We start from the raw sequence: 288,358 nt of genomic DNA, 5'->3' as shown, positions 1-288,358 counted from the left end.
TAATTACCACAGTCATAAAGCCCACCTATTTCTACAATTTCTCTTCTTAAAACGTTATTTTAAACCTAACCTTAACCTTAACAACATTACTAACCTCATGCCTAACCCTAACCTTAAATTAAGACCAAAAAGCAGATTTTTGTTTTCATCAATCTTTACGATATAGCCAATTTTTTATTTGCTGATGTGGTAACTATTGGAAACCCTAATTCTCTGTACAGACTGACTGTAGCTCCAGATTATGGTTTGTTGCTCCTAGTTCACTGTATTATTCAGAGTCAGACATGAGTTAGCTAATGTCATAGCTGAATCCATTATTTAGTTTTGCCCTAGACAATAGAGAAAATACTTGCATGAGCTACGAACTAATTTGCAAATCCAACTTGTAGTCTAACGTTAGCTAGCTAGCTATTATCAAATGATCATGTCAAAGGGATTAGTAGCTTTTAGAGGCAGTTCCTTTTTAAGGCTGACGGGGACTCGCTCTCGCTTTTATCTCCTCTCCTCCCAGCATAGCCATTTGGTTTACTGCATAAATCACCTCTAAATCGTCTTAAGTCCAAATCCTCATGAGCTTCGAATGGCGTCTCGCATTACAACTGTGGGATTTCTGAAAATTGAATTTTTGTTCTGTGGATTAAAAAAAAAATCAATAGGTTTAAAGGTATGCCCAATAACGGTTTTATTCAGTAGTCATTCAGTGCTAAGGACAGCGTTCATGTTCCATGAACTTTTCAATTCAACTCTAGATACTGTAGCAACCATCTTGTCCTTGATCAGCAGTTTAAAAAAAATATTATGTACCAGATTAATTGACATTGAACAATATATAGAAATAAGATTTCTTAGTTTTGGCTATCAGAGGTCAAGTTTTACAGTAATTAGATTATCAAGAATATATTTCACCAGTGCCATGGAACAGTAATGTACTGCATCTGGAGCAAGCGTTCAGACTCATTAACATCCTAATTACTATAACAATGCATGCTTACATAACATGTAGCGATGAGGGGAAAGATTGATACAGGTACCTATAGGGATATCATTTTTTTGACGATATATTGTATCGTTTTGACAACATTGCAATATTATTTTTTGCGCTAGTTGCCTGTACCTGCACCAAAACTCCAGTATTTTTCCTTCATAGCTTGATCTCCATCTTCTTTTTAAATAGGGAGCCATTTTTTTTCAGAACTTTATTTTCTAACCTCGCTTCAATTAAAGTCATACCGTATAAACATCAGCTGTGATGGAAACAGGTAATTTTGGTACAATATTATAAATGCTGACAGATAACTTGTTTGTTTGACATGGTGGGATCTTTATGCGTCGGTAAAATTAATTATGCAATAAATGTGATGACTATTAATTATGCAAGAAAAGTGGTGGAAACACCTTTTATACAGAAATATAATAACCATAATTTCAAAGTAAACTTGGAGTCACGCAATGATATGGTGTGTGGTCCTCCTGCCGCTGCTTGGGATACCAATACAGTTTGTTAGGCTATAGATTAAATAAGTTACGATGAACTTCACAGGGTGGTAAAAGTGCACAGTGATCTTGATGCTCCTTTCCAATAAATATCGAGGGTCTTATTCTGGAGACATGACGATCAATGCTTGACTGCCGTTTGGCAGTTGCTATAGACAGAGATGAGGGGATGGTCAAATCAAAATGAAAAAGTCAATTTTGTGTGAACTATGTCATCATGCACTGGTTTTACAATATTTGCATTAGAATCTGTTTGCAATTGGATGGAAACCTAGCTACTGATCAAAACTCGTTTTCTCATGACTCTCTCTTGTCCCTCTGCAGAAGAAATATGGTGAGCAATATGTTTGCTCAGTATCAAATCGTCATACATATAGAATCATGAAAATAGTGAGAATCGCAATACATATGGTATCGGCCCTTAAGTATCATGATAATATCATATTGTGAGGTCCCTGGCAAATTCCCAGCCCAAATAACAAGACACATAACCATGGCCTTGCTAACTACATCATTTTGTTATAGTTTACAGAATTGTGGTTAAAATAAGAAAACATATCACGCTACATATGCATTCTGTAAATGTCCATACCCCTGGGCTATACAACAGACGTAGGGTATGTGTTGGCATCTATCCGTCCACTGGCCTGTGTGTTCTCAGTGGAAGACCCAGTGGAGTGACCAGGACAGGCTAATTATCAATAATTCAGCAGGCGTGCCAGCTCAAAGGTAAACACTGCCTTTAATTAGGGGAGGTCTCCAGTGCAGACAGGCAGATTAATGAAAGGCCACTCACTCCACTGGCGCCTGGAGACAAGAGGTCTCTCAACCTGACAGAAGCACTGCCAAACTAAGCAAACAAAGTCAGTCGGGTTGTGTGTGTGTGTGTGTGTGTGTGTGTGTGTGTGTGTGTGTGAGTGTGAGTGTGAGTGTGAGTGTGTGTGTGTGTGTGTGTGTGTGAGTGTGAGTGTGAGTGTGTGTGTGTGTGTGTGTGAGTGCATGTGTGTGTTTGTGTACACAGAGTTTAGAACAAAGAACATTTCCATGAGCACATAGAGACAAAAGTACGGAGGGTACTTACAGTCTTCATACTGATATCAGTATAGAATGAATTCAGTGTAGAACACTGCAGCCTTGGGGATCAAAAATAGCAGATGAACGTTAGCTTCACATTTTCAAGAACCTACATACAATTCAGGACTGGACAGCGACCATCTTGTCCTCGAACCACACATGCCGTTTTCAACACCAAGGACAGTGCATGTAATCTCCATAGCTCCAAGAGTAATCAACAGAGAAGCTAGACTTCAACACTTCTGAAATCTCACATATGTTGCTCTGTCTTTGTGAGTGTACTGTATATATGTGGGGGTGGCAATGAAATATTGATATTCACAAAATAACTCTGAAACAGTATGGATTGTGGTACAGTTAGCCTGGAGTTCCCCTGTAATCCGATGTTCTCTCCTAGCCTCAGTGTGTATGTCCAGCCAGTCCAACAACAGTAAGCATGGCAGGGTTTTACTGCAGACACCCCTCCCCCCGAGAAAACAATGCTTTCTGAAGCCACCACCTGCCAAAAGTCACACCGGCGGGAGGCTCTTGAAATCCGTTGTGGCTCTCGACAGGCCCTGCGTTGGTGCCACCGGCAGCCGCTGGGACAGATGGACAAAGACGAGCATGCTCTCTGAGACAAAGCCACGGATCGTCTGTCAGACCTGCCCTGGCACTGTCTCTCTGAGTTATCCCCCCGGCCGTCATTCATCATACCGTCCTATCAGTGACCAGACCACAGAGAGCACAACATACACTTCTCTGCTTTTACAGCCCCTGGAACAAGCACAGGAATGACTGTATAATGAGCATGGTCTTTTATACATGAGATACACTATCTAATTTGCATCAAATGCTTTGAAGCTCATACAAATCTATTGAATTCATTGACTGTGAATCACTGGTATACTTATACCGATGTGAAAGAACATTGTGATGGCAATGTCTTAATTTAAAAATCATATATGTAAAACATTTACAAGGCATTTTAGGCAGTAATTTTACTCTGTAAAAGCTGTGTTTACATATTCTTATATTGAGCATGATTTTTTATTTATTCTAGTGATCTCCTTTATGGGTATTTAGCATAACCTATATGTTGCAGTAGGAAGAATGGTGCTAAAAGTGGAGTGTCTCATGCCACTTTAACAGAGTTGCTATAGACAGAGACGAGGGGATGGTCAAATCCAAATGTAATTGAAGTCTACGTTTATTGGTCGCATACACAGATTTGCAGATGTTATTGCAAGTGGAGCAAAATGCTTGTGTTTCTAGCTCACCAGTGGCGTGATGCTTAGCAATACAAAACAATACGTACAATCCACAAATAACAAATAAATACATGAATAAATACCAGGATGAGCAATGTCAGAGGACAGTATAATGGTGTGTATACACAATATGGACAGTATATGAATAGGAAAGAAGTGTACAGCAGTAGTTACAGTGCCTTCAGAAAGTATTCATACCCCTTGACTTATTCTACTATTCATACCCCTGTCAATACTTTGTGGCACCTTTGGCAGTGATTACAGCTGCGTGTCTTTCTGGGCAATTATTCAAGCTCTGTGAAATTGGTTTAGTATAGTTTCATCTAAAAAGGCTAACTTTCTTAATGTTTCACTATTTTCATTTTTATGAACTTCACTGATGAGGATGGTCCTCCTCTTCCTCCTCTGAGGAACCTCCATTGTTGCACACAGAGTGAGTCAATACAACTTATTATGTGACATTTTTATGTGTGAACTTATTTAGGCTTCCCATAACCAAAGGGTTGAATACTTATTGGCTCAAGAAATGTAATCTTTTCATTTTTTATTAATTTGTAAAAATGTCTAAAAACATAATTTCACTTCAACATTATGGGGTATTGTGTGTAGGCCAGTGACACAAAACATCTCTATTTCATCCATTTTAAATTCAGGCTGTAACTCAACGAAATATGGAAAACGTCATATACTGTAAGGTGGGTAAAACAATACAATGGAGGAAGTGTTGTTTATCAGAGAACATCATGCTCTATTGGTCAGATGAAGTGACACGGTGTTGGTTGAACTCCTTTTAAGCAGTATTGTTAGACTGCGTGGAGTTATTTCGAGCAGCAACACTGATCTCTCTCTACGGCCCTGCAAGGAGAAAGAAGCCTCCAACACCACTCTGCTTTCTCCCTAGCTTTTGTTGCCTCTTCAAGAGCTGCATATTGTCAGTATCAGGCCACTGATGTGCTGCTTTAAGCATTACTTTGAAGTGTACACTTCAACATCAGTCTACTTCTCTGCGCCTCCTTTTTAAGAGTTATTTTAAGCCCTACCCATGTCTTTAGTTTTTTCTCCCAGAATGTTATCTAAGGGCTTATTCCCCAGCAGGTTGTGCTTTATGTGTTGTTGTATGTTGTCATCCAGAGGCACACTACCAGCCTGGATCTGTTGTTGTTGCTGATATGCTCTTAAAAGACATAACCCCTACCTCCAGAGGATTCTTTCACAGTTGGACCACTGTTATATTTGATGTAATTCATGTGGACATCTATTGTCCATGAATGGTCTGCTGGAGACGGGGACCCTGGGCGACATGAGACATGGACGTGAGAAGGACTGTCTGGCCGCTGTCCCCGGGAGACGTATGGCCACGGTCATCCCAGATGTCCCCAGACATCCCCAGACCCCATGTGGACTGTGTGTTTGACAGGCCTCCAAGACACAAAGTCACACCGTGATTAATCATCACACACAGCGGAGCTCAGCCTTCCCCAGTCTGCTGCCTGGGCCTCTGCAGCACTGCAGAGCAGTGTATAGTATAGCCTGGTGAGACACAGTGCACAACAGCTTTGTATAAGTAAGTTAGTGTGATGGAAACATATACTGTGTATGCTGATGCGTTTTCTAAATATCACACTGGTTTGGAATGGTTCATAAAGCAAACACAGAACATTGAGTCAGACCATCATCCTAATTGACAATGCCCTATATATCTTCAACTACATATCCAGTTCATTAGTTGCAGCCTGTTCACTAATACGTGTGTGTGCGTGGGAGGGAGGGGGGAAGGGAGGGGTTAAGCCTCCACTTAGGGGCCAGTCGGGGGTAAGGCTAATGTGAAACCAGAAGCAGAAACACTTTGCAAAGTGAATGGATGAATATGGATCCAAGACTCCCGACACTTTTCAACTCCTTTCAATTACTTCAGCCTGCTTACCTAATGAGCTTCTACTTGCTTAATTAAACCCCGCTTGTCAGGATGGCTGTCATTCACCAGGTTTCAATGCCAGAGACTGATGAGTAATCAAGAAAATATCCCTGGGACAAAGCAAAGGACCTGTCATAGTGGAAAGAAGTCCACAGACTCTGGATGATTTCATCTGTTCTTTTTCCTTTTTCTAGTGCCCCGTAACTAATCGTCATGGCAACATAAACTACCCCTCTAATGCCCTTCAACCAGTGCTAAGAACACATAGATATACTGAAACAGACAATCTGTGGGTGGCGAGGGAAGAGGGTTGTTGATTAGGTTGGTAACATGGTTTTCTATTCTTAGCAGCCTAGCAAGCCTCAGTACAGCTTAGTATCCTCTGGAGGACCACCACCTTCAAAGAGACCTGAAACAATGGTCTGTCGAGCTACACAACAAACAGGCTATAGAGAAGATAAGTGGGCCTTTAACTGACAGCTCAGTGACGGCTCATTATCCCTTTATTGGGTTATGTAAATGACGAGTAAGAGAAGCTGCATCTCTACTGAGACTGAGGATTTTTAGGGGCATTGCCCAGCCGACTCGAACCCAGACACATTCAGCTACATTCACATGCAAATACACTTGGGCATAGGACTGTACACTCCAAAACGACCCTTTTCAAGGGTTCATCCTCAATAGGTCCTTCTCAATTCCCACCCTCGTGGGCACAAACCTGGAAGGCCCTCATGGAGGGAAAGGACAGTAAGTATATCAAGTGTTTCAAGTATATCATGTACGTAAGCTTCATCCATATATCATACACTACACCCATTGATTTTGCAGTTTTTCTAAATATACAACAGTGTTCAAGTCAGCAGACCAGTGGTGGTCGGTGACGTTTAAGATGAGGGAGGAGGATTTTTTTAAATGTCTATTACAGCATATTGGGTGACTGTCATTCATAATCCATTCACCCAGCTCAATGTAACATTGATAGGTTTAGGCTACTCTATGATACTCAAATGTTCCCAGTGCGTTTTAATCAATTACTTGCTTATGTGAATATATTTAGCATAGTTTTATTGAAAAATGATATTTTTCACAATTTTTATTATTATGAATTTCCCTAAGAAGATGCTCCTCCTCTTCCTTCTCTGAGGAGTCTCCACTGCAGCAGACATCTCCCTGTGGTTTTACCTGAATGATTAACAGTTTATGACTACAAGTAACATGTCTCTGCATCTATCTCGTCTCTAATGTATGACTGCAGAGTGCAGCCCAAACATCAAATCAGGGTCTTAAGTAAAATAACACGGTATTTAGTGACTCTCACCTCCTGACTGTCAGGATTTTCTATGGTATCTGCCTTTGGTGTGCTCTAAAGCCATAGAGTCATAATGGCAATGGGGGAGCATACAGATTTGGTCTGGATTAGGGAACAACAATGCTGCACGGTGCCTTGCAATATGTCTTATCTGCCATGTCCCTTTAGTAGAGAGGTGTGTTTGACAAAGGATAAGTCACCTCTGCTCACCCGCTATTTGGGCTAAGTGACTGACAGGGGAGACAAAGTTAAAGGCACAATGCAGCTGTTTTTATATCAAGGTCAAATAATTTCTGGGTAACAATTAAGTATCGTATTGTAGTACGATACTTTACGATAGTTTTCCATTAATATGGACAAAAATGGCTTTTTAGCAAAACATATTTTCTCAAGCAAGAACTTTGCTCAAGCCTATCTGGTAGTGGTGTGAGTGAGGAGGGGAAAACGTTGAACTAGCTGCTATTGGCAGAAGCGTTTGGAACTCTCTTTGTTATTGTCATATTAACCTCTTGAAGCTAGGGGGCACTATTTTTATGTTTGGAAAAATAACTTTCCCAGATGCTAGAATATGCATATAATTGACAGATTAGGATAGAAAACATTCTAAAGTTTCCTGTCAAAATGTTGCCTGTGAGTTAAACAGAACTGATATTGCATGCTAAAACCTGAGGAAAATCCAATCAGGAAGTGCCCCTGTTTTTGAAATCTCTCTGTTGTTATGCATCCCTATTGCCCATTTAAAGGGATATCAACCAGCTTCCTTTTTCTATGGCTTCCCTGAGGTGTCAACAGCCTTCAGACATAGTTTCAGGCTTTTATTTTTAAGAATGAGCGTGAACGGCCACATTGCGTAAGTGGATAGGTGGGGGCTCTCATTGTGAGTTGAACGCAAAAGAGAAAGGCGGCCATTGTTACTCCCGGTCCTAGTGAAAAGCCAACTGTCCCGGTTGATATATTATCGAATAGATATTTGAAAAACACCCTGAGGGTTGATTATAAAAAACGTTTGACATTTTCCTGTGGACATTATGGCCATAATTTGGCATTTTTGTCTGCGTTGTCGTGACTGCTCTTTCCGGTGGATTCCTGAGCATAAGGCACCAAACTAACGGAGGTATTTGGATATAAAAAATATCTTTATGGAACAAACTGAACATTTGTTGTCTAACTGGGAGTCTCATGAGTGAAAACATCCGAAGATCATCAAAGGTAAACAAATCATTTGATTGCTTTTCTGATTTTCGTGACCAAGTTACCTGATGCTAAGTGTACTTAATGTTTTGTCGAGCGATCAATAAATTTACACAAACACTTGTATTGCTTTCACTGTAAAGCATAATTTCAAAATCTGTGAGACGACAGGTGGATTAACAAAAGGCTAAACTGTATTTTGCAATATTGCACTTGTGATTTCATGAATATTAATATTTTCTAGTAATATTATTTGACTGTGGAGCTATGGAGGTTAACCAATTTATCTCCTGGCAGTGTCATCAGGCAAGCCAAAGGTCTATTAGAAGGTCCTGTGTATATTTTTCTTTCAACCAGGAACTATCAGGAAATAACACAGATTTTTTTTAATCACACTTTTACATTGTTTGTTTCATCAGCTGTTGCACAATATGATACAAAACACAGGAAAACTGAATTTCTACTGCACTGGGCTTTTAAAGCCTAATCCCAAAAGCAGGATAAAGAGGGGGAAAATAAGAGGGGAAAAGAGAGCACACTCCAGTCTCCAACTCCAAACAAACCAACCAGGACCAAGCTAGCTAGCCCTGAGATCCGATTAGGCCATTTCAGATAGGCACGGCAGATTGCCTATAAATACTTTTTCAATTTGGACGATTAGGCAGGAGATCGCTTTGAGGAGGCTGAGAGCTTTTCTGACATGGCAGGTAATCTCTTCCGCCAAATGCTAAATTCCGACCCGAGAGATGCATATCGCTCCCTCGGTCTCGGAACGGAAGATCATATCTGCTGTCTATGTGGGACATCACCGAGGGAGACACACCCTGAATATAGAACACAGGTGAATAAGGGCAATGAAAACATTTTCTCTTTTCTCTCAGGGAAAATACTTCTCCATTGGTGGAACGCTGGGTGTAAACTGTGCACCTGTGGATGGATGCTCTGGCCTCTGATTTTATCGGTTAACTTATCAAAGGTGTGTCTATTTAGAATATAAATCAAGCGAGACTGAGGGAGACAGGGCATTAGGTCAAGCACTTTAAATTCTCCTGAACTCTTTGGCAGCCGTCTGAACACTCTCGACACTTCCTTGTGGGAATGGCAGTTATGCTAATTTCCCTTCCCTCACACATCACTCTCACATACTTTGAGATCAGGACAAGGGGGCCTGATCGATTTCATTACCGTCTGCAGAGCTGCCTGATAGAAATTCTGTTTGAAATGCTTTGATAGCGTTGGGCCTCCCCTTCCGTGCCCAAGCTCTGGTTCTCTAATGGTCCCTCCAGCAGCGCCCCATCAGAGGAAGGGAACCCCCGTTGACTCCTAATCTGTGTCGCCTGTGATCCGTCCCGCACCTCTGGTGTATGCGGCACATTTCAGCTTCACACACTATGTGGAAGAAAGAGGGGGAAATACCAGCTTGTTTTCCTCCCGTCACGCTGGAGGTTAATGGAAGCAGAAGCATGAAGTGCTCCGGGACACAGAAGACAGGATGTTGGCTTTCTTTTTGGGAGATGCTCTCTCTCCATCCTTGTCATCTCTTTCTCCTCCTTTCTTGTTTTCTCTCTTCCAAATGATCACTTCTCCTTGGAAATAACACAGGAAATGAATGGATAATGAATATTTAACAATACACAATAAAATTTCATAAACACAGTAACCTCTGTACAGTGTTAAACGTAGATATGTAGATCTACAACAAAGTACTGTATATCACAGGGCAAAAGGAAATCACAGCGCAAAAGGCAGTGTGTGTGCACGCCAGCGTGTGTGGGAGGGGCGGGGGTGGCAACAGCTCATTTAAGGAAATTATACTTTGTTGAACATGTCATAATCAGTTTCAGATAGCTACACTAATGCATAAAACATGTTTCCACAGGCCTGTAATGATGAGGTTTGCATGGTTGCTTTTCAAATGAAGCATCCTTTATTCATCAAATGACTTACTTTCTATCAGATGCACATGATATGTGTGTTACATACTAGATGGGTCACGACATGCTTAACTTGCTATGTCCTTTCCCATTTATAGATATCCTTCTGTTTTATGTGTTAATGGTCCATTGGACTTGTTTTTCCCTCATTATTTGCATTATATTTTAATAATGGGTTAAACCACCCTGATGACTAGCAAGAGGTCAAAAGTTGACTAACCAATATGTTCAGCAGTCCATCTAAATGCAGCAGCAATCCACAGGTAGGAAATACAAGACTGGCCAGCACCCGTCATTTATTCAAAATAATAAGATTAGATTAGACCTCTCGTGACCACACACAGAGCAACTGTCTGACGTGTGGCAGGAATCCAACCTTCAGTGACCCTATGCTGAGGCTAACCAGCCAAAGCAACAATACAGTGCCTTCAGAAAGTACAGTATTCACACCCTTGACTTTTTCAAAATGTTGTTGTTTTACATCATGAATGAAAAATGTATTAAAGTTAGATTTTTTTTATTCCACTGGCCTACACACAATACCCCATAATGTCAAAGTGGAATTATGTTTGGCAAAATTTGTACAAATTAATAAAAATGAAAAGTTGAAATGTCTTGAGTCAATAAGTATTCAACCCCTTTGTTATTTTTAAGACAAGCCTAAATAAGTTCAGTAGTAACAAGTCAAATAATAAGTTGCATGGACTCATTGCAATAATATTTTGTAGTATTATTTTAATTACCTCATCTCTTTACCCCAAACATACAATTATCTGTAAGGTCCCTCATTCAAGCTGTGAATTTCAAACACTGATTCAACCTCAAAGACCAGGGAGGTTTTCCAATGCCTCGGGAAAGAAGGTCACCTATTGGTAGATGGGTAAACATTTAAAAAGCAGACATTGAATATCCCTTTGAGCATGGTGAAGTTACAGTATTAATTACACTTTGCATGGTGCATCAATACACTCAGTCACTACAAACATACAGGCGTTCTTCCTAACTCAGTTGCCGGAGAGGATGGAAACTGCTCAGGGATTTCACCATGAGGCCAATGGTGACTTTAAAACAGTTACAGAGTTTAACGGCTGTGATAGGAGAAAACTGAGGATGGATCAACAACATTGTAGTTGCTCTACAATACTAACCTACTATATAAGTTCATCCTCCTGTTTTATTTTCTTTACCTATGCACACTTAGCACACCTCTCACACATTATGGTGTGTTGGTGAACAAACTGACATCAACAAAGTCATCATCACACTCCTCTAAGTAGATTAACTACCTACCTGAACATCTCACAACAAAGTGACCCTGAAACAACCCCCCCCCCCAATAAACAAACATATCAGTGACAAAAGTTGTTTTATGCATTTAATTGAATTGTGTATTAGTAGATTATTAGGAGAATAAAGCACTTCAAATACGTTAACTAATCAAAGCTTCAGCAAGAAGATGCTTATACTGATACTGATACTCACTGAAGTGCATAGTAGCTAATTTCTTTACACCCAAATCAAACACAAAAAACAGCAGACTACACCAACCTCTCCTCTCAGAAGTTTGAAGCTGAGTTTTTGACAGTTTTATACAACCACCTAATTAAGAGAAAGGCTGGCTTGAACAGTGCTGTGCTCACTATCTTAGTGGTGTTATGCAGGGAAGGAGAGGGCAGAACATTGGCTTCAATCTCTCTGCCTCTCTCTCTCTCTTAGCAGTGGTGCTGTGCAGAGAATGGTGTTGTGCATTACATTGATTTTATTATCTCTATCTCTCTTTCTCTCTTCTTTTCTCGCTCTCTCCTTAACTCTCTCAGCATTGTGTGTCTCCTTCCGGCTGTGTTGTCAACAGTGGGGCTCTTATACCCAGAGAAACCCCTGGGGGTGCTGCCCCCTCTTGTATGAAGTGTACAATTAGTGAGATTAACAAGGCCAACAGAGCAATCAGTCCACTGTAATCGCTCTCACACATTCTGGCCTCGTGGAGCCTTCTGCTGCTTTCGAGTGACACAAGGGCTTGTGGGGGAGGGCAACCCAGATCTGACATGGGTGGTTGGGTGGGTGGAACGGGGTAGGTGTCATTAGGCAACGTTCTGCCACAATGAACCGGGAGGGCAGATGGGGTGAGAGAGAGAGAAAAAGGGAGAGAGAGAGAGAGAAAGGGAGATGGAGAGAACATGAATGAAAGAGCGGCTGTCCTATTGGAAAGAGAAAGGATGGTAGGGGAGAGGGAGGAGGAGCCGGTAAGCCCACAGGTTTGAATTAAGATACATGTAGGTCTGAGGTTAAAGCTATCTCAGTTGTGCCTTGGCGAGGGAGGTCTGCTGCAGCCCTCTCCTCTGCAGAGCACTGCATTGATCCTTACACCCCGCGGCCACATTTTTGGAAGAGGCCTCTTTCAACTGGCTGCTGCGATGACTTCTAATGTTACAGTTATTCCTCCAGGCAGACTACTGGGTGACTTTTGAAGTGGGTTCCTAAAATAAATAAACGGTTTAAATCTGTGACCTTAATTTGCCAGGGGGATGCATGACATGGGGTAAGAGACAAAAAAGATCCTTCAGTCCCATGTTAAAAATACATTTGAAAATAACATGAAAAAATGAAAAAAGATAGCAAGGGACTAAAAATCGATTTAGTTGAAAAACAGAAGAGCAGGATATCTGTTAAGGGATCAACAGCATAAGAGGCTATTGCCAGAGAAAAGTCACTTGGAGCATCGATCATCCTCTCCATCGACTCTAGGCATGTGTAGATAGAGGGTCAAAGCAGCTCATCCGTCAACATTGATGTGAGCCAATACACTCGAGAGAATGACACATACATACACCTCCAAAAAATGCTATGTATTATATACAGTGTATTCCGAAAGTATTCAGACCATTTGACATTTTATACATTTTGTTACGTTATAGCCTTATTCTAAAATTGTTAACATTACATTTTTTCCTCATCAATCTACTCTCAATACCCCATAATGACAAAGCGAAAACATATTTTTAGAAATTGTTGCACATTTTTGTAAAAGAAAACAATAACAGAAATACCTTATTTACGTAAGTATTCAGACCCTTTGCTATGAGAATCGAAATTGAGCTCAGGTGCATCCTGTTTCCGTTGATCATATATTAGAAATTTCTACAACTTGGATTCCACCTGTGTTAAATGAAATTGATTGGACATGATTGGGAAAGGAACACATCTGTCTATATAAGGTCCCAAAGTTGACAGTTCATGTCAGAGCAAAAACCAAGCCATGAGGTTGAAGGAATTGTCCGTAGAGCAAAGAGACAGGATTGTGTCGAGGCACAGATATGGGGAAGGGTGCCAAAAAATGTCTGCAGCATTGAAGGTCCCAAAGAACACAGTGGCCTCCATCATTCTTTAAATGGAAGACATTTGGAACCACTAAGACTCTTCTGAGAGCTGGCCGCCCGGTCAAACTGAGCAATCAGGGAAGAAGGGCCTTGGTCATGGAGGTGACCAAAGACTCGATGGTTACTCTGACAGAGGTCCAGAGTTCCTCTGTGGAGATGGGAGAACCTTCCAGAAGGACAACCATCTCTGCAGCACTCCACCAATCAGGCCTTTATGGTAGAGAGGCCAGACGGAAGCCACTCCCCAAACTTGGAGTTTGCTGAAAGGCACCTAAAGGACTCTCAGACAATGAGAAACAAGATTATCTGGTCTGATGAAACCAATATTGAACTCTTTGGCCTGAATGCAGTTTATTTTAAAATGTTATTTAACTTGTTAAGTCACACAAATTCTTATTTACAATGACGGCCTACCCCGGGCAAACCAGGACAACGCTGGGCCAATTGTACGCCGCTCTATGGGACTCCCAATCACAGCTGGTTGTGATACACCCTGGAATCGAACCAGAGTCTATAGTGATGCGTCTAGCACTGAGATGCAGTGTCTCAGGCCGCTGCGCCACTCGGAAGCCCCTGCTAAATGTCACGACTGGAGGAAACCTGGCATCATCCCTACGTTGAAACATCTTGGTGGCAGCTGTGGGGGTGTTTTTCAGAGGCTTGGACTGGGACACTAGTCAGGATCAAGGGAAAGGTGAACAGAGCAAATTGCAGAGAGATCCTTGATGAAAAACCTGCTCCAGAGTGCTCAGGACCGCAGACTGGGGCGAAGGTTTGACTAACCTGTACCCCCGCACATTGACTCGGTACCGGTCAATGTACCCCCTGTATATAGCCTTGTTATTGTATTGTGTTACTTTTTATTTGGTTTACTTTAGTTTATTTAGTTAATTTTTCTTTTTTTACATTTTAGGGGGTGGATCAGCTTTAATATTGCGGATAGATTGTTGCGTCCATCAATGTAATTTTCTGCATCTTTTCCAATCCCCCATATATTGTTTGATAAATATATGAATTCATGTTTATATGTATGAATGTTTATATATACAGTATATATTCACATTTGGATAAGAGACCTAGATCTCAATGTCTTCTCCATCAATATAAAGGTCAAATAAAGAAATAAATTGCTAGTTAGCTAGCTAGCCACCGGAGGACTACTATACACACACATATTATATATGTGTGAATGTTTGTGTGTACACTTCTTTTTATATACCTTCCTTTATTATTTCCCACAAACCCTACCACCACTCCCCTAATTGGAGTAAACTAATAAACAATAACACTTTGGCTTCTACTTCCAGTTTATACATACTTTTTACAGACACAATCTATTTAGTTTGTTTTTAGTCCTGGCCTTCCTCTATTCCTGATGTCCACCCAGTTTGATTTCTATTTGCCATATATGTGTAACTGTGCTATTTTACAACAGTTCTGAACCTATATACATTTTACAGACCCAGTATGTTTTACATTGGTTATCTTGTTGTTATTAGTCCCACCCTTCAGCTTTATTTAACCCCTCCCATCTATCTCTATATTTTTAAACTGTGCTGTGATGCTTCACAAAAGTAATGAACCTTTCTATCCTCCTACAGTAGTTTCTACAGATTGTATATTAATGAAACATTTTTTTTGCTAAAATAATTATATAATTGATCGATGGACTATGACTTTTCAAAATCACCCATTATTGCTATCTGCAGTGTTAATTCAAGGTAAATGTTGCAATTCTTCAGCCATTCCTGGACCTGTGACCAAAAACGAGCTACATATGGACATTTGGCCAAAATAAATGATCTAATGAATTCATAATTTCTCAACTCTATTTCTTAAACTGCATTGTTGGTTAATTAAGGGCTTGTAAGTAAGCATTTCATGGGTTATATTCAGTGCATGTGACAAATAAAATTTGATTCGAGGTTCACATTCCAACAGGACAACGACTCTAACCACACAGCCAAGACAACGCAGGAGTGGCATCGGGACAAGTCTCTGAATGTCCATGAGATGCCCAGCCAGAGTGCGGACTTGAACCTAATAGAACATCTCTGGAGAGGTGCTCCGCATACAACCTGACAGAGCTTGAGAGGATCTGCAGAGAAGAATGGAAGAAACTCCCCAAATACAGATGTACTAAGCATCATACTGTTGAAGGAATTTAATTCCTCTGTTTTAATTCCCAATTAAAATTAAACACTCTGTCAATTCATAAGAATTTGTAAGACCCTTATTTTATAGGAATGGACAGAGCCCAATCTTAAAAGTCAAGTAACAGAGTACTGAGTAAATACACATTTTACCACAGGTTATAAACTGAAAATGACGTCAGCGTTTTCTAAATGTTTTGTCTCTTCTTGACACTGGTAGAAAGGCCCTATAGCTCTCAAGCCTTCCCTCCTTGCCTAGAGCCAAGGTCAGTCAGTGTAGATAAGCATTCTAGACAGTCTGGAGATATGGTTCATCCATTTGTACCAAGGAACAGACTGTCATTGTTCTAAACTCTTGACTACATTCACTACATTATATTCAATACTGGGATCAAGAGAGACAATTCATACATGTACAGTAGCATAATAGTATTCTGATTAGTACATCCTGATTGAAATGTATACATAATTAGTCATTATAAATAAAAATTCCCTTAACACATACCCAAGAAGACTCTAGGCTGTAATCACTGCCAAAGGTGCTTCCACAAAGTACTGAGTTATGGGTCTGAAGAAAAATGTAAATGTGTTGTGTGATTCAGAATTGAAGTGTGAAATCTCATGTTTTCTACCAAAAATGCATGTCCTAACTTCTCACAAGTTCTACCAATATGTGTGTCCTACATTCTCAAGCCTACTCTCTATGGCTGTGTTTAAACTGGCAGCCTAACTCAGATATTTTTTCCACTAATTGGTCTTTTGACCAATCACATCAAATCTTTTCACATTATATGTTTTTCAGAGCTGATCTGTTTAGTCAAAAGACAAATTGGTGGAAAAAGATCAGAATTGTGCTGCCTTTGTAAACACAGCCAAGCTTGTTCGCCAGTGATATGCTCAAACCTAAATTCAGAGGCGACATTCTTGCATTCTTGATTGTGCACAGGGAAATGAACGGGACTCCCTAAAAGACAGAAGTGCACCGCAAGTGAGTGTGCCTCTCTCCCTGCATCCAACGGTGCTTTCCGGTGGCTGCCTGGGCCTAGGATGCAGAGCTCGTATCCACGCCTACCACTGAGCACTCGTCGTGCCCAACACAAACTAAAGTGAAGTAATATTTTTCTCTTGCCCTCAAAGTTATCATCTACGGATCAACGTCACTTCTGTAATGTGTTATGATTATACAGGATAGGAGCTAATATTTTGTTAAAGATACAGAAGTAAAATGGAATCAATATGGGGAAATTGTGATAACCACCAGACTCGGACACTTACACTGTCTCCTTCTTCCCAAGGACGGACCTGCACCCTCCCTTCACAGACACTGGAACCTGTGGAGAGAAAGAGATTTAATGGAGAGTTTAGGCCTTTTCTCCTAACTAAAAGTGGAAGAACTGACGTCACGAGCAGACTCGACTACATGTGGATGAGTATAGACTGTTGGAAATGAAGATGAATGTTTGGTGGATTATTATGCAAGATGCCTTTTCAAAGAGGAATTGCTATTTTGAATGAGAGACTTTTCAATGCAGCTTTACGTACAAATGCAACTCATTTACCCACCCACGCACAAGACAACGATTTAAGATCAAGGGCCTGATTACCTGCATGTCCACCAATGTTATTTACATGTTGAAATGTCCCTATGGTCTGTCTTACATAGAGAAAACCCGTAGAAGTCTTCAGACACAGATCAGTGAACACCGCAGCAATATACAGACAGGTGAGACAAAACATCTGGTTGCTGCTCATTTTGTACCAGCTGGACTTCCTATTAGTTCTCTGAGATTGGAATAGAAATGGTCAAGATGTCACGCAGGGGAGGAGACAATGAGAGGAAGACTTCTTCGAAGGGAATCTTTCTGGATCCACAGGCTCAACACACTGTCTCCTCTTGGCCTTAATGCGGAGTTTGAATTGAAACCGTTTCATGTAGTTTAATATTTCTAAATTGTGTTGTTTTTAATCCTAATTTAATATTGTATGTATATTACTGTAAACATTGATCACAATCCCTGTGCATGATGATATATTTTGATACATTGAACGTTAATATTGTGAAACTATGTTCTAAATATTATTTTACTTCTTGTTTCAGGAAGGGATGTCACTGAGTTCTGCCCCTATCTATATATATATACTGTATATATGCAGTTAAAGTCGGAAGTTTACATACACCTTAGACAAATACATTTAAAAACATTTAATCCTAGTAAAAATTCCCTGTCATAGGTTAGTTAGAATCACTACTTTATTTTAAGAAAAAAGTTAAATCTGAGAATAATAGTAGAGAGAATGATTTATTTCAGCTTTTATTTCTTTCATCACATTCCCAGTGGGTGAGAAGTTTACATACACTCAATTAGTGTTTAGTAGCATTGCCTTTAAATTGTTTAACTTGGGTCAAACGTTTCGGGTAGCCTTCCACAAGCTTCCCACAATAAGTTAGGTGAATTTTGGCCCATTCTTCCTGAATGGCCTCCTTGCTCACACACACTTTTTCAGTTCTGACCACACATGTTCTATAGGTTTGAGGTCAGGGCTTTGTGATGGCCACTCCAACACCTTGACTATGTTGTCATTTTAAGCCATTTTTCCACAACTTTGGAAGTATGCTTGGGGTTATTGTTCATTTGGAAGACCTGTTTGCGACCGAGCTTTAACTTCCTGACTGATGTCTTGTGATGTTGCTTCAATATATCCACATAATTTTCCATCCTCATGATGCCATCTATTTTGTGAAGTGCACCAGTCCCTCCTGCAGCAAAGCACCCCCATGCTTCACATTTGGGATGGTGTTCTTCGGCTTTACAAGCCTCCCCTTTTATAGACACTTTTGTACCGGTTTCCTCCAGCATCTTCACAAGGTCCTTGGCTGTTGTTCTGTGATTGATTTGCACTTTTCGCGCCAAAGTGCGTTCATCTCTAGGAGACAGAACGCTTCTCCTTTCTGAGCGGTATGATGGCTTTGTGGTCTCATGGTGTTTCTGCTTGCGTACTATTGTTTGTACAGATGAACATGGTACCTTCAGGCATGGTACCTTCATTGCCCCCTAGGATGAACCGGACTTGTGCAGGTCTACAGGTTTTTTTCTGAGGTCTTGGCTGATATCTTTTGATTTTCCCATGATGTCAAGCAAAGAGGCACTAAGTTGGAAAGTAGGCCTTGAAATACATCCACAGGTACACCTCCAATTGACTCAAATTATGTCAATTAGCCTGTCAGAAGCTTCTAAAGCCATGACATTATTTTCTGTTTTTTTCCCAAGCTGTTTAAAGTCACAGTCAACTTAGTGTATGTAAACTTCTGACCCACTGGAATTGTGATACAGTGAATTATAAGTGAAATAATCTATCTGTAAACAATTGTTGGAAAAATGACTTGTGTCATGCACAAAGTAGATGTCCTAGGTGACTTGCCAAAAGTATAGTTTGTTAACAAGAAATTTGTGGAGTGGTTGAAAACAAGTTTTATTGACTCCAATCTAAGTGTATGTAACTTCATACTTCAACTGTATATATATATAGATATATATATATATATATATATATATATAGGATCTTCCACCCACACCTGGGATATGGATGCCTGATAAAGACCTAAGGGTCGAAACATTGATAATAAATATCTCCTGGGAGCATGAGCAGCAGTGTGCTGCGTTTTCCTTTCTGTTTTCCATGAGTTTATTTATTTAACCTTTGTTTAACTAGGCAAGTCAGTTAAGAAGTCAGTTATTGACTATGATGGCCTACCCCGTCCAAACCCGGATGATACATGGCCAATTGTGCCCCCAATGGGACTCCCAATCATGGCCGGATGTGACACAGCCTGGGTTTGACCATATCTAATGTTTGCACTCATTAAGTATGTCTGGCTCCAAGACGTAATAAAAATGATTCAGAGCCTGAGTTTGTATAGCACTGTGTTGCTGTTCTTCTTATTTACATTGACATGTCCCAGGAAAAACATTATAAGAACTCATCAGATCAAACACGGACTGAAAGGTCAGCCATCAGCCTACCAGCAATCAAATCAAACACATTTCAGCTTCCATCCTCTCCCTAGTCCAGAGTCAATCAACTGTAAAATGAATTTCCCCCAAAACCAAGAACATGTAGTTGACAAGCCAAGATTTCACTAGGAGACAGAGCCAAGCCTGCCGGTGGCACCCTGCTGTAATTAAATCCTAACTCAGTCATGTAGTTAGCACTTTTTCACTTCATGCAATGGGAAGAAAATCTATAACTCATCCCATAAATGAAGCTGGCACCATACCACTGTGTGGGAATTCAACACCACTGTCATCCCCAGGGCGCTCTGTCCATCCACTCAATATCCACGACTCATCAGGAGAGATGGCGAGAGGGAGGTAGGGGGCAGAGCGAGAGAGATGCTGTGACAACATTGAGGCAGAGAGAGGGAGGTGAAAGAACGGAAGAATGGGAGGGGCACAGAATCAGTCACCTAGGTAACCGGGTGCAGGTCAGTGTCACACCAAGTAGACTTTAATTCCATTCTCCCTCGGAGGTCAGTCAGTCAGCAGACCCACTTACTCAGGGACCTGCCTGGGAAACAACAAGAGTATAAGTGTTACTATCCCTGTTACTATCAGGTATCAAGGTAAGACTCAAGTGCAGACTGTGTGAAGTAACAATGTTTATAGTAACAGGCAAACGACAGGTCAAGGCAGGCAGGGGTTGATAATCCAGAGTAGGAGCAAAGGTACGGCAGGCAGGCTCAGGGACAGACGGAGTGGTCAGGCGAGCAGGTACTCTCAAGTTCGTCTGAATGAATGGACCAAGACACAGCGTACTTAGAGTTCCACATGTTTAATAAATATGCAACTCACCGAAAACAATACAGAAGAAAACGAAACGTGACGTTCTGGGCTGCTCACAGGCAGCTACACAAAAACAAGATCCCACAAAAAAACAGTTGGAAAAGGCTGCCTAAGTATGATCCCCAATCAGAGACAAAGATAGACAGCTGCCTCTGATTGGGAACCATACCAGGCCAAGAAAGAAATAGAAAACATAGATTGCCCACCTGAGTCACATCCTGACCTAACCAAAATAGAGAATAAAAAGGATCTCTAAGGTCAGGGCATGACAGGCAAGGGTCAAAAACGAGGAGGACGAGAAAAAGAGAGGCTGGGAAAAGACAGGTGCTGAAAGGACACTCTGGTAAGCTTCACAAAACAAGACGAACTGGCACAGATATAGGTATAAATACCCAGAGGATAAGAGGGGAAGATGGGTGACACCTGGATGGGTTGGAGACAAGCACAAAGACAGGTGAAAACAGATCAGGGCATGACAGTTACCATGTATTAAAAGCACTACGTTTTACTGCAGCCTTTGCTGTTGAGTGTATTTTGTTTTGCAATGCATCAAACATCATGTGCAAACTTAAAAATAAATGATGTATTGGTCATTTCGAGGGATAGTTCACACAAATTACAAAATTGTTTCCTTGCCCTGTAAGCAGTCAATGGAGAAGATATGAGAGAAATCCATGGCTTGGTTTATTTTCCTTGTCATCGTTTCCACATGCTAACATTTTTGCATTTGTGGTGCAAATCCCATTCAAGTCATGGGACTGATATTAGCATTTTTCACACAGTACAACACACAAAATCACACAGTAACTTTTTCACCAAACCTAATCAGTGTTTAGTCTAGAAATACCTTTCATATAAAGTAATTGCCATTCACAATGCAGTGCTTACAACACCTTTCACATGATTCTCTTCTCATCTGTTTAAATACAGTGCCTTGCGAAAGTATTCGGCCCCCTTGAACTTTGCGACCTTTTGCCACATTTCAGGCTTCAAACATAAAGATATAAAACTGTATTTTTTTGTGAAGAATCAACAACAAGTGGGACACAATCATGAAGTGGAACGACATTTATTGGATATTTCAAACTTTTTTAACAAATCAAAAACTGAAAAATTGGGCGTGCAAAATTATTCAGCCCCCTTAAGTTAATACTTTGTAGCGCCACCTTTTGCTGCGATTACAGCTGTAAGTCGCTTGGGGTATGTCTCTATCAGTTTTGCACATCGAGAGACTGAACATTTTTCCCATTCCTCCTTGCAAAACAGCTCGAGCTCAGTGAGGTTGGATGGAGAGCATTTGTGAACAGCAGTTTTCAGTTCTTTCCACAGATTCTCGATTGGATTCAGGTCTGGACTTTGACTTGGCCATTCTAACACCTGGATATGTTTATTTTTGAACCATTCCATTGTAGATTTTGCTTTATGTTTTGGATCATTGTCTTGTTGGAAGACAAATCTCCGTCCCAGTCTCAGGTCTTTTGCAGACTCCATCAGGTTTTCTTCCAGAATGGTCCTGTATTTGGCTCCATCCATCTTCCCATCAATTTTAACCATCTTCCCTGTCCCTGCTGAAGAAAAGCAGGCCCAAACCATGATGCTGCCACCACCATGTTTGACAGTGGGGATGGTGTGTTCAGCTGTGTTGCTTTTACGCCAAACATAACGTTTTGCATTGTTGCCAAAAAGTTCAATTTCGGTTTCATCTGACCAGAGCACCTTCTTCCACATGTTTGGTGTGTCTCCCAGGTGTCTTATGGCAAACTTTAAACAACACTTTTTATGGATATCTTTAAGAAATGGCTTTCTTCTTGCCACTCTTCCATAAAGGCCAGATTTGTGCAATATACGACTGATTGTTGTCCTATGGACAGAGTCTCCCACCTCAGCTGTAGATCTCTGCAGTTCATCCAGAGTGATCATGGGCCTCTTGGCTGCATCTCTGATCAGTCTTCTCCTTGTATGAGCTGAAAGTTTAGAGGGACGGCCAGGTCTTGGTAGATTTGAAGTGGTCTGATACTCCTTCCATTTCAATATTATCACTTGCACAGTGCTCCTTGGGATGTTTAAAGCTTGGGAAATCTTTTTGTATCCAAATCTGGCTTTAAACTTCTTCACAACAGTATCTCGGACCTGCCTGGTGTGTTCCTTGTTCTTCATGATGCTCTCTGCGCTTTTAACGGACCTCTGAGACTATCAAAGTGCAGGTGCATTTATACGGAGACTTGATTACACACAGGTGGATTGTATTCATCATCATTAGTCATTTAGGTCAACATTGGATCATTCAGAGATCCTCACTGAACTTCTGGAGAGAGTTTGCTGCACTGAAAGTAAAGGGGCTGAATAATTTTGCACGCCCAATTTTTCAGTTTTTGATATGTTAAAAAAGTTTGAAATATCCAATAAATGTTGTTCCACTTCATGATTGTGTCCCACTTGTTGTTGATTCTTCACAAAAAAATACAGTTTTATATCTTTATGTTTGAAGCCTGAAATGTTGCAAAAGGTCGCAAAGTTCAAGGGGGCCGAATACTTTCGCAAGGCACTGTACCATCATATAATCCAACTGCGCTTAATGGTTAATGACTTAACCGTTGCGTAAACCTATAGTTTTAAACTGGTTTGTCTACTATATATGCATTTTGAGAACTACAGAAATAAAATGTGTTTGTAAAGTATAAACATGATATGTCTGATACATGATAAACATACATAATGACTCCTCGTTATTGCTAATTGATTTCACATAGTGGTAACCACAAGTGGTCATCATTTAAAAGGGTGTGTGTGAACACTTGCAATTTCTTTCAACATGGAGCAGGATAGACAGCAAGGAAAAGGAAGAAATCAAAGAGCTTCTAGACAAGGGGCCTGTCAGAGAGGTTAGCATGGGCCCCATCAAAGAGTTAGACATCAGAGAGAGGGAGGCAGACGGCAAGGAACTGTTGTGCATAATAAAGTCTGGGCCATCGTCGTTGACCATGTGGTAAACAGAGGCCTTACCATGGCACAGGCTGCCAGATTAGTTCACCACAATCTGAAAAAATGTACTTTCAATTTGATCATGAGAACATTTCTCCAAGGAAACCGAGTCTGTAGGTTATGCACTATGCTTTGCCATTACATTTACTGCAAATTACATTTTGTAATGCACGTAAATTCACATAACATGTTACAGTATTCTTACAGTATGATCTGTTGGCAGTATACTCTGTTCTACCCTCAGAATTGACAGAAGACCCCAAGGTAGTGACCGTGGCTGTGTGTTGACCGATCAGCCGGATGTGGCGATGGTGGAAACGGTGAGGGCCAGGAAGGACACACGGCTGTCTGAAATAAAGCAGGCCATTGATGAGACCGATGACACCTTTGCCAATGTGGCATCCATCAGCCTACCAACAATCAGCGAGCTTTTGAAAAGGCACACGGTATCTATGAAACACACTTACCTGGTGCCTTTTGAGAGAAACACCAACCGGTTGAAACAACTGCAGTATGTTCAGGTACAGCACTATATACTGTATTACTGTTACTATTTGATGCACATACTACTTCACAATATCATATTGGAACTATCCTGTAAAAATAACTAACCAATATACACAGTCTTTTTAGAGGGTTGATGCTGCTGTGAACCATCACAAGTACGTACATCTTTGTTGATGAAGCGGGCTTCAACCTGGCCAAAACTCGGCGCCTGGGTGGAACCTCATCGGCCAACAGGTGACTGTCCAAGTGGGAGAAATTGAGCAGGCCTGTCAAGGTGAATGGGTCACCTATGTCATTGTGTGTGACAATGTCAGGTTCCACCATACAGAGGTGGTTCAGGCATGGTTTTGGGCCCATCCCCGGTTTGTGACCCTATACCTGCCCCCATACACTCCATTCCTCAACCCTATTGAGGAATTTCTTTCATCATGGAGGTGGAAGGTGTACGATCAACATACCCATGAGCGTAAAACCCTCCTTCTGGCCATGGCTGAGGCATGTGACGACATCAATGCAGATCAATGTCAAGCTAAGATTAGCCAATTTTATTTAGTTTTTATTCAACCCTGATTTTACTAGGTAAGTTGACTGAGAACAGATTCTCATTTACAGCAACGACTTGGAGAAGATGAATGAGACAGGAGAGATGAATCAGCCAAATGGAAGCTCAGGATGATTAGGTGACCATGACGGTATGAGGGCCAGATCAGGAATTTAGTCAGGACACCGGGGTTAACACCTCTACTCTTACGACAAGTGCCATGGGATCTTTAGTGACCACAAAGAGTCAGGCCACCAGTTTAATGTCCCATCTGAGTGATGACACCCTACACAGGGTGACAATGTCCCCAATCACTGCCCTGGGGCATTGGGATATTTTTTTAAGACCCAAGGAAAGTGCCTTCTACTGGCCCTCCAACACCACTTCCAGCAGCATCTGGTCTCCCATCCAGGGACCAACCCTGATTAGCTTCAAAGGCAAGCCAGCAGTGGGATGCAGGGTGGTATACAAAAGTTTTTGTTCTGCGGTACATGAACAATTAGGACATTCACTGTGACGTGGATGAGAATTTAAGGCCAAATGCTCAGACAGGCTTGATTCAAATTATTGCGTGCAAAACGTTATGTTTTATTTTCATTAATTTAATTTGTTCTTTTAATTTATTACATTTGAGTACAGACAGCACACCTATGTTGAAATTATATCAGAAAAAGAGATTGTAGATGATGTCTTCATTGATCATACCGTTGATTACACATTGGATAGAGATTATGGAAATTGTAGATTTTTGGTCAATTTTATTGGGTAATGTACAGTACAGTAAGTGTATTGCTTAATGTGAAGTCTGTGTAATCTACTGTAATTTACAGTACTGTAGTTTATTACTTTCAGCACTACATCAATTGTGTTCCTCATAAACTATTCTCTTACAAAGAGGGGTTCCAAAAGGGTTCTTCGGGTGTCCCCAAAGGATAACCCTTTTTGGTTCCATGTAAAACCCTCTGTGGAAAGGGTTCTACATGGAAACCGAAAGGGTTATTTTATTTTATTTATTTAACCTTTATTTAACCAGATAGGCCAGTTGAGAACAAGTTCTCATTTACAACTGCGACCTGGCCAAGATAAAGCGAAGCAGTGCGACAAAAACAACAACACAAAGTTACACATGTGATTAACAAACGTACAGTCAATAACACAATGGAAAATAATAGAATTGAACCTTGATATCTGTCCTTCACCAGGTTTGTATTTTGATGAGGGCATCAAGTAAAATGATGTCCCCTTTGAAATGACTGCTACTGGACAACACTCACAGCCTGGTTGGCCCTGGGTAAAATCAACAGTGTGGGTATGGTGTCTGTGACTGGACACAGATCATGAAAGTCATCATCACCAAACAGATGACCATGCAGCTCTACTTTTGCGGAGTCTACTCTGATGAGTCAAGGTCCACATGTTTTCCTCTTTACACCCCGGGACTGGCTGGTTGGTGGTCTTGCTGTTTGTCTGAGGCTAATCCTTCTTGGTGCTCTGCTGGTCCTTTGGGCCTAGGATGGTTCTCTCAGCTCTTTCACTATGTGAATCAGAATCAGCTCAGCAGGCGAGAGAACTCCAGACGAGATGAAAGTGCCATGCAGTTAGCTACTGGGGCCAACATTAGAGAGGGTCTGAAGAACTTCTTAGAAATATATTACGGATGCTGCGGGCCCTGGCAGATCCCACTACACACATGCTTTCTGCTGAAATCTAATCCTGATGGGGAAAGGTGAGGTAACCCATCAACAATGGATGAGAGGGGAAATTGAACTTCTTGTGAGAGTGGGATGCTTTTAAGGCAGAAATTATGGTTTGGTAGAAGTTTAGAAAGATAGTTACAGCACATGGAAAATAGAAAAGAGGAGAAAACTGACATGCTTTTCAGTTTACTAGACTCTTGTCACTGCAAGAATGTATAGAGACGGTAGCTATCTTTGGGGAACAGCTAATGGTTTAGTTTCTGCACATGGAGGGCGGATTCTGACCCGAGTTAAGCGTGCGTAAATGGAATGTACTTCCCTTTTATGCACTTTTCTCTCTACACGTATTCTGACCTTGAACTTAAGCATGAGAATAGCATGCTATTCACTTAATTCCCTCATAATTCTACCAAATTTACGCTCACGATGAAACAATGAATAAACAAGGTCAAGCAGCCTGTCAGTTCCAAGTGGAGCAACATCTACTTAATTTTTTTCCTATATAAATAACACCATTCTCCATACACTGTAATTTATAAATTGATAATAGCTATTAATAAGAGCTAGGTAAATCAGTAAACTACAGTGAACAAAAATATAAACACAACATAAAGTATGAAGTGTTGGTTTCACAACATTAAGTAAAGTGTTGGTTTCATGAGCTGAAATAAAAAATCCCACAAATGTTCCATACGCACAAAAATATTATTTCACTCAAATCTTGTCAACAAATGTGTTCACATCACTGTTAGTGAGCATTTCTCCTTTGCCAAGACAATCCATCCATCTGACAGGTGTGGCATATCAAGAAGCTGATAAAACAACATGATAATTACACAGGTGCACCTTGTGCTGGATAAATAATATGTCTAGTTTTGTCACACAACGCAATTGGCATGCTGATTGCAGGAATGTCCACCAGAGCGTGTTGCCAGAGAATGAAATGTTAATTTCTCTACCATAAGTCGCCTCCAACTTCATTTTAGAGAACTTTGCAGTACGCCCAAACGGCCTCACAACCACAGACCAAGTGTTACTACTCCAGCCCAGGACCTCCACATCCGATTTCTTCACCTGCAAGATCCTCTGAGACCAGCCACCCGGACAGCTGATTAATCTGAGAAGTATTTCTGTCTGTAATAAAAACCTTTATGTGAAGGGAAACTAATTGTGATTGGCTGGGCCTGGCTCCCCAGTGGGTGGGCCTTTGCCCTCCCAGGCCCACTCATGGCTGCGCCCCTGCCCAGTCATGTGAAATTCATACATTAGGGTCTAATGACTTTTTTCCAATTGACTGATTTCCTTATGAATCCGATCAAATCAAATTTTATTGGTCACATGGCCTTGAGATAGAAATTGTTTTTCAGTCTCTCGGTCCCAGCTTTGATGCACCTGTACTGACCTCACCTTCTGGATGATAGCAGGGTGAACAGGCAGTGGCTTGGGTGGTTGTTGTCCTTGATGGTATTTTTGGCCTTGGTGTGACATCGGGTGTTGTAGGTGTCCTGGAGGGCAGATAGTTTGCCCCCGGTGATGCGTTGTGCAGACCGCATCGCCCTCTGGAGAGCCTTTTGGTTGTGGGCGGGGCAATTGCGATACCAGGCGTTGATACAGCCCGAGAGGATGCTCTCAGTTGTGCATCTGTAAAAGTTTGTGAGGGTTTTAAGTGCCATGCCAAATTTATTCTGCCTCCTGAGGTTGAAGAGGTGCTGTTGAGCCTTCTTCACCACATTGTCTATGTGGGTGGACCATTTCAGTTTGTCAGCGATGTGTATGCTGAGGAACTTGAAGCATTACACCTTCTCCACTGTGGTCCTCTCGATGTGGATAGGGGGGTGCATCCCCCTGCTGTTTCCTGAACTCCACGATCATCTCCTTTGTTTTGTGGACGTTGGGTGAGAGGTTATTTTTCTGAAACCACACTCCCAGAGCCCTCACCTCCTCCCTGTAGGTAATTAAGCCTATTACTGTCGTCTGCAAACTTGCTGATTGAGTTGGAAGCATGCTTGGCCACGCAGTCATGGGGCCCCAGTGTTGAGGATCAGCGAAGTGGAGGTGTTGTTTCCTACCTTCACCAACTGAGGGTGGCCCTTCAGGAAGCCCAGGACCCAGTTGCAAAGGACAGGGTTCAGACCCAGGGCCTTGAGCTTAATGATGATCTTGGTGGGTACTATGGTGTTGAATGCTGAGCTATAGTCAATAAACAGCATTCTTACAAAGGTATTCCTCTTGTCCAGATGTGATAAGGCAGTGTGCAGTGTGATAGCAATTGCTTCGTCTGTGGATCTGGCACCCTCCCTACGGTGAAGCGTGATGGTGGCAGCATTATGGTGTGGGGATGTTTTTCAGCATCAGGGACTGGGAGACTAGTCAGGATGGAGGGAAAGATGAATGGAGCAAAGTACAGAGAGATCCTTGATGAAAACCACTCAGGACCGCAGACTGGGAAGAAGGTTCACCTTCCAACAGGACAAAGACCCTAAGCACACAGCCAAGACAATGCAGGAGTGGCTTCGGGACAAGTCTCTGATTGTCCTTGAGTGGCCCAGTCAGAGCCAGGACCCGATCGTACATTTCTGGAGATATCATGAAAATAGCTGTGCAGCGACGCTCCCCATCCAACCTGACAGACCTTGAGATGATCTGCAGAGCAGAATGGGAGAAACTCCCCAAATACAGGTGTGTGTCATACCCAATAAGACTTGAGGCTGTAATTGCTGCCAAATGTGCTTCAACAAAGTACTGAGTAAAGGGTCTGAATACATACAGTATGTAAATTTGATATTTCCGTTTTTTTTTATTTGCTAGCATTTCTAAAAACCTGTTTTCATATTTGTCATTCTGGGGTATTGTGTGTAGATTGATTTGAAAAAACAAACATTTAATCAATTTTAGAATAAGGCTGTAACGTAACAACATGTGGAAAAAGTCAAGGGGTCTGAATACTTTTCCGAATGCACTGTATATTTAGTGTGTAAAGGCTCTCCAAACCTGTTTTTTTTTATTCAGAAATACTTCAAAATGCTCTCAATAATTTAGAAGATTAGATTATTTTTATATATACTATAAAAGGAAATAAATATGCTGAAAAGTAGACAAATAAGACCTATGTGTGTATTTACATGGATTTCTTAAATTGATCCCTAATATTCTGAACCATTCTCTCCATATATTATAGTGAGTCTGTCGAGAAGCAAATGGTAAATAAAGGTACACCAAATTTAAAGGGATGGCTTTAGATAAATGTACTGAAACCCTTATTGAATGAAAAAGCTGCAAGAAAATATTTTGGCCAGCAAGTGTTTTCAGAGGATTAATCAAATGTATTCAGCGTGAGCAATGAACCATACCTGCGAGGCCCGTTATGCACCTGCATAAGGTATATCTGAATACCAACTACTGAGAAGTGTGTAAGGAAGGTGTGCTTAGGAAAGGCGTACATTTCACCCTCTATTTGGCAAATCTGTCCAAATTTCTATTCTCCTGATTCCTGCTTACAAGCAAAAACAAAGCAGGAAGTACCAGTGACTCACTTTATACGGAAGTGGTCAGATGACGTAGATACAAGCTACAGGACTGTTTTGCTAACACAGACTGGAATTGTCATTGACTGACACAGACTGGCATTGAGGAGTATACCACATCAGTCATCGGCTTCATCAATAAGTGTATCAATGATGTTGTCCCCACAATGATCATACGTACATACACCAACCAGAAGTCATGGATTATAGGGAACATCTCACTGAGCTAAAGGGTAGAGCTGCCACTTTCAAGGAGCGGGACTGTAACCCTGAAGCTTATAAGAAATCCTGCTATGCCCTCAGACGGACCATCAAACAGGCAAAGCGTAAATACAGGACTGAGACGGAATCCTAATGCACTGGCTCCGACGCTCGTTGGATGTGGCAGGGCTTGCAAACTATTACCGACCACAAAAGGAAGCCCAGCCACGAGCTGCCCAGGGACACGAGCCTACCAGACAAGCTAAATTACTATGCACGCTTCGGGCAAGCAACATTGAAGCATGCATGTGAGCACCAGCTGTTCCGGACGACTGTGTGATCACACTCGCTGTAGCCGATGTTAGCAAGAAATCTAAACAGGTCAACATTCATATGGCCGCAGGGCCAGAAGGATTAGCAGAATGTGTACTCCTAGCACGGACTGGCAAGTGTCTTCACTGTCATTTTCAACTTGTCCCTGACTGAGTCTGTAATATCAACATGTTTCAAGCACACCACCATAGTCCCTGTGCCCAAGAACACCAAGGTAATCTGCCTAAATGACTACAGACCCGTAGCACTCATGTCTGTAGCCATGAAGTGCTTTGAAAGGCTGGTGATGGCTCACATCAACACCATCATTCCAGAAACCCTAGATCCATTCCAATTTGCATACCGCCCCAACAGATCCACAGATGACGCAATTTTTATTGCACTCAACACTGCACTTTCCCACTTCGACAAAAGGAACACCTACGTGATAACGCTGTTCATTGACTACAGCTCAGCGTTCAACACCATAGTGCCCTCAAAGCTCACCACTAAGTTAAGGACCCTGGTACTAAACACCTCCCTCTGCATCTGGATCCTGGACTTCCTGACGGGCCTACCCAAATTGGTAAGGCTAGGCAACAACACATCTGCCAGGCTGATCCTCAACACGGGTGTGTGCTTAGCCCCCTCCTGTACTTTCTGTTCACCCATCACTGAGTGGCCAAGCACGGCTCCAACACCATCGTTAAGTTTGCCGACAACACAACGGTGGTAGGCCTGATCACCGACAACGATGACACAGCCTGTAGAAAGGAGGTCGGAGACATAGAAGTGTGGTGCTAGGACAACAACCTCTTCCTCAACGTGATCAAGACAAAAGAGATGATCGTGGTCTACAGTGGACTACAGGAAAAGGAGGGCCGAGCATGTTGAGAGCTTCAAGTTCCTTTTTGTCCACGTTACCAACAAACTATCATGGTCCAAACATACCAAGACGATTGTGAAGAGGGAATGTACGGGCCTAAAATTTTTATCTGATTTCCTAAGTCTGAATCAGGCCCATGATGCATTGGGAGGCCATATTCCCATTACCTAAGAGTTATTTGGGATATTATGATGTAAAAAATGTAGTTAAATATCTACTTGTCAAATACTTATTATTGCTAATTAAGGTGACTTTTGCCACTGAGCCAGCTGATGGGAATGATTCCTAATCCTAATGTATTTAATCTCCCTGCATTTGGCAAATATGTCCCTCTGCGTCGCATAAGTTGTCACTAAAGTCAGCGATCATTATTAATTAGATTCTATCTGGCATGATTTAATGTGTGTGGAAGCCTTACAGTGCTCAGTGCTCTCTCAGGTTTTCCAACTGAACTTGGCGGGACTAGTGTGCATTGAAAGTACATCCCATCATGTCATTTGGGGACATGGATAGCATACACATCTCATGTCAGGTCAGTCAGATGAAGGCATTGATAATACTTAGCCTTCATTTTCTGCTATTTAGCCAATCCCTAATGCTTGCTATATACAATCTCCTGCTTGCCCTACTCTTCTACAAAACTAAATGAGTTCCCTTCTCTAACAGTATGGATTGGGTCAGAAATCAGTGAAAAAGTAGAAAATAGCTATATTTTAAGTATTTTAAGGCAAGTTAAATACCTATTCTATAAATATAAAGTGGTAAAATTACTGAGTGTGACTAATGTAACTTGTATATCCCCTCTTACAGTATATGTACCCTTATACAGTTTCATTGGCCCGTATTTGGCCAGCTATATCATGACTTGGTCTCCGTGAGAGTTTCAAATGTTATTTCTTTCAATGTCTCTGATTTGTGCAGCTTTTTTTGATTTGTGCAGCTTTATCAGATTGACTCAGGCCTTTCTTTAATCTGAAGGGATATTTGTGCTTTCAGCGCCTACAGACCACCTGGTGGAAATTGCAACAAGAGTGCCTGCGGAATTGTTCAATTGTTGTTCAATTCCATAAAACCAGTTATTGTAAGGAGGATATACTGTATAGGCTTGCTCTTGGAAAAGGGAAAAGGAAAAAAAATGCCTACAGGTCTTACCGGAGTTAACTGAGAAGCAGTTAATAATAGTTATGAAACAAGACACAGGAGCCTCCTTAGCTCCCCTGAAGAGCAATGCTACAGAAACTGTTGACATACACATTATCTGGAAAAGGCTGTGAAAGACGAGGTACTATTACACCCCATGTCAAACAGGTAACTTAATTTTCCTCTCAGCAAAGATTTCCAGGAGAAAGCATCTGTCAAGCAATTCTGGAAAAGTGTTGTTTGACGAGTCCAATTTTCCGCCGCTGCCACTGATGTTTGAGGGGCTCATTTCCCCATAGCTATTTATATATATGTGGGGAGGAAGTCAAAGTGTTCCATTAAGGGAGAGCAATTTAGATATGGAGGATTGTGCCTGGCTCCCTGATTGCCCATGTGGAAGTAGAGATGCAGGTAAGATAAGCCGGAGTTCAGACACTTGTTGAGTGGAGGTCACCTTCCCTGCCATTACCATGTTGGGGATAGAGGCGGCCAGACATTTGTCACTGAAGTTGGTCTGACAGTAGGCTTCTAAGGATTTTAGGATGGTCTTTTGACAAAAAACGTTTCAAGATAATCATACTCTCCTTCGCTTACCCTCTTTCACTCACTTATTTACTCAGATTTCATAGAAGTGTTTAGTAGACACTTTTATCCAAAGTGACTTACAGTCATGCATTAATACATTTTAGAATCAGCTGGTCCCATGAATTGAACCCACTATCCTGGTGTTGTAAGCACCATGCTCTGAGCTACAGATGATTGAATGTGAATAGATGCCTCTTTCTAACTATATATCTCTATCCCCCGCTCTTACCTATCATATCTGTAAACAGATCCTTGTGTGTGAGTGTATGCATGAGAGATAGTATGGATATCTATTATTTCTTGAAAGGAGTTGCTAGACAAAAATATATTGCTAGACATGTTGCTGGTTTGATTCTACACTACATCCACAGGTGTTGTTTACCGTAGTTGTTCAACGCTGTAAAGTTGAATTGCGATACGCAAAGTATTTGGGGGTGACCTCGATCAGCAGAACATAGCTGAAGTCTTCTGACCCTCCCCCAATTCTGAAAAATTGAAGTAAAGAGGAAGATTATGGACGATCAATCTCAGACTTTTTTTAGACGTATTTTGAGCTTTTCCTCCTTTGTCTCCCAGGTGTCCTCTTTGAAGCATTTCTATATTGATTTTCTTGGTGGTTTTGCTTTTTTTTTGTGGCTGCCTTGCCTTCAGGGAGAAGAGGAGACACTTTCATATTTTCCAATGGGGAGACAACAAGACATCAAAAGCAAAGAGAGGTATATAAAAAAGCAGCTTTCAGGATTTTAAAGCTTTTTCAGAGTTGTATTTTTGATGAAAGTTTATCCATCACAGCAGGCAACAATTGATACCATCAATTGGAAGAGGCACAGGATGGAGGGAGGCAATCAGCCATGTACTCTCAAGGCATTCTGTCTGTCGGAGGAGTGGGGTCACTTCTTGACCACAGAGAGAGTGATGCAATTTTAGCGGTGAACTCCCACCCGCAACCCCAACAGAAACTAATACCCTGATAGTGCTGCAATGAAAGAAAAGCTCAACTGTTGCTCCCCAGACACTAGTTTTCACTGAGACATAATGAGAGCACTGAGCGATGTCCAGCCTGACCTTTGAGAGATTGGGAGGATGTGACCAGACACACTATCACCTGTTTCCCAGAGCCCAATATACCTTTGAAACATGGAGCTCTTGAAATGAGAAGGCTACATCTGGAAATGTCATGTCTGTATCAGATTATACTCACAAATTAAAGCTTCAGTCATAAAACACACTCAGAAACCCTAACCGTGGTCACTCAACAAAACAAATACCCTCGAGTCAGACAAACACTGTATGGCAGTGAAATTAAACTCATGTAGGTTGTTGAAATAAAAAAGGTTAACCTTTTCCCTTGAATGTGCATATGAAGCAGCCCATTGTTAGAGTTCACGTCTAAATACATGCCTAATTGATCTCCAACATACTGTATGACCAAATCAGATTAGTCATTTTTTTCCTATATGAAAGAAAAACTGTGCCGAAATCCAATTAAATATGTGGTATCATGGAAGTATAGCTACAATACTAAATCAATGCAAAATACTCTGATGTCCTACTGCCACAGCTACAGTACGTTGCTCAAAAGAAATTCCATGTAGGGACTCAGCAATACATAATCATTCAAAATAGGCAGATTATTTCCTCTGTACTGTTCTGTCTGAGATATACAGTCCTGGAGCCATGCATAGGTCAACATTGGCACAGGGGCTTGTGAGCCAGTCATTTCACCATGCTGAGAAAGGACGCTGCTATTCACTGATACCAGCTGCCAGGGTACACACACAGTGTGGATTTGCAGCAGAAACACCTAGGAATCTCACTATGCAAGATCAAAAATAACATTCAGCAAGAACTATATTTCCCATATGGAAAAACCTGCCTGAGGAAACGTAGACGACATAATCACAGTTTGCCAAATGCATAATATCTCAATCACTAAAACAGCATATGAATGTAGGGTGCTTCATTGCAGGTCTATGTACAGTATGTAGGCAGCTGGAAGATTGGTAGTTAATCATGGCTCTGAAATAGTATGGAGGTGCATATGATAAATTGGATAACTGTGAGACTTTCTATATACAGTACATACTAAACTCAGCAAAAAAAGAAACGTCCTCTCACTGTCAACTGCGTTTATTTTCAGCAAATTTAACATGTGTAAATATTTGTATGAACATAACAAGATTCAACAACTGAGACATAAACTGAACAAGTTCCACAGACGTGTGACTAACAGAAATAGAAAAAAGGGGGGGTCAAAATTAAAAGTAACAGTCAGTATCTGGTGTGGTCACCAGCTGCATTAAGTACTGCAGTGCATCTCATCCTCATGGACTGCACCAGATTTGCCAGTTCTTGCTGTGAGATGTTACCCCATTCTTCCACCAAGGCACCTGCAAGTTCCTGGACATTTCTGGGGCGAATGGCCCTAGCCCTCACCCTCCGATCCAACAGGTCCCAGATGTGCTCAATGGGATTGAGATCCGGACTCTTCACTGGCCATGGTAGAACACTGACATTCCTGTCTTGCAGGAAATAATGCACAGAACATGGCTGGTGGCATTGTCATGCTGGAGGGTCATGTCAGGATGAACCTGCAGGAAGGGTACCACATGAGGGAGGATGTCTTCCCTGTGACGCACAGCGGTTGAGATTGCCTGCAATGACAACAAGCTCAGTCCGATGATGCTATGACACACCGCCCCTGACCATGACGGACTCTCCACCTCCAAATCGATCCCGCTCCAGAGTACAGGCCTCGGTGTAACGCTTCGACGATAAACGTGAATCCGACCATCACCCCTGGTGAGACAAAACCGCGACTCGTCAGTGGAGAGCACTTTTTGCCAGTCCTGTCTGGTCAAGCGACGGTGGGTTTGTGCCCATAGGCTACGTTGTTGCCGGTGATTTCTGGAGATGAGCAGGGACCCTTGGAATCTTTTAGTGCCCTAAGTTTTCATAAATGTGACCTTAATCGCCTATCGTCTGTAAGCTGTTAGTGTCTTAACGACTGTTCCACAGGTGCATGTTCATTAATTGTTTATGATTCAAGCATGGGACACAGTGTTTGAACCCTTTACAATGAAGTTGTAAAGTTATTTGGATTATTACAAATTATATTTGAAAGACAGGGTCCTGAAAAAGGGATGTTTCTTTTTTTGCTGAGTTTATATGGGCCATAGTTAAATTGCAGCATCATAAAGTGGGTGGGATGTGTCAGACTGGGGGGTTTGAGGCAGCAGCATGAATGGTTTTCTGCAGGGGAAAAATACCTGGAATGACTCTGAGTCTAACAGTGCCTGGAAGACATGGCACAGAGTGAGAGGGAGAGAGAGGAGGGGGAGAGGGGAAGAGAGAGGGGGAGAGTGGAAGAGGGAGGGAGAAAGAGAGATGTCCACCCTGCGCTTTCTCTCCTGTAAAATGGCGGGACGCAGTCAAGCGCAAGAGACACTGTCCCCTCTCCTGCTCCCCCTCCTGGAGCTGACACCTCTTTTCATATCCTGAGGTCATTCTTGCTTTATTTCTGGTTTCTCCTGCGCACACATCTCATTTTTAACATATTCCATCTATCCTAGAGAATGATTCTTCCTGTATGTATCATAATCCACAATCTGCTGAAGTAATTGTATGTTAAAAGGACCCTACACCTCTGTTAATTTGTTCCTAACCATTTGTCATCATGTTTTTCACTTCACTGAGCCAGAATTACAGCAATGAGAACCAAAGGGGCAACTTGCTGTGATGGGCAACAGCAATCTGTTCATTTGCTCACAACATGTCTTCCTTGAGAAATGTGACACCTCGTCAATCTGTGAGGTTGGCTTGATGTCCATGGAAAAAGCTAGGTTTCAAACAGGATTATGTAAGGAACTGGACTGGACATATTGCTCATGACTCAAAATAAGCAATATGCATTGAGCATTGGTCAGGCTTCATCCCTCCAAATGTAAACTGCAGAATATTCTTTGCATGTTCTGTGTGCGTGTATGTATGTGTGCGTGTGTGTACGCATGCACGCATGTGTGTGCTTGCTTGTGTGCGAGCGTGTATGTGCACATTTATGTGTGCATGTGTGCTCACATGATACGTTTGTGAAAGCAAAAGCGGAGTGTTAGGGGCCTGTCAATCTCCACCTTCCCCTCTCCTTGTGCTCCCCTGGTTTTGTGTGGGCAGTGGAGCGTGAGGGCGACTGCTGCTTCCTCCTCATTGAGGATGCCAGTCCTTTTCTCTTGTGTCCTGCAGGCACAGCGCCGGTTGACAGACGGGAGTACAAGGGTCAGAAAGAGACATCTAACTAATAACAATAACAACAACAACAAGTGTGGGGGGGTGATTCTACTGCCCATCAGTACTGCTTTTCGGACAGAGGCTTATAGAATGTTAGGAGAAGACATATGGAGAAAGAGGAAAAATAGAGAGAAAAGGAAAAAGAGAGAGCATGAAGGAAAGGAGATTCAGAGACATTACGAGGGCTGCTTTGATGGTTACAGTTGCTGAGTTGAAGCAATAAAGTCTCCTACCTGGTTTTGTTTGTTATGACAAGGACAAGAATGTAATATCATATTTCAAGAAAACTTTACACTTGAAAAAGAGAGCTAGAGTAGCAATACTGTTTACTACTACCATATTATAGGGGTTACTACACAAGTTATTACTCAAGCAACCTCTCCAACCCAGAGAATTTGTCATTACAGGCAGAAATCAATTGCGATGTTGGTTGTGATTTGAAGAAACGTAGCTATGTTAAAACTGTTATTCTGAATTCTACATGTAAGTTATACAGTACAGCAACCGAGAGAGTAGGGAGATGATGAGTAACAAAAAGTAAAGGGAAAGTGTATCCTGCAGCAGCTGTTCTCTCTGCACATTCAAATGGAGAAGCCCCTCTTCTCTCATCTCCTTTCCTCCACGCTGACTCATTCTCTGGCCTGACCCCTGTTGGAATATCGAGAGGCCAAATGAATGGATGGATTCAGATGACTTGCATTCTAATGTGCCACAGAGTGCTGAATTGATTTTAACTTACTGATGGATCCTTTGAGGCGCGAGAAGAGGAGAAGAGATAGGGGAGGGAGAGTCTCTCCCTCTCCCACTCCTTCGTTCCCTCTCCCCCCAAAGCAGCCCTCTCAGACATCCTGCCATCTGCCATATATCTTTGGAGATTATGCCGCCTCCCTGTCCGGTTACCACAACAACAGCCAGGGGGTAATGAGATACATTTTATTTTAAAACTGTGCTTTTACCATCCCTCTACTGTACATACCGGTGGCCATGTACTGGACCAAACAATGGTAATGTCCCAATGCATTAGATCTCTTTAGATAGCCCAGATATAAAATGTCTACTGCAGGAAACAAATGCATGAATTCAAACATGCTGTCTTCCGGAACAGGATAAATGTTTTTTTATACCATGTCCTGGAAACCGACTCTCCTGTTTGTATAGAATATACTGTTTGTATGGAATATACTGTTTGTATAGAATATACTGTTTGTATAGAATATACTGTTTGTATAGAATATACAGGTGACTGACAAAATCTTAATAGGGTATTGTTGGGCCACCACGAGCCAGAACAGCTTCAATGCACCTTGTCATAGATTCTATAAGTGTCTGGAACTCTGTTGGAGGTATGCAACACCCTTCTTCCACGAGAAATTCCATCATTTGGTATTTTGTTGATGGTGGTGGAAAATGCTGTCTCAGGCGCATGGGGTTGAGATCTGGTGACTGAGACACATGCACACGCGCACACACACACACACACACACACACACACACACACACACACACACACACACACACACACACACACACACACACACACACACACACACACACACACACGCACACACACCCTTTAAACCCCTAGCTCATTTGAGACCCCTCTTTCAGAGTCACTGACATCTCTTCTTCTAGCCATAGTAGCCAAAATAATGGGTGACTGGCCATTTTTATGCATGCATGATGGGATGTTAATTGCTTAATTTAACTCAGGAATCACACCCGCACACCCACACTATACTTTGCATCCCTAATTTACTCAAGTGTTTCCTTTATTTTGGCAGTTACTTGTAGAATACTGTCAACAGAAGTTCAAAATGCAATTGTGACAGAAAGTGTAGGAGCTTTCCTGGCTATATTTGTTTGGGGTGGTCATGCATACATGACTTGCACTGACACACTGAAGGTGAAAGGTACGGTGGGGTACAAGATTATTGAAACCCTTGATAAAGATGAGCAAAATGTTTTGAATAAAATAACTAATTGAAATACTATAACTATATTGTATGCTAAACATTTTTGGGAAATTACAATTATTTTATACTAATACAGTCGCTCAGAGAAAGAGATTTTCTTTAACAAGTAAAATATTTTTTTCTGTTTTCAAAACCTTGCCAAGGATAAAGGTACTGAACCGTCTACTAAAATGTTTTATGAGTTGGAGAACACATTGTGAGGGATCTTAAACCATTCCTCCATACAGAATACTCCAGATCTTTGACATCCTTCACCTGTGCTTATGGAATGCCCACAGGGTTTCAATGGGTTTCAAGTCCAGAAACTGAGATGGCCTATTAAGCATTTTGATGTGCATTTGGTGTTATTGTCTTGCTAGAAGATCCACTTGCAGCTATGTTTCAGCCTCCTGGCAGGCAACCAGGTTTTTTGGCAAACATATTCTGGTCCTGGGTAAAGTTCATGATGCTGTTGACCTTAACAAGGGCCCCAGGACCAGTAGAATCAACATAGCCCCATAACATTATAGATCCACCACCATATTTTACAGTAGCTATGGGATCCTTTCTGCCCATGCATTCTCATTTCAAAGCCAAACCCACCACTGGTCTGCATGGCCAAAAAGATACATTTTCATATCATCCAACAAATGTAAATGCCTGGTTTGCTAAACACCATTGGTACTTGAACTGGAAATGGTGCATTGGTCAGATGACAGGAAAATAGAGCTCTTTGGCACTTGTTAAGATCAACGGTATCATGAACTTTGAACAATATTTTTGCCAAAAACCTGGTTGCCTCTGCTAGGAGGCTGAAACTTGGCCTCAAGTGGATCTTCCAGCAAGACAATATGTTTGTGTGTGTGTGTGTGTGCGTGAGGAGGTTCTTGTGTGGTGTCTTTTTGCCTCACCAACCCTGGGCTGCGTTTTGTTCACACAATTGCTCTCAGAGTGATTAATATTAATATTGACATTGGTGATAAAATGATTTTTCCCAGAAGCAATTTCCATCTGCCCTTCAGCAGGCGAGACAAGAAGCAGCCAGCATCCACATGGCTAATCCTCCCCCACTGTACTGTACTGCTGATGCCTACTTGTATGGGTGATGGCATTATTTAAGCCAGCTGACATGGCTTAAACTTTCTGAAACCACACAGTACATCACAGTACACATGGTCCGGTCATACCAAGGTGAGGGAGCGGGTAAGGTTAAGTTATGTTGTGTTCTGTTGTATGGATAGACACTGAGGGGGAATAGATCTAACCTTTCTGCTTCACACTCACTGTTGGCCCAGAGTACTACATGGAATGGTTAGCATTAGAACAGAGCTGCAGTGAAAACATTTCCTCTCAGCTCGCAGCTGTATATGCATACTGTATTTAAGCTCAGAGGCTGTGGCATGTCTTCAGTGTCATTGCTCTGTTTGGAATACTGGAGTGATTCTAATGTTGACCCTGGAAGAGGGTTTTTTTTTTTAACATCCAATTTGGTTCCCTGGTTCCCTCCCTGTCTATCTCCTCCCTCAACATGGCCGTGTGGGCGCTGAGACTTTCAATGTGCTCTGCTGACTGATCAGACTACTGCTGTCCATCATTTGTTTATGTTCTCATTTGGAAAAAGATGCATTCTCCTAATGCATTATAATTTACCACAGAAGTTACAGAGGGCCAGTGCCAACCTCACTTTTACTTTCTCTTTCTCTCAGTCTCTCTCTCTCTCAGTCTCAGTCTCTCTCACTCTCTCTCTGTCATGGTCGTCTGAAGAAGTGGACCTAAGCTGAGCATACATTACTTTATTTATATAAATGTCACCAACAAAACAAGAAACAAAGAAACGACCATGAAGCTTACGAGGGCTATAGTGCCACTAACAAAGACAACTTCCCACAATAACAAAAGGGAAAAAGGCTGCCTAAGTATGATTCCCAATCAGAGACAACGATAGACTGATAGCTGTCCCTGATTGAGAACCATACCAGGCCAAAACATAGAAACACAAAACATAGAAATCAGAACATAGACTGCCCACCCAAGTCAAACCCTGACCAAACCAAAATAGAGACATAAAAAGGCTCTCTAAGGTCAGGGCGTGACTCTCTCTCTCTCTCTCTCTCTCTCTCTCTCTCTCTCTCTCTCTCTCTCTCTCTCTCTCTCTCTCTCTCTCTCTCACATGCCCCTCACAACCCATGATGATAATGGCTGTAGTTTGTCTCCCATCTCAAATAGCTAATTTCACATGTCATTTCTCTCTTCTCAGTCCCTCACTGTTCCTTGGTTGTGGTTAGAGTAAAGGCTTTGCCATTGGAGCTCACAATGAGGAAGAATAGAGGAGGGCCTTGGAGACAAGGAGTCTGCCATGAGCTTTTCACACAAAGCCCTTTGAGTAGCCTCAATCTTTTAACAACTTCAGAAAATAAGTACCGTACAGATATCAGAAAGTGCTTTTTCACTTTTCTCCCCAGAGGTTCACAGGTTTTTGTCAATCTATCATAATCACACTTTGAACTGTGTTCATAATCTATTAATGGAACACCATTAGACCATGCCAGTCTTTCCAAATCGGTTGATATACTGTTTCTAGGCAACATAGTTGTTTCCTTCAATATTAAGATGGGCTATTGTGATTAAAATAGATGTTGCTCATCAAACTAACTGGCTTTTATCACCTATGTGCAGTTGTGTGGAAAATACCGCTAATCTCTTTGTAAACACAAGAAGTACCTCAGCCAGCTCCAGTCATCTCATGACAGAAACACCTACACAAAACAACTGTGTCTCATCCCGCCTCGAGCTACAGCGAGAGGGGTATATTTCAAATGCCCAACAGACCATAGCTATGCTAGACTTGCAATGTTCTGCTCGGCAGACTCCTGATGTTACATCATTTTACGAGCAAGGTCTCTATTCAATCAGATCTGCTTTAGCTGACATCCGCATAGTGGTTGTTTTGGCGGTGTCGGAGGTGGAACTGCGTTAGAGCTGTCAAAACCACAAGCGGCTCCTGGCATTATACCTACAGCGGACATTGCCATTGGCTACACAGAGTCGAATTAAAATAAATCCCATGCAGCCTTGTCTATAAGTTTGAACACTGGAATGTGGGATGTAAGATGACAGAAATGTTCATTATTTAGTTTAAGAATTTTCAAATTTGAGCATCATTATTTCTCGTTCTGAACTTCTAACCTGAGAGGGACGGTGTGGCTTCCTGACAATTATCGCAAGAGCAGCTGCTCAGCGATTTGATGGTTCAAAATCAGTTCCACCTCCTCACCAAGTGAGGAGTTTTTGTATGGAGGTCAATGAGAGAGTGTCGAAGTTGGTCAGCATCATTTTTTAGGGCTTATTTGCTACGTGAGGTTTATTTGATCAGTTAGAAGTTTCGTAATGCTTAAGTTGTTATGAGTGTACTGATATAATTAGGACACTTGACATCACAACAATTTTGAGAAAAAAAACACTTTATATCGGAGTTGTGCCTAGTTGCTCACTAACCTAACATAGCAGGAGTAAAGGTTATTCACACAATTATCTGTTCTCTCATTGGCTAGAATGTTCCCACCTGATCTTGCCTCCTCCCGACTGCCTTCCATTTTCAAATAAATGTATTTTCATTGTTAGTGGCGTCTTGAGTATCTGGTCAATATAATGCATAATTTGTGTCTCGGCCCAACATACACCTGTCTTGGACAATCCTTCCATGTCACACAGAAGCAATTCTGTCTGCAAATACACTCTCTATACTTATAAAGATCATCATAAAATATCTGAAATAGCATTACCCTAGCAGGCATGGGTGTCATGTGCCTCAAAAAATCAGAGGGGGCACAAAGTATGTGAGGATGGCATTGGGAAGTTGGAGAATTTTGCCTTTTTCTAACACCTGAAACAGCTATTTCCTGTAATCTAGAGCCATAGTCATTATGCTTAATTCTATGTAAAAAAAAATGTCCATATTTTTTCTTATCTTAAAAATATTCGTAACAAATATGTATATTTACACCACGATTCAAAAGTTTTTGGTCACTTAGAAATCTCCTCGTTTTTGAAAGAAAATAACATTTTTTGTCCATTAAAATAACGTCAAATTGATCAGAAATACAGTGTAGATATTGTTAATGTTGTAAATGACTATTGTAGCTGGAAATTGAATTTTTTTTAATGGAATATCTACATAGGCATACAGAGGCCCATTATCAGCAACCATCACTCCTGTGTTCCAATGACATGTTGTGTTAGCTAATCCAAGTTTATCATTTTAAAAGGCTAATTGATCATTAGTAAACCCTTTTGAAATGATGTTAGCACAGCTGAACACTGTTGTCCTGATTAAAGAAACAATAAAACGGGCCTTCTTTAGACTAGTTTGGTATTTGGAGCATCAGCATTTGTTGATTCGATTACAGAATCAAAATGGCCAGAAACAAATAGCTTTCTTCTGAAACTTGTCGGTCTATTCTTGTTCTGAGAAATGAAGGCTATTCCATGCGAGAAATTGCCAAGAAACTGAAGATCTCGTACAATACTGTGTACTACTCTCTTCTCAGAACAGCACAAACTGGCTTTAACCAGAATAGAAAGAGGAGTGGGAGGCTCCGGTGCACAACTGAGCAAGAGAACAAGTACATTAGAGTGTCTTGTTTGAGAAACAGACGCCTCACAAGTCCTCAACTGGCAGCTTCATTAAATAGTACCCACAAAACACCAGTCTCAACGTCAACAGTGAAGAGGCAACTCCGGGATGCTGTTCTTTTCTTCTAGGCAGAGTTGCAAAGAAAAAGCAATTTCTCAAACTGGCCAATGAAAAAAAGACTAAGCTGGGCAAAATAACAGACACTGGACAGAGGAAGATTGGAAAAAAGTGTTATGGACAGACAAATCTAAATTTGCGCTGTTCAGACCACAAGGAAGAACATTCGTGAGTTGCAGAAACAATGAAAATATGCAAGAGGAGTGCTTGATGCCATCTATCAAGCATGGTGGAGGCAATGTGATGGTGTGGGGATGCTTTGGTGGTGGTAAAGTGGGAGATTTGTACAGGGTAAAATGGATCTTGAAGCAAGAAGGCTATCACTCCATTTTGCACTGCCATGCCACACCCTGTGGACAGCGCTTAATTGGAGCCAATTTCCTCCAACAACAGGACAATGACCCAAAGCACAGCTCCAAACTATGCAATAACTATTTAGGGAAGAAGCAGTCAGCTGGTATTCAAATCAAATCAAAGTTTATTTGTCACGTGCGCCGAATACAACAGGTTCACCTTACAGTGAAATGCTTACTTACAGGCTCTAACCAATAGTGCAGAGAAAGAAAAAAAAGTATGTGTGTGTGTGTGTGTAGGTAAGTAAAGAAATAAAACAACAGCAAAAAGACATTTGAAAATAAGAGTAGCAAGGCTATATACAGACACCGGTTAGTCAGGCTTATTGAGGTAGTATGTACATGTGGGTATGGTTAAAGTGACTATGCATATATGATGAACAGAGTAGCAGTAGCGTAAAAAGAGGGGTTGTCGGGTGGTGGGACACAATGCAGATAGCCCGAATAGCCAATGTGCGCGAGCACTGGTTGGTCTGGCCAATTGAGGTAGTATGTACATGAATGTAGAGTTAAAGTGACTATGCATATAAGATAAACAGAGAGTAGCAGCAGCGTAAAAGAGGGGTTGGGGGGGGGCACACAATGCAAATAGTCTGGGTAACCATTTGGTTACAATTTTCAGGTCCTTCCTCTGACACCGCCTGCTGTAGAGGTCCTGGATGGCAGGCTGCTCTGCCCCAGTGATGTACTGGGGCGTACGCACTACCCTCTGAAGTACCTTGCGGTCAGAGGCCGAGCAATTGCCGTACCAGGCAGTGATGCAACGGTCAGGATGCTCTCGATGTTGCAGCTATAGAACCTTTGGAGGATCTCAGGACCATTGCCAAATCTTTCCTGAGTGGGAATAGGCTTTGTTGTGCCGTCTTCACGACTGTCTTGGTTTGTTTGGACCATTCTAGTTTGTTGTTGATATGGACACCAAGGAATTTGAAGCTCTCAACCTGCTCCACTACAGCCCCGTCGATGAGAATGGGGAATTGCTCGGTGCTCCTTTTCCTGTAGTCCACAATCATTTCCTTAGTCTTGGTTAAGTTGAGGGATAGGTTGTTATTCTGGCACCACCCGGTGTCCAGGTCGGTGTCCAGGTCGGTGTCCAGGTCGGTGTCCACCCGGTGTCCACGCCTGATCCACCCGGTGTCCAGGTGTCTGGACCTCCTCCCTATAGGCTGTCTCGTCGTTGTCGGTGATCAGGCCTACCACTGTTGTGTCGTCAGCAAACTTAATGATGGTGTTGGAGTTGTGCCTGGCCATGCAGTCATGGGTGAACAGGGAGTACAGGAGGGGACTGAGCACGCACCCCAGGCCTCTCTCATCTTTTTAAGTGGGAGAACTTGCACAATTGGTGGCTGACTAAATACTTTTTAGCCCCACTGTAGTTATCAACTTAGGAGAGTGCCTAAGCAACACACCAAGTCGGAAAACCCTAGACATGACTTTAGAGACAATGCCATGATAGTCATTTAGCTAGGACATTGGACGTATATAGAATACCGTCCAATTAGATGATTTTGGTGGGAGATCTACATTTTGTGTATGCTTTCATTCCTTTCGGTTCAGTTCCTTTGACACTTAGTAAGTGATAGAGCCATAAACAAAGTCCCCATACAACCATCACTTAGTGCCACAACGCCGCTCATTGGGGAATTAATGTGATTATACACTGCTCAAAAAAATAAAGGGAACACTTAAACAACACAATGTAACTCCAAGTCAATCACACTTCTGTGAAATCAAACTGTCCTCTTAGGAAGCAACACTGATTGACAATACATTTTACATGCTGTTGTGCAAATGGAATAGACAACAGGTGGAAATTATAGGCAATTAGCAAGACACCCCCAATAAAGGAGTGGTTCTGCAGGCGGGGACCACAGACCACTTCTCAGTTCCTATACTTCCTGGCTGATGTTTTGGTCACTTTTGAATGCTGGCGGTGCTTTCACTCTAGTGGTAGCATGAGACGGAGTCTACAACCCACAGAAGTGGCTCAGGTAGTGCAGCTCATCCAGGATGGCACATCAGAGCGAGATGTGGCAAGAAGGTTTGCTGTGTCTGTAAGCGTAGTGTCCAGAGCATGGAGGCACTACCAGGAGACAGGCCAGTACACCATGAGACGTGGAGGAGGCCGTAGGAGGGCAACAACCCAGCAGCAGGACCGCTACGTCCGCCTTTGTGCAAGGAAGAGCAGGAGGAGCACTGCCAGAGCCCTGCAAAATGACCTCCAGCAGGCCACAAATGTGCATGTGTCTGCTCAAACGGCCAGAAACAGACTCCATGAGGGTGGTATGAGGGCCCGACGTCCACAGGTGGGGGTGTGCTTACAGCCCAAACCGTGCAGGACGTTTGGCATTTGCCAGAGAACACCAAGATTGGCAAATTCGCCACTGGGCCCTGTGCTCTTCACTGATGAAAGCAGGTTCACACTGAGCACGTGACAGACGTGAGTCTGGAGACGCTGTGGAGAACATTCTGCTGCCTGCAACATCCTCCAGCATGACCGGTTTGGCGGTGGGTCAGTCATGGTGTGGGGTGGCATTTCTTTGGGGGGCCGCACAGCCCTACATGTGCTCGTCAGAGGTAGTCTGACTGCCATTAGGTACCGAGATGAGATCCTCAGACCCCTTGTGAGACCATATGCTGGTGCGGTTGGCCCTGGGTTCCTCCTGTGTTCCTCCTACTGCAAGACAATGCTAGACCTCATGTGGCTGGAGTGTGTCAGCAGTTCCTGCAAGAGGAAGGCAGTGATGCTATGGACTGGCCCGCCTGTTCCCCAGACCTGAATACAATTGAGCACATCTGGGACATCATGTCTCGCTCCATCCACCAATGCCACGTTGCACCACAGACTGTCCAGGAGTTGGCGGATGCTTTAGTCCAGGTCTGGGAGGAGATCCCTCAGGAGACCATCCGCCACCTCATCAGGAGCATGCCCAGGCGTTGTAGGGAGGACATTACATCAAAGTTGGATCAGCCTGTAGTGTGATTTTCCACTTTAATTTCGAGTGTAACTCCAAATCCAGACCTCCATGGGTTGATAAATTTGATTTCCATTGATAATTTTTGCGTGTTTTTTTTTGTCAGCACATTTAACTATGTAAAGAAAAAGTATTTAATAAGAATATTTCATTCATTCAGATCTAGGATGTGTTATTTTGGTGTTCCTTTTTTTGAGCAGTGTATATAGTTTGTGAGTGTGGCTGTGTTGTTAACATCTGCCTAATTTACTGCCCAGATCTTCCAGTCTGGACGGTCAGACGACGGGTCCGGAACAGCGATTCCAATTCCGGACACCCACTGCCCATCCTTGTGGTGGATTGCCCCGCTGTCAGAGAGCCTACCAAGGTAAACCACCAGAGTGAGGGACCGCAATGGCGATCACCAACAATGACATCCCCTGGCCCTTCCTGTGGTACTTTGTAGCTTCCAGGAAACCTACCAAGGTAAACCACTAGAGGGGGACCGCAACGGCGATCTCCAAACGGACATCAACTGTCTATCCTTGTAGTGTACTGCTCCGCTTTCAGAGAGTCTACCAAGTTCAACCACCAGAGGGGGACTGCAACGATGATCTACAAACAGGACATCATGGGGTAATATTTTTTGTTGTTGATTTGTAACTTGCACAATAATCACAAGATCCAAACCACCAGGGGGGACTGTCATCATGTGGCCCTCTTTTGGTATAGCTAGTGGCTTCTCCCTCTCTCCCTCCTACACCCAGGTTCTGTTATCTCAGGTTGTAAATTCCTGGAGGAGAATCTTTCCTTCTGGCCATGCAGTCTAGAGATAGAGAGTTACACAGTAGAACAAAGACACTTCTACATCACAGAAGTTGAGAACTGAACAATATCCATGTTTTGGAGAATGTGTAAACGGTCGGTGGAGAAGCCAGCTACAACCCGGTCCATTTTGTTTCATGTTTGTGACCTCATGAAAGACAATACAGACAGATTACCATAACTCTGTTTATACAGGTACCTCAGTTATGAAGTTTGCATCTAATTATTGTATAAAATGAATGAGTAAAGATGAAACTATTTGTGAAATGACGTAATGCTAGGTTTAACCGTTAATGTGAGGGAACTGTATGATCTGGCTCATGGGACAGCCCTTTTCTACTGTTATGAACAAAAACCCCTCCTGAAGAAATCCTCTTCAGACCAGGCGTACCTCGATGGACACCGAGGGGGCACAGGTTGAGTTCAGACTACAAAAACCTCAGTATAAGCTAAGTTTGTAATGGTTGTTGAATTCCTTACCATACCATGTGGAGCATTGGGTACACAACAGGAAAAGGTTCAACTCTGAGACTATCGATCCCGACAGAATAAGAGCAAATCTTAGATACTAATCACTAGTCTGCAGCTAGAAATTATGTCAACCTGGGATGCGAAGACTGACAACCGCCGAAACATCTATTCTATTCGAACATTTCTGAATAGTACTCTGAAGTATCCATTCTAACCACAACAGACTTCAGGGAAGCAGAGAGAGACGCTCAGATGAACTTTCCAACAGAAAGACGGATGATTCCAACAGATATCACGACGACACACTGAGCATAAATATATATATATATTAATTGCAATTATTCCCGAATGAGTGAGCGTTCATGTGCAAAGGATTAGCATTTCAATTAATATAATTATGAACTGTGTAGTGACTCCTTTTTGTCTTTCCCGCCCACACAGTCCACACCTACTTCCCTTTGTCCACCAAGCCATAATTTCAGCTTAGCCCACTAGGGAACCTCCCCTATAATTTCCTTGTAACCATATCTACTCTTTGTTTGTTTATGCATTTCTGTGATTATTTATTTAGTTAGTAAAAAATTATTAAGACAATTAGTGTATGGATGATTCATAGTAAAGGCTGGGTTTGTGCAGATAACCAACAATTTACGACGTTTGGACGTCAGCACAGAGATAGCAGGCTCGAAATCATGAAAAGAATGGTCAATTAGGTTTGCTGACGGAATGTGTCGAGACTAACTTAAGGTAAAAAATTATTCTTTAACCATTGGAAGAGTGCATTCCCTTCCCCGTGTTGCACTCTGAGGGACTCCTATCACGCTTTTGTCAAGGGTAATTGATTGTTTAGGTCTCTGACCTTCTTACTGATTATAGCTGGACTGATTGTTGCTGGTATTGGTACTGGTACCCAAGGGGACCAGTTATCCTACCAATTTATTCTGAAAAATGATCTTACCAGAACACATGATTAGAGCATTTTACTAGTTATATTGCAGTTGAACCTACACATGGCAAAAAATATGTTTTTATTGTCATGCCTTGCCATTTGTTTGAGGTGGAAGTCCACTGGACTTCTACGACCAGTGTGGTCCACCTCAGTAATATCTTAGATGTGTTCTAAGATTACCCCCATCGAGGGCCCTGTCTGCTCCTCACTGTTCTCATAGGGGAGTTTACAACTAGATTTGTTTTATGCTCTGGCGGCCTTGTACGGTGTTGCCCGTAGTCTCGATGAGCCTCATCGAGGCCGGGTCTGGGCTACTATTCCCCCCGATGTGTCTAGGGACTCCCCCACCAGGGGGTAGTGTTGGTATCCGAGGCGCAAACAAAAAGGTCGGACCCTATGTATGAGTTGTCAGCAGCCGCATTGTTATGAGAATGGTTGTAACCTTTCAACCAAATCTCCTGGTGTTTGTGCTTCAAAACGCTCCGTGGCTGTTGAGGGCTGTCAGTCACCACACTGTCCGCGTGTGGCAACCTATTCATTATCTGCGAACTGAGACTAGGATATCGATCGGTCTGTGATATTGCAGAGTGTTTCACCAGTGGGAGTCATAGGGTCAGTTGCTGGACTGACCCCATTAGTGTCATTGTAAGCGGTGACAGTCCCCCACAAAGCGGAAGGTGTATCATCGGAAGCAGAGTGCACTCTGTGCATCAATGTTTTTCTTGCTGAGACAGCCGCAGTGCTGGTGGAAGTGTCTGAAGGGTAAGAGATGTTCATCTCAACTACCATATTGCACGACTGCAAAGAGGAAGGAAGTTGCTCATTCACAGAGATAGCAGGCTCGAAATCATGAACAGAATGGTCAATCAGGTTTGCTGATGGAATGTGTCGGGATATCTTCTTGGATCGTAGTAATATCTTCTTGGATTGGATTCTGCCCCAAGAGGTTTCTAAACGTATTTTTCCCAGTGGGTGCTTTCGACAGACACCCCCCGTGAATGACTGCGTTGCAGCTAGCATTAGGGGAAGACAGTGTGGTCAGTGGAGAAGGCACTGTGTGGCCTGTGACCATAACTGCTTTGTTTTCCAATCCATCAGTGGGAGTAACCAATCCATCAAGTCTGCTCCAAATAGCAGGGGTACAGATTTGAGGCTGGTAACATACACAGGGTGAACGAGCGATACGTCCTGGAAGTGTAGTTTCAGCATGACTCTCAATTTGAGAGGCAAGGTAGTCTGAGTGACCCCTCAAAGTGTAGTGTTGCATCGTTCCACTTTTAACCAATGTTTCTTTGGCTTCAAAGCCCTTTTGAGGTCATCGAAGAATGTGTGAGAGATGAGTGATATTGTCGCACCCAAACCAAATTAGCGCAAGTCAAGTTAAGCAATCCCCCAGGACTGTTTCCAGGTATGGGCATTTAGATTCGTGTTTAGTGGACATATTCCCCACAAAGTGGAGTGGTCATTCGAAATGACATGATGTGCCATTTCTGTTCAAGGTGGAAGCAGATCGACTTTTCGGATTTTGAGTGGGTTTGGCTTTAACGAAGCGTTTGACCTTTTTCTTTGCAACCTTTGTATCAGAGTCTATAGACAAAGCCCGTGGGCTTGTTTCTTGATCAAGTGGGCTCTGGATAGGGTCTCAAGTGATAGCGGGAGTAATTTAAATGTTAACATCCTTGCTATGGGCGTTAATTCCTGCAGACCTGGTGTCCGGTAATTCCCTGTCTAGTCCTTCTGATTTGTCTTTTACCCTTTTCTCAAAAATGTCTCACTTTAGTTCTTTACATAGTGGAACTTCTGGAGAACATTGGTCTACGTTTTGATCGTCCTTCAACCCTTTGTTACCCTTGTGCTCTGACACTTTTTGTGGGTTGGGTGTAGTAACATAGCGAACAGGTCGATTGTAGCGGTAGTTGTTTTGTTGGAGACGTACTTTACAGTTACTTCAACCGCGGAGGTTATTGGAATCGTGGTTCTGTGGTAGAAACCATTGTTGTACGTCATCTCTTAATGCTCCAATACCTGATAATGCACCATCTAACTGGAGTGAGTGCTCCTGGTCAAACTTCAAAACCGAGTGGTCAGGGCTCTTAATCTGAACTTTTGATACCTCAAAAGCTGTGCTTGCAAGCTCTCTGAGTTGTAAGATAGGCAAGCCAATGTGGGCTGCAGGGCCCAAGATGTGGGCTGCAGGGCCCAAGTAGGCAATGAAGGTGGGATAAATGTTCGACAGAAACATTTGTTTGAATGGTAACAGCTCTTCCATTCCTGTTTCAGTGAGTAGGCCAAAGTAAGATGAACAAAGCCTACGGTAGTAAGCTTGTGGGTGTTCATTCCGAGCTTGTTTGACAGTGTTAGCCAGTGAGCTATCGTGTTTGCGAGTCGCAGAACCACTGAATTCTAATTTCAAAGCTGTGGCAAGTTTAGCGTAGTCATTTAGCACATGTCGCTGTTGTAGATGAATGAACCCCGTGACGTGTCTATTTGACGTTTGCTTCAACAGGTAAACCCTGTCAGAACCCGAAGCATTCGGGTAGCCATCCAATGCGTCCTCTGTCAGCTAGGAACATCTCAGTATCCGTTTGGCTGACTTGGAACGGGGTCAAAGGTGGGGAAATTCTTGACGAGTTTGTCAAGGTATTCCGCGCCAAGCGGGCAGAGAGGGTTGGCTTCATCCTATGGGAAAATTGGGGCCGAAAGGCCAAGTGGAGAAGCCAAGCTTTGGCTTTGTTGGCCAAGAGGCGCCATATTACTCAGTGCCGAATGGCCAAGAGGAGAAGACTGAGGGACACATGAGGGAGGCAAAGTCTGGGTTTACAAGTGACGTCTCACATTAAACCATTCTGCATACTTTGCTAGTATTACGTTGACCGGAGCAACACGGTACATAAATACAGATACCCACACTGGCCTACCCACACTGGCTTAGCGCAGTAGGCGGACAGAATACTTTGGCTCTAGCCTCTAATTTCTAGCCATACTGGCTCAATGCCCTTGCTCTAGAAATTAGTATTGACCAACAGAAATCGTACCGTTTGGCCTAACGGACTAAATCTGGAATTTACAACTCATTGCTCTGACTATTGACACACAACCGGAGGCACTCTCCGTACCTTGTTCAAATGGAAACACACACAAATCAAATCAAATCAAATGTATTTATATAGCCCTTCTCCTGATATCTCAAAGTGCTGTACAGAAACCCAGCCTATAACCCCAAACAGCAAGCAATGCAGGTGTAGAAACACAGTGGCTAGGAAAAACTCCCTAGAAACCAGGCTTTGAGGGGTGGCCAGTCCTCTTCTGCCTGTGCCGGGTGGAGATTATAACAGAACATGGCCAAGATGTTCAAATGTTCATAAATGACCAGCAAGCATGGTCAAATAAGAATAATCACAGTAGTTGTCGAGTGTGCAGCAAGTCAGCACCTCAGGAGTAAATGTCAGTTGGCTTTTCATAGCCGATCATTAAGAGTATCTCTACCACTCCTGCTGGGACAGGTAGCATGTCCGGTGAACAGGTCAGGATACCATAGCCGCAGGCAGAACAGTTGAAACTGAAACACACACAACCAATTTGTATACAAAGCAGTCTGTTTGTACAATTCTGTTTGCACAATTGATATATATATAATTCAACAGCAAAGTCCAATTCTATCTTAGATTCCTCGCATGGGGCGCCATAATATGTCATGTCTTTGGCATCATTAAATTGAAGACATATTTTATCAAATCAATTCTCTGTAGTTATTATTACGTGATTAAACTATGTACATTTAATTAACTGGGAAGTTGGGACACCAAGGAAAATCTTCAGATTACAAAGTTATCATTTTCCTAATATAGCTCTTCATATATTTTAATATCTGATCAAAAGGTCTTCTAATTAATGAATGAATCTTTATCTCAGGTTAGTCTCATTCCAAATGTCGTAATTTGTTGGTTATCTACACGAACCCAGCCTTTACTATGAATCATCCATACACCAATTGTCTTAATCATTAGCGAAATAAATAATCACAGAAATTCATTAACAAACAAACAGTAGATATGGTTACAAGGAAATGATAGGGGAGGTTCCCTAGTGGGCTAAGCCAATATGACGGCTTGGTGGACAAATGGAAGTGGGTGTGGACTGAGAAGGGTGGGAAAGACAAAAAGGAGTCACTACACAGTTGATAATTATATTAATTTAAATGCTAATCCTTTGCACATGAACGCTCACTCATTCGGGAATAATTGCAATCAATATATATTTAAAGTCAGTGTGTCATCGTGATCTCTGTTGGAATCATCCGTCTCTCTGTTGGAAAGTTCATCTGAGCGTCTCCTCCAGGAATTTAAGACCTGAGATAACAGAACCTGGGTGTAGGAGGGAGAGAGCGGGAAGCCACTAGCTATACCCAAAGAGGGCCACCTCATGACACCTGTAACCCCTGTGGGCATGACACTTTTACTAGCGGGGTGAAAAAACATGTTATTTAAGCCTATCAGAGAGGCTAAGATCTGCTTTGCAGACTGATCTGTCTTAGGGGGAACAGTATATCATATTAGAACAACGACAACAGATTTTTTCCAACTTTGGAGAGTCCCTGCAAAAAGACATCTTTACTCACACAATTCCTCCCATATGTGATTCAGCAACTGGAGTGTATTAATACATTTTCACATGGTTTCTATTATGTCAAATATGAGTCATAGTCATGGTATACACAGATAAGGGTTATGTAAAGATAAGGCCGCTCTGTGAGTCCTCCATCAATGGTGTGTGTTTAAATAGAAAGTGCTGGATAACATGAGAAGGTTCCTAACAGAGGCTAACAATTCAAGGCTTGGGAAGGGAGAAATCCGCATCTCTGAGAATGCTGTCTAACTCTGTCAGGCAAATGTGACTGTTAGAGACAAGTTGAGATTGATGGAATCGTTTCCCCCTGGCTCAGCACTCTTTGATTTCCACTGCATATAGAGGAGAGGAAAGGAGAAATTGAGGAAGTAAGGGAAGGAGGGAGGTAGGAAGGAAGGAAGGGATGAAGGAATGGAGGGAGGAGGGAAGGGGGGAGAATGATATAGAGGAATCCATGTTATTTTCAGCGAGAGAGAGCGAGAGCGAGAGCGAGAGCGAGAGCGAGAGAAATGCCCTATGCTTATTAACCACTTGGAATTAAACCCATGGGAGATATATTATTTCAGGGTCTGTGGATAGTCTCCATTCACATACACTCATCTCATGTATCATTGAAAGTTCTTTTGTGGAGAGAAATCTTTAGTGTTTTATATCGAGAACATTTCAGCCCATCTCAATTAGCTGATGTGCAGAAGATGTGAGTGGTAGAAATAAACTCTTTTCCGGTCCTCTGTTATCAAAACCATTCAACCGTCCTTCACGCGCGACAGCGTGTTTTTCAATTTCTGCCATTGAATGGCAGCCTTGCCACTTAACATTTCCATGAAGACGACGCATCGAGATTATTTGGGTTTAGAAGTGGATCTCGGCATAATTTTTTCTGCTAAGAAAATTGATTGAAAAAAGCTGTCATGTTGCCATGACCACTCCAGAAGACAGGTTTTGGATAGAGCTTGCGTGCATGCTTTGAGGCGGGTGCCATTCTATTGGCAGAGAGTGCCAGTGATCTGAGATGGTGCTAAAATACTATCTATGCTTTGCTTAACCAAAATGGCTTTTGCATTCACATAAAGTATCCTAAGACTGACAGGCTGTGCTTGACAGAGAGGGGTCATGAAGTGGCAAAGACATCACATGGACTCCCGAGTGGCGTAGCAGTTTAAGGCACTGCATCTCAATGCTAGAGGCATCACTACAGACCCTGGTTTGATTCTAGGCTGTATCACAACTGGCTGTGATTGGAAGTCCCATAAGGCGGTGCACAATTTGCCCAGCATCATCTGGGTTAGTGTTTGGCCGGGTTAGGCCGCCATTGTGTTTGGCCGTTGTGTTTGGCCGGGTTAGGCCGCCGAATTTGTTCTTAACTGACTTTCCTGGTTAAATAAAATATAAATACAAAATGAATAGGCCATCACATGCAGACGAGTATAGGGTTCAAGCAGGATGCATAGTATGGTGGGACCATATGGAGTTGGGGGCCATGGGGAAGGGTGACACAGATGCTTACTTTACAGTATGTATGCTCTCTCATATGTTTTTTTTTGTACTTTACAGAAAGTATTTGCTTCAAATATGTAACACTGAACTTAAGTGGGGTTGAAAGCGGAAACAAACAAACCTATGGCGATAAAAATCCTCCAGGGACGTTATATGTTACTCTCAATTAAAGCAATTTCTTATTTTTCTCTTCTCTTGTGTAAGTCTTTCTTTCAACACTGCAGTAGTCTTGGCAACCTCTCTCACTGTCTCTCTTCACAGCCCACTTCTCTCTTTTCTTTATTTGAAGATCTTTATTTTAAAACCTTTGTCTAGCCCTGTCTCTCTACCCCTCTTCCACCAGCCTCTTTTGATTCCTCTTTCTCCCGCTCACTCTCTCTCTCTCTCTCTCTCTCTCTCTCTCTGGGAATACAGCTGTCTGATTTTTTCTGTTGAGTGACATGTCTCTTTATCGCTGATGGATTTCCCCCCCTCTCATCCAACCATTCTCTCTCTCTCTCTCTCTCTCTCTCTCTCTGACATGTTACTTTGCAAAATTACTTTGTGTGGAAAGTAACATGTTATATTACTCTACATTACCTTCATGAAAACATCTCACCATTTGTCTATTGGAGGGAGCAAGGCGAGTACTTACTAACTCAGGTTTGATCACTAGTTTCTCGTTTCATCTGTGGTGTTGCTTTCCTGCAATACTGTGTGATTGCAGCCGGCAATTCAAGGCATTCCTGCATGTGCCTGCCCCCGTGCACGCCATTGGTTACTAACGTTGTGGAACCACCTCTTCTTCTTCTTCTGTGGGGTTTATTGGCAGATGGTATCCAACGTTATGGTGTATTACCGCTACCTACTGTACTCAAGCATCCCCGCCTCTCGCCTGGGTACCAGAGTCCTAGCTTAAAAATGGACCAATAGAAGCATAAAGAGGGGTTCCTGCAGATGCCCGGAATGCCCACATGCAGGAATGTCCTGAATTGTGGGACACAATTACAACCTTCTCCTTTCCTGTGCTAATCTATCGTATGGGTTGCTTAATTAGCCATACTGTAAATCAAACATCTGCATAGATTTCCTATCTTTTAATTAAAAATCTTTCTCTAGAGCCACCAGTTCTGGTTATAGACTGAATGTACACAGACCTTGACACTAGAAGGGAAAGACCACTATGGACTTTGCTATCACAGAAGCTTTCAATGCCAAAGATCAGAGGTGTGCCCTCCATACATGTGTATGGAGACAGCTGTCATGATATTTTTCCCAACAGCATTTCTCCCCTCACTATCACGTTTTAGGGAAGACCCTCATGCAGACAGTATCGAAGTAACACAAGTTTATTACTAGAACAGCGGCAGGCAAAATGACAGGTCAAGGGCAGGCAGAGGTCAGTAATCCAGATCGAGCCAAAAAGTACAGAACGGCAGGCAGTCTCAGGGTCAAGGCACGCAGAATGGTCAAAACAAGGAAAACTAGAAAACGGGAACTGAAGGAAAAGACAGAAGCAAGATGAAAAATGCTGATAGGCTTGACGGACAAAACAAACTGTCAACAGAAACAGAGAACAGAGACACAAATACACTGGGTATAATGGGGAAGATAGGTGACACCTGGAGGGGGGTGGAGACAAGCACAAAGACAGGTGAAACAGATCAGGGTGTGACAGTACCTCCACCTTAGGGGCGCCACCTGGCGTCCTACCTGGGCGCATATCTGGTTGACCGGGGTGCCGGCGTTGGAAATCAGCGATGAGGCCTGGGTCCAGGATGTTCTTAGCAGGGACCCAGCACCTCTCCTCCAGGCCATAACCCTACCAGTCAACCAGGTACTGGAATCCCATGCCCCGAGGCCGAACCTTCAGGAGATGCCTCACTGTGTATGTCGGTTGGCCATCGATAGCCCAGGGAACACTCAAAGGGCGAGAGACCCGTGGCAGAGCAAGGAAGGGTGTTGCGGTAGTATTCGACCCACACTAGTTTCTGGCTACAGGTGGTGGGGTTGGTGGGGACCTGTCAGCAGAGTCGTTTCCAAGTCTTGCTTGACTCACTCCAACTGGCCATTGAACTGGGGATGGAACACGGGGGACAGGCTGGCCGACAACCCAATGAGAGTGCAGAACACCTTCCAGAATCGGGACGAGAACTGAGGACCCCGATCGGAGACCATGTCACCTGGGTCCATGGTTCCGGAAGATGTGCTGCACCATGAGCTGGGCTGTCTCTTTGGCAGAGGGTAGCTTGGGGAGAGGAATGAAGTGAGCGGCTTTGGAAAACCGAACCACTACTCTCAGGATAGCGGTGTTGCCATCAGATGGGGGAGACCCATGACAAAGTCCAGGGCTATGTGAGACCAGGGACGGTGAGGGACAGGCAGAGGTTGGAGCTTGTCAAGGAGTCTTGTTCTGCGCACCGACCGTGCATGCGGAAACGAATGCGGAGACGTCAGGAATCATGAAAGACCACCAAAAGCATTGTCGCACAAAGGCCAGGGACTGACGGGAGCCCAGGTGGGAGGCAAGCCTGGAGGAGTGGGCACACTCCAGGACTGAGGAGCGGACCACGTCAGGAACAGACATCCGGTTATCTTGCCCCCCCCCCCCGGGGTTCGGCTGGGAACGCTGCGCCTCACGAACCTGCACAAGGTGGGAAGGATGGTCTCGGGTTCCGGTGTTGTAATCGAGGGGCTATAGTGGCGAGACAGCACATTCAGCTTGACATTCTTGGATCCCGGTCAGTATGAGAGGGAGATGTTGAACCGGGTGAAAAGCAGGGCCCATCTAGCTTGACTGGAATTGAGATGCCCGGAGATATTCCAATGTCATCTTCACCGCGAGAAGCTCACGTTTCCCCACATCTTAGTTCCTCTCCGTGGTTTTGAGGCAATGGGAGAAGAAGGTGCAGGGATGTAACTTGAGGTCCAGGGCAGAATGCAGGGACAGGACAGCCCCCACTCTGACATCCAAAGCATCGGCCTCCACCACGAACTGGCAGGACAGGTCATGATGAACCAAGATGAGAGCTGTGGTGAAACAGTGTTTGAGATCCCGGAACACATGGTCAGCAGCTGGGGACCGCGTAAACGGAACCTTGGGAGAGGTGAGAGAGGACATGGGGAAGCCAGGATGCTGTGACCCCGGATAAAGCAGCGATAAATGTTGGCGAATCCCAGGAAACGTTGCCGGAAATGTTGCAGCTGCACCCTGGATGTAGGCTGGAGCCAATCCACCACCGCTCTCACATTCCCGGAATCCATCTGTACACTCCCTGCTGCGATGATGTAAGCCCATAGAATTCACACTTCTCCACTTTCACAAAAAGCTGATTCTCCAGGAGGCGTTGGAGAACCTGTTGGACGTGGAGCACGTGTTCTTGGCTGGAGCGGGAGAACATGAGGATGTAGTCAAGGTGTAACGTCTCCTTCCAAATCACCCCTCCAAACATCTAGATCACCTGAACTCAGCCCACTTTCCAGCACACACTCTCAAACACCAAGATCCTCTGAACGCAGCTCACTCTCCAGATCCCAACCACCTGAAATCTAATCACCTGTTCACACTTGTATGTCATTATTGCACAATATTTAGTTGAGTTATTTGCACCCCATCACTGTGAGGTATTGTTTGTTTTGTGACACACGTCTTTCAGAGCTCTGTGTTTCCCGTGATTTACTCCTCCCGTGTATGATCGTTTTTGCCTGCCTCACTAACGACGTCTTTTGAATATTGGATTTCCTGTTATCTACCTATTGCCTGATCTCCCGGACTACGTTACTAGCCTTTTCCCTGCCTGTACTGTTCCCCTTTTGGACCCCCTGTGTATGACCTTCTGCCTGCCCGCCCCTGGACCCAGCTACCTGCCTCCTCCTGTAGTCCTTTGCAATAAACACCTGCTGCGCCTTGTGCTTGAAACCAGCTCCCTGTCTCCCCTCGTGTTCATTGCACAAGGTAGATGAAGACGAATCGGTTCAGCATGCTTAACCAGAGCCTGGAACACAGCAGAGGTGTTGGTAAGGCCAAATGGCATGACCAGATACTCATAGTGACCGCTGGCCATGTTGAAGGCCGAGGAGATGTGTGGTAGCAGGTAACGGTTCTTCACCGTGATACCGTTGGGACCTCTGTAGTCGATGCACGGGCGCAGGGTTTTGTCCTTCTTCTCCACAAAGAAGAACTCTGCTCAAGCGGGTAGGCAGAAGGACAGATGAACCCTGCAGCTAAGGAGTCTTCAATGGAAGTCTCCATAACCTTGGTCTCCAGAGCTGATAGACAGTACAGTCGCCCCCAGGGCAGAGTGGTGCCTGGGAGAAGGTCAATTCCACAGTCATAGGGTCGGTGCAGAGGAAGCGAAGTGGCCCGGGCCTTACTGAACACCTCCCGGAGGTCGTGGTACTCCGCGGGAATGGCGGAGAGGTCCGGGGCAATTTCCGAGTCCCCAGGAAGACGTCACGGAGCAGGCTGCGCTGACTTCAGGCACTGAGTGTGGCGGAACGTGCTTCAAACCATGATGGCACCAGCAGACCAGTCAATAAGGGACTGGGGCTGGAGCCAAGAGAATCCCAATACCATGGGAACCTGAGGAGACTTGGATCAGGAATGGATCATCTCGCTGTGCTTCCCTGACACCAGTAGGTTGATGGGGGTGGTATTGTGGGTGACCCAGCCTATAGAGCACCCATCCAGCTCTCTAAGTCCATGGGAATGGAGAGGGGCTGAGTGGGGATGCCTAGCTCAGGTGCCAGGGTATGAAGTTCTCATCAGCGCCAGAGTTGATGAGTACACAGAGAGATTTTGACTGGTTTCCCCACAACAAAATGGCATGAAAAGGGTGCGAGTAAGGGGAGAGGAAAAGTGCTCCGTATGGCCCACCAGAGTATTTCCTCCTACCGGTGAGCCTGGTCTTTTAGTGGACAGGTGGAGACGAAATGACCATTAGTCCTGCAATACAGGCAACACTTAGTGTGAGTCCTGTATAGCAGTTCAGCTGGAGACAGCCTAGCTCTGCCTAGAGAACACAGGTATAAATACACTGGGAATAATGGGGAAGGAGGGGTGTAGAGACAAGCACAAAGACAGGTGAAACTGATCAGGGTGTGATACTTGCTTGAGAACTAAATGAGGGAACAAGTTACGATTGGATTATGGAAACACGCGCCCTGTAGAGATTTGATTCTGAAAGTAACACACACGTTAGTTGACAAAGTAACTAATAATATTACCCAATTTGAAAAAGTAACACGTTACTTTGCTCTGTTACTTATAAAATGTTTTGTTACCCCTGACAGTACATTACAGAGTCATTCTGCTAAATAGGAGGACATTTGTTATGTGGCCCTTTCCTATGTGATTTGTTAATATAATTTTGCTGTTGAAATGGTGCCGAACTGCACATAGAGACTCAAATTTACATAAACAAACATTGATCACGTTACTCCAGAGCATGGCAACAGCTGCTAAGTGACCTGTCAACATTTCAGTAATGCCAAATGCTATATTGCAAAGACCTGATAATTCTGTTTAAACCCATCAATAGGACCTTAATGAGGGCAAAAAATATGAGCTATTTCTGCACATGTTCATGCACAAGGCACATTACTGGCTGTAGTGTTCAGACATTACAGTTTCAAGGCAAGCACTTCTCATAAGGTAATTGCTAGTTCATATGCAAATTCTACTCTTTAATCCTCCATTATTCTCTATTTACATGCGCTTCAGAGGATTTGGGAACGCCCTACCTATCCCTCATCACTTACAAAACAAAGGTCCTTACATGATTCACTGTAGCAAATGAGGAACATGACTTGCGTCTGTGCACATGCAAATGAGACTGTAACCTCTAATCTATTTCCAGGCCTTACTTCCCATGGAGTAGTCTCTTTCATAAATCACAATTTCATTAGGGAAAATTACAGTGCCTTCAGAAAGTATTCATACCCCTTGACTTATTTGTTGTGTTACAGCCTGAATTCAAAATGGATTAAATATTATTTTTTTTCTCACCCATCTACACAAAATAAACCATAATGACAAAGTGAAAACATGTTGAAGTTTTTTCTACTTGATTGAAATTGAAATACAGAAATATATAATTTACATAAGTATTCACACCCCTGACTGTTATTGGCAGCGATTACAGCCATGAGTCTTTCTGGGTAAGTCTCTGAGAGTTTGCACACCTAGAATGTACAATATTTACAATTATTATTTTTAAATTCTTCAAGCTCTGTCAATTCGGTTGTTGATCATTGCTAGCCTCTTGATCCTACTTGAGACGCAGACGTCTCAAGTAGGCACCTGGAAATGCAAATGCGCTACGCTAAATGCTAAATGTACTCGTTAAAACTCAAACGTTCATTAAAATACACATGCAGGGTATTGAATTAAAGCTACACTCGTTGTGAATCTAGCCAACAAGTCAGATTTTTAAAATGCTTTTCGGCAAAAGCATGAGAAGCTATTATCTGATAGCATGCAACACCCCAATATACCTGAAGGGGATGTAAACAAAATAATTAGCGTAGCCGGCGCTACACAAAAACGCAGAAATAAAATATAAAACATTCATTACCTTTGATGATATTCTTTGTTGGCACTCCTATATGTCCCATAAACATCACAAATTGGTATTTTTCCCGATTAAATCCGTCCAAGTATGCCCAAAATATCCATTTGTATAGCCTGTCTGCTTCAGGAAAAAAGCTCTCTTCCAACACGCAACGTCGTTTTTAAAAATTATATAAGTTGCCTATATTCTTTGACAAAACACTTCAACCTACTTTTGTAACCCAACTTTAGGTATTTGTAAACGTTAATAAGCGATCAAATTGATCACTGGGCGATCTGTATTCAATAGCAGCTACTCAAGAAAACAATGTCCATTTTTCAATCTTCCAAAATCGATTGTTGTAGGCTGGATGGAATGACGGATCTATTGGTAATGTCTCAAAGGATTTTTGTCAATGAAAATGACGACATTTTTTTGGCGACATCGTGTGGAAGCTGTAGGAATTGCATCCGTGTCCATATTAAATTTGGTTTCCTTTAAACAATACATGAAAGGGGCGCATGGATACTTTTTTCAGCTTTCAGTGACCAGTTTTTCTTGCGTTTTGAAACACACGCTCTGTTATAGTCACAGCCGTGATTTAACCAGTTTTAGAAACTTCAGAGTGTTTTCTATCCACACATACTAATCATATACATATACTATATTCCTGGCATGAGTAGCAGGACGCTGAAATGTTGCACGATTTTTAACAGAATGTTCGAAAAAGGAGGGGGTAGGATGAAGAGGCTAGACAGCCATTTTCAAGTCTTGCAATATATTTTCAAGATGATTTAAGTCAAACTGTAATTAGGCTACTCAGGAACATTCAATCTAGTTTTGTTAAGCAACTCCAGTGTATATTTGGCCTTGTGTTTTAGGTTGTTGTCCTGCTGAAAGGTGAATTTGAATCCCAGTGTCTGTTGGAAAGCAGACACTGGTTTTCCTTTAAGATTTTGCCTGTGCTTAGCTCAATTCCGTTTCTTTTTAATCAACAAAAAAACACCTAGTTCTTACCGATGACAAGCATGCATCCACCACCATGTTTTAAAATATAAAGAGTGGCACTCAGTGATGTGTTGAGTTGGATTTGCCACAAACATAAAGCTTTGTTTTCAGGACATAAAGTTAACTTCTTTGCCACATTTCTTGCAGTTTTACTTTAGTGAATCAATCCCTGAAACTGTTTTAAAGTCAACATTGGCCTCATGGTGAAATCCCTGAGCGGTTTCCTTCCTCTCCGGCAACTGAGTTAGGATGGAAGCCTGTATCTTTGTAGTGACTGGGTGTATTGCTACACCATCCAAAGTGTAATTAATACCTTCACCATGCTCAAAGGGATATCCAATGTCTGCTTTTTTTTTTACACATCTACCAATAGGTGCCCTCCTTTCTGAGGCATTGGAAAACCTCCCTGGTCTTTGTGGTTGAATCGGTGTTTGAAATGCAGTGCGCGACTGAGGGACCTTACAGATGTATGTGTGGTGTACAGAGATGAGGTAGTCATTCAAAAATCATGTTAAACACTATTATTGCACACAGAGCATGTTTTTACTCTTGAATTTATTTAGGTTTGCCATAACAAAGGGGTTGAATACTTATTGACTCAAGACATTTCAACTTTCCATTTTTAGATATAAAACTGTATTTTTTGTGAAGAATCAACAACAAGTGGGACACAATCATGAAGTGGAACGACATTTATTGGATATTTCAAACTTTTTTAACAAATCAAAAACTGAAAAATTGGGCGTTCAAAATTATTCAGCCCCTTTACTTTCAGTGCAGCAAACTCTCTCCAGAAGTTCAGTGAAGATCTCTGAATGATCCAATGTTGACCTAAATACAATCCACCTGTGTGTAATCAAGTCTCCGTATAAATGCACCTGCACTGTGATAGTCTCAGAGGTCCGTTAAAAGCGCAGAGAGCATCATGAAGAACAAGGAACACACCAGGCAGGTCCGAGATACTGTTGTGAATAAGTTTAAAGCCGGATTTGGATACAAAAAGATTTCCCAAGCTTTAAACATCCCAAGGAGCACTGTGCAAGCGATAATATTGAAATGGAAGGAGTATCAGACCACTGCAAATCTACCAAGACCTGGCCGTCCCTCTAAACTTTCAGCTCATACAAGGAGAAGACTGATCAGAGATGCAGCCAAGAGGCCCATGATCACTCTGGATGAACTGCAGAGATCTACAGCTGAGGTGGGAGACTCTGTCCATAGGACAACAATCAGTTGTATATTGCACAAATCTGGCCTTTATGGAAGAGTGGCAAGAAGAAAGCCATTTCTTAAAGATATCCATAAAAAGTGTTGTTTAAAGTTTGCCACAAGCCACCTGGGAGACACACCAAACATGTGGAAGAAGGTGCTCTGGTCAGATGAAACCAAAATGGAACTTTTTGGCAACAATGCAAAACGTTATGTTTGGCGTAAAAGCAACACAGCTGAACACACCATCCCCACTGTCAAACATGGTGGTGGCAGCATCATGGTTTGGGCCTGCTTTTCTTCAGCAGGGACAGGGAAGATGGTTAAAATTGATGGGAAGATGGATGGAGCCAAATACAGGACCATTCTGGAAGAAAACCTGATGGAGTCTGCAAAAGACCTGAGACTGGGACGGAGATTTGTCTTCCAACAAGACAATGATCCAAAACATAAAGCAAAATCTACAATGGAATGGTTCAAAAATAAACATATCCAGGTGTTAGAATGGCCAAGTCAAAGTCCAGACCTGAATCCAATCGAGAATCTGTGGAAAGAACTGAAAACTGCTGTTCACAAATGCTCTCCATCCAACCTCACTGAGCTCGATCTGTTTTGCAAGGAGGAATGGGAAAAAAATTCAGTCTCTCGATGTGCAAAACTGATAGAGACATACCCCAAGCGACTTACAGCTGTAATCGCAGCAAAAGGTGGCGCTACAAAGTATTAACTTAAGGGGGCTGAATAATTTTGCACGCCCAATTTTTCAGTTTTTGATTTGTTTAAAAAGTTTGAAATATCCAATAAATGTCGTTCCACTTCATGATTGTGTCCCACTTGTTGTTGATTCTTCACAAAAAAATACAGTTTTATATCTTTATGTTTGAAGCCTGAAATGTGGCATAAGGTCGCAAAGTTCAAGGGGGCCGAATACTTTCGCAAGGCACTGTATATGTATAATATAATGACAGTATGGGGTATTATGTAGGCCAGTGACATTATGTAGGCCAGTGACACAAAATGTCAATTGAATCCATTTCGAATACAGGTGGTAAAACCAACAAATTTGAAAAAGGTTAAGGAGTGTGAATACTTTCTGAAGGCACTATGTGAGAAAGAAATGTAGGAACCATGATTCATCAGGGCTATGTCAGAGAGCTGCAGAGAGATAGAATGTATGTTTAGAATAATACTAGATTTAGATGATCATTTTCATAATAAACTACCAATGTTATCCAAAATGTCTTTCTCAATGCAGATCTATTGGAAAAGGTATGCCATTGCTATTCCCAAGGTTGTGAGAGGGCTGTGTTGATGTTCTTTCTCAAAACGTATTTTAATAGGAGGCATTGAATTACATATCAAGAGCAGCTGACAAAGTAGGCCAGTACAACTTTATTAGGCCCTCTCAAAGCTGTCATTGAAATAGCAGCAATGACAAATATAATTTATGCACTCATATAGTATATTCCAACCCAGATGAATAGTGTTTCCAGGCCTTTCTGACTTTGCTTTCTCTTCTTCACCATGGAGCTCCTGTGTCTCTCCAACCACCAGATACAGTTTCCCGCCGGACAGCTGAAAGAGAAATATGCTAGCAGAAACCCCCCAACTCTTCACAGATGTTTCGTCTACACTGTTCCTCCCACCTGATTGGGAAGGGAAAAAGATTTAGGATATCATTGGGAGATCTGTTTAACATCCTAATTGGAAATGACAAGCGCTGTGGCGCATTCAGCCCTGCAGGTGAGATCAAAGAAACACTGAGCTCCTGAAGACATACAGTAGAGGATGGATCAGAATCAAATCCCCTGAATCCCCCCTCGCATGGGCTAATTAACACCTGTCTGCAACTAATTACCCAAATCCACGAGAACCATGGAGAAGAGACAAAAACAACCAACATTGTTAAAGATTCCAAACACAAGTTGGCCCTTAGTTATGCCTCTAAGGCCCCTGCATGTCTACCTGACCGCTGAAGGTTTGAACAGGTGTTTTCCTCTCTCCACTGTATGACTTTGAATCACAAATAGAACATGAGTCGTGTATGGGAGAGGATGGGGAAACATTTTGTTCATGGGAAAGTTGGTTTTGTGTAGCACTTAAAATGAGACAGAAATTGCTTTTGGTCTTGTATCTGAAATAATTGCAATGAAAAATAATGGGCCCACTTTCGTTATTCCTCTCGCACTTCGTCCCATGGGTACTCAATTTGCAAAATGTCTCTATTATTTTGTTCCTAAACAGCCATGTTCACAGAAAATTAAACAGTGCTAGGTGTCCAAAATATGATATGTAATTGTTTACCTAGGGAATCATAAGGAGGGGAATTGTGTGCACACCTTACAGTTTCCACAGCAATCAAATACATCCATTTCATGTTTCAAAACTGTATATATTCACATGTTTTTATAGATCGTCGAAAGTATGTTTTCGAATTGCTGTGATTCAAGTAAAGACACATTTGACTGTTTGATTTATTGATGGAAGTGAAGGAGGATGAATGTTACAGTGACTGAATTCTACAGTTGGCTGGATATTTCATTTGGGTGCCACGGCAACAAAGCGAAGGTAATTAACTGTGCAGCTTGGCATGGTGGCGGCGGCAGTTGCGGTGGCGTTGTGTCCTGGAGGACTGTTCTCTATTGTCTTTGTGCAGCGTGGGCATGGATCTGTTGCTAAGGTGGAGAATAAGCCCACAGCAACAGGCTAGTGGGGCGGCAAGCTCTGACAAAAGCGGTCACTCTAAAACAAAAGGTCACGACTGCAGCACCTTGTAATGGCTACTAAAGCCTGTGAGGTTGCCTATGGACTAGAGGTCTTCTCTGAAATGGATCCGGGGCTTTCCTCCCCAGATCCTACCCATTCACCCTGTCCAAACGGACTCAAGTACAAAGAGACCATTTCCCGCATAGACCCATTCGCGTCCAGACCCGGTCTGATCTGTCCATGTGAGGGAAGCAGCCGAAAGCCATTTTTTTAACTATGCTATTAACTGAAGCTGTTTAGGCACAAGCTGAGGAAGAGAGACACAAAGGAGCTCTAGCTGCAGGTGGAGGGGCTGTGCAGTGTGTGACTTGCGGTAAGGAGGGAGAGAGAGACAGCAGCAACCAAACTGACTCCCACCAGTTACTAACTTCTAGCTGCCTAAGCTAGCTTATCATCCAATCTGATGACATAGTACCTGTTTTGACTGCTAGCTTGGTAGGCTAATTGATGCTACATATGTTGTGCTTTACGCTGTGTTACACAATCATAACAACAACTCAACAACATTATTCAGAGTTTTAAGTGGCAGCCTACCTGTTGGATCTTGGTCATTGTAGCCTCCCACATAAAGAAATACTACAGTTTACTATAGAATTCATATATCCAAAATTGTGTAGCAGTCCGATGTGTGTTTGTCTTGTCCCGTCTTGTCCCATGTAAATAGTCATTTTCCTCGTTTTCTGGTATATATTTAGTGTATATTTTAATCTCACTTTCCATCTACGGACTAAATACAACCCGCCTCATCCAACGTGGTACGGATCTTCTATTTTTATAGTTTAGAACCGGAATCCCCCATCAGAAGCTAGCCAGCTAACTAGCTACTTGCTAGTGGTCAGTTAGCCACTGCTGGAGGTCTTCATCGTTAACTCGGACACCAGCCAGCTTCAGCTCGGTCAATACCTGCCAGTCTGAACAAAGCGATATCAACCCAGAGCATATCGGACTGCTTTTTTCTCTACCACATCACCGGATTCCTACCGCAAGCTCTGAACCATTACACCGGATCATCGCAGTTAGCTAGCTGCAACCTGAGTGACTACTGCTGGCTAACGCCTCTGTCCCGAAGCAAGCACCAGTTAGCCTTGAGCTAGCCCCGAGCTAGGCCCATCTCCCGGCTGGCCGAAGAGGTCTACCAGCTAATTCTTGGGCTACAATACCTCTTTTGCCAATTGGCCTGGACCCTTTATTGCCGACACAGAGCCCCGCCGATCCATCATGTCTGGTCTGCCAACATAATTGTCCGAGGAGGTTTCAAAAGGCTTTTCCGCTGCGACGTCGCCGAAGACCATCTGCTAGCCCCTGACCGCTAGCTTTCTGAATCACCGTAACTCCAGCGCGCCTAGCGTTGTAGCATCTACCGAAAATGCCTCTCCCTAATGGCAATATGCCTTGTCTACTCTTGTTTAGGTTAGTTATTATTGTTTTATTTCAATGTAGAGCCCCCAGCCCGGCCCAACATGCCTTAGATAGCTCTTTTGTCCCAACAGAGTAGTAGGACACATGCGGAGACCTAACCTGGCTTAACTGGTGTCTCCAGTGACACATCCGCTCTCATCGTTACTCAATGCCTAGGTTTAGCTCAACTGTACTCACATCCTACCATAATCTTGTCTGTACGTTAGGCCCTGAATCTATTCTACCATGCTCAGAAATCTGTTCAGTTATTCTCTGGTCCCAACGCACTAGACGACCAGTTCTTATAGCCTTTAGTCGTACCCTTATCCTACTACTCTGTTCCTCTGGTGATGCAGAGGTTAACCAACGCCCTGTAGCCTCCAGCACCACACCTATTTCCCAGACGCTCTCATTTGTTGACTTCTGTAAACGTAAAAGCTTTGGTTTCATGCATGTTAACATCGGAAACCTCCTCCATAAGTTTGTTTTATTCACCTGTTTTAGCACACTCCGCCAACCCTGATGTCCTAGCCATGTCTGAATCCTGGCTTAGGAAGGCTACCAAAAATCCACCCCAACTACAACATTTTCCCGACAAGATAGAAATGGCAAAGGGGGCGGAGTGTCAATCTACTGCAGAGATAGCCTGCAGAGTTCTGTCATACTATCCAGGTCTGTGCCCAAACAATTTGAGCGTCTACTTTTAAAAATCCACCTTTTCAGAAATATGTCTCTCACTGATGCCGCTTGTTATAATTCATATGTGAATTGATTGCCCCCCATCTTTCTTAAGAGTTCGTACTGGTGAACAAAACTGGGATATGCTCAACACCCCAGCCGTCCTAAAATCTAAGCTAGATGCCCTCAATCTCACACAAATTATCAAGGAATCTACCAGGTACAACCCTAAATCAGTAACCATGGGCACCCTCATAGATATTATCCTGACCAATTTGCCCTCTAAATACACCTTTGCTGTCTTCAACCAGGATCTCAGCAATCACTGCCTCATTGCCTGCGTCCGTAATGGGTCCGCTGTCAAATGACCACTCCTCATCACTGTCAAACGCTCCCTAAAACACTTCAGTGAGCAGGCCTTTCTAATAGACCTGGCCCGGTTATCCTGGAAGGATATTGACCACATCACTTTCAGTACAGGATGCCTAGTTGCTCTTTTAAAGTGCTTTCCTCACCATCTTAAATAAGCATGCCCAACTAAGAACATATATAGCACTTGGTTCACCCCAGACTTGACTGCCCTTGACCAGCACAAAAATATCCTTTGGCGCACTGCATTAGCATCGAATAGCCCCCGCGATATGCAACTTTTCAGGGAAGTTAGGGACCAATATACACAGTCAGTTAGGAAAGCTAAGGTTAGCTTATTCAAACATAAATTTGCATCCTGTAGCACTAATTCCAAAAAGTTTTGGGACACTGTGAAATCCATGGAGAATAAGAGCACCTCCTCCAAGTTGCCCACTGCACTGAGGCCAGGAAACACTGTCACCACCGATAAAATTATGTTAATCGATCATATCAAGAAGCATTTTTCTAGGGCTGGCCATGCATTCCACCTGGCAACCCCTACCCCGGCCAACAGCTCTGCTCCCCCGCAGAAACTTGCCCAAGTCCCCTCCACTTCTCCTTCACCCAAATCCAGAAAGCTGATGTCCTGAAAGAGCTGCAAAATCTGGATCCCTACAAATAAGCAGGGCTAGACAATCTGGACCCTCTCTTTCTAAAATTATCAGTTGAAATCATTGCAACCCCTATTACTAATCTGTTCAACCTCTCTTTCGTATCATCTGAGATCCCCAAAGATTGGAAAGCTGCCGCGGTCATCCCCCTTTACAAAGGGGGATACACTCCAGACTCAAACTGTTATAGACCAATATCCATCCTGCCCTGCTTTTCTAAAAATATTCAAAAGCCAAGTTAACAAACAGATCACCGACTATTTCGAATCCCACCGTTCCTTCTCTGCTATGCAATCTGGTTTCCGAGCTGGTCATGGGTGCACCTCAGCCACGCTCAAGGTACTAAATTATATCATAACCGCCATCGACCTGGCCAAGGCTTTCGACTCAATCCCTGCATTCTTATCGGCAGACTCAGTATCTCTACATGCACATTCTTCATCTTCTGCACATCTATCACTCCAGTATTTAATTGCTAAATTGTAATTATTTCGTCACCATGGCCTATTTATTGCCTTACCTCCCTAATCTTACTACATTTGTACACGCTGTGTATAGATTTTCTATTGTGTTATTAACTCTGTTTGTTTATCCCATGTGTAACTCTGTTGTTTGTGTTGCATTGCTTTGCTTTATCTTGGCCAGGTCGCAGTTGTAAATGAGAACTTGTTCTCAACTGGCCTACCTGGTTAAATAAAGGTGAATTAAATAATAAATTATAATTAAAAAATTATACAGTACTTACTGTATAATTCAATAGCAAACTGTAGTATACTGTACTACACACTTTAGTATGCCTCGATCATGTGCAGTACTCACTATAGAATGTTGTAGAATACAATAGTACAATCTTTGGTGTTATACGTAAAAAAATAACTGTATTAAACACTACAGTAATGTCCGCAAAAACACACAAATTATTTTAATAACGTATACCATGCCCATTCCCCTCCCCATGCCATAATATGTGACACCCATAAGTGAGAAACCCTCATGCCAAGTATAGACCATATATTGTGTTCCCTACAGGTTATCGAAAAGAGAAGAAGCTCTGAACTATCTGTCAAAACCCTAGTCCATAAGCCCCCACTGCTATGTCAAAGATAATAAAACAAAAACACTATAGTAAATACTACAGTATACTACAATCCGCAAATAAACTACATAAATTACTGTAGTATATACTACAGTTATCTTCTAATACAGTATTTATACTACAGTATACTAGAGTAAACATTATGGTGAATACTGCAGTAAAATGTGCTAAATACTACAGTGAATACTATAGTTTTTATACAATATTATTAACTGGGTGGTTCGAGTCTTGAATGCTGATTGGATGAAAGCCATGGTATATCAGACCACATACCACGGGTATGACCAAACATTTCTTTATTGTTCTAATTATGTTGGTAACCAGTTTATAATAGCAATAAGGCAGCTCTGGGTTTTGTGGTATATAGGCAATATACCTCTGCATTGCGTCGTTCATAAGAATAGCCCTTAGCCGTGGTATATTGGCCATATGCCACGCCACTCATGCCTTATTGCTTAAGTTTTTTTATGTGGGCTATCAACCTCATTTAACTTTTAATTCCATCATTTTCATTCCATCTTCCATTGATCTCCTAACTTGCTTGCCACAGCACACACAGAGCCATGAAGTTAGTGCAGCTTTGATGTTTTGTGATTGGCCGACAACAACAAACTACGTGTGTCACTCTCGTGAAAAGCCTGAACACCAGCATGAATGAGACTTTCTCTCTCTCTCTCACTCTCTCGCACTCTCTCTACTGCAGCAGTCGCATTGGGTCTGCACGTGTCCTTCCCGGCAAATAAGTTATAATTACACATACCCGAGACCAGTGACAATCAAAGAGAGTCAACTACTACATTTTCAGGGCGGACCGGGTAATCGGATTCGGATAGACCTGTGAAGTCCTCTACTGTGGACAGCAGTCTGTTCTACATCAAGAGACTAGGCACCAGAGAGACCACATGTGAGAGGAACAGAAACATGACAAAAGCTGCTCACTCCAACATGTGTTCAGTCCAGTCCTCTCATCTCATGACCCCAGGTGGTAAGTATTTGTAGCCTATACATGTTCTCCAGCAAGAGGGCTTGCTGTCAGTCATCTAGGACCAGAGTGCCTTCCTTCCCTACCCTAGCCCCAGGCCTCAGGCCTACTGATGGAGAAACCCATGGCTATTTCAAGTTACAGTTGAAGTTTACCTAAGCAAGGGAAATTGACTTAGATTTCATTTGGCATAGCCAAATAGCTGTTGCAGCCATGGGAAGTCTATTGTGACACTAGCACTTCAGGTAATGTGCAGAAAGAACAGTAATTCCGCTGGCTGATTACAGATGGTAATTAAGATACTGATTTCGCAATTAGGTGGAGACAGGTATCATGTGCCTGGTATACACCCTCTCCCTATATCTCTCCCTTCAGGAGACACCTACACCAAACAGATATATGCACAATGATATGATCAAAGCATTGGCTTGGAACTGGAGCCTGGTTTAATGTCCATTTAGCTTTGTGTGCATTATAATATATTCACAGTACACCCTTGCTGCTCCAGCTACGTTGTTTGTCTGCCATTCATATCCCTATTAATTGCATGTCAAATTGTTAGTTCTAAGGACTGATGTTGGGAATCAGCGTAAGCTATATGATTGTGCAATGCATCTGACTCTTTAAAGTGTATCTTTCATTTCAACTAATTTAGACCCGAATATAGTTATAGAATGCTGCAGTAGATTACTGAGAACTTTCAGCTTGGAGAATTCCAGAAAATGATGTCATGGCTTTAGAAGCTTCTGATCGGCTAATTGACATAATTTGAGGTGGAGCTGTGGATGTATTTCAAGGCCTACCTTCAAACTCAGTGCCTCTTTGCTTGACATCATGAGAAAATCAAAATAAATCAGCCAAGACCTCAGCAAAAAAATTGTAGATCTCCACAAGTGGTTTATTCTTGGAATCAATTTCCAAACACCTGAAGGTACCACGTTCATCTGTACAAACAATAGTATGCAAGTATAAACACCATGGGACAACGCAGCCGTTATACTGCTCAGGAAGGAGACGCGTTCTGTCTCCTAGAGATTAACTTACTTTGGTGCGAAAAGTGCAAATCAATCCCAGAACAACAGCAAAGGACCTTGTGAAGATGCTGGAGGAAACAGGTACAAATGTATATATATCCACAGTAAAACGAGTCTTATATCAACATAACCTGAAAGGCCACTCAGCAAGGAAGATGCCACTGCTCCAAAACTGCCATTAAAAAGGTACGGTTTGCAACTGCACATGGGGACAAAGATCGTACTTTTTGGATAAATGTCCTCTGGATTGATGAAGCGAAAATAGAACAGCTTGGTCATAATGACCATCATTATGGGGAGCCTTGCAAGCTGAAGAACACCATTCCAACCGTGAAGCACGGGGGTGGCAGCATCATGTTGTGGGGGTGCTTTTCTGCAGGAGGGACTTGTGCACATCACAAAATAGATGGCAGCATGAGGGAGGAAAATGATGTGGATATATTGAAGCAACATCTCAAGACATTTACATTTTTTTTCATTTATTTCACCTTTATTTAACGAGGTAGGCTAGTTGAGAACAAGTTCTCATTTGCAACTGTGACCGGGCCAAGATAAAGCATAGAAGTTTGACACATAGAACAACACAGAGTTACACAAGGAATAAACAAAACACACAGTCAATAATACAGTAGAGAAAAGTAAATAGAAAGTCTATATACAGTGAGTGTAAATGAGGTAAGATAAGGGAGTTAAGGCACTAAATAGGCCATGGTGGCGAAGTAATTACAATATGGCAACTTAACACTGGAATGGTAGATGTTCAGAAGATGACTGTGCAAGTAGAGATACTGAGGTGCAAAGGAGCAAGTTAAATAAATAAATACAGTATGGGGATGAGGTAGATAGATGGGCTGTTTACAGATGGGCTATGTACAGGTGCAGTGATCTGTGAGCTGCTCTGACAGCTGGTGCTTAAAGATAGTGAGGGCGATATGAGTCTCCAGTGATTTTAGCAATTCGTTCCAGTCATTGGCAGCAGAGAACTGGAAGGAAAGGCGACCAAAGGAGGAATTGGCTTTGGGGGTGACCAGTGAGATATACTGTACCTGCTGGAGCGCGTGCTAAGAGTGGGTGCTGCTATGGTGACCAGTGAGCTGAGATAAGGCGGGGCTTTACCTAGCAGAGACTTGTGGATAACCTGTAGCCAGTGGGTTTGGCGACGAGCATGAAGCGAGGTCCAACCAACGAGAGCGTACAGGTCGCAGTGGTGGGTAGTATATGGGTCTTTGGTGACAAAACGGATGGCACTGTGATAGACTGCAGCCAATTTGTTGAGTAGAGCATCAGAGGCTATTTTATAGATGAGTAGGATGGTCAGTTTTACGAGGTATGTTTTTCACCATGAGTGAAGGATGCTTTTTGGCGATATAGGAAGCCGATTCTAGATTTCATTTTAGATTGGAGATGCTTAATGTGAGTCAGGAAGGAGAGTTTACAGTCTAGCCAGACACCTAGGTATTTGTAGTTGTCCACGTATTCTAAGTCAGAGCCGTCCAGAGTAGTGATGCTGGACGGGCGAGCAGGTGCGAGCATGCATAGCATGCATTTCGTTTTACTTGCGTTTAAGAGCAGCAAGAGCGACATTATTGATGTATACAGAGAAGAGAGTCGGCCCGAGAATCGAACCCTGTGGCACCCCCATAGAGACTGCTAGAGGTCCAGACAACAGGCCCTCCGATTTGACACTGTCACGTTCTGACCTTAGTTATTTTGTTATGTCGTTGTTTTAGTATGGTCAGGGCGTGAGTTGGGTGGGTTGTCTATGTTCTTTTTTCTATAATTTGGGATTTCTGTGTTTGGCCTGGTATGTTTCTCAATCAGAGGCAGCTGTCAATCGTCGTCCCTGATTGAAAATCATAATTAGGTAGCCTGGTTTCACTTTTGAGTTGTGGGTGATTATTTTCTGTTCTGTGTTTTATTTCACTGTTCAGGACTGTTCGTTTGTCGTTTTATTGTTTTTGTTTCAGTGTTCACTATTCTTATTAAAAACCAAGATGAACACTTACCATGCTGCGCTTTGGTCCTCTCCTTCATGCGACGACCATTACAGTCACACTGAACTCTATCAGAGAAGTATCATTTGAGAAACCAAGGCTGTCGAGTCTGCCAATAAGAATGTGTTGATTGACAGAGTCGAAAGCCTTGGCCAGTCAGGAAGTTCAAGCTTGGTCGCAAATGGGTCTTCCAAATGGACAATGACCCCAAGCATACTTCCAAAGTTGTGGCAAAATGGCTGAAGGACAACAAAATCAAGTTATTGGAGTGGCCATAACAAAGCCCTGACCTCAAACCTATAGAACATTTGTGAGCAGAACTGAAAAGCATGTGCGAGCAAGGAGGCCTACAAACCTGACGCAGTTACAACAGCTCTGTCAGGAGGAATGGGCCAAAATTCCCCAAACTTATTGTGGGAAGCTTGTGGAAGGTTACCCAAAACGTTTCACCCAAGTTAAACAATTTAAATGCAATGCTACCAAATACCAATTGTGTGTTTGTAAACTTCTGACCCACTGGGAATGTGATGAAATAAATACAAGCTGAATAAATCATTCTGTCTACTATTAAACTGACATTTCACATTCTTAAAATAAAGTGGTGATCCTAACTGACCTAAAACAGGGAATTTTACTAGGAATTGTGAAAAACTGAGTTTAAATGTATTTGTCTAAGGTGTATTTAAACTTCCGACTTCAACTGTAGCTCAAAAACAAAGAACAAATGACAACTTAGTTTTGAGCACAACCTCTTCTTTAATGACACCACATTTATGTCAATAGGAATAAGAGTCATCTTGTCTTCCATTGTGTAAATACACTCACTATAAAAAAAAAGATTAACACTCAGCACACCAAAAACGACTTTAAATTGTAGTGAATTTGACTAATTTACTCACTCAAAATGTACCAAGTATAATATACTATAATTAAACATAGTATTTACATATAAATACAACAATTACCCAAAATGTGACCAGAGGAAAATATTCAGATAGTATTTTAAAACTCACACAATGTAGTCTATTTGATTGACAACAATTCTTATTTTTGTAAACATGTAAAAATGCAAAACTATTCAGGGACTATTTCAAAATGTAAGATTTAGTACAGGCCAAAATGTAGAAAAAGTAGCCTATTTTGACAACAATTCAGCAAATGCAATAAGTATTAGATATAGACAGATAAAGAGAGTAGATACAAACTCCATAACTATTCAGAGAAAATAAAAGCATTGTAGTACAAATTCATATTTCACACTGTGTACGAGTGTATGCATTTAAACTACAGCATGTCATAGAACTTCTGGATGCATGGCCCCTTCCTGCAAAGTGGCACAGAACACATAGAGCACCCAAAGAAAGTTTCTACTCATCCCTCACTCTTTGTCCTGCCTCGACTCCAGATGCACACCACACACCCTCTCATACCCTTCAAACTTCACCTGCATTCAAATGAGTGCCTTCAGGGAACAGCGCCTGGGATTTCTGGGAAGGGACCCCACACAATGTACACATTTGTTTTTACCTTTACTCAACTAGGCAAGTCAGTTAACAAATTCTTATTTTCAATGACAGCCTAGGAATAGTGTGTTAACTGCCTTATTCAGGGGTAGAACGACAGATTTTTACCATGTCAGCTCAAGCATTGGATCTGGCAAGCTTTGGTTACAAGTCCAATGCTCTAACCACCAGGCTATGTGCCGCCACATGAAATGTAGAGCATCCCCGAAAACACTCCCACCATATTCTGCCTGTGCGTCCAACATTGTAATAGCTCCTCAGTTGGTCAAGATGGTCAACCCCGCACATTCTCTTGGTGTAATCCATTACAGGCTCTGGAATAGATAATGTTCCTACCACTTGTAGAAACAACTGCCACTGTCATGTTAGGCCCAGGTTGTGTGATACAACAGTGAATGGTAGGACTTAGGGCAGACACACCAAGGAAACGTAGGCTCCCCTCTGAGGTGTGCTCTCCCTCTTCCTCTCTCTCTGCTTTCTCCTCTCCTTCTGCTTCATCCTCTCCCTTTGCATCATCCTCTCCCTCCTCTTCCTCCTCCTCCTTCTCCTCTCCCTCCTCTTCACTCTCCTCTACCTCTCTCCCTTCATTCTCCTCTCACTCCACTCCTCCCTCCTCGCTCCACATCTCTTTCCCTCCAATCATCTCTAACTCCTCTTCCTCCCTGCCTTTTGCTGCTGAGCCCTGACTCTCCACATCACTTCCTTCGTTTTCACTGACCTAGAGGTAACAGAGGGAGAGGAGAGGAGCAACAGAAGTCAGGAACATCATCTCTCTCTCTCTCTCTCTCTCTCTCTCTCTCACACACTCTCTCTTTCTTTTCTCAACCATACACATACTCTCTTCCTAATAAGAGGTTTCCATAATAAATGGTGTGATACAGTTACACGCCTCCTATTACACACGCGCGCACACACACACACACACACACACACTCTCTCTCTCTCTCTATCTCTCCTCCAATCAACTTTTGCATTCTTGCTTGACTAACTGCAGAGTTTGCCAATTTTAGGTGATTAGTTACGAAGCTGGGAAAGTTTCCAAAATAATTGTATCGGTAGAAACAGGACAAAACAAGAAACTTGTTAGCTAGCTATGCAAACAAATATTCAAATCATCATATGAGCTCCACAGAGCAGGCATCTACTACCATAACACAACATCTAAGCTGTCAAATAATAGGAAAATTAGACAATGTATAGCCTATGAATTTCTGCACCTAGCAAACATGACAAACCGTAAACCGACATTAACATTAATTACTCTAGTCTTCCTTTCGGTGGCTAGTTTCGGTGGCTAGTTAGCAGGTTGTTTGTATAGCTGGCTAGTGAAAGTGACAGCTGAGGTTGAGGCTTTGTAAGCACTCCCCAAATTTACCGCCTGATTGACTAACTAGTTAGCTAGCTAGCTGTAGCAAGCAGCTTGGGCCGTTTCAGTATGAATTGCATCAGAGGTAACAAGACAAAATAACTAACAAGTTATCTGACTATATAAAGCTAAACACTCCCAAAAGAGAGAAATGATCTCACTCTGATTCATTTTAATAGAAATTTAGTGAAAATAGATAAGATCATGCTACCATGGAAAGGAAAATACCTGCCTATTTGTGGAAAAATCCCACTGATTAACTCTTTAGTCATATCCCAGTTTACCTATTTGATTATGGTCTTGCCTACACCTAGTGAACAGTTAAAAAAAAACTATATAATGAAAAAATATTGAATATTCAAAATATTCAGACAAAATGAAAAAGGCCTATTTATATAGTGAAAATGAATTTGGATGCAGAAATGGTTAAATATTAAAGCATTAGACCTCTCAATAAAGGCATCAGTCATACAAAAGTTATACTTAATTCCGAACTGGTTCTCGAGCAAATTAGTAAGAATGTCTCACCCCATGTTCAAGAATGGCCGTTTTCCCTTTATTCAGACTTCAACCTCTCACTTTCGGATATTTGAAAATGAAATAATCTCCAAATACTTGCTATTTTTTCAACAAGCCATAGAAGGTTGGTTACAATTTCATTTTAAACCACCAGAAAAGACAGAACAAATAATACAACAAATATTATTGTTAACCTCAAATATACTAATTGTTTAAAAAAACATAAAAAGAGAATAATCTTTGTAAATTCTATCATAAATAGGACTGGTGGAGTTATGTCACACATGCAGCTAACAAAAATATATGGAAATGTCTGTTCTACCCAAAATTATAACCAAATAATTGCCGCAAAAATGGAAGTGGAAGTGGGAAAACGTAGAGGAACTTGTCGGTCGGCCCTGCATTAATTAAACACCAAAATTGATTTAAAAAAAATTGTGATAAATAAAAAAGTATACGAGGTTCACTTAACGACCCCAAAATTGACCGCTGTTCCATATAGATTGCAAAATAGTTGAACAGATTTTCAATCTACCTATTCTGTGTCACATGGTTTATGAACTGATAAATAAAACGATGCGCGAACCACTGCTTTTAATCAGGGCAAGGTGATCGGAAACATGCCCGAATACAAACAGTGCAGCTATTTCCTCTGCAAGGCAATCAAACAAGCTAAGCGTCAGTATAGAGACAAAGTAGAATCTCAATTCAACGGCTCAGACACAAGAGGTATGTGGCAGGGTCTACAGTCAATCACGGATTACAAAAAGAAAACCAGCCCCGTCACGGACCAGGATGTCTTGCTCCCAGGCAGACTAAATAACTTTTTTTGCCCGCTTTGAGGACAATACAGTGCCACTGACACGGCCTGCAACCAAAACATGCGGCCTCTCCTTCACTGCAGCCGAGGTGAGTAAAACATTTAAACGTGTTAACCCTCGCAAGGCTGCAGGCCCAGACGGCATCCCCAGCCGCGCCCTCAGAGCATGCGCAGACCAATTGGCTGGTGTGTTTACGGACATATTCAATCTATCCCTATCCCAGTCTGCTGTTCCCACATGCTTCAAGAGGGCCACCATTGTTCCTGTTCCCAAGAAAGCTAAGGTAACTGAGCTAAAGGACTACCGCCCCGTAGCACTCACTTCCGTCATCATGAAGTGCTTTGAGAGACTAGTCAAGGACCATATCACCTCCACCCTACCTGACACCCTAGACCCACTCCAATTTGCTTACCGCCCAAATAGGTCCACAGACGATGCAATCTCAACCACACTGCACACTGCCCTAACCCATCTGGACAAGAGGAATACCTATGTGAGAATGCTGTTCATCGACTACAGCTCGGCATTTAACACCATAGTACCCTCCAAGCTCGTCATCAAGCTCAAGACCCTGGGTCTCGACCCCGCCCTGTGCAACTGGGTACTGGACTTCCTGACGGGCCGCCCCCAGGTGGTGAGGGTAGGCAACAACATCTCCACCCCGCTGATCCTCAACACTGGGGAACCACAAGGGTGCGTTCTGAGCCCTCTCATGTACTCCCTGTTCACCCACGACTGCGTGGCCACGCACGCCTCCAACTCAATCATCAAGTTTGCGGACGACACAACAGTGGTAGGCTTGATTACCAAAAACGACGAGACGGCCTACAGGGAGGAGGTGAGGGCCCTCGGAGTGTGGTGTCAGGAAAATAACCTCACACTCAACGTCAACAAAACTAAGGAGATGATTGTGGACTTCAGGAAACAGCAGAGGGAACACCCCCCTATCCACATCGATGGAACAGTAGTGGAGAGGGTAGCAAGTTTTAAGTTCCTCGGCATACACATCACAGACAAACTGAATTGGTCCACCCACACAGACAGCATCGTGAAGAAGGCGCAGCAGCGCCTCTTCAACCTCAGGAGGCTGAAGAAATTCGGCTTGTCACCAAAAGCACTCACAAACTTCTACAGATGCACAATCGAGAGCATCCTGGCGGGCTGTATCACCGCCTGGTACGGCAACTGCTCCGCCCACAACCGTAAGGCTCTCCAGAGGGTAGTGAGGTCTGCACAACGCATCACCAGGGGTAAACTACCTGCCCTCCAGGACACCTACACCACCCGATGTTACAGGAAGGCCATAAAGATCATCAAGGACAACAACCACCCGAGCCACTGCCTGTTCACCCCGCTATCATCCAGAAGGCGAGGTCAGTACAGGTGCATCAAAGCTGGGACCGAGAGACTGAAAAACAGCTTCTATCTCAAGGCCATCAGACTGTTAAACAGCCACCACTAACATTGAGTGGCTGCTGCCAACACACTGACACTGACTCAACTCCAGCCACTTTAATAATGGGAATTGATGGGAAATGATGTAAAATACATCACTAGCCACTTTAAACAATGCTACCTAATATAATGTTTACATACCCTACATTATTCATCTCATATGTATACGTATATACTGTACTCTATATCATCTACTGCATCTTTATGTAATACATGTATCACTAGCCACTTTAACTATGCCACTTTGTTTACATACTCATCTCATATGTATATACTGTACTCGATACCATCTACTGTATCTTGCCTATGCCGCTCTGTACCATCACTCATTCATATATCTTTATGTACATATTCTTTATCCCCTTACACTTGTGTGTATAAGACAGTAGTTTTGGAATTGTTAGTTAGATTACTTGTTGGTTATTACTGCATTGTCGGAACTAGAAGCATTTCGCTACACTCGCATTAACATCTGCTAACCATTTGTATGTGAGAAATAACATTTGATTTGATTTGATTTGATTTTTTAACTGGGATTCATGGGAGTGCTTTCTGATGAATATCATCAAAGGTAAGTTAATATTTATGGTGTTGTTTCTAACTTTGTTGATTCCAAAATGGCGGATATTCCTCTGGCTGTTTAGGGCTCTGAGCACCGTTCTCAGATTATGCTTTTTCCGTCAAGTTTAAAAAAAAAATCTGACACAGGGGTTGCATTAAGGAGAATTCTGTGAATAATACTAGTATCTTTTATCAACGTTTATTTTTGCAAAATCACCGGATGTTTTGGAATCAAAACATTACTGCACGTAAGGCCCCAATGTAAACTGAGATTTTTGGATATAAATATGCACGTTATCGAACAAAACATACATGTATTGTGTAACATGATGTCCTATGAGTGTCATCTGATGAAGATCATCAAAGGTTAGTGATTAATTTGATCTATATTTCTGCTTTTTGTGACTCCTATCTTTGGCTGGAAAAATGGCTGTGTGTTTTTTTGACTTGGCGGTGATCTAACATAATCATATGTTGTGCTTTAGCTATGAATCATTTTTGAAATCAGACACGATGGGTAGATTAACAAGATGATTATCTTTAATTTGCTGTATTGGACTTGTTGATGTGTGAAAGTTAAATATTTTTAAAAATATGACTTTTCAGCGGAATGTTGTCGACGGGTTCCGCTAGCGGATGTCCGTGGGGCGACGCACAATTGGCCTAGCGTCGACCGGGTTAGGGAGGGTTTGGCCGGTAGGGATATCCTTGTCTCATCGCGCACCTGTCACTCCTGTGGCGGGCCGGGTGCAGTGCGCGCTAACCAAGGTAGCCAGGTGCACGGTGTTTCCTCCGACACATTGGTGCGGCTGGCATCCGGGTTGGAGGCTCGCTGTGTTAAGAAGCAGTCCGGCTTGGTTGAGTTGTGTTTCGGAGGACGCATGGCTTTCGTCCTTCGTCTCTCCCGAGCCCGTACGGGAGTTGTAGCGATGAGACAAGATAGTAATTATTAACAATTGGATACCACGACATTGGGGAGAAAAAGGGGTACAACAATAAATAAATTACAATTAAAAAAAGGTTAAACACAAAAACTGTTTCCTGTAGCACAAAAACCCATACCCTTACGTTATTCCCCAAAACACACACACGTTTCCCATAACCAGAAATACTATTCACCTGTTTCCATACGCTTCAATATTCAAAACTCTTTCTGCAAAACTTTACAGAAAAGTGGCCAAATAAATCATTCATTGCACTATATATTTTCATTCAGCAAACACATGCTCTCAATATAATTAACTCAAGTCATCACAACCTAAACTCAAAGAGCACACCTTTATCCAGGTGCAAACACTAAGCCTCAAAATTGTTAACACACCAATCTGAAGTGCAGGATCAATAAATAGAGCCTAGAGGCATGTCCATGTGCTTTGGAACAATGGATCCTAACAATGTCGAAGTTGCAAGACAACAGAGAGGAAGAGGACGACGATGAGGACGACAACGACAACAACAAAGACAAGTAATCTCAGATTAAATCCGTGCCACCCTAGTTCATCATGTACTATGAGAGAAGCTGGACAGCTAGTGCAACCAATCCTAAACCATTACACGGTTGCATCCACTGTCTATACTTTCAGAAGGGAAAACAGGTCATTTGCCTCATTGTTACTGTGATACATGTAATGTTGTAGTGCATATAGACTGAATCTCCGCTTTGTTCTCAGTGTAGTTTTTACCACACTAATGGATGACCATAGGTCAGTAATGGTCACATTTCATTTTTTTTGCAGAACTGAGAGGCGGCCATCTATTGGAGTTAGGGGGAGACTTCTCACAGCTGAACAGGAGACTGCCCTGGTGGATATGGTGATTGCCAATAATGCCATCTTTGAGGGACATTCAAACCCAAATAGTTGAAGACCAGGTATTCTTCCAAGGAACTGACAGCATCAACATTTCCAACATCGACCGGATCATTCAGAAGAACCACATAAGGACAAAGCAGCTGTACCGTGTGCATTTTGAAAGGAATTCAGAGTTAAGGAGCAACGATTCCAATGTGTGCTGGTAATTGCTATACTGTACAGAATTTTTACAGTATGTAGAGTATGGCCCGTCTCTCCAGCATATCAAAACTGTACTGTATATTACTGCTACAGTAACTGCAGTACACAACATTCCGGTACAGTAGTACACTACAGTACTGTATTTGTTGTACAGAAAAATGTTTTTTGTTGTTGTTTTTTTAAAACTTCTGTATAGAATCTTTGAGCTGGATGCCATGGCTGACCCACAGGAGTACATATTCATCAACAAGGCAAGGTTCAACCTAACAAAAAGGCGCAAAAGGGGGAGCAACATCATTGGTCACCGTGTCTTCATACAAGTTCCTGGCCAGAGGGGAGGCAACGTCACCCTATGTGCAGCCATCAGCAGTCCTGGCGTCCATGTCAATGTGGGTCCATACAACACGGCACAACTCTTTCAATTTCTAGATCAGCTGCACAATAACTTTATTCAACAGGAAGGGAGCCAGGGCAACCAGAGCAAGCCCAATACGTTGTCATTTGGGATAACGTGAGTTTCCATTGGGCTGCCCTGGTTTGTGCCTGGTTCAATGACCATCCCAGGTTCACCGTTCTTTTTTGCCAGCATATTCCCCATTTCTAAATCCTATTCTCAGCATTGCAGTGGAGAGTGTATGACCTCAACCCCTACGCACATCAACACCGCCTTGAGGCAATGATGGACGCCTCTGGTGATGTGTCTGTGGAGTCTATCTAGGGTTTTCTAAGGCACACAGGGGCATTTTTCCCATGCTGCCTGGCAAGAGCAAACATAATGTGTGACGTTGATGAGATATTATGGCCTAACCCAGACCTGAGATGAGATGATAAGAATGCTGATGCTGAGTAATCTGTACATTTGCTGATTTGGAATTAAAGCTTATGGAAATTGGGTATTTTACCATGCATAGACTCTTCCTTACATGTTTTGTCAGTGTGATATTTCAAAGGTCAGGCTTTTGACCGAAACAACATTTACAGTAGTATTCCCTTCATCCACTAATGTAAGAGGTATTTATTACTGTACTGTTGTGAATTGCTCTCGCCAGGGTGTTCCTGAAAGGGAAATCTGGATAGTCAGTGCTGTGATTTTACAAAGTTCCAAATAATTTATCTGAAAACCTATTCTAAACATTTTGGTAGCAGTGGTTAGAATGAATCCCTCCAGTGTGTAACTAACAGTCATGTAGTCTGTGTTTGACAGCTTGTGTGTGTTGTCTGTGGACAATGTTTTAATTGGGACACAGAAGTTAGATGTTTATACTGTTGGGTGTGAAGATTTGAGAAAATGGTGAGTTGTTCCAGGAATTGTGTCTAAGCAATTGAGACACTGTATTAGGGAGAGATTTTTAAAACGTCTCTCCAAGCATTTATGCATGACTTCTACTTTTCTGAACTTTCCTCCAAGTGTATACCTGACCCTAAATTAGCTCTTAAGCATTTATCATCTATTTTTATATCACTGGCAGAAAAACATGCTTCTTTAAAATGCTATATACAAAAAAATAGATAAAAATCCCTGTTTTTTTTATAGAACTTTCAGATATCTTTAGAACAAGAAAACATGCCTGGGCAAGAGCTAGATTAACTGATGCTGTTGTGGACTAGCAGATTTTCAGGCAACTGAGAAATAAATGCACGTCCTTAGTTAAAAAGGCTAAATCAAGTTACTTCCAAAGTTCTATCGCTGACACTGCTGGTGATCCATCTACATTTTAGAAAACAGTTAATGCCGCTAGAGTGTGGAAATTCCTCTCCTTCCCTACCCAAGCAAGTTATACTGAACTCTGGCATCATTATTTTAAAAAAAAATTGATTAGTCATGCTTTTAATCAACATTTTATGTCCACTGGTTTTTTGTTTGAAAGAAATCTTGGTTTAATACACCCGGGTCAGTCAGTAAATTGATCGTCCCTCTCTCAGCTGGTAGTCGACCCCCAGTGAATCCTTGTACTTTATGGAGCAACTGTCTACTTCTGATGTATTGGAACAACTACTTATGACTGATGTAAAAACAATCTACTGGGGCTGATATGCTTGATCCCTTCTTATTACAGCTTTCTGCTCCATTGACTGTGGAAGCATTAACACATATTTTTAACTTGACAATTATATCAAGTACTATCCCTAGACCTGGAAAGCTGCCCATGTACTTCCTCTACATAAAGGTGTCGACCCAAGTGATCTAAATAATTACCGTCCCATTTTCAAACTCTCTTGCCTAGCAAAAATCCTGGAATCATTGATTAATACTCAGCTTAGATCCCTTTTAACTGCTACATCTTTTATGAATGTAAAACAGTCAGGGTTCAGACCAGGTCATAGTACCATCTCTGCTACTTGTATGGTTTTAAATGATGTCATAAATTGTTTAGATACTGAAGAAACACTGTCCTGCCCGAGTCATTGACATGTCCAAGGCATTCGACACTGTAGATCACACCTTACTTATTCAGAAACTCTCTACGGTTGGTTTAGATCGGGCTGCTTGTAGCTGGTTTGAGAATTATTTAAAAGACAGAACACAGTGTGCACTTACTGATGGCGTTAAATCAGGATTTCTAGACATAACAAAAGGTGTCGCACAGGGTTCGGTTCTTGGTCCAGTACTTTTCACTATATATATTAATAGCATTGGTCTATTTGTACAAAACTGCAACTTTCATCTGGACTCAGATGCCACTTTTGTATATGCTACTGCCCCTACGGCTGCTTAGTCTCTGGTGCCTCTTCAGTCTGCTTTTACAACCTTGCAGAAAGCATTGGTTAACGTGAAGTTGGCACTAAATGCTGGTAAAACCAAGTACATGTTATTTTCCAAATCATGTAATAATGTAACAAATGATTTGTGCACAAGTACGTTAGATGGTGCCCTCATTGATCGTGTCCCTGCCTAGAAATATTTGGGCGTCTGGATTGACGAAAAGCTATCTTTTAAAAAGCATGGTGAAAAGTTAGTCTAGAAATTAAGAATTCAATTGGTCTTCTTCTATAGGAATAGGGCTTGTCTTTCATTAAATAGTATAAAACAGATCATTCCGTCTACATTCATTCCTGTGACAGATTCTGTTTGTTTTATAACATCTGACAGTTTTGACACTCCACCCACCACTGCATCCTTTATCATAAAGTTGGTTGGACCTCGATAAAAACACATAGGGCACTTCATTATTGTGTTTTTGTTTATAAAGCCTTACTCAATAAACTGCCAATTTACTTAACATCATTGCTGAAATATAGAAACTCGGATTACAACGCTAGATCATAGGATTGGTGAATGATGGAGACTCCACATGTATTCACAGGTTGTGTAAATCTGCCTTTTCCTACCAGGCCCTAATCATGTGGAATGATCTCCAAGTAATATTTAATTTGGATGTGTTGTTGTCTCTGGGCCAGTTTGTGAGAAAGGCTAGGGGTTTTTATATTGATACATGTGTTTGTTTTGTTTGATTGTTTATATAGTATTTGGAAAATATTTCAAGTACTTTGAAAGTTGCAGTGGCAAAAACCATCAAGCGCTGTGATGAAACTGTCTCTCATGAGGACCATCACAGGAAAGGAAAACCCAGAGTTACCTCTATTGCGGAGTATAAGTTCATTAGAGTTACCAGCGTCAGAAATTGCAGCCAAAATAAATGAATCACAGAGTACAAGTAAAAGACACAACATCAACATCAACTGTTCAGAGGAGACTGCATTAATCAGGCCTTCATGGTCGAATTGCTTCAATGAAAACACTACTAAAGGACACCAATAATAAGAAGAGACTTGCTTGGGCCAAGAAACACGAGCAATGGACATTAGACCAGTGGAAATCTGTCCTTTGATCTGATGAGTCCAAATTTGAGATGTTTGGTTCAAACCGCTGTGTCAGATGAACAGATGGTGAACAGATGATCACCGCATGTGTGGTTCCCATCTTGAAGCATGGAGGAGGAGTGATGGTGTGGGTGTGCTATGCTGGTGACACTGTCTGTGATTCATTTAGAATTTAAAGGCACACTTAACCAGCATGGCTGCCACAGCATTCTGCAGCGATACTCCATCCCATCTGGTTTGCGCTTAATGGGACTATCATTTGTTTTTCAACAGGACAATGATCCAACACACCTCCAGGCTGTGTAAGGGCTATTTGATAATAGTGATAAAGTGCTGCATCAGATGACCTGACCTAAACAATCAATCAACCTCAGCCCAATTGAGATGGTTTGGGATGAGTTGGACCGCAGAGTGAAGGAAAAGCAGCCAACAAGTGTCCAGGATATGTGGGAACTCCTTCAAGACTGTTGGAAAAGCATTCCAGGTGAAGCTGGTTGAGAAAATGCCAAGAGTGTGCAAAGCTGTCATCAAGGCAAAGGGTGGCTAATTTGAAGAATCTAAAATATGTTTTGATTTGTTTAACACTTTTTTATTTACTACATGATTCCATATGTGTTATTTAAAAAGTTTGATGTGTTCACCACTATTCTACAATGTAGAAAATAGAACAAATAAAGAAAAACACTTGAATGAGTAGGTGTGTCCACTTTTGACTGGTACTGTGTAAATATATATATATATACAGTGCCTTGCGAAAGTATTCGGCCCCCTTGAACTTTGCGACCTTTTGTCACATTTCAGGCTTCAAACATAAAGACATAAAACTGTATTTTTTTGTGAAGAATCAACAACAAGTGGGACACAATCATGAAGTGGAACGACATTTATTGGATATTTCAAACTTTTTTAACAAATCAAAAACTGAAAAATTGGGCGTGCAAAATTATTCAGCCCCTTTACTTTCAGTGCAGCAAACTCTCTCCAGAAGTTCAGTGAGGATCTCTGAATGATCCAATGTTGACCTAAATGACTAATGATGATAAATACAATCCACCTGTGTGTAATCAAGTCTCCGTATAAATGCACCTGCACTGTGACAGTCTCAGAGGTCCGTCAAAAGTGCAGAGAGCATCATGAAGAACAAGGAACACACCAGGCAGGTCCGAGATACTGTTGTGAAGAAGTTTAAAGCCGGATTTGGATACAAAAAGATTTCCCAAGCTTTAAACATCCCAAGGAGCACTGTGCAAGCGATAATATTGAAATGGAAGGAGTGTCAGACCACTGAAAATCTACCAAGACCTGGCCGTCCCTCTAAACCTTCAGCTCATACAAGGAGAAGACTGATCAGAGATGCAGCCAAGAGGCCCATGATCACTCTGGATGAACTGCAGAGATCTACAGCTGAGGTGGGAGACTCTGTCCATAGGACAACAATCAGTCGTATATTGCACAAATCTGGCCTTTATGGAAGAGTGGCAAGAAGAAAGCCATTTCTTAAAGATATCCATAAAAAGTGTTGTTTAAAGTTTGCCACAAGCCACCTGGGAGACACACCAAACATGTGGAAGAAGGTGCTCTGGTCAGATGAAACCAAAATTGAACTTTTTGGCAACAATGCAAAACGTTATGTTTGGCGTAAAAGCAACACAGCTGAACGCACCATCCCCACTGTCAAACATGGTGGTGGCAGCATCATGGTTTGGGCCTGCTTTTCTTCAGCAGGGACAGGGAAGATGGTTAAAATTGATGGGAAGATGGATGGAGCCAAATACAGGACCATTCTGGAAGAAAACCTGATGGAGTCTGCAAAAGACCTGAGACTGGGCCGGAGATTTGTCTTCCATCAAGACAATGATCCAAAACATAAAGCAAATCTAAAATGGAATGGTTCAAAAATAAACATATCCAGGTGTTAGAATGGCCAAGTCAAAGTCCAGACCTGAATCCAATCGAGAATCTGTGGAAAGAACTGAAAACTGCTGTTCACAAATGCTCTCCATCCAACCTCACTGAGCTCGAGCTGTTTTGCAAGGAGGAATGGGAAAAAAATGTCAGTCTCTCGATGTGCAAAACTGATAGAGACATACCCCAAGCGACTTACAGCTGTAATCGCAGCAAAAGGTGGCGCTACAAAGTATTAACTTAAGGGGGCTGAATAATTTTGCACGCCCAATTTTTCAGTTTTTGATTTGTTAAAAAAGTTTGAAATATCCAATAAATGTCGTTCCACTTCATGATTGTGTCCCACTTGTTGTTGATTCTTCACAAAAAAATACAGTTTTATATCTTTATGTTTGAAGCCTGAAATGTGGCAAAAGGTCGCAAAGTTCAAGGGGGCCGAATACTTTCGCAAGGCACTGTATATATATTTATCAAAAAATATATGGGGGATTGGAAATGATGCAGACAATTACATTGATGGAAGCTACAATCTATATGCAATATTAAAGCTGATATACCCCCTAAAAAATACAAAAATAAAAAGAACACTGCAGCTATTTCCATGAGACAGAGAGCAATCAATCTGCTCGCCTGTCCCAACAAAGTGACATGACAGGATTTACTAATCTTTTAGCTATTCCCTAAGTTTCACAGCATCAAACATCAACAACACCAAACGTATAGCTGCGGTTTACTTATTTCACTAACCTAGACATCATTGCTTTTCAAAGTACAAGAACATATGTGAATCTGTATCACCAACTAACATAGATAAAGCCTCTTTCACAGTGAAAAGTCATGTCTGTTTTAGCACTTTGATTTTCAATACTGAATTGAACTGACAGCATACCCTGTTTTCCCGGTTTCTGGTTGATGACAACAGCCACGCGAATATGACAACAGGTTGTTAGCAGGTTCATTTTTCAATATTGACAAAGATATTATTTTTTGAAAAATAAGCTCGTTCGCGGCCGCTATAGTAAATTAAAGAAAGCCAGTTGACCGCCGCTATGAATTCTAAAGGGTTAAATGAATGATTATTGATAATTTCAACATGGAGGAAACAGCAAAAATAAGGCCAAACAGTGGGTGATAGGACATCATATCAATATTTATCGTTCTTGAAGTGCACAGCAATGTGTATGCGGGCTACATTTTAATTATGTACAGGTACAATGTTTAAAATGTATAAAAATCATTATGTTTAACAGTCATTATATACTGCTGACCTCGCATCTTTGTTCAAATGAACACTTTTCCAGTCCTTTCATTGTGTTTGGATTCAAAGCCAACAGCTGGGTGCCTTAGTCTTGCTCCATTCCCTATAGATCTCTCACATTCGCTCACTTCTCAGGCACAGTGGCAAAGAACAACTTCCGGCCAACGATTACTCACCACAACACTTATTCAAGCACAGCTATGTATTTTTGAGACCTATTATTCAAACTGTCAGATAGCTCATTTACTCTGTCATCTACTCTACACTCTGCCTGAGTATTTTTGCTGTTACACAGAGACAGAAGTCAGACAGAAAATGATGTAAATTAAGATGGATACACTAGAATATCTGTCATTACAGGCTCCTTCTGAGGTAGCTAGACTGCTAATACGTTATATTCATCATCTTTGAAAAAAAAAATAAAAAATGGTGTTTCGACATTGTATTCTGCATAGAAGCGGCCTGCTTATTGATGTATTGTTTCTGAGCAAGGCCATTACAACTCAAAAGGCTTTTCATTAAATGCTGGCATTGATGTGGTTGCCATTGAAGCATTACGGTTTGATTGAGAAATGTTTTCGTAGCTCTTTGTAAAGAAGTTTGATACTCACCTTCACAGGATCTCTCTTCATCCGTCTTTTCCTTCAGGGAGTTAAGTGTTATAGCTGCTGCATACCATACCATAGTTAGGCAAATTTGTTTGAACATACACAAATGTTCAGATAAGGAGAATCATATTTATTTCCTTGGGAAACCTTCTAAGTAAAGCTTGATGTCTGCCTAGTTAAATCAAAGTAAATACAGGATTATGCAAACTAACAGAATACACATGTACACAACATAGCTTAAGGGCTTACATTGCCTAGATACCTCAAACAGAGTAATAAATAAGGAACAGCAGTGATTGTATTGTAATAGGAATCAGGATGAATTATCTTTAAGCTGTAACGGAACAGTGTGCTACTAGCTGAGTACACATTCTGTGCTCTTCCATGGAGCTGGCAGGAGGAGTGATTTTCAAGAGAGGGCATTATGGACGGTTGGGTTCCTCTGTTGCTCCTCCAAGGGAGTTATTGCCTTAGTTAAAATAACTAGTATAAATGATTCACGTAATGTTTTCAGAGATGCCGAAATGACTCTTCTGTGCTTTACTATATTATATATTTTCTCCAGGGATACAATAAACCTAGATAAAAGTGTAATACCTATTTTCTATGAGCAGGTATAGTTTTTTTTAAAGCGATATGTCTTTTTGAACAGGACAAATTGTGTCGTCTAGGACAAGCCCTGTCTCAGGATGATGCTCTATCAAAGTGTTGTAAAGGACAGAGTAATGGGAGCTGGTTTAAGCCTGTTGCTCTTATCTCTGTGGTGCAATGCATCTCTTTACGAGACAGCAACATTGATGCCAACTAAAAATAACACGCAACACATTTTCAAAGATGAAATGCAGGATAAATATTGTTCCTGTTTTGTTGTTGTTGTTGCTGGAAAATACAGAGTTATTTTTGTATTTTTCTTTTTTTTTACACTGTTGAGCTCTCTGGCTGAGACAGATTCGGGACGATAAGGTTTGGACTCCCTGACATTACAGATGACCACAGGTAGAGTTAGAGATTGAAGTTGGGAGTCTGAGAGGAAGGATATCAAAACAGCAGAGCTGTTTACTTACAGTATTTGTCTTTGAATGAATGTGATGGTCAAAGTACTGTATGTCTACAGGCTGGTGACAAAAGGTTTAACTGTTTCTCTTCAAACATCAATGACTCTCAGACTTATTCCATTAGCTACTTACTATAATGATTTACCGCAAACCCAAACCCATATACAATATACCCATAGAGCTTTCCTCATAGGCAAAGTTCAAACATATAGTACCAGTCAAAAGTCTGGATACATTGTAGTATAATAGTGAAGACATCAACACTATGAAATAACACAAATGGAATCATGTAGTAAACAAAAAATATTTTAGATTCTTCAAAGTAGCCACCCTTTGCCTTTTGATGACAGCTTTGCACAGTCTTGGAATTCTCTCAACCAGCTTCACCTGGAACAGTCTTGAAAGAGTTCCCACATATGCTGAACGCTTGTTGGCTGCTTTTCCTTAACTCTGCGGTCCAACTCATCCCAAACCATCTTTTGAGGTCGGGTGATTGTGGAGGCCCGGTCATCTGATGCAGCACTCCATCACTCTCCTTCTTGGTCAAATCAAATTGTATTTGTCACATTCGCCGAATACAACAGTGAAATGCTTACTTACAAGCCTTTAGTCAACAATGCTTTAAGAAGTTTTGAGAAAAATAAGTGTTAAGTAAAAAATAGAAAATTTAAGTAAAAAATAATAAACAGCAGCAGTAAAACAACAATAGCAAGGCAATATACAGGGGGTACCGGTACAGAGTCAATATGCAGGGAGCATTAGTTTGTCGAGGTAATTGAGGTAATATGTACTGTACATGTAGGTAGCGTTAAAGTGACTATGTATAGATAATAAACAGAGAGTAGCAGCAGTGTAAAAGAGGGGTCTGGGTAGCCTTTTGATTAGCTGTTCAGGAGTCTTATGGCTTGGGGGTAGACGCTGTTAAGAAGCCTCTTGTACATAGACTTGGTGCTCCGGTACCACTTGCGGTGCGGTAGCAGAGAGAACACAGCCTGGAGGTGTGTTTTGGGTCATTGTCCTGTTGAAAAGCAAATTATATCGTATCACTGCAGAATGCTGTCATGCATCAAAATAAATCATTTAAATAAATCACAGACAGTATCACCAGCAAAGCACCCCCAAACCATTACAACTCCTCCTCCATTCTTCACGGTGGGAACCACACATGCGGGGATCATCCATTCACCTTCTCTGCGTCTCACAAAGACATGGTGGTTGGAACCAAAAATCTCTTATTGGTGTCCTTCAGTAATGGTTTCTTTGCAGCAATTTGTCTATGAAGGCCTGATTCACGCATTCTTCTCTGAAAAATGTATATTGAGATGTGTCTGTTACTTGAACTCTGTGAAGCATTTGTTTGGATTGCAATCTGAGGTGCAGTTAACTCTAAGGAACTTATCCTCTGTAGCAGAGGTAACTTTGGGTCTTCCTTCCTGTGGCGGTCCTCATGAGAGCCAATTTCATCATAGCGCTTGATGGTTTTTGCGACTGCCCTTGAAGAAACTTTCAAAGTTCTTGAAATGTTCTGAATTGACTGACCTTCGTGTCTTAAAGAAATGACGGATTGTCATTTCTCTTTGCTTATTTGAGCTGTTCTTGCCATACTATCGACTTGGTATTTTACTAAATAGGGCTATCTTCTGTATTCTAACCCTATCTTTTCACAACACAGCTAATTAGCTCAAACGCATTAAGAAATTCCACAAATGAACTTTTAACAAGGCACACCTGTTAATTGAAATGCATTCCAAGTGACTACCTTATGAAGCTGGTTGAGAGAATGCCAAGAGTGTGCAAGGCTGTCATCAAGGCAAAGGGTGGCTATTTTGAAGAATCTCAAATATATATATATATATATATATATATATATATTTTTTTAACATTTTTGGGTTGCTGCATGATTCCATATGTGTTATTTCATAGTTTTGATGTCTTCACTATTATTCTACAATGTAGAAAATAGTAACAATAAAGAAAAACCATTGAATGAGTAGGTGTGTCCAAACTTTTGACTGTTACTGTATATAAATGAGACTTCTAACTGTGCCACCTGCTCTCCTCCCAGGGACCAAAGCCAAATAATACCCCGCTACAAAACGTTGCTTCCCTGCATCTCCCATAATCCTTCTCTCTCCCAAATTTGCAGGAGCTGGAGGTCGAAGGTTATGGATCCCTCCTATTCTTTGGCCGTCTCTCTTCACCTTGATGATTATTATTTCCCCCTCCAGCCATTAGACCCCTGCCAGCTCATTCCAAACCCTGCAGAGACCAATGTGGCTTGATAAATTTGCCCTATTATTTTGATAAATTGCTGTCTCGTCTAAGCTTTCTGCAGTGCTCTGTTACTGGTGACTGGGGTCAAGGCGCCTTTCATTAGCCCAACTAAAAGCCATTTTATCTAAACATAAAATAGCAAGGGAAGATAAAACAACATTTACAGAGTAAATCAGATTGACATTTGCAGCCATATGCTGACATGGACATTGGATATGTTGATATGAGATGTGAAAAATAGGAAATACACTTGCAAGACTGTAACGTTACATCCTGCAAGACTTTACCAACCAGGGTGCCATTTATTTTCACTATCCATATGGGATAAAAAAGAGAATTATGAATTTCCTTCTGCCTGCCTTCTGTTTATTTCATTCACACTGCCTCACATCATGTGTAGCCTATGAATTAAATAAAAAATGTGTCATTTTGTATTGTACGCAAAATGTGGATTCCATCGTGAGTGCACTTACAGTATATTGTCAACTAAAATAATTGACATTGGGGTTGTTAGTTTTCAATCTAGTTTTATTTTCCAATTTTGCACAGTACATGACATGTGATTGACTGCAATCTCACCATATTCTCCCCATCCTCATTGGTTTTGCTCTTACATCCTGAGCCAGTAATCCATTATGTACTGCAGTAAGAGTTCATACCAGTAAGCATACTGTAATCCTGTATTATTTACCACCGAGAATCCTCTAAGGCAATTACAAAAAGCCATTTGCATTGGGTAAACATCCGGAGAGAAACAGAGAGCGAGAGAGTAAAAGAAGAGACAATATAAACCAGAACAACACTGTGCAATATTACATGTTGACCTGGAAATAAATGGCCCTTGTGGCCAACCTCTGATATACAGTAGTAGTTTGTGTGTGTGAACATAGGGTCAGCAGGAGGACATGGGATGTTGGAGGATTCTGCCGAGGGGAACATGGAGAAGAGCCAGCTCCTCAGCTCCTCAAATACAAAAGGTTCAGACTGTATTGAGATGGTGAGTATAAGAGGTTCAGACTGTATTGAGATGGTGAATACAACAAGTTCAGACTGTATTGAGCAGTGAAGGCTCCTCGGAGAGGGAATGGGAGGACCATCCTCATCAGTGATTTTCAGAAAAAACGTTAAACATTTAAAAAGTTATCATTTTTAGATAAAACTGTGTATAAATATAATCACGTCACCAAATAATTCATTAAAATATAATATTTTGCTCTGAAGATCTACAGTAGCCTCAACAGCACTCTGTAAGGTAGCACAATGGTGTAGACGGAGGACAGCTAGCTTCCGTCCTCCTTTGGATGCGTAGACTTCAATACAAAACTTAGGAGGCTCATGGTTCTCACCTCCTTCCATAGACTTACATAGTAATTATGACAACTTCCGGAGGACATCTTCCAACCTATTAGAGCTGTTGCAGCATGAACAGACATGTTGTCCACCCAACTAAAGGATCAGAGAATGAATTTTGTACTGAAAGCATAAGATACAGCTAGTTAGCACTGCAGTGCATACAATGTGGTAAGTAGTTGACTCAAAGAGAGAGAAAAACAATAGTTAAACAGTTTTTAACAAGTTAATTTCTTCCAAAATGAAGGAGAAGCAAGCGAGAGATAGAGATTTCATTTTTTTCACTTTCAGTTTCACTTACTTATCTAGCCTATGCAGCTAGCTAGTTTAGCCTACTAAAACACCATGCTCAAGCTAAGCTGGCACATGACATTTTTAACAATGCTTTTTCTAATACAAACTAGTTTATTGCGTCCACGGTGGTGCCCAGTTTCATAATATTACCATACGTCCCAGTTGCCTGACGTACTTTTGAATAATCACACAAAAACAGGCCTTATTTTAGGGCCTTTTTCACCCTGCCAGCTCCTATTAGTTCTATTGAACACACTGGCACCAACTCGCCTTCCGAACATTCCGATCCCAGTTTATTGTACAATGTCACAATGCACGCTTTGCTATTGTTGGTGCCACAGTGTTGTTTATAGTTAAAATGTAAACAAACAAAAAATTACTCATGGAACTCTGAGGTCATCCCATTGTTTACTAAATGGAAATTGTCAAGCCCTGGCCTTAGTATTTTGTGTTTTCTTTATTATTTTGGTCAGGCCAGGGTGTGACATGGGTATTTATGTGGTGTGTTTTGTCTAGGGTTTTTTTGTAGGTTATGGGATTGTGGTTTAGTGAAGTAGTCTAGATAAGTCTATGGTTGCCTATAGTGGTTCTCAATCAGAGGCAGGTGTTTATTGTTGTCTCTGACTGGGAACCATATTTAGGCAGCCATATTATTTGAGTGTTTTGTGGGTGATTGTTCCTGTCTCTGTGTTTGTTGCACCAGATAGGGCTGTTTTGGTTTTTCACGTTTCTTGTTTTGTATATTGTTCATTTTTAATATTTTATTAAAGATGTATAAAGATAACCATGCTGTATTTTGGTCCTCTCTTTCAACAGAAAACCTTAACAAAAATATAGATATGTCTGTCTATTTTGCCAAATATCTCGCAATGTGTACATTAAATTTTTTTTCAATTGGACACCATTTCAATCATGATAATCTCCTCTTTCTAATTATGTAAGGCTGGGCAGTGTATCTTGCTGTCATCAAACGCTAGACTAGAAATAGTCAGAATTTAAAAAAAAAATCCCCCTAATTCCTCGTTATGCAGACATAAGCACACCTGGCACCATCGAGGTGCAGATGTTAACTTTCTACACAAGTTGTTATTTTTCAGTTTCGTCCTAAGAACAGATTTAGTGGTAAAATAAAAAAGGGATACATTTTTTGTTTCCCTTTAGGCAAAATGTAATTCTAAGCATCACTCCAGTCAAAACAGCCTCTGCGCAGGTGTTCCAGCTTAGCCAACATTTTTTGGCAATTTTCAGCCTTGGGTGAATTTTTATTCGTTCCATTGTCCAGCCTACTCAAACAGAGGGATGCTATGTTAGCTAGCTGACTATCCAACACAACATTGGAAGTCAAGGTAAGCTATTGGTTTTATTAATTTATTGCCACCGGGGGCCCTCGGTGTAAGTGCTAAACTGCTCACTGACTGTACACTGTAACGTTACTGTATGATACTAACACAGTTATTCTATTTGCTATGTTGACAATTATGTTACTTTAGCTAATATGGTGACAGCGATGGAGGACGTGAGTAGCAGTTATGATATGGTTTAGCGTGGAAAGTAGTTTTTATTGCCTGGTCACATACATCTGATGTGGTGTTCATTGACATCCACAAGCGATGAAGGTGAGAGGAGAGCGCATAGATGTGAGAAGGAATACAATGTGGCTGGTGTGAGTGAACTGTTTTTACGTGTGATCAGGGTTGTATTCATTCTGCTGAATCTGTGTTTTGTTTCGTCTAAGAAACATTTTTCATCTTAATTTGTCCATTAAAAACTCACAATTGCAAGTGATGGATTAATGACTACACCCCATATCAGCTACTGTAGATGCAGGCAAGAGTGTGCAAGGCAGTATTGAATGTGTTACTGTCTGTCCATGTGTCACTCTGTCACCTCAAATTTTTCTCTCTACCTTTGTGCATCTAAGTTGTAAACTTTCATTCTTAGGCTAGGTTGTAGCAACCTCATGATGGGTATAGGAAAAATTGGAGTATGATGTAGTAGCCTGAACCTATCTATGTTACATTGAACTGTGTGAATGGAATATGAATGACAGTAATCCAATATGTTGTAATAGAAATAAGGCCATGCTCATAAATTTAAAAAAAATGTGTCCTTCCTCCTCTTAAACGGCACTGACCACCACTGGTATTGAGATATATAAGAGGTTCAAACAGTAGTGTGATGGTGGCCCTAACCATGTACAATAGTTTCCTCTCTCCCTGCACATTAAATTCATTACTTGACCTGATGTTACCATGTTGCAACAGAATAATTGACTGCATTGCCAGTTGTTTAAAACCTGGACAACACAATAAATCACCATGTATGCAAGAGAGCATCCCCAACCGCTCAACTCTCCACCCCAGCACTTTCTCCTCTTGTTTTTCGCCTCTCAGCAGCATCACACAGAGGAAAAGGTCAGGAGAAAATCACTCTCCAAATACAGAGGAGGCATCTGACCAATCAGCCACAAGCTGTGTGCCATTTGCTCCAGATTAAAATGAAGGTGTCAGGTGAGAGAGACTGACCTGGCAGGCAACTGCAGGCGGCTAAACAATACCCTTTTATGTTTTGGGGTTTACAGTCTGTTTAGTGCTAGGAATTTAATGACTTCATTGTTTTGGAGGCCATATCCAGTGCTGGGTTTACATATAATCAGACATACACCTCAACTTAATTGGAATTAATGTGAAATTAATATTTTTCTTCTGCTAAAAGTATTTTGATTCGTTTGTGTGGGTAATTAAAGGCCAAACAGACATGGTGACTTTAAAATAATTTTACTGTAAGCAGGCCTACACATACACTACATGACCAAAACTATGTGGACACCTGCTCATCAAAAATCTAATTCCAAAATCAGGGGCATTAATATGGAGTTGGTCACACCTTTGCTGCTATAAAAGCCTCCACTCTTCTGGGAAGGCTTTCCACTAGATCAAGTCAACTAGATTTGTTCACATACCCATATTAGCAGATGTTATTGCGGGTGTAGCAAAATGCTTGTGTTCCTAGCTCCACAGCAATACCCACAAATCTACAAGTAAAAGAATGGAATTAAGAAATATATAAATATTAGGACGAGCAATGTCGGAGTGGCATTGACTAAAATACAGTACATACACAAATGAAATGAGTAAAGCAGTATGCAAATATTATTAAAGTTACTTGTGTTCCATTAGTGACCAGTGATTCCATCTCTATGTACAGGGTTGAGTAACGGTGTGGTAGCCGGCTAGTGATGACTATTTAACAGTCTTGAGCCTTGAGATAGAAGCTGTTTTCAGTCTTTTGTTCCTAGCTTTGATGCACCTGTATTGACCTCGCCTTCTGGAGAATATCGGTGTGAACAGGCCTTGGCTCGGCTGGTCGATGTCCTTGATGATCTTTTTAACCTTCCTGTGACATCAGGTGCTGTAGGTGTCCTGGAGGGCAGGCAGTGTGCCCCCGGTGATACGTTGACTGGACCGCACCACCCTCTGGGGAGCCCTGCGGTTGCGGGCGGTGCAGGTGCCTTACCAGGCGTTGATACAGCCCGACAGAATGCTCTCAATTGTGCATTTGTAAAAGTTTGTCAGGGTCTTAGGTGCCAAGATGTGCCTTCTTCACCACACTGACTGTGTGGGTGGACCATTTCATACTGTTGGAACATTGCTGCGGGGACTGGCTTACATTCAGCCACAGGAGCATTAGTGAGGTCGGGCACTGACATTGGGCAATTAGGCCTGGCAAACTTTTAATGCCACTCCATTCCAATTAATCCAAAAGGTGTTTGAAGGGGTTAAGGTCAGGGCTCTGTGCAGGCCAGTCAAATTCTTCCACACCGATCTCAATTAACTATTTCTGTATGAACCTCACTTTGTGCACGGGGGCATTGTCATGATGAAACAGGAAAGGGCCTTCCCCAAACTGTTGCCACAATGTTGGAAGCACATAACTATCTAAAATGTCATTGTATGCTGTAGCGTTAAGATTTCCCTTCACTGGAACTAAGGGGCCTAGCCTTAACCATGAAAAACAGCCCCAGACCATTATTCCTCCTCCTCCAAACTTTACAGTTGGCATTATGCATTGGGGCAGGTAGCGTTCTCCTGGCATCCTCCCAACCCAGATTTGTCTGTTGGACTGCCAGATGGTGAAGTGTGATTCATCACTCCAGACAACGTGTTTCCACTGCTCCAGAGTCCAATGACGGCAAGCTTTACACCCCTCCAGCCGACGCTTGACATTGCGCATGGTGATCTTAGGCTTGTGTGCGCTACTAACTTCAGCACTCAGCGGTCCCGTTCTGTGAGCTTGTGTGGCCTACCACTTCACGACTGAGCGGTTGTTGCTCCTAGACCTTTCCACTTCACAATAACAACACCTACAGTGGACCGGGGCAGCTCTAGCAGGACAACAATTTTACGAACTGACTTGTTAGAAAGGTAGTATCTTATGAAGGTGCCACGTTAAAAGTCACTGAGCTCTTCAGCAATGCCATTCTACTGCCAATGTTTGTCTTTTGAGATTACATGGCTGTGTGCACGATTATATACACCTGTCAGCTACGGCTGTGGTTGAAATACCACTAATTTGAAGGTGTGTCCACATACTTTTGGTAATGTAGTGTATATCAGATTCTAGGCAGTGCATTATAGATGCATTTACTGGGATATACATTCACATAGGCTGTTATAAGGAGCCATTAGTTGTTTGAAAGTGCTGCCAATGTTATTAACACCTGTTTTGGTGGTTATGTTCTCATTCTATTGATAATGCCTGAATAGCTTTAATGTGACAAAAAATACATTAGCCCTCTTATGAATGACGTATTAACCATGCAATTACTCCATATTTAAAGCATTTTAACATCTCTCAGGGTAAGATCATTGGATTGAGAGGCAAAAGATGTCATGCCTCGTGCCATGACAGCCACCGCAAGCTACACTGTAAACGGTGCTGTCATATTCCTCCAACATGCTGATATGTTGATGTGTGCATATGAACTGACAGGCCTCTCAAGCAGGACCGTGTCCCTCTGACAGTATATTGTGGCTGAAGGGATTACAGAAGGGATTACATAAATGAGTGACTAGTTTAACATTGTGGCAATAACAAGGAAAGCCAAAGTCCCAGAGGTTGCTTCTAAGAGATCATACAAAGGTTTTCTCAGCACTCTTTTGTTGAAGATTTATTTTGTATTTTTTTTGGTCTGATGTATATGAGGAAGTGAATCCAGAAGCAGCACTGGAAGTATTTATTCATGCCAATTGTTGACAAGCATGCACCAGTTGTAACGATCTTCTTCATCTGATGAGGAGTATGAAACATCGGACCAAAACGCAGCGTTGTAAGTGTGCATTTTAATTAAATAGAACTGAACACTGAAAACAAATTAACCAAAGTGAAACAATGAAAACCGAAACAGTTCTATATGGTGAAACACAGACACAAAAAACAACTACCCACAAACACCAGGTGGGAACAGGCTACCTAAGTATGGTTCTCAATCAGAGACAACGATTGACAGCTGCCTCTGATTGGGAACCATACCAGGCCTAACACATAGAACAAAAACATAGAATGCCCACCCCAACTCACGCCCTGACCAAACTAAAATAGAGACATAAAAAAGGAACTAAGGTCAGGACGTGACACCAGTTAAGAAATTAACTGTGAGAACTGTTATAGCCCCCAAGATTGATGCAGAATTGAAAAAAAATATGGTTCATACAAATGATGCAAAAGAGGTGGCAAACCAGTCGGGCTGCTCAGCTGATTGGTTGAAATACTGTATATTGAGGCATTTGGTGACTAAAGTTAACAAAAATTGGAGTATCTTAAATTATATTATGGGCTGAAAACCCAATTCATCTCCATCATTTATTGAAGTTGATGGGTTAAAATTTTTAAATGTTGTCATTAATTTCAATGAGTATTTCACGAATAAAGTGGAAAAACTCAGAAGTGAAATTACAATATTGAATAGTGAACCATCATATTTTTGTATAAAATATCTGAAAGAGAAGGATTTCTGTTTTGAATTTGATCAAGGTAGTGTGGGAGATGTGGAAAAACTATTGTTATCCATCAAAAATGATAAGCCACCAGGAATACAGTGAATTCTGTAAGTATTCAGACCCCTTGACTTTTCCACATTTAGTTAAGTTACAGCTTTATTCAAAAATTAAGGATTTTTTTTTTCTCATCAAACTGCCACCAACATGCTTCACCGTAAGGATGGTGCCAGGATTCCTCCAGACGTGACGCTTGGCATTCAGATTGTTTCTCATGGTCTGAAAGTCTTTAGGTGCCTTTTGGCAAACTCCAAGCGGGCTGTCATGTGCCTTTAACTGAGGAGTGGCTTCCGTCTGGCCACTCTACCATAAAGGCCTGATTGGTGGAGTGCCGCAGAGATGGTTGTCCTTCTGTAAGGTTATCCTATCTTCACAGAGGAACTCTGGAGCTCTGCCAGCTCTAGGAAGAGTCTTGGTGGTTCCAAACTTCTTCCATTTAAGAATGATGAAGGTCACTGTGTTCTTGGGGACGTGCAATGCTGCAGAAAGTTTTTGGTAACCTTCCCCAGATCTGTGCCTCGACACAATCCTGCCTTGGAGCACTAAGGACAATTTATTTGACCTCATGGCTTTGGTTTTTGCTGTGACATGCACTGTCAACTGTGGGACCTTATTTAGACAGGTGTGTGCCTTTCCAAATCATGTCCAATCAATTCAATCAAGTTGTAGAAACATCTCAAGGATGATCAATGGAAACAGGATGCACCTGAGCTCAATTTTATGTCCCATAGCAATGGGTCTGAATACTTTTTCATCTTTCTTTTTTTTAAATAAATTTGCAAAAATGTGTTATTATGGTGTATAGATTGCTCAGGACTTAAAAAAAAAAATATAATCAATTTTAAAATAAGGCTGTAATGTAACAAAATGTGGAAAAGTTAAGGGGTCTGAATACCTTCTGAAGACACTGTAGACAACCTTAATGGGAAACAATAGAGAATGGTAGCAGACTGTAGGGTGTGTGTGTGTGTGTTTTTTCAAATCGTCTTTTTTCAAGCTACTACTAAAATCTCGACTAAAATTGTATGTTTTTATAGATATAACTATGCAAAAACTGAGTTGTTAGGACATCCCTGGTTTGTCCCGTGGATGTCCCCCAGAACATTTGTAGGTCATTCTTGGGACGTTGTTTCATGGTCCCCTGGAGGTTTTTGTGTAGGTCCCGGTTTGTCTTGTGGCATCCCGTAGGATGTTTTTAGGACAGTCTTGGGAAGTTGTGTCACGGTCCACCTGAAGGTTTTTGTCTGGTACCCGGATTGTTCCAGGGACGACACCTGATGGTCATAATGAAATAGTTTAATCCTAAATAATTACTATCTACCAGGATACAGACAGCCTAGTTTCATTACACATCACCTCTTGTTACTGTTGCCAAGGCCCTGATTGGTGAACCACTGATCCTTTCACAGCTCTTAGTCTTTTGGCAATGTTAGTTAGACAGACACACATGCACACACACACAGTGCTTTTTAAAAGTACATATTTGGCACACTTTGACATACTGTACATGATTACATTGTGTAATCATTGTTACTTATTCATACAGTAATTATTACATGTCCTCACCTGGGATTTCAAGTCACAACCTCTTCCGATCTCAATTTCTTTCTCAATTTCTTGTTTTCCTACACTTTGCACTTCAAAGTAAATCTCAGCTCCATTAAAAATACTCAAGAATAACTATTATATGTATCATAGTGATTCTGCAGTAACATTAAAACAGAATATCGACCATGACAATGACCAATGTCGACCATGACACAACGTACCAAGAACATCCTAAAAAATTTAATTGGGGATGTGCTTGGAAAAAAACGGAAATTAAACATAACCTCCAGGGGACCATGACACAACATCCAAAGATTGTCCTAAAAACACCCAAGGGGATGCCACTGGGACAAACTGGAAACTAGACAAAACCTCCAGTGGACCATGACACAACGTCCTGACCACTTTAGTCAACCATTTTGTGACGTGTCGGGGACTTCCTAAAGACACATTGTTGTTTGCAAGGACGTTCCCTTGGGATAATGACTAGTAACATAAAAAATCTGAGAACGTCCTACAAAGATCCTGACATAGTTCTGATGTGGTCCTCAGTGATGTCCTGGTAACTTACAGGAAACTGTGGTCATTGAATGTCCATTGATAACGTTCTATCGGAACCAAATTGAAACCAGAACCAAATGGAAACGTTCCTTAATGGACATCAAAATATCTTATTATAATGTTATGCTGCGACCAAACCGGGACCTGTACCGAGCGTCCTCTTATGGTTCTGAGGTTAACATCATGTTTTAATGTTCCTAGACTGGGATAACTTCTTGCTGAAACCCTTAAAGGGACCTAATGGGAATGTTATCAAATGTCCTTAGGACATTCCCTGCTTGCTGGGAACTGAGTTGTAGAAAGAACTGAACCATACCAGAGAGAGGGAGGTGAATCGAGAGCCATATATGTCCAAATAAAGCAGATCCTTAATAATTAGGTGAACGGTTTTTGTATGGGGGGCAATGAGTGTATTTCATTTAATCAAGATGAACATGAATTGCTATTTCGATACGTGAGTCTTAGGTTATTACGAGTGATGCACGTAACATCCCAGAAACATTGAGATGAAACACTTTATATCGGAATTGTTCCTGTTGAAATTCAAGATGGGCTATGCATATTCATGAGGTCGATGAATTTCAAATACTTTCGCCATAGAATTCAGGCAGTTGACGACAACACCCCTCATCGAATATTCAACACCGCTCATCTTTATATCGGAGTTCGGAGCTTCTTGTTCACATGCATATCTGCCCTCTCATTGGCTAGATTGGTCCCACCTGATCTTGCCTCCTCCCGCCTGCGTTCCATCTTTGAGGACATGTATTTGGGGGATCTGGCATGGACCTGCTTCCATATCCACTCTTTAGGGCAAAGTGGCCTGGTCAATCATGGGATAAGGAAAAGTGAAACTCCTGTTGAATGCTTGTGATCATTGGAATTTGGCTAATCACATGACCACAAGGTTTGTCTTGCATGAGTGTTTATTTTTTTTCACACAACGTTTTCAAGGTCAGAATGGAAGTGTAAAAGTAACGGTTAAATGGGTCAAATAAATGGTTAATAAGATGATACTTGGAGCGGTATTGTTATATTTCAGTGCAGCCTTTGATTCATTGAACCCTATGCCTGGGTCTAGTTTTAGTAATGCACTGTCAGGGTATTGGAACTGACGCTATTTGCTGTCCTCAGCCCAGTCAAAGCTGTTCTTTGTCCTGACACATTTTTATTGAGGAAAAATGTACTTACTATGACTGAGAAACAGTTGAAGTTGGAAGTTTATGCCTACCTTCAAACTCAGTGCCTCTTCGCTTGGCATCATGGGAAAATCAAAAGAACTCAGCCAAGACCTGAGAAAAAAATAGTAGACCTCCACAAGTCTGGTGGATACAAAGGTACCGATATCCACAGTAAAATTAGTCCATATATTGACATAACCCGAAAGGCCGCTCAGCAAGGAAGAAGCCACTGCTCCAAAACCACCATATAAAAGCCAGACTACGGTTTGCAACTGCACATGGGGACAAAGATCGTACTTTTTTGAGAAATGTCCTCTGGTCTGATGGGGAAGGCTTGCAAGCCAAAGAACACCATCCCAACCGGGAAGCACGGGGGTGGCAGGATCATGTTGTGGGGGTGCTTTGCTGAAGGAGGGACTGGTGCACTTCACAAAATAGATGGCGTCATGAGACAGGAAAATTATGTGGGTATATTGAAGCAACATCTCAAGACATCAGTCAGGAAGTTAAAGCTTGGTCACAAATGGGTCTTCCAAATGGACAATGACCCCAAGCATACTTCCAAAGTTGTGGCAAAATGGCTTAAGGACTACAAAGTCAAGGTATTGGAGTGGCCATCACAAAGCCCTGAGCTCAATCCGATTGAAGATTTGTGGGCAGAACTGAAAAAGCGTGTGCGAGCAACGAGGCCTACAAACCTGACTCAGTTACACCAGCTCTGCCAGAAGGAATGGGCCAAAATTCACCCAACTTATTGTGGGAAGCTTGTGGAAGGCTACCCAAAACTCTTGACCCAAGTTAAACAATTTAAACACAACTCTACAAAATACTAATTGATTGTATGTAAACTTCTGACCCACTGGGAATGTGATGAAAGCTCAAATAAATCATTCTCTCTATTATTATTCTGACATTTCACATTCTTAAAATAAAGTGGTGATCTTAACTGAACTAAGATAGGTAACCTTTACTAGGATTAAATGAGCCAGCAGCATACCACCCTGCATACCACTGCTGGTTTGCTTCTGAAGTTAAGCAGGGTTGGTCCTGGTCAGTCCCTCGATGGGAGACCAGATGCTGCTGGAAGTGGTGTTGGAGGGCCAGTAGGAGGCACTCTTTCCTCTGGTCTAAAAAATATCCCAGTGCCCCAGGGCAGTGTTTGGGGACACTGCCCTCTATATGGTGCTGTCTTTCGGATGGGACGTTAAACAGGTGTCCTGACTCTCTGAGGTCATTGAAGATCCCATGGCAGTTATTGTAAGAGTAGGGGTGTTAAACCTGGTGGCCTGGCTAAATTCCCAATCTGGCCCTGTAACAATCATAGTCACCTAAGAATCCCCAGTTTACAATTGGCTCATTCCTCTCCCCTGCAACTATTCCCCAGGTTGTTGCTGTAAATGAGAACGTGTTCTCAGCCAACTTACCTGGTAAAATAATGGATAAATAATGTCAGGAATTGTGAAAAACTGAGTTTAAATGTATTTGGCTGAGGTGTATGTAAACTTCTGACTTCTACTGTATAGAACATGATATTGAGACAGTGTTTGGTTATATGATTTGGAGTTACACAACAATAACAACACAGAGGAACATGGCATCACAAATATGAACCTTTAAATTTCTTTATTTTTGATTTCGTCATCAAAATTTTTACAAAACATTTTCTGACAATAATATACTCAAAGAGAAGCCATATTTTGCGTTTGGACCAGGTTTCCACAACGCCGCTTTAGGTCTGAGCACAGAAAATAAGAATTGAAACCAAAACAACAACAAACCAACTACAGAATAAACAATGCAGCTCATATTTACATCCCACAGAAATCAATGCCGTCAGTAGGAGATAGATGAGGGAAAAGCAGAAATTCACATGGAAATATCATGGGAAAGAACAAGTGATATTGGTGGGAGGGGAGAATGTGGAGAAGCTTGGAGCAAATAAGGAATTATTAAAGAATATGATAATATTGCTTTCTGTCAGTTTTACTGCATGTTCACATCTATACATCGCCTCTATCAGCAAAATTGATTCTATATGAAATTAGTGTTCCTTTTCTCATTCTGTTCACATAAATCCAATTAGTGGTTTAAACATGCTTTATTAGACCGGAATAGTTTATGTCTCTGACAGAGGTTAACGGTTATGCTTAGAACCCCTATTGTCTTGACCCTGGTTTGTAACCATTGCTTATGCCAAAGGGCAAAAACCTCCAGCTAATGATGTTAGAGCTTCTCCTACTGTCCTGTATGCCTCAGGTCTCCACATGCTCTGGGCCCTACAGAGGCCCTATAGGGGCTCTATACTGTAACTGTATAATGCCTCAGTTCAGGAGGGAATAGAGAAGATGAGAAGATGACGCAAAGCCACATCTGGCTGGGAACTAATTTGTCAAACGTATTTATCAGGTAATGACATAGAAGTCATTGAATCTCTGCGGTTGGCTTCAGGTGAACTGGAAGGAGAAATGTGTTGTGTTGATGGCAGGGAGGTGAGGCGCTGCAGAGTCCAGAGCCGTGGTGAGATGTAAGGGCCAGGTTTGAGACAGCATAAACTAGGTGTGCACCAGCAGTGACAGAGCCTAGACAACAAAAGCCACGATTCATCAACAGCAGATGTTACACCCTGTGGGGGGGGGGGGGGGGGGTGCAGTTCACGATGATGTGTTCACTCACTATACCCTCCTGCATCCTCAGCCATGTGCATTAGGTGTGATCAGACTGCATACAGCCAGGGTGTGGAAGTAGGATTTGGGAGATTTAGGAGGATGCAGGTGTCTGTGTGCCTCATTCAATGTGTTAATGAGGTACTGTACATGTGTACCAAGGTGTTAGGATAGCATCCCTTGGTGTGCATGGGATGCAAAACCTTTGTTTTAAGCAAATACAATACAATTCTCTTATTCTTACCCCTTTTCTTAATTTCTGTTATTTGTTTCCCATTTTCTCGATTTCTCTTCCCCCCCCCCATCTCTCTTGCCTCATCTCTCTTTCCCCTAGAGATTTGCATTTAGCCATTCCTCTGAGCATAGACACAGAAATATGAAAGGCTTTCTTGCAATACTTCAGACCTTTGTTCACCCTCCCTTCAGCTAAATCTGTTCCCAAAAGGGATTTGATCCCAAACTCAGAGGATTGGGGTAGAGGGGGGAACAGATCCCAAAACAAACAAGGCTGAGGAAAAAAACAAAGCCTGTCGGCGTTTCTGGGCTAGCACAGACGTTCCTGAATTTCAGCTTAAACTTGCACAAGTTGTATGCATCCCCTGTGCTGAAAGCCCCGTACATTACAACATTAGAAAAATGGGACAAAAGACTTGTTCATGGAAGACAGCAGGGTCCCTTTATTCCAATGGCCTTATCATGGATGTAGATCATGGTAAACCAATGACTTATTAGCCGCTAATTTAATTGTGGTCACCATGACTCCTTTTAAACTTCCAATTACATATTGTTTTGATCGTTGTTGGACTGCTGTTGAGTGATTACTGCTCAAGGAAACATATTAATGAAGAAACTAAATAATGATAATTAGTCTGGAAATGTGTTACCATAATAGAAGAGGGAAGCCTCTCTCTGGAGTATAGCCTCGTCCAACACAAGCATCTCTTTCTGCAATGTGCATAAAGACAGCATGGAGACTGGAGGGCCCATGGGGCTGGAGACATCTACTCTGGAGAGGATGGGCTACAGAGGGGTCAGTGAACAGCTTGCTTGAGAGACACCAAAGTAGCCAGTGTGTGTGTGGAAACACATGCTTGTGGTTCTAGGGCATGTCAAACAGGAAATAGTCTAGCTCTATACTATCTGTTTCTCGTTCAGTGCACACCCTTATATTTTGACGTGGTTTGCCCAGTCGTCAGCATGCGGACAGAAATAGAACATTGTAAAAAAGGGTCACCAAAGGCAGACATGATATCCAGGCCAGGAGATGGCAGGGGAGGTTTAAAGAGCAAGGCAAGACAAGACATTGCTAGAACTGAGAGTGGGATGTCCCATTTGTGAAGACATTGGCACAACATTTATTACAAGGTCAACTAAAACCAGCACTGTAGTCAGAAACCATTTCGAGTAAACCAACAGTTTGTATGTAATACGTGGGGCATACAGTATCTCAAAACTCTTCTAGATCATGATATAATTATCAGAGCATTGTCGGTGTGTTTTTGCTTGGGGGTTGGTAAATTATTAAATTAAATGAAGTTATCATGGCTTTAGTAGAAATAACATACTGTATCTCAAGCATACTGAAAACGAGTCATACACGAGAACATGGGTTGATAAAAATAATAATAATAGTAACAGCGGCCTGAACAGCTGCTACTCTGTTTATTATATATCCTGATTGCCTAGTCACTTTTACTCCTACCCACTTGTACATACTGTATTACCTCAACTACCTTGTACCCCTGCACATTGACTCGGTACTGGTAGTCCTTGTAGCTTCATTATTGTTTTTATTGTGTTACTATTTCCTTTTTTCATTTAGCAAATATTTGACTTTAAAATTCCGCACTATAGGCTCGTAAGCATTTCACTCTAATGTGAAGAATACTTCTGGTAGGGTAGACTTTAAGACATTAGTAAAAACCTCAGTGATGGACAATGTTTGCAGGAATAGTGACATGCTGGAGGGAGGTGGGAGCAGGTAGAAAAATATTTATAATTAAAACAAGGAGAGTAGAGGAAATGGTGGGAATCATCAACTCCCTCCCAAAGCCATCTTCTGGACAGACTCCCTCGCTCACTCCGGCTCGTGGATAAGGCTCCTCTTCTGGCCACAAGCAGTTTGTGTTTCAGAAGAAGCAAAATACGTAACTTTTTCCTTTTTAAAGATTCTCTATTTACAAGATAAATAAGTCCCGAAGGATTTTGTCCTTTTTATGTAGTCTTTTTATAGAATTGCTTGACATCATTGATCATCTCAAAAATGTACACTTTTGCTTCCGATCAAGAAACATACAAAAAAGCACACCCCCCGGCCGGCGGTCTCCTGGCCCTCCCTTCTCTTTGCCCTCTCAGGCTTTCTCCTTCATGGGGAGCCATATACATAGGTGGCTTGATGTGCTCCCTCTTCCATTATACAGACCTCAGGGTATTGAACTTGACAGATAAAAAATGACCGCAGTGTGTGTGTTTGATTTGGACATGGGGAGTGAGGGGTGGGGAATCTCCGTTGAAAAGCCACCACAACAAAGGATCCAGTCCATCTTCAACTCCATCAATTGACGGTAAAGGATGTCCAAAAGTGCTCATGGGTAACAGAGACAGTGTCCACATTCATCTGGTTGGAGTTCAAACCCAGTCAGGCACACTTACTGGCAAAGGGCTGTGTTATTAACAGGCAACATCCATCCCCAGTGATAGTCCACCACAGTCAATGATTTTTTTTCTGGATGTCAAAGACGCACCAACGTGCCAGTCAGTCAGCCCAACAAGCCCCCGTGAGGCACTGGGCTCTTTGTCTGCTGTGTTTCTAAGGGAGTAGAGAGGAGAGCACAGGAGCAGTGCATCACCAATCCACCAGCATACCTGCCGCTCACCTCACAAACAGGCCAGTTACAAGAAAATCAAGCATTGTTTTTAGAAATCAAATATATAAAAGGGTTAGTTCGGCCTTTACAGGTGGTATGAGATTCAACCTTTAGTTGACCCCCTGGAAGGACCTACATACCTCCTTGTTCATTGCTTTGCCCAATTTGATCAAATTGAGCATTACAAAGCATCAGCATTTAAAATACCTTAATTCTGCCCAAACACTTCACATCCAGCAATTCCATTTAAAAGTATTTAATGAAATAGATATACATCTCATGAATTAGTCAGACCATAGATAGTATAATCTGGTGGGCCAACTCGAGCCAGCTGCCAAATCTTGACACCCCATTGCACATGCTTCCTACATTTTCTATCGGACTCCATAAAATGGTCTTTTTGTAATGATAACTGAGTAGGCTCTCTCAACCATTTACAGACACAGGACTCGGCAGCCTCTGTAGATTATTATGTGGTTTGGTTGTACATACTGTATGCAGATGGCAGACGTACATTTATAAAAAGGTAAACCATCTAATGCATGTATTTAATGTGTACCAGTTATGTTTTCAGAAACAAAAAGTATAAAGAAAACAAATGCTATTATTGTACATAAAAATAATACATCTTTGGTACGACATGAGCACATGAATAAAACTCAGACCTTGACCTCCATAGTTGAACATACTGACAATACAGTATGGAAACAATACAATGAATCTACTTGTTTTCTCTCATAACATTCTTATTTTTTGAGAATTTACTCATTTGAATGAGATAATGATTTCCATGGCATTATAACCCCTGACTGGCAATTTGAATGGGAAAAAGAGCGAGCCTTTGAGTTCTGGTAAACATTATTTTGTTTCATGACGTTGCTCTCTTTCTTTTCTTGTCCTCCAGACACATAGCTTATTGCACATTCCTTTCTCACTCCTAACACAACATGAGAGAACTGCCATGATCCATCCCTTGGAACAGGCACCATGCAGCATTGTCGCCACATTGGCCAGAGCTATAACCAAATGGATGCTTTAACGTGTCATGCACGTTGCATCACGTTTCTATTTCCCAGTAGCCAAGAGGAGGGGAGCAGCAAGTCCACTTTGAAGTGTTTGGAAAAAGAAAAAGAGATAATAGCAGGACTCCCAGGATGCATCAGCCTTCATAATGGTCACATTCCAGTTGCCAGATGCCAATGGCCTCTAGCCATGTTTTTAAATTTATCATTTTTGTTCTCCTCTTTTTACCTCTGCCCCCTTGTGGCCATCCCATGCCAATGTGCCGAAAAAGGCCTCACAGAACCCCCCTGCTCCCTTGCCCTCTATTCAAGAGTCATGGTGGATCTGTGGCATCCCCCCCACCTCAAACGACAGACTCTCGCTCCAGTTGTTAGCGTCCAAAGGTGAGCGTGGTGGTGCGCTCTTGGGGAGGGAAGGAGCCACCGGGGACCTGGGACGGGGCTCTGAGGATAGAGGGCGGTGAGCGGGGCCCGGCCCCCACTGTGGCAGCAGAGGGCACAGAGGGCAGCGATACAGTCTGTATGGTGGTTCTCTCACGTGGCCCCAGCTCCTCCAGGCCCTGCGGGGGACCCTCGTAGCCCATGTTGAGCCGCAGGGGCTGATGGGCCTGGCAGTAGTCCACGATAGGCTGCTCGTACCGGTAATACGCCAGCGTGCCCATCTGGTGCGGGACCTGTGTCGAGCAGGGAGGGATGGTGGGTGACAGAGAATGAGAGTGGCAGAGGGAGAGAGAATGTGTGAGTAATTAAGGGAATTTATATGTAGGTGGGAGAGGGAGAGGGGGAGAAAAAAACAGAAATATACATTAGAGATGTCAATCTCAATCTGTTGATTGCTCTGATAAGCCCTCTAGATACCAACTAGCAGATGGGAACAAATAATCATCAATAATTAAAATAATATCTGCAATTAAAACAAATGTTTTTGTCAAACAGTGATTATTTTGTCAGAAAAACAACAACAATGTGTATCAACTGCCTAAATGTGATGTTAAAATGTACCCACTAATCCAACCATTACCACTGGGCTGTCATCTCAGAAAAACAACAACAATGTGTATCAACTGCCTAAATGTGATGTTAAAATGTACCCACTAATCCAACCATTACCACTGGGCTGTCATCTCAGTGCCAGGTTGATGGATATGTATGCAGTAAGACAACAGAGATATTTTTACCCAACGTGAGCGTATGCCTGTCTTGTCATACAGTGTGAACTCCACTTGCCAGTGACTCATAATGCACACTCAAATTGCACAATGCACTACAACATGCTCATTCACATGTTCAAATAGGCATTCAGCCATGCACGTATATAAATGTGTCCATATACTAGCATAAAGGGAGGATCAGTGTAAACTTAAGCAGAGTTCCATAGAGTCTAGACAACCACGATGAGACTAAATCACCCACCCTCACACACACACACACACACACACACACACACACCGCTTTTCCAAACAAACAGATGAGCGACATCCAGGCGTTTTCCCCAACTCACTGCCTGAGTTCATTGCCTTAACAAAGACCAATTAGCGAAGGTTGAAAGGGGCCCAGAAAAAAAGTGGGGAGAGATGGCAGTCGTCGGGAATGAAGTGCTTGACAGGGTTCACAGACAATCAGATCTTACAATGGCGCTCAAAGATAAGAAAAAAAAAAGAAAAAAACAAACAACAAATAGGAGACCAAGAAAGAAAACGGAGAGATAAATAATGACAAGGGTGCTGTCTGGGTGGATGATGGGAACTGGGTACGGCTCATAAATTCAGCCCTCTTATAGGCTATATAGTCTGTTGTCTGACAGAGCAAAAAACGAAACAAGGCTCCACTTTGGGTACCCGAGATTCAAGGTCTATGTAAGAGTAGAATTCATGGACCCAGTCAGTGGAGTAAGATCAGTCGTTCAGACAGAAGACTTGCCACAAGCGAAATAACCCCTGTGTCTAGAAGAACAATCTATATGTAACCTTGAGGAAGGTTAAAGAGAACATACAATACATAAAATATTGTCCCGCTGAGCTGAGGAGTGAGGTGTTATGGGTTCCCATTCCTGGCTAGGCTGTAAAGTATCAATACACTAACCTGACAGGGAACATATTGGGCTATGTCAATAAATACAGCTAACAAACAAACACTGTACACACTAACGAAAAAGTATGATAAAGATACTCTTTGAGGTCACATTGCAAATATCAGACCTCTTTTCACAAATGTGTCCCTCTCCCTTATAATATACCCTCCCCCCTCTCTCTCAAATGGACTCCATTAAACTAGACCTGTATTCATTACATTATGGGCACTCAGCGGATTACTCCCCTTCCTCTCTGTTGAGCCCCCCACCCTTCCCCCTGACCCCTCTGCTACCCACAGCTCCCTGCTTGCCCAGGTCCTACGAATTAATTAACGGATATTAACTCCTAACCATTTCAGCGGATTCTGTCCTAGTGCTGGGGCATTAATCTGGCCCGTGTGCTGGGAACGTGTGTGTGTGTGTGTGTGTGTAGGAATGAGTGTGTGCGTGAGAGAGAGGACATGTTAACACACACCTGGCGGTCTAGCAGCATATCCACAGTAGTCTCTGGCCTCAGCGTTTTGTGATTGAATTGTCTCCTCAGAGAGGTGTATTTTAATAGAATTAGGTGTAAATCTCAGACTGATACATTTGGTGTGATGAACCAGATTAATAGGCTTACATTGTTATTTTTGTCTGTCTCTAAGGAGGTAAAAAAAATCCCCATTAATTGATATTCAAGATTTGTCAAAAATATATTTTCACTGTAGCAACATTATGTTCTTACCCTGTACATAATCCCACAGAGATATAGCTATGAGGAGCCGCCAGTGCCCCACGCAATAAATCCCCAGTCACACACTCCATAAAATGCAGTTTTACTGAGTTTCTCTGCAGCTGGGACGTGGTGTTTCTTTTCTGGGAAATGTTTCCCCTTGGCTTTAGGAAACTTGGATCACTTTGACAAAAAAACTTCAGTTGGTCCTCGTCGGTCTGTCTGGGCACTAGGATACTGTAGCAAAGGGGAGAGGAGGAGAGCATACCCACACTCATACATGTGCAATGTGACCTTATGTTTCCAGTTAGTCTCTCAGGAAGCAGGAGGTGAGAGGCATTCAGGGCCTCTTATACTCTGTGCTGTGGAGAACAGAAACACACTGTCATTTACAACTGCTAAAAAACAGTACAGTGTGGAATACATTACCATAATGTATTTAAACAGGATTTCTATATTTAATGCAATGGTATTCACTTGTCATGGAAATAGTTAAGCATTGTGTCCCAGAGAACTGTTTTGGTAGAGTACTTATACTGCCATGTGTGTTTCACTTTGTTTGTCCGTGAGTCTTCATATTTCCTAGCGTGCATGCGTAGTTGGGCACAGATGTCGAACTGGGGGCATCCATCACATGGAGCCCACCAGACAAGCATTCAGCCCAGAGAAAACACACAGAACTGTCTGAGGGGGAGTTTAGCCAAATTTACATCAGATTTACAAAAACAAAGCATGGCCCCAGAGGAAAGCGAACCATGTTCCATCTTAATTTGACCCGAAAATTTGAAAAATATTTAGAATCTCTGTCAGGGGGCAGCTAAAAGTAGTGTTTGTATACAATGCAGTACATTACCTACATTATTTATTTAACCTTTATTTAACTAGGCAAGTCAGTTAAGAACTAATTCTTATTTACAATGACAGCCTAGGAACAGTGGGTTCTAACTGCCTTGTTCAGGGGCAGAATTTTATATTTTTTACCTTGTCAGCTCAGGGATGCGATCAAGCAAAGTTTCAATTACTGGCCCAACGCTCTAACCACTAGCCTACCTGCCGTCCCAAATTTTACCTTAGGAACCAGTTAAAGTCGCCTCTGTAGGCTACGTACAGGCTACAGCACGTCTCATGTGAATTATTGTAATCAATTGACATATTTGTTGGGGTTTAGACGTATTTTTCGTTAGTGAAAATTGTACATTTTTTGGACATTTTGTAAATCATCCAAACTACTGCGTGAAAAAATATAAATCTGAAATGTTGTAGACTACAAATTGCAAGACATCCCATTGGCATCATATGGTAACATAATGTGTAATTTAGCCTATTAAACACAAACATTATGTATCAAGTGAGAATTAGGGAGGTCTGATGTAAAAAAAAAAAATAATAATAATAATAATAATAAAAGGACATTCTTGCCTTCTTCGCCCATATTTTCAAAAAAAATTTGCACAAAAAGTAGTGTGTAGAGTAGTTCTAATAGTTAGCTACACCGTGACATGGCAAGAAAGTAATTAACTACTGAAAATCAAATACAATTGTATTAGTTACATGCGCCGAATAAAACAGGTGTAGACCTTACAGTGAACTGCTTACTAACAAGCCCCTAACCAACAGTGCCAGTTAATAAAACAGGTGTAGACCTTACAGTGAACTGCTTACTGAGAAGCCCCTAACCAACAGTGCAGTTAATAAAACATTTAAAAATATGGATAAGAATAAGAGATAAAAGTAACAAGTAATTAAAGAGCAGCAGTAAAATAACAATAGCAAGACTATATACAGGTGGTTGCCGATACAGAGTCAATGTGCGGTGGCATCGGTTAGCTGAGGTATTATGTAGGTAGAGTTATTAAAGTGACTATGCATAGACGACAACAGAGAGTAGCAGTGGTGTAAAGAGGGGGTGGGGGGGGGGGGGGGGGGGGCACTGCAAATAGTCTGGGTAGCCATTTGACTAGATGTTCAGGAGTCTTATGGCTTGGGGGTAGAAGCTGCCTCTTGGACCTAGACTTGGTGCTCTGGTACCTATTGCTGTGTGGTAGCAGAGAGAACAGTCTATGACTAGGGTGGTTAGAGTGTTTGACAATTTTTAGGGCCTTCTTCTGACAACGCCTGGTAAAGAGGTCCTGGATGTCAGGAAGCTTGGCCCCAAAGATGTACTGGGCCATTTGCACTACCCTCTTTAGTACCTTGCAGTCGGAGGCTGAGCAGTTGCCATACCAGGCAGTGATTAACCAGTGTGATCACTGGATACTCTCGTTGGTGCAGCTGTAGAAACTTTTGAGGATTTGAGGACCCATGCCAAATCCTTTCAGTCTCCTGAGGGGGAATAGGTTTTGTCGTTCCCTCTTCACAACTGTCTTGGTGTGCTTGGACAATGTTATTTTGTTGGTGATGTGGACACCAAGGAACTTGAAGCGCTCAACCTGCTCCACTGCAGCTCGGTCCTCTTTCCTGTAGTCCACAATCATCTGCTTTGTCTTGATCACGTTAAGGGAGAGGTTGTCGTCCTGGCACCAGACGGCCTGGTCTCTGACTTCCTCCCTATAGGCTGTCTCGCGTTGTCGGTGATCAGCCTGTTGTGTCAACAGCAAATTTAATGATGGTGTTGGAGTCGTGTAGACATGAGTGAATAGGAAGTACAGGAAGGGACTGAGCACGCACCCCCGAGGGGCCCCCGTGTCGAGGATCAGCGTGGTGGATGTGTTGTTACCTACCCTTACCATCTGGTGATGGCCCGTCAGGAAGCCCATGATCCAATTGCAGAGGAAGGTGTTTAGTCCCAAGGTCCTTAGCTTAGTGATGAACTTTGAGGGCACTATGGTGTTGAAAGCTAAGCTATAGTCAATGAATAGCATTCTCACATAGGTGTTCCTTTTGTCCAGGTGGGAAAGGGCAGTGTGGAATGCAATAGAGATGGCATCATCTGTGGATCTGTTGGGGTGGCATGCAAATTGGAGTGCATCTAGGGTTTCTGGAATGATGGTGTTGAAGTGAGCCATGACCAGCCTTTCAAAGCACTTCATGGCTACAGACGTGAGTGCTATGGGTCAGTAGTCATTTAGGCAGGTTACCTTGGTGTTCTTGGGAACACATTTTAAATGTGTAACTAAATAAAGTCAATGGGGGGCATTAAGTTATTTGTGCCAGAAGGGCGTGGGCTGGAATCGAACCGCATTCGGAAAGTATTCAGACCCCTTGACATTTTCCCCCATTCTTTTACAGCCTAATACTAAAATTAAATTTAAAAAAAATGTCCCTCTTGAATCTACACACACTACCTCATAATGACAAAGAAAAAAACGTTTTTCAGAAGTTTTTGCAAATGTAAAAATAAAAAACTGAAATATCACATTTACATACGTTTTTAGACCCATTACTCAAATTTTGTTGAAGCACCTTTGACAGTGTTTACAGCATTGAGTCTTTTTGGGTATGACACTACAAGCTTGGCGCACCTGTATTTGGGGAGTTACTCCCATTTTTCTCTGCAGATCCTCTCAATATCTGTCAGTTTGGATGGGGAGAATTGCTGAACAGCTATTTTCAGGTCTCTCCAGAGATGTTCGATCGGGTTCAAGTCCGGGCTCTGGCTGGGCCACTCAATGACATTCAGAGACTTGTCCCGAAGCCACTCCTGCATTGTCTTGGCTGTGTGCTTAGGGTCGTTGTCGTGTTGGAAGGTGAATCGTCGCCCCAGTCTGAGGTCCTTAGCGCTCTGGAGCAGGATTTCATCAAGGATCTCTCTGTACATTTCTCCGTTCATCTTTCCCTCGATCCTGACCAGTCTCTCTGCTGCGGAAAAACATCCCCACAGCATGATGCTGCCACCACCATGCTTCACCGTATGGAATGATGCCAGGTTTCCTCCAGACATGACGCTTGGCATTCACCTCCCTGACCAAGGCCCTTCTCCTCTGATTGCCGTGTTTGGTGGGGCGGCCAGCTATAGGAAGAGTCTTGGTGGTTCCAAACTTCTTCCATTTAAGAATGAAGGAGGCCACTGTGTTCTTGGCGACCTTCAATGCTGCAGACATTTTTTGGTACCCTTCCCCAGATCTGTGCCTCGACACAATCCTGTCTCGGGGCTCTACGGACAATTCCTTCAACCTCATGGCTTTGTTTTTGCTCTGACATGCACTGTCAACTATGGGACCTTATATAGACAGGTGTGTGCCTCTCCAAATCATGTCCAATCAATTGAATTTTCCACAGGTGGACTCCAATCAAGTTGAAAAACATGTCAAGGATGATCAATGGAAACCAAGGAGCTCATTGTGGATTACAGGAAGTCTGAAAGCTGCCACCAAGCCCCAAACAGAGCTCAATTTCGAGTCTGATAGCAAAGGGTCTGAATATCTTTTTTATTTTTAATACATTTGCAACAATTTCAAAGAAACGGTTTTCAATTTCGTTCAATTTGATTACAGCCAACCTGATTAGAATGATTCACCTTCCTGGTTTTAAGTGACAACATCTGTGGCACGCTGGCAATGCAACTTCTGGAGATGTGTGAATGAATGCTATCTGATCTGTAAGATGGTTCCGATTATGTTCATAAAACAAAGGCCTATTTGGGAGTAGTATAACAGTGAGTGGACATTCTCCCTTTCTATTTGTATAGGATCTTTTTGCAGCTACTGTGAAAAGTATGGATGTGCGTAAAAAAAAACTCTCCATAGCCTGCATTGTTTTAATATTGTATGTTTTAATTATGGTGCCTGAAAATGTGACATGGTCTATTTGTAGTTTCATTTTGATTAGAATTTGTTTTAATTATTATTTCTCTTTTTAGGCCTTATCAATAATTAATGTAATCTTGCTTATTGACAATGTTTGGCTAGCCCCTATATCAGTGCGAAGGCTATTGAACCCATGGGTTTAAGTTAACGGTATTTAGCAAAGATAGGTCTATATTTTGTTATTTCGTTTCTGTAAGCTATTTAACAAACTATAACGGACTAACATTGGAACTGGAGTTAATTCCAAAGCAATACATAAAAGACCCTAAATACACAACTTGAAGCAATCACATATTTTGCCAAGGAGAACATTCTGATTGGCCAGCGAGGGGCCAAACCTGGAGACACCAACAACTTGTTTATTCATCAAAACCCAACCCTTCTGTACAAACCCCAGCAAGTGCGCCGATAATTGAGATCGTGCAAATACAAAAAATATTTCTGACACACCCCTGAACCTAGATTAGATTCAACTTTGTCATTGAACAAGTACAAGTACAGTACAATGAAATGCAGTTAGCATCTAAACAGAAGTGCAAATAAAAAAAGTGCAAAAAATGTACAAGTGAAACAATTAAGTACAATGTATGTTATTAAATGGGAAGTATAAATGTTTAGTGAAGGCAAATGGAAAGTGCAAGGGGGCACGCAACTGAAATGCAGGAATAGCAGCAATGAAGATACCGAGGTAGACATGTACATGTACAACTGAATAATGTCCTTCATCAGATTTTGCAAAGCAATATCAGAGTCCAGTAGTACCATGAAGAGTGCAAAGAGAGTAATACAACAAGGTCCCTGAGAGGCAGTACTAAGCGGAGGGCAGGTGGATATGGCTAGTGCCGTGCCACAGAGTTCAGCAGGGTTACAGTAGCTGGAAAGAAACTGCTCTTGAGCCTGCTAATGCAGGAACGTAGAGACCTGTACCGCCTGCCTGATGGTAGGAGGACAGTTTGTGGCATGGATGTGAAGGGTCCCTGATGATGCCACGCCCTATGCAGACACCGCTTGCGCTGGAGGTCTACGATGACAGGGAGCTGGTCACCAATGATAAGCTGGGCGGTTTTCATCAACCGTTGCAGGGTCTTCCTTTCGGCCACGGAGCATCTACCAAACCACACTGTGGCGCAGTTTGTCAGAATGCTCTCGACCGTGCAGCGGTAGAAGTTCACCAGGATCTTGGGAGACAGGCGGGCCTTCTTCAGCCTCCTCACAAAGAACAGGCGCCAGGTTGTTGCCAGCGCACCATGCAGCCAGATGCTTGACCTCCCTGTAGGCTGACTCGTCATTGTCACTGATCAGGCCTACCACCGTGGTGTCGTTTGTGAACTTGACGATGGTGTTGGAACCGTGTATAGGAATGCAGTTGTAGGTGAAGAGGGAGTTAAGGAGAGGGCTCTGCATGCAGCCCTTTGGCACACAGGTGTTCAGGTTCAGGGTTGAGGAGGTGAAGTTGCCTAACCTGACAGACTGGGGTCTGTTGGTTAAGAAGTACAAAACTCAGTTACAGAGAGAAGGGATTATCCCTAGGTCATAGAGTTTGTGCCAATGACAGGCCTGGGCCAATGACAGGTTGAAAATGTCAGTGAAGACCTCGGCCAGGTGCCCAGCACATGCTCAGATCACACGACCGGGAACGTCATCAGGACCAACAGCCTTGCGTGCATTCACCCTGCTCAGTGCAGGCAACACATCTGCGATGGATAGTCTGAGGGGGAAGTCGTCTGGGGGGAGCTCAGCTTTGATGGCTGGACCTTTGTTGTCCCTATCGAAGCGAGTATAGAAGCTGTTTAACTCGTCTGCAATATCGTTGGCTGTGGGGGCAGGGTTTTTTGGGTGGTAGTCTGTGATGGCTTGGATGCCCTGCCACATGTGTCGAGGGTCGGATTTGTTGAAGTGCTCCTCAATCGTCAGTTTTTGGTCATGTTTAGCCATCTTGATGCCCTTTTTCAGGTTAGCCCTGGATGAGCTGTAGGCTTCTGTATCGGCAGATCTAAAGCAGCTTTGCGTGCCTTTAGTAGTAGTCGGACCTCTCGGTTCATCCAAGGCTTCCAGTTGGGGAAGGTCTTTATTAGGTTATGGGTGGTGAAATTGTTGATGCAGATGTTGATGTAATCCAGAATGGAAGAAGCATATGTTTCAATGTCCTTATGGGAGTCAAGGGTGGCTTGAGGGGCAAACAATCTCCAGTCTGTGTGTTGAAACTGGTGCTGTAGTAATGAGTCTGACACCTCTGGACACACTTTGACTGTCCTCACTGAGAGTGAAAGGTGATTAGACTGTCCCATGTGGGGGAGGGGAATGGCTTTGTAAGCCTCCGGAATGTTTGTATAGACGTGGTCTAGTGTATTGTCTCCTCTAGTGGGGCAGGAGACATTTTGGTGGAATTTGGGAAAAACTGTTTTCAGGATTGAGTGGTTAAAATCCCCTGCAACAGAAGCTCCATCAGGATGTTTGCTAATAGCAACCTGCAGTTCTTTCATTGCTAGTTTAGCATTAGCATCCGGAGGTATGTAGCCTGCAGTAACAACAATGGATATAAGCTCCAGAGGCAAGTAGAAAGGCCTGCACCAAATCATCAGGTACTCCAGATTGGTTGAGCAGTGACTCCCGGTTATGTTACTGTCTGTACACCATGCTTTGTTTACATAAATGCACAAACCACCTCCTCAGGTCTTACCAGAGTCCTCTGCCGTACGATCAGCCCTGAAGACGTCGCGCCCCTCTAGCCCAATAGCGTTGTCGGGTATGCTGTTGTTTAGACACGTTTCCGTGAAAATCATGCCGCTGCAATCCATAATCCTTTTTTGTGAGATGATTCTTAGTCGTATTTTGTCCATTTTGTACATCAGTGACCGGACGTTAGCAAGGAACAAGCTAGGTAGTGGAAGATGATGTGGGGTTAGCTTTTGCCTAGCCTGGAGGCCAACCCGCTTCCCTTGCCTTTGTTTGCGATCTCTATGCTGCTTCCTGGCACTTCCTCTCGGCGATGTTTCAGTCTCCCGGGGCGTCTTCGCGAAGTTGTAAGTTGTCAAAAACTCTCTTTGTGCATTGTGTTCCAATATCCAGGAGTTCTTGCTATATAAAGTGTACGTCAGGCTGTACTGAGTGAATAAACTAAGAACTATTAAGTAAATTACAGCTAATTCGCAAAATCTGGGTAGATGCTGAGCCTCGCTCTGTACACGCGCCGCCATGATGTACTGTACCTATAGCGCTACCTTAGATTTACCATGGTGTTAAGTTTGTTAAAATCGAGCCCAGAGTGTGTTATCCACGTGTTTCTCTAAACAAGCTGCTACCCTCCTGCTAATTCCTTAATGACCGCCCCTCCCTTTATATGTACTGCAGTGTTGATTACAGGTCTCTGACACCCCACCGATAACACTGCCTCACTCCATTCTACATAGACACACACACAAGTACACACACACGCTCGTCGTTTGCACGCACGCACTCGTGCACACTCATACGCCCAATTCAAAAAAAAATGAGCGTTGCCCCCTTCACGCTCCAGCGCCTGCCCACCGTTGGCTTATCACTCTGCTCTCACACTGTACAGACACCAGAGGAGGTTCTACAGACAGACAGCAAATGGGACGTGAAATGTTACTCAATGCTCAACACTAGTTCTCCTGTACTGCCTGCCCAAGTCTATTTCCTGTGCTGCATGCCTAAGTATTTTTCTTACACGTTCAACACAGTGCATAATTACTGGTGCTAATGATTTCTCTGCTGACTTTCTGCAGCTGCCTATAGAAAAGGTAAGTCTAAGATGGCAAACAACTCTAACCTATCTCTCGCAGTCTGACAGGCTCCAGCTGTCTCACACCTTGCTGCTGTTAAGGAATATAAAACCTTTGCTTTTCCTGTGCTCCGAGTGGGAATAAGAGATTGTGTTTCAACATTTCATCTGCTGCTCTCTCAGTCCACAGTTCCCTGCATCGTTCAAGGACAAATCTCTGTCTGCAATGACATGACATAGGGGTCGAACACCTTAGGTATATTCATCAGGGAATCTGTCCATAAACTCCTTTATGGTTTCTTTTTTTATTCAATAGGAGAGCTTAGCGTATTTGCTCATTCAAGGTCATCACCAAGCATCCCTCATGAATAAGGGAGCGGATGGGGCTTATTCAGTTAACTTAAACAAAGTGGATGAGAATGACCATAAAAAGACAACAGAGTGTCTTTGTGGGTACTATACTTCATACGGCTTTCATTAAGTTGAAGTCAGCATGGTAGTGATGTGTAGTTCCGGAACAATTATTTCATGATTCATTTTTCTGAGTGACTTCTTCATTTTAGTTGTTTGTTTGACTCGCTGGCCGCAATTAGTCCTACAGCAGGATTGATACACGCTCCTCTGGATCAGCGGCCTCAGAGACGTGCTTTGACCTACAACTGTCTGTCAGAAATGTGCACAGAAAAATAGACAATGCTGCAGGCAGGCAGCATAGAGAAGAAAAATACATGTATATAACTGATAATTGATTGCATGGTGCAAGAATGACTGCAATTAATGTATTATTGAATGTGATGAATGACACAGCTTTGTAGAACCAAAACATACACACCCTCTGTTCAACAAAAATGTATAATTTAGGGGGCTGATGTTTGCAAAGATATTATGCTTATCACCCTCAAGGTAGTCAAGCAATGCACTCCCCAAGAGTCATTCACAATCTAGTCCGGTTGCGGCCACAACTAGACCTAATTTCAAATGTATCAAGAAATAATCTTATTTGTATGCCTAGCAATCAACAAATGTACAATGTTGAAAGCACACTTCTACAAGTCTAAGTCGCAAATGACAGCTTCAATAAGCCCCCTATGGTGAATGACGTGAACTAGAGGATTGTAGAAACATGACGACTCTTTCCAATGCTCTGTTCATCATTCGCCGGTAGGGAGTCCTGCATGCATTACTGACTCAATTGAACGAAATGAGTTGAAAGATTTGTTCTTTTGACTGAACGAGTAGAGAAAAGACCCAAACTTCCCATCACTACAGCTATACCTTGTAGAGTGAGTCATCTATAGTTCATCGTGCTAATGCTATATTGACTATATTGACTCACATACTGTAATTAGGAGTAAAACGCTGTTTTCGACAGTCTTAATCTGATGCAAACACTAACAGCAACAGCTAAAACCTCCGCTCTGAATCAGGTGTGTCTGTGGCAATGCACTAAGATGCATAAAAAAATGTTACCGTGAGGTGCTTTTTGTGTCAAAGGGATACCATTCTTTTTCATATTTTTCTGCTGTTCTTTGTGAATTGAAACTTTCCAGTGTTCACTTTTCGCTTGGCCTAAAATGGCTGTCTCCTGGGGTGCTCTGTCAAGGAGGACCATTGGCTGTGTGTCTGAGTGATGAGCGCAGCCCAAAGTAAGCGCTGTGTGGCCAGTCTTGGCTCGATGCTGGGCTGCATCTGTCTGACTTTAATCAAAGATATTGGGAAGGAGTGTGCCTGTCTGTGTACCCAGGCCCAGGCTTTAAAGACCTGACTTATAACACATGTCAGGACGCCCTGGGTGAAGACCAGCCCAATATATACCTTTACTATAGCTCTCTCCATCCCTGTCTCTTCTTCTCTCCAAAGGTAATACGAACAAAAAATTATTTAAAAGACGGGCAGAACTTTGAGTTCACTTAATTTAACTTTCAGACATGCCGTTCTTAGACAGTAAAAGCATTGGGTGCTTTTGCTGGTAAGTACCAGACAAAAGGAAGTATACAAATCAAATTTTATTTGTCACATACATGTGTTTAGCAGATGTTATTACTGGTGTATCAAAATGCTTTTTTCTCAAGTTCCAACAGTGCAGTAATACCTAACAAGTAATATCTAATAATTCCACAACAATGCAGACAAATCTAAAGTAAAATAATGGAATAAATTAAGAGTATATAAATATTTGGGCGAGCAGTGTCAGAGCAACATGGACTAAGATACAGTAGAACAGGATAGAATACAGAGTAATGCAAAATATGTAAACATTATTAACTTCATATGGCTGCAGGGGCAGTATTCAGTAGCTTGGATGAAAAGGTGCCCATTGTAAACGGTCAGCTCCTCAGTCTCAGTTGCTAATATATGCATAGTATTATTATTATTGGATAGAAAACACTCTAACGTTTCCAAAACTGTCAAAACATTGTCTGTGAGTATAACAGAACTGATATTGCAGGCGAAACCCTGAGGAAAATCTAAACAGGAAGTGGCTTCTATTTTGAAAACTCCATGTTCCATAGCCTCCCTTTGCTGGATTTAAAGGGACATGAACCAGATTCCCTTTCCTATTGCTTCCTCAAGGTGTCAGTCTTCAGACATAGTTTCAGGCTTTTGTTTTGAAAAATGAGCCAGAACGATAACATCGCGTCAAGTGGTCACATGAGTTTTGCTTGCGCAACAGAGTTTGGATAGGTATTGCTTTTCCCTCTCCTACTGTGACAGACATTTGCGGTTGATATATTATCGATTATATATTTTAAAAACAACCTGAGGATTGATTATAAAAAAGAGTTTGACATGTTTCTGTGGACATTACGGAAACTATTTGGAATTTTCGTCTGCGTTGTCGTGACCGCTCTTTCCTGTGGATTTCTGAACATAACGCGACAAACTAACGGAGGTATTTTGGATATAAAAATAATCTTTATGGAACAAAAGGAACATTTGTTGTGTAACTGGGAGTCTCGTGAGTGAAAACATCTGAAGATCAAAGGTAAATTATTAATTTGATTGTTTTTCTGATTTTCGTGACCAAGCTTCCTGATGCTAAGTGTACTTATTGTTTTGTCGTGCGATCGATAAACTTACACAAACGCTTGGATTGCTTTCGCTGTAAAGCATAATTTCAAAATCTGATTCGACAGGTGGGTTAACAAAAGGCTAAGCTGTGTTTTCCTATATTGCACGTGTGATTTCATGAACATAAATATTTGTAGTAATATTTATTGAAATTAGCGCTATGCTATTCAGCGGTTATTGATGACACTTATCCCGATAGTGGGATTGCAGCCATAACAAGTTAAAGTGACTAGTGTTCCATTATTAAAGTGGCCAGTGATTTCAAGTCTATGTATATAAAGCAGCAGCCTCTAATGTGCTAGTGATGGCTATTTAACAGTTTGATGGCCTTGAGATAGAAGCTGTTTTTCAGTCTCTCGAGCCCAGCTTTGATGCACCTGTACTGACCTCTCCTTCTGAATGATAGCGAGGTGAACAGACAGTGGCTCGGGTGGTTGTTGTCCTTGATGATATTTTTGATCTTTCTGTGACATCGGGTGCTGTAGGTGTCCTGGAGGGCAGGTAGTGATGATGTGTTGGGCAGACCGCAACACCCTCTGGAGAGCCCTGCGGTTGCGGGGGGTGCAGTTGCCAAACCAGGGGGGGATACAGCCCGACAGGAAGCTCTCAATTGTGCATCTGTAAAGGTTTGTGAAGGTTTTAGGTGCCAAGCCAAATTTCTTCATCCTTCAGCCTTCTTCACCACACTGTCTGTGTAGGTGGACCATTTCCGTTTGTCAGTGATGTGTATGCCATGGAACTTGAAGCTTTGGTCGGCTGTCAGGAAGTCCAGGACCCAGTTGCACAGGGTGGCTTCTCACAGAGGGCCTCGAGCTTAATGATGCGCTTGGAGGGTACTATGGTGTTGAATGCTGAGCTATGAACAGCATTCTTAAATAGGTCATCCTTTGGTCCAGATGGGATAGGGCAGTGTGTAGTGCGATGATGATTGCATCGTCTGTGGATCTATTGGGTGGGTCTAGGGCAGTGGTCGCCCTTTTTTTTAAATCATGTTGAGCTGTTGCCAGTAGGTGCACTTGACTTCAAAGTCCTGCGCACCGGGTAAGCAAAGTGTTGCCATGAGACAAATCTGTGACTAAATCGAGTGCACCTACTGAGCTGCCCAATCGGATAGCTCAAATCACCGTGGTTACAGAGCTTCCATGACCCTGGCCACAGCCAAGTTTAATAGGCTACTTGCCTACGTAATATTTAATAACTTTTAAAACCATGACCACAGAGAGACTGTCAATGAATACAAAAAATAGCTGCTGTTTTTATGAGTTCATGTTTAAGTTAATATTCACCACTGTCACTGTTTTTATTCAACACTATTACAAAACGCGCTTCTCCGTACTTCCGCTCAGGCTGTATCTGCAATGAATGAGTAGTATTGATAGCCTTGCATTTGACTATTATTAGCAGCTCAACGTGTCAATTTTAATATTAAGGAATATTTAACTTTCTCTGGTCATAGGAACAACATGAATTTGTGCATGAGGCAGATGCAGTGCGACTTGAGTTTCACCATCAGGTGGAAGACGGTGTCCCCTCTCCCTGGTCAGTCTCACCAGAGGAAAGAAAGAAGAGAGCAGGGACCGTGAGAGGCGGTTGGGAAAAATGGTGTTGAACAGTCATCCAACTCAACATCCAACAAGTTGGGCATCTTTCTAGAGCTCCGACTTATCGACCTGAAGATCACTGACGTCGTGATTTGACCTTGCTGACCATCAGATGCAGGTACCATCAGTCCAGTAAAATAAAAAAGCTAATTATTTCAATTCATGCTCCACAGTGCCTCACAAGTGTTAAACCAACTGACCTATTTAGTTATCAAAGCTCAAGATTTTAAATATATTATTGTCTGATTAACAATATTGGCAGGCCGATCATATAGCCAATATGCTGTGATAATATATTAGGCCAACTGTCCAAACCTCATTCCTACAAAACTGTTTGTGTCAGGTTCATTTAAAATAAAAAAAATCTGAGCAGTAAATCTTAGCCCTCTTTTTGACTGCGAAAGTGATCTTGACTCAGAAAATGTTGGTGACCACTGGTCTGGGGTGTCAGGTAAGGTAGAGGTGATATAATCCTTGACCAGTCTCTCAAAGCACTTCATGATGACAGAAGTCAGGGGCGGCAGGGTAGCCTAGTGGTTAGAGCGTTGGACTAGTAACCGGAAGGTTGCGAGTTCAAACCCCCGAGCTGACATGGTACAAATCTGTCGTTCTGCCCCTGAACAGGCAGTTAACCCACTGTTCCCAGGCCGTCATTGAAAATAAGAATTTGTTCTTAACTGACTTGCCTGGTTAAATAAAGGTAAAAAAAAAAAAAAAAAAAAAAAAAAAAAGTGATTGTTACGGGGCGATAGTCATTTACTTCAGTTACCTTTGCTTTCTTGGGTACAGAAAGCAAAGGGGGACAGCAGACTGATAGGGAGAGATTGAATATGTCCGTAAACAGAGCGCATGCTCTAAGGATGCGGCTAGGGATGCCGTCTGGGCCGGCAGCCTTGCAAGGGTTAATTAATACGCTTTAATGTATTTCTCACGATGGCCACGAAAAAGGAGAGCCCACAGTCCTTAGTAGTGGCCCGCGTCAGTGGCACTGTGCTATCCTCAATGCAGGCGAAGAAGGTGTCCGCGATGTGGCTAATTTCCCTTTGTAGTCCGTGATTGTCTGTAGACCCTGCCATATACGTCTTATGACTGAGCCATTGAATTGCGAATCCACTTTGTCTGTATACTTACGTTTTGCCTGTTTGATTGCTTTACTGAGGGATTAACAACACTGTTTGTTTTCGGCCATATTCTCTGTCACCTTACCATGTTTAAATGCAATGTTTCGGGCTTTCAGTTTTGTGCAAATATTGCCATCTATCCAAGGTCTCTGGTCAGGGTTTAATAGTCACAGTGGGTACAACATCTCCTATAGACTTCCTGAAAAACACAGTCGTCGATGTTATTCTCGGAGGCTACTCGGAACATATCCCAGTCCGCGTGATAAAAACAATCTTGAAGCATGGATTCCGATTGGTCAGACCAGCATTGAATAATCCTCAGCATGGGTACTTATTTTTGAATTTCTGTCTATAGGAAGGGAGGAGCAAAATGGAGTCGTGATCAGATATGCCGAATGGAGGGCGGGGAAGGGCCTTGTAGGCATCCCGGAAGTTGGAGTAGCAGTGGTTGAGTGTTTTAGCAGCGTGATAACTACAGTCAATGTGTTGATAGAAATGTGCTTCGTTAAAATCCACTGGTACAATAAATGTGGCTTCGGAAGCGGTGGGTGGTGTACGCGCCTCCTGAGTTGGACTTGTAGTCCACTCCGAGGACCTCTCCTCCACCCTCTGTGTTTTGGGTCAGCCTCTGGAATCAGATCAATTGCTCTGGGGGGTACGAACAAAGGATCCGATTTGGGAAAGTCGTATTTCTGGTCATAATGCTGGTAATGCTGGTGAGTTACCGCCGTTCTTATATCCAATGTTCTTCCCGACTGTATGTAACAACACAAAACATTTTCTGGGCTAGAAATAACACACAAAAAAACTAAAAACTGAAGAGTTTCCTAAGAGCTAGAAGCACGGCAGCTCTATCTGTCGGCGCCATTTTCTCTAGTATAATGCAGGTGCAGCAGATTCAACAGTGTTTTTACTCTTAATGTTGATTTCCTGGATCAACAGAATTTCGTTTAGGGCTTACACAGATGAGATGGGGAGTTTGCTGTGAAATGCCAGGCTGTAATTAGTTTGATGTAATGCCACTCCTCTCTCATCACCCACCACTCTCTGTGTGATTGCATTAGCGAGAAGGTACCTCAGTGTGTGCGTGTGTACAGTATGTCGGTGTGTGTGGTATCGTTTAGTTTTACTTAGTTTTCTTTGTGTGATTAGGCTGTATATGTGTGTGTATGTGTTTGAATGAGTGTGTGTGTGTATGTGAGTGTGTGTGTGCATGTATGTGAGTGTGAGTTTGAGTGTGTGTGAGTGTGTGCATGCATGATACTGGGTGTTCTTATGAGTGAGCATCACAGCCACTAATTTAAATGAAAGCGATAACAACAACATATTTGGCTGTAATTATGATAGATTGTGGAGTGTGGAATTAATGAGGGGGCGTATGTTTTCATCTGCAAAAATAATTAACCATGGGGTCTAAAGTAATGGGGGAAACAATAACCCAGGTAGTTACAAACAGTCCCTAAAGAGACATGTTGTTTGCATACACGCAGCTTACATCGTGATCACAGTTCACAATCAAACATAACCTTTCACTGAGAAACCTTGACCAGGCAGCAGCTCTGAGGCGTGTGCATCACAGCACTGCATATCAATCAGAGGTGATGCATAGAGGCTAGGACTGCTAGGCAGGAAGAGTTAGGCTCTATTCAGACAGTGTAGGGCCAGGTAATTAGTGAACAAACTGGGAAACATCCCTAGACCTAGATACCACAATGCAACATCCCTAGACGTAGATACCACAATGCAACATCCCTAGACCTAGATAACACAATGCAGCAGATGGAAATGGCACAGCTGTCTCCCATATAAAGCTTTTCCTTACAATTACTTTTACTCTCTCAGTTCAATTTAAGGGCTTTACTTTCTCTCTCTCATCTCTCTCTTCCACTCATCTCTCTCTCTCTCTCTCTCTCTTGACAGGCTAGTGCTTTTGCTGTTCGTAAGGCCAACTCATCTTGTTGGCAGACAAAAAGTAGGTTAAATGTGGACAGTTCCAACATCTGTCCATCTTCATTAACTTGTAGCCTACTTCTTTGCTGAAATGACTGTGATAAGGACCCAATCACATGACGGGTATTGGCTACATCTGAGACAGCCATGTGAGTGATTGGTGCTTCATAGCACGGCAGCCGGGAGAAGGGAATTATAATCATTATATTCAGCCCAAGGGCACAACGGCCATTTTGGCCGCAAAAGGCATGGATTTTTAGTGGGCATTACAGCCACACAAGGGGGATGCCGGAAAATTCGAGGCCTAGTGAGAATATTGTCAAGTGCTTGTCAAATTGTGAATGAAAGACTGATGAAGTGTGTGCAGCTTGAGACTTCATCATTAGAGTTCCATCATGCAGCCTGAGAATGTATTAAAAATATAAACATATAGCCCAATGTTTATCACAACTAAAGATGCATAAATAACTCTAAATTAAGCATATAGGAAGAACTGATTCTTTCTAAACCGCTTAACACAGAATAGCCACATGTGCACACTTCCTTTGAAATCGTTCAGAGAAAATATCCTTTCTGTTTCATTAAGCTTTTTTCAATTGTATTCTTCATACTATAAAATAATCATAAAAAATAATGCCATGGAATTCTAAGCAAATCTGGTCTGGTAAAATAACTAGTGTAGCCCACAGCCATATGGCATATCCATATCAGGGTGTAACATAAGGACAACTCAGAGTATGCTATTCTGTTCTTCTGAAATAGACTACATTTTCTTCATATCATGTTTCTTTAGAATGGTCTACAATAAATGCATTTATTGTAATGGTGTAGACTATATTAAATGGATTTATTAGACTTGTTTAAATGTAGATGTTCCAAAGGTCTGCATCAGTGGTTTGTAGGCTGTGTGGAAGCCAGAAGATGCTAAACATGTTTATGTTCATTAACGGTCAATTACCGTGAGACTGGCAGTTAATTCCTTGACAATCACCGCCCCTAGTCATCAGACCATAGAATATTTTGCCTTACTTTTTTGCAAACTCCAGTCGTGCTGACGTGCCTTTTTCTCAGGAGCAGCTTCCCTCTGGCCACTCTCCTATAAAGCCCAGATTGGTGAAGTACTGTATAGAATGGTATCCTGGCAGGTTCTCCTATCTTTGCCAAGGCACTCTGTAGTTCTGTCAGAGTGGTCATTGGGTTCTTGGTCACCTCACTGACCAAGGTCCTTCTTGCCCGGTGGCTCAGTTTGGTCAGTCGGCCAGCTCTAGGCAGAGTCTGGGTAGTTCCTTCCATTTTCCATTTTCCAATGATGGAAACCACTGTGCTATTGGAAACTTTAACACTCTAGAAATTGTTTTCCCTAGATATATACACCTCATCACAATTATCTGTGATCTACAGACAGTTCCTTGGACATGGTTTAGTTTCTGCTCTGACATGCTCTGTCAACTGTGGGACCTTACATAGTCAGATGTCTTTCTTTCAAAATCATGTCCAAATAATTGAATCCAATCAAGTAGTAGTGACATCTCAAGGATTATCAAAGGAAATTGGATGTACCTGAGCTCAATTTAGAGTGTCATAGCAAAGGGGTGTGAATACTTATGTAAATTAGATATTTCTGTATGCAATTTTCAATACATTTGCAAAAAAAAAATCTAAAAACATGTTTTCATTATGGGGTATTGTGTTTAGATAGGTGAAAAAAAATATTTAATCCATTTTGAATTCAGGCTGAAACCGAACTAAATGTGAAATAAGTCATGGGGTATGAACACTTTCTGAAACCACTGTATGAAATACTCACAGTAATGACACATGCTCACAACAGTAATGACACAACAGTAATGACACATGCTTGTGCTAGACATAACAACAGACATATCATACACACACAGGCACACACACACAAAGATGTGTTTACATATCAATAATGAATGGCCTTGTTGCCAAATAACAACCTTGCTGGCTGTATAGCAACACGCACCAACACATTCCACCACATCCCAGAATAGGTTATGAATAAAGGGAATAGAAGATCAGAATATGTAAATATTAGCATATGCAGATTAGGACTAAGAAGTATTCACATGTCTAAAATATGAAGACCTGAATTCTTCTGAAAGTTGAGACATTGGAGACCTTGAAGATTGGAGACCTCTTTTCCTCACTTTCCCCCTTCAATCATGTAGCACATACCGTTTCAGTTAAGACTTAAAAGAGGGTCGGTGGTTCTCCCATGTTGCCATCTTCCTGAGGTAATTGCTGTTTCCTGGTGTCTGTGATAGCTCAGGCAGCCTGACTGAGGAACTAAATGACAGCCTTGAGGTAACCCAAGCAGCACCGTCTATATACAGTCAACAGTTTGCACACACCTAATCATTCAAGGGTTTTTCTTTGGTTTTACTATGTTCTACATTGTAGAATAATAGTGAAGACATCAAAACTATGAACTAACACATATGTATTTTAGATTTGAGATTCTTCAAAGTAGCCACCCTTTGCCTTGATGACTGCTTTGCAAACTCTTAGCATTCTCTCAACCAGCTTCAAGAGGAAGTCACCTGAAATGCATTTCAATTAACAGGTGTACCTTGTTAAAAGTTAATTTGTGGAATTTCTTTCCTTCTTAATGCGTTTGAGCCAATCAGTTGTGTTGTGATAAGGTAGGGTGGTATACAGAAGATAGCCCTATTTGGTAAAATACCAAGTCCATATTATGGCAAGAACAGCGCAAATAAGCAAAGAGAAATGACAGGCCATCATTACTTTAAGATATGAAGGTCAGTCAATCCAGAACATTTCAAGAACTTTGAAAGTTTCTTCAGTGCAGTCGCAAAACCATGATGGAGATAACTATGATGAAACTGGCTCTCATGAGGATCGCCACAGGAAAGGAAGATCCAGAGTTACCTCTGCTACAGAAGATAAGTTCATTAGTTTCCAGCCTCAGAAATTGCAGCTCAAACAAATGCTTCACAGAGTTCAAGTAAGACAAATCTCAACATTAACTGTTCAGAGGAAACTGCTTGAATCAAAATATAAACGCAACATGTAAAGTGTTGGTCCCATGTTTCATGAGCTGAAATACAATATCCTAGAAATGTTCCATATGCACAAACCGTTTATTTCTCTCCACTTTTGTGCACATTTGTTTATATCCCTGTTAGTGACCCTTTCTCCTTTGCCAAGTTAATCCATCCACTTGACAGGTGAGGCATATCAAGAAGCTGATTAACCAGCATGATCATTACCTAAGTGCACCTTGTGCTGGGGATGATAAAAGGCCACTCTAAAATGTGATTGTTTTTTTCACACAACAATGCAACAGATGTCTAAATGTCCATTTCTCTGCCATAAGCCACCTCCAACGTCATTTTAGAGAACTTGGCAGTACGTCCAAGCGGCTTCACAACCGCAGACCACATGTATGGCATCATGTGGGTGCTGATGTCAACGTTATGAACAGAGTGTCCCATGGTGGTGGTGGAGTTATGGTACAGGCAGGAATAAGCTATGGACAACGAATACATTTGCATTTTATTGATCACAATTTGACGGAGATTTGACGGAGATACCGTGACAAGATCCTGAGGCCCATTTTTGTGCCATTCATCGACGGCCATCACCTCATGTTTCAGCATGATAATACACGACCCATGTCGCAAGGATCTGTACAAAATTCCTGGAATCTGAAAATGTCCCAGTTCTTCCATGGCCTTCATACTGTTAACATGTCACCCCATTAAACATGTCTCCCATTGAGCATGTTTGGGATGCTCTGGATTGACGTGTACAACAGCATGTTCCAGTTCCCGCCAATATCCAGCAACTTCACACTGCTATTGAAGAGGAGTGGGACAACATTCTACAGGCCACAATCAACAGCCTGATCAACTCTATGTGAAGGAGATGTGCTGCGCTACATGAGGCAAATAGTGGTCACACCAGATACTGACTGGTTTTCGCTACCTTTCTTTTTAGGAATCTGTGACCAACAGATGCATATTTGTATTGCCAGTCATGTGAAATCCATAGATTAGGACCCCATGAACGTATTTAAATGAACTGATTTCCTTATTCTAACTGTAACTCAATAAAATCTTGAAATTGTTGCATGTAGCGATTATATTTTTGTTCAGTATAATAAGAAAAAGTTGATATCAAAGGAAGCCCAGGTTCACAGTACTCCTTTATGCTCCCCGATATAAGTGATCTGAATATGTCAATACATTGTGAACATCTGGCACTGACAAATGGGAACAGGTCGCGACTGACAATAGCTGGTTCAAAACCTCTCACAGGGAGGCTGCTTAGTTATAAAACCGGTAACACTTTACTTGAAGTATACGTCATAACAGTACCATAATATATTGTCGTAAACATGACCTAATACATGTAATGAGACTGAATTTCAAGTGACAGGACAGTGAAACAAAAATCAGCATGCAGCACATGCATTAGGAGAGTATGAGGAGAAAATAAAAATATTCCATGCATGTTTTCTCATTATAGCTTTCAGAAATGTAGTCTCTTGTTGTCCTGCTTCGCATGTGCAGCTAAAGTTGCCTTATACTTCCATTATGCTAAGTTGATGTATCTCCTTTGTAGCTGTTGGAGACTATTTGGAGTCATTAAGGAAGGCTCACAGGGGCAGGCATCATTATCAGTATGTTTATTCACAGCAAGTCAGATGTCTGAAAGGACACAACTATTCCTGTGTGTCACTCTAGGCCTATTATAGGAAGTACTTTCTCCTTCTAACCACTGATTCTAGCCACTGTTGGTACATGTACTGTATCTAGGAGAGTGCTGTGATATTTCCTAACATATTAGCTATGATTTGTCACCACAGTTAGCTGCACATATTTATTCCTATAAACATCAGAGAGACAGGTTCCAGCCAACAGGTCCTTTCAGATTCTACACCTCTGGAGTAGTTTGCTGTGTTTTTGTGTTAAAACAAAAATTGCATTATACTGGGGTACTGTATGATTCCCTAAACCATCCACACTAACAATATAAAAGCAGGGAAACTATTTAAATTGCATCAAACTCTTTGTGGATGGAGGGGGTGTGTGTCTACTGGCCTCTCCACTTCCTGCTAGTGGGATACAAATCAGCTTGGCTAAAAGCAGGGCTCCTTTTGGCTGATTGGTGCATAATTGAATGGCTCCTGCGGACGTTTTTCAAGGCTAACTCTATAATCATTTTAATTTAACTGTGACTCAGGGTGCAGGCCTAATCAGAGAAGTCAAAGACTCTGTGAAGCCAAGAGCTCTGTGGCTGCAGAACCCACTCAGCAGTAAGAGGGGAGCTTAATCTAGCGCTCTGCTACAGGCTATGGGGAGAACAATAACAGAACAATATCATTATGCTGTGAGCGGAATGTTAGAGGCTGCAAAAACAGTTTCCTTTTTGTATGTTGCTTTGATACTTATATCTGTATCATGCTATGAAACATGAACAATGCATGTTAGGCCAGTTAGGACCAATGACATGGGCTGTCAAGTGAGCGTTCATGTTTTTTTTTCCCCCCAGCTTGATTTTAGTTGGGACGAACTGAAATGACTGCATTACTAACCAGCCTTTCCCCTCTGTTTGAGACTAACATAGGCTGATGCTCAACAGTGGGTCTCTCTCTCTTAGTCTTTCTCTCGGTGTCTGGCAGCCCACAGGCAGTGTCATTTCCACTCTTTGAAAGCCAGTTACGGTGACGTGCCACTGAGCTTTCGCTGCGACTTCATGAAAACCCCAGCTGCATCTGAGTGTCACGCCGTCACACCATCCATCGGTCCCCGTTGCTCCAGGATGTCACCCCCAACCGCCCGCCTGCCATCAACCTTCTCCTTACTTATCCTCTGTTTCCATAGCGACGTCAGCCTGTGCCCATGATGACTGTTTGTCTCCATCTAAAGCAATCTAAATCTCTTAGAGTTGATAGAAAATCCCACAATGCCAAAACTCAACACTCTGCTGCATATACATGTTCACCTATGGGGAACTTAAGGGGGATGTACAGTATGTGCTTTGGCAAAGAAAAGTGCTCACTGCTTACTGACATTTATGTCAGCCTGTGTAACAGGACAGTGCTTTGGCAAAGTGGGTGGGGTTATATCCTTCCTGTTTGGCCCTGTCCGGGGGTGTCCTCGGATGGGGCCACAGTGTCTCCTGACCCCTCCTGTCTCAGCCTCCAGTATTTATGCTGCAGTAGTTTATGTGTCGGGGGGCTAGGGTCAGTTTGTTATATCTGGAGTACTTCTCCTGTCCTATTCGGTGTCCTGTGTGAATTTAAGTGTGCTCTCTCTAATTCTCTCTTTCTCTCTTTCTTTCTCTCTCTCGGAGGAGCTGCACCCTAGGACCATGCCTCAGGACTACCTGACATGATGACTCCTTGCTGTTCCCAGTCCACCTGGCCGTGCTGCTGCTCCAGTTTCAACTGTTCTGCCTTATTATTATTGGACCATGCTGGTCATTTATGAACATTTGAACATCTTGGCCATGTTCTGTTATAATCTCCACCCGGCACAGCCAGAAGAGGATTGGCCACCCCACATAGCCTGGTTCCTCTCTAGGTTTCTTCCTAGATTTTGGCCTTTCTAGGGAGTTTTTCCTAGCCACCATGCTTCTACACCTGCATTGCTTGCTGTTTGGGGTTTTAGGCTGAGTTTCTGTACAGCACTTTGAGATATCAGCTGATGTACGAAGGGCTATATAAATAAATGTGATTTGATATTGATTACACCAGTCTATTGATTATGAAGGTCCAGTGCAGCCAAAAACAATATTCTCCTGGGTTTTAAAAATACACTGAGCATACAAAACATTAGGAACTCCTTCCTCATATTGAGTCAGGGCATGGACTACAAGGTGTTGAAAGCATTCCACGAGGATGCTGGCAACATGTTGACTCCAACACTTCCCACAGTTGTGCTAAAGTTGGCTGGGTGTCCTTTGGTTGGTGGACCATCCTTGATGCACACGGGAAACTGTTGAGCATGAAAAACCCTGCAGCATTGCAGTTCTTGACACACTCAAACCAGTTGGCAGTGTGCCTGGCATCTACACTAATTGATGTGGATTTAACATCAATAAGGGATCATAGCAACACCTGGATTCACCTGGTCAGTCTATGTCATGGAAAGAGCAGGTATCCTTAATATTTTGTACACTCAGTGTATTTCCACACTATAATGTCGGAATAATAGTGTGACATTGATTATAATACCATTTTAGTGTAAGAGCTGTTGGAAAATACTGCCTGAAATTTCTGCTTGTTTTGGTGGGAGTGGGTTTTGGCCTTACATGGTGACATCATCATCATGCAGTAAATCAGTCAATATGTGCATATATTTCCTGACGTAGGCGGTTAAAGGGACAACCGAGTGGCGCAGCGGTCTAAGCCACTGCATCTCAGTGCTAGAGGCATCACTACAGACACCCTGGTTCGAATTCAGGCTGTATCACAACTGGCCGTGATTGGGAGTCCCATAGGGCGGCGCACAATTGGCCCAGCGTCGTCAGGGTTTGGCTGGTGTAGGCTGTCCTTGTAAATAAGAATTTGTTCTTAACTGACTTGCCTAGTTAAATAAATAAGAAAGAGAGTTCCAAACCCCTCTGCCAACAACAGCCAGTTTTCCCTTCCATACTCAAACCCCTCCCAGACAGTCCCAGAAAAATGATTGCTTGAGAAATTGCTATTTTTTTAAACCATTTTATTGAAAACAATCACAGTAAGGTACTTTGATTGATATCGAGAAATGATTTGATAATAAGATAAAAACAGCAGCATTGGACATTTAATAAAGCACTATGAATTACTTTATAAGATGATTACTTATGATTTGGGTTCGACCAAATCATGAGCTTGTGCAACACAACTCTTAAAGTTAGTGACACATGGGGAAAATGTTAGTCTGGAGCCCAGTAATAGTATAACACCTACTGTAGGGTAGGTGTAGATTCGGGTGAAGCAAGTGTTGCAAAATACATTTCGAAATCTATATTATTCAATTATTGCACCCACACTGCTCGGGCGGGCCAACAAGCGTCTGCGTTGTCAAGGGCTAAAATAGAAGTCAGTTCTATTTGTGACGCCGATTGCGCTGCAAGTCCTGCCTCTCCCATCTCCTCATTGGTTTATAGAAGCAGGTACCCACGTGCCATCTCGTCATTGGTTATACCCACGTGGGTGACTGAAAGACGAACGAGGTCGGTGGTGGTAGTAATGCACCTAATTTATGAAAGGTGCCAATCGCAATATAAAGTCCAGAGAAGAAAATGCCTGGAAGGAGGAGAGATGACCAGAAACGATTCGGTTGACCATTTTATGTGTGGATTAATTGGCGGAGTAGAGGACCTTGTGCATTTCAGGTAAAATAACAATTCAATGTTTATATCCCAGGACAAATTAGCTAGCAACAGCAAGCTAGCTAAATAGGACAAATTAGCTAGCAAGTGCGAGCCAGCTAGCTAAATTGCCATAAATGTTTAATGCTTTTCAAGTCCCCAAATTATTATATTTGGTTGAGAGTTTGTTTTGATATTTTAACCTACGTGTCGTGATAACGTTTGGTGTGGGGGGACAAAATACATTTATGCACGATGGCGCACACGCGCAGCTGGTTTGAGTTCTGTGTGAGTCATTAACTTGGCGGCGCGCAGTGACATAGGCTGGTGTAGATAAAATGCCAGGGCCAAATTCTTGTCCTAGTCCGCCCCTGAGTGTGCTCGCGGTATGCATAGAATACATCAGTATCAATTCTTAGTAAAATATATGCGCATAATAATTCCACCTCAGTTGGAGGGACAGCATACCATTTGTATAGTGATGCAACCTTATGTTTTATGCGCATAGTGATGTGCTGAGCTGGTACAGGTAGGTGATGTGGCTGTGGAGTCTCATTAGACTGAAGAGAATAGGCTGCCTGCTATAAGCTCTGGCAGCTGCCATCGTAGCTGCTCTCCAACACTAGCCAGCTTTGGCTGTCATCAAGCTGAGGACAGGCCTAAAAACACAGTGCAATAACACAGACCCAAATAGACTTGGACTGGCACTGCAGATCCAACACACTGAATGTGCTACTGCCATGATGTTACTGGGCATGCTCCCTGGGGCAGGGCAGGGAAACTACATACAGCAAGGCTGAGTCTGAGAGAGGGCACGGGAGAAGATGAACACGAATGGGATGTTTACAACACATGGACCCGCTGTGAACTTTGAACCTCTGTCATAAAGATCTGTGTTAAAGATCGCTCCGCCATTTCCTGGTTGCTAAAATTCTAATAGTTTCAGTTCCTAACAAAACAAGCAAGTATAGTGTAGAGAATCATTGTACCATCTATTTTCCATATCCACAAATATTGTATTGTCAGCTGTTTGAAGCTGGTGTACAAAACCGGAAGTAAAAGACGTAAAAACGAAACCTAAGAATCGAAGTCATAGAAATAGCCCACATAGACTTGTTTTCAATGAAAATGACAGATCTATAATGCCCTTTTCTATGTGAATTTAGTCAGGTTGCCCAGAAAGTTACATATTGCAGCTTTAACTCCCATATGTACTTTTAAAATGAAACAAAATGTCACACAGTATATATACTGATTTGACATTTGCTTTCCTATTTCTACCAATAAATGAGAATTACAATCTAAACATTTCAAGCTGTTTGCACGCTAAGCATCACAGCTTCCATCCACTGTCTACAAGTCATCAGAATGGGGGTCAGATAGCAATCAAACTAGTAGGTGATCCCTCCTTCCAGTGTGAACCACTCAGCTATAATTACAACCGCAGAAAGACAAGGCTTGAAATGCTGCGTAACTGCACTGCACCTTCCAATCCCCCCCTCCAACACACACACACACACACACACACACACACACACACACACACACACACACACACACACACACACACACACACACACACACACACACACACACACACACACACACACACACACACACACACACACAAACAAGGAGCTACAGGGAGAGAGACATGGATAAGTATGAAAGGCAGGCTAGATGTGGAGGCTTTCTGTGGTCTTGCTCTCTCCCTTATCCTGCTCAGCATTAATTGCTTGTGTTGGATTTCAGGTTATTTTTTCAGATCCTTTGAAGGGTGTTAATGGCTTTGTTTGGCATTAAGTGAAACATCAATAGGTGACACATGCGCTAGATCCCATATTCTTTGTCCCTGCCTACCACTGGAGGCTGGTGGGAGGAGCTACAAGAAGACAGGTTCATTGTATTTGCTGTAATGGAAAAAATGGAACTGTACAAAACACATCAAACATTTGGAAACCACGTTTGACTCCGTTCCATTTATTCAATTTCAGGCATTACAATGAGCCCGTCCTCCTATAGCTCCTCCCTCCAGCCCCCACTTCTGCCTACGTTCCAGCTCCTTTTAGGGGTATATAAAAGGAGAGGTACTTATTCTGGTGCTTGATTGACTGAATCATGATGTTTTTTAACCCCGTGTGTTAAAATATGTGTTTTTTTTATATCCCGGACTCACTATAGAACTCATGAACAACAGATTCCTTGTGCCTGCTAGGCTGGTATTACAGTGTAAGAACATGCTGTACTGGGTGACTTGATGGCTTGTACAGTGTCTTGATGGTTTTGTGTAGAATATATTCCAGTGACTAACAGTAGAGCAGTAACCTTCATCACCACTTCTAATTTGCTACCCTCGGTGCCGAGGGCCCTCATCGTCCCCATACCTCCTGCGTGGTTGTGGTAAATGTCACACTGTGCTGCATATGTGTGTAATGGAAAAGGGGTGTGCTGGGTCGGGTGTTTGTTCAGCAAATAGGTAATGCAGCTTTCTGTTCCAGCCGCTCACAGGAGTATTTACAGCTGTCCTTTAATAGAATCCTGCTTCAAAACACAGGAAGCTGATCAGCAGGCCTTTGAGCTAGGTTTTAAAATTATACATTTCACACTTTTAAATAGTTTTTATTTAACCTTTATTTAACTAGGCAAGTCAGTTAAGAACACATTATTATTTATAATGACTACCTACACCGGCCAAACCTGGACAACGCTGGGCCAATTGTGCACTGCCCTATGCAGCCACTTCTCCAATGATATTTGCACAGGTTAGTTTATTTTCTGCTTTTCCTCCTGATTCAGCTGAGTGCATCCTCAGGACCAGTAAATAAAAAATGTAATGTCAAGGAGGTAAGAAAGAATATCTCCACAGACCTGTCAGTGATTTTCTGTTCCCCTTTGTCATCGAGAGCAAGTTTAAAGTTCACCTACCTCACAAATTGGACGGGATAATTATTTTTTCCCTGACATTTCACTTGAGATGTCACTAGGCCGTCTGCTCTTTTGAGAGGGGTGACAGGACGACTGTTGGGTGCGCATCTCCAGTACCTCTCTGGACCCTTTTATCCCTTTTCGCTCTTCATTATATGCACGAAGACAGCCAGATAAAGACAGGTGTCTACTGTCTCTCAGGTGTTGAGTCAGTGACCTCTTGCTATTCCTGCTATCCAGGCCATGAATAAAGCGGCAAGGAACACACTTGTTCTCTTTTCACCTTTCCTAATAGTATTATTGCAATAGCCAAACTTCCATATATTCCAAATCTCACAGGGTAATGTGAGACAATCATGATGGTACGGATGGCAGGTGAGAATGGGTATTATGTCAGATAGTAAGGATGACAAATCCCTTCGGCTTTGCAGTATGTGCCCCTGGAATACAGAATGTGTAATTCCCCCGAATATATACACCTCTTCTCTCTCCATGCCCATCCATATACTCATTTCCTTACTTATGATGAGACAGGCAACCATTTGGTATCTCATTGCGCCCCCACACCCCTCCCACACTGCAAAATAAACTCCTTATTATCTGGGGAAATAGACAGTGCGATCCTCTGCAAATTAAGAGTATAAGTGACAAATCCCGGTGCATATTTCTGGGGCCTTATAAAACCCCGCTGTCTTTAACATGAGTGCTCATTTACATATGAAAGATTAGGCGTTTCCCAGGAGATCAACATCAAGAGCAAAGACATCAATTCAACCCTCACAGGCCTTGTGTAATTTTCGAAAAACAATCTGTGCATTACAGTCCACTGTGTTACCACCGGCACACGGCCGGTTCCCACTGGCACACAAGGCCGATTTACCACCGGCACACAAGGCCGATTTACCACCGGCACACACGGCCGATTTACCACCGGCACACGGCCGATTTACCACCGGCACACGGCCGATTTACCACCGGCACACGGCCGGGTTACCACAGGCACACGGCTGGCTGAGATAAATGCTCTAGATTAAGATGCTCTGTGACAGTTGGCAGCTCATGGCTCTCCATTGTGGTGTGACATGGTTGACTGTGTCTTACTTCCACTGCCTCTCAGGAGGCAGCAATGGCTGCTGGTAGGGCGGCGTGGGCAACGAGTCCGGGGTTGGGGCAAGGCCGGGTTGGGACCGGGACACCTCATGGAGATGTCATCCCATCCAGGCAGATTAGGGGAGTATGACACGGCAAACCCCTAATCCTTTATCTAACTGAGATTATAGGAACATGACACAGCGCACCACCAAATCCTTTTAATCATCCAAATCTTCCTTCGTCCGCCTATGGCTATGCTGAGCTGGGACTGGGAGTCAGCTCCTGGGAACAATAAAGATTCCGGGGAGGAATTGTCTGAGAACATTGTTCTATCCTGATGAGGTCTCACAGGTACTTATGATACTGACAAGAGCTTTAGCCTCAGAAACACAGAGGAGTTATTCCAGTTGGGGCCAAGTCAATTAAACAGCAACACATAGTGTGTTTGAGTGATTGGAGACAGAACAGGGCCGAACAGACTATGTGTCTCATCACTGATGCTCTGTGGGGCTGACGTCTCTTTCTGGACTCATTAAAGACTGGGAGCAATTGGTCTGACTCTGATAATGACAGCGGGTTGTTGATAGTCCTAGTCCATCTTAATAATGTCTATGAGATGTCTTATTCATTTCAACCCCAATTATTAGAAAAGCACCCATTAAAAATGCTCACAAATTATATTCAATTGTCAGGGGGGAGTTCAAGGCAAATAATATAGTAATAGAAGTGTAGTTTAACAGAGAGACATTGCACTCTTGTACACTATCATGTATCCATGGTCTTTGTGATGTTTCTACTCTATTTTCTGAACTGAAAGTATAGTTCAGAGACAGTTGAAGTCGGAAGTTTACATACACCTTAGCCAAATACATTTAAACTCAGTTATTCACAATTCCTGACATTTAATCCTAGTAAAAAAATCCCTCTCTTAGGTCAGTTACGATCACCACTTTATTTTAAGAATGTGAAAATGTCCTCCCGGGTGGCGCAGTGGTCTAGGGCTGTGCCACCAGAGACTCTGGGTTCGCAGTTGGCTGCGACCGGGAGGTCCGTGAGGCAATGCACAATTGGCCTAGCGTCGTCCGGGTTAGGGAGGGTTTGGCTGGTAGAGATATCCTTGTTTCATCGAGCACCAGCGACTCCTGTGGCGGGCCGGGTGCAGTGCGCGCTAACCAGGTGCACAGTGTTTCCTCCGACACATTGGTGCAGCTGGCTTCCGGGTTGGATGCGCGCTGTGTTGTGCGGCTTGGTTGGGTTGTGTTGTGTTTCGGAGGACGCATGGCTTTTGACCTTCGTCTCTCCCGAGCCCGTACGGGAGTTGTAGCGATGAGACAAGATAGTAGCTACTAACAATTGGATACCACGAAATTGGGGAGAAAAAGGGGGTAAAATTTTAAAACATTTAAAAGAATGTGAAATGTCAGAATAATAGTAGAGAGAATTATTTATTTCAGCTTTTATTTCTTTCATCACATTCCCAGTGGGTCAGACGTGTACTTACACTCAATTAGTATTTGGTAGCATTGCCTTTAAATTGTTCAACTTGGGTCAAATGTTTTGGGTAGCCTTCCACAAGCTTCCCACAATAATTTTGGCCCATTCCTCCTGACAGAGCTGGTGTAACTGAGTCAGGTTTGTAGGCATCCTTGCTCACTCACACTTTTTCAGTTCTGCCCACAAATCTTCCATAGGATGAAGGTCAGGGCTTTGTGATGGCCACTCCAATACCTTGACTTTGTTGTCCTTCAGCCATTTTCCACAACTTTGGAAGTATGCTTGGGGTCATTGTCCATTTGGAAGACCCATTTGCGACCAAGCTTTAACTTCCTGACTGATGTCTTGAGATGTTGCTTCAATATATCCACATCATTTTCCTGCCTCATGAAGCCATCTATTTTGTGAAGTGCACCAGCCCCTCCTGCAGCAAAGCATCCCCACAACATGATGCTGCCACCCTCGTGCTTCCCGGTTGGGATGGTGTACTTCGGCTTGCAAGCCTTTTCCTCCCAACATATCGATGGTCATTATGGCCAAACAGTTCTATTTTTGTTTCATCAGACCAGAGGACATTTCTCCAAAAAGTTAGATTTTTATCCCCATGTGTAGTTGCAAACCATAGTCTGGCTTTTTTATGGTGGTGTTGGAGCAGTGGCTTCTTTCTTGCTGAGCGGCCTTTCAGGTTACGTCGATATAGGACTCGTTTTACTGTGGATATAGACATTTTTGTACCTGTTTCCTCCAGCATCTTCACAAGGTCTTGCTGTTGTTCTGGGATTGCATTGTACTTTTCGCACCAAAGTACCTTCATCTCTAGGAGACAGAACACATCTCCTTCCTGAGCGGTATGATGGCTGCATGGTCCCATGGTGTTTATACTTGCGTACTATTGTTTGTACAGATGAACGTGGTAGCTTCAGGCATTTGGAAATTCCTCCCAAGGATGAACCAGACTTGTGGAGGTTTACATTTTTTTTCTGAGGTCTTGGCGGATTTCTTTTGATTTTCCCATGATGTCAAGCAAAGAGGCACTGAGTTTAAAGGTAGGCCTTGAAATACATCCACAGGTACACCTTCAATTAACTCAAATTATGTTAATTAGCCTATCAAAAGCTTCTAAAGCCATGACATCATTTTCTGGAATTTTCCAAGCTGTTTAAAGGCACAGTCAACTTAGTGTATGTAAACTTCTGACCCACTGGAATTGTGATACAGTGAATTATAAGTGAAATAATATGTCTGTAAACAATTGTTGGAAAAATTACTTGTGTCATGCACAAAGTAGACTGTAGTTTGTTAACAAGACATTTGTGGAGTGGTTGAAAAACGAGTTTTAACCCAAGTGCATGTAAACTTCCGTCTTCAACTGTACAGTATATGCAGCTTTGTTGTACAGTACAGGGCAAAGGTGCCCTCTTCAGGTTGTTGACCATACAACAGTTCATTGTATACCCATGTAGGATTGTATTGAGCTTGGTTGGAAGGGAGATTAATGAAATGCAGGGGATGGAGGACTTGTGACCCACTGCTTGAGAGCTGTGCCATGCTGCAGCAGGAGAAGCAGCAGCAGCTGTATGTCTGCCGTATTCTGGGTAGCTGGGGTGACATCAGATCAGACTGATGCCAAGGCATATTCCCAACTCTGGGCTGGCCCTACTATGCCACTATCCACTCCACTCTCAACGAATGGCTCTGAGAGTGTGTGGCTTACAGAATGTGTTTGTGCGACAGTCTTTCGTACTCTCACTTTCACTATCCCTTTCACAGACAAACAAAAACACAATGTTAAGCTAAACATGTTTGGGCATGCTGCCAGCATGATAAGACACATCTTCCACAGCCTCTCCACGCTTCCTTTGGAGAGTTGTACCTTGAGTTTACGGTAATTTTGTTTCCTGTTTCAAAACTTCCGGCCCTTCTGTTGGTTTATTCATGAAGAAACAGACGATAGGGGGAGGAGAAGAATGCAGGAGAGGACAAGAGAAAAACCTGCAAAGAAAGGATGAAAGAGCAAATCCAATCTGCCTCAATTTGACTATCAATCAGTCCAGCATGTCTTTGGGAGAGAGGCCCTTATTATAGTCCAAATGAACATTGACTGTTTTCTAATGGAATAATTCAGACGCCCTGTGTTTGTGTATGCCAGTCCCTCGCTCTCTATTCCCATTCATTAAGCTGCATTTCATTTTAGTGGATTTTGGCAGCCGATATTTGCTCAGCGAGTTCAGAAGCCAGATCATCCTCAAAGAGAATTACTTTCCCTTGTCTTCCGTTTTCTCTCCTTCCCTTCCCTCCTATTTTTTCCTCCTCGGAAGGAGTTTCCGGCACTCGCAGTGCCCTGTTGAGCAAGGCATGGGATTACAGTTGCTTGCAAAAGTATTCACTCCCCTTGGAATTTTCCTATTTTGTTGCCTTTACAACCAGGAATTAAAATTGATTTTTGGGGGGTTTGTATCATTTGATTTACACAGTATGCCTACCACTTTGAAGATGCAAAATATGTTTTATTGTGAAGCAAACAAGAAATAAGACAAAAAAATTTTTGGGAGCGTGCATAACTATTCACCCCCCCAAAGTCAATACTTTGTAGAGCCACCTGTTGCAGCAATTACAGCTGCAAGTCTCTTGGGGTATGTCTCTATAAGCTTGGCACATCTAGCCACTGGGATTTTTGCCCATTCTTCAAGACAAAACTGCTCCAGCCCCAGCTCCTTCAAATTGGACGGGTTATTCTGGTGTACAGCAATCTTTAAGTCATACTACAGACTCCCAATTTGATTGAGGTATGGGCTTTGACTAGGCCATTCCAAGATAATTAAATATTTCCCCTTAAACCACTCAAGTGTTGCTTTAGCATTATGCTTAGGGCCATTGTCCTGCTGGAAGGTGAACCTCTGTCCCAGTCTCAAATCTCTGGAAGACTGAAACAGATTTCCCTCCAGAATTTCCCTGTCTTTACCGCCATCCACCATTCCTTCAATTCTGACTAGTTTCCCAGTCCCTGCCAATGAATAACATCCCCACAGAATAATGCTGCCACCACCATGCTTCACTGTGGGGATGGTGTTCTCAGGGTGATGAGAGCTGTTGGGTTTCTGCCAGACATAGCATTTTCCTTGATGTCCAAAAAGCTTTCAATTTTAGTCTCATCTGACCAGCGTCCTTTCTTTCATATGTTTGGGTAGTATCCCATATTCCTTTTGGTGAACACCAAACATGTTTGCTTATTTTTATCTGGCCACTCTTCCGTAAAGCCCAGCTCTGTGGGGTGTATGGCTTAAAGTGGTCCTATGGACAGATACTCCAATCGCCGATGTGGAGCTTTGCAGCTCCTTCAGGGTTATCTTTGGTCTCTTTGTTGCCTCTCTGATTAATGCCCTCCTTGCTTGGTCCATGAGTTTTGGTGGGCTACCCTCTCTTGGCAGGTTTGTTGTGGTGCCATATTCTTAATTTTTTAAATAATGGATTTAATGTTGCTCCGTGGGATGTTCAAAGTTTCTGATATTTTTTTATAACCCAACCCTGATCTGTACTTCTCCACAACTTTGTACCTGACCTGTTTGGATAGCTTCTTGGTCTTCATAGTGCCGCTTGCTTGGTGGTGCCCCTTGCTTAGTGACGTTGCAGACTCTGGGGCCTTTCAGAACAGGTGTATACAGACTGAGATCATGTGACACTTAGATTGCTCAAAAGTGGACTTTATTTAACTAATTATGTGACTTCTGAAGGTAATTGGTTGCTCCAGATCGTATTTAGGGGCTTCATATCAAAGGGGGTGAATACATATGCATGCACCACTGTTTTAGAATTTTGGACAATTTTGGACTATTTTGTGTATGCCCATTGCTTGAAATCCCCAAAAAATCTATTTAAATTACAGGTTATAATGTAACAAAATAGGGAAAATGCCAAGGGGGTGAATACCTTTGCAAGACCCTGTATATCTCAATGGCTCGGCAGAAACCATGTGGAAAAGGAAACGCTGTGGACAAACGAGCCGCGTGTTTTCCCGCCCACCGTTGGACATGGACCGGGGTAACCATGGGCAACGTGGCACAGCGTGAGACATCACCCTGAACACAGAGGGTGGGAATTGTTGGAGATTGGCATTTAGCCAGGGTGAACCAGACACTGTGAGATACTAGAGGGCTTTGCTGTTTTAATGAGATACAGTGTATGAATATCAATGGAAAAGATTAAGAATTAAAAATGTCAGGTTTAGTCACCCTGTGCATTTAACAGCTCTAAGACTTGCATCTTTTTCTCGGCATGAAATTGATGTTGTATTTGTTTTGGAGAGACATTGTCGTAGAACGAGTAACATGTTGCCGCCATCATGATACGACAGGGTTTCCTGAAGCCTGACGGAGACATTATTAAAGATGCATAACATCTCACGACTGCCGACAAGGATGACTTATGTATGACATCTGTCACATTGCGTCATGTTGTCTGTCACTGGAAGTAAAGACACTGTGGTGGTTAGAGCAATCACTGAGAGGATTTATTACTGTAGCTACTGTTGTTTTCACCATATAGCTCCTCCTTCTAATGGCATATATGTGAAGAGGTCACGGGGAGGAGGATATAGACAAACAACAATGGGCTTGCTCGGGAGGGACGCACGATGTTATGGGTATAACAATGTTATGTAGATGCTATGTAGACCTAGATGTTATGTAGACCAAGATGTTATGTAGACCAAGATGTTATGTAGACCAAGATGTTATGTAGACCCAGCAGGGTGGGCTGTTTTAGTGTGTTTATGACAAACAGGTATTCTCAGCAGCAGGACAAACAGGTATTCTCAATAAGTGAGTTTTCAAAGTTGAAATATTCTGCCCAAGGACACATTTCACATTTTAATATTGATCTATATACTTTATTTTCAATAAGATGGAAAAGAGTGAGCAATTGACTAGGGACAAAGTAAACACTATGCCATATGCACGCTGATTTGGGAAGTAAAAATTAATGAAGCTATCTTATTGTGGTTAACGTGGGAATGGCAGAGGGGGGCTGTTATTAACGTGAAACCTTGAATCTATCTGTGCCATCTGTAGAGTTCACAGTGGGGCATGAAGAGAGAGAGTGCTAAAGTCATGGATGAAAGTGTGGATTGCGGAGCAGCGAAAAGATGCAGGAAGGACTTTGCTATCGGGAAAGGCAAAGCTATTTACAGCGGCAATGTCTGGGGAAATAGGAGGGGAGAAAAAAAGAGAAAGCTTCAGGAAACATCTCACTGAAGACTCAAACAAACAAACAAAGCACACGAAATGGAGCGAAAAGAAGAGCTTCAAAGCCTGCAGGTTGATTTTCAAAATTAACTTCATTAGCATATAGTCGAATGAAGGACATCTTTTGAAAAAGCAGAGACATTGGTCCAGAAGAGAACAGCCTTAATATCACTAATAACAAAGATATAAGAATGATTAGCTTTTACTAACAAGGATAAAGATTAGCGCATTTAAGAGAAGAGTTTATTCACACTGTGATTTATAATAATAATATGGTGGGTGCTTGAATTTGTGGTATTATACACGTGTGAATTGGTCATGTTTTTTTTGCATATCCCCAAGACACCCTCGGAGAGCGGGGTCACACAGCCAGGGTCAACTATCATCATTGGCTATCCTGGAGCAATTAGGGTTAAGTGCCTTGCTTAAGGGCACACCGACCTTGTCGGCTCAGGGATTCAAACATGTAACCTTTTGGTTACTGGCCCCACGCACTAACCGATAGGCTACCTACCTCTCGTTAGTGAGTACGGTACTGCGTGTAAGGAAACATAGTTGAATAATTTACATGCAAGTAATGCACGCGAGAGGTAGCCTACCCAGTTAAATCATGAACACTTAGTTGAAGAAGAGAAGCCTGTAGCTTATTGACTCAAGCCCAAATCATGCAAAATTCCTGAAAATAATTAACTTTTTTAACAGGCATGAATAGAAATTCCCTTTAGCTACACCACTAGGCTCATGACCTTGACACTACAGTTAATGTTTGTTTTTCCCGAATAAAGGAATATATTCCATCAACCTCTAGCATCTGTGACTGTATACCCCTCAACAACAGAGTTTGAATCCTTTACTTATGACTTCGCCCACCAGCCTCCACTGGTACAGTATATAGGACAAAACCTGTTGTAGTGCTTTTCCCCTACCCTTTTATCATCAATTGCCTCTGTGAATGGCTTTCTTGTACAACTGTAACCCATTTTACTACATTGCTCTGATAAAAGCACGAGAACAGTAACTTCCTAACCATACCAATCTAGGCATCAAATAGCTTCCACTCTCCTGTGAAGCACCGGAGAGAGAAGTGACTCTCTAAACAGTTTGGCAGATGTCTTATTCTGAATCTATCAGAGGGTAATACCCCAATGTGTTCAACTACATCATCCGACGCATAGAAACACTCCCATCCTGCTCCATATCCTGAGAGGAAGCATCCAGAACAGAACATGTTGTGTTGTCCGTAGCAACAGCAGACAGAGCACAGACCTATACCACAACCACTCTACACCATATTGCCTAATCACAGAGTCTGGGGATGGTGGCGTTGATAAAATTATACAATTCTAGTCCAGACGTTGTTTTGTCGATTAAAAGATTGCATGAACAAAGTAACAATCTATATGAGACAGCTGATGGAGCACCGATTCATTATGGAAAATGTCCTTCCACACCTAAGAATGGAGTGGGCTCACATTTATAGCACTATGACCATTCTCTGTTCTCTCCGAGGGTAGTTATTAGCAGTCACCTGCAATGTCAAGTCAGGTCTGTGAAATTGCAGCAGCAGGCTAGCGTCTTGGCCCAATTTTCTCTGTGTGCAAACCAAACTTTTGGGAGAATGTGATGGTCCTCTTTTGACAAGTCACCAGAGATTAAACAAAGACAGTTACATGTGTAGATTGAAATTCATGTTGTATGTAGTGCATGCATTTATGTGCCCGTGGGTGTGTCTGAAAGGCTTTGTTCATATACAGTAGGCTTAAAAGGCTAGAATATGTATGTACAGACCTGACTTGACATTGCAGGGGACTGCTAATAAATACCCTCTGAGAGAACAGAGAATAGTCATAGTGCCGTAAATGTCAGTCATCCAGTATTCTACATAAACCAATTCCGGTTGAAAACCCACAGAGGCCAAGGATATTTTTTTCTTTCACTACATTTCATTTTTGACATCTTAAAAGCTATTAGTTCAGCAATGCACACCAATGCTTTACTCAATATAACTGTCGAGACTCCCCCTTAGACTAGATGTGGGGATGAACTACAAACAAAAATAGAATAGGAATAGGTAAATGAAAGGAATGGGGAGCCAGGAAGAGGACAGAGGGGTAAAGGGAAGGAGGAAAAAACAAAATGTCTAGTGAAAAATAGAGAATGGTTTGAAACAGGAAGCTCAGACATTTGTCTGGCAAAGCCAACCCATTAACTTTTAATAAAGGTCCATTGTAAGGCCAGTAAACTTGACATGGACTCCATTTATATTGACAACATTCTCTCTTTAGTTTTTATTATCAAACAAAGGGCATCAAGCTAGCCTCCAGACACTCTTTAGAGGAAACATTATAGTATCTGAATGGATAATCGTATGTATCAAATAGTGATTTTGTTTCTCTATGCACCTTGGGCTCTCTCAAGCAGAGTGAATTCAGAGGCCTTTGAACTAAGGCTCCCCTATGCACAGAGACCATTATTCAACAGAAAGCCTCACAATTCTTCATATATATATATATTTTTATGTATTCAACATATTAACAAGAGCAATTCCTGTAGTCATACACTTGTGAGTTGACACTTTCACAGTCAAATGGCACAGTCATGCTGTCCAGAAATGTGCTGTGTACTGGCTGTCTAGCCTACTGTATTTTAGTGGCCACAGCCTTGACTAATGTCCTCTGTCGTCCATCATATCGTTTAAACCTGGTGAGGCTGCTGGCGTGGACAATTTGTCAACCTCAAGACCTATGACTACTCTCCTCATTTCCTTTGATTCCTGTCGTTACCAGGCCTCTGGAGCAGATTATCAAGAGCTCGACAAAGTTAGAAGTGTTTTCTATGAGGCTAACGAATGCTCCATTAAGGTGAGTCAGATCTCTGTGTTTGCCCTCTGTGAGCTAGTTAAGGAACGTGTTATCAGTCTCTCTCAACAACCCTCCCTCTCAAGGCTCTCCTGCTTCCTTTTTCTGACTTTAAAAGTGATAATTTCCATTTATCGCTCTTTCTTTTCTTTCCCTTCTTTTTGTCTGTATGTAAATGAGTACACTAGATAACAAGGAGAAAAGCTTTGAAAGCTAGTGCTGCTGTATCTGCAGATATGTACTTACAAAGCTAACAAAACTTGACTGAGTTTCTCTATTCATGGTAATTGAGATAAACAGATATATAGTGTTCGGTACCCAGCTAACATTTCTAGGGTGAGAGAACTTTTTTGTAATGTTCCTCTAATGTTTGAGTGTCCAGTTTTCCATCAGTTAGGGGAACATTCTATCTATGTTTAGCGATAATCTTTTTAGCATGTTTTTGCATTAAAGAGTTAGGAGAACATCCCTTTATGTCAAACAGAACAAACCCAGAACGTGGTTACCTTTTTCTCAGAATATACAACACTAATGTTCTATACACGTTACATGGGAACGTTCGCGTCCAGTTTTCTGAAGGTTAGGAGAATATTATTTCAACTTGCCATGTTCTCAGAATAGATATTAATGTTCTCGACACGTTTCATGCATAGACATTAAAACCAGTAACGTTAGATAGTGACAGCGCTGACGTCATCCACATATTCCTAATGCAAACTCCTGATGGCGCATGAAGAATTAGAATTTGATGTGCACCATATTGCTTAATGGGGCTGAATGGCAAAAAAAAAGTCACTAAGGATCATGGTGAAAAGGGCCATAACTAGCAAAGGATCATGGTCGATGTAGTCATTTTCATCCCGCCGGAGAGAGTCAACCATGGACATTAAAGCCATCATCTTAACTGCTTGTCATGAAAACGAAGACGACAAAATTAAGTTAGCTTAGTCGATCAGGTATGCCCATAACCTGCATAATCATGCAGTAACCTGATGCTACATACCATCATAACAACCACTCACAACTTTCCATGAGAACATTGCATGAACATTCTTGTGTCCTGTTTTCTGATGGTTAGGAGAACATTCCATCAATGTCCCACCAAATTTGCCATGTTCTCAGAACAAAAACGTTCTTCAACACTCCCATGAAACGTGCCTAGAACATTAATCTTGAATATTCTGAGAACATGGTAACCATGTTCTAGGTAAGTTCTGTTTGGCATTAATGGAATTATCTCTTGGAAACAGTCCTTGCAGTTCACTGGAACATTCCTATGAAAACGTGGGAACATTTGTTGTTGACTGGGTAGCACCTGTAATTTTATACGCCCACCTGGTCTCAGAGAATTTTGTATTATTCGGTACATAAATCCAAGACACTCCAATTAATATGATATGTTACATTTTGTGTGGTACGTTTTAATTTGTGGATGTCCATCACCCATTTCGTAGGATATATTATAAATTATGATTAATATTATATGTTACGAATTTGCAAAACATACAATATATTAAGAATTTGCTAAACTTATGATATGTTACAAATTCTAGCTAGGTGGCTAGGTGGCTAACATTCGCTAGGCTAAAGATTAGGACTTAGGGTTAAGGCTAGGTTTAAGTTTAGGAGTTAAGTTAAAGGGTTAAGTTTAGGGTTAGCTAAAAGGTTTATAGGGGAAGGGGAAGCTAAAGGGGATAAATCTAGGGTTACGGGAAGGGTTAGCTAACATGTTAAGTAGTTAAAAAGTAGCAAAATATGTGTAAGTAGTTGAAAAGTTTCTAATTGTTGTCCATGGTGAGATTTGAACACGCAACCTTTGGGTGGCTAGACATTCGTGTTATACGCCCACTCATCCACTCTGGCCAACCACCCTACTTTTGTTTTTGCCTTAAATAACCATACCAAACATAACATATTATTGAAATTTGAGTGTCCTGGATTTAAAGTTACTATGTTACATTTACTAGTCTATGAAACCAGTCTGTATACACCCAACTCATGCAAAAGAGGACAAATTCAAGATGAATTATCTTAAATTGACTTACTTTGCGCAATAAAATAAATGATTAAACAATAAATGCAACAGCCAGTTGAATTTGATACTTGGAGACCGGATAAAGTCTAAAAAGGAAAAGATGAAAAAGACAGGAGGTCATTGGATTCGGCTAGCGGATAGTGGGTAATGGGATGGTGTGTGTGTTCTTTGTGGATGTATTACCATTCAGGGCACGCACTCCTCAGCAGTCAGTGGCGTTTACCGCCATTCACCGGCCAGCATCGTTTGATCAGTACTTAATGACACTTAACGCTTCAAGACAACCCTGCCTGTTTAGAGTGGAACAGATGTTTTGCCAAAGCCATCTCACAGTTCTAATTAGCCATTGATACTAAATGCATTAGCACTGGGAAGCAATGCAGTTTGAAATATAGCTGCCTTCGATAGGAGCTGAAAGTGAGCGGCATTGGAATTAGATGGAGGAGAGAGGGGAAGGGTAATAATCAATGGGGCTCATTAAGATAGCAAAATCGTGGGTTGCCATTACAAAGTGCTATTTGACTGTGCTCTCATGCTAGCCTCCTCGGTTGTTGCTGAAGTTGAGCAGATTTATTAGTATTTTTTACGACGCTCAAACATCTGGAGCTTTACCTAGAATACAGACTGCATGTTGGGAGTGTTTAGGAGTACATATCTAGGTGGAACCATTACTTTTCCATTTTACGCCTACATTATACTCCTAAGCAGCATGACATAGAGACTCACACTCCTTGTTCATATAGTTGCACAGGTAAGCCAGTATATATACTCTCCAGGAGAGTTGGTCTTACTGAATGCAATTAAATATAAGGATCCTTACTGTAGATTGGAAACTTTAATACCACTTTTTCTGTGGTATTACATGAATGTTTAAAGTGCCATTTAAATACAGTAGACAACAAATTGACAACACAAAATTGATATCAGTTACATACTGTATATACAGTATATACACTGGCCTGGTGGCCTTAGTTATCACAACTTCCTGTTCGGGTGGTGTTCGGCGGTTGATGTCACCGGTCTTCTTGCCATCGCCGATCCATTTGTCTTGTCTCGTTTTTCCACACACCTGGTTTACATTTCCCAATTACTGGTCATGTATTTAACCCTCTGTTTCCCCCATGTCTTTGTGTGTGATTGTTATTTGTTCAGGTCGGAATGTTCCGGCTGGTTTGTACCGGGTGCTGTTTATCACCCATGTTTTTTGGCAACCGTTCTTTTTGCACTTTGTAAATTGTTTACTTTGTGCTGTCAAGTACAGTGCGTTGTTTCACTCATGTCTGCTCTCCTGTGCCTGACTTTCTACACCAGCTACACCCACCAGCCTGCTATTAGTGGGTGGATAGAAACATTAACCTGAGCTGTTTAGGAGGGATATCACACTTGCACCCAGAGGGGAATAGATCAAAGTCCAGGTACATGGGGTGACTTGCGTCTAAAAGGATTTTGTGAGCCTTGCTGAGGGCCCTGACCTTAAAGATCTCATCCACCTTTTTTTTTTGCTGTGGTGATAATCCTTCTCAGAATATTTGTGAACCGTTTCAAGAAACTAGGCTTATGTTGCACGTCTCTACCTCACAGGAGAGACATTTAAATGTTTTTTATATATATTTTTTGGCAGAAATGCCTTCTGGAACATGTGAACTTTCAAGTGCCTTAATAACAAATGTGTATGTCATCTGTAAATATGAATAAAACTGTTAAATTATGAGCCTAGTTGGTTTAGCGATGGAAAAGTACAGGAACCTTCCCGCTAGCCATGAGTGGCTGAGGTAATGGATGAGCTAGACATGCCAAGAGATGAGTTTGGATTGGTCTGTCATGTACTGTAGCATGCTTCTGTCTATAAAATGAGCTCCTCAGAATGTGTGGATAATCCTGTCTAACAAAGCTTTTTTTAAATATATCATGGAGAACTGAAAAAGGTTTGCTACTGCTCTCAGTATTGCTGCCCTGAAGTTTGTAGCGCTATCGTGGGAAAACATTGTGTTTGACGACTTTCTAGAGGATGAGTGTGCCATGCTGACTCTCTCGGACTCTGAAAATGAACCAGACAATGAGGAAATCCCTGATTTAGGTAAAAACATATTCATTGAACTAGACACGGTAGAGTCTTCTGATGACAATGGTGGGGAAGAAACGGTGTCGTTGTCACGGAAAGAAGTTGACCGAGTTTTAAAATCACTGGAATGCCCAGTGGATGAAAAGAGAGGATTGCCAAATGCGTAGAGTCCAAAAATAGAACATAGAAAGAAGGCTACTGTATAACGCACCTGTCACCGGTTTACATCTTCAAATTAAGGGCAACCATGGCATCCATGACAGAGTGGGAGAAACATTAATTCATGTATACGGGTAAGAGTAGCTACATTTTCAGATATTATACATTTCTAATTTTGGCAGAAATAAGTTTAAGCATACTTTTAGCTAGGTAGCTAATGTTAGCTGGCTGGCTAGCTAGCTAACATTACGCATATGATCTGTGTAATAATATTATTTGTATCTCAGAAAGGCATTTGCAATGCTGGTTATAGCCTAATATTAGCTAGCTATCTAACATTGAACTTAGTTGGTTCACTTTAGCTACCTGCAGATTCATGCATGGTAGTATTGCCGCTTTCAAAACAACTGGGAAGTCAGAAAAATAGAAGGTCAAATCATGACATCAGTGATACATGTCTAAACAAAAGAATGTGACTATTTCACTGTACCATTTACACCTTCTGTATCCTGTGCATGTGACAAATAAACATTGATTTATTTGATATAGGGTGTGTTTGCTAGAGACGGTAATATGAAGAACTACATGACCTGCACCAAAATCAGATTAGGATATAGGCCAAGGACTAGATTAAGCATATTTTTACAACTACTTTTTGCTACTACTTTCACCACATTTAGTCTTGAAATCTTAGTTTTGTTACTACTCTGTGAATCCTTAAAAAGATGGGTGGGGCTAAGGCTTAAGAGGGTGACGCTGAATGGGTGTGGACAAAAAAGAGCTCCCCAGTAGGTGTACCAAAACAGGCCATTTTCTCAAAAATAACAAGTTTATCCACTTTCAAAGCAGAATTATTTTCCCATTGTACCTAAACTGCAGTATATGATAAACAGACTAGGTATGGTACTTAACATGAATAGATCCCACCTTTTTCAGAAAATACAGTCTCTGCTGACCCTTTTTGTAGGTTACGTCTGTGCATTTAATCCACTGAAGTTTATTGTCCAAGAGGACACCCAGATATTTGTAAACATCTACAATTTCTTCAAATAAAATAAAATACAATATTATTGGTCACATGGTTAGCAGATGTTATTGCGAGTGTAGTGAACTGCTTGTGCTTCTAGTTCCGACAGTGCAGCAATATCTAAAATATAATCTAACAATTCCACAAGAACTACCTAATACACACAGATCTAAGTAAAGGAATGGAATAAGAATATATGCATTTCAACATATGGATGAGCAATGACTGAGCGGCATAGGCAAGATGCAATAGATGGCATAAAATACAGTATATATATACAGTATGAGATGAGTAATGCAAAATATTTAAACATTATTAGTGGCATTATAAAAGTGACTAGTGATCCATTTAATAAAGGGGCCAATGATTTCAAGTCGGTATGTAGGCAGCAGCCTCTCTGTGTTAGTGATGGCTGTTTAACAGTCTGATGACCTTGAGATAGAAGCTGTTTTTCAGTCTCTCAGTCCCAGCTTTGTTGCACCTCGCCTTATGGATGGTAGCGGGGTGAACAGGCAGTGGCTCGGGTGGTTGTTGTCCTTGATGATCTTTTTGGCCTTCCTGTGACATCGGGTGCTGTAGGTGTCCTAGAGGACAGGTAGTGTTCCCCCGGCCTTGCGATTGTGGGTGATGCAATTGCCGTACCAGGCGGTGATACAGCCAAACAGGATGATCTCAATTGTGCATCTGTTAAAGTTTGTGAGGGTTTTAGGTGACAAGCCACATTTCTTCAGCCTTCTGAGGTTGAAGAGGCACTGTTGCTCCTTCTTCACCATACTGTCTGTGTGGGTGGACCATTTCAGTTGGTCTGTGATGTGTACGCCGAGGAACTTAAAACGTTCCAAATTCTCCACTGTTGTTCCATCGATGAGGATTGGTAGGTGCTCTCTCTGCTGTTTCCTGAATTTCACAATCATTTCCTTTGTTTTGTTGACGTTGAGTGAGAGGTTGCTGTCCTGACACCACACTATGAGTGCCCCCACCTCTTCCCTGTAGGCTGTCTGCCTTGTGGGGCCCCAGTGTCGAGGATCAGCGAAGTGGAGATGTTGTTTCCTACCTTCTCCACCTGGGGGCAGCCCACCAGGAAGTCCAGGACCCAATTGCACAGGTCGCAGTTGAGACCCAGGGCCTCAAGCCTAATGATGAGTTCGGAGGGTACTATGGTGTTGAATGCTGAGCTATAGTCAATGACCAGCATTCTTACATACAGTGCCTTGCGAAAGTATTCGGCCCCCTTGTACTTTGCGACCTTTTGCCACATTTCAGGCTTCAAACATAAAGATATAAAACTGTATTTCTTTGTGAAGAATCAACAACAAGTGGGACACAATCATGAAGTGGAACGACATTTATTGGATATTTCAAACTTTTTTAACAAATCAAAAACTGAAAAATTGGGCGTGCAAAATTATTCAGCCCCCTTAAATTAATACTTTGTAGCGCCACCTTTTGCTGCGATTACAGCTGTAAGTCGCTTGGGGTATGTCTCTATCAGTTTTGCACATCGAGAGACTGAACATTTTTCCCATTCCTCCTTGCAAAACAGCTCGAGCTCAGTGAGGTTGGATGGAGAACATTTGTGAACAGCAGTTTTCAGTTCTTTCCACAGATTCTCGATTGGATTCAGGTCTGGACTTTGACTTGGCCATTCTAACACCTGGATATGTTTATTTTTGAACCATTCCATTGTAGATTTTGCTTTATGTTTTGGATCATTGTCTTGTTGGAAGACAAATCTCCGTCCCAGTCTCAGGTCTTTTGGTTTTCTTCCAGAATGGTCCAGTATTTGGCTCCATCCATCTTCCCATCAATTTTAACCATCTTCCCTGTCCCTGCTGAAGAAAAGCAGGCCGAAACCATGATGCTGCCACCACCATGTTTGACAGTGGGGATGGTGTGTTCTGCTGTGTTGCTTTTACGCCAAACATAACGTTTTGCATTGTTGCCAAAAAGTTCAATTTTGGTTTCATCTGACCAGAGCACCTTCTTCCACATGTTTGGTGTGTCTCCCAGGTGGCTTGTGGCAAACTTTAAACTACACTTTTTATGGATATCTTTAAGAAATGGCTTTCTTCTTGCCACTCTTCCATAAAGGCCAGATTTGTGCAATATACGACTGATTGTTGTCCTATGGACAGAGTCTCCCACCTCAGCTGTAGATCTCTGCAGTTCATCCAGAGTGATCATGGGCCTCTTGGCTGCATCTCTGATCAGTCTTCTCCTTGTATGAGCTGAAAGTTTAGAGGGACGGCCAGGTCTTGGTAGATTTGCAGTGGTCTGATACTCCTTCCATTTCAATATTATCGCTTGCACAGTGCTCCTTGGGATGTTTAAAGCTTGGGAAATCTTTTAGTATCCAAATCCGGCTTTAAACTTCTTCACAACAGTATCTCGGACCTGCCTGGTGTGTTCCTTGTTCTTCATGATGTTCTCTGCGCTTTTAACGGACCTCTGAGACTATCACAGTGCAGGTGCATTTATACGGAGACTTGATTACACACAGGTGGATTGTATTTATCATCATTAGTCATTTAGGTCAACATTGGATCATTCAGAGATCCTCACTGAACTTCTGGAGAGAGTTTGCTGCACTGAAAGTAAAGGGGCTGAATAATTTTGCACGCCCAATTTTTCAGTTTTTGATTTGTTAAAAAAGTTTGAAATATCCAATAAATGTCGTTCCACTTCATGATTGTGTCTCACTTGTTGTTGATTCTTCACAAAAAAATACAGTTTTATATCTTTATGTTTGAAGCCTGAAATGTGGCAAAAGGTTGCAAAGTTCAAGGGGGCCGAATACTTTCGCAAGGCACTGTAGGTATTCCTCTTGTCCAGATGGGATAGGGCAGTGTGCAGTGTGATGGCGATTGCATCGTCTCTGGACCTATTGGGGCGGTAAGCAAATGAAAGTGGATCTAGGGTGACAGGTGATATGATCCTTGACTAGTCTCTATATTCTGCCCTCTGATAGATGTTGCAGAGGTGGCTGTTGTTCGCTTCCTGAGTCCTATGCACATCTCTTTGGTCTTGTTTGTAATGAAGACGAAGTGGGATTCATCACACCACTCTACAAAGTAATTTAGGACTAGCCCACGGTCTTCCTCATCATCATGTAACAGGCTGAGCAAGGCAGTGTCATTAGTGAACTTGATGAGATGTCTGTCAGGATGGGAACTTGTACAACTGTTGGTGTACAAGATGTACAAGAGTGGAGAATAAACACATCCCTTTATTGAAACCATTTTCTATAACCATTTTTCCTCAACCACGGAAATATAATTTGGCAAAGACTACCTGGGTTTCAAGCCGTCAATTGTCAGAATAGAATTATTGAAGTTTATTTTTTTTACTAAACAACACCAAAGCCCTATTCTAACTATAATGAAGACAGTGGGTGCTTTTCAAATAGCTTCTGTGTAGCCTACAGTACAATACCATCCAATCCACCAGCAGCACTCCAACCCTCTTGAAAGGATCACTCCATGATGTACCCAATTCCATCCTCCAACTGATTCCCTTCCACACAATGCCACAGAGCTGATTGCTTTTGAGCCACGTGTGAATGGCCAGCCACCAGCCACCTGCCTCCCCTTCTGCAAAACATCAATAGAGTTTATCAGAGTGGCCAGTGCCAGTGCCCCAGCAGCTGCCCTCTTCAACCTTAAAGACATGGAGCTGGATGTCTTCTCTGCCCTCAATGCCATCTCCCCTGCTCTCCTACAGGCCTAAACACCTGGTTTCTCTTTCGTTCTGCTGACACTGCAGCATGGGCTACTACTAATATGGCCCTGTCCGCTCCCTTCTACAGCTCCAAGTACCCTAGCTGTCTTCTCCCTTCAACAGCCCCAAGTACCCTGGCTGTCCTCTCCTGACACTGCTACAGCCTGGGCTACTTCTAACAGTTAACACTGCCATGTATTCTCCCTGCTATCTCTAAGCTGCCTCAGCTTGGCTGCCTCTATGTGCCTCTGTCGTTGACTCCCCAGGCCACAGCCTCATCAAATGCCACTACAATGGATCCATGGGCCCTGAGAACTATATAGGGCTGATGTAAACCTTTTGCCTTTAATGGCACAGGAAATTAATCTCCTGTTCGGGATTACTGTGGCGTGTAACAGCCCTTGAGCGGCCCACTTTAAAGGGGTTTAACAAGGTTAAATGAGTGTGCAGTGGCGGTGATGGTATGAGGCGGTGGGCGTGGGGGGGGGGGGGGGGGGGGGGGGGGGGGGGTTCATACCCAAATTTATAAAAGGGAGATGATGCGTCATGAGTCTTTATAAACTCGTAAACACCCCCACTAGCACCGCAAGCATTAAAAAGAAGGCTGGAAGGAGGTGAATTGCGGCAGTAAACGCAGCACAAACACAAGCTGGAACACTAGCTATCTGCAAGTAAAAACACGTATAATAGAAGTGTTTTAATGGAAAATGTCCCCTCTTAGACCTTAATCTATCCAAGCATCCTATTAAACAGGCCTAGTAAAGACCGTGAGGACACAAGACACGTGGTATAGAGAAAAAGAAGTGACGTGGTGTTGAGCTTGGACAATAGCAGTGCTGTCGGTGCCTACTGGTTAATTTGGGGAAGATTGACACTGTGGATTCTGTCACCTTTCTACAGGCCAGGGTCAGGGCAGACTAATCTCCTGAGGAAACAAAGAGTGCTTCCACCTCAATACACACACACACACACACACACACACACACACACACACACACACACACACACACGTATGTTCTGTGCCTTAGTTGCACCTTTACACTCTGGCCTGTTATGTAGCCTTTCACTGTGTTTTGTAAGCTCTGACAAAGGTCACATCGACTGAAAGCTTTGCACAATAAATCTGAATTTACATGGACACTAAGTGTGCAGAGGCTTTCTTACGCAAAGTGAATAAAACCAGTCTTGACCCACGGGTTGAAGGTTCACTGCCAAAAAGCAGCATTCAGTAATTTCCTACATTGAGGCATTCAACTGCACAAGCCCTTTATATTTCCATAATAGGTGCTGTGGAGGCCATGTAAGACAACAGATTAAAGCCGGATGGAGGCTGCGGTAGAATAACAGGTACAAATGCTGCGACAGAGTGTGTGTGCCTGTGTGTTTGTGGGTGTGGGTTTTTGTTGGAGAGTGTGATTGTATTTCCCTTTTCTCCTGTCCCCTGAGGAGGTGACAGGGTTGGAGAATTCCACTCTCATTTCCTGTATCGCCACGGTGACTGTGGACTTGTCACTCAGAGGAGGCAGAGAATGAGCCTGTCAATCAATCAAGGGCCCATTACAGAAACATTTTCTAAAAAGCCTGCTTTTTCCTTCCTCTTCCTTGTTGGCATAACACAATTTCAACACTTTGTCATTGACATGGAGTGTGATTAGCCTGCTAAGTGAAAGGCGGCTGCAGGGAGAAAGAGAATGAGGAGGAGGGAGAGTAAGGACGGAGAGTGAAAAAAGCAAAGAGTAGGGGCATCAATACATTACAATGCCCTTATCGTAAGACAAATATATGGTAAGGTATAAATGGAACTGAATGGTATGTTAAAAGGGAAATATTGAAATAAACCGACAGGGCAGATAGGCCAAGGAAATGAAAGGTGGGGAAACATAAAAAGGGTGGGCTTGAGAGGAAAAGATCGAGTGAGACTAGGTAATGCAGGTAGACGTGAATATGGTGATGGTGAGTCGAGTGACAGGCGGGAGGAGACGAGATGGAGCCATGCTGTGCGCCTTAAACAGATGCGAGCGTAAACCTGCATATAGTACCATCCATCACACACGCAGACACGTGTGACATGACAGCTAAAACCACTCTCATCGTCTCAGCAGAAAAAGACAGACACAAGGTACGGGGTGGGGTGAATAGAGAGAGAGAGTGAGACAGAAGGATAGAGGAGGGAGAAGGAGAACACCAGAGAGAAGAGCCCCATCTTGAACTGTATGATTCTGTTTACCCTATTCTGACATTCTGTCTCACTTCACTCATTCTCACTCACTTCACTGTGGTCTTGCGTCAAACGGAGCAGAGAGCTGCAACCTTGACCAGGCTCACCTGCCCCCTCTAGAATGAAGCTTTGACCTCAGCATAGCAAAATACTGCCCTCACACTTCTTCATATAATCGCCAAAATACAATAAGAAAAAGTATTTTTAATGCTATATTGATAGTAAATATAGGAATTATATGACAAGGAAAGAACATTCCCACTTCTTTCATTGTCAATAATACCATTTTGGCCCTATTATTAATGAGGAATGTTAATAAACTCACTGACTTGAGACGACAAAATCAACCAAAATGGTGCTGCTAATAGCTCTTCATTGAAAATACTGTGATTTAATAAAAAAAATTCAGAGATTCAATTATTTGAAAATGTAAATTCATTATAATTTCTATGCACTTTCTACCTGGTTTAAATCATTTAAGTTCAAGCTGGAGTATTTTCTCATAAAACCCACAAGTTGAGAATTGACGATTTAGGGATGCTCCTTGAGATGCTGTTCTTTCTCAGTATTTTTCATAAACTGTGGCCCCAACTCAATAGAAACCATTTACTTGGTTTCTGGGGTATAAGAAAACATTATGCTCTTCAGATGCGGGAATACATGTTTGGATTCAAGCACTCAGTTAAAATAGAGTTTACGGTTTAAGACATCATTTTAATTCAGATATGCTATCTTGGAGAGTAATACATATGTTATTTATAACCAGTTTAGATTGAATAGGGCCATGTGTCTCAAAGGCCTTATTGTTTCCAGGCGAATAGAATCCTGTGTTATTAGTTAGGATCCCCTGGGATCTAGTGAACATCCCCGGAGTATAAACCCCATCAGTCATAGAGGTGGTTAACCACTCCTCTCCTCCTCTCCACCCTTTCATTTCCTTGGTCTCATTTCCCCACAACGCTCTTCTTCAACCCGCTCTTCTCATTCATCTCCTCTTAGCCCCCTCTACCTTTACCCCTCTCTCTCCACATACTTCTCTTCTCATCCCTCTCTCCTCCTCTGTCTCCTGCTACTGCTGCTGGCACAGTGAGTAGAGGGCTCCACGGCGGACCAGGTATCGATTGCACTGAGTCAGCTATGTCCACTTTAATTCATTAAACCTCCTCTGTCAATGCCCCTTGGGCAATTCCAATAATCTAAGGGGACGAGCCAGAGCCTACACACATAAGGGTTTAATGTATACCCAGTGGGCATACGACGTGATAAAGACTTATTTTTCTGGTTGAAATCTGGTCGGGAAGTCATAACCAGATCACAACTTGTCACAACTTCCACCGAAGGTGGCTCCCCTGCCTGTTCGGGTGGCGCTCGGCGCTCGTTGTCGCCGGTCTACTAGCATCCACCGATCCCCTTTTCCTTTTCTGTTTGTTATGTCTTATTGGTTGCACCTGTTTCTTGTTTGAGTTTTGGTTCAGGACTATTTAAGCCTGTTAGGCCCGCCTGCTTTTGTGCGAGCTTGTTTTCTGTTAGTCTAGGTTGGTTGCGTGTGGTGTTCCCTGTCTGTTTGTGCCCAGTTTTCAGTTGGACACTTTTGTCTTCACCAGTTGTTTTTGGCGTTAATTGTGGATACCGCAATAAAGTTTGGTTTCCCCCATTTTCCTCTGCTCTCTGTGCTTGACTCTGCACCCACCACTCCTGGTTGTGTGACAGAAGCCCGCACCATTACCCATGGAGTCGGCAGGAGCAGCTGCACCCCCTCTCCCATCCAGGGAGGAGCGTGTCTTCCATCAGCCCAGTCTCCCTACCTCACCCCCAGCTCCTCCTCCGCCGGCTCAACCTACTCCTCCGGCGGCGTCCGGATCCAGTGCTCTGCGTCTGGCGCTCTCCATGGAGTACGATGGAACGGCAGCTGGGTGCCAGGGGTTCTTACTACAGCTTGAGCTGTACCTGGCTACCGTTCGTCCAACTCCCTCGAGCCCTGGAGTGGGCCAATGCAGTGTGGAATGGCCCAGACTCTGCGAGGGACCACTATCCAGAGTTCACCCACCGGTTCCGGGTCATGTTCCACCAGCGGGCCGAGCGGCGGGTGAACGGCTGTTTGACCTTCGACAGGAGACGAGGAGCGCACAGGACTTTGCGCTGGAGTTCCGGACCCTGGCCACTGGAGTGGGGTGGAACAACAGGGCTCTGATGGACCACTACTGATGTAGCCTCCTGGAGGACGTCCGCAGGGAGCTAGCTTGTCTGGACACCACCCTCTCCCTCGACATGTCGATCCGACTGGACAACCTGCTGGCTGCCCGCGGGCATCCAGAACGGGCCCTGTTAGTTCCACCTCCTGGCCCTCCCACTCCAATCCCTATGTAGTTAGTGTGGGTGCATCGAGGGGGACCTGAGGAGGAGGCTCCTCCTGCACCAGCTGTGGTCGGAGAGGACACACTGCCGATCGGTGCTGGAGGAGCTCGTCTGGGAGTCGAGAGGGCAGGCAGAGCACTTCTCGGTCACCCCAGGTGAGTCAGCACCAGACTCCCTGTTGGTCACATGTTCTTACTAATTTATTTCTCTGAGTTTTCTCCCTCTCTCCAGCATAAGGAGCTAGTCTATTCAGGCGCAGCTGGGATTATTAAGGCTAGCATTAAGGCTAGGGATTCCGCTGGTGCCGCTAGACCAACCCTTCCCCGTGCACTCCTTAGATAGCAGACCATTAGGGTCAGGGCTGGTCAGGGAGGCCACGGTTTCACTGGACATGGTAATGCAGGGGGATCATAAGGAGCGGATTAGTCTCTTCCTTATTGATTCACCTGCGTTTCCAGTGGTGCTGGGGATTCCCTGGCTGGCTAATCACAATTCTGAGATTTCATGGAAACAAGGGGCTCTCCAAGGGTGGTCAGAGGAATGTTCAGGTAGGTGCAGAGGAGTTTCCATCGGTACGACGACGGTGGAGAGTCCAGACCAGGTTTCCACTGTGCGCAATCCCTCTGAATATGCCGATTTGGCTATCGCTTTCTGTAAAAAGAAGGCGACGCAATTACCACCTCATCGACGAGGGGATTGCGTGATAAACCTCTTGGTAAACGCTGCACTTCCCAGGAGTCACGTGTACCCGTTGTCCCAGGAGGAGACAGTGGCTATGGAGACATATGTCACTGAATCTCTGGGACGGGTACATTCGGCCCTCCACATCACCCATCTCCTCAAGTTTATTTTTTGTCAAGAAAAGGGAGGGAGGTCTGTGTCCGTGCATTGATTATAGAGGTCTAAATTCCCTCACAGTGGGGTTTAGTTACCCCCTACCTCTCATCGCCACGGCGATAGAATCATTTCAGAGAGCGTGTTTTTTCATAAAACTGGACCTTAGGAGTGCATATAATTTGGTGCATATCCGGGAGGGAGATGAGAGGAAGACCGCGTTTAGTACCGCATCTGGCAATTATGAGTACCTCGTCATGCCATATGAGTTGAAAAATGCTCCAGCCGTCTTTTAATCTTTCGTAGGAGAGATTCTCAGAGACCTGCACGGGCAGGGTGTGGTGGTGTATATCGATGATATACTGATCTATTCTGCCACACACGTCGCGCATGTGTCTCTGGTGAGTAAAGTACTTGGGCGACTGCTGGAGCATGACCTGTACGTCAAGGCTGAGAAATGTGTATACTCCAAACAAGCCGTTTCCTTCCTGGGTTATCGCATTTCCACCTCTGGGGTGGTAATGGAGTGTGACTGCATTACAGCCATGCGTAATTGGCCGACTCCGACCACGGAAAAGGAGGTGCAGCGGTTTTTATATCCGGGGTTTTGGTCAGGTGGCTGCTCCCATTACCACACTGCTGAAGTGGGGGCTGGCGGGTTTGAGGTGGTCAGCGGACAGAGCCTTCAACCATCTGAAGGAGCTGTTCACTGACGCTCCCGTGCTGGCTCATCCGGACCCCTCTTTGGCGTTCATAGTGGAGGTGGACGCGTCCGAGGCTGGGGTTGAAGCCGTGCTGTCACAGCGCTCGAGCACGCCACCGAAGCTCCGCACCTGCGCTTTCTTTTTGAGGAAGCAAGGTCCGGCGGAGCGGAACTATGACGTGGGGGACCGGGAGTTGTTAGCTGTGGTCAAAGCTCTGAAGGTGTGGAGACATTGGCTTGAGGGGGCCAAGCACCCTTTCCTCATCTGGACTGACCATCGTAATCTGGAGTATATCCGGGCAGCAAGGAGATTGAATCCTCGTCAGGCAAGGTGGGCCATGTTTTTTTTTACCAGATTTCGGTTCACAATCTCCTATAGGCCAGGCTCCCTTAATACTAAGGCCAACGAACTGTCCCGTCTCTATGACACCGAGGAGCGGTCCATCGATCCTACTCCCATCCTTCCAGCTTCATGTCAGGTAGCACCGGTGGTATGGGAGGTGGATGCGGAAATCGAGCGGGCGTTACGGTTGGAACCTGCACCACCTCAGTGTCCAGCGGGTGTTCAGTACATGCCGCTTGGTGTTCGTGATCGTTTGATTCGATGGGCCAATACGTTATCCTCTTCGGGTCATCCTGGTATTGAGAGGACAGTGGGGGGTCTTAGGGGGAGGTACTGGTGGCCCACTTTGGCCAAGGATGTGAGGTTTTATGTCTCCTCCTGCTCGGTGTGCGCTCAGAGCAAGGCTACTAGACACCTGCCTAGAGGGAAGTTACATCCCCTCCCCGTTCCACAATGGCCGTGGTCTCATTTGTCGGTCTCACCGACCATCCCCCGTCTCAGGGGAACACCACGATCCTGATCGTTGTGGATCGGTTTTCTAAGTCCTGCCGTCTCATCCCGTTGCCCGGTCTCCCTACGGCCCTACAGACTGCGGAGGCCCTGTTTACCCACGTCTTCCGGCACTGCGGGGTGCCTGAGGACATTGTTTCTGATCGGGGTCCCCAGTTCACGTCCAGAGTTTGGAGGGCGTTTATGGAGCGTCTGGGGGTCTCGATCAGCCTGACCTCGGGTTTTCACCCCGAGAGTAATGGAGAAAGTGAAGCAGGATGTGGGTAGGTTTCTGCGGTCGTATTGCCAGAACCGACCAGGTGAATGGGCAAGGTATGTCCCATGGGCGGAGGTGGCTCAGAATTCACACCGCCACTCCTCCATTAACATGTCACCTTTCCAGTGCGTGTTGGGCTACCAGCCGGTCCTGGCCCCATGGCATCAGAGCCAGACCGAAGCTCCTGCCGCGGATGAGTGGGTGCAGCGCTCGAAGGAGACCTGGAGAGCAGTCCAGGAATCACTTAAACAAGCTGGTGGACGACAGAAGAGGAGCGCTGACCGTCACTGCTCTTGACCCGAAACCTGCCCCTCCGCCTGCCCTGCCGGAAGCTGGGACCGCAGTGTGTGGGGCCATTTAAAGTCCTGAGGAGGATAAACGAAGTGTGTTATAGGTTACAGCTTCCTTCTTACTATCGTATTAACCCCTCGTTTCATGTGTCTCACCTCAGGCCGGTGTTGGCTGGTCCCCTGCAGGAAGGTGAGGTGCCGGAGGTCCTTTTGCCCCCTCTGGACATCGAGGGGTTCCCGGTGTAAACTGTAAGTTCCATTCTGGACTCTAGACGCCAGGTGAGGGCCCTACAGTACCCCTTGGACTGGGAGGGGTATGGTCCAGAGGAGAGGTGCTGGGTACCAGTGGAGGACATATTGGATCCATCACTACGCCGGCGGCGGCGCGCTGGTCTACTAGCTGCCACCGATCCCCTTTTCCTTTTCTGTTTGTTATGTCTTATTGGTTGCACCTGTTTCTTGTTTGAGTTTTGGTTCAGGACTATTTAATCCTGTTAGGCCCGCCTGCTTTTGCGCGGGCTTGTTTTCTGTTAGTCTAGGTTGGTTGCGTGTGGTGTTTCCTGTCTGTTTTTGCCCAGTTTTGGGTTGGACACTTTTGTCTTCGCCGTTAATTGTGGATACCGCAATAAAGTTTGGTTTCCCCCGTTTTCCTCTGATCACTGCGCTTGACTCCGCACCCACCACTCCTGGCTGTTTGACACAACTAGATGAACACTTGTTTTTCATGCCGTCTATAGACATCATGAAAAATCTGTCTTATTTTGGTTGATATCTGTTTTTTGGATGACTACTGACCAGTTATCTAAATGCTACTCAATTAATCATTTCCCTTGCCCTTAATAGTCACTCATCTAGATAAACACGTGCATAGTGTTTGTGGGCCATGCACCCATTTGGATATAAGAAACTAGAACCATTAAAATTATTAAAATAGAATACATTTTATTTTTCAGCAAGGTTTGCATGACTCAGCTTAGCACAATTGGCAAACAACAGCTGGCAGAGCGCATCAAAGTGGCTCAGGCTCTCATGGCATACTGTATCCAGTAAAACCGCTGGGCTCGGGCCTATTCCATTAGAGACTCAGGGGACTAGGCATGGAATTGGACTCGGGGGGGGCATCATGCTTGCTGAGCTCTTCCAGAGTCAGGCAGAATCATACTACTTTGGGCTCGAGTTAATGGTGCTTCAGCCAAGTCCACTTCAGCTCATCCAGCCCGATTTGACTTTTTCAGGAGTAGGGCCATTTCAGGTTTTTATTCCACAGGTGATTAAATGGCCATTTTTACAAACAAAGAAATGTGCTATATTTCACCTCTAAGTCATTGAATATGCAAAGTCAGGTTTTCAGAATTTAACTAATATCACGTAGGCCTATGTAGATTATTTCAATATCCTAATCCAATTTATTTCCATCTATAATGAGTAAAACATTATTGCACCTTTTATTTAACTAGGCAAGTCAGTTAAGAACAAATTCTCGCTTTCAATGACAGCCTAGGAACATTGCCTTGTTCAGGGGCAGAACGACAGTACCTTGTCAGCTCAGGGATTTGAATTTGCAACCTTCCGGGAACCAACGCTCTAACCACTAGGCTACCTGCCGCCCCAAACTGAATTTGACCCTGAAAATACGACTATTATATTTTCACTTAAAGCTTTTATGCAATTAACATAATGTGTGCATTCATTTTATTTTAATTTCAGTAGCTAAATAGGGAGGTACTGCATATCAGTTCCAGCTAAAACTTGGATACTGCCATTGGGACAGAGTGCCCAGTAAGGCTACACAAAAACACAGCTGGTAAAGTTTCTCTAAATTTACACACAAACATTTCAGAAAATGTGACTGTTCTCCCCAATTCTTGTTTTACTTTTGTAAGTAAAGCGGCAGTTTGTTGGGGAGAAGAACGTCAAGGAAAGATTTGCTAGCTAGCTAAAGTTAGTTCTGGCTACTCCTCCATTGAAATGGTACATTTTCATTTTTACCTGTTGTAGCATTTTTACCTGTTGGCTTGCTAATGTTTTGTCATTTTGATATTTGTTCAGTTAATGAGAGAGAGAGATGATTAATACATTTACTGTACACTGAGTGTACCAAACATTAAGAACACCTTCCTAATATTGAACACCCTCCTTCATTTTGCCCTCAGAACAGACTCAATTCTACAAGGTGTTGAAAGCATTCCAACCAATCAGCATTGCAGTTATTTACACAAACCATTTTGCAGTCTATCTCTGTATACCTGACTGCCAGATTACTGAGGGGAAACATAGTCAATGTACTTGCTAGGCTAAGTCTAAGTTAGGGAAGACCTTAGCTAACTGTTAATCATGACTTGTCTCTGTCCTTACTGTTCCTGAAACACATCAATGACTTGATGCATGGTCTCTACAGCAGTGCTTGGCCACCCACTCATTTACCAGTGACCTATTCTGCCGAATACCAGGGAAAGGAGAGAGCAGAACCATCCTTCCTTGAATCCATAGTCATTAGCTAGGTTTTCATCCAATTGGCGACAGATGTTCATGTGAATATAAAACAATCCTCATGAAGAAAATATGCATATTTTCCCACCAGCGGTGTGTTTCCACCAAACTGTCTTCAGTGCATGATGACAAAATGTATTTTGCACACAAAATGTATTTTTTTTAAAGCCCCGAATAAATGACTTTCCATTGCATTTTCTACTCTAGAGATAGTTTTGTCACAAAAACTGTTGTGTTAAATAGCAAATCTACATGATGAGATTATTACGGATGAGAGCGAGAATATTTGTATTTGTCAAATGGCAGTCAAGCCTCAATCATAATGTCACCAGAATAAGACCCTCGTTATTTATTGGAATGCCGCATCAAGCTCATCCCCATACACTTTCACCACCCTGCGAAGTACATCATCATTTATTTAATCTGTAGCCAAAAAAACTGCATGCTTTCCTGAGTCGTAGTGGGTGGACCACACAACATATACTTTTGTGACTCTAAGTTTACTTCAATATTATGGTTATGATATCAATATTTGCCCATAAAGGCATTGCCACTGCTATTTTTGCATAATGTTATCCTACCATGTCGAACAAACAAATGATCTGTCTGCATTTATAATTTTTTACCGAAACGTCCTGTTTCCGTCACAGCTGTCATGATTTTATATTTACAAACTCTGGATGGAAACATGACTATTGACAGTAAGTTTTGTGTGCTAAATGTTGTGTTTTTTAAAACTTTGACACTTAGATTTTCAATGTGTATTGATTCTTACTAACCAGCTTGGTAAGAGCTATATTTGTACTAGGTATGCTGACGATCATGAACGTCTTTTCTCTGCATCAAGTCCCAGTGAGACTGGATTCCCCAAGAGATATGCTTTTTAGCTGCCCCTGATTGCCTGATCTTAGTAGAACTGATTGAACGAGCACCACTTCTAATAATATAAGTTTGTTAAGCAAATCAAATCCTACTTTAACTTGTTTCTCCCATTTCTGTCTTGCTCATTCTCTCTGTTGCTCACTCAAAGATTTTGTCCATCCACACCAGACACGATCATGACCTGCAGGTTAAAATATTAAAACCAATTGTGAATTTGGGGGCAGGTTGAAACACACATGAAACGTTCATGGACATTTAGCTAGCTAACTGTTGTTAGCTAGTTTGTCCTGGGAAATGAACATTTACCTAGCTAACTGTTGTTAGGTAGTTTGTCCTGGGAAATGAACATTGGGTTGTTATTTTACCTGACATGAATATGTTTTTGCCATTGCATGATCTATTTCAAATGTCAGAATGTGTTGCAAATTTGAATTGATGCCTTTGGAAATAAATAGAAATGTAATGAGCCATGTTTTTAATGTACAACTTTATCCTCCGCAATACTTTTTACAGTAGGTAATAAACTGTAGTCAGGAGGTCATTACCAGGTTATGATGAGGTCTTAACTATGACTAGTACATAATATTGCACATAATATAGTCTTCAGAATTATGACCAGTTGGTCAGATAGAGGTCACAATTAGTACCAACTTTGTTGTCAGAAAAATACGTCATATTCTGATCAGTAAAAAAACAAAAAATGTTTTCAACCAGTTTGCCACCAGAATTTGACTTCATAAAAACACGTATTTTCAAACAGGTTTTGCCCACTGGATACGTGTGGGCAAATACTGGATGCGAGGGGGAAAATAAATACTGTATTGTATCAGTGGTTACATGTACAGTGAAAAAGGATACTCAGAGTTCCAATACTGGTATAAATGGGGAAATAATTTGGGTTTTGAATAAATTATGCTCAATCTAATTATTTGTGAATCAGACATTTTTTGGATAATGAGTATATGCGGTATAGTGATATAATTGTAAATGGGCTATCAAAACCTTATGCTTATCAAATTGAATGTAATTAACGACAGAAGAGATGATGATAAACAGATGGATTTTCTCTATGTGTGTGTGTGGTTTAATGTTTGTGTGGGTGTGTGTGTGTATGTGTGTGTGAATCTGTAAGTGCTTGTGGAGGTATATGATGAGACATGACATGATAAATGAATACACAGAGGCTCATCACATTTCCTTTGATGTAAAATGATGTATAGATGTAGGATCTTAATTTGATTCAGTTTGCTACAGCAGGAAAATAATCCTGCAGCAACAGGAAACGGGAATTATTTTGTGGATTTTTAATTAATTGACATTTACATAGGGGTTGATACATTTTTCATAAGGAAAATTAAGCCAGAAATGTCTAAATGTCTAACTTCTGAAATAAAATAAAATGTATTGATGAAGCCCTTTTTATATTATCAGATGCCACAAAGTGCTTATACAGAAACCCAGCCTAAAACCCCAAACAATGCAGCTGTAGAAGCACGGTGGCTAGGAAAAACACCCTAGAAAGGCAGGAACCTAGGAAGAAACTTAGAGAGGAACCAGGCTTTCAGGGTTGGGCAGTCCTCTTCTGGCAGTGCCAGGTGGAGAGACATTTAAAAAACGAAACTACAAAATGTAAATGTCCTGCATTGCAGGACCTGCAACAGGGTGATCAAATTGATATCCTACATCTGTAAATCAATTCCACACACCTCCTCAACCAACCAGCATTATATTATTACATACACTTCAGAGAGGATGGCAACAGAGACCAGAAACAGGGAATATGTGAAAACGGCCAAATGTAGACAGTAAAGCTAATCAGAATGGATTTATCTGCAATGAGACATTGGACTGTTCAATCTCTGGCCTGCTTAAAGGGTGAAAGATATCCAAATCGCCATGATCCCCCTCTCAAGCCCTTATCCTGCAGTGTGAAGAAAGAATATCCAGAAAACGCTGGGGCTCTGTGAATGCAATCATATTATACACTTGTCAGTTTAAAAGGTCAACATATTAGTTTGGTCTCTTCTCCAGCTGCTGTTTCAATACTCGCCCCATCTTACACAAAATGTTCCGCTCTTGTTACGAAAAGGAGAAAAAATAACTGAACATGTCTCTGAAGAGGAAAAAGGACAGCGAAGGGAAGAACGTTTCAGTGTAATCTATAAACAATTGGATCACATCCTACTTCCTCTCTTTATCCCCAGTGGTCTGAGTGAATATGAGTAGAGGATGATATTATAATGTGGCCATATGCATCCAAGCGGATAGCCACAGACCAATGTGACAAACCTACATAGATGGATATGTGTGAATGAGGAATCGGGACTTCAACCATCCAACACAGAGGGAGGACACTTGACTGAATCCACACGGATCTACTCCACTGCATCCGCACTAATCTACTCTAGGCAAGTAGACTAGCGGTTAAGAGTGTCGGACCGGTGACCAAAAGATCGCTGGTTTGAATGAATCCCAGAGCTGACTAGGTGAAACATTTGTAGATGTGCTCGAGCAAGGCACTTTACCCTAATGACTAAAAAAATAAAAAAATATCCACACTGAGAGCTTTGGTTAATAACTTAAACCTGCACTGCGTGTTTGTGTGCATTGTAAGCCCATCTGCATTAGTTGCTAGCAGCTCCCATCTATCCAAATCGGTTCACTCCTCACAGATACTCTCCAGTCTCTGCTGCACTAGCTAGCTCTGCATGATACATCCCTATGTTCTATAGGCAGAGAATATTTAATCCTATTCCAATGCAGTGTATTGCAATCAATGCAATCCCACGATTCCCTCTTACTCGTCATTGTCACCCAGATGTGTGGCTGCTTGGCTAGATGGAATGTGAAGCTTCCTGTATGCTCCTCTCCTCTCTCCTCGTCTACGCTCCTCTATACCCTCCTGTGCTGCTCCTGCTTGGGCCTGGACAGGAATGGCATTTGGCCGCTGGTGAGGGCCTTCCATTGTGGCAGCCTCTGCCAGCCACTTCATTTGCAGTTTATAGTTTAACCACGGCAGTAATTTAATCATCTGCCCACAGAAACATCTCTGCCAGGCTTCTGCATACGTGTGTCCCTGCCTATGTGAAAATATGTGTATATACACTGACAAAAAAATATAAATGCAACATGTAAAGTGTCGGTTCCATGTTTCATGAGCTGAAATAATATATCACAGAATTTTTCCAGAAGCACTAGAAGATTATTTCTCTCAAATTCTGTGCACAAATTTGTTTATATCCCTGTTAGTGAGCATTTCCCCTTGCCAGGATAATCCATCCACCTTACATGTGTGGCATATCAAGAAGCTGAATAAACAACATGATCATTACACAGGTGCCCCTTGTGCTGGGGACAATAAAAGACCACTCTAGAAGTTTTGTCACACAAAACTGCAGTTTTGTCACACAACACAATGCCACAGATATCTCACATTTTAGGGAGTGTGCAATTGGCATGCTGACTGCAGGAATGTTCAGCATTTTATATTCATTTCTCTACCATAAGCCGACTCCAACGTTGTTATAGAGCAGGTATTCCCAAATTGTGCGTACCCCCAACAGTCCTGTAACGATGTGTTGGGAAGCAATTTCAGGGAGTGAGTGTTTTAATAAATAAACACAACATAATAAACACGAACAACGCACAGACATGACACAGGAATATAAACAATAACCCCTGGAGAAGGAACCAAAGGAAGTGACATATATAGAGAAGGTAATCAGGGAGGTGATGGAGTCCAGGTGAGTCTGATGACGCGGAGGTGAACGTAACGATGGTGACAGGTGTGCGCAATAATGAGCAGTCTGGTGACCTAGAGGCCGGAGAGGGAGCAGAAGTGACAGTACCCCCTCTCCAACGCACGGCTCCAGCCGCAGGAGGCAGACCAAAATGACAATCCCAGGAATCAGGAGCGGACCGGTCAACCCTGCTGATGCGCGGGAATCTGTCGCCGGCTGGGGCGCGGGAACGAGACAGACCGGCTGAGGCAGGGGGGCCTGGCAATCCGGTTGAGACATGAGAGCCTGACAAGCCGGTGGAAGCAGGGGAGCCTGGCGATCTGTCTGAGGCATAAGAGCCTGTAGCGGCTCCCGGACCCGACGACATTCCCACCAAAACCCCACCAAAATAACAAATAAAAACTCCCTGATGCTTCCCTTAGGTGAGGCGTTATTCTGTAACGATATGCGTTGAGAGTCGGGAAGCAAGTTCAGGGAGTGAGTGTTTTAATAAATAAACACAACATAATAAACACGAACAACGCACAGAAGACACAGGAACAGAAACAACAACGCCTGGGGAAGGAACCAAAGGGAGTGTCATGCAGTTGGATGTTTACATACACCTTAGACAAGTACATTTAGTTCAGCTCAGTTTTTCACAATTCCTGACATTTAATCCAAGTAAAAATTCCCTGTCTTAGGTCAGGTAGGATAACCACTTTATTTTAAGAATGTGAAATGTCAGAATAATAGTAAAGAGATGTCACGACTTCCGCCGAAGTTGGCTCCCCTGCCTGTTCGGGCGGTGCTCGGCGGTCGTCGTCACCGTCCTACTAGCCACTACCGATCCCTTTTTCGTTTGTCTGTTGGTTTTGTCTTATTGGTTTCACCTGTGTGTATTTTAGTTTAATTAGCGTCCTTATATATAGTAGGTTGTCCCGCCCTGGTTTTGTGCGGGATTGTTTTTGTTACACGAAAACCACCATATAACAGAGTATGTATTCTCCGGACTATTTTGGTCCTGTGTTTTGGGCTGGTCAATTGTATGTGCCATGTGTGTTGGCATGACCGTTTTGTGCGCCGGAGAATAAACAGACACTCTACTGAACCTTGCTCTCTGCGCCTGATTCCACCCACCACTCCTAGCATCTCGTGACAAGAGAAAGATTTATTTCAGCTTTTATTTCTTTCATCACATCCCCAGTGGGTCAAAAGTTTACATGCACTCAATTAGTATTTGGTAGCATTGCCTTTAAATTGTTTAACTTGGGTCAAACATTTCAGGAAGCTTCCCACAATAAGTTAGGTGAATTTTGGCCCATTCCTCCTGACAGAGCTGGTATAACTGAGTCAGGTTTGTAGGCCTCCTTGCTTTTTCAGTTCTTCCCACAAACTTTCTATTGGATTGAGGTCAGGGCTTTTTGATGGCCACTTCAATACCTTGACTTTGTTGTCCTTAAGCCACAACTTTGGAAGTATGCTTGGGGTCATTGTCCATTTGGAAGACCAATTTGCCACTAAGCATTAACTTCCTGACTGATGTCATGAGATGTTGCTTCAATATATCCACATAATTTTCCTGCCTCATGATGCTGTCTATTTTGTGAAGCACCCCCACAACATGATGCTGCCACCCCCATGCTTCACGGTCGGGATGGTGTTCTATGGCTTGCAAGCCTCCCCCTTTTTCCTCCAAAACATAACAATGGTCATTATGGCCAAACAGTTCTATTTGTCCCCATGTGCAGTTACAAACCGTAGTCAGGCTTTTTAATGCGGTTTTGGAGCAGTGGCTTCTTCCTTGCTGAGCGGCCTTTCAGGTTATGTCAATATAGGACTCATTTTAGTGTGGATATAGATACTTCTGTACCTGTTTCCTCCAGCATCTTCACAATGTCCTTGGCTGTTGTTCTGGGATTAATTTGCACTTTTCACACCAAAGTACGTTCATGTCTAGGAGACATAACACGTCTCCTTCCTGAACGTTATGAGAGCTACGTTGTCCCTTGGTGTTTATACTTGCGTACTATTGTTTGTACAGATGAACGTGGTACCATCAGGCGTTTGGAAATTGCTCCCAAGGATGAACCAGACTGGTGGAGGTCTACAATTTATTTTCTGAGATCTTGGCTGCTTTCTTTTGATTTTCCCATGATGTCAAGCATAGAGGCACTGAGTTTGAAGGTAGGCCTTGAAATACATCCACAGGTACACCTCCAATTGCCTCAAATTATGTCAATTAGTCTATCAGAAGCTTCTATTCCTTTTCTGGAATTGTCCAAGCTGTTTAAAGGCACAGTCAACTTAGTGTATGTAAAATACATTTATAAAATAAAAACTTAGTGTATGTAAACGTTTGACCCACTGGAATTGTGATACAGTGAATTATAAGTAAAATAATATGTCTGTAAACAATTGTTGGAAAAATGACTTGTGTCATGCACAAAGTAGGTATCCTAACCGACTTGCCATAACTATAGTTTGTTAACAAGACATTTCTGGAGTGATTGAAACACAAGTTTTAATGACTCCAACCAAAGTGTATGTAAACTTAAAACTTCAACTGTATATAGGGAAGGTAATCAGGGAGGTGATGGAGTCCAGGAGAGTCTGATGAAGCGCAGGTGTGTGTAACAATGGTGACAGGTGTGCACCATAATGAGCAGCCTGATGACACAGAGGCAGAAGAGGGAGGACACGTGACAAGTCCATTTATATTTTCCAACTGGGCTATACATTTTGGATTAGTTTTTTCTCTCATTTGAGTAGCCTCGTTTCACTGCCAAAAATAAAATTAAACCATCTAGTGTTCAGCGAAATAACAACAATGTCAAATACAGGTAGCCTAGTCAAATAATTAACCATTACTCTCTCGCTGGAATTCCACTAACGGTCCATATGTAGCCAAACGTAGCTGCTGCTCATTCCGTTTGCTCTAAAATGTATAAATGGTTAAAAAAAGAAAGGCCTGTGTCCATAGAGACACATACCAGCTCTACAGGTAATAATGCTACCACCAGCAGTACTACACCTGCAACTGTCCATGACCACATCCAATTCTAACATCAGTAATTCTGTTAGCCAAGCTAACTGAGAGACGAGATTAAAGTTTTCTTTACTTTTCTGACTGCTTGCATGATGATGAGTTTCTCACACGACTGGCCTATCTAGGTGATGTTTTTTCTCACCTGAATGAACTGAATCTAGGATTACAGGGACTCTCCGCAACAATATTCAATGTGAAGGACAACATTGAGGCTATGATTAATTAATGTATCATATAGTGTGTGTGTGTGGCAGGCTTACAATGATGGCAAAAAACAACATTTGACATTTGAGAGTGCGCTGACCCTAATTCTAGAGGGAGTACTCAGCTGGAGGTTGAATGTTTGAAGGGGTATGGGACTATACAAAGTTTGGGAACCACTGTTTTAGAGAATTTGGCAGTACGTCCAACTGGCCTCCCAACCGTATGGCGTCATGTGGGCGAGCGGTTTGCTGATGTCAACGCTGTGAACAGCCCCACGGTGGCGGTGGGGGTTATGGTATGGGTAGCAATAAGCTACGGACAACAAACACAATTGCAATTTATCGATGGCAATTTGAATGTACAAAAACACCGTGATAAGATCCTGATGCCCATTGTGAGGCCCATTTTGTTTTTAAGGTATCTGTGACCAGTCATGTGAAATCCATAATTAATTTATTTAAATTACTGATTTCCTCATATGAACTGTAACTCAGAAAAACTTTGAAATTGTTGCATGTTGCATTTATATTTTTGTTCAGTATATATATAATGTATATAAACAGGTTTTTAGAAATAAAAACTGAAATATCATAATTGTATAAGTATTCAGACCCTTTACTCAGTACTTTGCTGAAGCACCTTTGGCAGCGAATACAGCCTTGAATCTTCTTGGGTATGACGCTACAAGCATAGCACACCTGTATTTGGGGAGTTTCTTCTCTGCAGATCCTCTCAAGCTCTGCACAGCTATTTTCAGGTTTATCCATAGATGTTCGATCAGGTTCAAGTCCAGACTCTGGCTGGGCCACTCAAGAACATTCAGAGACTTGTCCCGAAGCCACTCCTGTGTTGTCTAGGGTCGTTGTCATGTTGGAAGGTGACCCTTTGCCCCAGTCTGAGGTCCTAAGCACTCTGGAGCATGTTTTCATTAAGGATCTCTCTGTACTTTTCTCCGTTCATCTTTCCCTCAATCCTGACTAGTCTCCAAGTCCCTGCAGCTGAAAAACATCCCCACACATTGATGCTGACGCCAACATGTTTCACCGTAGGGATAGTGCCAGGTTTCATCCAGAAGAGCCAAAGAGTTCAATCTTGGTTTCGTCAGACCAGAGATTCTTGTTTCTCATGGTCTGAGAGTCATTTAGGTGTCTTTTTGCAAACTCCAAGAGGGCTGTCATGTGCCTTTTACCGATGAGTTTCTTCCATCTGGCCACTGTACCATAAAGGCCTGATTGATGGAGTGCTGCAGAGATGATTGTCCTTCTGGAAAGTTATCCTATCTCCATAGAGGAAGTCTGGAGCTCTGTCAGAGTGACCATTGGGTTCTTGGTCACCTCCCTGACCAATGCCCTTCTCCCCTGAATGCTCAGTTTGGCCGGGAGGCCAGCTCTAGGAAGAGTGTTGGTGGTTACAAGCTTCTTCCATTTAAGAATGATAGAGGCCACTGTGTTCTCGGGGACCTTCAATGTTGCGTATATTTTAAAGTACCCTTCCCCAGATCTGTGCCTTGACACAATCCTGTCTCGGAGCTCTATGGACAATTCCTTCGATCTCATGGCTTGGTTTTTGCTCTTACATGCACTGTCGACTGTAGGACCTTCTATAGCCAGGTGTGTGCCTTTACAATTGAATTTACCACAGGTGGACTCCATTCAAGATGTAGAAACATCTCAAGGATAATCAATGAAAACAGGATGCACCTAAGCTACATTTTGAGTCTCATATTATAGGATCTGAATACTTATGTCAATAAGGTATTTCATTTTTTTATACATATGGGCAGCAGGTAGCCTAGTGGTTAGAGTATTGCCTAGTAACCGAAAGGTTGCAAGATCAAATCCCTGAGCTGACAAGATAAAAAGCTGTTGTTCTGCCCCTGATCAAGGCATTCTTAGGGCTAGGCCCCTATTTTCTCCACTTCCTGTCTGACTGACGTGCCCAAAGTAAACTGCCTGTTACTCACGCCCAGAAGCCAGGATATATATATAATTGGATAGGAAACACTTTGAAGTTTATAGAACATTTAAAATAATGCATTAGACTATAACACAATTGATATGGTAGGAGAAAAACCAACCAGAATAAAAAAAATTGGGAGATCCAATGCTCTTCCATTAGAACGTGTTGGGACAATGTTAAATCCGGCTCCCAGATTACAATTCCCATGGCTTCCACTAGATGTCAACAGTCTTTGTTCAAGGTTTCAGGTTTGTTTCTTCCCAAACAAGGAAGAATTTGGAGTTGCGGCATCGGGAGTCATATCTGGAAATCAGTCAGTGCGCCTGCTAATTTTAGTTTTCTATTAAACATACTTCTTTCCTTATGAAATATTATAGTTTAATTGCATTTTAGGGTACCTGAGGATTGAATAGAAATGTAGTTTGACTTGTTTTAACAAAGTTTAGCTTTTTGGATTCCTTTGTCTTCAAGTTGAACAAGTGGCTTACTCAAAACGATGGTGCAAACTAAACTGACTTTTTAGGATATAAATAAGGATTTTATCTAACAAAACGACCATGCATGTTGTAGCTGGGACCCTTTGGATTGCAAACTGAGGAAGATTTTCAAAAAGTAAGTGATTATTTCATCGCTATTTCTGATCTTATGAAGCCTGTGCTGGTTGAAAAACATGTTGATGTGGGGTGCCGCCCTCAAACAATCGCATGGTATGCTTTTGCTGCAAACGCCTATTGTAATTCGGATAATGCAGTTAGATTAACAATAATTTAAGCTTTTAAGCGATATAAGATAATTGTATGTACCAAATTGTTTAATGTATAAAAAAAATGTATAATATTTTTATTGCTGGCCCTCCAACCTCCAATTTCACCGGAAGTTGTCGACAAGTGTCCCGCTAGCGGGATGCCTATCCCAGAGAGGATTTATTAATCCACTGTTCCTAGGCCATCATTGAAAATAAGAATTTGTTCTTAACTGACTTGCCTTGTAAAATGTAAAAAATATATACATTTGCTTTAATTTCTGTTTCCGCTTAGTCATTATGGGGTATTGTGTGTAGATTGATAAGGAACATTTAATTTAATACATTTTAGAATAAGGAATAGGCATTGGTCTGAAGATGAAGAAGAAAGGAAATTCACATGAGCACCACAATGCCTATTCCACCCATGTTTTACCAAGGTTTTCCAGCACACAGCTTTGACCTACTACAGTAGCTATGTTGGTATTGTAGTTCAAACTATGTGTAGGCAGGTTGCTTAGGATTCAAAACTTCTCAAACAGCCTAATTCATATTCTTCAGAGGGATAATGGACTTTATAGTGTCTTGCTATTACAATTATGCAAACCAGCACGCATAATTTAATATAATTTTAGACATAGGCCTATTGTAAATGTGTATTACTGTTGCGTCACCATCTTTATTGCAAAAATAAAACCAAACATAACTTTAAACTACATATTATTTTGATAGAGGTAATGAACTGTCCATTGATCAGCACAGCAATTGATACACAACTGGTTCAATATTTCACAGGTAAGCTAACAGTTCCAGAAATCATTTAGCGTTAGGGTTACAAATAGGGGTTAGGGTTAGGAGTTAAGTTTCATTTTAGGTTTGGATTGGAGTTATGAGTTAAGGTTAAGGTTATGGGTTAGGGATAGAAGGACTGAAAAACATGTGTAGTCTGCGTGTGTGGGAACATGCAGTCTGCGTGTGGTGTGTTAATGTCTGTGTGTGTGGTATGTGGCTGACCCCTGTGGGATGAAGCAGTGCTACTCACAAGGGCATTAAAATGCCAGTCCTGACCTGGTTTCACAGAGTCCGGGAGGGAAGGCAGAGATAGCTGTCCTTGCTTTACCACCCTGAACTGCAGCCCAAGACCTGCTGAACTCTCTCTTCCTGTCTCTCATCCCTCCCTCTCCCTCTTTGTAGGCTGCCTAAAGACAGGATGAGAAGACTAGAAGGAGGGACTTTACATAATTACACAGCCACCACAGTCAAATGAGGCAGTAGACTGTCTTTTTTAATGCATGCTATATAGACTACCCTACTGTATGTTTTGGGTATTTATAAATCCATTACTGTCTATGGAGGCAGTAATAATTAACATTGTTTATCTATCAGTTTAGACAGAGGATTTAACTTTGTCTTGCAATTGGAAGAGCAACACTAAGCACACAGGCTATTCTAACCACCACACAATACAACAGAGTGGCAGGCTAATTGGAGGGCATGGAGTGTTGCTATGCGTGTCCATGGCACTGCATGACTGTTTCATGACTAGTGTTTTCAAAAGGAGCCCTCAACACAGAAGGGACTGCTATTTACTCATCCCTTTGAGGCTCCCCAGCAAACTTGGGACGCCCTGAGGGCATTCAGCGACGTCTCCATTAGGTCCCTTAAAGAGCGACTAAAAACTGCAATTGGAACTTGTGTTTTTCTGTTGCTCATTACACAAAGGAGACATCAATCTTGGAGGTGTGTTTCCTGACCGATTCCACATTTGGTTAATTATGTTTGTTCCGAATGAGACACTGCAGACACGGAAGCCAATTTTACTTTCTCAAAATCCCATGAATGAATCTCAAGAAATCTGTAATTTTGACCTTTTGCAGAAGATATTTTATTTGATACATTTTACATCTGACTAAGATGTACATATTTTTTTGAAATGTACACCAAGTCGGCACTGCTGGGCAGGTCTGTCTGACTGTCTATGCTATTGGATAGAGAGTAATCACCACAGCTGTTCACCCCATATTAGTGGTCAAAATCCAAATCCAACCTTCATTTACCCGTAGTAACGCACGGATGTTCCAAACTCGTTTTAGATAAGACTGACTTTATGACCAAAATGTATCCTGTTTACACTTTGTAGTCAACTGTTTCTGACTCATCTTGATGCCACATTGGCTGTTTTCAAAGGGATGAATTGTTTTTTAAAGGCAATCACTCTTTAATGTGCGATGTTATCCCACTGACATTCTGAGAACGTTCTAAGAATGTCACGTGATGGTCCCAAGGCAACATTCTCTGGGGGACCTTTGTCTAATTCCCAGTACGTGGGCAACCATTTCGTGACATACTGGGGACGTCCTAACAACTCATTATTGTTGCAGGATGACTTCTTCTTCTATGACTTCTAAAGGACTTCTTCCTTTCTCTGTATCTAACAAACACTCTGAAGATCACACTGTCTTTGTATGTTACTCTTTGTTCGTTTACATGAAAAATAAACATTCAGACTATATTTCACTATAGCATAACTGAAATTTCCCAAAATGAAAATGTTCAACCCAAGGGATATGCGCTTAACTTTCCAGATATGCCTTCTATCTTGCTATTGTTCTCTCTCTCTCTCCCTCTCTCTCTCTCTCTCTCTCTCTCTCATCCAGGAACCGACAAGGTGACTAAAGCATCCCATTCTCTGGAAGAGAGCTAAACTTCAGAAGCTAATGAACACATTGGAATTCAATGAATTCTAATTTGCCATTATATTGGAACGAGGAGGAAAAAAGAACAATTTATAAAGAGGGAAAATTGAAAAGGGGGAACTGCACTGCTTGATTTCCTGCATATCCTCCATGAAAGAAAAAAAGCAATTAGCTTTGTGGCTATAATAGTAGTAGAAAGAGGTATTAAAGAGCAGAGAAGAGAAGAGAAGAGAGGATGTTTCGTGGCTCAGATGTTCCTTGCCCCCTGAGGAGAGGGGGATTAAGATAAGAAGTCCTTCTGGAAAAAACAACACAAACCGCAACAAAAGCTACGTTTATTTTCCCCACTGGCACTAGTCTTTTCTTCTAAGCATTGATCAGGTGTAAATTACAGCATAGAAATGTTATTCATGCTTCAGAACTCAGACGTGTTTTGTTTTTTTATGATCTAGATGCACATATGTTTTCTGTGTGTGAGTCAGAGTGTGGGTGAGAATAATAACAGAGTGCAAAATACATATGACATTCTCTTCAGTTTGACCGAGGGTATGAGCTGTACACAGTAGTACTCCACTTCAGGTGCCCATATATAGCTAGTGGATTAAAGTGCAGCTCTCACTAGCGATTCTGAAAAGCATTGCTCATAGAGACTCATGCAGACAGACGCCCTGACAGTCTCCATGCACCTAATTAACAGCTGGCCCAGCAGCAGCAGTAAGAGCAGCAACACATCTCTCTTCTCACATCCTGCCAGGAGCTCCACTCCACCAAGCAATAATGAAATAGAATGAACCCATGGGCCAGCCCACTATATCAGGCTGTATCACATCCGTCTGTGATTGGGAGTCCCATAGGGCAGCGCACAATTGGCCCAGCGTCGTCCGGGTTTGGCCGGTGTAAATAAGAATTTGTTCTTAACTGACTTGCCTAGTTAAATAAAGGTTCAATCAAAATAAAAAACATGGGGAAAAGACATTTCAACGTCTTCCCACTCATTCAGCAGTTACACTGTTGAGTCATGTGTTGGAGGTCGTGGTGGAAAGTGCAAAGTGGTAGTGTGATGTAGGTGGATGGTACAGCAGCATCCCAATGGAGGGCTTGAGGTTGACGGCTCTGTGCAGAAAGCAGGGCAATGTCACTGGAGAGGTCATTGTGAATTGTCACCAGTGAGCCCGCAGTCATCAACTTTTTCCAGTATCTCACCCCTCCAGCTATATCCATGATCCTTGGTTCATCCACAAGGGATTTACACCCTCAGTTTTATCATGACCAGATGGGATAATGGTGACAATGAGACAGCCTATAGGAAGGAGGTCAGTGACCTGGCAGTGTGTTGCCAGGACAACAACCTCTCCCTCAACATCAGCAAGACAAAGGAGCTGATCGTGGACTACAGGAAACGGAGGGTCGAGAACGCCCTATCTACTTCAACGGGGCCGTAGGGGAGCGAGTCGAGAGCTTCAAGTTCCTCTGTGTCCACATCAACACAGTCGTGAAGAAGGCACGACAACGCATCTTCCCCCTCAGGAGACTGAAAAGATTTGCCACGGGCCCTCAGATCCTCAAAGTTCTACAGCTGCACCATTGAGAGCATTTTGACTGGCTGCATCACCGCTTGATATGGCAACTGCTTGGCATCCGACTGCAAAGTGCTACAGTAGTGCATACGACCCAGTACAGCACTCTGGCGGGCCTAGTTCCCTGTCATCCAGGACCTCTGTGCCAGGTGGTGTCAGAGGAAGGCCCTAGAAATTGTAAAAGACTCCAGCCACCCAAGTCATAGACTGTTCTTTCTGCTACAGCACGGGAAGCCGTACTGATGCATCAAGTCTCGAACCAACAAGACCCTGAACATCTTCTACCCCCACGCCACAAGTCTGCTAAATAGTTAGTCCACTTCTATCTAGTTAACTATTTGACTTGACCCTTTTTGCACTAACTCTTTTGACTTATCACATACGCTGCTGCTACTGTTTACTATGTTTACTATGTATCCTGTTGCCTAGTCACTTTATCCCTACCTATATGTACATATCTACCTCAATTACCTCGTGCCTCTGCACATCGACTCAGTACTGGTACCCCGTGTATATAGCCAAGTTATCATTACTCATTGTGTATTTATTCCTAGTGCTATTCTTTTTCTATTCTTTCATTTTTTTCCCCTCTGCATTGTTGTGAAGAATTTCACTGTTTATCTACATTGGTTGTTTACAAAGCATGTCACAAATACAATTTGATTGGATGATTTGAGAAGCTGAGGGACTTCATAGCCAATAAGGTTACACAGCAATATTGAACTTCCACTCTCCTGACTCAGTTTGTTGCCTGGGTATGTCTTTTGACATAATGTTAGGTGTGTTGTAACAATTAATGGAAAGTAATGCCAATGTTTACTCTTCCACCAAATCCATTGTTTGGAAATATGCATGTCCACCACCTGGAAATTGAAACTGCGATTGCTTACTGTGACACTTTTGTGATGCTTACTGATAGCAACGTACACTGAGTGTATACCTTCCTAATATTGAGTTGCAGCCCCTTCAACCCTCAGAACAGCCTCAATTCATCGGGGAATGGACTCTACAAAGTGTCGGAAGGTGTCGGTCAGTCTATGACATGGAAAGAGCAGGTGTTCCTAATGCTTTATACACTCAGTGTATACCCGAGTCACACTATCTGACCTAGACTAGCATTATGTTGCTTCCCTGTGTGTCCCATTCTCATTTCACTGGAACAGATTCACGGGATGAAACACTGTGGTACTGTTTCAGTTGGATGTGGAATTGGAAGTACATTACGGGCCTACCCTGGTGATTGCTCTGAACTACATCCCCAAGTCAAGACAGACCACAGCTAACTCTGCAATCCCCTAATTTAGCCTGTACATCAAAGCAGAACCTTTAAAAGGCACATCTGCACTGTTGCAGCAAGCTAAAAACCCTTTCTTTATTCCTGAAAGAAGATTAGCACATGACGAAACAGCCTAGATGATGTAGGCTCTGCGGGTTGAGATTTTCTTACAAGGAAGGAAATTAAACTCTAGTACTGAAAAATGTGTTCTCTAACCTTTATTTAGTTTTGGGCATCAGCCTCAGCTTGTAAGATCCCAGAAAATCCGATACGTTTTTAAAGACAGAAGCCAGAGAGTCCTAATGCTTTATTTTGTTATGAAGTCTTCATTGAGCTTTGGGGTTCAGCAAAGACTGCTTCTTAAGAGTATAAATTAAGACACATGTTGATATGGTCCTCAATTAAAAATGCAAGGCTATAAATCATCCGTTTAATTGAAAATTATTTAAATACATATATGACTTCAAGAGTAATTCTCCTCACCCTTTCCATTCCACTTTGATAAGGCTAATTGCTAATGTATGGCTATTAGTTATTACCAGGGTTATCTATTACATATCATAATGTTCTGAACTCTTAATTGCTCTGCTGAATAAAGAATTAGTGGGTTGTAAAGTTTCCTCATCACTATTCTTAAGGGAAAATGGCACCAAAGCATTTCCGTGCTAACTCTGCCATTAACGGAGGCAAGCCTGTGTGCTGCAAGCTGTTACTGTAAAGACTGAGGTTATGTAACTGTAATGCTATGAAATGAGTGGACTGGTTACTGACTGGTAACATTTACCTTTAGAAGTAATTGACATGGTTTACACTATAACAGATACAGATCATGATGCAAACGTGCAATCCAATTGCAAACTAAACACACCTTCTCTATCTCTCTCGCTCTCTCTCACACACTATTTTTCCCTCTCGCTCTCTTACACACATACACACACACGCACACGTACACACTTCACTCTAACTAACCTCGCTCTCTTCTTTGATTTATATAAAAGGTGTGGTGACTAGCTGACACTGAACTCCACCTCCATATATCCCCCCTCCTCTGCAGTCTCCATCCCTCAATCCCTGCTCTTTCTCTGTGGGAGTGAGGCAGCCTACCTGCCTGCCTTCCCTTCACTAACCCCCTAGCCCTGTGATGAGGGGCTCATAGTTTGATATCCAAGAGCAAAGCCCACAAAAGATGTGGATTTCAAAAACATCTTCACAACTTGTTCTCAAATGAGTGTATTTAAGGGTGGGAGGGGGGGGGGGGTAGAGAGGGCGGCTATTGGAATGTGGATTTTCTTGTTGCCTAGAGACCATGCAGGGACAGTCAGTCAGCTAAACGACCCTTATTGTTTGAATTCAAATGGATGATTTGAGATGCAGTGAAAAGATGAACTCGGTGCTCTGGTCAACAGCAAGATGAAGTCAAGGACATAACGGAGTATGATTGCTTTTGAGGAGTTTTTTAACTGCAGTATTTATGCTTTCGTTTGCATCCTTCTGACATGGCTTTTTGTGACTGACTGTGGCAGAAAAGATATTGAAAGGACTTCATGAGACTTCATGAGACATGAAAAAACACATTCAACTTAAATTTAAAAGGGAAAAAAAGAAGGACTATTCCTTAATTTGCACGGGAGCAAGGGGACTATGACGTTCAGATGGATTAACAAAACTCTACCAAACGAAACGTCCAATTCTCCTAGCTTCTCTATGGCACCTCATTCGAGTTGGAAGTCAGAGACTGCATTGTTATGCCTTCTATAAAGGCACAAGGCGAGACCCAAATGCAGACACAGGAGGCAGATGGTTGGAGTCTTACAATGTTTATTAATCCAAAGGGTTAGGCAAGAGAATGGTCGTGGACAGGCAAAAAGGTTAAAACCAGATCAGAGTCCAGGAGGTACAAAGTGTCAGACAGGCTCGTGGTCAAGGCAGGCAGAATGGTCAGGCAGGTGGGTACAAAGTCCAGAAACAGGCAAGGGTCAAAACCCTAGAAAAAGGAGAATGCAAAAAGCAGGAGACCGGGTAAACCGCTGGTTGACTTGGAAACAAACAAGACGAACTGGCACAGAGAGACAGGAAACACAGGCATTCAATCACAAGGACCAGGTGAAACAGATCAAGGCATGACACATTCGGCTCTCGATTTTTGCTTCCCAAGACCAATGGAGAGAGTAGCTGATTACTAGCTTTGAAAGATTGACATGCTATTACAGAATGACTCCAACCAATAATTTATTTAGATGTTTGATTTGTTTACTTATATATTAGAGCGGAAATTAAGTGCTTAAAACCCAACATAATGAAGGCGGTCATGCCTCTTGGAGTGGGTATTGAGTTCTGCAGTGTTTTTTAACATATTTTGTTTAAGTGAACACATATCCACGGGTTTTTGGGAAGAAGCCGGCTTGAGTTGGAAGGGGAAATCATGAGCCAAGCCGTTAAATTAGCATCTAAAGGGAGGGAAATAACAACATCGATGAGGTAAAAGACCCTCCTCTAGAGAAAACGCTTCTCTTTGGTACGCTGAGCACTCTTCTGCTATTTTGTAGATTTTGGTATCTTTCTAAAGCCCAATCAGAAGCATCTGTTGTGCAAGTGTAATTTGGCTGTGCAAAATTGGATGGGAGATAAAAATTGGATGGTAGACTACCCTTTGAATGTCCACAGGGATGGCCGATTTCATTGGCTGTAATTGTTTATCACTCATGTATAGAGGAACACACTCTGCTGGGGCGTCAGATCAAGGACTGGCTCTGGTTGGAGACATCCTCTTTGTTATAAGCAAATAACTGTTTTGGAACATATGGCTGGTTGCATAACGGCAGTATGCAAAATGGCAGTATAATACAGTACTGTGCAATAAAATCCTATACAACTCTCTAACTGTGCAACAAACAACACATATAGTACAGAGCATCTGTTGAATGTAATAATATAGACACACACATCTATATGGCTCCATCTTGTTATCGATCAGAGCAGCCCCTTTGAGGCTATATCCTGTGTGCCTGTGGCAAGCTAGGCGTCCGTGCCCTGTGGGTCTGTGGCAGGCTAGGCATTCGTGCTCTGTAGGTCTATGGAAGGCCTGGTCTACGTGCTCTGTGGGTTTGTGGCAGGCCTCCCAATAGGCCTCCCTGCAGGATTGTCCTAGAGCCAGTAGAGTAGCCTGGAGCCAGCTAGGGAGCCATGGGTCATGGCCACATGCAGGGGGTAATAGAGGCCAGGGGTGAGTCATGAGCAGTCTGAATAAGAGGAAGAGAGGGAGATGGGAAAGCACCGGGGAGTGGGGAGGGAGGGCAGGGAGACGAGAGATGGAAAATAAAATAGAATGGGTGAGAGAAAGAGAATGGAACACTGTAAGGAATTAGGGGAGAGGGGGTAAACCGAAAATCTGAGAGAGAAAAGGTAGAGGTTGTGATAGAGTGAGTGGATGGTGGGAGAGGGAGAGGTAACGGGTAGAGTCAGGAGGGAGGGAGGAGGATGGAAAGAAATGTTATAACTCAGGCCTGCTCTCTGGGGGAAGGTCTCTAAATTACAGTGCAATGTGGACAGCTTGTCAATGCCAAGGCCAGGGCCCTTGCTCTGGAAAAACACCACACTCCTTTCATTAGGTCGGCCATGTCAGTGCCTGACTCTAAATCTCTGGACCACTATGTATTTATTTCTACCTCTATATATACCGGTAACTGCCAAAATAATTGAAACACTGAGTGCACAAAACATTAAGGACACCTGCTCTTTCCATGTGACAAAGACAACCAGGTGAATCCAGGTGTTGTTATGATCCCTTATTGATGTCACTAGTTAAATCCACTTCAATCAGTATAGATGTAGGGGAGGGAACAGGTTAAAGAATGATTTTTAAGCCTTGAGCCATGGATTGCGTATGTGTTCCATTCAGAGGGTGAATGGACAAGACAAAATGTTTAAGTGTCTTTAACGGGGTATGGTAGTAGGTGCCAGGTTGTGTCAGGAACTGCAAAGCTGCTGGGTTTTCATTCTCAACAGTTCCCCGTATGTATCAAGAATGGTCCACCACCCAAATGGTCCACATCCAGCTAACTTGACACAACTGTGGGAAGCATTGGAGTCAACATGGTCCAGCATCCTTGTAGCACGCTTTCAACACCTTGTAGAGTCCATGCTCCAACGAATTGAAGCTGTTCTGAGTGCAAAAGGTGGGGGTGCACCTCAATATTAGGAAGGTGTTCTTAATGTTTTGTACACATTACATACTGAACAAAAATATAAATGCAAAATGCAACGATTTGAAAGCTTTTACTGTTACAGTTCATATAAGGAAATCAGTCAATTGAAATAAATTCATTAGGACCAAATCTATATATTTCACATGACTGGGAATACATCTGTCACAGATACCTAAAATAAAAAAAGGTAGAGGTGTGGATCAGAAAACCAATAAGTATCTGGTGTGACCACCATTTGCCTCATGCAGCGCGACACATCTACTTTGAATAGAGTTGATCAGGCTGTTGATTGTTGCCTGTGGAATGATGTCCCATCATGCTGAAATATGAGGTGATGGCGGAGGATGAATGACATGACAATGGGCCTCAGGATCTCGTCATGGTATCTATGTGCATTCACATTTTCACTTTTAAAATGCAATTGTGTTCGTTGTCCGTAGCTTATGTCTGTCCATACCATAACCCCCCGCCACCATGGGGCACTCTGTTCACAATGTTGACATCAGTAAACCGCTCACCCACACGACACCACTGCCGTTCTGAGGCTGGTTGGACGTACTGCCAAATTCGCTAAAACTTATGGTAGAGAAAGGCATGCAACAGCTCTGGTTGACATTTCTATAATCAGTATGCCAATTGCACACTCCCTCAAACTTGAGACATCTGTTGCATTGTGTTGTGTGACTAAACGGCACATTTTAGAGTGGCTTTTATTGTCTCCAGAACAAGGTGCACCTGTGTAATGATCATGCTGTTTATTTAGCTTCTTCCATCCATCTGTCAGGTGGATGGATTATCTTGGCAAAGGAGAAATGCTCACTAACAGGGATGTAACCACATTTGTGAACAACATTTGAGAAGAATAAGATTTGTGTGCGTATGAAACATTTCAGGGATCTTTAATTTCAGCTCATGAAACACTTTACATGTTGCGTCTATATTTTTTGTTCAGTGTACGGTATATTGAAAGCAGATGCTTCCACACAGGTGTGATTCTTGAGTTAATTAATTAAGCAATTAACATGCTATCACGCTTAGGGTCACAATGCTTATTTATAAAACCCTCTTTGGCCTCACTCACCCCTATCTGCGATATCTACTGCAGCCCTCATCCTCCACATACAACACCCATTCTGCTAGTCACATTCTGTTAAAGGTCCCCAAAGCACACACATCCCTGAGTTGCTCCTCTTTTCAGTTTGCTGCAGCTAGCGACTGGAACAAGCTGCATCAAACACTCAAACTGGAAGTTTTATCTCAATCTATTCATTCAAAGAATCAATCATGGACATACTGACAGTTGTGGCTGCTTTGCGTGTTGTATTGTTGTCTCTACCTTCTTGCCCTTTGTGCTGTTGTCTGTGCCCAGTAATGTTTGTACCATGTTTTGTGCTGCTACCATGTTGTGCTGCAACCATGTTGCTACCATGCTGTGTTGTCATGTGTTGCTGCCTTGCTACATTGTTGTCTTAGGTTTCTCTTTATGTGGTGTTGTGTTGTCTGTCTTGTTGTGATGTTTGTTTTATCTTCCATTGATATTGTATTTATAATATTTTTTTAACCCAGTCCCCGGTCCCCGCAGGAAGCCTTTTGCCATTGTAAATAAGAATTTGTTCTTAACTGACTAGCCTAGCGAAATAAAGGTTAAATAAAAAAAATGATAATAAACGGAACAAAATGCTGGGCAGAACATTATTTTGGCTGCAACTATGTCCCCATAGGATGACAATGCCCCCATCCATAGGGCACCAGTGATCACGGAAGAGTTTGATGAGCATGAAAACGATGTTAACCATTTGTCATGGACGTCTTAGTCACCAAATCTCAACCCAAATGAATACTTTTTTCAGAGACTGGAGCGGCTCCTGAGACACCATCCTCAACAAAACACCAAATGATGGAATATCTCCAATAGAGTTCCTACGGAAGCCCTGAAGCCCAAGGCAAAAACTATAACTGAAAGGTAAACTCTTGGAATTATCTTGTTTGAACAACATAGTTTCTCATTTCAATAGCTTAGTGTCTTGTTTGAATGAAATAGAAAAATATACAGTGCCTTCAGAAATGCCTGAATTTAAAATGTATTAAATTTGATTAGTTGTGTCACTGGCCTACACACAATTCCCCATATTATCAAAGTGGAATTATTTTTTGAATATTTGACTAATTCATGAAAAATGAGAAACTGAAATGTCTTGAGTCGGGCAGTGGTACTGCAGCGCCAGCTGTGCCACCAGAGACTCTGGGTTCGCGCCCAGGCTCTGTCGTAACCGGCCGCGACCGGGAGGTCCGTCCGGCGACGCACAATTGGCCTAGCGTCGTCCGGGTTAGGGAGGGTTTGGCCAGTAGGGATATCCTTGTCTCATCACGCACCAGCGACTCCTGTGCCGGGCGCAGTGCGCGCTAACCAAGGTTGCCAGGTGCTGTGTTTCCTCTGACACATTGGTGCAGCTGGCTTCTGGGTTGGATGCGCGCTGTGTTAAGAAGCAGTGCGGCTTGGTTGGGTTGTGTATCAGAGGATGCATGACTTTCAACCTTTGTCTCTCCCGAGCCCGTACGGGAGTTGTAGCGATGAGACAAGATAGTAGCTACTAACAATTGGATACCATGAAATTGGGGAGAAAAAAGGATTAAAAAAAAGAAATGTCTTGAGTCAATAAGTATTCAACCCCTCTAAATTAATTCAGGAGTAAAGATTTGCTTAACCTCTTGAAGCCAGCGGGCACTATTTTTAATGTTTGGAGAAATAACGTTCCCAAAGTCTATTTCTCAGGACCAGATGCTAGAATATGCATATTAGGATAGAAAACACTCTAAAGTTTCCAAAACTGTCCAAATATTGTCTGTGAGTATAACAGAACTGTTATTGCAGGCGAAACCCTGAGGAAAATCCAATCAGGAAGTGCCTCTTATTTTGAAACCCTTCTGTTCCTTTACATGCCTATCCTCCATTTAAAGGGATATCAACCAGATTCAACCAGATTCCTTTTTCTCTGACTTCCCTAAGGTGTCAACAGTCTTTAGACATACTTTCAGGCTTTTATTTTGAAAAATGAGCGTGAAAGATCACATTGCGTAAGTGGATAGGTGGGGGCTCTCAGAGTGAGTTTTTGCGCTACAGAGTAAAGCCGCCATTGTTCCTCCCTCTGTTATTGAAACACCTACACACTCGGTTGATATATTATCGAATATATATATATTTTTAAACTACCTGAGGAATGATTATGAAAAAACGTTTGACATGTTTCTGTGGACATTATGAAGACTATTTGGAATTTCCGTCTGCGTTGTCGTGACCACTCTTTCCTGTGGATTTCTGAACATAACGCGACAAACAAACGTCTGTATTTTGGGTATAAAAATAATCTTTATGGAACAAAAGGAACATTTGTTGTGTAACTGGGAATCTCGTGAGTGAAAACATCCGAAAATCATCAAAGGTAAACGGTTAATTTGATTGCTTTTCTGATTTTCGTGACCAAGCTTCCTGATGCTAAGTGTACATAATGCTATGCTAGGCTATCGATAAACTTACACAAATGCTTGGATTGCTTTCGCTGTAAAGCATAATTTCAAAATCTGAGACGACAGATGGATTAACAAAAGGCTAAGCTGTTTTTTGCAATAATGCACTTGTGATTTCATGAATATGAATATTTTTTAGTAATTTATTTGACTGTTGCGCTATGCTATTCAGCGGTTGCTGACGAAAATGATCCAGCGACAGGGATGGGTAGCGTCAAGAAGTTAACAGGTCACATAATAGGTCGCATGGATCACTATGTGTGCAATAATAGTGTTTAACATGATTTTTGAATGACTACCTTATATCTGTACCCCACATATACAATTATCTGTAAGGTATCTCATTGAAGCAGTACATTTCAAACACAGATTCAAACACAAAGACCAGGGAGGTTTTACAATCATTCACAAAGAAGGGCACTTATTGGTAGATGGGTAAAAAAAAAAGCTGACATTGAATATTCCTTTTAGTAATTACACTTTGGATGGTGAATCAATGCACCCAGTCACGACAAAGATACGGGATTCCTTCCTAAGTTGCCGAAAAGGAAGGAAACTGCTCAGGGATTTCACCTCGAGGCCAATGGTGATTTTAATATAGTCACAGTTTTTTAAATGGCTGGGATAGGAGATAACCGAGGATGGATCAAGAACATTGTAGTTACTTCACAACATGCATCCTGTTTGTAATAAGGCACTAAAGTAATACTGCAAAAAAAATCCTGAATACAAAGCGTTATGTTTGGGGAAAATCCAACACAACACATCACTGCATACCACTATTCATGTGTTCAAGAATGGTGGTGGCTGCATCATGTTATGCTTGTCATCGGCAAGGAGTTTTTTTGGGGGGGATAAAAAGTAGCGGAATATAGCTAAGCACATGCAACATCGGAAAAGGAAACCTTCAGTGGTCTGTCCCGGATCCCTCCAGAACTTTCATTACGCACACCTGTCCCCTATTCCCACTGATTAGTATTTGTATAAATGTGCCCTTTGGTTTCCATTGGGCTGTGAGTCCCTGTGCTGTGTGTTTTGGCTATCGTGCCATTGTGGATTGCACAGATGATTATGGGTCTCGTCCCATGTGTTAATCATTGTGCGCGTGTGTTATTTATTTGAGGTACTCCTCGCTCTTTTGTTTGGGTTTCAACCCTGTGTTTTTGTTACGTGTTTGTTTGGTCTTCGTCCCCGTGCTTTTTCACGGCACGCCGTAATTTGGGTTGAATTTGTTTTAAACTATTACGCATTCCTGCATCTGTCTCCCGATCCTTCATGCCAACGTGACACGGTCAAATGATCTGCGCACAGAAGCAAGCATAAACATTTTGCAGATGTACATTAAACTTGGAAAATGTGCTCAACAAATTAAATATTATTATTATAAAGACAAACATACATATGTTAAAGCTTAGTTACATAACGGTATATTATAGCCATAATATAAACAAGAGAAAGAAGAATAGAATCTTTTTGAAAAGCCAAACATTTTATAATACATTGAAATGAAACCGCCCCCATATGTGGATGGTTTTCATTAAAAAAAAAAAAAAATTCTTAGTGTCTATTGTAGTCATTTATTTAATTTGATTGTTGAAAGAAAACAATTAGGCAGTCAGTACGGCGCAATAAACTGAACTATTTACAGAAAATATAGACAAAAAACATACAGGAGCAAATCAAAGTGTGTCTACTGCTCCATCTACTGTATGTTCATTCCACCTGGGTCTATAGGCTGAGCAGTGGATACGTACTACAGACTGGTGCATAAAGACATATCCAAGCTAGAGCCCTCTATCCCCTATGTCAGGAATAACGTTGCCCGGTCTGAGAAACAAGCCCTTAAATCTCCAGAATGACACCTCTATAGTCATCTGCCCAACGGACAAGGGAGACGCTGTAACTGTACAAGACTACATTATCTATAAGACACCATTTCAAAATGTTGCTACATAAGAACGAATCAAGCCGGTCAGTCACATATAGACTCATGTGGGTGGGGTCACAGTAATTAAATGAATAGTGATAAAGGAAATGAAAAGGCAGAGCATGCCCAGAGCTTGTGGCGAAGCAGTACCAGAGCGAAATTGGAGCGGGAGAGAGACATTGTTTTTTAAATCTGCTCCTCACTCCACACTTGCCCACTTACATGCTCTAGCATTTAAAAGCAGCCTCGTTTTAGGCTATCAAATAACTATGTCACACCCTGACCATAGTATTCTTTATTGTTTTGGTTAGGTCAGGGTGTGACATGGGTGATGTATGTGTTTTTGTACTGTCTAGGGGTTTTGTAGGTTTATGGGGTTGTTTACCATCTAGGTGTTTATGTATGTCTATGGTTGCCTAGATTGGTTCTCAATTAGAGGCAGCTATTTATCGTTGTCTCTGATTGGGAACCATATTTAGGAGGCCATCTTCTTTGGGTATTTTGTGGGTTATTGTCTATGTGTTAGTTGCCTGTGTCAGCACAATATTTAGCTTCACGGTTGTTTTGTAGAGTTTGTATAAGTGTTCTTCGTCTTATTAAAGATGTACTCATATCACACTGCGCCTTGGTCTCCCCCATTCAACGAACGTGACAAACTCTCAATGCATAATAATATAAATGGATGGCATCAGTGAATGAATGCCTGAAGTGAACATTACATGGTCTGACAAGTTGCATAACAAATTAAGTCTAATTAGACAAAAGAACAATTAAGCTGTTCAAAGGAGATAAGTCATTCAAACAACTTAGTATTTATTTTGAATGTCTTATCTCGTTTGAACGACTTAGTAAAATAAGTGTGTATAAACGAGATACTTCAAAGAATCTATGTTTTTTTTGGTGTGTTTTTGCCAAGGGCTTCAGGGCTTCCATAAATTCCAGACACTTGTAGAATCAAAGCCAAGGTGTATGGAAGCTGTTCTGGCTCGTATGTTGTTTATTTTTTATTTTGGCAGTTACCTGCAGTTACGTTAATATTTTATTATAAGTATTTAATTATTTATGTATTAATTTCCATATATGTGTGTGTATATACATATTTATGTACACTGCTCAAAAAAATAAAGGGAACACTAAAATAACACATCCTAGATCTGAATGAATGAAATATTCTTATTAAATACTTTTTTCTTTACATAGAATCACACAAATTATCAATGGAAATCAAAGTTATCAACCGATGGAGGTCTGGATTTGGAGTCACACTCAAAATTAAAGTGGAAAACCACACTACTGGCTGATCCAACTTTGACGTAATGTCCTTAAAACAAGTCAAAATCAGGCTCAGTAGTGTGTGTGGCCTCCACGTGCCTGTATGACCTCCCTACAACGCCTGGGCATGCTCCCGATGAGGTGGCGGATGGTCTCCTGAGGGATCTCCTCCCAGACCTGGACTAAAGCATCTGCCAACTCCTGCACGGTCTGTGGTGGATGGAGCAAGACATGATGTCCCAGATGTGCTCAAGTGGATTCAGGTCTGGGGAACGGGCGGAACAGTCCATAGCATTAATGCCTTCCTCTTGCAGGAACTGCTGACACACTCCAGCCACATGAGGTCTAGCATTGTCTTGCATTAGGAGGAACCCAGGGCCAACCGCACCAGCATATGGTCTCACAAGGGGTCTGAGGATCTCATCTCGGTACCTAATGGCAGTCAGGCTACGTCTGGCGAGCACGTGGAGGGCTGTGCGGCCCCCCAAAGAAATGCCACCCCACACCATGACTGACCCACCGCCAAACCGGTCATGCTGCAGGATGTTGCAGGCAGCAGAACGTTCTCCACGGCGTCTCCAGACTGTCACGTCTGTCACATGTGCTCAGTGTGAACCTGCTTTCATCTGTGAAGAGCACAGGGCGCCAGTGGCGAATTTGCCAATCTTGGTGTTCTCTGGCAAATGCCAAACGTCCTGCATGGTGTTGGGCTGTAAGCACAACCCCCACCTGTGGACGTAGGGCCCTCATACCACCCTCATGGAGTCTGTTTCTGACCGTTTGAGCAGAAACATGCACATTTGTGGCCTGCTGGAGGTCATTTTGCAGGGCTCTGGCAGTGCTCCTCCTGCTCCTCCTTCCACAAAGGTGGAGGTAGCGGTCTTGCTGCTGGGGTGTTGCCCTCCTACGGCCTCCTCCACTTCTCCTGATGTACTGGCCTGTCTCCTGGTAGCGCCTCCATGCTCTGGACACTACGCTGACAGACACAGCAAACCTTCTTGCCACAGCCATCCTGGATGAGCTGCACTACCTGAGCCACTTGTGTGGGTTGTAGACTCCGTCTCATGCTGCCAGCATTCAAAAGTGACCAAAACATCAGCCAGGAAGCATAGGAACTGAGAAGTGGTCTGTGGTCACCACCTGCAGAACCACTCCTTTATTGGGGGTGTCTTGCTAATTGCCTATAATTTCCACCTGTTGTCGATTCCATTTGCACAACAGCATGTGACATTTATTGTCAATCAGTGTTGCTTCCTAAGTGTACAGTTTGATTTCACAGAAGTGTGATTGACTAGGAATTACATTGTGTTGTTTAAGTGTTCCCTTTATTTTTTTGAGCAGTGTATTTACGTGACTCGCTCAGAGCTCTGGATTTCTCTAGTCTAGGGTAACCACCCAAACCTTCTACACACATGAGCACCTCCACACACATGCACCTACTGAAGCGGAACATGTATTAATAGCCAATCCAAATTCCACACATTCAAAGAGGTCTCTCTGTAGCCTACAGTAAAGGCCCTGTCACTCTTGAGTTGATAATTACAATGACAAGTGAAACTCATAACGGCTGATAAGAACCTTTTGTATTGTTCACCAGTCCTTTGCTTCATCACATAACCTTTCATGGCAACAGCTAAATCATGTTTGAGCAGTAGGAAAAATGTCAAAGAGAATGATAAAAACAATAGGTGTTTATTGTCATAAGTAGTGGTTTCTATTTGGATGTGAATCAGACAATGTATGCTTTGGTCTTTGTAATGTCAAGTTAGTGTGGCAAAGGAGCACCAAGCTTTTGCTTACGTTACCTAAAACTGTTTTTTGCTTCACTCAAAAAGGAAAGTGTTAGCTAACAGATTCAATGCGAGATACGGATCAATCAGATTTCCATATTCCCTTTTCAGCTTTTTAATGAAGCTATTATATTTCAAATGTAACTTTGTACATAAGTACATAAAATGGTAAATGAATTGTGAATGGTAATGTAGCCTGTATGTGTGCATGATAGAAAAGGTATGTGTACTTTAGGTTGCACCCATAGTTAAATAACTGAGCATGTGCCTCCATGTTTATATACGACCATTAAATCATACATTACAGTACATGTTCTTCCCCCTCCATTAGTTGATGTGGAACTGGCCTACAGTCTATCTGTTGGAGCTGGCAGAGTCGGGCTTTTCATTTTGGGGAACCGGCTTATGTTTTAGGTAGCTAGCTAAGTCATATACATTATTTACAAATCACAGGTTTGTTCAGAAAAATCTAACACTTCAGTGCAGTGGGGAGGCTGGAGCACCGCATTGGAACACGTAATTTAATACATGGCTGCCTCTGCCGCTGTGCTCAGAAAGACCGTAAGGAACTGCTATTTCGCTGCAGGTATACATCTCTGTTTGTTCAATAATTCAACCGCCCAAATGCCTTATTTAGTAGACCCCCTGGCTCTGTCTAATTCATATTTCTGTCTCTGGAGAGGCACTACAACGATATCCATAACGGCTAGGAAAAATCCTCAAACCCTGGACAACGATGACTCACGTCTACATATCCATGTGTATGCTATTGAAACAGACAAAGTGATAATAGACTACCGTAATTCATTGGTCTCCAGTGAAACAATGAATTTGTCATTTGCGGCTGCGGGGAAACATGGCGTTGGTCGTTGGATGCCCCCTGGTCTGCAGTTTCTTCTGAATGCAGTCATACATCGACCAGCTGGAGGACAGTCAATTAGCCCCCGCCCTCCCCTCTCTCCACCCTGCCAAGAGGGTCTGAGGCAAAGCATCAATCAATGCAGATACCTGTCAATCATATAGAGAGTCAATGAAAAATAAAGAAAGTGCCATAGAAGCCCCGCTGGGTTCAAGCAAGTGTGACCGATCTGAAATGGAGTGGCACTGTGGCGGCATGTCTAGGGCCAGGGTCTGATGCCTGGTGGTTTCTGGCTAGCCTACAGCCCACCACAGCCCACAGCTCAGCTGATTCACAGTCAGCTCTGTTAAATTCGATTTGGTCGCCCTTTCATTCATTTTCTCCAGCTGTGCTGCAGACGTCCCTGCCTCAGCCTGTCCTCTGTTCGGCCACTTTAGAGAGAGGGTTGGGAGATGACCACCAGCTGAGCCCAACTAAAGCTGATCCACCATGCAGGACCGTGAAGAACCATAAAGGACACTCAAGACCTGGCCACAAAGAAGCAGGCTCAGAGATAAGAAGTTTGTTTCGGCTGAGATTACTGATCGATAGAAGAATCCAATGGATAAAGTGTGTTTAAAATGATGAAAACCCATTCTACTTAATTACAATTTGTGTTGTGTAAAGTTAAGAGAGGATAAACAAACAAAATTCTGCTTTAGGTAAGTAAAATGATAACGCTAAGGCTTTTGGTCCACACACACACACACAAGCTATATCTCCCACTGCGAAGCACACAGGACCACAAGTCCTACAGATCTGGGCTGGGTGAGAAACACTCCATGTAAATAAAGGTAAACAAACACATTAATACACCATTTTAACTTCATGTTCTATAATAGTCTCCTCCTCTCCTTCTACGACATCCTTTTTTAAATAAGAAGCTGAATCGCAGCCCCTACTTCCACTAGGCAATTTTCTGGGAAATATTGGCGGATTTGTTCAGCTTAGCCGTGATGGAATCTAAACCAGCTTAGAGAGGAAGAAAGGGGAAGAGAAACAAGGGGGGGGGGGGGGGTAGAAAATAGAGAGAGAGAGGGATAGAGGACCAGTGAAGCTCATTTCCACAGTCTTCGGTCTCCCTCTGCTTCTGAGCACCCTTTCCCCAGGAGAGGGGCTTAGTGGATCTCCCTCCAGTCAAACAGAGACAGAGCTAGCACTGGGGGAATAAGAGCTCTTCCGAGGTGGGCCCCGCCGTACCAGGGTGGCACAGTAAACCTCTCCAAGCATAACGACAGGTAGGGGAGGAGGAGGAAGAAGTGAAGGGTGGAGGAGAGGGGGAGGAAGGGGAGAGGGATGAGGCTGCTTGAAATAAACTAGATTTCAGACGATGCTAAGAGAGAGAACGTGAGAGAGCGATATGGAAAGATAAATAGTAAGAGAGGCCAGGGGTATAATTTCTGGATTGTTGTTTGTCTGAAACCACAGGTAGACCTAAGACTGTCTCATCTGCAATTACAGTATGTGTTTAAAATAAATAAACTGCCAGAAACTGCAGCATTTTCCGACTCAAGTCACCTTACATGCTTCTTTGATAGCTGTGTTAGATGTATTCCAAAGTTACATTTTTGTAGCTCTACACATCCCTGAGGATTGAATGGCAGTCTAGGTTATCATGTTGGACCACACCTGTGTACCGGGGAAGGAGCTAAGTATCAAAGACGAAGAAGTGGATTGAGGATTTGTGAAATCTAGATTTGTGAGACTTCCTATGCAGGTTATTGACTGGTCCTGGTTGAATATGCTGGGGTGTTTTCCGCAGCATCCATACTCCTCCTATCTCCAACAGACGTGGAGGTGAAGAGGGGGGAAGCAGCAATACAGCAACAATATTTACCAGGGGGCTCATTAGACGAACATCAGGTTTGAATCTGTCAAAGCTGGGCAGTGTACACCTCCACAAAACTGGGAGCCCACAGCTCACCACAGCTCACCTTACACCTCGCTAATCTAATGGTCGTCGGTGGTCATTATGGCCCTCCAGTGACTCACATGCACATGAATGCAGCCTCTGTATCTTCACTGGGACCACTGCTGGGGTTATATGTACAAGCAGAAGGCAGTTGACCACTACTGCTACTGGTGTTATTGATGTTTGTTCTCACTTTTTCTCTATGCAACAAGTTATTTACCTGCCAGGCAAACCTCACACACAGCACAACACTACACATATACAGCACACTCCATTGCCCTGCCAGGCCACATAATCCTCCTCCCTGGGGCCAGATGTTATACCTGCAAGCTGGGTGATCTAGATATACACAGACCTACAAAAGCACACACACACACACACACACACACACACACACACACACACACTAATGGAGATAGATCCCTTTCACTGTCTCTGAATGTATCTTTCGTTCTCTGTCCCCCCTATCATCTAGCCTGGCTGCCCCTACTTACATCGCAGGGAGAGCTGTGACACACTGGTCTGGACAGGAGGCCACTGTACCAGTATTTGCTCAGAAATTGCGACGATGCAGTGATTGGTTCCCTCAAAAGTATTTTTGAGAGACCTATCGTTGTTTGGACTTGAAAATCCAACAGCTGTAATGGAAGGGGGTGGTGTGTGGCTTTGTGTGTGGGTGTTTGAATGAGAACGACATGGAGGAGAACAAACCAGTAAAAGCACAGCCCCCTTCATTATCAACGCATCATGCCGACAACATCAAAACAGCCTTTCCAGACTCTGAAGTCAGATCTCTGTCTCTCGCTCCCTCCCTCCAGTGGATTAGATCTTTGTGGGTAAACCCGTCTCGATGGGTTGTGTTCCATAAGGAATGTGAGTGGTGGGTCATTTCATCACAGAACTCATCCCTCTTATGAGAGCTAAAACACTGTGGGCGAAGTCCCTGCAGTGCCCAGGGATGGCTGGGCTGTGTGGATGCAGCTCATATACCCTCATATAAAACAGTGCTGCAAAATAAAAGCACAAATCATAAAAGGATGTGGGAAATGAATAGGCTCTGAGCTTGGCCCATGGTGACTTTATGTGTTTGTGCACAGGGGCGGACAGGTCCATTTTGACAGAGTGTGTGTAAGTCCCCGCTGCGTGAGGGTGAATATATATGAGTTTCCTAGTATTGGTGTTGTGTGTGTGTGTGCTGATATCACCGTCAAAGCATGTGTACCTGTGTCGATGCATCAATGCATGTCTCCATGCACATGCCTTGTCTTTATATGCATGTGTCAGTTGTCTGATGTGCTTTTTGTACTGAGAGTAGCAAGAGCATTAGGTTAGTGTACTTCTCTGCCTCACCACTAGTGAGCATCACCCAGCAGGCCCTCTAACCCGTGCAAACCACCCTGGCTTCCCTGTGGTTTAGTAATTACACCACCCATCAGGATGGAGCCTGACAGACGAATACCAACATGAGACAGAGGGAGGGAGGACAACAAAGCAGCCATGACAGCATATACACTCATTCATCCATTCATGGCCTCAGCTTCCTCCTCTGAAGCACGGGGCCACTACTACGGATGGATGACACCACTCGCTGGGGATGGCATATAACAGCTATTCCATAGAAATTAAATTACAAAGTAAAGAATGGAAAACAGAGTGGAAGCGACCCTCAGAAGGAGCACACTGGTTGTCAAATATAATGTGTACTTTATCTACTGACTATGGATTTCTCCTTCTGTTTTTCCCAGTTGACAACAGTGGCATTTCATGGCTATTTGAGTTGGAGAGGGGCTACATTCATATAGGGTAAGATTAAACTTGTTCTATTATTGAGAGGGGCCAATCTCCTCTATCCAAAAACATAGGCCAAGTACATCATATCTCATATAGAGGGGAAATGGCAGGGAGAAGAGACTGGGAAGAAGACACAGCGATCATACACACAGTCCATCTGGCTCTGAATGGTCGAGACGCCAAGGCCTTCTGGGAATCTGGAGGACTAGGATGGTTCCCCTCAGTGCAGACCCTTATCTGGACTGGGATCCTGCACCTCCAGGGCACTGTGGTGACAGCACAGCCCAACGGACAGAAATACAAACACAGACAGACACCCAGAAAGTCTTGCTGCCAGAGGAAAAATTCAAACTGCATCCCAACTTGGCAGAGTGGGTATGGAAACGAGTCCTGTGTTTTCATTGATAAACGAGTGCAGGGAGTGGGATTCGTTCCTCGCTCTATCATCCAAATTTCCCTCTTTCCCAGAGGGAGGGCATCCGCTTCCCATACCCCCTTACTGGCTTTTGTCTGACCCTGCTCTGCCAAGCCCCTCGTCCATAGAGTCAAACTGAGACTTATCCCTCACTCACTCCCTCTCTTCCGTCCCTCACTCGCTCCCCTTTTTTAGTGGAGTGAAGCCACTGATAGGCAGATGAGCAGATGGGGATGGACAGAGTTCCCCGGGCTGAAAGCTAATTGGGGATGACTGGGGAGGACTTTGGCGGTGCTGAAACTCTTCACATGATGGGAAAATCAATGCACACTTTTCAATGCGCTTCCATCAAACTGAACTGAGGGACTCGCTGTGCTAATGTTCCCTCCAGAGGGACTAATTTAGACTCATGTTTCAACCCTGACACTCATTCTGAAGGCCAATGTCTCATCTTGTGTTTCTATGAGGTTCACCACACCATGTAACATAACACATGAAACTAACATGGACATATTGGCATTTAATAGGCCCATGTTATAACTAAAGGGGTTCAATTCATGATGATGAGAAACTCCCCTGGTAGTGACCAGGTCGTCATTGTAAAATAGAGGTTAAATAAAAAAATAAATAAATAGTGCATCTAAGACACTAGGGGCCAATGCTACAGAGATAACCTCAACACACAAAATCAGATAGGAGCAGATCATTCAGGTTACCTAAGTGCACTTTGAAGCCAACAATGACTCAGTTGTCTGGAGAACATTGGATAGTCAGAGTCAGCCCAGAGTGTGGCCCACCTGCTGCTCTAATAATGAAGAAACGGTCACATAGACGCTGGACAGATCGAATATCACATCAATGACCTGCCTACAGATCAGTCCGCAGGAGACCTCTCTGCATGCATGGGAGAGAGTGGCTCACCATCTCACTGCTTAGAAGTTCTCTATACCTTTCTTCAGTATAATATGCAACTTTTCAAACTACCTCTCTGATTTAAGGGATTTGGTTAATGTGTTGATGGCCAAAACATTTATCTTGCCAAAGAATCATTACCATTTACTGTTGGTAGGTTCAAGTATCGTATAATGATATGGCAACATTTGTGTGTTTATTACACTGAATATATAAAGTATTCCACTAGATAATAACCTATACATTCTCCATAGGACGACACAATATACATAGGTATTTTATATTTTCACACAGTATCCATCAATGTCGATAGATAAAGAGTATCACTAAGGAGATCCAGGACAAGCACCCTGCTCAAGGATACAGTCACCTTGGGATCTAAACCTGTGAACTCTTTGTTCTTTCTGATCTGCAATCCTTCTTCTGGCTTAGTGGGCGGCTAGCAAAGCCTACACTCTTAGAAAAAAATGTCCTATAAGGGTTCGGCTGTGCCCATAGGAGAACCCTTTGAATAAACATTTTTGGTTCCAGGTAGAACTCTTTTGAGTTCCATGTAGAGCTCTTTCCACAGAGAGCTCTACATGGAACCTAAAAGGGTTATCCTATGGGGACAGTCAAGAACCCTTTTGGAACCCTTTTTTTCGAAGAGTGTAGCCTTTCAGAGATGATGACTTGATTGTTTGACTTTGGTCAGGATGAAAAACATGACATTAGATGGGCGGGGCTCGCCTGATTATAAATTGACTCCCTCCGGCATCATTTGATGTGGTATAAAGGCGCATGGCAATCAAGAGGAGCGGTTTGATTAGACAAAGATAAAACGCAAACCAAAAAAAGAAAGATCTGAAGGGGGAATGAGACGGATGAAAAGGAGTAATAAAACAAGGCCCTCGCAGCACAGGGAGAACAAGGCCGTATTCCACTTCTCAGTTGAGTTAGTTCACCGAGGGGCAGTCACAGCGAGGGTCCCTATAGTAACGACGAAACGAAAGGGGAAGGACTGTGTTGCCATGGCAACACCTGGGTCATGGTGAAATTGCCCTTGTTGTGACAGGCACTCCAGCACCAGTGACAGGTGAAACAAGAACTCTCTTGTCTTTCTTTGTCAGTCTCCCGTTAACTAGACTTCCCCATCTCTCTCGACTTCTCCATTATTTTATTTTTTTGGGGGGGGGTTTCATTATGTGAATCTCCTCCCCTATCTAGGTTAACCATGTTCTGTCTCTCTTCTGTTCCTTCAAATAAAATCAGACACAAAACTCTGAGAAGTTGTTTATAGGGCAGTCGTTCCCTCATGGGGAACTCCTGTCCCAGAATGCCTTGCAAAATGCTACGTAGAGGGAGATTAACTTTCCGACATTCTTTGTTCTTGATGAGCACACATGCATGCACACAACTCCAACCTAAATATAGTGTCTACGGCGAGATTATGGAAGACTGACACAACAAACTTCTCAGAAATTCAATAGTGTACTGTACTCTCAGCTATAAGTTTGTCAATGCAATATGTGGAAAGAAGAGTGAAATAGCTGACCAATAGTTTGTTTGTGTGAGAAAGACATTAATCTATGATATTGAGGACAAACCTAAAGGTACTACACATGATTGTCTGTGGTGAATTTACTATCTGCTCATACTGGCGATTGATTGGCTTAGAGGGCTAGAGCCCAGCATTATCTGGACACACAGATGTGTGATTAGCTCCGAGAGAAACGGGTGGGAGGAATTTGGCTCCTGAGGATGCGGAGGGCACAGGCCAAGTGGGCCTTAAGTGTATCATTTCATTGGGGAGGGCCCGCTGGCACTCGCGGCAAGTAAAGTGTTTACTGCTCAGGAGCCCCTCGATGGGGGTATTAACTGAACCCCACACAGAACAGAAAGTAGGCCATGCAGTAGGCCATGCAAATCATACCAAGCACGGACTGAGAGGGAGAGGAGAGGATTGGGGAGAGGGAGAGGCTTGGGAAGAGGGAAAGGGAGTGCAGACAGAATCACACGGAAGAAATGGATTTGTTCACCAGAGCAGAGGAAGAGTGGCTGGGAGCTTTATCCAACCTAACAACACAATACAAGGAACATGCGAGAACAGGGACAAACACATTGAGTTCATGAGTTTTAGAGAAGGCAGCAAGAGGAGCGAGAGAAGATTGAACAATACAGTAAGAGACAGAACAAAGTAAGATGCAAGTCATCAAAAAGTAAATAGGTGAGAGAACAGAGGGGGTGAGAGAGCAAGAGAGAGAACAAGAGAGAAAGGAAGAGATAAAGAGTGTGAAAATGTAGAAGATAAACAAAAAATGAATGAACAAGTACATAAAAAGTAGACCGTTCTCACAATTAAAGAATTCTTGTTAACTGTGTTGGAGTGTTCTCAACAAACACTCTTTTCAGACCAGGTAGCTATTGCTCTTTCCAAAGTCAAGACATAACTTAATTTATTGATAAGACAGAGAGCAGAATTTGCCAACCATTACTTCCATGGTAATCGTCCCAGTCTTTTACTGGCCAACAAGCTATGCAGTAATTGTCAATTAGCAGATATAGCAACTATGGAATCTGAAACAGGGGAGTTATCAGACACCAAATGAATCAATCAAAGATTTTCCCACTTCAATAAAGAACTATACACCACTGATTGTAAATCTACACCAAGTCCTTTCCAAATCTCTCTCAATGCACTCAAAAGGGCATTGGATAGCATGAATAAAGGAAAATCACCTGGACGTGAGGTATTCCTCTAGGCCTATTTAACATTTTGGAATCAATTAGGTCCACTATTACTCAAAATGATTAATTCAGCCATTCACAAAGAGATGTGAATACAGCACTAATTTCAAAATCAGCCTTACTGCATCGCAAGACCCCGATGGAGGACTACATCTATCAGGGATCAAGGTAAGACCCAGATGCAGACTGTCGAAGTAACAATGTTTATTGTAGCAACCGGGCAGGCAAGACAGGTCAAGGCAGGCAGGGGTCGAAAATCCAGGCCATTCAAAGGTACAGGATGGCAGGCGGACTCAGGGTCAGGGACAAGCAGAGTTCAGTAATCCAGGGGTGGAGCAAAGGTACAGGACGGCAGACAGGCTCAGAGTCAGGAAGAGAGGTCAGGCAGGTGGGTACAGGGTCAGGACAGGCAAAGGTCAAAACCAGGAAGACGAGGAAAGAGAGGCTGGGATACGATAGGAGCTGACAGAAAAAACGCTGGTTAGCCTGAACGAACAAGACGAACTGGCAACAAACAGACAGAACACAGGTATAAATACACAGGGGATAATTGGGAAGAGGGGCGACACCTGGAGGGGGTTGGAGACGAGCACAAGGACAGGTTAAACAGATCAGGACGTGACAGTACACCCCACCCCCCTCTTGGGACGCCACCTGGTATTCCACCTGGGCGGATACCTGGTTGACTGGGGTGCCTGCGGTGAAAGTCGGCAATGAGGGCTGGGTCCAAGTTGTCTTTAGCGGGAACCCAGCACCTCTCCAAAGGGTCATAACCCTCCCAGTCAACCAGGTACTGGAAACCCCTGCCCCGTGGTCGAACCCTCAGGAGGCATCTCACCGTGTACGCTGACTGGACATCGATGACACGGGGGGGAGGGATGGGTCTAGAAATAGAAGACAAGGGGCAGTCAGACATGGTTTAGACTCTAGACATAGAAAAGGTAGAAAAATACAGAGGGTACAGGGCAAAAAAGGATAAACAGCAAAGAGGCTAATGATCCTGGAGCGGGGGGACAGATCTCGGCTTCCGGGGGTATAGCCGCGGCCCTATAGCAACGTGCCAGTGCCTCAGACTTGACCTTCTTGGATACCAGTCAGTGCTGCAGAAGCGAAGTGGCCAGGGCTTTACTGAACCCCTCCCGAAGGTCCTGGTACTCTGCGTAGCTGACAGAGATGTCCGGGGCAATTTCCAAGCCCCCAGGAAGACGTCCTGGCCACTTTGCCAAGCAGAGCTGACTTCAGGCAATGAGTGTGGCAGGACGGGCTCCAGCCCACGATGGCACCCATAGCCCAGTCAATGGAGGGATTGTGTCACTGGAGCCAAGATAATCCCAATACCATGAGAACCTGCGGAGACTCAACCAGCAGGAATTGGATCACCTCGCTGTGGTTCCCTGACACTGATAGTTTGACGGGGGTGGTCTGGTGGGTGACCCGGCCTAAAGAGCGACCATCCAGCCCTCTAACACTCATGGGAATGGAGAGGAGTTGAGTTGGGATGCCCCGATCAGACGCCAGGGTAACGTCCATTAGATTCACATCGGCCCCGAGTCGATGAGTACCTGGAGAGACTTGGACTGGTTGACCCACAGCAGGGTGGCATAGAGAGGGCGGCGAGTAAGGGGAGAATAACAATTATCTTTAAGACCCACCATAGTACTTACTCCAACTAATGAGCTGGATCTCTTGAAGGGACAGGTAGACACATAATGACCGACAGTACCACAATACAGACAATTCTGGGTGTTCAGTCTGCGTACGCGTTCGGCTAAAGGCAGCCTAGCCCTGCCGGGCTGCATCGGCTCGAGTTGTAGTGAATCGGCAATCGTTTGGAGGGACTCGGGTAAGCACGGATCCTTTCGTGGGTGTAGACGCCGGGGACGTCCAGAGTTTATCAGCTGCAAGGTGGGATCCATGAGTGAGTGATTGGGACCGCAATTGAACCTCTTCTCCCTCCTACGTTCCAGTAGCCAGCCATCGATCCAGATGGTTAAAGCGGCGAGTGAGTTGAGATCCGTCGGTAGTTCTAGGGCTGCCAGCTCATCCTTTTCCCCCTCTGATAATTCATGCAGGAACATGTCAAACAGCGCTTCCGCTTCTGAGCTCCACCGCATAGTCTGCCACACTGAAGGTGTCCTGTCGAAGCTGTAGTAACTTCCGAGCAGCCTCTCTCCCAGACATCGGAGCCTCGAACACATTTCTCATCTCCGCCACGAATACCTCCAGACTGAGGTAGATGGCAGATTGTTGCTCCCACACAACCGTGGCCCAGGCGAATGCCCTCCCGGATATCAGCGTAATAATATACGCTATCTTCGACTGGTCCAAAGGGAACGAAGAAGGCTGCAGATCGAAAACGAGGGAGAACTGGGAGAGAAATTCCCGGCAGGTTCTGGAATCTCCATCATTGCGCTCCGGGGGAGGTAAGCGGGGTTCCCGGGAAACCGTGACGACGGCACTGCAACCAGCCAGGTTACAGAGGGCTGGGAGGTTACTGTCATGGTTGGCTGCCGAGTAGGCAACCCACGGACTTGCTACTGCAAATTGTCCAATGCTTGGTTGTGACGTTCGGCCGTGGTCTGGAACCCCTCCATCATACAGCGAAGCAACTCCTCGTGCCTACCAATGGTGGCTCCTTGGGAGGAGATGGTGTAGCAGAGCTGGTCCAAGTCTGCTGGGACAGTTATGGCCAGTTAGTACTATCAGGGATCAAGGTAAGACCCAGATGCAGACTGTCAAAGTAACAATTTTTATTGTAACAACCTGGCAGGCAAAGACAGGTCAAGGCAGGCAGGGGTCAAGAATCCAGGTTAAGGTAAAGGTATAGGACGGCAGGCAGACTCAGGGTCAGGGACAGGCAGAGTTCAGTAATCCAGAGGTGGAGCAAAGGTAGAAGACGGCAGACAGGCTCAGGATCAGGCAGAGAGATCAGGTGGGCGGATACAGTGTCAGGATAGGCAAAGGTCAAAACCAGAAAGACGAGGAAAGAGAGGCTGGGAAACGATAGGCGCTGACAGGAAAAACGCTGGTTAGCTTGAACGAACAAGACCAACTGGAAACAAACAGACAGAACACAAGTATACATATACAGGGGATAATTAAAAAGAGGGGTGACAACTGGAGGGGGGTGGAGACAAGCACAAGGGCAGGTTAAACAGATCAGGGCGTGACAACATCTCTATATATTTCATTCCTGAGATAGAACAATTGCCAGAAACTTTAACAGAACGCTCAAATCAATTCAATCTGACCTCAGTTGATGAACTAATATCTGGCAGAATACCTCTTGTCAAAATGTATATATTGTCACGACTAAATTTCTGTAGTTAAATGCTTTCCATGGCTTACCCTTGTAGCTACAGTTGACATACACTTAGGTTGGAGTCATTAAAATTTACTAGGATGAAATGTCAGGAATTGTGAAAAACTGAGTTTAAATGTATTTGGCTAAGGTGTATGTAAACTTCCGACTTCAACTGTATTTTTACAACTTAGGTCAGCTATGCTGGCCTATGGAGTCCCGTGAGAAACCCAACTAGTGAGCCATCCAATTATGGGATTTATAAATTATCTGGATTCCCGAAAGGACTGAGCTCTATTATATATATATATATTTTGGAAAGCTCATATTCTAAGCTAGCCATTAAAAAAGTATGGTCAATAGAACAACCCTATAACCTTTTACTGCAGTGGGCTAAATCATGGTCACACAGAGTGTTTATTGGTAGATTTAAAGGAATCTACTTTGAAACAAAAGTATACCCCTCACACATCATTATGGGCTTAAAAAAATGTAAGACATCTGTACCATGTCATATATAGAGCTGAAATGTATTCCATTTTTAGTTTGCATCTCAATAATACACTTTAAATACACCACAGAATACTGAAATATAACCAAACTGTTTGACATAGAAACACTTTATTTTCAGCGTTTTTTTTATATGAAAATATAAAGTTAATACACATGTGAATGACATTTCACCCATGAGACCCCTAGATGCGAGTTGGTCATTTGACTGCAGGAATGGGCTACCTGGAACAGAATATGGCATCCTGAAAACGGCATTGTTTGTAACTTATTTTGTACAAAATGTGCTGCTACCATCTCTTATGACCGAAAAGAGCTTCTGGATAGCAGAACAGCGATTACTCACCTCAAACTTTAATCTTTAATGAGTCCAACGTGAAGGAAATACTGCTTCTCTGAGACCAGGCCCAAATCCCTGTCATTTGTGTGAAGAAAAGACAGAAATACAGGGGGTGGAGATCGGGGTGCCTTGTGAGAATTCGTCAGCGAGTGGGTAACACGCCTCTACCATCCGTTCTATTGGCCAACGTGTAATCACTGGAGAATAAACTGGATGATATCCTTTCGAGACTATCCTACCAACAGAACATTAACTGTAATATTCATTTTTTTCGTGCAGCGGCAGGACAGAACAGCTACATCTGGTAGGACAAGGGGTGTGGGGGTGTGTATATTTGTCAATATCAGCTGGTGTACGATGTCTAATATTAAGGACGTCTCGAGGTATTGCCCACTTGAGATAGAGTACATGATAAGCTACAGACCACACTATTTACCAAGAGTTTCAATTTATAATTTTCATAGCCGCCTGTTTACCACCACAAACCGATGCTGGCATTAAGACAGAACTCAACAAGCTGTAAAAGGCCATAAGCAAACAAGAAAATGCTAATCCAGGAATGGAGCTCCTAGTGGCTGGGGACTTTAATGCAGGTAAACTTAAATCCATTTTTAAATAATTTCTACCAGAGGGGGAAAAAAAACTCTGGACCACCTTTACTCCACACACAGAGACAGATACAAAGCTTTCCCTCAACCTCCACTTGGCAAATCTGACCATAATTCTAACCTCCTGATTACTGTATACAAGCAAAAACTAAAGCAGGAAGTATCAGTGACTCGCTCAATACAGAAGTGGTCAGATGACGCGGATGCCACGCTACAGGACTGTTTTGCTAGCACAGACTGGAATATGTTCCGGGATTCATCCAATGGTATTGCGGAGTATACCACATCAGTCACCGGCTTCATCAATAACTGCATCGACGACGCCATCACCAAATTGACCGTATGTACATATCCCAACCAGAGGCCATGGGTTACAGGCAACATCCGCACTGAGCTAAACGCTAGAGCTGTGGCATTCAACGAGTGGGACACTAATCCAGACACTTATAAAGAAATTACGCTACCCCCTCAGACGAAACATTAAACAGGCAAAGCGTCAATACAGAACTAAGAGTGAATCCTACTACACCTGCTTTGACGGATGAGGCAGGGCTTGCAAACCACTATGGACTACAAAGGCAAACCCAGCTGTGAGCTGCCCAGTGACACGAGCACACCAGACGAGCTAAATGCTTTTTATGCTCGCTTCGATGCAAGCAACACTGAGGCATGCATGAGAGCACCAGCTGTTCCGGACGACTATGTGATCACGCTCTCCGTAGCCAATGTAAGCAAGACCTTTAAACAGGTCAACATTCACAAGGCCGTGTGGCCAGATGGATCACTAGGACATGTACTCAGAGCATGCGCTGACCAACTGGCAAGTGTCTTCAATAACATTTTCAACCTCTCCCTAACCGAGTCTGTAATACCTACATGTTTCAAGCAAACCACCATTGTGCCTGTGCCCAAGAAAGTGAAAGTAACCTACCTACTTGACTACAGCCCTGTAGCACTCACGTCAGTAACCATGAAGTTCTTTGAAAGGCTGGTTATGGCTGGTTACATCATCCCGGGAAAACCTAGACCCACTCCAATTCACATACCGCCCTAACAGATCCACAGATGATGCAATCGCACTCTACACTTCCCTTTCCCATCTGGACAAAAGGAAAACCTATGTGAGAATGCTGTTCATTGACTACAGCTCAGCGTTCAACACCATAGTGCCCACAAAGCTCATCACTAAGCTAAGGAACCTGTGACTACACACCTCCCTCTGCAACTGGATACAGCCACCTCGTTTCTTCTGGTGTACTCCCTGTTCACCAATGATTGCGTGGCCATGCACGCCTCCAACTCAATCATCAAGTTTGCAGACGACACTACAGTGGTAGGCTTGATTAACAACAACAACGAGACGGCCTACAGAGAGGAGGTGAGTGCCCTCGGAGTGTGGTGTCAGGAAAATAACTTCACACTCAATATCAACAAAGCAAAGGAGATGATCGTGGACTTCAGGAAACAGCAGAGGGAGCACCCCCATATCCACATCGACGGGACAGTAGTGGAGAAGGTGGAAAGTTAAGTTCCTCGGCATACACATCACGGACAAACTGAAATGCTCCGCCCACAGCCGTAAGGCTCTCCAGATGGTAGTGAGATCTGCACAACGCATCACCGGGGGCAAACTACCTCCCCTCCAGGACACCTACACCACCCGATGTCACAGGAAGGCCAAAAAGATCATCAAGAACAACAACCACCCAAGCCACTGCCTGTTCACCCCGCTATCATCCAGAAGGCGAGGTCAGTACAGGTGCATCAAAGCGGGGACCGAGAGACTGAAAACAGCTTCTATCTCAAGGCCATCAGACTGTTAAACAGCCATCACTAACATTGAGTGGCTGCTGCCAACATGCTGACTCATCTCTAGCCACTTTAATAATTAAAAATAGGATGTAATAGATGTATCACTATCCACTTTAAACAATGCCACTTTATATAAGGTTTACATACCTGACATTACTCATCTCATATGTATATACTGTACTCTACACCATCTACTGCATCTTACCTATGCCGTTCGGCCATCGCTCACCCATATAATTTTATGTACATTTTCTTATTCATTCCTTTACACTTGTGTGTATTAGGTAGTTGTTATGAAAATGTTAGATTACTTAGATATTACTGCATGGTCGGAACTAGAAGCACAAGCATTTCCCTACACTCGCATTAACATCTGCTAACCATGTGTATGTGACAAATAAAATTTGATTTGATCCAGGACCTATATACTAGGCGGTGTCAGAGGAAGGCCCAAAAAATGATCAAGGACTCCACTAACCGAAGTCATAGACTGTTCTCTCTGCTTCCGCACGGCAAGTGGTACAGGAGTTTCAAGTCTAGTTCCAAAAGGCTCTTTAACAGCTTCTACCCTTTCTATGAGACTACAGAAAAATTCATCAAATGGCCACCCGGACTATTGAACCCCGATCCCCTGCTGCAAAGAAACCACTACTAAAGGACTCCAATAATAATAAGAAACACGAGCAATGGACATTAGACCGGTGGAAATTTGTCCTTTGGTCTGGAGTCCAAATTTGCGATTTTTGGTTCCAACCGCTGTGTCTTTGTGAGACGCGGTGTGGGATGATCTCCTCATGTGTATTTCCCACTGTAAAACATAGAGGAGGAGGTGTTATGGAGTGGGGGTGCTTTTCTGGTGACACTGTTTGTGATTTATTTAGTATTCAAGGTACACTTAATCAGCATGGCTACCACAGCATTCTGCAGTGATAAGCCATCCCATCTGGTATGGGCTTAGTGGGGCAATATTTGTTTTTCAACAGGACAATGACCCAACATACAGTACCTCCAGGTGGTGTAAGGGTTATCTTACTAAGGAGAGAGATGGAGTGCTGCATCAATGATTCCCTATACTATTAAGTTCTTGTTTTCTCACATAAACTGAAATTGAGCGAACAGTGTAGAACTAGGAAATTAGCGATTTCCACTCGATAACAACAGATGCTGCTCCGGAGGAAAAAAATCAATAGGCAAATATCACATCCAATCACAACATTGGCGGTTAAGTAGTTAAGTAGCTATCATTCCACTATAAGCGGCAGATATATTATGGACCTTTCCTGAAATTTCTATACAATAATTAAATTCAATCCTTTGTGTAGCACCTTTTAAGTTTGATCCAAACTGTATTTAACACCATGGATACATTTTACAATGAAATTGGACCCATCTACAGTACAAACTGTTCACTTTGTCCCCTAAATCAGTTAGGCACATTCCTTCATATGATGTGGGAGTGCCCTGCAGTTAAAAGCTTTTGTGGAAAAGTTACAAAACTAATTTAGAAGTGCATGAATTTAAATATTCAATGCTTTGCAACTATTATGTTACTTAACGATGAATGCCCCTTGAATCTCTCAATCAATTAGAGAAGATTACTGCTGGCAGGCAGCACTGCTGCAAAACAAATGTTGGCTTTAAGACGCCAACCACCCCACTCTCTCCCATCAGATTCTGTTAGAAGTTCTAACATCAGAATTATCCACAGAGAGAATGAATGGTGCTAGTCAAGGAACAATTCAGGCCTGGACAAATATATAAAGCCCCACACAAACAAATCAATTATTTATATATATATATATATATATTTAGACTTTTGTTACTTTATTTCCTTTCAGCTCCACAAGGAAGCGGTGGTATGGGGGAGGGTGTCGGGGGAGACTCAGGGGATGGATAGGTGGAAGGGGGACTGATGGGTAACCTCAGTTTGCTGGGTGGAATGGTAAGGCATTATAAAACTAAATAATAAGTTGGTCACAAAAAAGAAGAAAGTAGATCGTTTTCCAATTAAAGACTTATGGTGGAGCCTGAGGGTTACGGTCGTTAAGTCTGCTGCCACACCACGGTTTGCCACCACCGCTGACACCAGCTACACCGCAGAGCCAGAGAGCCTCACATACTGTAGAGCCTTCATAGACTGAGCTGGCACAGGAGGGAGAGATGCAAACTCTCCAGGCTTTTACAGACCAACTAGAGAGAACCAAGCAAACCAAGAAACACTGGAACATGTAAGGCAGAAAGACACCGGAACATGTAAGGCAGAAAGACACCATCTCTGAAAGCAGCAGCTCTAGCAGCTCAGTGTTACAATGACATGTTGCTTTCTACTGGGTACAGGTGCAGTGTTACAATGTTGTCCACCCCTGCCAGTCATTGCTCGAGGTGAGATTGGAGGTTGCTCTTTGCAGGACCATGCTTTACCTTTAGGACATCTCTGCCAGATGAGGCAACATTTCACAAAGTGAAACTCTTTATATATTTATTTATTTTACCTTTATTTAACTAGGCAAGTCAGTTAAGAACAATTTCTTATTTTCAATGACGGACTAGGAACAGTGGGTTAACTGCCTGTTCAGGGGCAGAACGACAGATTTGTACCTTGTCAGCTCGGGGGTTTGAACTTGCAACCTTCCGGTCTAACCAATAAGCTACCCTGCCTGTATCGAAATGGGCATGACATTACACAGTATAGAAGTTCAATCAAACCTTTAAGGTGGTCCAAGGTTTTCAAAGGCATGTACCTGAAACATATTCATCATAAAAATACCCCCAATATGAACATCTTAAAGTATACATTATAAATAACTAGCTTATAAGCATTTCAATGGTGCATATACAGTGGGCAAAAACGTATTTAGTCAGCCACCAATTGTGCAAGTTCTCCCACTTAAAAAGATGAGAGAGGCCTGTAATTTTCATCATAGGTACACTTCAACTATGACAGACAAAATGAGAAAAAAAATCCAGAAATTTGGCTCTCACAGACCTGTAACTTTGTCTTTAAGAGGCTCCTCTGTCCTCCACTCGTTACCTGTATTAATGGCACCTATTTGAACTTGTTATCAGTATAAAAGATACCTGTCCACAACCTCAAACAGTCACACTCCAAACTCTACTATGGCCAAGACCAAAGAGCTGTCAAAGGACACCAGAAAAATAAATTGTTGACCTGCACCAGGCTGGGAAGACTGAATCTGCAATAGGTAAGCAGTTTGGTTTGAAGAAATCAACTGTGGGAGCAATTATTAGGAAATGGAAAACATACAAGACCACTGATAATCTCCCTCGATCTGGGGCTCCACGCAAGATCTCACCCGTGGGGTCAAAATGATCACAAGAATGGTGAGCAAAAATCCCAGAACCACACGGGGGGGACCTAGTGAATGACCTGCAGAGAGCTGGGGCCAAAGTAACAAAGCCTACCATCAGTAACACACTACGCCGCCAGGGACTCAAATCCTGCAATGCCAGACGTGTCCCCCTGCTTAAGCCAGTACATGTCCAGGCCCGTCTGAAGTTTGCTAGAGAGCATTAGGATGATCCAGAAGAAGATTGGGAGAAAGTCATATCGTCAGATGAAACCAAAATATAACTTTTTGGTAAAAACTCAACTCGTAGTGTTTGTAGGGCAAAGTATGCTGAGTTGCATCCAAAGAACACCATTCCTACTGTGAAGCATGGGGGTGGAAACATCATGCTTTGGGGCTGTTTTTCTGCAAAGGGACCAGGACGACTGATCCGTGTAAAGGAAAGAATGAATGGGGTTATGTATCGTGAGATTTTGAGTGAAAACCTTCTTCCATCAGCAAGGGCATTGAAGATGAAACGTGGCTGGGTCTTTCAGCATGACAATGATCCCAAACACACCGCCCGGGCAACGAAGGAGTGGCTTCGTAAGAAGCATTTCAAGGTCCTGGAGTGGCCTAGCCAGTCTCCAGATCTCAACCCCATAGAAAATCTTTGGAGGGACTTGAAAGTCAGTGTTGCCCAGCAACAGCCCCAAAACATCACTGCTCTAGAGGAGATCTGCATGTAGGAATGGGCCAAAATACCAGCAACAGTGTGTGAAAACCTTGTGAAGACTTACAGAAAACGTTTGAACTCTGTCATTGCCAACAAAGGGTATATAACAAAGTATTGAGAAACTTTTGTTATTGACCAAATACTTATACACCATAATTTGCAAATAAATTCATTAAAAATCCTACAATGTGATTTTCTGGATTTTTTTCTTCTCATTTCGTCTGTCATAGTTGCAGTGTACCTATGATGAAAATTACAGGCCTCTCTCATCTTTTTAAGTGGGAGAACTTGCACAATTGGTGGCTGACTAAATACGTTTTTGCACCACTGTACATAGATTCCGACTCAACATGCGAGAGATCAAACACATTGGATGCCATGATCACATTATCCAAGGGCAGACAGAAAGTAAAGAGATGTTTACATTTCATGACTCAAAGAGAGAGCTTCACCTCTAACCATCCCTTGACCATTACCTCCACTCCTCCATTACCCATAATCCAACAAAGTGTGTCCTCCCCCAAGGAAACGAGAGGTCACAAATGAAAAAGAGTGTGTGATGATAAAAGAGAGAGAAACAGATCTGGCGAGTGTCCTGTTGAAACGCAGTGGGAGAGAACTATGACCTTGATATGCAAATAGACCATCTTTAGAAAAAATATCTTCCAGAAAGATATTTATCATATCAGGGTCCATTGGCAGTGAGGTAGATTCATTTAATTATCTTCATCTATTCAGCATAATTTTTCATAGTCTTTATTATATATCCAAAGGGGGTTGGGAGCTGTCTTTTACATGCATGTGAGCAATTAAACACCATTGAGAAACAGCCAAGTTTTACATTGGTAAACTTTTCCTTAATGCCTGCGCTTTCAATAATAACCATAAAGAACTGGTTATTGACTTAGCATGTATCATAATAAACTGAGATGAAAGTTAATTCCACAATGCGGTATTACCATTAATACGATGAAGTGCTATGCTGATAAATTAGTTCATGTTGATAAAGGTAAAAATCTTTTCAATTAAAGTGAGCCTCTACATGTTTTTCTTTTAGCATTAAATAGCCAAGTCATTCATATATCAACACTTTTATCTCTTTTGTTATCCTTAATCTGGCATCAAACTTCACCGAAGACATTTGACAAGGAGAAACCCGGATCAAAACAGCAGCATGGCACTAGAGAATGTTAGTCATGATCAGCAGTACACTCAGGATGATTGGTCAGGCCAGGGAGGGCTGCTATGGAATAACAGACTTAAGCCATCATTATGCTAGTAACAGACAGAACGCCTGGGACATAGAGAGGGAAACGTCAGTCATGCCGACATCTTGCCTCCCAGCATAGCTGGCATGGTTTAGCAGCAGCACCAGCCACAGCAGCTAGAGCCACAGCCTGACATTCCAGTCTAGCTGGAGGCCACTCTCTCTGTGTTCACCAATGGCATGGGCTGTGGTCCACCAAAGTGATGCATTAGTAATCGACACGAACACGGAGGGAGGTGCAGTGTTCGGGGCTCTGTGCCATCACGCAACACAATGACCACCTGCCTCGCAAGACACGCCGCAGATCTCCCCCAAAACAATGTAAGACCAAAACACCCGCAGCCCTACAGCTGGGCTTTTGTCTCGTCCTCTCGCGGCGACACAGGCGACAGCTCAGACACCTACACCCTCCGCCTAAGCTGCCCTCCACAGCGAAAAGAGCTTGTTTATCACCTTGCAGCATATTGTCACCGTCCTCACAGGCCGAGGGAGAAAGATGGCAAAACAGACAGAGACAGAGAGACATAGAGAGAAAGAGAGAGAGCACTGGAACTTGCATAAGAGAGGGGACATAGGCTAATTAAGGGAGGCTGGATTAATTAGGCTTTCAGTCTGACTGCCTCTCATACTCCCACTGAGCTCAGTGCCAGCTTCCCCCCCACACCCCTACGTCTGCATATTGTTACATGGATTTGCCTGCTTCATTCGTTGTAATGTGCTGCATGTTCCTCGTCATGCCTTAGCTTGCACAATGGGGCGTGGGAGATTTACACTAGGTAAACACAAGGAAAAGGCCAATAATCTCAGCAGAAAAACAAGTTAACACTAACTGCATGGCTGTCTGAGCCTACGGGAGACTAGGAGGAGAATCGAGGTCACATAAATGAGCACTTCATTTGAAGAGGAAATAAACACGTCTAACTTAATACTCTCTCCTCACCAGATGCACTGCCAGAACCCATCATATAGGCAGGAAAACACAAAGTCATGAGCTCACTCACTGAGCACTGAAGGGGTATAGGCTGAGGGTGAGTGTTTGCAGTGCTAAGACACTTACACCCACGTGAAGTGCAATGAGTCAGAGGGCAGGGCTTTGACAAAGCAATCAAATTAAAATCCCTTTATTAGGTTAAAAAAAAACTTTTTGTTGAGTGCTCCAAGAATACTTCAGGACTCTCCAAAAGGTATTCTTGGGTCACAAACTTCAAAGCTTCCTCAATAATCCTGCCCTTTGTTCCCCTGCCTACACACTCATCTGCCAACCCTACTGTAAGTAATTTAATTTATTATCAATGGATCAAAATCCAGTTTATGCAAGTACCAGGGAGAGGGGGCCCTTACTACTTGTAAAGACAGAATATAGCCTCCCCACTGCATTCAAGAAGACACTTTCAATGGCTCTTGCATCACCCTGCATAATCAAAACAGAGGGAGAAGGCTTTGCTGAGTGTTCCTTTGGTTCATTCTACTCCCCACACAGACACAGAGAACAGCCAAGCCCCTTCAGACCTTCCCCACCTAACATCCTTGGCCCTCTCCATGGTGGAGTATGACAGGATTAATATTCATCAGGGTCTTGGCTTTGCCAAGCTCCAGGGAAAGGTTGGGGAAAAGCAAAGTGGAAAAACCTGGAGAAGTCCATTTCTGGCTGATTGACGCCCGGCCTGGCAGCAAGTAATTCATTTTGAGGGGGAAGCACAAGTGTCCTTGCACCAGCTCCCAGCACAAATTTATGATAATCCTAATAAATTATGATGCGCCACGCAGACAATAAAAACTGTGATTGGCACTAAATAAAGCAGGCTGTACCTCTCAGGTCAGAGTGAGAACTATGTGCAGCCAGGCAGCCTGTCTCTGTCCACATCTCTCCCTACAACTATCCATCTGTCTGTCTCTCTTTCAATAACTCTTCACCTCTTCCCTGCTCTCTGGCTTTTGCCCTTCCCTTCCATAGTTCTATTTAACTTTGTATATTTCAGCTCAGTTGGTATTACTTCTACCTAACTGCACATCTCCTTTAAGTAGAATGAATGAACTGGTAAACATAATCACTAAAACTTTTCAAAGTTTTTTTTTTTTTTTTAACCAGAAATGCAGATACAACAGCTAAAACATGTTAAAAAATGATTTGGAAAGTGTTCTACCGGTATTTCTGTGAGACAGGATTTAAAACGTTTGCAAGAAGGAGGTTTTAACTAATTAAACTGTAGGCACTCACCATTTACCAATGAACATACATTTTCCTTTCTCTGTCCTACATTCTATCCATGCTGACCTACTGTATGTATTTTGGGGGGTGTTTTTTTTTATTTATTATTGATGTAATTCACGCTTCAACTGATAGCCAGATTGAAGTCGCCAGTTTTAATCTCACTCAAGCACTGCACTGTCTACCGCACGGATTAATCCACTTTCATCATCTATAGCGGTCAAACTAAATCTGGTTATTCCACTGACTGTTGATTACTGCCTTTAACATGCCCATTATTATGTGCAAATGGAAGTAGTGGGCCTTGATTAAAACAATAGAAAAAACTAACAGTATTATCTGCCTAATCCTTTAATGTGAAAGTGGTTGGTTTATCTCTGCTCTGACATGGAAATGCCAGCGTAGCTGCCACTGGGCCACATCCTTGGGTCAAACCACAAGGACATCCACACTAGTCACAGGCTTACATTAGAAAATAGCCGTTTCTCTTACCCTCCTGAGTGTGCAAAGACATAACTCAAGGCATTATGACCATATGAATCTCACTATTTTGTAAAAATGGGAGTCAGCTGAAATGTGTCAGCGGAGAGAAGCTACAGTAGCAATTCAGAAATGTATTAAATGAGAGAGAGATTTAAGCCTAAGAGAAATGGACTCAAAGTAGTGTGTGGCATAGTCTGATTAAAAGTGCAGCCCCCCTTTGCACTGATTACGCTGCATTTTGGAAAGCTTCCCACTTCAGATAGTAACAACACAAAGCAAAAGGCAACATGTCCACTGATCTTAACAGGACATACAGTACTGTAACTTGAATGGACTGATGAATGGTCTGAAATGAGAAAGCAGAAGCCCCATCCCTTCAGAGTGAGACTCTAAAAACTCTATACCCTCTACAGATGCAGCCATCAAAGGCCAAACAGCTGTTATATCTCTATCACTGGAAATGAAGCATGATTGATTGGCCACTGATGCAAAAACAATCAGAAAGTACCAGATGACACCATGAGAGGGGCATTGTGGGATATATTCCCCATAGAGGTCAGTGGGTATGAAGGCTCATTTTAAGAAAATCTCCACATACATTCCCATGAGTTATAATAATCATCACCATCATCATTTGGTGGGTGCTTATATTTGTCCTGTTTCACACATGTACAAGTGTATAATACATGCATGTGTGAACTGGACAATCTGTTTTTTGCATATCCCACCTCCCCGTGAAGCACCCTCAGAAAGTGGAGTCACAACCATGGTTACGAATAGCTGGTTCTGGACAGATTTCCAAGTATAGTTACCGTCATTTCTGTCCCACAATGATATATGTGATTGAAATCATGAAAAGAGGCTGAGTGGAGTTCTGCATTATGTATCCTCTCTTTTATTGTAATCAATAATTATGATCTTCCATGAGGCGATCAATGAGTTGGATGTAGGGGCTCTGGTCCATAAGTGTCCTTGCTGGCGTCATGGCACAATCAATCCCAAACATATCCACTGCTGATTTTGTCAATGAAGACCTTTTATTACCTTGCTAATCTAATCGATGAAAGGGAACATTATATTTCAAAGTGAAAGACGGACATAGAATATATAACATTTATGGCAAGCTGTGCTCTCAGGGTTGCTTCATGGGCCAGATAACTCTAGAGAAGGTATGTGGGTGAGTGCCCACGCTCCCTCATCGAACCCTCTCTCTCATGCTGTCTCTCTGTCATGCCTCCATTGCTTCTCTCTACCTCCCTCCCTCCCCAATATCTCTCTCTCTTGCACCCATTCATGCCAGTCAACACTTGGTATGCATGACATTGATGAAAACACAGGTTGTTGAGACGGTAAACGACTTCAAACACGTGTTTGAATCTATCCTGTCCCTCTGAAGTGAAAAGGCTGTACGCTGGACATGTGAGGGTGGAATACTAAACCACGGCATGGGAGAATAGAGCTCATCAATCATGAGTGGCATGCATTTTCCTGCAGTGGAATGCAGCCAAACAGCATTAGAGTCTATGCAGCAGCAACAGTAGCAGTACTGCCATAGAGCAGGAGCCTGGCTGAGGCTAAAGATAGCTAGATAATTAACTAAACATGATGTGTGCTTGAAGAAGCATGGGAAAAGGGTAAAAAAATTAACTAATATATGAGACCTCGAAGAATAGCCTAGCATGAGCCAAAGGTTACTTGTATGTGCCCACATGTACATATCCTGCACATGCAGTCAAGCAGAGACACGCACTTAAGCACAGGAAGAAGGTATATGAACTGTGAAACTGTGCCGTACGCCATAAGCAGGAAAGCATGAATTCAACCATATACACTACATGACCAAAAATATGCGGACACCTGTTTGTCGAACATCTCATTCCAAAATCATGGGCATTAATATGGACTTGGTCCCCCCTTTGCTGCTATAACAGCCTTCACTCTTCTGGGAAGGTTTTCCACTAGATGTTGCTGCGGGGACCTGCTTCCATTCTGCCACAATAGCTTTAAGGTCGGGCACTGATATTAGGTGATTAGGCCTGGCTCGGAGTCTGCGTTCGAATTCATCCGAAAGGTGTTCAATGGGGTTGAGGTCATGGCTCTGTGCAGGCCAGTCAAGTTCTTCCACACCGATCTAGACAAACCATTTATTTGTTTCCCCCCAATTTCAATGTTGTCGGGAGGTAAAGGTCAATGCATGCATCCTCCAAAACATGACCCGCCAAACGGCACATCTTAACACCCACATGTATAACCCAGAAGCCAGCCGCACCAACAGTTCAGAGGAAACACCATTCAACTGACGACCGAGGTCAGCCTGCAGGTGCCGGTCCGCCACAAGGAGTCGCTAAAGTGTGATGAACCAAGTAAAGCCTCCCCCATCCCGGCCAATCCCTCCCCTAATTCGTACGACGCTGGGAATATTGTACGCAGACCTATGGGATTCTCGATCACGGTCAGTTGTGATACAGCCCGGGATTAAACCTGGGTCTTTAGACCACTGCAACACTCGAGAGGCCCCTCGACAAACCATTTCTGTATGGACCTCGCTTTGTGCATGGTGGCATTGTCATTCTGAAACAGGAAAGGGCCTTCCGCAAATGGTTGCGAAATAGTTGGAAGTACAGAATCGCCTAGAATGTAAGTGTGTGCTGTAGCATTAAGATTTCCCTTCACTGGGACTAAAGGGCCTAGCCCGAACCATGAAAAACAGCCCCAGACTATTATTATTCTTCCACCAAACTTTACAGTTGGTACTATGCATTTGGGAAGGTAGCGTTGTCCTGATATCTGCCGAACCCAGATTCATCTGTCGGACTGCCATATGGTGAAGCGTGATTCCTCACTCCAGAGAACACGTTTCCACTGCTCCAGAGTCCAATGGCAGCGAGCTTTACACTACTCCAGCCGACGCTTGGCAATGCGCATGGTGATCTTAGGCCTGTGTGTGGCTGCTCGGCCATGGATACCCATTTCATGAAGCTCCTGGTGAACAGTTCTTGTGCTATTGTTGCTTCCAGACTCGGTTTGGAACTCGGTAGTGAGTGTTGTAACCGAAGAGAGATGATTTTTACATGCTATGCGCTTCAGCATTCAGTGGTCCTGTTCTGTGAGCTTGCGTGGCCTACCACTTCGCGGCTGAGCCGTTGTTGCTCCTAGACGTTTTCACTTCACAATAACAGCACCTACAGTTGGCCGCTGCTCTAGCAGGGCAGAAATTTGACAAACTGACTTGTTGGAAAGGTGGCATCCTATGAAGGTGCCACGTTGAAAGTCCCTGAGCTCTTCAGTAAGGCCATTCTACTGCGATTGTTTGTTTATGGAGATTGCATGGCTGTGTGCTTGATTTTCTACACCTGTCAGCAACGTGTGTGGCTGAAAAAAACGAATACACTAATTTGAAGGGAAGTCCACATACTTGTGAATATATAGTGCATTCCTCAAAAGTTAATCTGAGTAGTAGTGTGTCACATCATGATATATTCAGCACAGCTTGCCTCAATAAGTTACAGACATACTAATTGACTCGGTCTTAATTAGGTTAAAGGATTTGATATTGGTTTGATAGGATACTTCTTCTCTGTTGTTTCCACTTTTGCCTTGCAGTTTGGTCCAGCCAGAGAGGAAAACAGGCCAATCTGCTGGACTTTGCTCTACAGACCTCTGATCTCCCTAAAAAAATGCGGCAGTGATCACAGGATGGACAGCCGTCTGTGGAGAGCTGTCTGTGTGTCTGTGTAGACCCAGCCCTGCCAATCCATCTTCTAGTCTGGATGGCTTCCGATTTCTCGGCCTGCCTAACTGCCTTTTCTGTCTGTGTGTCCAACTTCCCTACCATCTATGTATCCTGCCCTGCAAACTTACCTGCTTTCACCTGTCTTGCTGCCAGCCTACTGTTATACCTGTCTCACTGCCTACCTGCCAGCCTACCTCTGCCAGTATCTCCAGCTGTCTATCTGCCTACCTGCCAGCTTGCCTGTCTGTTGTGCCTGCCTCCTAGCTCTCCAGGCTGCTGTGCCTCCAGCACAGGATGCCTCTAATGGCACCGTCAGCCACAATAACCTGACAAGGTTATTTTTGTCCGTAGGAGAAAAAGGTCTGCATTACAATCGCAAGTATCCAGATACGCAACCGCAACAACAATTCAAACATGCAAGTAAAGCAGACATGAATTGACACAGCAACCATTAACATAAAGTACCTGAAAACACACAGTCTTTTATAAATACTGAAATACAAGTAAACCTATATGCTACAATTCTCTATGCCGCAGTAGGAATAAACAAATTCAGGACACACACACATACCCTGGGGTTGAATATACATTACTAGAGAATAGTGGCCGATCATGTTATAAAATAACTGTAGAGGCTTAAGTTAAATAAGTATAAGTATATTTTAAAAGGAAAAAGAGGAGAAAGGGCCAGAGAATAAGAACGGAAGATGTAGAGATAATAACATGAGCAGGACAAGGAGAGAAAGAAAGAAGGAGAGATAGCCAGGTAGAGAATATAAGTGCAGAGTGCCAAGTAGGAGAGCAGTCTTTGCTTCCTTTCCAGGTAATGTGATTGCTATACCGGTGATCTAACACCCTCATTAAGAACGGATCAAACAGAGCTGCGAAAGGCGACGGCACAGAACCGCAGTGTGTAAGAGACAGGATTAGGAGGATGACAGAGTTGTTCTCTCACTAGCGGTGAATGTTTGAAGTCTCACGCATGCCTAATTGTCGACCGAAGACACTAGCATCTATACGTTTTTCTATAATATTTTTGCCCCCGGCAAGCCTCAGAGTGTTTGAGGTGTATTGGCTTTCAAGCAATTCACAATCTGACTTTATGACCCTGATATTGATAAGAAATAAATATACAATTACCTCAGGGAAGACCCTGATGTCATTAGAAAAAAGTATCATTATATTTTAATGTGAAGTTTTTGTATCCTTTTAGCAGACACTGTTTTGCTTGTCACATTTTCAGGCCTGAATAAATATGAGAGTTGCCAAAAGGAGAAGGGGAAAATAACCTGAAATTGCAGTGGAATATTAATGTATCTTTTACCTTTGTACTTGCTGAAGAACCATTTTGAGCAATTGCCTTCCATGTAAGGCTAACATTTTGCGGAACAAAGTATTTAAAAAAGCATATGAGTGGGCCAACTCACCAAAGCCACAAAATCCAGACAGACAGACAGACACAGACAGACAGACAGACTGTTTTCAAAGGCAAGCGTCAGAATACAAAAAGACACTTAGCATAATCAAAGCTTAACAGTCACATTGAACACAGAGAACACTGATCTTAGACCAGTTTATTCAGATCCGTATTTGAGGCCATATGCAAGTTATCTGAGAGAAACAACACATTATATATAAACCAACCTTTTTTAGATGGTGCAACTTAGAGGACAAAACAGACAGTAGGAGTACATGGAAACGTTTCAATTACAATGAAATGTATGCTTAGTTTATCTCTGTTGAGACTCTGCCATGTTGTCAAAAAAGAACTGGACATTTGTTTATTTTTATTTTAAACATTCCCAAGCAGTGGCACTCCTTATGGGAGTTTCAGACACTGCATCTTTGCAGTAGTACATGTACCACTGTGTGGTGTGTGGTGTGTGTTTGTCTATTTTGTTTAGAGGACATGTTGCTGTAAATGGAAATGTTGCAGTCCTACATCATACTTTGGACATCGTTAGTGACTCGTACTATAGGGCAGCTAGCTAATCATTTTATAATAAGGTTAGCATCTTATAGTAAGGTTAAAATGCTTTGTGACGTTTCAGTTGTGTTGGTCCCTTTTTTGTTTTTACTATAATGTGTGTGTGTGTTTGTTTGTGGGGAGGGGTTTGAGGCTTTGAGGCCGTGTGTGGCTTTGAGGAATTGAATTTGGAATTGTGCGTGGCTGTGAGGCCGTGTGAGGCCGTGTGTGGCCGCGTGTGGCTTTGTGGCCGTGTGTGGCTGTGTGGCCGTGTGTGGCCGTGTGTGGCCGTGTGTGGCTTTGAGGCCGTGTGTGGCTGTGTGGCCATGTGTAGCTTTGTGGCCGTGTGTGGCCGTGTGTGGCCGTGTGTGGCCGTGTGAGGACGTGTGTGGCTTTGATGCCGTGTGTGGCTTTGAGGCCGTGTGTGGCTTTGAGGCCTTGTGTGTGGCTGTGAGGCCGTGTGTGGCTGTGTGGCCGTGTGTGGCTGTGTGGCCGTGTGTGGCTTTGTGGCCGTGTGTGGCTGTGTGGCCGTGTGTGGCCGTGTGTGGCCGTGTGTGGCCGTGTGAGGCCGTGTGTGGCTTTGAGGCCGTGTGTGGCTTTGAGGCCTTGTGTGTGGCTGTGAGGCCTTGTATGTGGCTGTGAGGCCGTGTGTGGCTGTGAGGCCGTGTGTGGCCGTGTGTGGCCGTGTGTGGCCGTGTGTGGCCGTGTGTGGCCGTGTGTGGCCGTGTGTGGCCGTGTGTGGCCGTGTGAGGCCGTGTGTGGCCGTGTGTGGCCGTGTGGCCATGTCTGAAACCTGCACTGTGTTCTAAATAGCAGGCATGTGGGGTTTGTGAAAATAGAACGTCTTGTAGTATGTGACATTTAGAAAATGTTGTATGCTTTAATTGCCAGGATGTCATACTCATTTTGGCTTTCATCTACTAGAATTTGCTGCTCACTATTGAGGAAGAGAATCGTTCTTCTAGAACCAAGCGTGTTTGACAACAGCTGATAATCACATAAGGTGACATGCTGTACCAAAATGAACCAACGGCTGGAATAAACGCAACTTGTGCATTAAATGACTCATTATCAGTGTAGATGAGCCTAGTACAGTATGCTGAGATGTGTTGCTTACTGCATTTGTTAAACTAAACAGTGCCTTTTAAAAAGCATTAGCACACAGCATGCCGTTTTAGTAAGTAGTAGGCAAGACTACGGCCACGGTCTGTGTGAGTGTGTGTGTAACTTACACCTGCAATTATGAATGTAAGATGAAGAAAGAGAGGCAAAGGTGGAAATACATTGTGAGTCATTGCTATATCAGGAATAAGATGAAGTCATCAATGGAGTTTGAACCTCTTTGCTGTCACAACAGTGTCCAGGGACGAATCTGAACAAAGTGGCTTATCAAAAACAGACCCGAGATAAAGGTAAACACACACAAAACAATGCCTTTGCCATTTTGGAGAAAAAAAAACCTGCACCAAAATAAGCAATTGAAACTACCTCTCAGAATTCATGGAATTATCACAAAAAGCCAGCAGCACACTTTGAGCTAGTGATATTATTTAGGATCGTAAATGTAATTGGTTGTACTTATTTGCGTTTCAACACAATTTTACATCAAACAACGTTTTCCTCTCAACAGAGACAAGGGTGTAAGTGAATACCAAAACTCTTCTTTGAACACAAGGAAAACTACTCAAGGAAATCCCAAAGCGATCCATAACTTCTACCCGTCACAACACACCATTCCTAACCTCTAAAAAAGAGATACAGTCAATCCAAGAGGGGAGATACTAAAGTAAAAGCCACAGATGTTAATATCTATCAAAAGCAGTGTAAGAATTTACCTCAGCCTCGCTGTGGAAGAGATTTGTTTAGAAGGGGTGGCGGGTGGTGTGGTTCATACCTCGCATTCCCTGGAGCCTGAGATGGTGCAGGTGCAGGAGCCAGTCCCGTTGACAAGCACGTCCATGGCCTCCGAATTGGTGGGCTTGTAGTCCACATAGTACTCCTGCAGTGGGGAGCTCAGCGTGTGCTCTGTCTCTCTAGCTTTTTTCCGCCGTTTGCGAGCCGCGGCAGAGTGCTCCTGCAACTGCTTGACGCTGCTGGGATAGCGCTTCCACGACACGTAGATCACCAACAGGATCATCGCCACAGACAAAAACAGGGCAACGCTCCCCGCCACAATCTTGTGAAAGGACACAGGCTCAAACTCATGCTCAGGTGGTGGTTCCATGGGTGGGGTGACAGCTGAAGATGCAGGGCCACCTCTAGATCCCTCTCCCCTCTTCCCAGCTCCGGTGTGGGGCGTGGGGTAGGCTGGGTGGTGTTCTGTCTGGTCTGGGCCTTTAGAGGGGGTGGGCCGGGTGCTGGCTGTGAGGGGAGTGATGGCGGTAGCCCGACACACACCGTGGGTGTCTATGGCATCCATGACCTTCTCACCTTGGGCCTCCTTGGGGGCGGCGCAGATCATGGTGGTCTCCTTGTTCCCCTTGAAGTTCCTCAGCCAGACCACCAAGGGGCAGATCACATGGCCACAGTCCCACACATTCCCCGCCAGGCTGATGGTGGTCAGGGAGATCCAGGCCGACACGGTCTCCTGGGACACGTTGGTCAGTTTGTTGGAATCCAGATTGAGTGTTTGAAGGTTGGGCAGGCATTGGTAGACAGTAGCATCCACCTCTTGCAGATCATTGCCAGACAGGTCCAGCTTCTGCAGGGAGGTCCATGTCCAGGTGAGGCCCTGGCTCATGGAGCGGATGCGGTTCCACTGCAGGTACAGCGCCCGCAGGTTGTAGAGGCGTGGGAAGTGGGAGAAGTTGATCTTGGAGAACTGGTTGTGCTCCAGGTGCAGCTCAGTCAGTTTCAGCAGGCCTGAAAAGGCGTTGCGGGTGATGCTGCGCAGGCGGTTGTAGCCCAGGTCCAGGAACTCCAGGTTTCTGCAGTCCTGGAACAGACGCACAGGGATGCTCTTCAAGGAGTTGGAGCGCATGTGCAGGCTGAGGAGCTTGCGGAGGCCCTGGAACTGGCCCGGCTGCAGGGCTGCCAGTTTGTTGTAAGACAGGTCCAGGTTGCGGAGGTTGGGTATAGGGTGGAAAGTGGTGTTGTGGAGCATTGTGATCTTGTTGGAACTCAGGATCAGCTCCTTGAGCCTCCGAACGCCTTGGAAAGCCAGTACGTCCACAGAGGCAATGTAGTTGTGGTCCAAGTAGAGCCAGATGAGCTGGTTGAGGCCCACAAACTGTCGGGCTCTGAGACTCGCCAGACTGTTGTAACGTAAGGACAGGCCTTGGCAGCCCCCTGAGAGGTTCTTGGGGACATCACGAAAGGCGCTTGACTCACAGTAGACGATTTTCCCATCACAGCGACAGCTTTTGGGGCATGGGCGCTCGCTGAGGGACGGAGATGCAGCCAGCCACACCTGCATGAGCAGCGGTACCATCAGCCAGCGGCGCCGCATAGCAGAGCCTGCAGAGAGGGACAGATTGAGAGAGAGAGAGAATATCACTTTTTACTGAAAGCATCTAACAACAACCCATCTGTCACGTTAAATGTGGGTGGCAATGATGGTCCATGTTATTATCAACCATGTGGGTCAATTATTCATCAGCACCGAAGACTACCACCACCTGCTTACTGTTCAGATATAATGTATTCAACAGGTGAAGAAAATGGTGGTTTTAATTTGGCTTTAACTGCAACCTGTCTCTGTCTGAATTTAGTCTTCCCACAAGCCGCCACAGTGCTTAAGGCAAACAAGAGAAGTCATAAAAGCAACCCGGCTCCCAGCAAATTAACATTCAGGAGCTGGCGGTTGTGTACACAAATCCGGAGGAGTATCAATTTAGAATTTAGCCACTTCACATTGAACCATAACAGAGTAGTTAAGGGGTCTGAGTAAATCATGGTGTTCACTTCCACCAAGTTCAAATAAAGAGTTCTCTAGAAACTCTATGGAGTTAAACAATTCTGCTGTGCACAAGAAACATATATAAATGTTCTGTAAGTGCCAAAATAATAGAAACACTTGAGGGATATGAGGGATTCAAAGGGGATTGAAAGCAGGTGCTTCCACACAGGTGTGGTTCATGAGATAATTAAGCAATTAACATCCCACCATGATTAAGGTACAAAAATGTAACGTAAAAGAAAAAGTCAAATACTTCAGCCACCCAAGTCATAGATTGTTCTCTCTGCTACCGGGGTACCGGAACGCCAAGTCTGGGAACAAAAGGTTCCTGAACAGCTTATACTACCAAGCAATAAGACTGCTGAACAGTTAATCAAATGGCCACCCGGACTATTTACATTGACCCCCTTTTTATTTGCACTGGCCCACTTGCACTGGCTCTATGCATACTCACTGGACTCTACCCATACACTCACACACACACACCACACCGATACTCCAATACACACACACACACCCTACATACTCTCACACACATGCATATTGACGCCCCACACACTCACACTCTTTCACACTATTATCTATCCTGAATGACTTGTCACTTTTACCCCTACCTACAGTACGTACATGTACTCTATATATTACCTCAACTATCTCGTACCCCCTCAGTACTGGTACACCTTGTATAACGCTAAGGGCCACTCCAGAAAAGGGCTCATAAGTAAGCATTACACGGTAAAGTCTATACCTGTTGTATTTGGCTTATGTGACAAATAACGTTTCATTTTATTTGATGTATAAAAATGCTGGGCAGGCCATTATTTTGGCTACCATGGCTACTCCCCCATAGGATGACAATGCCCCCATCAACAGGGCACAATTGGTCACTGAATGGTTTGATGAGCATTCAAATTATGTAAACCATGTGCCATGGCCTTCTCAGTCATCAGATCTCAACCCAACTGAACACTTATGGGAGATTCTGGAGTGGCCCTTAGACAGAGTTTTCTACCACCATCAACTAAACACCAAAATGATGGAATTTCTCCTGGAACAATGGTGTCGGATCCCTCCAATATAGTTCCAGACACTTGTAGTATCTATGCCAAGGTGCATTGAAGCTGTTCTGGCTCGTGTTGGCCCAACGCCCTATTAAGACACTTTATGTTGGTAGTTACCTGTACATGAACCATTTGAATATACAGTAAGTACAGACAAAAACAGTTATCTGATCATGCTGTGCTGTGTCCTTAGATATAATGTTACTGCTACTTGGGACAAGAAATTATATAGAAGAAATACTGCAGATGCAGACTATTGAACCACTGATGGTGATAATGAGAATCGGTCAGTATGTAGCCAGGTTTGATATCCCACTGGGCCTAGACGTCAATTCAATGTCTATTCCATGTTGGTTCAACGTAATTTCATTGAAATGACATGGAAACAACGTTGATTCAACCAGTGTGTGCCCAGTGCAATCGGTCTTTGTCCGTAGGTGAGAGTGAGCTGTTTCCATTAAAAGCACTCCCCTTACAGAGTCACTAACGATCTGTCATTAAGATGCATTGATTTCCTCTTGAGGAGTGCATCCACTGGTTGTGTGCTCTTTTCTCTGGGCTAAACCCCTGTAATACCTGGTTAACATCCTTTAATCCAAAGGTAGGATGAATGTGTGGTTTAATATAGCCCATAGTTGTTTTTAAATTGGTTATCATATGTATGTCATAAGCTAGGTTGGCGACAGATTTTCATGCGAATATAAAAGAAAATCAACATGAAGAAAATATGCGTATTTTCCCACCTGAAGTGTTTCCACCAAACTGACTTGTTCAGGAGAGAAATCTGTGCGTGCTGACATAATGCACATAAATTGTACCTTTCAGCTTAAGTTTTCAGGTACCTAATAAAAATCTAAAGTTCAACGCATGTCCATTGCCTTTTTAACTCGATAGTTTTGCCACAGGAACTGTTGTGTTAAAAGTTGCCTAGTTAAATCAAAAAGAATAAAATAGCAAATTTGCCTACTCTGGTCTTGACACGTGTGCTCTAGACAACAGCTCACAGATACAGTGTGGATAGGCTAGTCTACATGATGAAATTATTATGGATAAGAGTGAGAATATTAAGCATCAATCATCATGTAACCAGAATAATATCTTTACGATATATTTATTGTAAAGGAGCATCAAGCTCATCACCATGCACTGTCACCACCCTGTGAAGTTCATCATAATTTATTTAATCTGTTGCCTAATAAACTGCATGGTTTCCCCAGTCTTAGTAGGAGGACCAGACACCCTATCATCACTAGACTCCAAGTTTACTTCAATATAATGGTTATTATATCAATATTTGCACATAAAGGCATTTCCACAGCCATTTCTTGCATAATTGTTTTTATTGACACAAAAATATCCCACCATGTCAAAAGAACAAATTAAAGTGTATATCAGCATTTATCAAACTGTAGCGAAAGTTTCCATTACAGCTGTTGTGATTTTTTTTTACACAGTATGACTTTACTCACATAAAAACCGTGGATGGAAACGTGATTAGTGTGACACTCCAATCATCCTAGATGTTCCTCTATGATGGGAAATGTGACAGTGATGGTGTATGCATGCTAACGTTTCAGATGTGTATCAGTGAGATAGAATAAAATGCCTTTGACCGTACTTGAGGCTTAAAGCTAAAAATCTTAGTTGAAACAATAACAAAAGCAATCACCCCTCTTTTTGTAAAAAGCTGAGGAACGGGCCTGGAGAAATGAAACCATTCTCAAATTCATCCATGACATCAAATGTATAGTTTTAACCATGTTTTGAGCCTACAGTGTTTGTTTCCATTTTTTTTAAATTACAAACACTGGAGTAAAACAAGCTTATATTTTGGTTTCTGATGAGGTAAGACATTTGAACTAAGCCTATGATGCACACATAATGTATTTACTCTTCAAGAATCCATAGGCATATAGTATTAATGTACAGTATACAGATACAGTGCCTTGCGAAAGTATTCGGCCCCCTTGAACTTTGCGACCTTTTGCCACATTTTAGGCTTCAAACATAAAGATATAACATTTTATTTTTTTGTGAAGAATCAACAACAAGTGGGACACAATCATGAAGTGGAACGACATTTATTAGATATTTCAAACTTTTTTAACAAATCAAAAACTGAAAAATTGGGCGTGCAAAATTATTAGGCCCCTTTACTTTCAGTGCAGCAAACTCTCTCCAGAAGTTCAGTGAGGATCTCTGAATGATCCAATGTTGACCTAAATGACTAATGATGATAAATACAATCCACCTGTGTGTAATCAAGTCTCCGTATAAATGCACCTGCACTGTGATAGTCTCAGAGGTCCGTTAAAAGCGCAGAGAGCATCATGAAGAACAAGGAACACACCAGGCAGGTCCGAGATACTGTTGTGAAGAAGTTTAAAGCCGGATTTGGATACAAAAAGATTTCCCAAGCTTTAAACATCCCAAGGAGCACTGTGCAAGCAATAATATTGAAATGGAAGGAGTATCGGACCACTGCAAATCTACCAAGACCTGGCCGTCCCTCTAAACTTTCAGCTCATACAAGGAGAAGACTGATCAGAGATGCAGCCAAGAGGCCCATGATCACTCTGGATGAACTGCAGAGATCTAGGACAACAATCAGTCGGATATTGCACAAATCTGGCCTTTATGGAAGAGTGGCAAGAAGAAAGCCATTTCTTAAAGATATCCATAAAAAGTGTCGTTTAAAGTTTGCCACAAGCCACCTGGGAGACACACCAAACATGTGGAAGAAGGTGCTCTGGTCAGATGAAACCAAAATTGAACTTTTTGGCAACAATGCAAAACGTTATGTTAGGCGTAAAAGCAACACAGCTCATCACCCTGAACACACCATACCCACTGTCAAACATGGTGGTGGCAGCATCATGGTTTGGGCCTGCTTTTCTTCAGCAGGGACAGGGAAGATGGTTAAAATTGATGGGAAGATGGATGGAGCCAAATACAGGACCATTCTGGAAGAAAACCTGATGGAGTCTGCAAAAGACCTGAGACTGGGACAGAGATTTGTCTTCCAACAAGACAATGATCCAAAAAATAAAGCAAAATCTACAATGGAATGGTTCAAAAATAAACATATCCAGGTGTTAGAATGGCCAAGTCAAAGTCCAGACCTGAATCCAATCGAGAATCTGTGGAAAGAACTGAAAACTGCTGTTCACAAATGCTCTCCATCCAACCTCACTGAGTTTTGCAAGGAGGAATGGGAAAAAATGTCAGTCTCTCGATGTGCAAAACTGATAGAGACATACCCCAAGCGACTTACAGCTGTAATCGCAGCAAAAGGTGGCGCTACAAAGTATTAACTTAAGGGGGCTGAATAATTTTGCACGCCCAATTTTTCAGTTTTTGATTTGTTAAAAAAGTTTGAAATATCCAATAAATGTCGTTCCACTTCATGATTGTGTCCCACTTGTTGTTGATTCTTCACAAAAAAATACAGTTTTATGTCTTTATGTTTGAAGCCTGAAATGTGACAAAAGGTCGCAAAGTTCAAGGGGGCCGAATACTTTCGCAAGGCACTGTACCCGGCTTAAAACCCCAAAGAGCAAGCATCCTTATTCCTTGATGAAAATTTGCTCCAGAGTGCTCAGACTGTGGCGAAGGTTCACCTTCCAACAGGACAATGACCCTAAGCACACAGCCAAGACAACGGGACAAGTCTCTGAATGTCCTTGAGTGGCCCAGCCAGAGCCCGGACTTGAACCCGATCGAACATCTCTGGAGAGACCTGCAGCAACGCTCCACATCCAACCTAACAGAGATTGAGAGGATCTGCAGAGAAGAATGGGAGAAACTCCCCATAGTAGCATCATACTCAAGAAGACGCAAGGCTGTAATCGCTGCCAAAGTAATGAGTAACGAGGCTGAACACTTATGTAAATGTGATATTTAAAAAATAAAAATTGTAATGAATTTGCAACAAAAATAAAAATGAAAAAATGTTGCTTTGGCATTATGGGTCATTGTGTGTAGATTGGTACACAACTTTTTGTTAGAATAAGGCTGTAACGTAATAAAATATGGTAAAAGGATCTGAATACTTTCCAATGCACTGTAAGCACTTTGTGATAACTGCTGATGTAAAAATTGCTTTATAAAATACATTTTATTGATTGATTCTCTCTCTCTCTGTGTGTGTGTGTGTGTGTGTGTGTGTGTGTGTGTGTGTGTGTGTGTGTGTGTGTGTGTGTGTGTGTGTGTGTGTGTGTGTGTGTAAAACCTTGGGATTCTAAAGATAATGTATGACAGTTTTTGATTGAACCAGGTCCTCCATCAATTATTTCGTTTTCTTTAGTTAGTCTCTAGTCTAGAAGATAAATTACTAACAGGAAAATGCTGATCAAAAGCTTAACAAATGATTTCTCTATCTGCAATGTTTTTTACTCATGTCAAATTTGTTACAATATCAGTACATACATGTATATTCCTGTGTTTCAAAAACTTAAAGTTTAGTATTTTTTTTAAACTCTAATTAGGCAAGTCAACATTATAGAACACAACATTGTTGATTTACTGTAAAGAAAATGTCATTGCATGTCTTTCATGTGATGCATTGTGGGCAGCTTAAAGAAATTGTGTGTTCATCAGATTTAGTGTACATTTACACATCCTCCTAAGAGATGTGTAGCTTTATTAACATAGCTTGTGAGATACATACTTTAGCTTGAGCCTTCTTCATTAGGCACCTTTATGCCCTGACTGACACGGTGTGGTTTAATGAGCACGCTGTGCACTAATGATTCACTAAGCCATCTTCCTCTCCTCATATAACTCTTATCTTATTCAGAGAAGAACACAGGTTGCCTTCAGGGGTCACTCATGAGCTGTGTGTATCGATTACCACCTCTCTACCATACTTCCCTAATCATTACCATTTGGTTACCATATCAGCCGATTAACTATATATCACCTCTTCATTCCTAACACTCCACTATTACCACTTCAGTTGTTAGACTTCTTTTTTCCCCTTGAACTGCATAGCCATAATCATCCATGTTCCAATCATTGGTTTGTTGCCCATATCCTTGGTACACCTTTGCTTTTTATTGTGATTACCATGCTAGGATTAACTGTATAAGTCAATTTACTACTTATCCCCTTATAATAACAGAATATCTCTGCTTCTGCTACTCCTACTACCAATACTACTAGCACTACTACTAAGATTGCTACAATAAAACTAAGATGGCAGGGATATGGATCCTTTTGTTTTTAAACTTTAACAAAGAATGAGAGGAAGAGCACAAAGCTGACCCACTGTCAAGATATATAAATCATAGCTTGGCAAATATACACTACGCTATGATCTTTGAACACCCAAGTGGCTCATTGTTGTGTTTTTTTTGCCATTAACAAAACTGCTATCAGGCGCAGCCATGCCCACATTGTGTCTGGACACGAGCCTAATGCTTAGGGAAGGACGTCCCCTCAGACCAGCCTAAGCCATCCTATTAGTCTCCAATTAACATTGAGATGAGTACTAGCCAGCCGAAGCAGTCCAATTTCCTTGGTGCTTGGGAACCAGCGCTTCCTGTCCTGTGTGTATTGCCTCAATGTTCTGAGGATACGCAGATGTCTTTGGGTAATCACAGAAATGCAGAGCAGATACATTGGCTATTTGCAGTTACTGAAGTAGGTGGTCTACAGTACAAACAAGGGCAACTGGATGAAGAGAAAGTTTGTGGTGGATTCTCCTCAATACACCAGTATCCAAAAGCACGTGCACGCACACAGAGATGTGTGTTAGTGTAGAGTTGTTTTGTCCTTGTGTCTGTTTTCTGATTTCCCCTGGCGGGAAGGGTTCCGTCAGGTTGGAGTGACTGAGAATAACCAATCAACCTCCAGCACTCACAACACTATTGATGACTGTCACATCCTCTCTCAGAGCCACCCCTGCCCTGCTGCCCTCTCGAGGGGCCTCATTTATCAACCATGCGTACGCATTTCTTACTAAATTCTGGCGTACGTGGAGGTTCTAGGATTTGCGTGCGCAACAAATTATTGTTCTTTATCAAACTGTCACATGCAACATACAGGCATGTTTTCATTGATAAATCAGAACCATATTATATGTGTGGTCGTAAAACGAGCGCTACAACCTCGACTAGAAAACGCCCTCCATTCACCTTTGATTTGGAGATGTGGAACTGGGCCATGAAAGCCCCCCCCCCAAAAAAAAATCAATGGAAAATGTGATTTCTGTAGAGGTGTGGGCAGAACGTTCTAGTGACTTATCCAAATAAAAAATGCATGCTGCTTAGCGAGTTCCAAACAGTGGCTGCGCATTGTACAAGATTGATTGTCCTTTCAAACAAATTAAAAGTAAATGCTACAACCCACACCTCTATGCGAAAGACAAATTGTTATTCAACATTTTGTTTATCAATACATGATTGAGTTTTTCTATACTGCCTTTGTAGCCTATAGGCTCTGAAATTAAATAGACTTTGATGTCGTGCTCCTAAACCTATCGCACAGCAAAACAGTAGCCATCCCATACTGTCAATTTACTGTTCTATTTACACTGAACAAAAATATTAACACAACATGTAAAGTGTTGGTCCCATGTTTCATGAGCTGAAATAAAAGATGTTCAATACGCGTAAATGGCTTATTTCTCTTCTATTTTGCACACAAATTTGATTACATCCCTGAGAGTGAGCATTTCTCCTTTGCCAAGATACTTGGAACAAAGATGTCTCAAGTTGAGGGAGCTTTCAATTGGCATACTGACTGCAGGAATGTCCTCCAGAGCAGTTGCTAGAGAATTGTATGTTTTCTTCTCTACCATAAGCCACCTCCAACATTGTTTTAGAGAATGTGGAAGTACGTCCAACACATTTTACAGCCGCAGACCACGTGTAACCAGCCCAGGACCTCCTGTGGGATCGTCTGAGACCAGCCACCCAGACAGCATTTGAAAATGTGGGTTTGCACAACCGAATAATATCTGCACTAAACTGTCAGAAACAATTTCAAGGAAGCTCATCTACATGCTCATTGTCCTTATCAGGGTCTTGACCTGACTGCAGTTTGGCGTCGTAACCAACTTCAGTGGGCAAATGCTCACCTTCGATGGCCACTGCGGGATCATCTGAGACCAGCCAGAGGGACAGCAGATGAAAATGTGAGTTTGCACAACCTAATAATTTCTGCACAAACTGTCAGAAATTGTCTCAGAGATTCTCATCTGCATGCTCGTTGTCCTCACCAGGGTCTTGACCTGACTATCGTAACCAACTTCAGTCGCAAATACTCACCTTCGATGGCCACTGGCACGCTGGAGAAGCGTGCTCTTCACGAATGAATTCCGGTTTCAACTTTACTGGGCAGATGGCAGACAGCATGTATGGCGTCGTGTGGGCGATCGGTTTGCTGTCATCGCTGTGAACAGAGTACCCCACGGGTTATGGTATGGGAAGGCATAAGCTATGGACAACGAACATAATTGCATTTTATTGATGGCATTTTGAATGGACAGAGATACCGTGACGAGATCCTGAGACCCATTGTCGTGCCATTCATCTGCCGATATCACCTCATGTTTCAGTATGATAATGCATGTCACAAGGATCTATACACAATTCCTGGAAGCTGAAAATGTCCCAGTTCTTCCACTGCAAACTCACCACACATGCCACACATTGAGCATGTGTGGGATGCTCTGGATCGACATGTATGACAGCGTGTTCCAGTTCTCGTCAATATCCAGCAACTTCACACAGCCATTGAAGAGGAATGGGACAACATTCCACAGGCCACAATCAACCCCCTGATCAACTCCATGTGAAGGAGATGTGTCACGCTGCATTAGGCAAATGGTGGTCACACCAGATACTGACTGGTTTTCTGATCTACGTCCCTATCTTTTTTTAAGGTGTCTGTGACCAACAGATGCATATCTGTATTCCCAGGCATGTGAAATCCATAGATTTAGGCCTAATGAATATATTCCAATTGACTGATTGCCTTATATGAACTGTAACTCAGTTAAAACTGTGAAATTGTAACATGTTGCATTTATATTCCCGTTCAGTGTACAGTACTTTCGAACATGCTTTGCTATTGAATGAGCGATTGATAAATGGTAGCCTACTATTTCTGTAGTGGGAATAATTTCAACCAGTTATGTCAGAAAAGGAGAGACATGTCCTGCGATATGATTATGATTTAGGCCTATAATAAAAGTTAAATAAACACATTAGATGACATGCTGCTATGCAATCTCTTTACCAACGGCAAATGCATCTGTTTTATCATCAGGTCTATATCTAATGTTTTTCCTACCATTATTATAATTCCAGTGCATCAAACACCTACCATTTCCCCAAACAAACAATAAGCCTATTTCTTGCAATACAGTAGATCAACCTTCTAGAAGTTGTGTGCACTCATGGTTTGAGATTTGCGTGGAGATACGCACACTTCCCATCAAGTTCAAAACCTTTGCGGGAAAACTGGCACACACAAGTTTTAGAGTCTTTTATGTGCCCACACCCCTTTGATAAATGATGCCCCAGGGGCCTCAACCGAGTATACATACAAAATTTACCCCAAAATGTGCGTGTGCCAGTTCACACAAAAGTTGGCATTGATAAAAAATGTACTTGATGTGAGAATGTGCTCTCCACCCCATAAACTTTAGACCATACATATGCATCTGCTAGAGGTTGAAATATTGTGTTGCAAGCTGGCAAGTATGTTGTGCAAATGGGGGATATGATGAAACAGCCAGGTCTCATAGACTAGATATAACATAGCAAATGTTATGTTTGGTATGGTTACATAAGACAGATGGTTACTTAAGTCAAAAACGAACGTAGGGTGGTTGGTCAGGGATATATTGGGAATGTCTAGCAATACAAAGGTTGCGAGGTCGAATCTCATCACGGACAACTTTAACATTTTTGCTAATTAGTAACTTTTCAACTACTTATTACTTCTTAGCTATTTTGCAATTACTTAGCATGTTAGCTAACCCTTCCCCTAACCTTAACCCTTTTAGCTATCCCTTTCCCTAACCCTAACCCTTTTAGATAACCCTAATCTTAACCCTTTTAGCTAATCCTTCCCCTAACACCTTAACCTAACTCCTAAACTTAACCCTAACCCCTAGTCTAGCTAATGTTAGCCAGCTAGCTAATGTTAGCCACCTAGTTCAAATTAGTAAGATATCAAAGGTTTCGCTAATTTGTATAGTATGTTTTGCAAATGTGTCAAATATTGTACGTTATGCAAATTCGGAACATATAATGTGAGTTGTAATTAGTAACAAGTCATACGAAACGGGTGATGGACATCCACAAATGAATACATACCATATGAAACGTGACATATCACACTAAATGGAGTGTCTCGGATTTACATACAGAATAATATGAAATGCTCTGAGACCAGGTTGGATTGAAAAGCTTATTCATAGAAAACAAACAAACAATGCATTAAAATACAAGTATACGAGTATTTTGCCTGTTGCCTAAGGAAGAGAGAAAAAGCACGATCAATGCAATCCATCCTGCATTGTCATTAGCAATTCCAAGTGCTCAAGCTATATCTATATAGACTAAACTCTTAGAGAAAAGATTCTAGATATAACCAAAAAGGGTTCAATGCTTGCTCCATATGGCACCCCTAAAGGTTCAATATAGAATTGAAATTGGTTCCATAGAAAACCCTATATGCTACCCAAGGCTTCTATATGGAACCAATTATGGTTCAGTGAGGAACCCCTGGGGTTCTGATCAAAGCACCCTATAAAAGGGTCCTATATAGAACCTTTAGGGGTGCCATATATGAAGCAAGCAATAGAACTTATTGGTTATATCCAGAATCTTTTTTTTTCCCTAAGAGTGGACAGGCTAGTGCAAAACTAACTTTTCAATAATGTGCAGTCATATTTATATGTGAGCATTTAGAATTATTATTATTGTTATTTCAGAGCAAGTGTACAATTTAAAACTGAGCCCATATACATTTCATTGGCTCTTTGATTCCAATGTTCTTTTAGGTAAACAATGTATCGATGCAGTGCAGTAGCCTACTGTAGGTCGATACATCGTGCCACCTTACAATTAATGGCACTGCATAGCCAGTGCACTTGGCCATCTGTGTAAGTTAAATAAAGGCTGTGGAGATTAGGCTATACCTCGGGCGACAATAACAGAGGTAGCAAAGACAGAGAGAAAAACACGTAGGCCTAAATGAACTGTCAACACAAACATACTGATGATTTAAATAGTCAGAAACTCAAGCAACCACATGCCTAGACACACGCACCGAACACACACACACACACACACACACACTTGAGCGAACATGCTCACACAATTTGATGCACGATTTGCAGGCTGTTCGCGCTCCAAATTGCATTCATTAAGCCTATTGTAGATGCCAGGTCAAATAACAGAAATTATTCCCAATCGGCTCTCAACGACCAAAGAGCAAGAGAGAACATAACAGACTGTCTTCACCGCTTAACAAAGAGCAGGTGCACACACGACACTAGCCTATATGTATGATTTGATATAGCAAAGCAAAATGATGATCTCATGAGTAAAGTTTATCTGCGTAATTAATCTGCATGTAGCTTAATGTATCGAACTACAGATAAAAATGACAGCTTATAACAGATAAAAATGCACCTTATGGATCAGCGGGGACTGTGAAGAGAAACACAGACACACGCATACACACTCACACATGATAACATACGCACTATACACACGTACATGGATTTTGTGTTGTAGTATGTAGTGGTAGAGTAGCGGCCTGAGTGCAAACACTTAATATGTTGTGAAATCAGTTGTGAAATGTAATTCAATGTTTTTAATTGTAAATAACTGCCTTAATTGTGCAGGACCCCAGGCAGAGTAGCTGCTGCAAAGCAGTAAATACAAAATACAAAACGCATATACTCATGAAACTCAAATGATCTGTTCTCGGTTATTGTTGGACATAGGCTACCACTGACACGTTAGATCATTAAATGAAAGAAAACACAACCATGAACGGGTTGTCGATAATTATGCAGGACCACGCTTTGTGAAGTTGACTTGCATCCAACATAAAACATGATTAGCATTCCAGTCCCAATCAATGATCCGGATTCAGTCTGCTTCTTAAAGCAGTGAAGAAGAAATAGGAGGCTCCAGACATAAGCTAATGAATGGATGCATTCGACTACAGAGCTTTTTGTAAACGGAACAGTTATTTCAGATGCAATCACAGGCTAAACTAGAACGGCATATTTGCATATTTGTTATGTGTCCAATTCTTAATCTCACAAAGACATTCATCGCATGTAATACCGCAAGGAGAAAAAACGAACCATATTGCAGCTCTGTGATTGTTGACTGTTTTGGGCACATCATGGCTATTCAAAACGATAAGTGTGCTACATTTGTTTTATAACACTTACAAATTAACAATCTTTTGTGAAATCTCGAAATTGCAATAATAGTTTTTTTTATCTGAACATCCCAGATCTTTTCGCGTTACCGGCATTGTGTGAGTGAATTTTAGGGAAAAGACGCATTAGCTTACTCTCGTTTTCCCTACATGAAGCAGATATGGTACATTTACATGCACATATAACCTACTTACCCATATCCGCTTATCTGTCAGCTCCTGACCACAGGTTTTAAAGCCTTCCAGCGTGCGACACCCGAGTCCGCATGACACGCGCTCTCCTCAAACGGTGTGGTTCTAATCCACGACCCCAGTCACTGCGCGCAGCCGCCGATTCCAACACGCACCTGCCCGTCGCTGACCCCGGAATTTAAGCGAGTCAGATGGGTATCCGTGTGTCAATCCCTTAGTTTCACCATGGAACATATCTCACTATTCCCAACGACAGACGAAAATCCTGATCTAGTTTTCTATCACATCCGTGCATATAATTCCCGCGTAAAATTGTTGGGTCCAATATCAACAGCGCCACAGAGAGTAAACAATGCCACATCCAAGTCATAAATGACAATTCAAAAATAATCATGACAGTTGAAAGATTCCAGTTGATACTTTCTCGTCACTCTCTATCCATCCATTATCGCATAAAGCGCAAACAACGATTTGCCCAAGAGGCTTTGTGAACACCAGAAGATCTCCCCAGTGAAAAGCGACATATAAATCTTGCGATGACTGACAGGGAATTCACACCTAAAGAATCTTTACCTGATCAGAGGAAAATTCAAAAGGGTCTGCTAACGGTAGTTTAACTCGTTAAACAAACCAAAATCATTCAGGATGAACATTCCCCCTTTCACCTCTATTATCTCTCCTCGTCGCTGAAACCAAATAGAACATAAATGCAAGCGTTTGAGTAGTTAACACTTCCGCGTGTATCACGGCAACTTTTTCAGGCAGAATCGGAATGCCCTCTTCTGGTGAGAGAGTACCCCCCCGCATAAATATATATTTCCCTCGGCTCTCCCTCAGCATACAGTACACGTCTCTGCAGGCTGTGTATATGTTGAAAGTAGCATGTAGCAAAAATATTGACAGAGAGAAAGGGACATTCTCTGATGCTGACAATTGACATGCTCTTGCACGATAGCAATTAGCACATTAGCCTAGATTTATGCCCAATGAAAGGCTACATTGTCACGTTCTGACCTCTATTTCCTTTGTTTTGTATGTAGTTAGTATGGTCAGGGCGTGAGTTGGGTGGGCAGTCTATGTTTGTTTTTCTATGATTTGGGTATTTCTATGTTTCGGCCTAGTATGGTTCTCAATCAGAGGCAGGTGTCATTAGTTGTCTCTGATTGAGAATCATACTTAGGTAGCCTGGGTGTCACTGTGTGTTGGTGGGTGATTGTTCCTGTCACTGTGTTTGTTGTCACAGGATAGGACTGTTTTGCGTTTTCACATTTCTTGTTTTTGTTAGTTTGTTCATGTGAAGTTATTTATTAAAACATGAATCAAAACAACCACGCTGCGCTTTGGTCCGCCTCTCGTACAGACGAACGTCCTTACATACATGTACTTTCACCGTTTTCAATTGTTTGATTGTGCGATTTGAGATTGTGTTTTTACGGTAGCCTAATGTACTAGAGAGAAAACGCATTAGCCTAGATACCACAGAGAATAGAAACCAGGAAATAGTATGCACCAGTCCTCAATTTTATTTGCGATGAAACAAGCAACCCAGAACTTGGGTTGGTTGGGGAATCAAGTTAATTTGAGCGTGTCACATTGGCTGGCTGGCTGCGGCGCATTTAGTCTCTGAAGGTTTCAAGCATAAATAGGGGTTGCGCACAACGACACTTAAAATGAAACAAGATGCCCGGTCATGGCTGTCATTTTTATCGGACGTGTCTCCCGCGGCTCCTCGTCGCAGAACTAATTACGGATAACGTTCACTTTACCTCCCGCCTTTAATGCAGAAACCTACAGTTGGCCCGTGATGTTAGTTGTATTCTCATGCAATGAGAGTAATAAACTATGTGCTGTAAGGCTGTTTGATGGATTGTTACAAATAATATCTGAACCTTTGCAGCAGTGTTTGTATGCCACTTTTGTTTTGGGAATACAACATTAACCCAAAGAAAGAAACAAGTTAATATAGCGTATTTGCCGTACCTCTTATCAGGTTTCACTATTGTGCAAAAAACTCAAACAGCATGCGTGACCAGATGTCGCTGTCCAGTGCTGAAATGGAAGCAGGGCGCATTGGAGTGCAATGGAGTGCACGAGCAGCTCGTCCTGATCGCTGTTCAGGTGCTGAACTGGCTGGCTGTTGTTGCCAGTCTCCAATGTACGTTGAGGGAACTTAATGAGATCCTGCGTTGCATTTATTATTGCTGGAACCATGTGTAACTGACTACAGAGTGATGCTGATTAGACACATACAAGATAATTGATTTACATACAAGAAAATAATCATGAGCCTCACTGGAAACAAACGGGATGCTTATATGAACACTAAAGATCAAAAGTTTTAGAACGCCTGCTCATTCAAGGGTTTTTCTTTATTTTTATAATATTCTACATTGTAGAATAATAGTGAAGATATCAAAACTAGGAAATAACACACATGGAATCATGTAGAAACCAAAATAGTGTTAAACAAATCAAAATATATGTTATATTTGCCTTGATGACACCTTTCTACACTCTTGACCGTCTCTCAACCAGCTTCATGAGGTAGTCAACTGGAATGCATTTCAATTCATAGGTGTGCCTTGTAAAAAGTTCATTTGTGGAATTTATTTTCTTCTCAATGCGTTTGAGCAAATCAGTTGTGTTGTGACAAGGTAGGGGGGCTATACAAAAGATAGCTCTATTTGGTAAAAGATCAAGTCCATATAATGGCAAGAACAGCTCAAATAAGCAAAGAGAAACGACAGTCAATATGGAGCATTTCAAGAACTTTTAAAGTGTCTTCAAGTGCAGTCTCAAAAACCATCAAACACTATGATGAAACTGGCTCTCATGAGGACCGCAACAGGAATGGAAGACCCAGAGTTACCTCTGCTGCAGAGGATAAGTTCATTAGAGTTACCAGCCTCAGAAATTGCAGCCCAAATAAATGCTTCACAGAGTTCAAGTAACAGAAACATCTCAACATCAACTGTTCAGAGGAGACTGTGTGAGTCAGGCCTTCATGGTTGAGTTGCTGCAAAGAAACCACTACTAAAGGACACCAATAAGAAGAAGACACTTGCTTGGGCAAAGAAACATGAGCAATGGACATTAGACCTGTGGAAATTTGTCTTTGGTCTGTAATCCAAATTGGAGATTTTTGGTGCCAACCGCTGTGTCTTTGTGAGACACGGTGTGGGTGAACGGACGAACTCTGCATGTGTATTTCCCACCGTGAAGCATGGAGGAGGAGGTGTTATGGTGTGGGTGTGCTTTGCTGGTGACACTGTTGGTGATTTATTTAGAATTCAAGGCACAATTAACCAGCGATACGCCATCCCAACTGGTTTAGACTTAGTGGGACTATCATTTGTTTTTCAACAGGACAATGACCCAACACACCTCCAAGATGTGTAAGGGCTATTTGATCAAGAAGGAGAGTGATGAAGTGCTGCATCACGTGACCTGGCCTCCACAATCCCCCAACCTCAACCAAATTGAGATGGTTTAGGATGAGTCAGAGTGAAGGAAAAGCAGCCAACAAGTGTTCAGCATATGTCGGAACCACTTCAAGACTGTTGGAAAAGCAATCCAGGTGACGCTGGTTGAGAGAATGCCAAGAGTGTGCAAAGCTGTCATCAAGGCGAAGGGTGGCTATTTGAAGAATCTCAAAATGTATAATCTTATTTGATTCATCTAACACCTTTTTGGTTACTGCATGATTCCATATGTGTTATTTCATAGTTTTGATGTCTTCAATGTAGAAAATAGTAAACATAAAGAAAAACCCTTGAATGAGTAGGTGTTTTAAAACTTTTGACCAGTGTGTGTATATATATATACTGTACGCCTGTATAGATCAGCCGTTTCCAGCTAAAATAGTAATTTACAACACTTATAATGTCCTCACTTTTTTTCTGATCAATTTGATGTTATTTTAATGGACAATTTTTTTTTATTTTCTTTCAAAAACAAGGACATTTCTAAGTAACCCCAAACTTTTGAACCGTAGTGTGTAGTGTGTAGTGTGTATGTGTGTGTGCGTGTGTGTATATATATATATATATATATATATATACCATCCCAACCGTAAAGCACGGGGGTGGCAGCATCATGTTGTGGGGGTGCTTTGCTGCAGGAGGGTCTGGTGCACTAAACAAAATAGATGGCATCATGAGGCTGGAAAATTATATGGATATATTGAAGCAACATCTCAAGACATCAGTTAAAGCTTGGTCGCAAATGGGTCTTCCAAATGGAAAATGACCCCAATCATACTTACAAAGTTGTGGCAAAATGGCTTAAGGACTACAAAGTCAAGGTATTGGAGTGGCCATCATAAAGCCCTGACCTCAATCACGTAGGCAGAACTGAAAAAGTGTGTGCGAGCAAGAATGCCTACAAACCTGATTCAGTTACACCTGCTCTGTCAGGAGGGATGGGCCAAAATTCACCCAACTTATTGTGGGAAGCTTGTGGAAGGCTACCTGAAACATTTGACCCAAGTTAAACAATTTAAAGGCAATGCTACCTAATACTAACTGAGTACGTATTGAATCTTCTCACTGGGAATGTGATGAAAAAATTAATCCTCTACCATTATTCTGATGTTTCACATTCTTAAAATATAGTGGTGATGCTAACTAGCCTAAGACAGGGATTTTTTACTCTGATTAAATGTCAGGAATTGTGAAAAACTGAGTTTAAATGTATTTGGCTAAGGTGTATGTAAACTTCCGATTTCAACTGTATATTATTTTTACTATTATCTGCAATTACCTGACCGCAACCCAATTGAGATGGTTTGGGATGAGTTGGACCGCAGAGTGAAGGAAAAGCAGCCAACAAGTGCTCAACATATGTGGGAACTCCTTCAAGACTGTTAGAAAAGCATTCCAAGTGAAGCTGCTTGAGACAATGCCAAGAGTGTGCAAAGCTGTCATCAAGGCAAAGGGTGGCTACTTTGAAGAATGGCAAATATAACATTAATTTTGATTTGAATAACACTTGTTTGGTTACTACATGATTCCATATGTGTTATTTCATAGTTTTGATGTCTTCACTATTATTTTGCAATGTAGAAAATTAAGAAAAACTCTTGAATTAGTTGGTGTGTCCAAACTTTTGACTGGTACTGTATATGCTGAACAAAAATATCAATGCAACATGCAACAATTTCAAAGATTTTATATATATTTTTTATTTATTGTTATAGTTCATAGGAAATCAGTCAATTGAAAGAGATTCATTAGGCCCTAATCTATGGGTTTCACATGACTGGGCAGCCCAACATTTCTGGGACTATTTATTTGAGCTCATGAAACCAGACCAACACTTTACATGTTGCATTTACATTTTGTTCAGTGTATATCTTGCAACTTTAATTGTAAATGTACATGATACTCAATCATAGTCTTTCAGGTTTGACTGTAACTGTATAGGGAAAAACGAGCAAAAGCTCACAGTTGATCTAGTTTGTGATAGCATTTTTGCTAAATGTTGAGGAGATATTTCCTGTTTATTTTTCTGCCCAAGTTTCAGGATATTGAACTATAACACATCTCTGGTGAAGTAATCAAGGATAAATATATCCAGTAGAAATATTGTAAAATATGTAGCCAGTAAATTTCTGATCTAAATATGTATTTTAGCTGTTGTTGTTTGTTGTTGATGTCTGTAGCATTTTACTATGTGGTTTTTGACACTAATCTCTATTGGAATGCCAGTGGCACTTTGTCGATTCTATTCCCTCGGCACCACCCAAGCAACATTTGCAGTGCTGGATGTTTTAAAACAAGCAATAACACAGCTGAATGTGTAATGTGTCATTGACTCTGGGGTAGTAACATTTATTAACTCCAAGGTGAAACAGACTTTACAGATATGAAGAGAAAGGGAATATAACATATTGTCATATTAAATATGTATGCCATGTCTCATTTGATAATTTCATGTGTGTAGTATTTTTAGATGTTTTATTTGAAAGCACTCGGCACTTTTATGTAGGTGTCAACCCTTGGAGGTTCTGAGGGTTTGAGTGTAACATCTCTGAAATATGTTGGGAGGCATTCAGAGCATACAGTATAACAATGTGTAACTGAGCACACAGTTGTTCATCAAACATTATAATGTTGTTCAGTGTGTACCACTCACAGGAACATTTAGAGTTTACTTAGAACCCCATGCTGCTGCCACAGTAACATGTTATCACAGAGCCTTTTGTGATATCAATAGAAATAACACAAACACTTCTAAAATTCATTAAGAATCAATGCTAGCATATTGGGAAAACATTTTACATTAGATGAAAGGCCCTGAGCATTAGAAAGTGGAGTGGAGTTTAGGGGAGTGGGTTTAGTTGAGGCCAATTAAAGTGAGTTCTGTTAAGTTGAGAGTACTGGACACAACCTTTTCAGTAACTCCATCCCTCAGAATGGCATAGGGGCATGAATAGGTCACCGTGATCATAGCTGTCTTTTATGGTACATTTTGTATCTAAATATCTTTCAGTCTGTCAACCATGCTGGAATCCCTTCCTGCTTTTCCTCCGTATCCCCTTGATGATGGGCATTAACCAAAAAGGCTGTGACATTTTACCTGTGTTCAGCGCACTCCTTCAAATGGAGCCAGACACTTATTCTGACACTTTCTTTGCTCCTTTTAAAACACACCACCCTGTAGAGGGACGTATGTATCTGCTCCCATCCAATTTGGCTGACGAGTTTACTTTTGGATGGAGTTCAACCAGCCGAGACCATTCTGCTGACAGGGGTGAAACAATAAATAGCCTGTGAAGTTCTGGATCCAGCAGCAGCGCCAGCCCATGGACCACGGCTGTGAATTCTCCTCCTCCGGAAATACAGCCCATGGATGTCACGACTTCCGCCGAAGTTGGCTCCCCTGCCTGTTCGGGCGGTGCTCAGCGGTTGTTGTCACCGTCCTACTAGCCGCCACCGATCCCTTTTTTGTTTGTCCATTTGTTTTGTCTTATTAGTTTCACCTGTGTTTCTGTTGTTTGGTTTAATGAGCTTCCCTATTTTTAGTAGGTGGACACGCCCTTGTTTTGTGCAGGATTGTCTTTATGTGTGTGTGTTTTAGGTAGAGGTGGATTTATTTTCTTAACTTGGCACCCTGTGTTTTTTGGGTTGTCACGTTGTTGTCCGCGCCTTGTATTGTTGGGCTTATCATTTTGTGTGCCGAAGAAAAGAGCACTTTTCCCCAGTGGAACTCTCTGCGTCTGATTCCTTCACCCACCTAGTCCCGCAGCCCATGGACCACGGCTGTGAATTCTCCTCCTCGGAAATACAGCCCATGGGCACACCTGTGTCATCGCTCTGCACTTTATGGATTGATCTTTCAATTGTCTTTTTAAGGTCCCTCACTGATACCTTCTTTAAACTGTGCTGTAGGAAGCTGAGGTAGTGGATTCAGATATGATGGTGCATTTTATATTTTTCATGCACAAAAAATATTCCTTATTGACATATTTACTGTACCTACAGTACCTAATCAGCACCGCCATTAACTAATATTTCTGGATTCACAATGATTTAAATTAAATTAAAATAAAATAAAAAATGTGCTAATGATCTTGTGAGAAAGAGACATTTACATAATGTGACATGATAATGATCTATAAAGAAGACAGAAACTGAAATCTCTAAGGATGAAAGAACTAATGAGTTTTTAAAAAAAACAACGTTTTAATGGATGTCCATGTTGATTAACACCTGAATAGACCCGGCTTGTGCGTGTGTTTGCGTGTGTGCGTGTGTCTGCAGCATGTGTATACAAAGTGGCTGTGACAGAATCCTCCCCGTCAGGCACCTATCTCCAGGGTGTGATGGACAGCCCTGTTCTATCACCTTCATGTTCACATTAAGCTAGGCCATGTTGTTAGTGCTGCTGGATCATGTCTAAACCCATTTCCACTGATCTTAACTCTGCCACAATCACCTCCATCTGCCTAAAGCGTTTTTCTTCCTGACACCAAATTCAGGTGATGACACTTGAATGGGAATCATCTGTGAAACGGTCTATACAGAGAAAAAAAATCATAACGTAAACTGAAGATAAAGAACAAGTTCTGTTTTTTTATGTTACCATATCTTTTTTTCAGGTTTTCTCCAGGAATTAGGAGGTGTTGATGCCAAGGTTGCAACAACACAAGCTGGAGCCGGTGAATCCTTATTTGTGGGTCAACTCCATTAACCTTTACCCCAAGCTGTGGGCCAATCTGGAGGCTTGTGTTACAAACAGTGTAGCAAAGGTTGCTGGAAGTGGCTGTACATGGAAACAGATAAATGGCCGATTGTTTAACTACCCGAAAGACAAAAAGCACAAAGCACCTCCATCAGATGAGATCAGAGAGTAGGATTGTTGAGTTGTTGATATACACATTTTGGCACTGCACAGCCATAATCCTTTGAAAGATGTCACAAAACATATCTCCCACACATTAGATGTAATCACTTGCAAAGAGAGAGGGTGGAGCTCCTCGTTCCTGTTCCGCTCCCTGTTTTAACGTTTCTTCATCTCTTCTCTTCTCTGGACCCAGAACTTCATCGAGCAGCTGACCAATCACAGGAGACTTTAGTTCTGGTTTAACCGAGATGACAGATGTGATTCTTGAATCAGACACAAAGCTTTCTGTGTGGCTGTTCAGGTTCACTGATTTGCTGTGTTTTGATTTTACTATTAGTGTTTTTTCTTCTTCTGTTATTGTGTTTACATAAAGAGCCTGCATTTCTTCCACTCTGTGTTTGTCCTATAAAGACATGGTAAAGATAGCTAAGAGGTGGGCATCTGTATGTGGTAGAGAGTGCCTTTCCATCTGTCTCTGCCTGCGGGGTCTCCACGGGTAGAACATGGGCAGGCCGCTAATCTCAAGTGTGTAAGCACATACTCAGTTCACAGTGGATACACTACAATATGCTAACATCAAGGTCAGCTTTAGATCAATACATCTCACCACCATGTGAATGGAATTGAAACAATGAGAACAGGTCCTTCACAAATTAACATCACTTCCAATTTTGTTATTGACAACAGAGTCACTGCTTTCCACACGGTACTCTCTGTGGCTTCACTGCCATGTTAACATTCTCAACATGTCAAGAGCAACTGCCTTAAACATGGTCATACATTGTGCTCTTGGCTGACACTGCCACTCTACCCTGTGTGTCATAAAGGCCCACGGCAGCTGTTCCACGATGATTTAAAGAAAAGGACCGGGATATTTGCTAATGCTCTTGTGAGGAAGAGACATTTACATAATGTGACATGATAATGATCTATAAATCCGAACGGATCAATGAGGTCCAATTACAGACTGCTGAAGTTTCTTATCTTCTCCGGTTTAACTTTGAGCAGCCTGTGGTCTTCCACTTTCATTCCATCTCCAATGTGATTAGAGACACTCATCGGCACAAATAAAGGATAATCATCAAACAGAATCACTATTTACTGGCTTCCTCTTTTTCCAATTTAATTGCATGAGCAAAACATTCTCAAGGGCACATTTTTAATGTTGTTGGTGATAAATATTAATGTGTTGGGTTTTGTTGTTTCCTTAGAAAAGTCATTGTTGGTTTGGTCCAGCTAATCTGTTTGACTTGTTTGAGTTTGTTGTTTCATTTCATATCTAATGTTCCCTATTTGAGAAGAACTGTTCATGCAATATGAACCTCCTTTACTTCTGCCATTTGTTAAATGATAGAAGGCAGAAACAGGGAAAAAAGGATAATCCACAGTTGTATTTTTGCAGTTTCTGGGGCCTTTGGGAGCAGGCTGAGCTAGGAGGCTGCACCTTTGTTGAAGTGCATTCACCTGTGATGGAGAAGCAGAGCCATCCAGGGTCAGTGCCAGAAGGGAATGGGGAAAATAACCTATTTTACACTCACACAAACACACAAAAGACAATGTGACTGACTTGAGACCGTTTTATAATTGTACAATTAACCTAGCATTAGCAATTATAGTGTTATGGGTTAGATGGAATGATCTACAGTATGTGCATCGTATTTGGGCAGAGGGAAAGTACAAAGGGGGCCTGTCTCTGACTGCAAGAATGATTCCATAAGGGTTCAATAGGAGCCTGGGGGTTAGAGGTGATAGTTTTATAGAACAGTAATTTACGATCTATCTTAACTGTTTCATATCATTACATACAGTGGGTTGCGAAATAATTAATCCCCCTTGGGTATTTTGTTGCCTTACAATGTGGAATTAAAACGTTTTGGGGGGGGGGGGGGGGGGTTGTATCATTTGATTTACACAACATGCCTATCACTTAGATGATGCAAAATCTTTTTTTCTTGTGAAACAAACAAGAAATAAGACATAAAAACAGAACTTGAGCGTGCATAACTATTCCCCACCTTTTGCAGCAATTACAGCTGCAAGTCTCTTGGGGTATGTCTCTATAAGCTTGGCACATCTAGCCACTGGGATTTTTGCCCATTCTTCAATGCAAAACTACTCCAGCTCCTTCAAGTTGGATGGGTTCCACTGGTGTACAGCAATCTTTAAGTCATACACCACAGATTCTCAATTGGATTGAGGTCTGGGCTTTGACTAGGCCATTCTAAGACATTTAACTGTTTCCCCTTAAACCAAACCAAGTGTTGCTTTAGCAGTATGCTTAGGGTCATTGTCCTGCTGGAAGGTGAACCTGTCCCAGTCTCAAATCTAAAGTAGACTGAAGCAGGTTTCCCTCAAGGATTTCCATGTATTTAGCGGCATCCATCCTTCATTCAATTCTGACCAGTTTCCCAGTCCCTGCCGATGAAAAACAACCCCACAGCATGATGCTGCCACCACCATGCTTCATTGTGGGGATGGTCTTCTCGGGGTGATGAGAGGTGGAGTTTGTGCCAGACATAGCATTGTCCTTGATGGCCAAAAAGTTCAATTTTAGTCTCATCTGACCAGAGTACCAAATGGGGTGAATATATATGCACGCACCACTTTTCCGTTTTTATTTTTTTTTAAACAAGTCATTTTTTTCATTTCACTTCACCAATTTGGACTATTTTATGTATGTCCATTACATGCAATCCAAATAAAAATCCATTTAAATTACAGGTTGTAATGGTTGTATAATGCAACAAAATAGGAAAAACTCCAAGGGGGTGAATACTTTTGCAAGGCACTGTACTCTTAGTACGAATTTGGAGGTTTTTATATATTGGAATTTAAAGTAGTGTTAGGTTAAAGCTAGTTGTGTATGAGAAGTGTAATTATTTAACGGACTGCAATAGACTAGAATGTGGGCCTGATAAGAATTCCTGTGAAAGGCACGGAGGAGCACAAAGCCTCCTGACTCAGGCTGGGCCATGATAGTAGCAATAGGAGAACAAGACTCAGTTCTTGCTCAGCAACAGAAACTGATCGTTTATCCTCAAAATACAAGGAGGGAATTCCACCTAATTGGAAGGTATAAATATACAGTGCATTCGGGAAAGTATTCCTTCCCTTTTTCCACAGCCTTTTTCTAAAATTGATTAATTAAATGACATGTTTTCCTCATCAATCTACACATGCTCACAATACCAGAACGAAAACAGGTTTTTAGAAATGTTTGCAAAAAAAAAAAAAACAGAAATACACTTATTTACATAAAAATATTCAGACCCTTTGCTATGAGACTCGAAATTGAGCTCACGTGCATCCTGTTTCCATTGATCACCCTTGTGATGTTTCTACAACTTGATTAGAGTCCACCTGTGGTAAATTTAATTGATTGGACATGATTTGGAAAGGCACACACCTGTCCATATAAAGTCCCACAGTTGACAGTGGTCAGAGCAAAAACCAAGCCATGAGGTCGAAGGACCTGTCCATAGAGCTCCGAGACAGGATTGTGTCGAGGCAGAGAACAGGGGAAGGGTACCAAAACATTTCTGCAGCATAGAAGGTCCCCAAGAACACAGTGGCATCAATCATTCTTAAATGGAAGATGTTTGTAACTACCAAGACTCGTCCTAGAGCTGGCACCTGTCCAAACTGAGCAATCGGGGGAGAAGGGCCTCGGTCAGAGAGGTGACCAAGAACCCGATGGTCACTCTGACAGAGCTCCAGAGTTCCTCTTTGGAGATGGGAGAACCTTCCAGAAGGACAACCATCTCTGCAGCACTCCAACAATCAGGCCTTTATGGTAGAGTAGCCAGACGGAAGCCACTATTCAGTAAAAGCCACATGACAGCACACTTGAAAATTGCCAAAAGGCACCTAAAGACTCTCAGACCATGACAAATAAGATTCTCTGTTCTGATGAAACCAAGATTGAACTCTTTGGCCAGAATGCCAAGAGTCATGTCTGGAGGAAACCTGGCACCATTCCTACGGTGAAGCATGGTGGTGGCAGCATCATGCTGTGGGGAAGTTTTTCAGCGGCAGGGACTGGGAGAGTAGTCAGGATCAAGGGAAAGATGAACGGAGCAAAGTACAGAGAGATCCTTAATGAAAACGTCCTCCAGAGTGCTCAGGACCTCAGACTGGGGGCAAAGGTTCACCTTCCAACAGGACAACGACCCTAAGCAAACAGCCAAGACAATGCAGGAGCGACTTCGGTCAAGTCTCTGAAAGTCCTTGAGTGGCCCAGCGAGAGCGAAATATCAAATATCTCTTGAGAGACCTGAAAATAGCTATGCTGCGACGCTCCCCATCCAACCTGACAGAGCTTGAGAGGATCTGCAAAGAAGAATGGGAGAAACTCCCCAAATACAGGTGTGCCACGCTTGTAGCATCATACCCAAGAAGACTCGAGGCTGTAATCGCAAATCGCTTTCTGAATGCACTTTACGCTTGTGTGAATTGTATGGGTGTGTTTGCAGCTGCAATGCCCATTGTGGTGAATAAATATTTTGGTGTCTGACTGGCTTTGTACCAGACCTTAGAACTTAACAGCGCACTAACTTTAACTTTAAAATAAGGATTATAGTTTACCTTAGCACTTTAGATTTTTGACAACATGCTTTATTAGTAAACCACATTTTAAATATCATTAAAATATAATTATTGACATGCAGTATGAAGATTCATATTGAGTCATTGTTTAATAATGAAAACATTGTTTGCAATTGATTGCATTTATTCTTGAAGGTGTAGCTCTTTCCTGCAGTCAAATGACCAAAGTCCTATCTAGTGGCTTCATGGGTGGAATGTCATTACTTTTTTCTTAATTTCATATTTAATAAACATTATATATACATTTTCTGCAGAAAATCCAGTGTTTCTATTTCAAATGGTTTTGTTATTTTTCAGTATTCTGTGAGGTATGTAAAGTGTAATATTGGGATGCAGACTCAAAATTGAATACATTCCAACTCTACATCTGACATGTTATAGGTGTCTTCTTTTTTTAAGCCCATTACCATGTGTGTGAGGTGTTTACTTTTGTTTCAAAGTAGATTTGTTTAAGACTACCTGATTTAGCCCACTGCAGTAAAAGGTTAAATTACTTCAAAAGAAGCAAGAGAAGCTATACGTGTATTTGTGTCTGTCACTGTGTTCTCTGTGTCTGACTTTGTTTACTAGGGGGTAATGTAAATTAATTATTTTTCTGCCATCTTGAATTAATTACATTAAGACTTCAAAAGAATATGTCCTTTCTACTAAATAAAATACTCCATTGTTGTTTGGTGATGACAGACAGCCAAGACATCACTTTTAGTGAGCAGGCTGTGGACAGGGCTATACTATAAGTAAATAGCACACACAGTGTTTGGATCATGGTACACTGAGACAGACACAGCTGAATAGAGCTTAGAAGAGCAACTCTTGTGTGACTCAGCAAGACTGGCAGATATCCCAGCATGCCACATTGTCCCATCCCTAGACACACCCACTCTGTGTCACATTCCAACAGGGGTGGTAGCTCTTTCTCATCCTGTCTTATCTGTCCCTCCCTCCCTCCCTTCATCCCTCCTTTCTTGGCATTAGCCATTCCAGGCACAAAGACCTTAGCACAATGTAAATTATTCAGCTTTGACTGCCGGAGGCTGGGAGCGAATCATATAACGTGCTCAGTCTGGGGCTATTTCATACAGGTAACCATGCTTAAACACCAAAGCAAAAAATGATTTCCAAACTCACACAAAAACAAGGTTGCATTTGTTTGCAACCTATTTGATTCAAATTCTACCATTTCATTTATTTCAGTTAAAATGTTGTGGTTTGTTTTTTTGTGTCGTCAGGTAGATACTTGGGTGGGCTTCAAAGGGGACTGAGAAACTGATTAACCCTTAATTAATGCACAAAAACCTGGGGCTTTGTGCAACCGCTTAAATAATGCATGACCTCTGAATCACTACAGTACCTAACACTGTTCTCCCCGTCCTCCCTTTTTCTCTCTAAAATAAAAAAAATCTTATAATAAGCTTTATCGCTAAATGTATAAATCTTATGCTTTTTCTTTGTTCTACTTGAAAAATGATGCATATCCATCAGAATGTTTTGCTTAGTGGCAGCATTTGCAATTCAGAGGGAGCAATTTAATATCTTTCTTTTTTTCTTCTGTTTGCAGATTTGGCAAGCAGTGGGTTCCTTCATCATGTCAGCAGCTGGACCAACTGCTTATGAAATGCTTTTAGGCAATAAGGATTATGATAATGAGATCAATATGGTGGGGAAAACATATTTATACAGGGACAGGAAATAAAGCTGAAAAACGACCTCCCTTCATACAGAAAAATAAAAATCCCCATGATTCATGTTCTTTAGCATATTTACAAAACTCCTCAAATATTTAAGAGAGGGAGGTAGGCTAGGAGGTACTTAAGTTGACCAGCACAAGGACTTGTTTGTATTACTAAGCAGGCAGGTAGGTCGCCATACCGTACACGTTGAAATATGATCACAGCACAGGGAGAGACTAAATAGTTCAAAACTTTCTTTCCCAACAAGACATTATGCTAATAGCATCTACCTTTCTGTCTCTGAAAGCCATTATGAGGCACTTTTAGATGTGTTACTTCAGTCTGGATTATAGCCTGTCAGGCTGATGGTTTGGTGCACTTTTTTCTCTGATGCTCGTTACCTTGTTTGACGGAGTGATGAGTACCATGAGAAGTGGGTGAAGACTGCCAGTCTGGTGGTGTTGGGCACAGATGCCAGTTTGTGGATGAGCAGGGCAGCGGCCATGTTTAGTGAGGCAGTTTGTTGTTTAATTATGCACTGTGGGAGGCATCTTCCTCGGAGTGACTCTGTTCACATGCCTGGGCCAAGGGCTGGGGCTTTCTACCGCCTGTACATGTAGGAGCACACACACACACAAAGACACACACACCACTGTTCTTGTACTCTTCTAACTCACGTTGGAATTTCAATTCAGAAAAATTCAATAGATTACTAACAGATTCCTGGTAGAACCTAAGAAGCAAGATGGCGATTGGGAAGTTTGGCATGGTGGCAGAACTTTTACTTTATGTGTTTAGTTTAAACCTCACTGGAAGTAGTCACATCTGCAATCTAAATGACAGACTGGTAAATTCTCAGCAACTTCTCAGTCATGTCAACACGACGGCATCCAGCACTTCGGATTTGGAAGGAATGTTACATACCAACCTTTCATTACACCTTGGCACAAACCATAATGATCATCCAAGACCAGTCTGAAACGCCACTTAATGTTGGAGATCTTATAACTCCATGCCTTCTCTTATAGGGTGAAATTCATCAATGCACGGGTCCTCAGTTTATCATGCACCCATCCACCTCCTGCGAACATGGGGTTAAAGGGATAATAAGAGATTTTGGCAATGGGGCCCTTTATCTACTTCCCCAGAGTCAGATTAACTCTCTGTATCTAGTATGAAGGAAGTTAGAGGTAGTTTCGCAAGCCCATGCTAACTAGTGTTAGCGCAATGACTGGAAGTGTATGGGTATTCTGCAAGCAGGCTTGTAGATACTCATAGACTTCCAGTCATTGCGCTAATGCTAGTTAGCATGAGGGCAGCGGTGCAGCGGGACATGAGCTGCACCGCTGGGAGAATACGAGCATACACCCACCTGGGAGAATACGCCCACCTGGGGAAGGGTGGTCCACAGCGGCAGAGCGGCCACCTAGGCCAGAGAGTTGGGGGACGCGGCGGTGAGGATGGCAGCGTGAGGTGAGCCACAACTGGATCTGGAATTCAACAAGGCCTTTGGGAAGAAAGGTTTATATTTTGTGTATGCCTGGTTCATGAATTAGAGGTGGATGTCATCTGCTTTACAGAGACAGAGTTGTATTAATCTGTTCGTGACTCAGAAATTGAGATCGGCAATTACTCTGCTGTCAGGAAGGATTAGAATCGGGACGGCGGGGGATATATGCCTTTGTTAGATCGGACATTGCTTATAACGTCAGATCGGACTTAATCAATAAACTGGAGATTGTCTGGCTGGATATTTGCCTTCCCAAAACCAAGCCAATTTTCTTGGGGGTGTGTTACATTCTGCCCAATCAGAACACATTCTACTATGGTCTCAATTTTTTGGGGTCAAACTGTAATGATTCACTGGAGAAGGAAATCATTTTGTTAGGTGATTTCAATACTGATGTTTGAAAAAAGCTTAACCCAACCCACAATGTATTATTGCACTTCTGTAGATCATTTGCTCTGACCCAAATGATTAAAGATCCCTCCATGGTATGTGAACAGTGCAAAGTACGATTTTCATAAAACTGATAATCCAAAATATAGCAGAGTGGAATAATAGTCTGTGGAATCAGTGACAATTGTATTACATTTTGCGCTAGGGTTTTTAAACATATGTGACATAACTGTCACAAAACTGTTAGAATCAGAGCACTCAAAAAATACTGTGTTGAAATTCTTTGGGAGCAACTGGGTAAAATTGACTGGTAACCTGTGCTGGATAGTGTGAGTGTAGCGTAGACATTGCCTGGGAAGCCTTTAAATGTAGATTCCTTAATGTGGTGAATGCTTTGGCACCCATTAGACAGGTCATATTAAATCAGGGGTCTAGGCCTTGGTTTAATCATGATATCCTAGAATATATCCAAGCTAGGAATATGGCATCTAAGAAATTTTAGAACTCTCAAGAGCAGTATAATTCTCTCCTATATAAACACCACAGAAATGAAGCACAGCACAGGATGAATGAAGCTAAGAGGGGACACTTTTCAGATAAAATCACTGAGAACAAAAATTACCCTAAAAAGCTTGGAAATCATTCAAGGAACTACGCTGTAGTAGTCCTACCAAAACCAAATTCAACAGTATAGGACTGAACATCAGGATGAAGATGGTACATAAAAAAAATCAGAAGTTGCCAATGAATTCAACTTTTTTTTTTTTTACTTCTGTTGCCAGCAAGCTGCCCACCAGTTCTGGTTTGTATGGAAATGACTAAGTCAAGAAGTATTATGCCGAGTTGGGGGTTCAAGCAAACACTTTTTCTTTTGCAAAGGTAACAACGGCCAAAGTAGCCAGAATGATAGCAAAACTTAAGCGCTACAAAGGCACAGGCCTGGATAAAATGCTTGCAATGTTCCTTAGAGATTCTGCTGACCAAATGTCCACTTGTATCACGCATATCGTTAATCTCCCTCTTGGATAAGGCATCTTTCCCAAGGACATGAAACAGGCTAAAGTTATACTTCTGTCAAAAAAGGGGATATTATAGGGAAGTACAGGCCTGAATCTATTCTCAGTGTAACTTCAAAGATCCTGGACAGAGTTGTTCATGAGCAGATTTATGAATATGTCAACAAACAAAGCCTAATGTATGATTTTCAGTCGGTGTTTAGAAAGACACTGCACGGATTCATGTCAATTTTACTTGACTGACTTCATCAGTAAAGAGATTGATGAGGGAAATCTTTGTGGAATGGTACTGCTTGACTGACAGAAGGCCTTTGATACAGTTTGATAGGCCTTTGATACAACCACTGCCTCCTAATCTCCGAACTGGAGTTAAGCAGTATCACTCTAGGCAGGGTAAAGTCCTACTTGTCAGGTGACGGTTATTGGTTCACTGTATCAGGCAAAACGAATAAGCTGTGATGTTCCGCAGGGGAGTGTGCTTGGGCTACTACGGTTTTTACTGTAGATAAGCAATATGAAAGATGCTTATTCTTGTCGTCTTTTTCTTTATGCAGATAACTCTACACTTTTTAAGTAAAACCATGATAGAGAGCATACTTAGCACAGAGCTTATTAACATTAGCTCATGGCTTGGACATAATATGCTATCTCTGCACTTAGGTAAAACTGAGGCAATTCTTTATGAGTCCAGGCCTAAATTGTGTAGGTCCTCTGAAATCAGAGTGGAGTTAGGGGCTGAGATGCTGACTGCCAAAATCTCTGTTAGCTACCTGAGGTGTATCCTTGGGGGGTTTGACCATGGACCCGAAAGTGCTAGGTGGGGTTAATGCTAGGACCAAGTTTTTGGCTAGAAAGTCCATGCTGCTTGATAAGGACTCCATAAGAATGCTAGTGTAACCGATTTGAAATGGCTAGCTAGTTAGCTAATAGCGTTTCAATCGGTGACGTCACTCGCTCTGAGACCTTGAAGTAGTTGTTCCCCTTAATCTGCAAGGGCCGTGGCTTTTGTGGAGCGATGGGTAATGAGGCGTCAGTTGTTGATGTGTGCAGAGGGTCCCCGGTTCGAGCCCAGGTAGGGGTGAGGAGAGGGACGGAAGCTATACTGTTACACTAGCATCTGCCCTCATTCAATGCCATTATTGACTATGGTGACAATTCATGGTTTTAGGGGCTTATCGAAGCTTCTGAAGGGGAAGCTCCATATAGCCCAGAATAAGCTGATCAGGGTAGTATTGAAGGTGAGTCCAAGTACTTACAATGGCAGGAGCTGCTTTCAGGAACTCAACTGGCTGCACATTGAGGCTAGGGTGTCCCTGATTAGACTAGGTCTGGTAAACAGGATTATTTATGGTTCTGCGCCCAGATATCTGACTGATTACATTCCCCATGTTAGGGATGCACACAACCACAGCAACAGATCAGGTGTTGCTAATGTGTGCTTATAAAGGTTCAGGAGTAAAGCTGGGAAAGGTACTTTCTTGCATACAGGAGCCTCAGATTGGAATGAGCTTCCTCTGCACACAATGTCCTCTCTTTGCAGCATTAAAAACTGTCCTCAAGTCCATACGAATGTCCCCTACGATGTAACTGCAATAATGAAATGTATATTTTTCTTCTTTGTTTTACTGTTTTATATATCTCACTACAATACTGTGTCCAACCGTTTTCCTGATTTTTTGCCTAGCTATCTTGTCACAAGCGGACCACAATGGAAATCAGTCCCAGACTTTGTGTGTTGTTCTCAATGATTTTACTCAAATGCATGTATGTCTTTTTCTAGTTTTATGTGTGCTTGTTTTTAAAATGGTAAAATGTATAAACTATGCATCAGATTAAGACCCTACATCAGTGGCGGTCGGTGCCGTTTCAGATGAGGGAGGACGATTATTATTTTTATGAGCATGGCCTTATTTCTAATACAGCATATTGGATGACTATCATTCATATTCCATTCACCCAGCTCAATTTAACATCGATTGGTTTAGGCTACTACATGATACGGAAATTTTCCCTATACCCATCAGGAGGTAGCTACAACCTAGCCTATGAATGAAAGTGCACAGTTCGAGAGAAATTAGAGTAATCAAGGTGACAGATAGACACATTCATTACTGCCTGCATCTAGCTGATCTAGGGTGCAATCATTAGTCAGTTGCAAATGAGTTTCTATTGGATACATTCAGGTATGTTTATCCCCATTTCGTTCAGTTTACTTCCGTTTAAGAAAGGTTTTTCAACAGAATTGGCAGAATGAATACACCCCTGATCACGCACGAACACAGTTCACTTTCATAGCAGCCACATAACAGCATGATCACTTTGATCGTTGTATTCCTCGTAGCATCTAACCACTCTCCTCCTCTCCCCTTTGTAACCAGATGAGAAAAAAAACGTCATATTATAACCGCTAACCGCTACAAACAGCCCACATTGTTGTCACCATATTAATATCATAGTCAACATAGCTACTAGAATTAACGCCTTAGTAAACCTGCTACTGTCTTGCAGTATAGTGTACAGTCAGCTGCAAGCAGTTTAGCAGTTACACCAGTTGGCCCCGGTGGAAATAAGTTAATAAAAATAAACACTCACCTTGACTTGGAAGAGTTCCAGTGCTAGATAATCGTAGCCCGTTAGCTAACTTAGCATCTCTCCGTTGGAGCCGGGTGTTTGAGTAGGCTAAACTAGCTAGTTGCATTTGCTAGCTAAGTAAATGAAAGTGAAACAAAAAAATACAACAAAATATAGCTATCACTCTCTCTCTCTTGCTTCTCCTTCATTTTTGAAGAAATTAATATGTTCAAAACTGTTCAACTATTGTCTTTCTTTCTGAGTCAACTACTCACCACAATTTATGCACTGCAGTGCTAGCAAGGTTTAGCTTATGATTTCAGTACTAGATTCATTCTCTGATCTTTTGATTGGATGGACAACAAGTCAGTTCATGCTGCAAGAGCTCTGATAGGTTGGAGTACGTCTTCCAGATGTTGTCATAATTACTGTGTAAGTCTATGGAAGGGGGTGAGAACCACAAGCCTCCTAGGTTTTGTATTGAAGTCAATGTGCCCAGAGGAGGATGGAAACTATTTGTCCTCTGTTTACACCAGGCCTGGGCAATTATTTTCCATGGAGGGCCACATTAGAATATTTTTTCCATTGCAGGCAATAATCAAATTACATGATTATACATCATGACCGTGTTGACATATCTACTGTAAATAACGTCCAGATATGCAACTTATTTTACTTTTTTAACATGCACAGAAATAATCCACATCCATGTTCTCCTTTTGGTAGGTATTTTCATTATTAAACATGGGAAAAGTACACTGTGCATTCAGCACCACGGACAGAACTCTTGTTAAAGGGTATGCACAAAAACACAAGAACAAGAGAGAGCTCAACATTACATTTAAACTACTCAATCAGTGTGAGGAGTGAAGTCTCTGATGGGCATTGACTAGAGCAGTGAAGTCAGGTATAGTTTCTGACGTTGCTATGCGCAGGATTGCTGAGGTGAGAGTCAGTAAGATTGCCTTGACTTGTTATATTTCATCACTGAAAATGAATTTTCACATGCCATAGGTTGACCCAAACAATACAAAATAAAATCTTCTGAGCATGACTCCTACTCTTTGGAAAGTGTTGTTCATCGAGACATGCATAGTACCTCGTCAGTAACATTGTTTTGAATAGTTCTCCAATCACTGTAACAGACTGAAGATCGATAAGCTCAAGTTGCAGGTCAATGAGAGTGTTATCCACATTGAAGGTGAAAGGAGAGGAAACCAACAGCATGTCATTTTCCAATACTTTGACATCCTAAAAACTACTCACTGCTCAAAGCACGCAGCAGCGATGTATACTTCTCCTGCTGGTCATGTGATATGGATCAGACCAGTAGTGTCGGAAGGTCGGTGAGATTGTTGGCTTCTACTTAGAGGGTCAGGAGTCATTTTCCCTTGAAGGCTTTGACAAGGCTGTACATCTGATGTGCAAAAAGGCTACAAAAAAAACATACATTAATTATCTACTTTCCTTTTCTTTTACATCTTTGCGCAATTTATAACTAGCTACTATTTGTAACTGTGTCAGCCTGTCAGTCACTGTCTGTCCTTGTGCAGCTGTTATTTATACGTGCCTTCAAAATAAATGTCCCACCAGAGGTGGGAGATAAATCATTGCACAAAGGCAAGTGTTCACTGGGCTTTTAATTTGAATAACAAATACGTTTTTCAAAACTTTACTATCGCAAATTCTTTATGTGATCCAAGCATGATTCCGTGGGCCACATTGAAATCAAGTTGCGGTTTGCATACTACCGCCGGCCCGGCCTTTGCCCAGACCTGGTCTACACCACGGTGCTACCCTACAGAGTGCTGTTGAAGCTACTGTAGACCTTCATTGCAAAACAGTTTGTTTTAATCAATTATTTCGTGACGTGAATATATGTAGTATAGTTATATAGTAAAGGATACCTTTTTAAATGTTTCACAATTTACATGTTTTTTTATTCACTGAGGAGGATGGTCCTCCTCTGAGGAGCCTAATCTGCAGTACATACAGTACCAGTCAAAAGTTTGGACACACTTACTCCTTCAAGGGTTTTTCTTTATTTTCACTATTTTCTACATTGTAGAATAATAGTGAAGACATCAAAACTGTGAAATAACACATATGGTATCATGCAGTAACCAACAAATTGTTAAACAAATCAAAATATATTTTAGATTCTTCAAAGTAGCCACCCTTTGCCTTGATGACAGCTTTGCAAACTCTTGGCATTGTCTCAACCAGATTGACCTGGAATGCTTTTCCAACAATGTAAAAGGAGTTCCCACATATGCTGAGCACTTGTTGGCTGCTTTTCCTTTACTCTGCGGTCCAACTCATCCCAAACCATCTCAATTGGGTTAAGGTTGGGTTATTGTGGAGGCCAGGTCATCTGATGCATCACTCCATCACTCTCCTTCTTGGTCAAATAGCCTTTACACAGCCTGGAGGTGTATTGGGTCATTGTCCTGTTGAAAAACAAATGGTAGTTCCACTAAGCACAAACCAGATGGGATGGTGTATCCCTGCAGAATGCTGTGGTAGCCATGCTGGTTAAGTGTGCCTTGAATTCTAAATAAATCACTGACAGTGTCATCAGCAAAAGACCCCCACACCATCACACCTCCCCCTCCATGCTTCACAGTGGGAACCATGCAGAGAACACATGCAGAGATCATTAATTCACCTGCTCTACGTCTCACAAAGACACAGCGCTTGGAACCAAAAATCTCAAAATTATACTCTTCAGACCAAAAGACTGATTTCTGTCGGTCCAATGACCATTGCTCGTATTTCTTGGCCCAGGCAAGTCTCTTCTTCTTATTGGTGTCCTTTAGTAGTGGTTTCTTTGCAGCAATTCGACCATGAAGGCCTGATTCACGCAGTCTCCTCTGAACAGTTGATGTTGAGATGTGTCTGTTACTTGAACTCTGTGAAACATTTATTTGGGCTGCATTTTCTGGAGCTGGTAGCTCTAATCTTCTGCAGCAGAGGTAACTCTGGGTCTTCCAGTCCTGTGGTTGTCCTCATGAGATATAGTTTCGTCATAGCACTTGATGGTTTTTGTGACTGCACTTGAAGAAACTTTCAAAGTTCTTGAAATGTTTCTATTTGACTGACCTTCATGTCTTAATGTAATGATGGACTGTCGTTTCTCTTTGCTTATTTGAGCTATTCTTGCCATAATATGGACTTGGTCTTTTACCAAATAGGGCTGATTGGCTCAAACACATTAAGAAGGAAAGAGATTCCACATATTAACTTTTAACAAGGCACACGTGTAACTGAAATGCATTCCAAGTGATTACCTAATGCAGCCGGTTGAGAGAATGCTAGAGTGTGCAAAGCTGTCATCAAGACCAAGGGTGGCTACTTTGAAGAATCTCAAATATAAAATATATTTTGATTTGTTTAAAACATGATTCCATATGTGTTATTTCATAGTTTTGATGTCTTCATTATTATTCATCTACACTACCATTCAAAAGTTTGGTGTCACTAAGAAATGTCTTTGTTTCTGTAAGAAAAGCACATTTTTTGTCCATTAAAATAACATCAAATTGATCTTAAATACAGTGTAGACAGTGTTAATGTTGTAAACGACTATTGTAGCTGGAAACGGCAGATTTTTTTATGGAATATCTACATAGGCGTACAGAGGCCCATTATCATGAACCATCACTCCTGTGTTCCAATGGTACGTTGTGTTAGCTAATCCAAGTTTATCATTTTAAAAGGCTAATTGATCATTTGCAATTATGTTACCACAGCTGAAAACTGTTGTTCTCATTAAAGAAGCAATAATACTGTCCTTCTTTCGACTAGTTGAGTATCTGGAGCATCAGCATTTGATTACAGGTTCAAAATGGCCAGAAACAAAGAACTTTCTTCTGAAACTCGTCAGTCTATTCTTGTTCTGAGAAATAAAGGCTATTCCATGCAAGAAATTGCCTAGAAACTAAAGATCTGGTACAACGCTTCGTACTACTTCCTTCACAGAACAGCGCAAACTGGCCCTAACCAGAATAGAAAGAGGAGTGGGAGGCCCCGGTGCACACAAATGAGCAAGAGGACAAGTACATTAGAGTGTCTAGTTTGAGAAACAGACGCCTCACAAGTCCTCAACTTGCAGCTTCATTAAATAGTACTCACAAAACACCAGTCTCAACGTCAACAGTAAAGAGGCGACTCCGGGATGCTGGCGTTCTAGGCAGAGTTGCAAAGAAAAAGCCATATCTCAACTGGTCAATAAAAATAAAAGATTAAGATGGGCAACATAACACAGACACTGGACAGACAATGATCAATTAGTTCCTCTGTCCAGTGTCTGTGTTCTTTTGCCCATCTTAATCTTTTCTTATTATAGTCCAGGCTTTTTCTTTGTAACTCCCGCTCTGGACCAGTGATTATAACTCCCGCTCTGGACCAGTGATTATAAACACTCAATCTACACTGAAGATAATGACTGTGGCTCTGTATTTCACACTGTCTGTATGACATATCCAAGGCTCTGTCCATCCCTGCTCATGCTAATCTCCCGTAATCATCAGTGGAGGATAAAGAAACTACGGGCCTCTTGGCCTTTGCTAAAAAGTCGAAGCCTCTTACCCCGCCATGATTAAAGACAGGCTCTTTTGTGCACTGTGGAGCGAAGCCCAATAAATCCTCATTGATGCACCAGCAGTGTAATTATCACAGGGCCCAGAGGCACAAATCCAATCACTCTGATGATATTGACAACTACTCCTGATACAAACCGTTATGTTAGAGGCTGCCACTGGAGAAACCACGGTGAGGAATCTGTCTGAACAGTCATCCTTATCATCAGCAACAGATCGCTTATGACACTCTAGCTCGATTCCCCTGCTCCTCAGTTCATCAATAGGGTTCTGACACATCAGCAGATTACCACATATGGTTACTCTTTATAAGGAGACACTATATCAGAGTTGGGGAGCAGACTAATCTAGAGTTGACACATAGGTGGATGACATTGTTCAACTCGGTGATGTATTGATCAACTCAGATATGGAAAAACATTTTATTTTCACCAGAGATATTCAGTAAGCCTATTTTCTCAGAAAACATTGACGAGGAACAATGATGATGGCAATGACAATAATGATAATGATGCACCTTAAGGATGTATAAAGAAGCCAAACAGTGCCAATATAATTCAAAAAATATGTCAGTCATTATTGTAAAGTGTAAAAAGACTCCATCAGCCATTCTGCATCTGCATCCCTGAAGAAACTGTCTAAACTGACATTTGTCAAATAATGACACATTGTATTTGGGGAACTAAATATTTTCTCATTGAAGTTAGTATTATTTGTGCATTTTGGCTGCAAAAATATGCAAAAATTGTTCTTAGCAATTGTACTTCAATTCTTTACACTATCTGTGTAAGCAGGCATTGGGGGGGGGGGGGGGGGGGGGGAGTGACAGTTTCCCACCCCAAATCCTAATTTGTTATTGATGGAGCTTTGCTGCTCTGGAAGTAGAGGAAACACAAGCTAATTTCTGAATGGCAGAGAGAGAGAAAGAAATAGAAAGAAAGAGAAAACCCCCCTCTTGCATTCTCTTCTTTTCTCAGCATGTTTGCCCTGTATGTGTTTCTGTGCCTCCAGCAGGACCAATGTTTGTGTGCACACTGATGATTTTGACAGCCAGGCTGTATCAGCAGAAACAAAGCCCATAAATTGCTATAGTTTCAGATATCTCATGCTACATTAGCATTGACTGCCAATGCCTTGGCCTTCCCTGGAATAGGTCTATAGTAACACACAAGTCTATACACACATGCATACACATACTATGCCGGAGCTTACTGTACATCTCTCTCTGTCTCACTTGAAATTGATATTTGGATGTATTTCCACGTCCGTGTGTAATATCGATGATTAGTTCTATTTTAGTTGCATGTAAACCAACAGACTCAGCAGGTCCTCTGATTACTGTGTCCTGCACTATGGCACTGTAAGGCTTAAAGTATATAACGTGGAAAATGCACTTTATTGCCAGAAGATATGGAAATGTCTCATTAAATGTTGATCATAAGTATGGAGGACATTGATCTGATAAAATGTGTTTGCTGCATCAGCGCCTATTTTGGTGCTGTATAATCCTACTGTTATACTCTACTTTCAAAACTCTGGCCAGCCTGTCATGACTACGAATCACTATGAAGAAGATCATCACAGAGATTGATGTCACGTTGGAATATAAAAGTTGCATCCAAACTGACCGCCCCATTGCCCCCTTGTCAATCAAATGGAAACAGCATTGTTACATCAGTTTCTGTTACAATACGTCACTGTAAACATACAAATACAGTACATGAAACCACAGAATTCCTGTATTCTGTTTTGCCATTTAAGATGTCCAGGTAACAGTGTAAGCCTTTGTCAGGACCCTTCCCAAAATGACACCATAGTGCGATGGATAGAGATCTGAGAGACAGTCAGTATGTAAATACCGTATTTGGGGATGAACTAATTCAGTGCTCTTTGGGCTATGGTCAGGTTCAGAGGGCACTGATCCATATTCTGGTGTGGATCAGGGATTTAAAGGCCTCCATTCATTCTCATTAGAGGACTTATAGGCCCATGAACCAAGCTGGAGCATGATTATCACCATGTAGTGTTCATCTTTACGTTGCCAAAATGTGGTGGGGCTTCCTGTTAGAGAGGGGTGAAGGCTGACAGATGCCAAGCTAGTTGAGGGTTGGTCAGAGGCTTTAGTTCTACTAGAGTTAATGGGCTGCTCAAAGAAAGCAGAAGCCATCCATCTCTGCACTGGCCAGAAGTTGGTTTGAAATTAAGTGTCATGTTGGAGACATGATATTGCTTGTCAGAAAGCAGAGTAGGAAGTTTGCCTTATGTTGAATCTGTACTAACATATTGTATCTCCTGATTGACATGTTTGTGTGACGTTTTTAAGAAGATGCTGGAGGCTATACAAGCATTTTCCATGAGGAACCCTTCATAATGACATAGTTTCAGGTTGATTACATTCTTCCTTAGCCGTGTTTGTGTTGGGATTCATAGCGGGTCTAAAGATACAGTATTATTAAAACCGCTGGAAACAGAGAGTTGCTCCTTTCCTTGTGTGTGTATGGAGTCTTAAAGCTCAACATTCATTTTCATGACGTGCTGTCAGTGAGGACCATTACCCAGGCTAGAGGATAATCACCTACCCAGAGTGGTGACCCGTTTATAGCACTGGACGGGGTTAAAGAAAACCGACGCTAGGCTGCGTGCACAACACAAACAATAAGCATTCTAGAAACAGCTTGTTTTGTTTTAACAATGGTTTTATAAATGCATGTGTAAATGGTGGTAAAGTGCAATTTAGGGAGTAACTTAAGTTTGTCAGATAACAAGCCCCTATGGCCATGGGCTCTCAAGACAGTCCCACGGCTCCAATAGTGTTGTCTTTCAATGTATGCTAGAAAGTGTTGTTTCTTTTCACCCAGATGAGTTGAATTAAGTTATAGTGGTTATTTTTTATGAGAATTATATGGCCGGGAATCTGTGGGATTATTGTATTTATGTGGACATCCTATTAATAAACAAACTCTTCAGATTATGTGCCAACAGTAGTTACTCTGTCTTTTGTGGTGAGAAAGGATGACAGATTACATTTGATATGATATGATACTGTACACAGTCTATTTGGTCTTCTCCAGGAATAATCCAATCATCATTTATTACATGTTGGATAAAATAAAAGCTTTAAGCCTTGGGATTGCACCATGCATATGGACCTGAGGGCTGGACCCAACTGGACTGTTTTCATCTGACAGATACCATGATCTATATATGATGTGAATAAATAAGTCTCAGTAGCATTGACTTTTTCCACTTTATTTAACGTTAAAGCCTTACTCTAAAATGGATTATATAAAAAGAAATCCTCATCAATCTACACACAACACCCCATAATCACAAAGCGAAAACAGGTCAAAATAAATATAACATTTACGTATCACATTTTTAAGTCCAGGCTCCTCAAGGACATTCAGAGACTTGTTCCGAAGCCACTCCTGTGTTGTCCTGGCTGTGTGCTTAGGGTCATTGTCCCAGTCTGAGGTCCTGAGTGCTCTGGAGCAGGTTTTCATCAAAGATCTCTCTGCACTTTGCTTCGTTCATCTTTCTATTGATCCTGAATAGTCTCCCAGCCCCTGTCGATGAAAAACTTCCCCACAGCATGGTGCTGCCACAACAATGTTTCACTGTAAGGATGGTGCTAGGTTTCCTCCAGACATGATGCTTGGAATTCAGGCCCAAGAGTTCAATATTGGTTTCATCAGACCAAAGAATCTTGTTTCTCATTGTCATTTGGCAAACTCCAAGTGTGCTGTCATGTGCCTTTTACTGAGGAGTGGCTTCCATCTGGCTACTCTACCATAAATGCCTGATTGATGCAGTGCTGCAGAGATGGTTGTTCTCCCATCTCCAAAGAGGAACTCTGTAGCTCGGCCAGAATGACCATCGGGTTCTTGGTCACTTCCCTGACCAAGGACCTTCTTCCCGATTGCTCAGTTTATCCGGGTGGCCAGCTCTAGAAAGAGGCTTGATTGTTCCAAAATTCTTCCATTTAAGAAATGGAGGCCACTGTATTCTTGGGGACCTTCAATGCTGTCAACATTATTTGGAACACTTCCTCAGATCTGTGCCTCGACACAATCCTGTCTCGGAGCTCTATATGGAAAATTCTTTTGACCTCATCATGGCTTGGTTTTTGCTCTGTCATGCACTCTCAACTGTGGGACCTTATAAAGACAGGTGTGTGTCTTTCCAAATCATGTCCCATCAATTGAATTCTTCACAGGTGGACTCCAATCAAGCTGTAGAAACATCTGAAGGAATGGAAACAGGATGCACCTGATATCAATTTCGAGTCTCAGAGCAAATAATCTGAAAAGTTATGTAAATAAGTTTTTATACATTTGCATTTCATACATTTCTTAAACCTGTTTCCATTTCGTCATTATGGGGTATTGTGTGTAGATTGATGAGGGGTAAAAAAATGGATTTATTCAATTTTAGAATAAGGCTGTAACGTAACAACATTTTTTTTAAAGGGAAGGTGTCTGAATACTTCCCGAATGCACTGTAAAACCTCTAGATAGCAAGAGTGTCTAGTAATTGTCTAGTAATTGCCTCCCACCCAACCAAAACCACTATCTGAAAGAAAGCCAGAGTCCTTTGAAAAAAAACATCTCATTATATATTCATACAGCGTGCAGGTATACAGTCAAGTGTTTTGCACTGTCAATTCAATGGTTGTCAGTTACATCTTTTGTCACAGTGGTATTGTGTCTTTTGGTTTTAATTCATATTTGATTGTTGCGTTTTAAAATGGTTGCTTTGCTTTTCCACTGCATTCATCTTGTGCTGCATTATTTGTCTTAATTTACCATTGTTTTCATTTGTAGGATTAAAAACACACAAGGGACTTGCGCAAGCAAATACACTCATTATTTCTTCACATGTTGTGGTTACACATAGTAGGACAGCTACAGTAGCTTGTGTATTTTGCACAGGGGATGCAAGATTGTTGACTGTCTATCATTTACTTAAACCAGTCGGAAACCTTGCAAACCACACAGAAACACATTGCTGTACAAAGAGTGCATTTTCCCTTGTAGTGTGGATGCTTCATAACTGTCAATCTGAGAAGATGTATCTTTAGATAGCAGCACTCCTGGTAATCTCCAGAGGAGTTGATTAAAAAAAACCTGCTCAGAGCAGAAAAGGTGAGGTTCCGTGAGGAACGATGGTGGCATTTCCCAATCTGCATTTGAGTAGAGAAAGCGATAGCAGTCTTATCACTGAGAGAAGAAGTCTACCTTTGCTACCAGGTCAGGAGGAAGACCTGATCAACATGGTGCTTCTCCACCTGGGAGAGAGGTCTTACAGAACACACACTCACGCAACATTTTTAAATCACATTACAGTCAAGAAGGATTCTGACATTTCAAAGGACACCTATACCTGGACACTTATGGATACAGAAAGCACCTTCTTCTCCAAACAGCCAAGCTGCCCGTGACCGTTGACACAGAGCATTACCTAGCTAGCTTCTTTGCCTTTGTCCTATACAGGCCTGCAACCATGCATGCGCACACACACACACACACACATTATAGTGGAAACAAAAAGGGACCAACCCAGCTCTGAAATGTCACAAAGCATTTTAACCTTACTATAAGATGCTAACCTTATTATAAAATTATTAGCTAGCTGCTCTATAGTATGAGTCACTAACGATGTCCAAAGTATGATGTAGGCTGTTCATAGTTCCATTTAACATACTCACAGAAACGCTACAGATCTGTTAGGCAGCCTCTCCTCATACCATTAGCATAACCGAATGACTGGGGTGCATAATACACATGCAGATGTAGGATCATAATTTGACCTATATTGTCACAGCAAAATAACATTTTGTCCATAATGTTGCTTGACCCGTGGTTAGACTATTAGCTGGCCAAAAGTAGGCTACATGCAAAGTGCAATACTGTTAATGTAACCGTGTGTTAGTTTGAGTTTTTCAGTGAATTTATATGAATCAGGAAGCTCATCTGCATTACCAAGAGAAAGTTCAACAATATCCTACACCTTTTTAACAGTAGCACAATTAAAATGCATCTCAGAAGAAAAAAATAATAAACTACGTTCTTACATTATCTATACAAAAGTATGTGGACCCCTTCTAATTAATGGATTTGGCTATTTCAGCACACCCGTTGCTGACAGGTGTATAAAATCAAGCACAAAACCATGCAATCTCTATAGACAAACATTGGCAGTAAAATGGCCTTATTGAAGAGCTCAGTAACTTTCAACCTGGCACCGTCATAGGATGCCACATTTCCAACATGTCAGTTTGTAAAATTCTACCCTGCTAGAACTTCCCCGGTCAACTGTAAGTACTGTTATTGTGAAGTGGAAACGTCTAGGACCAACAATGACTCAGCCGCGAAGTGGTAGGTCACACAAGCTCACAGAACTGGACCGTCGAGTGCTGAAGCGCATTGTGCGTAAAAATTGCCTGTCCTCGGTTGCAGCACTCACTACCGAGTTCCAAATTGCATCTTGAAGCAACATCAGCACAAGAACTGTTCATCAGCAGCTTCATGAAAGGGGATTTCCATGGCAGAGCAGCCGCACACAAGCCTAAGATCGCCATGCGCAATGCCAAGCTTCGGTGTAAAGCTTGCCGCCATTGGACTCTGGAGCAGTGGAAACGCGTTCTCTGTAGTGATGAATCATGCTTCACCATCTGGCAATCCAACAGATGTAAGGGCGTTCGTCTGTAGGAGGAAGAGAAGCGGACCAAAGCGCAGCGTGGTGGTTATTCATGTTTTAATAAATCACTACACATGAACAAACTAACAAAAACAAGAAATGTGAAAACGCAAAACAGTCCTATCCTGTGACACCACACACAGTGACAGGAACAATCACCCACAAACACACAGTGAAACCCAGGCTACCTAAGTATGATTCTCAATCAGAGACAACTAATGACACCTGCCTCTGATTGAGAACCATACTAGGCCGAAAACATAGAACTGCCCCAAAACATAGAAAAACAAAGATAGACTGCCCACCCAACTCACGCCCTGACCATACTAAATAAATACAAAAACAAAGGAAATAGAGGTCAGAACGTGACAGTACCCCCCCCCAAAGGTGCGGACTCCGGCCGCAAAACCTTGACCTATAGGGGAGGGTCTGGGTGGGCGTCTGTCCGCGGTGGCGGCTCTGGCGCTGGACGCGGACCCCACTTCGCCATTGTCTCAGTCCGCCTTATTGTCCGCCTCCGTGGCTTACTCACCATGCCCACCCCTCTCAATGACCCCACTGGACAGAGGGGCTGCTTGGGACAGAGGGGCAGCTTCTCGGGACAGAGGGACAGCTGCTCGGGACAGAGGGACAGCTGCTCGGGACAGAGGGACAGCTGCTCGGGACAGAGGGACAGCTGCTCGGGACAGAGGGACAGCTGCTCGGGACAGAGGGACAGCTGCTCCGGGCGGAGGGGCTCTAGCGGCCCCTGGCTGACTGGCGGCACTGGCGGCCCCTGGCTGACTGGCGGCCCCTGGCTGACTGGCGGCACTGGCGGCCCCTGGTTGACTGGCGGCGCTGGCGCTGGGCTGACTGGCGGCACTGGCGGCCCCTGGTTGACTGGCGGCACTGGCGGCCCCTGGCTGACTGGCGGCACTGGCGGCCCCTGGCTGACGGGCGGCACTGGCGGCTCCTGGCTGACGGGCGGCATTGGCGGCTCCTGGCAGACGGGCGGCACTGGCGGCGCTGGGCAGACGGGCGGCACTGGCGGCGCTGGGCAGATGGGCAGCACTGGCGGCGCTGGGCAGAGGGGCGGCACTGGCGGCGCTGGGCAGACGGGCGGCGCTGGCGGCGCTGGGCAGACGGGCGGCGCTGGCGGCGTTGGGCAGATGGGAAGCTCCGATGGCGCCGGGCAGACGGGAAGCTCCGGCAGAGGCGCCGGGCAGACGGGAAGCTCCGGCAGAGGCGCCGGACAGGCAGGAGGCTCCGGCAGAGGCGCCGGAGAGGCGGGAGGCTCCGGCAGAGGCGCCGGACAGGCGGGAGGCTCCGGCAGAGGCGCCGGACAGGCGGGAGGCTCCGGCAGAGGCGCCGGACAGGCGGGAGGCTCCGGCAGAGGCGCCGGACAGGCGGGAGGCTCCGGCAGCGGCGCCGGACAGGCGGGAGGCTCCGGCAGCGGCGCCGGACAGGCGGGAGGCTCCGGCAGAGGCGCCGGACAGGCGGGAGGCTCCGGCAGAGGCGCCGGACAGACGGGAGACTCCGGCAGCGCTGGAGAGGAGGAAGGCTCTGGTAGCGCCGGAGAGGCGGGAGACTCCGGCAGCGCTGGAGAGGAGGAATGCTCTGGACGGATGGGCCGGAGAGACAGCCTGGTACGGGGAGCTGCCACCGGAGGGCTGGGGTGTGGAGGTGGTGACGGATAGACCGGGCCGTGCAGGCGCACTGGAGCTCTTGAGCACCGAGCCTGCCCAACCTTACCCGGTTGAATGGTCCCGGTCGCCCTGCCAGTGCGGCGAGGTGGAATAGCCCGCACTGGGCTATGCAGGCGAACCGGGGACACCGTGCGCAAGGCTGGTGCCATGTAAGCCGGCCCAAGGAGACGCACTGGAGACCAGATGCGTAGAGCCGGCTTCACGCACTGCCTCGATGCCCACTCTAGCCCGGCCGATACGCGGAGCTGGAATGTACCGCACCGGGCTGTGCACCCGCACTGGGGACACCGTGCGCTCCACAGCATAACACGGTGCCTGCCCGGTCTCTCTAGCCCGTCGGTAACCACAGGAAGTTGGCTCAGGTCTCCTACCTGGCGTAGCCATACTCCCTGTTAGCCCCCCCCCAAGAAATTTTTGGGGCTGACTCCCGGGCTTCCATCCACGACGCCGCGCTGCCTCCTCATACCAGCGCCTCTCCGCTTTCGCCGCCTCCAGTTCTTCTTTGGGACGGCGATATTCTCCTGGCTGAGCCCAGGGTCCTCTTCTGTCTAATTCGTCCTCCCATGTCCATACCTCCTCGCGCTGCTCCTGCTGCTTTTTCCTTTGCCCATTACCACACCGCTTGGTCCTGTTGTGGTGGGTGATTCTGTAAGGGCGTTCGTCTGTAGGAGGAAGAGAAGCGGACCAAAGCGCAGCGTGGTGGTTATTCATGTTTTAATAAATCACTACACATGAACAAACTAACAAAAACAAGAAATGTGAAAACGCAAAACAGTCCTATCCTGTGACACCAAACACAGTGACAGGAACAATCACCCACAAACACACAGTGAAACCCAGGCTACCTAAGTATGATTCTCAATCAGAGACAACTAATGACACCTGCCTCTGATTGAGAACCATACTAGGCCGAAAACATAGAACTGCCCCAAAACATAGAAAAACAAACATAGACTGCCCACCCAACTCACGCCCTGACCATACTAAATAAATACAAAAACAAAGGAAATAGAGGTCAGAACGTGACAACAGATGAATCTGGATTTGGCGGATACCAGGAGAACGCTGCTTGCCCCAATGCATAGAGCCAAATGTAAAGTTTGGTGGAGGAGGAATAATGTTCTGTGGCTGTTTTTCATGTTTCAGGCTATCATTCTAAATGATTCTCTGCTTCCAAATTTGTGGCAACAGTTTGGGGAAGGCCCTTACCTGTTTCAGCATGACAATGCCCCTCGTGCACAAAGCGAGGTCCATACAGAGATCGGTGTGGATCGGTTTGAAAGAACTTGACTGGCCTGCACAAAGCCCTGACCTGATCAATTGGAACGCCATCTGCAAGCCAGGCCTACTAGCCTAACATCACTGCCCGACCTCACTAATGATCTTGTGACTGAATGGAAGCAAGTCCCAGGCAGCAATGTTCCAACATCTAAAGGAAGGCCTCCCCAGAAGAGTGGAGGCTGTTATGGCAGCAAAGGGGGGACCAACTCCATATTAAGTCCCATGATTTTGGAATGAGATGTTTGATGAGCAGGTGTCCATCCACATACTTTTGGTCATGTAGAGGAGTGTACGTCATCTCCTTCTCTATAATCATAATGAAAGTATTTGGTTTCTTTTATCTATTCTTTGGTATTGGCCCTGTTTGGTTATAGAAAAGCTTAATGTATTTCTCTGTAGTTGCCAGAACACAAAATGATTGTTCCCACATCTCTATGCAAATTACATGTTGTTTTGAAATTATCTCTCACAAATGACTGTCTTTGTATATCTCACGTAATAACCCCAAATTCAAAACAATACATATAATTTATTCAACCAGATTGTTTCATATAAAAATGTGACCTTGAGTTTGGTTCACTGCAATCATTGCATTATCTTACATTCTGTACTATCTTGAACATAATCACAGTCATCTTGTCGATCAAAGAACAGACTAGCTCTCGTTCAAAGTTTGGGTTTGGTTTTGACATTTGACATGTGATTGCACTGTCTCATTGTTGCTATGGTGCTGAATGGCATAATACAGAGGTTTTCATACCTGTCCCTAATGCTTTTTCAACAGTTCCACAGCACACCACCTCAAATCAATTCCATCATCAGACAAAAGCATTGAATCTTAAATAACACATCATTTTGATTATGCATTAGAGGCTTATGTGAAAGGTTTGTGGCCAGGCAAACAGACAGCAAGTTAGAGCCCCTTGTGCTTGACAACAGATTATATGCAGCTATTCTTCAACTCCAATATAGATGCAATGGTGCCCCCCCCCCCCCCCCCCTGTTAATGCACCGGATACAACTGTACACAACTCATTCTTTACTACAAAATATGGGCAATCGTCCATTTCTACAGGGGATTTTATAGATGTTGCCAGCCCCTGTGTGAAGTCTCCAACACCCAGGGAAGAGAGAGAGGAATACTCTAGAAGCTTGGTGGGAACCCAGCAGCAGATGTTTCACACCCAAGAGGGTAAACAGCATTTGAAGGGCATGAAATTGAGTCAAAGCTTTTTGATGGAGGAAAATGGAAAGAGAAACATTAAGTAAAACTAAACAGGCAAGTAGAAAGAAAGACAAAAAAGGAAAGAATGAAATCAGTGCTTTTGAGTCATAATTTGAATGAAATGTGCTGTGTCACTTTCTGGGGTATGTTTGGGCTTTGCCTGGCTGACAGGGTAAGTTAACATTGTGCTGGGACTGGTAGGATATCCTTGCAGGTGTTTCTCCTCAGGACCTGAGGCAAACTGCACTTCATACATAACATTGTTGCCTAACGGTTTGTAAAAGGCCTCTGCTGAGAGAAGAAGTGACATCTTATTAAAGTACTTTGAGCTGTCAGGCCTGAGGCTAGTGTGACCAACAGGAAAAAAATATTGATTATCAACTCTACATGGCCAAGCAACACACTATTACAGCTTATTGTGAAAAAGACACAAATTACTTATTAGAAAGGGTGACAAGTAGAGAAATAAGTATTACACAATTTTCTTTCTTTATAACGCATCCGTGTACATTACACAAATTGCAATTTTTTGGGGCTAACGTTAGCTAGGCTAGGGTGATCAATTATGCCTCTATAATCACGTCATTGTATCATTAATTCAATTAAACTTCCTGGTACCTCTTGAGTTTCCATGTACTGTAGCTGATCACATTACTGATTGAAGCAGTGCCCGTAGATTGTGGACAAGAAGGGAAATTAGGTTTAAAGACCATATTCATACTGCATGATTTAAAAAAAGAGGTATTTTCAGTTATGTTTGTCTGAGAACAGGGACTGTCTTAGAGTACATATCAACCTTCCTAGTCATACAGATCAACATCACAATGTGTCAATTAATTTCCATGTATCTGTTTACATCAATCTAGGTAGCTCAAAATACAGTTGTCATCATTTTGATATAAAACACTCACATCTACTATGTCTACAGGCAGCCTAAAGCCCCTCCGAGGACATGTAGGTTAAAGCAGAGGAATTTATAGACTAGATTCTGTCAGTTGTAAAGCTCTATTGTTCAATACAAATTCACTCTGTGTGAATAGAGGGTGGAAACAAAAGACAGCAGATGTTGTGTGGGAGTAATCACCTGAACCTAGTTTCACTGCCTACTGCAGTCAGAGTCAGGGGAGTAATAGTAAATCAAACGCACAGCAATATGACAGTGTGTTTGGTCCCAAGAGGTAGTTTGAGGGGAATAAAGATTAACCAATACCTCAAGGAGCAAACACTATTCCACCATGTTTTTCTTTCTGTTAAAATACATTCAGACTTTCTCAACTTTTTCCGGGAATGTATTTTAAATTCACTATAGCTAACGTGAGTGCTGGCCCTGAATGGTTCTCAGTGGACTTCAGAGGCTCTGACAGTGTACCTCAGGCAGCTCCATGAGGTTTCCCAGCCAAACACAGAGCTCTCTCCTCACCACGCTCCCTGAGTAATCCATGATCAAAGGTCCCAGGGAAATGGGGATGGATTCTCTTCGGAAATGGCCACATGGGAATAAAAATGAAGCCACATTCTTTATCTTGGTCCTGCAGGTTAGTTCCCAGGGCTATTGTAGATAGACTTTGTGATAAAGAAGTTTGGCACAATGGAAGAAATGCAGACAGTCTGTAATGCACTCATCTCAGTCTATTTGATATCTGTTTATACTGTATGTGTCTTAATTTATTTCCCTAGAAGCATTAAACAGCATAGGGCAGTAATACACATAACAGGCATATTTTGGAAGCTGATAAACGTATCTGTATCAAACCTATGAAATGGCAATCAATCTCACAAACAAGGTTAAATATATAATCAAGAACCATGAATTAATGTGATTGCTTGATATTGAGTTGTATTTGATCCTCACACATCAGAAAATCTCATTTTCTTCCCTTGTCACTTCTCAGTGTCTTTTCATTGTTTTGAATCATGATCAACATCACTGTTTCTCCTTACAAAATGCCTTTGTGTCCAGAACCCTGGGATTTGTGAGATAGCACTGGCAAGCCAATCAGCCAAAGCTGTCTGAATTAAAGATGGAGGATGATAAGAAAGAGCACCTTTTTGTGCCCTGACAGTTCAAAAAGTTAACAGTTGACTCTCAGGGGAGTGGCATCCTGTGGTTACTGTCATAGATCTGGGGCTCTCAAGTGGTGCAGCGGTCTAGGACACTGCATCTCAGTACAAGAGGTGTCACTACAGTCCCAGGCTGTATCATATCCAGTCATGATTGGGAGTCGCATAGGGTGGTGCACAATCGGCCCAGCGTCATCCGGGTTTGTTCGGGGTAGGCCGTCATTGTAAATAAGAATTTGTTCTTAACTGACTTGGTTAAAAAAATACAACAAATCTACACTGCCCTCTGTAAGTACTGTGACGGTAAATCGATTTTTTCTTATTTTGTCTCTGTACTCAAAGTTTAGATTTGAAATCAAACAATGACTATGGTTAAAAGTGCAGACTGTGTGCATTAATTTTAAGATATTTTCATCCATATCGGGTGAACCGTTTATAAATTATATAACTTTTTGTACATAGTCCCCCCTATTTTAAGGTAACAAAAGTATTGGGTCAAATTCACTTATAAGTGTACTAAAGTAAAACAAATGAAGTATTTGGTCCCATATTCATACCACTCGATGACTACATCACGCCTGTGACTACAAATTTGATAGATGCATTTGCTGTTTGTTTTGGTTGGATTTCAGATTATTTTGTGCCCAATGAATGGTAATTAATTTGTGTAATTTTTGGTCATAGAATAGAACATTTTCTTAAATACTTCTGTATTAATGTGGATGCTACCATGATTACAGATAATCCTGAATGAATATAAAAAATATATCATACCCCCAAGGTATGCTAACCTCCCCCGTTATTGTAATGGTGAGATGTTAGCACAGGGCTTCCGAATTTATTTTGGCCCAAAACCCCATTCTGATATCTGAAAATGTTCACGACCCCAACCATGTGAAAAAAATGTGTAATTAACAGCCAATGTAACTTTTTTATTTGGAGCTATGGCAGTCAATTGAAAAGCATTCTTATAATATTTCTGATTGTGTTCTCAACTCACCATCACATACTTTTAATGTGAGGCAATGACAGTCATTTGAAAATGAGTCTGACATAATGTCTCTTACCTCACCACCACTAAGGAGATGGGTGTGTGAGCTGGCGAAGGGTATGAGTTTTATGGTGCTTTCAAGACTGGGAAATCTGAAAAATACGAGGTCAAATAATAATGTCAATGATCTTCAGGTTGGAAAGTCAGAGATCTAGAAAGAGGCCCAAGTTCCCGAGTTGGAATCCCGAGTTGGATGACCGTTTAAAAAAAACTCAGTTGGAGCTCGTTTTTTCAGAGTCACCAGTTCTCTGGAATGCACTGAAATTATAGATTTGAGTTCCCAGTTATAAGTTTACAGTTGTTTTGAACAAGGCATTAATACTCAATTAATGCTCAGAGGGAGACGGCAGGGTATTCCTTTTGAATAAGGAACCAAAACTCCTCCGTACTGACCCGTGAATGCATTCAGTCACATGACAGCTCGATCAGCTGTTCAATTTCACTTACCGTCATGTCAACTGAGCCAGGGTCACTGTACAAACGAATTGGGAAGCAGGTCCAAAGTGCTCTTCCAAGCGTTGGAGGTGAGCAGTCATCAGTCATCGTGTGGGACACTTACTAATGCTTTTTTCTTTTTGAAACATGCACAGCCGAGGGAAAGGGGGCATGGTTCGCATTGAAAGACTCTCTCCAAACATAATGATTTCCTCTGAATCCCCTGATTTCCCCTGCATGCTTGCGTTCAGTTTGTTCAGTTTCCCAAATATGTCAGTTACATCTTTTCATTACACAGAAAGTCCACCAAGTCAGTTTTTTTTAAATTATTCATTGTGAATATTTCCATTTCCTCTCCCAATGCAAAAAATCTTTCCATCACTCTCCCTCGATAACCACCAAGCCTTGTTATGAAATAGAACATTGTCATGCTCTCATGTATCCACATTGTTTTGCGAACAGGCATGTGCACAGTGTATATGGTTTGATGTAGTTTGCAAACAAAGTTACCTGCTGCAGTATACTGTTTCTCCAAGTTCTGTGCTCAGCTCTTATTCTGCCAGTTTCTCTTGATGTATCATACAATGCCTCCATATGGCAGAGGGAGACACATTCATAACTAGAGTGCAGAGGCATATCTGGAGCCCTATCTTTGCAAAAGCCCACCATTCAATCCCATGGAATCTGTTTTTTGTCACTATAGCCACGCAGCACACTGAACATCCCCTGTGACGTTTCAGTCATGAGTCATGAGACAGTATGTCCTTGTGAATAGCATCCCCCGGCATATATAGCGAACGAAAGTCAATGCATGGGCATCTCGGCTGTCACAGCTAACATCCATTTGGAGAGCACAGCTGGGGAGTTTGAGTCGTTCAGTCAAAGTTTCCTCTTGATTGCTTCCAATAGCATAAATTATTTGTTGAACAGTGTTATCTGACAAATACATTTCTGTGCCTCTGCCTCCCCATACATTGTTTTCACCATATCAATTGCAGCCAGTAATATCAGTCTCTGAAATAGTGTGTGGTTTCTTAGTGTAGCGGGACTAGCCGTTCCTTGGGAATGATTCAAGTGCAACGGTCAGGTGTGACCTTTCTTATGATCTAAGGGTGCTCATTGGTTGAATTCTATGTATTTATTTATTGTTTACTTATTTTAATTTAGGAAACTCTCCCATGACCCGTTTTCATATCAAGGACCCCTAGTTTGGGAACCGCAGGGTAAGGATGTGTGGCACTTTAACCTCATAGTCATTGTTTGATTTCAAACCAAACTTTTGGAGTACAGAGACAAAATATGAAGAAATTGTCCCAATAATTACGGAGGGCACTGTGTCTATTCTGATTTGATCCTGTTGATTTGTACTGAAGCCCTCCAGCATGATATCCATTCCTATATGTCCACATGATACCCATTCCTCCTCTCAAATTCTGGAATTTTATTTTTTAGCAAGGAGGCAATGCCAGTTCACTAAACTCCCTCCTTCGATATCCAGGGTCACTGCCAGATTATGGACGCAGATAACACCTGGATTATAGGGACGGGTGGGGGCCTTTGAACTAAATGTCCAGAAAAGGAGAAATCTAGGATTAGAGAGTAAAAGTAGGTAGGCTGTAGTAGTATGGGTGAGTAGGTGGATTTCTGTGGATTCTGTGGCGATTTATTAATTTAGGCCTCTATAAGGATCCTCTGTGGTTCTGAGCAGATGTGTTGTGCATGAGCTGTGTCTATCCACTCAGACAGAGAGGTCACATGACTGGCAGCAGAATCCAGAAAATGGAAATACTGGACTAATCCCCCCCCCCACACACACACACACACACACGCACACTAAAAACATCACTGTCATCAACCTCTTAAACCTCCCACCACAGACCCACATGCACACAAGCACACTACGAATTCTGTAAATTAGTGGATATGGGCTCACTGCTCCCGTCCCATGCTGGTCTATTAAAATATGTCCAGCTCCTGTCTAGGATTTATGCAGCCAATCCATTGCCCTAATGCCTGGCCTCAGTCATGCAACCATGTTTGTTTCTTATTAAGTGTTGTTTCAATTATATACGGCCATGAAGGGCCGTATATCAGTTGTGATTGGAAAGTGATACTGTGTCTGTTTGCTAACCTGTCTATCCATCTATCTTTCATCTATCCATCTATCTTTACGTCTGTTGACTGTGGTCTGACAAATTCTTGAAAGACCATATACAGCAGCATCCGGTAGATGTTGCAAAATCTGCTTAAACTTCACACTAAGTACTAAACTACTGGAGGTGGCACACCAGCCAGCCTGTAAGCAGCTCTGAGAGGCAGCATGTGAGTTCCAAACAGACAATAGGGCTGTTAGATCCAAGGCATGAACATATGTCCTCTGCACATGTTGGATGACTGGCCAGAGCAAACTAAATACTAATCATGTTTGACTGATGCGTGAAATTGTGAACAAACTCAAATTGCTGTAATGCACAAAAAGTTATGGAAAATATAGCCAGTTGTTGACTGTTTGTTTCACCATGCAGAGACAAATAGCATTTTTGTCAATATCTTCTCTTGATTGTCAGCCCAACACAATTGTTCATCAATTTTCCAATTCAATCAGGTACACTGATTGCAGCTGTGGTCCAACAAGTCAGTCTCACTGGCAGTCTGGCAGAACTGTAATGAGTCATACTTACCCAACAGTATGAAGCCATCTTCCCAACAAGTTTCAGAACAGAGATAGTGAGAAATGTATATATCACAAAGAACATCATTTTTAATTAGGCAACAACAAAAACATGTGTCCACACAAAAGAAAGACATAACAAAAACACTTGCCAGGTCAGAAAACCATTTTGAGCCTTACATCACTCTTTTCCCTTCCCCTCTGTTCTCCTCAGCAGTTGATGATAGACATAACCCCAGACAAGGGTACACTT

The 288,358-nt window shown here is 42.6% G+C and overlaps 1 protein-coding gene across 2 annotated transcripts; it reads right to left on the bottom strand.

Moving 5' to 3' along the window:
• Nucleotides 1-107,068: 107,068 nt before the first annotated feature.
• On the bottom strand, nucleotides 107,069-247,067 carry LOC110509874 (leucine-rich repeat transmembrane neuronal protein 4). 2 transcript variants are annotated; one of them, XM_036967882.1, is made up of 4 exons: nucleotides 246,292-247,067; nucleotides 241,950-242,073; nucleotides 231,614-233,175; nucleotides 107,069-112,686 (listed from the first exon to the last, which is right to left on the bottom strand). In XM_036967882.1, exons 3-4 carry the CDS (start codon nucleotides 233,165-233,167, stop codon nucleotides 112,384-112,386), a joined length of 1,857 nt encoding a protein of 618 aa, XP_036823777.1. In that variant the 5' UTR covers nucleotides 233,168-233,175; nucleotides 241,950-242,073; nucleotides 246,292-247,067; the 3' UTR covers nucleotides 107,069-112,383. The 2 variants fall into 2 exon arrangements, with proteins under 2 accessions (XP_036823777.1, XP_021446727.2); XM_021591052.2 differs by lacking the exon at nucleotides 241,950-242,073.
• Nucleotides 247,068-288,358: the final 41,291 nt, after the last annotated feature.

This window comes from Oncorhynchus mykiss, chromosome Y (genome assembly GCF_013265735.2).
Source record: "Oncorhynchus mykiss isolate Arlee chromosome Y, USDA_OmykA_1.1, whole genome shotgun sequence".
In the NCBI taxonomy this organism is placed as follows: Eukaryota; Metazoa; Chordata; class Actinopteri; order Salmoniformes; family Salmonidae; genus Oncorhynchus; species Oncorhynchus mykiss.
This window is presented reverse-complemented; position numbering and strand designations above follow the sequence as displayed.

Coding starts and splice junctions, on each gene's coding strand:
- LOC110509874 (XM_021591052.2), bottom strand. Junction 112,687..231,613: donor CAGGCTCCAGGGAATGCGAG/GTATGAACCACA, acceptor TGCTCGACACAG/GTCCCGCACCAGATGGGCAC.